At 38.0% G+C, this 288358-nt stretch overlaps 1 protein-coding gene across 8 annotated transcripts; it reads right to left on the bottom strand.

Annotated features, from left to right (window-relative positions):
• Positions 1-60436: 60436 nt before the first annotated feature.
• Positions 60437-194583, bottom strand: ZNF644 (zinc finger protein 644). Of its 8 annotated transcripts, none has more exons than XM_049879834.1 (7): positions 193974-194583; positions 190401-193473; positions 149992-150052; positions 80949-83986; positions 80172-80771; positions 64002-64104; positions 60444-63213 (listed from the first exon to the last, which is right to left on the bottom strand). In XM_049879834.1, the coding sequence occupies exons 3-7, from the start codon at positions 150033-150035 to the stop codon at positions 63021-63023; spliced, it is 3978 nt and encodes a 1325-aa protein (XP_049735791.1). In that variant the 5' UTR covers positions 150036-150052; positions 190401-193473; positions 193974-194583; the 3' UTR covers positions 60444-63020. The 8 variants fall into 8 exon arrangements, with proteins under 8 accessions (XP_049735795.1, XP_049735794.1, XP_049735796.1 ...); XM_049879835.1 differs by having other exon boundaries at positions 194275-194583; XM_049879833.1 differs by lacking the exon at positions 190401-193473.
• Positions 194584-288358: the final 93775 nt, after the last annotated feature.

Genomic DNA, 288358 nt, shown 5'->3' with positions numbered 1-288358 from the left:
GCAAGGCGTAAGGTGTTATGGATTAAATTGTGTCCCCCAAAAGTGTGTGCCAACTTGGCTAGGCCATGATTCCCAGTATTGCATGATGGTCCACCATTTTGTCATCTGATATGATTTTCTTATATGTTGTAAAACCTACTTGTATAATGTTAATGAGGCAGGATTAGAGGAGTTATATTAATGAGGCAGGACTCAATCTATAAGATTAGGTTGTATCTTGAGTCAATCTCTTTTGAGATATAAAAGAGAGACGAAGCAAGCAGAGAGACAGGGGTCCTCATGCCACCAAGAATGAAGAACCAGGAGAGCAGCATGTCCTTTGGACCTGGGGTCCCTGCACTGAGAAGCTTCTAGACCAGGGGAAGATTGATGACAAGGACCTTCCCCCAGAGCCAACAGTGAGAAAAAGCCTTCCCCTGGAGCTGGCACCCTAAATTTGGACTTCTAGCCTGCTGGACTGTGAGAGAATAAATTTCTCTTGGTTAAAGACACACACTTGTGGTACTTCTGTTATAGCAGCACTAGATAACTAAAACAATGCCTAATCTTATTCTTGGTCTCCATGGAAAACCTGGCCTTCACAATTCTTTTATTTGTTTTAATAAAAGGTAACGGAGTTCTCTAATAGTTCTAATATACAGATTCTTTGGAGGTTCTCACAGCCCCTGGAGGTTTCCTTTCCACCTTCCTTTGTTCCTTTCTCCCTCCCTCCCTTGCTTTCTTTCTTCGCATCTGTAAACTGTTGATCAAGGCTTTAGGGGGAAGGAAGAGGGACAGGAAGAGAAGGGACTTTTGCCAAAAAGTTATGAATGTGTTGGGAACAACTTTGTTTTCAAACAAATGAGGATGATAAAAAGGGAGTCGGATGCTGGGCATAATTTCTTTTTCTGAACTTTATGGAGATGTAATTTACATGCAACAAAATATGCACATTTAATTGTGCATTTCAATGTGTTTTGACAAATTTATATAACTACCGCTACAATCAAGATATGAATATTTCACTATCCAAAATTTCCCCTTGTGTCTCTTTATACTCAATACTTCCTGCCCTAGCTCCAGGTGACCACTGATTGATTTCTTTCACTGTACATTAGATTTATCTTTTCTATTGTATGTCTGGCATAATGTTTCCAAGGTCCATCCATGTTGTTGCATGTCAGTATTTCATTCCTTTTCATGGCTTAATAGTATTCTATTGTGGGCATATATCACATTTTGTTTGTTCATTCATCCATTAGTTGAGAGACATTTGGGTTGTTTCCTCTTTTTGGCTATTATGAATAATAATGCTGCTATAAACATTTGCATAAGAGTTTTCATATGAACATATGTTTTCAGTTCTCTTGGTTATATGCCTAGGAGTGGAATTGATGGGTCATAGGGTAATTCTACATTTAACTTTTTGAGGAACTGCCAAACTGTTTTCCACAGTGGTTTTACCATTTTAGATTCCCACCAGCAATGTATGAGGGTTTCAATTTCACCACATTCTCATCAACACTTATTATTTTCCAGGGTTTTTGTTTGTTTATTTCTTTTGATTATAGTCATTCTAGTGGGTGTGAAGTGCTATCTCATTGTAATTTTGATTTGCATTTCTTTAATGACTAACCATGTTGCGCATCTTTTTGTGTGCTTATTGCCCATTAGTATACAGGCATACCTCGTTTTATTGTGCTTCGATTTATTGGTCTTTGCAAGATATCACATTTTTTATAAATTGAAGATTTGGGCAACCCTGCATCAACCAAGTCTATCACCACCATTTTTCCAACAGCATATGTTCACTTCGTGTCTCTGTGTCACATTTTGGTAATTCTCACAATATTTCAAACTTTATTACTATTTTTATTATACCTGTCATAGTGATCATTGATCTTTGATGTTATTATAATTGTTTTGGGGCAGCATGAACTGTGCTCATTTAAGACAGTGAACTTAATTGATAAATGTGTGTGTTCTGACTGGTCCACCAACCCGCCCTTCCCCCATTTCCCTGACCTCAGTCCTCCCTATTCCCTGAGACACAACAATATTGAAATTAGGCCAATTGATAACCCTACATGGCCTCTAAGTGTTCAAGTGAAAGGAGGAGTCATATGTCTCTCACTTTAAATCACAAGCTAGAAATGATTAAGCTTAGTGAAGAAGGCATGTCGAAAGCTGAGATAGGCCAAAAGCTAGACCTCTTGAGCCAAGCAGTCAGCCAAGTTATGAACGCAAAGGAAAAGTTCTTGAAAAAAATTAAAAGTGCTACCCCACTGAACACACAGATGATAAAAAGCGAAACAGTCTTATTGGCAATATGGAGAAAGTTTTAGTGGTCTGGACAGAAGATCAAACCATCCACAGCATTCCCTTAAGCCAAAGCATAATACAGAACAAGGCCCCACCTCCCTTCAGTTCTATGACGGCTGAGAGAGGTGAAGAAGCTCCAGAAGAAAATTCGAAGCTAGCAGAGGTTGGTTCACGAGGTTTAAGGCAAGAGCCATCTCTGTAACATAAAAGTGCAAGATAAAGCAGCAAGTGCTGATGTGGAAGCTGCAGCAAATTATCCGAAAGTTTTAGCTAAGATCACTGATGAAGGTGGATCCAGTAAACGATGGATTTTCAGTGTAGATAAATCAGCCTTATATTGGAAGAAGATGCCATCTAGGACTTTCTTGCTAGTGTGATGGTTAAGATTGTGTGTCACCTTGGCTGGGCTGTGATTCTCAGTGGTTTGGCAGTCGTAGGATGTTGTGATCACCCCCATATGGGATCTGCTGTGAGTGGCCAATCAGTTGAAAGGGAGTTTCCTTGGGCACACAGCCTGCATCCGATATCAGTGGATATTCTGGCAAGGCTCATGGCCTTTTGCTTGCTCTGGATCCTGCAGCTGGCTCCTGTTGGTCTGACCCCTGGTTCTCGGGTCTTGAGCTAGCAGCTTACCTACAGTCTTGCCTGCTGATTTTGGGATTTGTCACTCTTCACAGCCTATGAGTAACAACCCTGCTTTCTGACCTGCCAATCTTGGGTTCAGCAGCCCCCACAGCTATGTGAATCAGAAGAAGCCTCCAGCTTGACCCACAGACTTGGGACGTTCCAGACTTTACAACCGCATGAGCCATTTCCTTGATATAAATCTCTCTCTAAAAAAAAAAAAAAAAACTCTATATATTTATATGCTTTACTGGTTTTACTTCTCTAGAGAACCCAGCCTAAGATGGCTAGCAAGGAGAAATTAATGCCTGGCTTCAAAGCTTCAAATAATATGCTAACTCTCTTGTTAGGGGCTAATGCAGTTGGTGACTTTAAGTTGAAGCCAGTACTAATTTACCATCCTGAAAAACCTACAGCCCTTAAGAATTATGCTAAATCTACTTTGCCTGTGCTCTATAAATGGAACAACAAAGCCTGGATGACAGTACATCTGTTTACAACTTGGTTTACTGAATATTTTACACCCACTTTTGAAACCCTGGTGACGTAGTGGTTAAGAGCTGTGGCTGCTAACCAAAAGATCAGCAGTTTGAATCCACCAGGTGCTCCTTGGAAACCCTATGGGGCGGTTCTACTCTGTCCTATAGGATTGCTATAAGTTGGAATCAACTTGACGGCAATGGGTTTGCTTAGAAAAAAAAGATTCCTTCCCAAATATTACTGCTCATTGTCAATGCACCTGGTTACCCAAGAGCTTTGATGAAGATGTGCAAGATTAATGTGTTTTCATGCTTGTTAACACGACATCCATTCAGCAGCCCATAGGTCAAGGAGTAATTTCAATTTTCAAGTCTTATTATTTAAGAAATACATTTTGTAAGGCTGTAACTGCCATAGAGAGTGATTCCTTTGATGAATATGGACAAAGTAAATTGAAAACCTTCTGTAAAGGATTCACTACTCTAGATGCCTTTAAGAACATTCATGATTTACAGGAAGAGGTCAAAATATCAACATTAACAGGAGTTTGGAAGAAGTTGATTCCAGCCCTCATGGATGACTTTGAGGGGTTCAAGATTTCATTGGAGGAAGTAGCTGCAGATGTGGTGGAAATATCAAGATAACTAGAATTAGACGTGGAGCCTGAAGATGTGACTGAATTGCTGTGGTCTCATGATAAAACTTTAACGGATGAGTCATTTCTTATGGATAAGCAAAGAAAGTGGTTTCTTGAGATGGAATCTGCTTTCGGTGAAGATGCTGTGAATGTTGTTGAAATGACACCAAAGGATTTAGAATATTACATAAACTGAGTTGATAAAGCACTGGCACGGTTTGAAAGGATTGACTTTAATTTTGAAAGAAGTTCTACTATGGGTAATATGCTATCAAACAGTATCTCAAGCTACATAGAAATTTTTCATGAAAGGAAGAGTCAATCAATGAGGGAAACTTCACTGTTGTTTTATTTTAAGAAATTGCGACATGCGCCCTGACCTTCAGCAACCACCACCTTGATCAGTCAGCAGCTACCAACATCAAGGCAAGACCCTCCACCAGTAAAAAGATGACAAGTCTCTGAAGGGTCAGATGATGGTTAGCATTTTTTAGCAATACCGTATTGTTTAAATAAGGTGTGTACATTGTTTTTTTAGACATAATGCTATTGCACACTTAATAGACTACAGTCTAGTGTAAATATAACTTTTATATGCACTGGGAAAACAAAAATTTCGTGTGATTCACTTTATCAAAATATTCGCTTTATTGTGGGCAGTCTAGAACCAAACCCACACCATCTCTGAGGTATGCCTGTATCTTTTTGGAGAAATGTTTGTTAAAATCTTTTGTCTATTTAAAAATTGAGTTGTCTTTTGGTTGTATATGGTCGAATAGCTTCCTGCCTCAATTCACGCCCACCCAGAACCTGTGAATGTGACCTTACTTGGACATAGGGTCTTGGCAGATGTCTTAATTATCGAGTGCTGCTGTAACAGAAATACCACAAGTGGATGGCTTTGACAAAGAGAAATTTATTTCCTCACAGTCTAGTAGGCTAGAAGTCCAAATTCAGGGTGTCAGCTCCAGGGTAAAGCTTTCCCTCTCTGTCCACTCTGGAGGAAGGTCCTTCTCATCAATCTTCCCCTGTACTAGGAGCTTCTCTGTGCAGGAACTCTGGGTCCAAAGGATACACTCTGCTCCTAGCAGTCCTTTCTTGGTGGTATGCAGTCTCTCCTCCCCATCGTCTCTCCGCTCGCCTCTCTCCTCTATAGCCCGAAAGAGACTGGCTCAAGACACAATCCAATCCTATAGATTGAGTCCTGCTCCACCAACACAAACTTTTATAGCTTTTTCTTCTCCAATTGCCTCCAACCTCCAGTACAATGTTGATTAGAAATGGCAAGAGTGGACATTATTGCTTTGTTCCTGACCTTATGGGGGAAAGTTTTCAGTCTCTCATCATTAATATATTAGTTGTAGGTTTTTCATAGATAGCCTTTATTGGGTTGAGAAAGTTCCCTTTGATTACTAGTTTGTTGAGCATTTTTAAAATGAAAGGCTGCTGGATTCTGTCAAATGCTTTTTCTGCATCTATTGAGTTGATAATGTGTTTATTTTCACTTTATTCTATTACACTGAATTGTATTGATTAGGAGCTCTGGAGTGCAGTGGTTAAGTGCTCAGCCACTAACTAAAAGTTTCATAGTTCACATCCACCAGCCACTCCGTGGGAGAAAGATGTGGGAGCCTTCTTCCATAAAGATTACAGCCTTGGAAACCCTATGGGGAAGTTCAACTCTGTCCTATACGGTCATTATGAGTTCAAACTGACTCGATGGCAACTTTTTTTTTTTGTGGTATTATATTGATTGATTTTTTAAATTTTGAATCAGCCTTGCAATCCTAGGATATTAATCTTCTTTATATGCTGCTATTTGGTTTACTATTTACTTATTTTGAGAATTTTTCGCATCTATGTTCATAAGGGATATTGATCTGTAGTTTTCTTGTCCTTGTCTGACAAGAAGTTAGGGTAATACTGGCATTATAGAATGAGTTATGAAGTGTTTGCTCATTTTCTATGTTTTGGAAGAGTTTGAGAAGAATTGGTGCTAATTCTCCTTTAAATGTATAGAAGAATTCACCAGTGAAGCTATCTGGTCTTGGGATTTTGTTTGCAGGAAGCTTTAAGATTACTAACTCAATCTATTTACTTCTTATAGGTCTATTTGAATTTTCTGATTTTTTATGAATCAGTTTTAGTAGTTTGTGTCTTTCTAAGAATTGTCTATTTCACCTAGATTACCTAATTTATTAGCATAAAATACTCTATGTATTCCCTTGTAATCCTGTTTATTTTTGTAAAGTCAGTAGTCTGTCAGTTTGTCACACTGTGGTGGCTTGCATGTTGCTGTGATGCTGGAAGCCATGCCACTGGTATTTTAAATACCAGCAGGGTTACATCACCCATGGTGGATAGGTTTCAACAGAGCATCTTGACTAAGACAGGCTAGGAAGAATGACCTGGCAATTTACTTCTAAAAAAACAAATTGGCCAGTGAAAACCTTATGAATAGCAGCAGAACATTGTCTTATACAGCGCCAGATGAGCACTTCAGGTTTGAAGGTACTCAAAATACAACTGGGGAAGAGCTGCTTCCTCAAAGTAGAGTTGACTTTAATGATACAAATGGAATAAATTTTGGGGACCGTCACTTGCTGATGTGGCATGACTCAAAATGAGAAGAGACAGCTGCAAACATCCATCAATAATTGAAATGTAGAATGCACAAAGTACGAATCAAGGAAAATTGGAAGTTGTCAAAAATGAAATGGAACATTTGAATATTGATATCCTAGGCATCAGTGAGCTGAAATGGACTGATATTGGCCATTTTGAAATGGACAGTCATATGGTCTAATATGCCAGGAATGACAAATTGAAAAGGAATGGCATCACATTCATCATCAAAAAGAACATCTCGAGATCTATCATGAAATACAACACTGTCAGTGAGAGGTTATTATCCATACACCTACAAGGAAGACCAGTTAATAGGACTGTTAATCAAATTTACACATCAACTACTAAGGCCAAAAATAAAGAAATTGAAGATTTTAATCAACTTCTGAAGTCTGAAGTCCAATATGCAATCAAGATGCATTGATAATTACAGGTGATTGGAATGTGAAAGTTGGAGACACAGAAGAAGGATCAGTAGTTGGAAAATATGGCCTTGGTGATAGAAATGACACTGGACATTGCATGATAAAATGTTGCAGGACCAACAACTTATTTATTGCAAATACCGTTTTTCAACAACATGAACAGCAACTATACATGTGGACCTCATCAGATGGAATACACAGGAATCAAATCAACTATATCTGTGAAAAGACATGATGGAGAAGCTCAATATCATTAGTTAGAACAAGGCCGGAGGGGGGGGGGGCTGTGAAACAAACCATCAATTGCTCATATGCAAGTTCAAGTTGAAGACAAAGAAAAAAGTCCACAAGAGCCAAAGTACCATCTTGAGTATATCCCACCTTAATTTTGAGACCATCTCAAGAATAGATTTGATGTATTGACAACAAATGAATGAAGACCAGACAAGTTGTGGAATGACATCAAGGACATCATACATGAAGAAAACAAAAGGTCATTAAAGAGACAGAAAAGGCCAAAATGAATGTCAGAAGAGACTCTGAAAGTTGCTCTCGAATATAGAGTAGCTAAAGGAGAAATGATCACATAAATGACCCAAACAGAAGATTCCAAACGGTGGCTTCAGAAGAAAAAGTAAAATATTATAATGACATGTGCAAAGACCTGGAGTTAGAAGACAAAAAGGGAAGAACATGCTCGGCATTCCTGAAACTGAAAGAACTGAAGAAAAACTTCAAGCCTCGAGTTACAATATTGAAGGATTCTATGAGCAAAATGTTGAATGATGCAGGAAGCATCAAAAGAAGACAGAAGGAATACACAGAGTCACTTTACCAAAAACAATTGGTCCACATTCAACCATTTCAGGAGGTAGCATCTGATCAAAAACTGATTGTACCAAAGAAACAAGTTTAAGCTGCACTGAAGGTATTGGCAAAAAACAAGACTCCAGGACTTGACAGAATACCGATTAAAATGTTTGAACAAAAGGATGTAAAGCTGGAAGTGCTCACTCATCTATGCCAAGAAACTTGGAAGACAGCTACCTGGCCAGTCATCTGGAAGAGATCCATAACTGTGCCCATTTCAAAGAAAGGTGATCCAACAGAATGTAGAAATCATTGAAAAATATCATTAATATCACACGCAAGTAAAATTTTGCAGAAGATAATTCAAAAATGGTTGCAGCAGTACATTGACAGGGAACTGCCAGAAATTCGAGCTGGATACATAAGAGGATGTGGAATGAGGGGTATAACTGCTGATGTAAGATGGGTCTCAGCTGAAAGCAGAGAATATCGGAAAGATGGTTGTTGTTGTTAAGTACCATCAAGTCAGTTCTGACTCATAATGACCTTATGTACAACAGAATGAAACACTGCCTGGTCCTGTTCCATCCTCACAACTGTCATTATGCTTGAGCCCAGTGTTGCAGCCACTGTGTTAATCCATCTCATTGAAGGTTTTCCTCTTTTTCACTGACCCTCCACTTTCCCAAGCATGATGTCTTTCTCCAGGGACTGATCTCTCCTGACAACATGTCCAAAGTATGTGAGACGTAGTCTCGCCATCTTTGCTTCTAAGGAGGACTTTGGTTTGTGCTTACCTGTGTTTTATTGACTATGCATAGGCATTCAACTGTGTGAATCATGACAAACTGTGGAAAACATTGCAAAGAATGGGAATTCCAGACGAGTTAATTGTGCTCATGTACAGCCTGTACATAGACCAAGAAGTTCGAACAGAACAGGAGGATATTGCATGGTTTAAAATCGGAAAAGGTGTGTGTTAGTGTTGTATCCTTTCACCATATTCATTCAATCTGTATGCTGAGACAATAATCTGAAAAGCCAGGTTATATGAAGAAGAATAGCATCAGGATTGGGGGAAGACTCATTAACAGCCTGTGATATGCAGATGACACAACTTTGCTTGCTGAAAGTGAAAAGGACTTGAAGCACTTACTGATGACTATCGAAGACTACAGTCTTCAGTATGGATTACAACTCAACATAAAGAAAACAAAAACCCTCACAACTGGACCAATAAGCAACATCATGATAAATGAAAACATATTGAACTTGCAAAGGATTTCACTTTACTTGGATCTCACAGTCAACGCCCATAGAAGCAGCAGACAAGAAATCAAATGACACGTTGCACTGGGCAAAGCTGCTGCAAAAGACCGTTTTAAAGTGTTAAAAAGCAAAGATGTCACTTTGAGGACTAAAGTATGCCTGACTCAAGCCATGGTATTTTCAATTGCCTCATGTGCATGCAAAAGCTAGACAACGGAAAAGGAAGACCGAAAAGGAATTGATGCCTTTGAATTATGGTGTCAGCAAAGAATATTGAATATGCCATGGACTGTCAGACGAATGAACAGACCTCTCTTGGAAGACGTACAGCCAGAAGGCTCCTTAGGGACATGTTATCAGGAGGGACTAGTCCCTAGATGGACACCATGCTTGGTAAAGTAGAGGGTCAGTGAAAAAGAGGAAGACCCTCAGCGAGATGTAGTGACACAGTGGCTGCAACAAGGGGCTCAAACATAGCAATTCTTGTGGGTGTAATGCAGGACCAGGCAGTGTTTCATTCCATTGTGCATGGGGTTGCTATGAGTTGGAACCAACTCCACGGCATCTAACAACAACAAAAAACCAAAGCCAGGATGTCCAGCCAACATGACACCATAGACAGAAGCCACTCCCTGGTCTTTGCAGCTGCACCAGTGGGACCCCTAGGGGCTTTTTTTTTAATTATTATTTTCAAATTTTTATCTAGTTACTTTTTTCCCCCCTTTCCATTTTCCTTTCTTTTATTTTCCATTTCTTGGCTTCTCTCCTCATTCCAACAGCAAGCTCCCTTAGCACTCTTTTTCTTGGTTTGGTTTTGGCTCCTGTTTTTCTCTCTGTTTTCCCATACTCATATTAGCTCCATACATCACAACCTCCCCCTCCCTCCCGCCTACTTGCACCGTGCACTGAACATCACACCCCCGAGCACCAAAGACATGGCCTACCAGATTCTGCCCCTCACTGATTCCCAGCCCACCCTGTCAGCCCTAGTACATGCCACAAACAACTCATCCCAGCCCCTCCCCTTCAGCTGGACCTGCCCTGCTGCACCATAGCTGAGTGACTGGACCTGCCCACTGGACAAGGAGGTGAAAAGTATTGTGACTACAGATGAGCAAACAACAAAGAATGCACAGCCCACCTGTTTAGACATAGCCAAATAAAACAAAAAAGCAGGATGAAACAAACAGACCTACAACCAATAAATGAAGAAAATAACTACTGAATGTCCCAAAGCCACAGACAACATCAAAACATATAAAAAAAAACAGGACAGGATATTTCCAGTAGTCATCCAATATAAAACACCAGAAGACTTTCCAGCAGAAGAAAAAGCACTAGAACTACCTGACCAAACCAAAAAAAAAAAAAAAAAAAAAAAAACCCAGTGCCATCAAGTCAATTCCGACTCATAGCGACCCTATAGGACAGAGTAGAACTGCCCCATAGAGTTTCCAAGGAGCACCTGGTGGATTCAAACTGCTAACCCTTTGGTTAGCAGCTGTAGCACCTAACCACTATGCCACCAGGGTTTCCTTGATCCCATATAGATAGTTCTTAAAAGAGTATAATGTTCAAGGCAGACTACCTGACAGGGAATTCAAATCTCTAATATTCAGAGCTATCCAAGAGTTGAAGCAAAAAGCAGAAGAAAATGAGGAAAAAATAAACAAATTCCTGGAAAAGACAGACAGATGCATGGATAATACAGACAAAAAATGGAAGAATTCAGGAAAATAATACAGGAACAAAATGCCAAAATAAATTCACAACTAGAAATCATACAAAAACAACAATTAACAAATCCAAAAGATAAACAATAAGATTTCAGAAATGGACACTGTCATAGAAGAGCTGAGGGGCTGGTTTGAAATGATGGAAGACAGGTTCAGAGAAATTGAAGACATACATTGGATACAACTCTGTTTGAGGAAAAATCAGAAAAAAGAATGAAGAAAAATGAAGAAGCCCTGAGAATTATGTGAAATACAATTAAAAGCAAAAATTTGCGAGTGATTGGAGTTCCAGAACAGGGGGAGAAAATGGAAAACACAGAGCAGATCATTGAAGAATTACTGACAGAAAACTTCCCTAATATCATGAAAGATGAAAAGCTGACCATCCAAGAAGCTCAACAAACCTCATATAGGACAGATGTCAAGAGAAATCACCAAGAACCAAAAAAAAAAAAACATTGTCATCAAGTCAATTCCAACTCACAGCAATCCTACAGGACAGAGTAGAACTGCCCCATAGCATTTCCAAGGAGCACCTGGTGGATTTGAACTGCTGACCTTCTTGGTTCGGAGCTGTATCACTTAACCACTACACCACCAGCATTTCCAGAAAATCACCAAGGCATATCATAATCACTAAAACCAAAGACAAAGAAAAAATCCTGAGAGCTGTTCAAGAAAAACAAAAAGTCTCATACAGAGGAAAAACAATAAGACTAAGCTCTGATTATTTGGCAGAAACCATGCAGGCAAGAAGGCAATGGGATGACATATATAAAACCTTGAAAGAAAAAAAACTGCCAATCAAGAATAATATATTCTGCAAAACTCTCTTTCAAATATGATGGTGAAATTAGGATATTTCCAGATAAACAGAAATTAAGGGAATATGTAAAAGCCAAACCAAACTTACAAGAATTATTTAAGGGAGTCCTTCAGTCTGAGAACAAACACCATCAGACTACAGCCTGAATCTAGGACTCAAGATTGTACCAGCCAGATACCAACCTAGGAAATCAACTCTCAAGGACTATCCAAAACCAAAAGAAATACAACAGGGAACCAGAGAGGTTAATCTGTAAATCACAACAACATTAGAACAATAAAAAAGGGAATAAATGGTATAGGTATAGAACTCTCTAATGGAGAGGAAGGCAAAGTGATACCAAGTAATAATAGACAGGTTCAAACCTAGGAAGATAAGGGTAAATTTCAAGGTAATCACAGATAAAGTTAACAAACCTACTCATCAAAACAAAGAAGAAAAACATAAAGTCTCGATAAAAACAAAACCTACAAAAGCAAAAGAAACCCACAAAAAAAAAGGAATTCAGCACAGGAGAGTAAGAGGCACAAAGAAAACGTCAGTGCCACAAAAAAAGCACTAGGAAATGACAGCAATAAACTCACACCTACGAATAATTACACTGAATGTAAATGACCTAAATGCACCCATAAAGACAGAGAGAATGAAAGAAAGAATAAAAAACAGGATCCATTGATATGCTGTCTACAAGAGACACATCTTAGAAACAAAGGCATAAATTTATTAAAAATCAAAGGATGGAAAAAAGTATATCAAGCAAACAGCTACCAAAAAAGAGCAGGAATGGCAATACTAATCTCAGATAAAACAGACTTTAAACAGAATCCACCATAAAAGACAAAGAAGGGTACTATATAATGATTAAAGGGATGATACATCATGTAGACACAACCATAATAAACATCTACACACCCAATGACAGGGCTCCAAAATACATAAAACAAACTCTAACAGCACTGAAAAGAGAAATTGATAGTTCCACAATAATAGTAAGAGACTTCAACACACCACTCTCGGTAAAGGACAGAGCATCTAGAAAGAAATTCAGCAAAGATACAGAAGAGCTAAAGTGCACAATCAGCCAACTTGACCTTATAGACATATATAGAACACTCCACCCAACAGCTGCAAAGTACACAGTCTCTTCCAATGCACATGGAATGTTCTCCAGAATAAACCACATTTTAGGCCACAGAGCAACCCTCAACAAAATCCAAAACAGTGAACTAATACAAAGTATCTTCTCTGACCACAATGCCATCAAAGTAGAAATTAACAACAGGAAGAGCAAGGAAAAAAATCAGTTACATGGAAACTGAGTAACACCCTGCTTAAAAACCACTGGGTAATAGAAAAAATCAGAGATGGAATCCAAAAGTTCCTATAATCAAATGAGAATGAAAACACTTCATACTAAAACCTCTGGGACACAGCAAAGGCAGTCCTTGGAGGTCAATTTATACCAATAGATGCACACATCGAAAAAGAAGAAAGGGACAAAATCAAAACTTTAGCTACACAACTTGAAGAAATAGAAAGAGAATAGCAAAAGAAGCCCACAGCCACCAGAAGAAAGGAAATAATACAGATGACAGCAGAAATAAATGAAATAGAAAACAGAAAAAACAATAGAAAGAATCTACAAAACCGAAAGTTGGTTCTTTGAAAGGATCAACAAAATTGACAAACCCTGGCCAAACTGACAAAAGAAAAACAGGAGTTGACACAAATAACCCAAATAAGAAATGAAATGGAGGACATTACAACAGACCCAGCTGAAATAAAAAGGATCATAACAGAGTATTATGAAAAACTATACTCCAACAAATTTGAAAACCTAGAGAAAATTGACTAATTTCTAGAAACATACTACCCACCCAAACTAATACAAAATGATGTTGAAAATCTGAACAGACCTATAACAAGAGATTGAAAAGGTAATGTAAAAAACTCCTAACAACAAAAAAAGCCCCTGTCCAGAAGCTTCACTGGAGAATTCTACCAAACATTCAGACAAGAGATTACACCAGCACTACTCAAACTATTTCAGAACACAGAAAAGGAAGCGATACTTCTGAATTAATTCTATGAAACCAGCATAACCCTGATACCGAAACCAGGCAAAGACACCACAGAAAAACAAAATTACAGACCAATATCTCTCAAGAATATAGATGCAAAGATTTCTCAACAAAATTCTAGCCAATAGAGTTCAGCATCATATCAAAAAAAAAAAAAAAAAAAAACACCATGATCGAGTAGGATTCATTCCAGGTATGCAAGGATGGCTCAACATTAGAAAATCAATCAATGTAATTCACCACTTAAATAAAAGAACCATAGGATCATTTCAATCGATGCAGAAAAGTCATTTGACAAAAGCCTAACACCCATTCCTGATAATTTTCAATAGAATAGATATAGAAAGGAAATTTCTCAACATAATAAAAGGCATCTAGCAAAACCAATGGCCAACATCATTCTTCACAAAGAGAGCCTGAAAACATTCCCCTTAAGATGCCCTTTATCACCACTCCTATTCAACATTGTGCTGGAAGTTCTAGCTAAAGCAATAAGGCAAGAAACAGAAATAAAGGACATCCAAATTGGTAATGAGGAAGTTAAACTGTTCCTACTTGTGGATGATATGATACTACACATAGCAAACCAAAAGGCTCCATGAGAAAACTGCTGGAACTGATAGAAAGTTTCAGCAGAGTAGCACGATACAAGACAAGCATACAAGAATCAGTTGGATTCCTATACACCAATAAAGAGAATGATGAAAAGGAAATCACAAAAACAATACCATTTGTAATAGCCTCTAAAAAAATAAAATACTTAGGAATAAATCTAACCAGGGATGAAAAGGACCTATACAAAGAAAACTGCAAAACACTAGTGCAAGAAACCAAAAGAGATCTACATAAATGGAAAAACATACCATGCTCATGGATAGGTAGACTCATTATGAAAATGACAATTCTACCCAAAATGATTTACAAATACAATGCAATCCCAATCCAAATACCAACAACATTCTTTAAAGAGATGGAAAAATTATAATTAACTTTATATGGAAAAGGAAGAAGCCCTGGATAAGTAAAGCACTATTGAAGAAGAAGAATAAAGCAGGAGGACTCGCACTACCTGACCTCAGAACCTACTATACAGCTACCGTAGTCAAAACAGCCTGGTACTGGTACAATGATAAATACATTGACCAATGGAACAGAATTGAGAACCCAGATATAAATCCATCCACCTATGGTCACCTGATCTTCAACAAGGGCCCAAAGTCCATCAAATGGGGGAAAAGACAGTCTTTTTAACAAACGGTGCTGGCGAAACTGAATGTCTACCTGCAAAAAAATGAAACAGGACTCATACCTCACACCATATACAAAAACTAACTCAAAATGGATCAAAGAGCTAAATATAAAGCCCAAAACCATGAAGTTCATAGAAGAAAAAATAGAATCAGCACTGGAAGCTGTAATACATGGCATTAACAAGATACAAACCACAATCAACAACACACAAACTGGAGAAGATAAGCTAGATAACTGGAATTTTCTAAAAATTAAACTCTTAAGCTCATCAAAGACTTCACCAAAAGAGTAAAAAGAGAACTTACAGCCTGGGAAAAAATTTTTGGCTATTACAAATCAAACAAACATCTAATCTCTAAAATCTACAAGAAAATCCAACATTTCCAATTGACAAACGAGCAAAGGAAATGAACAGACACTTCACCGGAGAATACATTCAAGCAGCCAACAGACACATGAGGAAATGCTCACAATCACTAGTCATTAGATAAATGCAAATCAAAACCACAATGAGATACCATCTCACCCTGGCATTACTGGTACAAATAAAAAAAACAGGAAATAGCAAATACTGGAGTGGCTGCAGGGAGATCGGAACACTTATGCAGTGCTCTCAGGAATGCAAAATGATACAACCATTTTGGAAAACGATATGGCGCTTCCTTAGAAAGCTAGAAATACAAATGCCATATGATCCAGCAACCCCACTCCTAGGAATATATCCTAGAGAAATAAGAGTCGTCGCATGAATAGACATACGCACACCCACGTTCATTGAAGTTTTGCTCACAAGATGGAAACAACCTAGATGCCCATCAGCAGAAGAATGGGTAATCGAACTGTGGTATATACACACACAATGGAGTATTATGCAAAGATAAAGAACAGCTATGAATCTGTGAAGCATCTCATAACATGGATGAATCTGGAGGACATTGTGCTGAGTGAAATAAATCAATCACAAAAGGACCATTATTGTATGAGACCATTACTGTAAAAACTCATGAGAAGGCTTACACACAAAAAGAAACAATCTTTGATTGTTATGAGGGAGGGAAGGGGTGGAGATGGAAAAACACTAAATAAACAATAGATTACTGGTAACTTTGGTGAAGGGTAAGACAGCACACAATACTGGGGAGCCAGCACACCTTGTACAAGTCAATGTCGTCAGATCTCCATAGACACATCCAAACTCCCTGAGGGACCAAATTGCTGGGCTGAGGGCTGTGAGGACTATGGTCTCAGGGAACATCTAGCTCAATCAGCATATAAAGAAAATGTTCTACATTCTACTTTGGTGAATAGCGTCTGGGGCCTTAAAAGCCTGTGAGTGGCCATCTAGGATACTCTACCGGTTTATCTCTTTAGGAGCAAGGAAGAATGAAGAAAATTAAAGATACAAGGAAAAGTTTAGTCCAAAGGACTAATGGACCACATCTACCACAGCCTCCCCTGGACTGAGCCTAGGACAACTAGAGGGTGCCCAGGTACTACCACTGACTGCTCTGACAAGGATCACAATAGAGGGTCCTGGACAGAGCTGGAGAAAAATATAGAACAAAATTTGAACTCAAAAAGAAAGACCAGACTTGCTGGCATGACAGAGACTGGAGAAACCCTGAGAGTATGGCCCCAGCACATATTTTCAGCTTAGTAGTGAAGTCACTCCTGAGGTTCACCCTTTTAGCCAAAGATTGGACAGGTCCATAAAACAAAATGAGACTAAAGGGGCACACCAGCCCAGGGGCAGGGACTAGGAGGCAGGAGGGAACAGGAAAGCTGGTAATAGGGAGCCCATGGTTGAGAAGGAAAAGTGTTGACATGTTGTGGGGTTGTTAACCAGTATCATAGAACAATGTGTGTACTGACTACTTAATGAGAAACTAGTTTGTTCTGTAAACCTTCATCTAAAGTACAATTAAAAATTAAAAAACAAAACAAAACCCATTGCCATGGTGTTGATTCTGACTCAGAGCAACACTACAGGAGAGGGTAGAACTGCCCCCATAGGGTTTCCAAGGAGCGGCTGATGGATTCAAACTTCCGATCTTTTGGTTAGCAGCCAAATGCTTAAGAATTGTACCACCAGGACAACAAGGTCAGTAGTAATATCTCATAATTTATTCCTGATTTTAGTCATTTGAGTCTTCTTTCACCTTTTGTATCAGGCTAGCTACAGCTTTGTCAATACTGTTGATCTTTTCAAATAACCAATTTTTGGTTTCATTGATTTTCTCTATGGTTTTTCTATTCTCTATTTCATTAAGTTCTACTTACTAATCTTTATTATTTCTTTCTGCTTGGTTTGGGTTTTTTGCTTTTGTTCTTCTTGTTTCTAAGATGGAAGGCTAGGTTATTAGTTGGAGTTTTTTATTGATATTAATTTTCCCCTGAGCACTGCTTTCACTGCATCCCACAAGTTTTGCTATGTTGTATTTTGGTTTTCATTCATCCAAAAGTATTTTTTAATTTCCCTTTTGATTTATTCTTTGGCCTTTCGGTTACTTAGGCATGTGTTGTTTAATTTCCACATATTTGTATATTTTCCTTTTTTCATTATTGGCTTCTATTTTCATTCCATTGTGATTAGAGAACATATTTTGTATGATTTCAGTCTTTTTAAAATTTATTGAGAATTTTTTTTATGTACTAACATATGATCTATCCTGGAGAATGTTCCATGCATACTTGAGAAAAATGTGTATTCTACTGTTGTTGGGTAGAGTGTTCAGTAGATGTCTAATTGGTTTATACTGTTGTTCAAGTCTTCTATTTCCTTGCTTATTTTCTGTCTAGTTATTCTATTATTGAAAGTATGGTATTGAAGTCTCCAACTATTATTCTTGAATTGTCTAGTTCTCCTTCAATTCTGGATATATAGTTTTTGTTTCATGTATTTTTGGGATTCTATAACTATAAAATATATATGTTATATTTTCTTGATGGAATGACCGTTCTATCATTTTATAATGTTCCTTTTGTCTCTAGTAACAATTTTAGTCTTAAACTCTATTTTGTCTAATATAAGTACAGCCACTCTATCTCTCTTTGGGTTACTGTTTGCATGGTATATCTTTTTCCGTCATTTTATTTTCAACCTATTTGTGTCTTTGAATGTAAAGTATCTTGTAGATAGCATGTAGTTGAAACTATTTAAAATCCATTTTACCAATCTCCGCTTTTAACTGAGAGGTTAATCCATATACATTTAATGTGATTAATGTTAAGGAAAGATTTACTTCTGCCAGTTTCTATTTATTTTCTATATGTCCTGTGTCTTTTTTATACAATTCCTTCATTACTGCTTTGTGTTGTGTTGAATAAATATTTTCTATTGTACCATTTTAATTCTCTTGTTGTTTTCTTTAAAGGTACACTTCTGAACTATTTTCTTAGGGGTTGCCTTGTGGATTAGAGTTAAAATTTTAATTTATAACAATCTAGTTCAGATTAATGCACAACTTAATTGCAAGAGTATATAAAAATTTTGCTTCTATAATGCTTCTTTCCCCCTCTTTATGCTTATTGTCACAAATTACAAGTTTATATATTGTGCACACATAAGCATAAATTTGTAATTTTGACTCTAAGCAGTTATCTGGTAAATCATATTTTTAAAAAGTTACAAGAAAATACATTTATGTGGCCTTTTATATTTATTTATGTAGTTGCTTTTATCGGTGTTCTTTATGTGGATTTGAGTAATTTATTTTTGTCCTTTCATTTCAGCCTGAAGAACTCCATTTAGTATTTCTTGTAGAGCAGGATCTGCTAGGAATGAATGCTCTATTGTTTTTTTTAATCTGGGAATGTCTTAATCCCCGCCCCCCCGCCCCTAGCACATCAAATATGTTATCCTACTGCCTTCATGCCTCCATGGTTTCTGGTGAGAAATCAGTTGTTAATCTTTTTGAGGGTCCCTTGTATATGACGGGAGCCAGTGGTTAAGCGTTCCACTGCTAACCAGAAGGTGAGCAGTTCGAATCCACCAGCTGCTCCTTGAAAACCCTATGGGGCAGTTCTACTCTGTGTTATAGGGTCACTATGAATTGGAATCAACTTGAGGGCAATGGGCTTGGTTCTCTGGTTTGTATATGATGAGTCACTTTTCTCTTGCTGCTTTCCAGATTCTTTCTTTGTTTTTGGCTTTTGACAGTTTGATTATGATATGTCTAGGTGTCGATCGTTTTGGTTTATCGTACTTAGAATTTCTTGAAGTTCTTGGAGGTGTAAGATAATGTTTTTCATCAAATTGGGGAGATTTCTATCATTATTTTTTCAAATATTCTTTCTGCTCCTTTCTCCCTTTCCTCTCCTGATATGCTCCATGGTGTCCCATAGATCTCCAAAGTCCTGTTCATTTTTCTTCATTTGTTTTTCTTTCTGTTACTCAGACCAGTTAATCTCAATTGATTTATCTTAAATTTCACTTATTCTTTCTTCTACCTGCTCAAATCTGTGTTGAGCCCTTCTAATCTGTGGCCATTAAGTAGCCCTACCTGACACTAAATAAGCAGGGATGAATGTTCCCCATTGAGCCCTGCTCAAATTGGAGCTTCATGCGTAAAATTAATGTCATCATCGTTTTTAACCATTAAGGTTTGGGGTGATTTGTCACACAGCAGTAGGTAATTGGAACAGGCTCAGGTATCTGAAAGAGGGGTGCTGCTGTAACAAAAAATGTAAATTACAGGAAGTGATTTGGTCAAATCTAAAATAACCATAAAGAGAGTGTTGATGAAATCCTAAAGGGTCTCAAAGATACTCTTACTGCAAACTTCATGGTCCTTAAGGAGGTTTTTGGTAAGGGCTTAATAGAAAAAAAAAAAAAAATTTTTTTTTTTCTCTTTAATAGAAGGGAAGAAAATGTTATTGGAAACTGGAAAGAAGGAGATTCTTGTTAAGTAGTGGTGATAGGTTAGCCACACTCTTGCCTTTCATAACATGGAAGTTGGGTAATGTACATAATTAACTGGATGTTCTTGGTAAGATTTCCAGGCAAAATGTTGAGTTTGCTATCTAGCTCTTTCTCGTTGCTATAGTGAAATGCAAAAGGAGAGAGAAAAGGTAAAGAAAAAACTGTTAAATACAAAGGAACAGGGCTTTCTGGGTTGGAAAAGTAAAACTGTTTCTCATTATCAGCTTTTCCAGATTGCAAATGTGCTAAAATTAAGAGATGGCCTGTAGGCAGAGTTCTAATCCAGAGAGTTGTTTGGAACACATAGTCTAAAAATGAAGCCCAGTATATGACTGTAAAAACTTTGATAAGACCACGAAAAGATTTAAAATGGTACCTCAAACAGACGAAAGTCCCTAAGGATCTTAAGAATGTATCTCACAGATTCTCTCCATTAAATCAAGAGCTCTCCTAAGGATCTCATAGTCATTGTCTCCCAGCAGTCTTATAGGAAGCCCTTGACAAGATTTGTGCATTTAGATTTTGTCTAATAAATCGAACCTTCATACATTTATTTGAAATCCACAAAACTTTAAGAAAATATTATTAGCAGAAGCACTGCCAGCTTGGACTGAAAGAGAGACAGTATAAAATGAAAGGAGACTTTTGGAACCCTACACTACTAAGGGAAGGAAGAAGCTTAAGAAAACTACTCAGCTGCACACTGACTTTTCTTATGTGTGAGGAAGGATGACTCTTAAGTACAAGACAGGATGACAAAGAGCCCAGAAGGAAGAGCCAAGAGCTGTGGGGAATTATTCTCAGACAGCAGGATGGACTGCGTTCTAATCAAGGAACTAGCAACCTGTGCCCAGGATTACTATGGAGCAATAACTTCTGCGTGCCTAATGTTTTTCTCTTTTTTTGAATGGGAGATCTACAACAGTTATCTTGTCCCGCCATTGCGTGTTGGGTATGTGTGTGAACGGGGGCATACAATTTTTTCTTTTTTTAGTTCACATGTCTTCAGATCAAGAGCTGGACTTGAGGAACTGTGTTGAGGGAACAGCATCCAAGGAGCCTCATCTGCCTGTGGTTCATCTGATTTAGTTGATGAGATCCTGGACCTTGAGCCTGACTCTGATGCTATAATAAACATCCGAGAGTTTTTTAGGGGGACTTAGAGAGAGGTGAACGTATTTTGCATGTTGGAGAAACTGTAAATAATTTGTAACTATGGTGGTTTTAAACAAGTTGTAAATTCTTTGACACTCCTCCCTCCCCTTGAATATGGGCCAGTCTTAGTGACTTATTTCTAAGATTTATGACTTCAGCTTCTGATAATATGTTAGAATAGATGATAAAGTTTCTACTTGGTTCTCTGTCTTTTGATACTCACTCTTGGAAGATAGCATGTTGTGAGGAATCCCAGGCTACATGGAAGGGCCACAGCCCCAGCTATGATCCCAGCTGACATATCTCATCAACTGCCATACGGGTGAGTGATGAACCTTCAGAAAATTTCAGCCCTCAGTATGCAAGTAACCCCAGCTAATGCCAAGTGGAACAGAGGTGAGCTGTCTCTGCTAAGCCCTACCCTGATAAATATTGCCATTGGTTTTAAGCCATTATATTTTGAGTTGATTTGTTATACAGCAATAGACGATTGGAACATAGTATCACACTGTGGTTTGCATTTGCATTTTCCAGATGATTAATGATGTTGAATACGTTTTCATGTCCCAGTTGGCTATTTATATATCTTCTTTTGTGATGTATCTGTTTAAATTTTTGCATTTTTTAAAATTGTGCTTTAGGTGAAAGTTCATGGCTCAAGTCAGTTTCTCATACAAAAACTTATACACCATTATTATGTGACCCTAGCTGCAATCCGCACAACTTGACTGCATGCTCCTCCTTTCTACTGCAGATTTCCCGTGTCCATCCAACCAGCTCCTATCCCCTTCTGCCCTCTCATCTAACCTCCAGACAGGAGCTGCCAATTTAGTCTCACGTATCTGCTTAAACTAAGAAGCACACTCTTCACGACTATCATTTTATGTCTTATAGTCCAGTTTATTCTTTGAATAGTTGGCTTTAGGAATGGTTTTAGTTCTGGGTTAATAGGAACTCCAGGGGCCATGGCTTTTGGGGTTCCTCCAGTCTCAAGTCAGACAATTTAGTCTGGTCTTTTTACTAGAATTTGAGCTCTGCACCCCACTTTTCTCCTGCTCCGTCGGGGACCTTCCATTGTGTTCCCAGTCAGGGTGGTCTGGGAACCCAGTCAGGTGGTAGCCTGGCACCATCTAGTTCTTCCAGTCTCAGGCTGATGGACTTTCTGGTTTTTGTTGCCCCTTTGTCTCTTAGGCTAATATTTTCCTTGTGTCTTTGGTGTTCTTCATTCTCCTTTGTTCCAGGTGGGTTGGGACGAATCGATGCATCTTAGATGGCCACTTGCTTTGCTAGCTTTTAAGACCCCAAACGCCACTCACCAAAGTGGGATGCAGAACATTTTCTTAATAAACTTTGTTATGCCGATTGATCTAGATGTCCCCTGAAACCATGGTCCCCAGACCCCTGCTCCTGCTACTTTGTCCCTTGAAGTGTTTGGTTGTGTTCAGGAAACTTAACTTTTGTTTAGTTCAGAGATGTTAACTTCCCCTGTATTGTGTGTTATCCTTAACTTGACCTAAGATAGTTCTTGTCTGTCTAGTTAGTGGATTCCCCTCACCCTCCGTCCCCACCCTCATAACCATCAAAGAATGTTTTCTTCTGTGTTTAAACGTTTTCTTGAGTTGTTATAAAAAAAAAAAAATTTTATTATATAGTGGTCTCATAAAATATTTGTACTTTTGCGACTAATTTCGCTCAGCATAATGCCTTCCAGGTTCATCCATGTTATATTTCACAGATACATCATTGTTCTTTATTGTTGCATAGTATTCCATTGTGTGAATATACCATAATTTTTTTATCCATTCGTCTGTTGATGGGCACATACATAGGTTTTTTTCCATCTTTTTGCTATTGTGAACAGCGCGGCAATGAAGGTGGGTGTGCCTATATCTATTCGTGTGACCACTTTTATTTCTCTAGGATATATTCCAAGAAGTGGAATTGCTGGATCATATGGTAGTTCTATTTCCAGCTTTTTAAGGAAGCGCCAAATTGATTTCCAAAGTGGTTGTACCATTTTACATTCCCACCAGCAGGATGTAAGTGTTCCAGTCTCTCCACAATCTCTCCAACATTTATTATTTTGTGTTTTTTGGATTAATGCCAGCCTTGTTGGGGTGAGATGGTATCTTATTGTAGTGTTGATTTGCGTTTCTCTAATGGCTCATGATCCTGAGCATTTCCTCATGTATCTGTTAGCCACCCGAATGTCTTCTTTGGTGAAGTGTCTGTTCATATCCTTTGCCCATTTTTTTAAACTGGGTTAGTTGTCTTTTTGTGGTTGAAGTTTTGCAGTATCTTGTAGATTTTAGAGATTAGAACCTGATCAAATATGTCATAGCCCAAAATTTTTTCCCAGTCTATCGGTTGTCCTTTTACTCTTTTGGTGAAGTCTTTGGATAAGCATAAGTGTTTGATTTTTAGGAGCTCCCAGTTATCTAATTTCTATTCTGGTGTTTGTGCATTGTTAGTTATGGTTTATATTCTGTTTATGCCATGTATTAGAGCTCTTAGCATTTTCCCTATTTTTTCTTCCATGATCTTTATTGTTTTAGATTTTATATTTAGGTCTTTAATCCCTTTTGAGTTAGTTTTTGTGCATGGTGTGAGGTATAGGTCTTGTTTCATTTTTTTGCAGATAGATATCCAGGTACCCCAGCACCGTTTGTTAAAGAAACTGTCTTTTCCCCATTTAACTGACTTTGGGCCTTTGTCAAATATCAGCTGCTGATAGGTGAATGAATTTACGCCTGGATTCTCAATTCTGTTACATTGGTCTCTCTGCATCTGTTGTTGTACCAGTACCATGCTGTTTCGGCTACTGTGGTGCTATAATAAGTTCTAAAAAATCAGGTAGTGTGAGGCCTCCCACTTTGTTCTTCTTGAGTAATGCTTTATTCATCCGGAGCCTCTTCCCCTTCTATATGAAGTTGATGATTTTTTTCTCCATCTCATTAAAAAATGCTGTCTGAATTTGGATCGGGATTGCATTGTATCTGTAGATTGCTTTGGGTAGAATTGACATTTCACAATGTTGAGTCTTCCTATTCACAAGCAAGGTATGGTTTTCCACTTATGTAAGTCTCTTTTGGTTTCTTGAAGTAGTGTCTTATAGTTTTCTTTGTATAGGTCTTTTATGTCTCTGGTTATATTTACTCCTAAGTATTTTATCTTCTTGAGGGCTATTGTAAATGGTATTGATTTGTTGATTTCCTTTTCAAAGTTCTCTTTGTTGGTGTAGAGGAATCCAACTGATTTCTGTATGTTTATCTTGTATCCTGATACTTTACTGAAATCTTCCATTAGTTCCAGTAGTTTTCTTGTGGATTCTATGGGGTTTTCTGTGTATAAGATTATATCATCTGCAAATAGGGATACTTTTACTTCTTCCTTATCAATTTGGATGCCGTTTATTTCTTTTTCTAATCTTATTGCTCTGGCTAGGACCTCCAGCACAATCTTGAATAAGAGTGGTGATAAAGGGCATCCTTGTCTGGTTTTTCCATTTTCAAGGGGAATGCTTTCAGGCTCTCTCCATTTAGGATGATATTGGCTGTTGGCTTTGTATAAATGCCCTTTAGTATGTTGAGGAATTTTCCTTCAATTCCTATTTTGCTGAGAGTTTTTATCATGAATGGGTGTTGGACTTTGTCAAATGCCTTTTCTGTATCAATTGATAAAATCATGTGATTCTTGTCTTTTATTTATGTCATATATAAAAACATGGATTACATTAATTGTTTCTCTAATGTTGAACCATCCCTGCATACCTGGTATGAATCCCACTTGGTCTTGGTGAATTATTTTTTTGATATGTTGTTGAATTCTATTGGCTAGAACTTCAAATTTTTGCCTATTGTTAAATTAAGGTATTTAACTTCTATTACTTGGAGGAGTTCTTTATTATTCTAGATTCAAGTCCCTTTTAAGATATATATATATATTGTGATTATAGTCTCCCAGTATGTGGTTTGCCTTTTCATTTTCTTAATATTAGTTTTAGAAGAGCAGTTTTTAACTTAAGTGAAGTCAAATTTATCAATATTTTTCCAGTTTGTGCTTTTTGTGTCCTAAGAAATCTTTGCCTATTTCAAGGTCATGAACATTTTATCCTTTTTTTTTTTTTTTTTAATGCTTCTGTTTTTACATTTAAATCTATGAACCATCCCAGGTTAATTTTTATGTATGACATGAGGTAAGGGTTGACATTCTGTTTTTTAAGTAGGGATATCCATTTTTTCCAGCACCATTTGCCTTGTCCATTGAACTTCTTTATATCTGTGTCAAAAATCAATTGACCATACATGTCTATTCCTGGGCTTGCTATTTTGTTCCATTGATTTATATGTCTATTTTTATGCCAATACCATACTGTCTTGATTACTGTAACTGTATAATAAGTCTTCAAATAAGGTATGTAAGTCCTCCAACTTCATTCTTTTTGAAAATTATTTTGGCTATTCTAGGTCCTTTGCATTTCCGTATACATTTTTGAGTCAGCTTGTCAGTGTCTAAAAAAAAAAAGGTATAGTGGGATTTTGATTAGGGTTGCATTGAATCTATAGATCAGTTTGAGGAGAATTGACTTCTTAACAATATTGAGTCCTCTTACCTGTGAGGAGCCCTGGTGGCACAGTGGTTGAGAGCTCCGCTGCTAACCAAAAGGTCAGCAGTTTGAATCCACCAGCCGCTCCTTGGAAACCCTATGGGGTAGTTCTACTCTGTCCTACAGGGCCACTGAGTTAGAATCAACTCAACAGCAATGAGTCTTACCCATGAACATGTCTCTCAATTTATTTAAGCTTTCTTAGCAATATTTTGTAGTTTCATTGGACAGATCTTGGACATATTTTTTAAATTTTTTATGATGTAATTTGAAGGTAAAGTTGACAGGTTTTTGATGTAGGACATAGGATGACTCTAAAGTATTGGCCTATGCAGCTGAAAAGATAAAGTTACCCTTAACTGAAATAGAAGACTATGGGAATAATAGGTTTTGTGATGAAGATAACAAGTTTGGTTTTAGCCAGGATAAGTTAGTGATGCTTAGTAGACATTCAAGTGGAAATGTCAAGTAGGCAGTTGGATATATGAATCATGAGCTCAGGGAAGAGGTCTAGGCTACAGATATATATTTGGGAGTCCTCAGTGTACAGATGGTATTTAAAGTCATGAGACTGGATGAGGCTGGAGAGGTGGGCAGCAGTTGGACGATGCAGGGCCTTGTACATTATGTCTTGAAGTATGGAATTTTCTCTGGAAGGTCCTGGTGTCTAATGATGGCCTTTAAGCTGACAAGTCACAAGATCAGTATTCATGTTTTAGAAGGAAACTCTAACATCACTATGGAGAGGGAGAAAAGATAAAATCTTTATTCAAGATAGTGGCAAGGGTAATGAAGAGAAGGGCATAGCTAGAAAGAATACTGAGAAGGATACAGGACATGGTGAACAATTGAATGTGGAGGAAAAAAGAAAGGGTGGACTGGGGTGATTAACTTGTGGGAATCTGAAACTGAACAGCTGGTGCCATTAGCTAAGATGCTGAAGCAAATATAAAAAGTAAATTGGTGGTGATTGGTGGGGGGTGGGAAGCATGGACAAGAATATTGAACATATTAAGAAGGCTTCAATTTCCTTACCTGGAAATAAGGGGTTTAGATTCTAGATCAGGATTAGCAAGTGTGACTGAAGAACTGAATTTTAAATTAAATTAAATTAGCCAAGCATAGCTATGGCTATCATATCAGACAGTGCAGTTCTAGACAATCTATAATGATTTTTTTCTGGGTCCAAAATGCTATGGTTTTATAATAGTTTGATTCTATGCTTATTAACAGGTTTCACAATGCTGAGTTAGTTAGATTTCTTTCATTCACATTACTAGTTTTGAAGCTCTACAGAGGAGGAAGAGCTGCAGAATTTAGTACTCCATTAGTGGAAAGCCAAGAAAGTAGTTACTATTTTTTGAGTACCTACAATGTTCTATGCACTTTCTACATACTACCTTTAATCTTTACAATGGCTTTCTAAAGGAGGGGTTATCAATCCCATTTTAAAGATGATGAAACTGAAGGTCAGAGATGTTAACTTACAAATAAGATGAGGAAGAAACAGTACCAGGCATCAAACCCAAGTTTGTCTGATGCCAAAACAGGTCTTTTCCTTCTACCGTGCACTATATTTCAAATCTGAATTTGAAACTTGGCTCTTTCACTCTTACTAATTACGACCCTAGACTAATCACTAAGCTTCTAGGAACAGACCTCAGGTTCTTATTCTGTAAAATCAGGAAAATAATATTCACGTCACAGGAGCACTCTGAGGGTTGCTGTGTGTGAAAGGACCTTGTAAACTATCAAGCGCCTTACAAATAATTATCGTTATAAAAGCTACATTAAAGCATTTGTTTGTTTCCGTAGTGTTTTCACAGAATTTTAAGAAAATTTGATAGATTTCTCTCTTGCTTTAAAAACCAGTTGCCATAGAGTCAGTCCAACCCATGGCACCCCCTGCGTATCAGAATAGAGCTGTGCCCCACGGAGCTTCCCGAGGCTGAGTTTTCAGAAGCAGATCGCCAGGTCTTTCTCCTGAGGTATTTTTGGATGGACTCAAAACCATCAGCTCTTCTACTGTGGGGTGGGGGGGGACCAGTGGGTGCCATCATGGGTCAGGTTTGCATTGTGGGTTGGAGACTCTGCAGTGGAGGAGATTTCATGTCATCAGGTGCAGGAAGCCAGACTGAATCTCCCTCTTCTTGATCTTTCTACAGTTAGCTTTCTTCTGATTCTTCTTAAAAATGGGAAACACTGGTATTAAATTCCTTCTGGGCTAGCAGAAAATGCCTACTTAACTAAAATTTCTTTCTCTCCAAACTTGCTATTTTCTCAAATCGTCCCTCCAAAATATGGAGAGTATTTTGAATTGAAAGTCCATAGGTATTTAAAGATAAGGAAGTTGACTACAGTGGGTACAGTAAGAAACAGTATCAGGCATTAAACCCAAGTTTGTCTGATGCCAAAGCAGAGATCTTTTCCTTCCACCGTGCACCAAATTTCAAATCTGCGTTTGAGAATAAAATAATTTATTTTGAATTACTGTATTTCTAACACTCTAACCAAGGGATAATTTAGTGTGCTTTTTACATACTTTACAAATATACCTCATTTCTAATAGCTTTGGTTTTTATTAAGTCGAACTATATAATATTACCATTTTTGTAGGTCAAAGATATTTGAATATCAGGAATTCCATATGATTCCACCTAATTACACTGTGAATAAGAAGTGGTTTCCTTTCTTCAGATAAATGGCTAATATTTGGTGGAAACACTCAATTTACTTCTTTTTACTTACTTCTGATCCTTTTCTTTCACAGAAAAACTTTAACAATATTGATGCTTTTGCCCTGGTCATCCCCAATTTAATATTTAATTTATATAAGATCTCCCTATCCCTTTCCCTGCCTCACCCCATAGTAGCATAACAATTATTTCAAACTCTCTTTCAAACAGTTTATAAAGGAGTTTCTGGTTATTACAAAAATGCCATCAAATCATGGCACTTCCAAGCCTACAAAGGCTATAGCCACCACTGAGAGTAAGGAGTTCTCCTTTCTTTTCCTTCGTGAGCTTAGATGTTTAAGAAAGTACTTTATAAACTAAAATAAACTAGTACCCGGCTTCTTTCCAGAAGCTACAAATGCTCTTCTTTTGTTCTTTATATAGTGCCATCTGGTGGTCTACACACAAACCATGCCTCCTACTCCGGCTTCCACTTATAATACTTGGCATATGAGAGAAATACAGCAGAACTGTGACTCCAGGTTCAGCTCTCCCAGTGTTTGAAAATCACCTAGCTACACCTACAAACCCTGGAAGTGGCTTGGTCCTACCATGCATTCCAGAATTTGGGGAAAAGGTTTGTCTTAGACAAGCTCCAGTGAGGCAATGTCCTTTGCGTGATGTGAGGTCATGACATTGAGCATATTTCTATGTATATCTGATCCTTTATAGAGCTCTTCATTTCCTAACAGCATCCACTAAGGACCTGCAGGGGGCAGACGTCCTAGAGGAACACCTAAGCCTCCCTTGCCACCAAAGAGAGCCACTGCTTTACTGTGTGTCGGATTCAAAGTTTGCTGGTAGCACTGTAGTTTGAATCAGGAAGATCCGTTATCAGCCCCCATTACTGAACAATAAGATTCCCTCAGTAACCTGCTTTATCCATATATGAAAAAAAAAATTTTTTTTTTCATATATGGATAAAGCAGGTTACTGAGGGATGAGGCCTAGACAATTCTAGATGTCAAGGGTACCTTCGTTATTTTCTAGTACAACAGCGTGGATTGAGCTGAAAGCTACAGAAAGTTTTCTGAGGCTTGAGAATAATAACGTAATTCATGACTCATCTTCTGCCATAAATTTTTTTTCTTTACATCAGGAGGACCAAAAGTATGTAAGACAAATGATCAGGAGGCCCTTTGTATAATTCATCATTTCTTCTTTAGGCAGCTACACAGATTGTGGTCTTAGTTGTTGACTGACATTTGCTTTCCTCCTCCTGCTTCTCCCTTCTTCTCTCTACCCTCTTCTATCCCCAGTATTGTCACCTTGCCAGTGACTCAGGTCATCAAAGTCAGAATCAGCCAATGAATCTAACTCACTAGCCAATAGCAATGCGGGACAACAGTGTTCATTCATAGCAATTAAGAAAATTGGATCAGACTGTCGTTAACTGTTATTGTCAGGGAGATTCAGTGAAGACATAAATCTTGAGTATGACCTTGAATGTGCAGGATACTGCATGAAATTAGTAAAATTAATTGACTGAGGAATAAGTTCCTCAACTGTAATGAACTAATTTATTTACCTTAAATAGCTAACCAAAAAACAAAATCTAACAACAACAAAAAAGTCGATTAGGACTACCATGACCTTGTTTGGGCATATATTCTTTTACAATGGTTAAATGACAGAAAATAAGAATTTCATATAGTCTCAATATGGGTTAGGGTTTCTAGCCCCTGCCCAGCTTAAGCTAAATAATGTTCCACCCACAGAAAACACCTGTTGTTATTAGAGGCTGTGGAGTCATTTCCGACTCATAGCGACCTTGTGCACAACAGAACAAAACACTGCCCGGTCCTGTACCATCCTCACAATCATTGTTATGCTTGAGCTCATTGTTGCAGCCACTGTGTCAATCCACCTTGTTGAGTGTCTTCCTCTTTTCTGCTGACCCTGTACTCTGCCAAGCATGATGTCCTTCTGCAGGGACTGATCCCTCCTGACAACATGTCCAAAGTATGTAAGACACAGTCTTGCCATCCTTGCTTCTAAGGAGCATTCTGGTTGTACTTCTTCCAAGACAGATTTGTTCGTGCTTTTGGCAGTCCATGGTATATTCAATATTCTTCACCTACACCTATCACATACTTATGCAAGAAATACATATTAATCATTTGTAGAGGCTCTGAGGCTGGACAGTGTATAGTGGGGAAGACATGTATTTAGGAGTCAGGTGATGAATATTCAAGATCCAGCTCTACTTGACATTGGGCAAGTGACTAGCTCTGTGAGCCTCACTTTCCTGACCTCTGAGAGGATTATTGTGAAGATCAGTGAATATGTGAAAGTTCATTGTAAAGGGCAATATTAGTGTTGTTGAGCATGAACATTATTAGTAGTTTAATATAAATATTAGCCATACCATTATGTAAATGGCTAAGAGTTTCTGGTAGGTTGCCAAATAATTTTGTCTTTTATATAGAGAGCAGGATTGCATAAGCAAGGGTGAAAGCAACTAGAGATACCACCCCTTACACTATATTTGATTTATGAGCAGGAGCTCAGGCCATTTGGGCTTTGGGAAAGTTAACCACCATTTTGTTTCCTTTATAGAGAGACTGAAGATATAAGATACTTGTGTGCTCAGGTTACAAAGAGGTGTGCAGGTCTGGAAGTGAAGATGGAGGTGGGTCATAGACTGATGTAGTAATGTAACAGTTCTACAGTTTCCAAAATAAGCAAAAGGAGGGACTCTGGAACTGTTATGAAATGTGTGTTTCCTGCCAGGCTTTTACCTCACGGTAAGTTAAAAAAAAAAAAAGTAGTGTTTCTCAGTGTGTTGTCAGTCTTCTAAACACCAAATTACTAAGACTCAAAACACCAAAATACTAAGACTTTCCAAACTAAGAGCAACCGCTCCTAAGAATCAGTTCTTCTGTTGACCTGTAAACTGATTTTATTTTCTGTTTATAACAATCAGAACATAAAAGGGCCAGAGTGATATTAAGAAAAATAGCTACATCATGGGTAAATCTTTTGAAAAATAGTAGCCTTTGGGATGGCTCTCAGAGCAAGAAGCCATGTGTCTGGTTTGCTTTTAGAGGGTTTGTCACAGGTGGGAGGGAGATGTTCTGCTTGATTATGGCAACGGTGCTGGTGAGTAGTCAGATCAATGCTTCTGAACTCCTGTGCTCTGTGTGCACCTGACGTAGGCTCAGTAGCGTGCTGCAGTCAGCTCCCAGTGGCTAAAGAGGGGATTACGGGCATTTCTTTCCAATTCCACCTTCAGTGATTTTATTTTGGAAGCTTAAAATTGGCCATGGTGAAAACATTTACATGGAATGTGAACTGGCAAATGCTACAAACCGGATACGCCTCCCTGCCCTTGCTTGGAAAACCAGCTGTTAAACATTTACTAGCACACCATGGCATAGGACTAAAAGTTCTGGAATATGTTATTCTTATTGCAGTTGAGTCTGTGATTCTAAAGATACAGGAGGGTATGGTTCTCAACAGGCTTTTTGAATAAAGTCTAAATTCTAATGAAAAAATGCCACTGAAACCTTCCTGGATCTATACCAGTAGAATAGAAAGAGTTTACTGGTAATTTCAGTCAGGCATCCGATTCTCAGGATCCTAGTTCCTCAGAATCCTAGCCCTTGGTGGAATATACCTGGCATTGGTCTAATGCCCTGGGGTTCTCAGAGTCTTTAATACAGCTTGAATCTTCTGGAAGTCAAAGGCTGTTCTATGAAAAGCAGACGGTTTTATAAAAAAAAAAAAAAAAAAACATTGATGCCAAATGTTTGAAAATTCTCTCCAGGAGAAGGCTGTTCCAAAAACTACATACAAATCAGAGATGCCAGCGAGAATGGAACTCAATTCAAAATTGTGTGTCAACTGACAAAACGTAGACTCTTTTGCTATCCAAAAGCAGTTAGAACATTTCCAGCTGAACAATAACCAGCTGAATCCTGTCATTATGTTGATACACACATCTCTCTTTTATTTTTGTGATTAGGGATTTTCGTGCTTCTTCCTTGTGTGATTCTGTGTTTCTGCATATTATTCCCAAGGCCGGAGACTTCCCCTAACTTGTGTAACTCATCACGTCTTACTATAGGACCACCCATGTCACAGATAGACAATAAATGTTCGTGGGGATAGTAATGAGTTTTTAAAAGACTTCCATAGAATAAGATTCACTCAGTAACCCACTTCAATTAACAATATCCTTCCTCACTCTTTGCCCAAATCCCTCAAACTAAAGCTTATGTCCATTTCCTATTGTTTTGAACTCAGAGGAGATAGAGAACAGCTGGTCACCATCTTCAAAATAATGGCCTTTCATATTTGTAGAGGTCTTACATCCAAGACAAAAGCTCAGAGACCAACATTACTGAATAGGCTGTATTCTTTAAAAATGTTAAACTGCCATCATCCAGCCTACTTCTACTGCAATTTTAAATGAGTTTATGAATTTTTTTTTCTAGACCAATTTCAGTGGTTTTTCCAGGCTAGATTTATAAGCCCAAGTGACTAGACATCAGAGAATATCAGCATTATATTCTTTTTAGTTTCCATACTGCATTCTTCATTTACCTCATTACCCCAGACAGTTGTAGTGACTCCATTATCATTTGGCTTAATAATTTGGGTCAATTCTTAGAAACAGTATGAGATGTTATCAATGCCTGTAGCGCTGAAGAATTCCAGCTCAAGAAGGCTTTCCCCAGAATTTCATATTATTTCTTACCTTATTAGTCACAGAGTCTACTCTGGTTTCCAATGAACAGTTTATAACTGAAATAGGTTGATATTAAAATTTATTAATATTTCTTGCTTTCTCATATCATTTTGAACTTTCTGCTTCTTATTTATACAGAGACAATGTCCTTCTCTGAGTGTACTGTGTCTAAAGAATACTATTTCTGTCTCCTTTTATTTAGATCAATTACAGCTCAGTTCTTAAGGCTTTCTCACTTATTCCAACAAAGGATCATAATTTTATACAACTTTGTGAGGAAAAATGGTTAATTTCACTTTTATCCCAATTTCCTCATAATGCTCCTTCTTTAGCACCTATTTTTGTTAGAAAGGGCACCACAGATCATCAGAATATTTCTTGAATATTAGCTAAGTATCTGTAGATTTGGGGTGCTTTTTAAAGAACAGAACAGATATTATAATCTCCTTTCCTTCTAAAGCCAATAAAATATTTAGCAATCTGAGGAATGCCAAAGACTTACTAAAGAAAGAATACTTTCCATTTTAGCAAATCATACCTGAAGTATAAAATACTTCCAAAATAATACAGAATAAAAGAGGTCCAGTAGACTATCTCACAGAGCCCTGGAAAGACTGGATATGATTGCCTTTATTCTGGAACATGCCTGAAATCACAGTTTAAAGCATATACTCTATTAGAGTAGAGCTCATTTGGCACACTCGGCCCAGGAGGCTGTGACAGAGAACAGAAATGAATTTTTGCAGCCCTTTGCTCAATGCCCTGTGTTTACAGGGTCAGACACCTAGTCAGAAACAGTAGCTTCGTTTTTTTCCCCCTCTATTCTATTAGAAGTAAAGGATGAATTTTTAAAGCATATCTAATTGGATTTTCAATTTCAGCTGAAATCGATAATTAAAAAAAAAATTTGTGGCTATGACAAACGCAACAATATAAGTGAATGTTTATAGGCTTAACCAGAAGACTGCTGTTTTAATAATTTCCACAAGATAGTTTACATAATATAAAACTAGGGTCATATTCAGCGTTTGTTATGAGAAGATGATGTGCTCATGTTAAGCAAATTTGGTGCATCCCACTGGGTTATGTGTCATTGAGTGAGACGTGCTCTCTGAGTCAGGGGCCAGATGGCGGATGCAGAGGTCTTTTGCTGGAATACATCTCTATAGAGGATGACGTCGCATTGGACTTGGTGACCAGGCTGACACTGAATGCAACTCAGTCACGGTATTTAAATCACATTAAGACTGTCTTTTATTTATGGCTCGCCTTGTGATTTTGTCTGGCTTTGTTTCCAATTGCTAGCCTCCATGTGGTGATAGGATGTGCTACCCGTTCTGCCTTTTATCCTTGCATCCCTTTCAGAGGTACAGAGGTTCTAGAAAAAAATTCATTTTGTTACATAAACCAATTATAATTAAGCTTAATTAAAAGGGCACCTTACCCTTTAGATGCTATTTTTCATTATTCTTGGTACGGTTCCGGCCAATTATATTAGTGTTTACTAGTGTTAGCGTGGGATTTTAGAGGCAGAGGACAAGTGATCACGTAGTCCTAGTTATGGGGAAACTAAAATCAAGATGAATTCAGGGTCTTGTGTTAAAGTAGGAACAATCCAGGCGTAGAAATTAAGTTCTGATACCTGGTTTTCTTTCCACTACTCCCTATTTTCTTTCTGATAACGCCCACTAAACTTTAAATTTGCCTTCATTATTGTTGTCGTCATCGTCAAATCACCACCATCGAATCACCACAGTAGGAAATACTATCCTGTTCTCTTTTTTAATCACGGAAAAAGCTCTTCTATCTGCGTAATTTTCTTCCTTATGATCAGGGGACAGTTGTTATTCTGTAAAAGGAAAAGTCAACTGAACTTGTATTTATCATTTGGGTGCTTCCAACAGTGACATAATATCAATGAAGTAGCTCCATAAGGATCAGTGAGAATGACAGAGCTACTCTAGAAACTGAAGCCTCCTTTCTTCCTCCATCAGTCTTAACAAATGTTTTCCTATAACACCTCCCTCTTACTCAGCTCTAGTACATAAGTAAACAACGTTTGTTGTTTTTTCTCCTGGCTAGCTCTTTACTCGTAACTGCTGGGTTGAGTCGGAAACTGCTCTGAAGGCTCCTTCCCAACATCTCTTAGCACTAGTTCTAGTCTCTCGGATCGCCACCTGCAGAAATTAGACTCTCTTAGACCCATCCAGCCTTGCCAAACCTCTCTTCATATTCTCTACAACTCCTGCTCGATACATAATCCCTCTGGTGTATTTCCTAGCTATCTAACTCATATTTTGTCCCCATCCACACTATTGCCATCAACCTGAGGAACCTGTTATAAAGATCCAAATTTGCATTTAACACACATAAAAAGCCTTCCTGCAGTAACTGATAACATCCAACAGGGGTACAACTGGATTAATCACAGCAAGACCTTTGACCACAGATTCTTAAATTATATGCTTGGTTTTAGCAAGTCTTGATAATACTGCTCTTCTTTAAGGCAGTAATATGAAAATACTTTATTTACTAAAAGACTTATCTAGAAAGAGGGACCAACTCACCCAGAAGCATACAGAATTTAAAGCTCTTAAGCCAAATCTCTACCAGCCAGGTTATACATATTCTTTAGGACTAAAGAGATGTTTCAGATATTACACCTAAAAGGACCTATGGAGTTTGTTCATCATTAAGTTTAGGCCAGTTAGGCAAAATTATTCAGCTTTAATTTTTTTAAAGAAGTAAAACCTTCATAGTGGAAAGTAATCACTTGAGAAATGGTTGGATTTTCATTGCACCATGGCAGTTTGTAGGTCAATTATTTTTTATTTTCTTTTAGTGATTTCATAATAACATCAGCTCCTCTTGAACAAATTAGACCTTTCCTTGTGAATTAATAAAATTTCAACGTTTTTCGCAAATTGAATGTAATTATGACACGTGTGGATAGAGGAAGGCAGACCTGTAATGAGGTGGGGGGATAACAACATGACTGGGAAAAGCAAACTTGCCTTTTTTTTTTTAATTGCTTGTCTGCTATTTTATAAATGGGAGTTAAAATTATCTCTGACATGAGAATAACTTTCAAGAAGGAACAACACCAACAACAAAATCAAACAAAAAATAACACAACACTAACAATTCACCTATAGTGGTTATGGAGATTAACTCTACAACTTGTTTCGCCCCTGTCAGTCACTGTTTAGGAAGGGCCATGTGACCTCTGTCTGCCAACAAGAATGGAGGAAATCGCTAGGATGATGCTGAGACTGTTTCCTTGCTCTCAAAATTTAAAAACTTGACCCTGAGGATTTACTATTTTAAAATGTTTAAAACAGTAGTTATTCACAAAATATCCATACTAAATGTTTAACTGAATTTCACCTCTTTCTAAAGATGACTGTAACAAAGAATGTAAAATAAATGTAAGAAAGAAGTAATAAGTAACGAATTATACATAACTCTTTAACTAAATTCTCTGGGAATGTGTCAGATTTGGGAAACCCTGGTGGCCTAGTGGTTAAGAACTACTTCTACTAACCAAAAGGTTGGCAGTTCAAATCCACCAGACACTCCTTGGAAACCCTATGGGGCAGTTCTACTCTGTCCTATAGGGTCGCTATGAGTCGAAATCAACTCAACTGCAAAGGGTATATGTCAGATTAGGTTCTGAAGAAAATAATTCCAATTTAAGGGTTTTTAAACTCTAATTTTTAAGTCAGCTTTTTTCTTTTTTTTTAATAATAGAAAGTACAAGGTCCCTAATTTTCTTTCTTTCTTTTTTTCTTTTTTAAATCTACCATCTGTGACACCACAGATTCCAAAGCAGCAACTGCAGAGGGGGCAATTCAGACAATCTTGTTTATTACTAATCTGATTCAACCCAGGGATGCTTTTATTTTGGACTAGAGGTCAGAGAAAGAGCGTTTTATATAACTCTTTTTCCCTGTAGCCCACTCTAGTTCCCATTTGGCCTGTGTGATAGGGATAGGAGGCGGAGTTTGAGCTTCTACCAAAGAAGAGAGGCAAAAAGGGCCAAGTTCAAAAGATTACAAAAGAGAAAGAGCCCTCAGCCTAAAAGTAATTGCTTTCAACTTTCTGGTTACATGAAGAATGCTGCCCTACAACACACTGGCCTAATAGCCAGAACCTATTAGCATTAGTCTGGTGAAGAATGAGGGTAGGGTATACTCATTCCTGGAAACTGGGGTGTGCCACTAACATACGTCTGCAACAGAACTGGGTTTTAGAACACACTATGCTCATGATCATGATAATAGTTAAGAGCATAGGCTGATGCCAGGCTACCTGGATTTGAATTCGGCTTCATCATTTACCAGCTGTAACCTTGGGAAAACGGCTCTTCCTGCCAAATTTTTCTCATTGTAAAAGATATTTTCTACTTCTTTGGATTGCTGTGAGAACAAAATAAGACTAATATGTATAAAAATTTGGAACTGTGCCTGGCACACAGCAAGTGCTCAATAATATCTGGACAAGGAGTTTTGCTTTAAAAAAGAAAAGGAAATGGGTGGTATCTGGAAACAATAGTAAGGGCCAAAAGAGGGTTTTTGTTTTCTTTTCTAAGATGTGAGAAACAACATCGTAAGTGGAGACTTAATTGGGGTTGGGGTTTTATCAAGAATGTACACAGAATGGAAGAGGATCAAGATATTGGTGATTACAAGGGAGTGATTGTGACAAAGGACTGATGAGTGTAATGTGGGGTAAGGGAAAACATAAAAGAGCTGAAAGTCTGGAAAAGTGGTGAGAACAACGGACTACAGGCCCTGGTGAGATAGAAGAATCCATATTTTTTTTTTGCAAATAATGCATGCCTTCTATGTTTGTTTGCCTACCACTCTCTTCCCCCATGAGATATTTTCATAAGTGCTGCTATGCCAATTTTTTTTATATTGCTGCAAAAAAATTAGCATATTGTGCTTACAAAAATGCCTCACGGGGGTGATTCAAAGCCTACAACAATCAAGACAGCACAATCTAGTAGCCCATCTGTGTATATTGAAAAAAAAACAAGATAAGGCTCACTGAGCAAATATAAATCATTACAATATCTTATAGATGGCTCAGAGACAACAGTCGATATCAAACCACATAAAGAAGCAGACCATGATTGCTTCTACAACTCCCCAAATTAAAGAATCAAAACCTTTCCCAAATGAAGATACAATCCTGGAATTGCCAGATGCAGAATATAAAAAACTAATTTACAGAATGCTTCAAGACATCAGAGATGACCTCAAAAATGAAATAAGGCAATCTACAGAAAAAGCCAAGGAACACACTGATAAAGCAGTTGAAGAACTCAAAAAGACTATTCAAGAACATAGTGGAAAAATTAATAAGCTACAAGAACCCATAGAGAGACAGCATTCAGAAATCCAAAAGATTAACAGTAAAGTTACAGAATTAGACAACTCAATAGGAAGTCAGAGGAGCAGAAGCGAGGAATTGGAATGCAGAGTGGGGGAGGTGGAGGATAAAGCAATTGACACCAATAGAGTTGAAGAAAAATCAGATAAAAGAATTTAAAAAAATGAAGAAACCCTAAGAATCATGTGGGACTCTATCAAGAAGAATAACTTGCGTGTGATTGGAGTTCCAGAACAGGGAGGGATAACAGAAAATACAGAGAGAATAGTGGAAGATCTGTTGGCAGAAAATTTCCTGACATCATGAAAGACAAAAGGATATCTATCCAAGATGCTCATTGAACCCCATATACGATTGATCCAAAAAGAAAATCACCAAGACATATTATCATCAAACTTGCCAAAACCAAAGATAAAGAGAAAATTTTAAAAGCAGCCAGGGATAAAAGGTCTCCTACAAAGGAGAATCAATAAGAATAAGTTCAGACTACTCAGCAGAAACCATGCAGTCAAGAAGGCAATGAGATGACATATATAGAACACTGAAGGAGAAAAACTGCCAGCCAAGGATCATGTATCCAGCAAAACTCTCTCTCAAATATGAAGGCAAAATTAAAACATTTACAGATAAACACAAGCTTAGAGAATTTGCAAAAACCAAACCAAAGCTACAAGAAACACTAAAGGAAATTGGTCAGAAAATCAATAACATCAGATAACAACACAACACAAAGACACAGAACATCCTGATATCAACTCAAATAAGGAAATCACAAAAACAAACTAAGATTAATTTTAAAAAGGAAAAAATGCTCAAAACGGGGAATCGTTGAAGTCATTCTGTAAAAGATCACAATAATCAAAAAGAGGGACTAAATACAGGAGGCATAGAACTGCCATATGGAGAGGAAAACAAGGTGATACAGGACGATACAAGTTAGGTTTTTACTTAGAAAAATAGGGGCAAATATTAAGGTAACCACAAAGAGGTCTAACAATTCCATAACTCAAAATAAAAACCAAGAAAAACATAATGACTCAGCAAACATAAATTCGACTACTATGAAAATGAGGAACACACAATTTACAAAGAAAAACATCTCAGCACGAAAAAGTAAGTGGAAAAATGAAATTGTCAACAACACACACAAAAAGGCATCAAAATGACAGCATTAAACACATTCTTATCTATAATTACACTGAATGTAAATGGCCTAAATGCACCAATAAAGAGACAGAGAGTGGCAGAATGGATTGGAAAACAAGATCCGTCTATATGCTGCCTACAAGAGACGCACCTTAGACTTAGAGACACAAACTAAAACTCAAAGGATGGAAAAAAATATATCAAGCAAACAACAATCAAAAAAGAGCAGGAGTAGCAATATTAATTTCTGACAAAATAGACTTCAAAATTAAATTGAACAAAAAGGATAAAGAAGGACACTACATAATGATTAAAGGGACAATTGACCAGGAAGATATAACCATATTAAAAATTTATGCACCCAATGACAGGGCTGCAAGATACATAAAACTTGAACAGAACTGAAAAGTGAGATAGACACCTCCACAATTATAGTAGGAGACTTCAACACACCACTTTTGGAGAAGGATAGGACTTCCAGTAAGAAGCTCAATAGAGACATGGAAGACCTAATTGCTACAATCAAACAACGTGACCTCATGGACCTATACAGAACACTCCACCCAACAGCTGCAAAGTATACTTTTTTTTCTAGTGCACGTGGAACATTCTCTAGAAGAGATCACATATTAGGTCATAAAACAAACCTTTGCAGAGTCCAAAACATCAAAATATCACAAAGCATCTTCTCAGACGACAAGGCCATAAAAGTGGAAATCAATAACAGAAAAATCAGGGAAAAGAAATCAAATACTTGGAAACTGAACAATACCCTGCTGAAAAAAGACTGCGTTATTGAAGACATTAAGGAGGGAATAAAGAAATTCATAGAATGCAACGAGAATGAAAACACTTCCTATCAAAACCTCTGGGACACAGCAAAAGCAGTGCTCAGAGGTCAATTTATATCGAAAAATGCACACATACAAAAAGAAGAAAGAGCCAAAATCAGAGAACTGTCCCTACAATTTGAACAAATAGAAAGTGAGCAACAAAAGAATCCATCAGGCACCAGAAGAAAACAAATAATAAAAATTAGAGCTGAACTAAATGAATTAGAGGACAGAAAGCGATTGAAAGAATTAACAAAGCCAAAAGCTGGTTCTTTGAAAAAATTAACAAAATTGATAAACCATTGGCCAGACTGACTAAAGAAATACAGGAAAGGAAACAAATAACCCAAATAAGAAACGAGATGGGCCACATCACAACAGACCCAACTGAAATTAAAAGAATCATATCAGATTATTATGAAAAATTGTACTCTTAGAAATTCGCAAACCTAGAAGAAATGGATGAATTCCTACAAAAACACTATCTACCTAAACTAACACAATCAGAAGTAGAACAACTAAATAGACCCATACCAAAAAAAGAGATTGAAATGGTAATCAAAAAACTCCCAACAAAAAAAAGCCCTGGCCCGGATGGCTTCATTGCAGAGTTCTACCAAACTTTCAGAGAAGAGTTAACACCACTACTACTAAAGCTATTTCAAAGCATAGAAAATGACGGAATACTACCTAACTCATTCTATGAAGCCACCATATCCCTGATACCAAAACCAGGTAAAGACATCACAAAAAAAGAAAATTACAGACCTATATCTCTCATGAACATAGATGCAAAAATCCTCAACAAAATTCTAGCCAATAGAATTCAACAACATAACAAAAAAATAATCCACCACGACCAAGTGGGATGTATACCAAGTATGCAAGGTTTTTTTTTTAAATGCAAAGTTGGTTTAATATTAGAAAAACCATTAATGTAATCCACCATATAAATAAAACAAAAGACAAAAACCACATGATCTTATCCATTGATGCAGAAAAGGCATTTGAGAAAGTCCAACACCTGTTCATGATAAAAACTCTCAGCAAAATAGGAACTGAAGGAAAATTCCTCAACATAATAAAGGGCATTTTATACAAAGCCAACAGCCAACATCATTCTAAATGGAGAGAGCCTGAAAGCACTTCCCTTGAGAACGGAGGCAGACAAGGATGCCCTTTATCACCGCTCTTATTCGACACTGTGCTAGAGGTCCTAGCCAGAGCAATTAGGCTAGACAAAGAAATAAAGGGCATCCGGATTGTCAAGGAAGAAGTAAAAGTATCTCTGTTTGCAGATGACATGATCTTATACACAGAAAACCCTAAGGAATCCTCCAGAAAACTACTGAAATTAATAGAAGAGTTCGGAAGAGTCTCAGGTTAGACGATAAACATACAAAAATCACTTGGATTCCTCTACATCAACAAAAAGAACATCAAAGAGGAAATCACCAAATCAATACCATTCACAGTAGCCCCCAAGAAGATAAAATATTTAGGAATAAATCTTACCAAGGATGTAAAAGACCTATACAAAGAAAACTACAAAGTACTAGTGCAAGAAACTAAAAGGGACCTACATAAGTGGAAAAACATACCTTGCTCATGGATAGGAAGACTTAACATAGTAAAAATGTCTATTCTACCAAAAGCCATCTATACATACAATGCACTTTCGATCCAAACTCCAATGACATTTTTTTAAAGTGATGGAGGAACAAATCACCATATGGAAGGGAAAGAAGCCCCGGATAAGGAAAGCATTACTGAAAAAGAAGAAGAAAGTGGGAGGCCTCACTCTACCTGATTTTAGAACATATTATACAGCCACAGTAGTCAAAACAGCCTGGTACTGGTACAATAGGCACATAGACCAATGGAACAGAATTGACAACCCAGATATAAATCCATCCACATATGAGCATTTGATATTTGACAAAGGCCCAGTGTCAGTTAATTGGGGAAAAGATAGTCTTTTTAACAAATGGTGCTGGCATAACTGGATATCCATTTGCAAAAAAATGAAACAGGACCCATACCTCACACTATGCACAAAAACTAACTCCAAGTGGATCAAAGACCTAAACATAAAGACTAAAACGATAAAGATCATGGACGAAAAAAGAGGGACAACATTAGGAGCCCTAATACAAGGCATAAACAGAATACAAAACATTACCAAAAATGATGAAGAGAAACCAGATAACTCGGAGCTCCTAAAAATCAAACACCTATGCTCATCTAAAGACTTCACCAAAAGAGTAAAAAGACCACCTACAGATTGGCAAAGAATTTTCAGCTGTGACATCTCCAACCAGCACCTGATCTCTAAAATCTATACGATTCTGTTAAAACTCAACCACAAAAAGACAAACAACCCAATCAAGAAGTGGGCAAAGGATACGAACACGCACTTCACTAAAGAAGATATTCAGGCAGCTAAGAGACACATGAGAAAATGCTCTTGATCATTAGCCGTTAGAGAAATGCAAATTAAAACTACAATGAGATTCCATCTCACTCCAACAAGGCTGGTATTAATCCAAAAAACACAGAATAATAAATGTTGGAGGGGCTGTGGAGAGATTGGAACTCTTATACACTGCTGGTGGGATTGTAAAATGGTACAACCACTTTGGAAATCTATCTGGCGTTTTCGTAAAAAGTTAGAAATAGAACTACCATACAACCCAGAAATCCCACTCCTTGGAATATACCCTAGAGAAGTAAGAGCCTATGCACGAACAGATATATGCACACCCATGTTTATTGCACCACTGTTTACAACAGCAAAAAGCTGGAAGCAACCAAGGTGTCCGTCAATAGATGAATGGTTAAATAAATTATGGTACATTCACACAATGGAATACTACTCATCAATAAAGAACAGTGACGAATCTGTGAAACATTTCATAACATGGAGGAACCTGGAAGACATTATGCTGAGTGAAATTAGTCAGATGCAAAAGGACAAATAGTGTATAAGACCAGTATTATAAGATCTTGAGAAATAGTATAAACTGAAAAGAACACACTCTTTTTTGGTTACAAGTGGGGGAGGGAGGGAGGGTGGGAGAGGGTTATTTACTGACTAGTTAGTAGATAAGAACTACTTTAGGTGAAGGGAAGGACAATACTCAATACAGAGAAGGTCAGCACAACTGGACTGGACCAAAAGCAAAGAAGTTTCTGGAATAAACTGAAGGCGTCGAAGGTCAGCAGAGCAAGGGCTGGGGTTTGGGGACTATGGCTTAAGGGGACTTCTAAGTCAATTGGCAAAATAATTCTATTATGAAAACATTCTGCGTCCCACTTTGAAATGTGGCATCTGGGGTCTTAAATGGTAACAAGCGGCCATCTAAGATGCATCAATTGGTCTCAAACCACCTGTATCAAAGGAGAATGAAGAACACCAAGGTCACAGAATAAGTATAAGCCTGAGACAGAAAGGGCCACATGAACCAGAGACTTACATCATCCTGAGACCAGAAGAACTAGATGGTGCCCGGCTGCAACTGATGACTGCCCTGACAGGGAACACAACAGAGAATTCCTGAGGGGGCAGGAGAACAGTGGGATGCAGACCCCAAATTCTCATTAAAAAACATACTTAATGGTCTGACTGAGACTAGAAGAATCCCGGTGGTCATGGTCCCCAAACCTTCTGTCAGCCCAGGACAGGAACCATTCCCGAAGACAACTCATCAGACATGGAAGGGACTGGACAATGGGCTGGAGAGAGATGCTGATGAAGAGTGACCTACTTGTATTAGGTGGACACTTGAGACTGTATTGGCATCTCCTGTCTGGAGGGGAGATAGGACGGTAGAGAGGGTTAGAAACTGGCAAAACAGTCAAGAATGGAGAGACTGGAAGAAGGGAGCAGGCTGACTCATTAGGGGGAGAGTAAATGGGAGTATGTAGTAAGGTGTATATAAGCTTATATGTGCCAGACTGAATTGATTTGTAAACTTTCACTTAGAGCACAATAAAAACTATTTAAAAAAAAAAAAAGATAAACAGAAGTTTACAGAATTTGTTAAAACCAAACCATAACTGCAAGAAATACTAAACAGAGTTCTTTGATTAGTAAATCAACAATATCAGGTATCAACCCAAGAACAGAATAGTGGGCAGAGCAATCAGAAGTCAACCCAGACAGGGAAATCAAAAAAATAAATCAAGATTTTAAAAAATGCTCAAAACAGGGTAACAGCTATGTTATTATATAAAACAAGACAACATTAAAACAATAAAGAGGGACTAAGAAATGTTGTCATAGATCTTCCATATGGAGAGGAAGAAAAGGTGATACAAAGAAATAAAAGTTAGGTTTAAATTTAGAAAAACGGGTAAATAATAAGGTAACCACAAAGGAGACAAACTATACCACGCATCAAAATAAAATACAAGAAAAAAATAGAGAATCAGCAGAAACAAAATCAACAACAACGAATATGAGGAAAGGACAATATATAATCTACTCAGCACATAAAATTAAGTGGGAAGAAGAAACTGTCAACAACACACAAAAAAAGACATCAAAATAACTGCACTAAATTCATACCTATCCATAATTACCCTGAATGTAAATGGCCTAAATGCACCAATAAAGAGACAGAGAGTGGCAGAATGGATTGGAAAACAAGATCCGTCTATATGCTGCCTAAAGGAGACGCACCTTAGACTTAGAGACACAAACTAAAACTCAAAGGATGGAAAAAAATATATCAAGCAAACAACAAGCAAAAAAGAGCAGGAGTGGCAATATTAATTTCTGAATAAATAGACTTTAAAGTTAAATCCATCAGAAAGGATAAGGAAGGACACTATATAATGATTAAAGGGACAATATACCAAGAAACTATAACCATATGAAATATTTATGCACCCAATGACAGGGCTGCAAGATACATAAAACAAACTCTATCAGCATTGAAAACAGAGATAGACAGCTCCACAATAATTGTAGGAGACTTCAACACACCACTTTTGGTGAAGGACAGGATATCCAGAAAGAAGCTCAATAAAGACACGGAAGATCTAAATGCCACAATCAACCAACTTGACCTCGTAGACATATACAGAACACTCCACCCAACAGCAACCAAGTATACTTTCTTTTCTAGTGCACATGGAACATTCTCTAGAATTGACCACATATTAGGTCATAAAGCAAGCCTTAGCAGAATCCAAAACACTGAAATATTACAAAGCATCTTCTCTGACCATAAGGCCATAAAAGTGGAAATCAATAACAGAAAAGCAGGGAAAAGAAATCCAACACTTGGAAACTGAACAATACCCTGCTCAAAAAAGACTGGATTATAAAAGACATTAAGGATGGAATAAAGAAATTCATAGAAACCAATGACAATGAAAACACTTCCTATAAGAACCTTTGGGACACAGTGAAAGCAGTGCTCAGAGGTCAGTTTATATCAATAAATGCACACATCCAAAAAGAAGAAAGGGCCAAAATCAAAGAATTATCCCTACAACTTGAACTAATAGAAAGAGAGCAACAAAAGAAACCCTCAGGCACCAGAAAAAAATAATAATAATAAAAATTGGTGCAGAACGAAATGAAATGGAAAACAAAAAAACAATTGAAAGAGTTAAGAAGAGCAAAAGGTGGTTCTTTGAAAAAAATCAACAAAATTGATAAACCATTGGCCAAACTGACAAAAGAAAAACAGGAGAGGAAGCAAATAACCCAAATAAGAAATGAGATGGGTGATATTACAACAGACCCAACTGAAATTAAAAGAATCATATTCAGATTACTATGAAAAATTGTACTCTAACAAATTTGAAAACCTAGAAGAAATGGATGAATTCCTAGAAACACACTACCTACCTAAACTAACACAAACAGAGGTAGAACAACAAAATAGACCCATAACAAAAGAAGAGATTGAAAAGGTAATCAAAAACTCCCAACAAAAAAAAAGCCCTGACCCAGAAGGCTTCACTGCACAGTTCTACCAAACTTTCAGAGAAGAGTTAACATCACTTACTACTAAAGGTATTTCAGAGCACAGAAAAGGATGGTATACTCCCAAACCCATTCTATGAAGCCAGCATATCCCTGATACCAAAGCCAGGTAAAGACACCACAAAAAAAAAAAAAAAAAAATTACAGACGTATATCCCTCATGAACGCAGATGAAAAAATCCTCAATAAAATTCTAGCCAATAGAATTCAACAACATAGGAAAAAAAAAATTCACCATGACCAAGTGGGAGTCATACCAGGTATGCAGGGATGGTTCAACATTGGAAAAACAATTAATGTAATCCATCATATAAATAAAAGACAAGAATCATGATTTTATCAATTGATACAGAAAAGGCATTTTACAAAGTTCAACACCCATTCATGATAAAAACTCTCAGCAAAATAGGAATAGAAGGAAAATTCCTCAACATAATAAAGGGCATTTATACAAAGCCAATAGCCAACATCATCCTAAATGGAGAGACCTGAAAGCATTCCCTTTGAAATCAGAAATCAGAAAAGGATACCCTTTATCACCACTCTTATTCAACACTGTGCTGGAGGTCCTAGCGAGAACAATTAGGCAAGGTAAAGAAATAAAGGGCATCCAGATTGGCAAGGAAGAAGTAAAAGTATCTCTATTTGCAGATGACATGATCTTATACACAGAAAACCCTAAGGAATCCTCAAGAAAACTACAGAGTATTGGGATACAAGATAAACATACAAAAATCAGTTGGATTCCTCTACACCAACAAAAAGAATGTTGAAGAGGAAATCACCAAATCAATACCATTTACAGTAGCCCCCAAGAAGATAAAATACTTAGGAATAAATCTTACCAGGGATGTAAAAGACTTATACAAAGAAAACTACAAAACACTTCAGCAAGAAACCAAGAGAGGCCTATATAAGTGGAAAAATATACCTTGCTCATGGATAGGAAGACTTAACATTATAAAAATGTCTATTCTACCAAAAGCAATCTACAGATTTAATGCAATTCTGATCCAAATTCCAACGATATTTTTTAATGAGATGGAGAAACAAATCACCAACTTCATATGGAAGGGAAAGAGGTCCCAGATAAGTCATGTATTACTGAAAATGAAGAACAAAGTGGGAGGCCTTACTCTGCCTGATTTTAGAACCTATTATACCACCACAGTAGTCAAAACAGCTTGGTACTGTATATAGACCAACGCAACAGAATTGAGAATCCAGACATAAATCCATCCACATATGGGCAGTTGATATTTGACAAAGGCCACAAAACAGTTAAATGGGGAAAGGTCAGTCTTTTTAACAAATGGTACTGTCATAACTGGATATCCATCTGCAAAAAAATGAAACAAGACCCATACCTCACTCCATGAACCAAAACAAGCTCAAAATGGATCAAAGACCTAAATATAAAATCTAAAACGATAAAGATCATGGAAGAAAAAATAGGGACAACGTTAGGAGCTGTAATACATGGCACAAACAGTACACAAAACATTACTAACTATGCAGAAGAAAAACCAGATAACTGGGAGCTCCTAAAAGTCAAACACCTATGCTCATCCAAAGACTTCACCAAAAGAGTAAAAAGATTACCTACAGACTGGGAAAAATCCTTTAGCTATGACATTTCTGATCAGCTCCTGATCTCTAAAATCTACATCATACTGCAAAAACTCAACTACAAAAAGACAACCCAATTAAAAAATGGGCAAAAAACATGAACAGACACTTCACTAAAGAAGACACTCGGGTAGCTAACAGATACATGAGGAAATGCTAACAATCATTAGCCATTAGAGAAATGCAGATCAAAACTACAATGAGATTTCATCTCACTCCAACAAGGCTGGCATTAATCCAAAAAAACACAAAATAATAAATGTTGGAGAGTCTGCGGAGAGATAGGAACACTTCTACACTGCTGGTGGGGATGTAAAATGGTACAACCACTTCGAAAATCAATTTGGCACTTCCTTAAAAAGCTAGAAATAGAACTACCATACGTCCCAGCAGTCCTACTCCTTGGAATACATCCTAGAGAAATAAGAGCCTTTACACGAACAGATATATGCACACCCATGTTTACTGCAGCACTGTTTACAACAGTGAAAAGTTGGAAGCAACCAAGATGCCCATCAATGAATGAATGGATAAATAAATTATGGTATATTCACACAGTGCAATACTACACATAGATAAAGAACAGTCATGTATCTCTGAAACATTTCATAACATGGAGGGACCTGGAAGGCATTATGCTGAGTGAAATTAGTCAGTTGCAAAAGGACAAATGTTGTATAAGACCACTATTATAAGAACTCTAGAAATAGTTTAAACAGAGAAAAAAATATTCTTTGATGGTTATGACAGGGGGGAGGGAGAGAGAGTGGGAGGGGATATTTACTAATTAGATAGTAGATAAGAACTACTTTAGGTGACGGAAAGGCAACACACAATACAGGAGAAGTCAGCACAGCTGGACTAAGCCAAAAGCAAAGAAGTTTCCTGAATAAACTGAATGCTTCAAAGGCCAGTGTAGCAGGGGCAGAGGTTTGGGGACCAGTGTTTCAGGGGACATCTAAGTCAATTGGCATAATAAAATCTGTTAAAAAAACATTCTGCATCCCACTTTGGAAAGTGGCATCTGGGGTCTTAAATGCTAGCAAGCGGCCATCTAAGATCCATGAATTGGTTGCAATCCACCTGGGTCAAAGGAGAATGAAGAACACCAAGGACACAAGGTAATTACGAGTGCAAGAGACAGAAAGGGCCCCATAAACCAGAGACTACATCAGCCTGAGACCAGAAGAACTAGATGGTACCCGGCTACAACTGATGACTGACCTGACAGGGAACACAACAGAGAACCCCTGAGGGAGCAGGAGAGCAGCGGGATGCAAACCCCAAATTCTCGTAAAAAGACCAGACCTAATGGTCTTAGACTAGAAGGACTCCAGTGGTCGTGGCCCCCAGACCTTCTATTGGCCCAGGACAGGAACCATTCCCAAAGCCAACTCTTCAGACATGGATTAGACTGGACAATGGGTTGGAGTGGGATGCTGGTGAGGAATGAGCTTCTTGGATCAGGTGGACACTTGAGACTATGTTGGCATCTCCTGCCTGGAGGGGAGATGAGAGGGTAGAGAGTGTTAGAAGCAGGCGAAATGGATACGAAAAGAGAGAGTGGAGGGAGGATGTGGGCTGTCTCATTAGGGGGAGAGCAATTGGGAGTATGTAGCAAGGTGTATGTAAGTTTTTGTGTGAGAGACTGACTTGATTTGTAAACGTTCACTTAAAGCACAATTTAAATAAATTAAGAGTTAAAAAGTGTTGATTAAAAAAGTAATATGTAAGCTAAATTTCAGGTGATTAAAAAATATGGGCAGTTGCTGAACCTAAAGCATGCTAAGGTTCACGTGGTTTTCGAGGAAAAGATACAGATATTGATCGAAGTAGGTGCTAAATAAAATTTGTTAGATGTTTTAAGGGTGAGGGCATTATGGGAACATGAATGATTCCAAAGGGCTCCCTTTACCTCCACTCCCAACACTAAGCTTTTAGCTTCTTCTAAGCCATACTGCTGCTAGGACTTATAGGCAACTGATGGTAATGTAAGTATGGTTTGGGGTTTCACTGGGATCTTGTTAGACAAAAGAGAACCGGTATGGAACTTTTTTCTACATGTGTTGAAGCTCAGGGATGAGGATTATAAGGTAGTGGACCCCAGGGAGAACTTGACTGTCAGGAATCTTTAGATTTCAGGGAAGAAAGTCAACTCTGGCCCACGTGTAAGTGTATTGGGTCTCCCTAAAGCCAAAAAAGAATTTAATGGGTAGATTGTGTTCTCCATGCCTTTGAGGCTGAGAGTCCAGAGAGCTCAGGAAGAACAGGGAGGCCCTTCAGGCACCTCTCAGCAAGGATTGCCTCTTCACTTTTCACTGTCTAGGGGATATCCCAACAAACAGACCTGAACCCATCTGAGGTGAGCCAGCAACCAGAGAAAGGAAAATCAGCAGAATAATCAGAATGTGTACTCAGTAAAACAGAGATGCTAAAGAAGCTGAAAATATGAATAAGAATAAGAGCATTTAAGAAAATTCAAGTATAGCACGTGTTAGTGTGCATGCACACATACCACCTCCGCTCCCTGCCCAGAAGAAAAAAAAATACCCACTGCCATGGAGTCGATTCTGACTTATAGTGACCCTACAGGACAGAGTAGAACTGCCCCATAGTGTTTCCAAGAAGTGGCTGGTGGATTTGAACTGCCAACCTTTTGGTTAGAAATCTCTTAGCCACTGCAGTACCAGGATTCTGTGCATGCCCACACACTTCTAAGGATAGTCACCGTTAGTCCCATCCATTGTTAGTAGCTTGAAAGACTAAGTGCAAGAAATACCTCCAAGTACAAAGCCCACCCAGTTTTGTATTTTTTTTTTTTAAGTACAAAGCAGACATACATAAATGAAAATCATGAGGGAAAATTTGAAGACTATATTGACGAAATCTAACATGCAATTAATGGGAGTTCTGGAAGGAGACAAAAGAACAAATGGAAAAGATAAAAATATTCAATAAAAGAAGAAAATTTTACCTGAGTTAGACAAAGAATGGAGTCTGCTCATGAAGTCGAGACTGGGCAGATGAGAAAAGCACACATTTAGGCATGCCTTGGCAAAATTCCTGAATGCTAAGGATAACCAGAAAATTTTATAAATGTCCAGAACAGAGAAAGCAAATTCCTTACAAGGAAAAAAATCAGACTGGCAATGAAACAGCCAGTCTGTGCACCCTGAGAGAAAAGGCCTGTCTCCAAGGACTCTTTACCATCCAGGCAATTTATTATCTACCTTTCAGGGCAAAAATAAAACAATAAACCAGAAAACTGAGCTCAAGATAGAAGAAAAGAGAAGGAAACATCAGTTAGCCATTTAAATTAGATGAGGACAGACATCTCAGGATGGTGGAAATTGGAATTTAAAACTTTTGAAACAGAAAAGATTAGTAAGAGCATTCTAATGATCTCACTGTGGCAGAGCAACAAGGAAGGTAAGGTGTATTCTAAAGAGGGAGACGGAACTCTGCCAGTTATCAGAACACAGCATTAAAAAAATCCTGTGTAATCAAATAAGTATGGTATTTATTTAGAAAAAGACAAGAGTAAAGCTGAACAAAATAAAGATTGCAGACACAGACCAAAGGATACACGAGAATTTGATATGTGACAGAGGTGGTTGAATTCTGTTGGACAAGGAAGAAGGAACTACAGCTGGTTATCCACTTGGAAGAAGAGAGAAATAAAGTCCTATGCTTAGACAGCAAAAGTGACTTCAAGTGAATTATAGGTTTAATTTGAAAAAAATAAAAACATTGCAAGAAAATCGAGTAAACTACATGTATTATCTAAGGAAAGAGAGATTTTTCTTTGCCTTGTATGATCCTACACAGATATTTGTATATGTATAAACACCTAAAGAAAGTAATCAGTACATCCAATAAAAGATGGGAAAGGAAAAGTAACATTAAGAAAGGACAATACAGAGAAAGCATAATATAATATGGGCAAGCGTTAAGTCCAAACATTATATGAGGAACAAAATAGAATGGTTATATTCACCTGTTCATCTTAAATTGGGTGAAATAATCACAGTCTATTTATCTCCCACTGACAAATGGTAAACTTAAAATGAAATGACACTAGAAAGGGAGAAAAAAATATCAGGTAAATAACAAAAATTTAAAACGGTGATTTTTTTTTTTTTTTTTGGCATTTGAATAATTGCACAGTCCACCAAATAAACAGTCATGAACTTTTTGTACTTCATACTTTTCAGAATCTGACAGGTTAAGCACAGAGTATGATATAATTTCAAAAGCTTTACTTAACTCTTTCATATATATGTATATACTAGACACACACACACACACATAAGTAAACTTTATACCCTCCAAATCACAGATTACTCATTGTTTTCAAACACAATGAGACGTTAACAAATTAACAAGTAACTACGTATCTTAGGCCAGAGAGAAAATGTCAACAAAACCCCAAAAGGCAGAAATTGGTTAAAAAGGAAATCAAAATTGAAATGCAAGCTAATCAATAAATGACAACAATAGCTCTATATACACCCATGGGATGCAGTCAAATTGATATGCACAGAAAAACATGTAGCCTTATATGTATGTATTAGAAAACCAAAAAGGCTAAATGTAACTAAACCTTAAGTCTTGGAAGCTAGAAAAGTAATTGATGACTACCAAGAACAGGCCTTGAAAAGACTAATAAAAACATAAAACTTTCAGTAAGTTTAATTAAAGAGAAAAACAAAGATAAACTAGAACCAAAGAGGAAATAACAATAGTATGGAGATTAAATAACCTGTGAGGGAATATCATGTACAAATTATACCAAAAAGTTTGAAAATCTAGAAGAAACAGATAGTCTAAGAAAAAAATTATTTTAGAGATCTAAGGATGGTTTCATGTTTAAAAGTCAGTGAATGCACTTTTTATTACATCAACAGATTGAAGAAGTATCATTTGACAATCTCAACAGAGGAGGAATAAGTATTGTTAAAATTCATAGTCCATTTTTTACTAAAAACAAAAATTCTTATTCAGTAAGAAATAACCTCTATCTAATTCGATAAACTTTGCTCATGAGAAACTTCCAACAAAATCACAGTTAATGACAAAACAGTAGAAACATCCCCATTAGGACAGGAAGGAAGACAGGAATGCCAGCCATCAATCTGGTCCTGAGGATCCTTGGTAATGTAAGAACATAAGAAAAAGAAAAGGTATAAACACTGGAAAGCAAGAGACAAAAACGGCATAATTTGAAGATGGTATGATTTGCTAGTTAGTAACTCCAAGGGAAGTGACAAAATTTTTAGAATAAGAGAGTTCAGTAAGGTTAAAAAGGGTATAAATAAGACTAATAAATCAATAGTTTTCCTTTATGTCAGCAATATTCAATTAGAAGATTATGGGAAAAATCCATTCCCAGTATCAACAACTACTACTATAAATTTAAAAAGGTGCAATTCTATGTTAAAAAAACTATAAGATTTTCCTAACAGACATATTAGACCAAGGTAAATGGAAAAACATACCATGTTTCTTAATAGGAAGGCTCGTATTTTCCCATTTTCCACAAATTATAAATTCAGTGCAGTCCTAAGCAAATCTCAGGATGTTAAAATGGAACTTGGCAAACTAATTCTAAAATACATCTGAAAGAAAAAATACTCAAAAATAGCCCAATTTTATTTTTAAAAAGAAAAATAAGGGGAATGTGCCCTATAAGGTATTTAAATTTGCTTTCAAATAAAAGGCCATTCATTTAGTCATTCAGTCAATATCTTTTTGTATACTATATGCCTGAACTCTTCTAGGAATACAGAAGCAAACAAAGCATACAAAATTTTTGCCCTTTCAGAAATGTATATAAGGACTTCTGATTCTGGTAATGGTGGGATAGGTAATTTGAATAATTTCTCTCTCTCTGAGGTCAACTAAAAAAGTCGGGTTAATAAAGAAAAAACCTTTATAAAAGTACCAGAAAACTGACATGATAGTTAAGAATTACCAAGTCAAAACCTATGAAAAGATGAGAGGCCAGCAAGGCAACCCAGGACTGAAACCTTTTGTTTTTGCCCTGAGGACATGTGCTATCCGGAATAAATAGCTATGCAACAAAGCTGAACATCTGATTGCCTCATGAAGATATGAGGACAAAACTACACCCTCAGGGTAGGACGTAGACCAGAAGTTAAGCCAGCCTTCCCATGATCCAGATCTTACAGCCTGACTTTGGGTCATCTGAGTAGACCAGGTAAACTCAAGCTTGTAATGTGGAATTAATGTGTTCTCAACCAGGGCAAGGACCCCTGGTGACGCAGTGGTTAAGTGCTCGGCTGCTAACTGAAAGGTTGGTGGTTTGAATCCACCAGCAGCTCCGCGGGAGAAAGATGTGTCAGTCTGCTTCTGTAAAAAATTACAGCCTCAGAAACTCTATAGTTCTACTCCATCCTAAAGGGTCACTATGAGTCGGAGTCAACTCGACAGCAGTGAGTTTGGTTTTGGTTTAAACCGTAGCATTCCCAGGTACCTGGTGGAACTACATGAAAATTCTATGGAAAAAGATATTATTCCAGTCCTCAAAATAGTTCTACAGTAATCTCCAAATATAATATACAGCATATAGTCAAAGATATATGCACACAAGAAAACAAGATACCATGAACAAGACTCAGGCCTATAATTATTTTAGATTCTGGAATTATCAGATACAAACTATAAAACAATTATGTAGGGCACATTTAAAGAAATAAAAACCAAGCAGGGCATTAGAAACAAGAAGAGTGACACAGCATATTTGAAAAAGAACCAACAGAATTGCTAGATCTGAAAAATGACATAACCAAAATTAAGACCCCAGTGGATGCGTTTAACAGCAGCTGAGAAAATCAGTAAATCTAAGAAGATAGGTCAAAAGAAACTACTCAAAATGTAGTACACAGAGACAAAAAGATGGAAAACAGACAGTAGAAGACCGAGAGGACAGTGAGATGATCTAACATACAGTTAGCTGGAATTCCAAAAGAACAAGAGAAAGAAAATAGGGCATAAAAAAAACCCAGAAGTGATAATGGCTAGGAAATTTCTAAAAGTTCAATTGTTGTTGTTAGGTGCCATCAAGTTGGTTCCTACTCATAGCGACGCCATGTACAACACAACGGAACACTCCCCCATCCTCACTATCATTGTGCTTGGGCCCACTGTTGCAGCCACTGTGTCAATCCATCTCGTTAAGGGTCTTCCTCTCTTTCGTTGGCCCTTTACCAAGCATGATGTCCTTCTCCAGGGACTGATCCCTCCTGATAGCATGTCCAAAGTATGTGAGATGCAGTCTTACCATCCTTGCTTCTAAGGGGCATTCTGGTTGTACTTCTTCCAAGACAGAGTTGTTCGTTCTTTTGGCAGTCTACGGTATATTCAATATTCTTCACCAATACCACAATTCAAAGGTATTAATTCTTCTTCAGTCTTCCTTATTCATCATCCAACTTTTGCATGCATAGGAGGAGACTGAAAACACCATGGCTTGGGTCACATGCACCTTAGTTTCAAGGTGACATCTTTGCTTTTCAACACTTTAAAGTGGTCTTTTGCAACCAATTTGCCCAATACAATGAGTCTTTTGATCTCTCGACTGCTGCTTCCATGGGTGCTGATTGTGGATTCAAGTAAAACGAAATCCTTGACAACTTTAATCTTTTCTCCATTTATCACGATGTTGCTTATTGGCCCAGTTGTGAGGATCTTTGAGGTGTAATCCATACTGAAGGCTATGGTCTTTGATCTTCATTAGTAAGTGCTTCAAGTATTCTTCACTTTCAGCAAGGTTATGTCATCTGCATATCGCAGGTTATTAATGAGTCTTCCTCCTATCCTGATGCCCCAGTCTTCTTCATGTAGCCCAGCTTCTCAGATTATTTGTTTAGCATACAGATTGAATGAGTATGCCAAAAGGATACAACCATGACACACACCTTTCCTGACTTTAAACCATGCAGTATCCCCTTGTTCTGTTTGATTGACTGCCTCTTGATCTATGTACAGGTTCCACATGAGCACAATTATGTGTTCTGGAATTCCCATTCTTCAAAGTGTCATCCATAATTTGTTATGATCCACACAGTCAAATGCCTTTACATAGTCAGTAAAACACAGGTAAACATCTTTCTAGTATTCTCTGCTTTCAGCCAGGATCCATCTAACATCAGCAACGATATCTCTGGTTCCATGTCCCCTTCTGCATCCGGCTTGAGTTTCTGGCAGTTCCCTGTTGATGTACTGCTGCAGCCGCTTTTGAATGATCTTCAGCAAAATTTTACTTGTGTGTGATATTAATGATATTATTCGATAATTTCTGCATTCCGTTGGATCACCTTTCTTGGGAATAGGCATAAATATGGATCTCTTCCAGTTGGTTGGCCAGGTAGCTGTCTTCCAGCTTTTTTGGTATAGACGAGTGTGCACCTCCAGGGCTGCATCATTTGTTGAAACATCTCAACTGGTATTCTGCCAATTCCAGGAGCCTTGTTTTTTGCCAGGGCCTTCAGTGCAGCCTGGACTTCTTCCTTCAGTACCATCGGTTCCTGATCATATGCCACCTCCTGAAATCACTTAACGTCGACCAATTCTTTTTGATATAGTGACTCTGTTCAATGAGTCCAAACTTGACAAACATAAAAAAAAAACTCCCATCTAGACAAATCACATTAAAACTTCAGAAAACTAGAGATAAATATCTTAAAAGCAGCCGAAAAACAAAGTATAGCTTATTTTAAAATGAGCAACAGTTCAACTTACAAGAATGAAGGCCAGAAAATGATGTAATAGCTTTGATATGCTGAAAACAAACTAACAAAAAAACCCGCCAACCTAGAATTCTATACCCAGTGAAAATATTGTTCAAGATCAAATAAAGGTGTCTTCAGGCAAATGCAAATCAAGAACATTTGCCACACGAAGACCTAAAGATATTCAAAAGGCGAATTCAGTTACATTAAAATTAAGAACTCTTCATTAAGAGTCACCATAAAGCAAGTAAAACAAAAGAACAATAAAATAGAAGGTAACTACAATATGTATAACCTAAGGACTGGTGGAATTTCTAAGAGCCAATATGAAAAAGGACAGACCTCACAATAAAAAAAAATGGACAATTTATAAAGATATTTGTCAAAAGAGCAAATCCAAGGTTCAATAAACATGAAAAGATGACCATTTACAGTAATCCAGAAAATGTAAATTAAATTCACAATCAAATATCATTAACACACCTACGAACTGGCAAAAATTAAAAAGGGTGACAACAGTATCAGTGAGGATATGGAGGAACGAGAACCCTTACGCACTCCTTGTAGCTATATAAACTATTCTGGAAAACAATTTGGCCATATCTAAATTGAAGAAGCATATACTTTATAACCCAAAAAATTTCACTCCTTAGCATATACCCTAGAGAAACTGTTCACCAGGAAACATACAAGAATATTCACAGCTCCACAGCTCTTAATAGCCATAAACTGAAAACCATCCAAATGGCTACTAACAGTAAGAAAGGACAATTTTGCACTCGTAAGAAGTCGAACTGTTAAGTATTGCAAATAAACCGATGTCAGAAAAGTCAGAAGAATGGTAACGAGAGGGAGGGAATTCTACTGGGATACAGGGTCACTATGAGTTGCTAATTGACTTGACGGCAGTGAGTTTGGTTTTTGGAGAGGAAGTGCTACTGGAGCAGAGAAAATTGGGCTCCCTGAGGGTGCTGGCTATGATATACACAGTGTTCTTCAACAGTATTTAAAACTTTTCTTTAAACAGTAATATGTTCATGTTATATACACATACATATATCAACAAAAAAAATCTGCTAAGAGGCAACTTGTACATACTTTTACATATTGGGTATTTGTAATATTAGAAAGAATCAGGCCTACTAGAATATCAGTTCAGCCCTCTAAAGCCAATTTAAAATGTGTAAATGAGTAACGGACTTAAGACTTGTAATTTTTTATGTTTTTATGTGATTTGAAACTTAGAAACCTTACTAAGTTATATGAGGCACTGAAATATTCAAGAGAATGCAGGGTTCCACATATTTATTATTCATATTTATTAAGTTTATTATAATAATAAAAGATATTTATGTTCTTAAAAAGATTTTAAATCAGAGAACTAAAGTTCTTGAAATAGAAACTGAATATACTGAATTTTAAAATGCAGCTTAAAATGTTTACAGAAGTTTAATTCAGTTGTAAATGGAACAAAATAGTATCTAAAAGCCCATTATTTAAAGGTATTTGCTGAAATCTGCTAAACTCATCATCAGAAAAATAAAATTCCATGAGTTGACCTTAAAAGCTTAAGAAAGAGCTCTTTGGATTTATACTTTAAGGCATCAAATATGAATTTTAACAGCAAACTTCTATATAATCTTTTTCTCCCAACTTTTTCAGAATATGCAAAACAATATTTAACACTATCTCTCTTCCAATCACATGACAACAAACAAAAAAACCTATCCAAAAAGATCTTGGGGTTAATTTAATTAGAATTTATCTAGGATCATATGCAAAAACATAAACCACTTGGCAATTGATATGGTCACATAATACTGCTTTCAGAGTAGTTACTCTTTCTTTTTTTTTTCCAGGGGGTGGAGGGGAAAGGTCCACAGACCAATTTGAGCATCTGATGAGCGCTATGAATTCCCAGAAAAATGCCTAAGACGTACAAATGCAAAATTCTGAAATCAATTTTAAAGCCGCCAAACATCTCTTGAAAATCTGGATAAGGAACACTTACACTCTCTATTGTTTCAGTAGCCAACTACTAAGTCAGGGCTGAAATTATTTTAGACACATCATCTAGCAAAACAATTACATACTTAAGTTTTTATTATTTTAATTCTGAAAATTAATGCCTTTATGATCAAAAGCTCACTTATTCTGCTTTGTCACTTAAAGATGAACAAGATACTATTTTCTACCTATTAAATACACAAAGGTTTATTTTGTTTTAAAGAATACATTGGCAAGGGTGAGAAGAGCCATAAGCAATTCTCATACATTGTAGGTAGGAGTATATAGTTAAACGACCTTTCTGGACACAATTTGGAAATTATATATAGCCTCAAATTAGTGGGCAACGTCCAACTCTTTGACTTACCAGTTCCACTACTAAAAATTAATCATAATAATTTCAGATGTGAACAAAAATTTATTGCAAGGACGTTTATCAAAAGCACTCTTTCCAAAAACCTGCAGACAACATAACATGCTCGACAATGGCGGAGTAAACAGTGTAGGGTACAATGGAACATTACGCAAAAATTTAAAGTGTATCTAAGAAGAATATTTATAGTGGCGTGAAAAAGCTTCTGGGTGTACTGATAAGAGAATAAAGGTTCATTTTCTACACAGCACGATCGCTTTTTTTTTTTTTTTAGAAAGGGAAATAAGGTCTATAAACAGGAAAACAAGGCTAGAAGGGTATGACAAATTTTTCATATGGGGGAATTTTTTTTTAACATTATAATAGCAAAAGGCAGTGGGTTGGGAATAGCAAAAAAAAAAAAAAGATAGTAATTTACTAGATTTTATCTACTCTTTGTTTCTTTTGGCTTTGGCCTTGTTCTAATATGCATGCAGTAACAGGTATCAATTCTGTAAGTTTTTATTTATTATTCTTGCTGTTGTTTGCCTAGGCATTTAATGGTATTTGAGTATGAGCGAGTATTACATACTTCCACAGTAAGGAAAAAAACCTAAGTTACCCACTGGACCGATATGTTCTAACTGCAAAGTCTCTGGGAGGTTATATGTATGTCCTTAAGAAAAGTTTGTCTATTAAATTATTACCAAACAACTTATCATCTCCCAAACCCATAAGCAGATATGTGAAACCTTAAACAGAGACATGCCATAGTTCTAATACATTCTATAAGAAGAATAGTGGAAAATACTTTCGGAGAAGTTTACTTTTTGTCTTGCTGCTATTAATCAGTATTTCTGATTAAAAACAAACAAAAAAAAAGCGACCTAATACTAAAAAACCTATTGCCGTCAAGTCGATTCCGACTCACAGCGACCACCTAATACTAAAGAAGTTCAAATACTAGGCAATGACAAAGAAATTAAAGGAAAATTAGTCAATACTGACCAATGCAAGTCATATTCTGAACACGAAAATCTATGCTGTAACTTCAGATAGCATTTTATAATTTTCTCTTAGTGGAAGCCAAATGGAAATATATCTATTTTCTTTGAAAAATAAGACAGACTGAATGCTTCCTCAAGAATTCTTTAAAATTTGTAACCCTAATATTTTTACTATGAAAAATGTTTTGTTTACTTTTCAGGAATTCCTCAAGTTTACTTTTTGATTATTCTAATTTGAATTATTCTATTTTGATGATTTAATTATTTTATATCTAGGAGGAAAAATAAGTTTTAAATATAGTTCAACATATAAAAACAAGCTTCATCTAGGTTTGATTCTGAAGCTTACAGTCAAAGTAACTATTCTACCTGTATTCAAACATCCTGAAAGCTGGCTTGACGAAATAAAATTATAAAAATTAGAGCTGAAAGGGGCGTTAGTGATTGCTAACCTTTAACACCAGAAATCTTGTTATGATTCTTCTTTTCCTGCTGAACTCCACTTGCTATGTATTACGTCCTCCAATTAAATGTGATGTTATAGTTAGTCTTGCAATTATAGGCAAATGCAGTTTCTACTTAGTCTTTTGAAAAATTTAAAATAACTTACAAGTACTTATCCCTGATCTAGTACCCTGTGAAGGTGATTTTACGTATCAACTTTGCTAGGTTAGGGTTCCCAGTTGTTATTATGAAGTAGTTACATGTGATTAAATCAGTTGGCTTTAAATAAAGCAGAGTACCTTCCATAATGTGGGTGAACCTCAACAATCAGTTGAAGGTTTTAAGAACAAAAAAGGGAGTTTCCCTAGGGTGTATTCTGCCTCCAAACTATCAACAGACGTTTTGCTACAGCTCCCTCATTCTTCACTCTTCCCATGGCCTCATCTAAGGTTCTGTTTCTCTAAAGAACCTTGACTTAAGACTTAACCCAAGGATTAGGGGACCTTTGGTTGGGAATGATCTATCTAGTTTAATCTCCTAATTTCACATACAAAGTGGTTGTGGATTTAGAGGTTTGATAGTCAAAAAAATTACCTATCTCACATAAATTATATATTGACTAATGCAGTGCTTCTAGAAAAACCAAATCCTGTGAATAATCTGCTAAGTAAAAACAATTTAAATCAAATCAAGGACAACCTCAGATGGACTGTTTCCATCTGTGAAGTGATAAAAATAAGAAATGCTTCACATTATAGTTTTCTTTAAGCCTTCTTTTTATTTAGAGATTTTTCTGGTAAGGAGATATACCATAGGAAAGCAATTTCACTGGCAGTGAGGTATGTATATACTCTACCAAAATACTTCTTATTTTAACTGTTTTTAACTTTATTTACATACGAAGAAAATTATCAATGCATATCCTTGGCTCAACTATAGTATTAGCCATATCACATGGAATAAAACGAAATGGTGCTTGCATACAAAAACTGTTATTTGTAAAGCAATCTGATTTCATATTAAAAGGACTAATTTGTTTTTGGAAAGAGTTCAAAAGAACAATCACAATTTATCATGACCAAGACACCTGCACCATATTTTCCATTCCTCACAGCACATTTATTTCAGTAATTCCGTTATGTCGGTTCTTAGCATGAGCATAGTGTTACACGATTTCGTACATATAATTACATCCAAAACAAGTTCTAAAATTTAAATTGTAAACATTCTCATCATATGTAGAAATATGTCAATTGGTGTATTAAGTTTTGCTAACTGATCAAATTTGGAAGAGAATATAAATGAGAAAGTCTATTCTAAATTGTGTAGTGAGCACTGTTTATTAATTACATTTCTACAATGTTAAATAAAGAGGCAAACCTGTCCTGTAAGCATGTCAAATTTTAGGTGAAACATTAAAAAGAAACAAATCTGTTAACAAAAGGATGTCTTGCAATAAAGAACATTAGATTTTTTTTAAAATCTATTATGATACAAAAATGTAAAGGGTAAATAGCATCTTTGTTGACAAAGTAGGAGGTAGCATGGATGCACCACTTTATTGTCTGAGAAATGCAACTGGAGTAAAGAATATTTCCTTACCACAAATAATTTCCAGGAATATGTACATATTTCTTTTAGAAATATTTGTTTAAACAAATCTCCCTCCACTTTTTAGTATAAAAAAAACCGTTTTGTGTGGTTTTAAAAAAACACTTACACATCTAGATAGAATAAGTATTCATTGCCCTATTTGAGTGAACAGTCTCAAACTATGAAGTACATGATATTTAATGCCCTAAATTGAGTAAATTTAGTTAGCGGTTCCTGGTATTATACAAAACACTAAGTACATACAAACAAAATATAATATCTTATTTTTTTATGCAAGTCTTGTGGGGAATAAACAGAGCCTTGATTCTGGTAACACTGAAGAGAACATAATTTTCCAATAAGTCTGTCTATAAGTACCCATGTGCAACAGTTTATAAGTGGCTGCTTACATGTAGTAATGATCTTTTATTGAGTGAACACAGTTAACTGACAAAACGTAGTAAACCTTAAAAACACACCTTCCGCCCTATAAAATATATAGACTACTTACTGTTTTAAGTACTTAATTTGCTCTGATGTCATTGTAGCTCACTTTTCCCCATTTTCCTGTTTTACTATTTATAAACGGATAATTTAATGTGGCTTAAAAAAAAAAAAAAAGACAAAGAATTTCAAATTTACATCCAATTCAAATTTGCTATTTAAAAGGTTTCCTTGTTCTATGAAGCTGCTTCTGCCATTAGTAGAGAAAATGAAGTTTCTGTAATGGAGGCAGGCTTTTTAAGTAGTGACGTGACTTCCACCATGCCAGCTCCAGTCCGTGGAAGATTAGCGTTTACAATGTGCCGTTGTAAGTGCTTAATCCAGTCTTCCTGAACAGACAATGGTCCTCGGAAGACTAGGCCACAAAACCTATAGAAGAAGTTGATAACAGATCTCTTAACACGACTAATTCCCTTTATTTAAAACCAATTCATATAAAACCCATAAACATAAGGAGTAAACATATTAGAGACAGTGCTGCAGTAAGAGTTTCTAAGTAAATATAAAGTTGAAATAGTTCAATATCGAAACTCCCAATTCATATGTTTAACAGCTACCATAAACTCCAGTACTATTTACAGGGGTGGGAACATTATTAGAAGGTTAAGATAAATCAAAAGTCTTCATATTTACCTAACTTAATATAGTTAAAATAACTATAACTCAAAAATGTATCACTCTTTAGGAAAGACCCTTCTCTAACTCAGAACTCTTTAAGCTGCAGTGTTGTTGCATGTCTGTGTTTGTTGTATGTAAGTATGGAAAGGGGGAATGAATGAGTATGTACAGATATACTTAGAAGTATAAACCAAAACAAAAGCAAACGCACTGAGAAAATGTGTCCCCAGTAAGGAACTCAAGACACTAAAAACAAACAAGCAAATCAAACCTAATTAAAACAAAAACAAAACAAAAAAGCCACCCTTATAAGTCACATTACAATAAGTCTATTGGGTAATGTAAAAATCGTGATTACTTTTTGAAATAGAGTATATTAGGTATTAAAAGTACAGTGTATTTTACACCTTTCTCCAAAAAGTTCATTTATAACTTGTTTGTTAAGAATGCATTCCATTACAAATTAAAACCCCCAAATAAAAAGCTAATATGTCTCAAAACAAAAGGTGAAGAAACTGACCAGATTTGGCAATCTATACCTGCATCGGAGAATGTAAACCTCGTCAGCACCATGAGGTAATGTTAGCATTTTCTTCTTGCTTCCAGATCTTGACCTTGATTTCTTCTGCTTACAATCTAAGGCTAAAAAAGGGAAGAAAAAGACTTAACGTTCCTCAAATATTTCAAAATATACAAACATACATATACTTCTAAAGAGGTCAGGCCATGTAAACCAAGTTAGGAAAGCTTTGCATTCATTTGCATTCATCCCTGAAGCATGCACTAACTTGCAGTTGATTCTCTAATAGTAGTGAGAGATTATTTGCATATATTCTTCCCATGCAGTTTTTTCAAATAACCTTCTGGTTAAATCTCCCTTGTTTCTAGGAAAATTATAACCTTTTATTTAGATTATTAAATTAAGTTTGCATTTGATTACTACTCCATTAAGTAGGTCTCATGCTTTTGAAAAATTAAGGGAACATCAACAATGTAAGAAAAAATTCATGAAAAATAAATTTTCAAAGCAATTCACTTTGAATTCTGTAACAATAAATAGCTCTTAAAAATTATATTCTAGCCCTACATTTGAAAGGGCAGAAAAGCTCAATTTTCTTTTTTTTAAAACTCAACCTGTATTGCATGTACAGTCATCTAACTTTAATTTTACTAGAAAATAAATATAAATCCAAATTATCTCACATGACAAGTTTAAAAATGGACTGGAAGTTTAATGCTAACTATTCTTGACATTTTGGACACTTCTCATTTTCTCCAATAGCTTATTTTAAAAGTATGATTGAGATAGGAAAAAAAGAATTTTATATTAAAGTGGACCAAAATTTTAAGGCTGTTATTGAAGTTTTTTCATCATTTTATTTTTCCTTCATTACTTATCCTTAAGAAACAAAATGTGATTTAATAAAGGGAAATAAAGAATTTTTTTTTTTCTTTTAACTAGATAGGAATTGACAGGACATTAAGATTTTAGTGGTCTTTGGACGAATAAATGGATGATAATAATCCAGGGTGCTGCTGGTCCATTAGCAGAAAGAGAAGGTAAGAGTTTACATCTAGGGATTCAAGGGGTAGGGATACAAATGTAACAGAAGAGTTACCCAAATGACTTTTCTTCTGTTAACTTGCCCCTGAAATCTGGAAAAACGTAGGTAAGAGAGAATAGGAACTGGCTATTCAATGACTCTGTGGAATGAGTTGTTTCAAGTCCAGATTCCAAAAGAACCGATGCTGCTATCACAAAAACCAGTAAACATAGTTCCTTATAGTAGTCAAGTGGCAATGCTAACAGAAATGTCATACAGAAAATTAAAAACTTGAGAAGCCTAAATCTCATTCAAGCCACTGCTTTCAGCTTCCTGTCATTTTCCTGTTTAAAAGTAAAATCTAGGACTTATTCAAGTCTTTCTCTGCTCATCCTCCCAAGAGTCTAATACGTAAAGAACTGCTGTAAGTTAGGTATTAAAGAATGGCCTACTTCACAGCTACACAATCAAAATCTGGGAATATAAAAGTCTTAAAAGGTTGTCATTACTTATCTCAGTCAAGTGCCTGGCACATAGTAGGAACTCGACAAATACTCCTGGAATAAAGTAAACAATAAAGGAACCTCTGACTTAACCTTTGACACTAAAACAACATGAATGGAAATCTGTTCTACCCATATGTAGTACAACACCTCTGCATCAATTGTTTAAAAGAGTATGTTGTGCTAGTGGTCACACAAATTCTTCAATATCCTAGATATAAATCACTAGGTGGTCTAGCTTATGTGTAATGGAAAAGGAAGCAAAACTAGGCTCTTCACAACTAGCAGGAAGAGTGAAGTATCATGTACTTTTGTAATCAGCACCTTCTCCTACTTGATTTGGAGAGCAGTTTGGGTTTAAGTGAATTTTAAGCAATTCATACACTGGAATAGTTGAAGGTACTCAAAGAGCTAAATGCTGCCAGCTGTCAACTACTCTTTCCCTATCTGTAAGGTAAACCACAGAAGATCCCTCTCTTACTTGGAACACAGCAAGCATTTGGTATCATGAGATTATAGGTAGAATCTTACTTTGATGAATTGCCGCGCTGTATTCAAACTCCTTTTAAAATGCAAATAAGTTACTATAGGATACAAATAATAGAAGACATCATAACAATCCTTTAAAAATTTATTCACAGAATGCTAATATTAGGTGTATAAAGAAACTGAGCAAGAAGGGTAGAGGATGGTGGGAGGGATGTGAGAATGTTTTTATCAGTTACAAAGCATGTAAATTTACACTTAGATGCTTTAATACTTTAAAAATAAAACTGGATATGTTTACCTGAAGTACAGAAATTATTTTTACTTTTTCTTTAATGGAGAAAAAAAGACTTTTTCCTGAGTTTTGTTGCTGTATAGATTCTAGCGACTCTGAAGTTTAGGCTGTTTTATGAATGATCAGATCTAAATTTTAGATGAAAATCCCATAGCTTTTGTAGAAATTAATATTTGAAGATATTATAACCTCGGAAACATATGAGTGACACTCTCTACTACTCAGCGATCCAAGTAAAGTTAGAGAATCTCATGCACTGAGAATCCTTGGAAACTTGTCCATAAAGAAAAGATGATTTTAAAAATCTGCCATCTCTGATAGCCATACTTAAGTGCCTCAGTGTCTTAATATCTCTAAATTTCTTATCTCCTGAAATGTCATTTATTGTTTTTTAGCAGGTAAAATATAAATACATTTTACAGGAATAATTTTTTCTAATACCAGCCTCCACGCTGCAATATTACCCATACATTTTAGAGAAATCTGTAAAAAATTAAGTATTTAACATATTATTAATATACACATAGAGGAGACATCTACATGATACCCAGTAAACGAAAGACGATTTACATAAAATGTTCCACTAAATAAAAAAGAAGATGAACAAACATGTTTATTATACAAAATGTCATTTAACAAGACTCTATTATATCTTTTTTTTTTTTATATCTAGAGGGAAAAGTGTTTTTATTACGGGCCGTGCCAGGAGTCACTGGAACATTAAAAACAAAACATTACTAACACATTCAGCTTTAGTATAATGCGGATCATCGATACTTGTGATGAATAGTCAAAGGTTTAACAAAGTTGTTTATATGAACACAACCTACTGGCTAGACAACTTTGTCATACAAAGCCTTTCTTTGTAGTAGGATTTTATTTAAACTTTTTTTTTTATTTGTTAGTGTCCAAAACAAAACACCTTTTTTCCCCTTCCCAAGTATTTGAAATCTGTTAACACTTTCTATACTTGAAATTTACAAAAAATACATTAGCTTTAGAAGTTCTTCCTTTTCTTCTCCTTGAGCATAACTGCTTCTTTAGAAAGGAACAGGTCCAATCACTCAAATCTTCCTAAGGTTCCTACTGAGGGTGGTAGAAAGGGCTCAATTGATCCATTTAACCCGGAAGAATGTAAAACATTTTTGAAGTTACCTGAATTATGAAAAGAATCAACACCGCTAGAGGGAATGTTCTACTTTTATGGAGAATAACTTGAGCTGTAAGGTCATATACAAAAATTTTAGAATATACCTTTCACTAAAACAGCTGTTTTGGTCAAATAGAAATATTAGAGAGAAATACAATAGACTTATGAACCCTCAAGAACACCATGTTGCTATGCTATAGAATACAACAATGACGACAACAACAACATACCAGTGTAAAGCAAGTCAGTAACTAATACAACACATACAAATTCAAGTCGTTTTCTGACCTTATTTAGTTTTATACATAGAAGAAAAAAAAAAATACAGTTTTGGCTCTAACATTTTAAACTAGAATCCTTTGTCCTTTCTACTACCCGTTAAATATAATAATTCCGTCAACAAATTTTATCTTCTTTTTCCCTCAATGTACACAAATGACCTCAGACATATGTATTTCAATAAAACACTTGAAGCTTCTGTGATTAAGAAGCGTACCATAACTAAATTAGCATTCATCCCCACATATTTTTATTTGCAATCATCCTTCCTGCCCATTCCTTAATAGCTCCATTTAGTCTGTTTCGTTCCTAACTGGTTGTTGGTACCCCTGGGGGTAAAGTGGAACTTAACATAATAACCAGGTTATCCATACCCAAAATAAGAGGCACTGCATAGCCCTACTACAGGAAAGAAAATTTCTTCTTCATTTAGTTGACCTGTATTTAAGGCTACATACTACTGTACAGGCAGTAGTAGCTACAAGCTGATTCAGGAGGACAGCAGGGACAAGGATGTTATAAATAAATAAGCCATCATATCACCTTCATTGAAAAGCTGGTAGTGGTGGTGGCGGTGGTGGTAGAGGGTGGTGAGGTAGGAAGAGGACGCATATGTCCCAAGAGGTAGACAAAGTGATATGGATAAACTGAATTTTAGTTACTGCCATTAATCCTTCAAGGATCATAAGCCCCAAGTTTATAAGAAACTATGCAAATAGCATTTTCTTTCTCTCAGCTCTAACTATGAAAGAACTGGTGCTTTCTTGAATTTGAAGAATCATGGTAGCTTTGATGACATAGGGATGGGTGTCATTTGTACAGAGGTCAAATTCTCATTTCTTCAGCTTATGTATGCCTTTCTCTCTGCAAATAGTGCTTACCAGACTTGCTTCGTGGACATGTGACCTAAACAGTTGCACAGGCCCCCCACCCCACACTTGGTTTGAGGCTGTACTGTTAGTCTTGAAATTCTTAATAATTTTTGAATAAGAGGTGGCACACTTTCATTTTGCATCAGGACCTGCAATTATAGTTAATTTGCTCGTCCTGAGTACCTTTACCCTTAGTGAGAAAGCCTTCACTCAGTTCCACCTCTTAATCTCTTAGTCTATAAAAAGTCGCTATTAAGATCAAAACTGCTATAGCCCATTAAAATTGGAAAGGACTTTCCTACTCCAAATACCAACTCTTTGCTCCTAATTATACCCCTATAATCAGACCAATCATTATTCCCAAGATGTATATATAAAGCAATATAAGTGATTTACTGTTAAGAAAAGCAATGCTCTCCTTCCAATCAGGACTCAAACATCAGATAGACTATTAGCAACCTCTCAGGTGTTTATTTTCACCATCTTTTCCCTTGATATCATCACTCTAAAATCGAACACTTTTTTAGTACCCTAAATAACTTTCAGGAGCCCTAGTGGCACAGTGGTTAAAGTGCTTGGCTGCTAACCTAAAGGTGGGTGTTTTGAACAAACCAGATGCTCTGTGGAAGAAAAGATGTCGCAGTCTGCTTTCATAAACATTTAAAAAAAAAAAAAAAAAAAACCCTACAGGGCAGCTCTACTCTGTCCTGCAGGGTCGCTAGGAATCAGAATCGACTTGAGGGCAATGGGTTTGGGTTTTGTTTTTTGTTTTTAAGTAACTTCCGTTAATTTTTAGAGTTTTCATTCTCATTGACTTAAACAATAATTAACCTAGAATCACACAGTAATCAGTGGCAAAGTTAATTAGATCGTACATGCCATAACATTTTACCTTTAAGACGATGAAATGTAAAATATCTAAAAGGTAAATTTCCTTTGCTTTGTTGTATTAAGTTTATGGCTTAATCTCTAGAATGGACAGCTAGCTTAATTTTGCCTTACAAAGTGGGAGGTTGTATTAAATGTAGATAAAAGCCTTATATGCTGCTTTCAGAGAAACAGTTAAACTGCAAACGAGCATAGCCTTTATTTAAACTTGGGTCTACTCAGAACAAGAAAAACATTCAAGAAGCCTCTGCTACAAGTAGAGGGGATGATTAGTAAAATAATATTATGAGCAAGTATTATCAAGCTGTAAAGGGAAACGGTAAACACAGATATATACTTTAATGTGTCTGTTGATAAAATTTATACATTTTTATAGACAGAGAAAATGAAGCAGACTAGTTTTATCACCTTGCCAAAAGCTAAAAGCTAACAATATCCATTCTTTCTGAAGGCCCTGTAACACCAGTTGCTTAGTGGTCAGTTAAGAATTAAGGAGATAGCAAATATATTATTTCTTTGTGGTAGCAGGTAGAAAAAAAAAATTTAATTTTACCTTTCTAAGTGAGTTAGACTAGCATGCTGTTTTAGTAAGCACAATAGGCACTTGCTATCAATAGTAACCACTTTCCTAAGACTAAGACAAACCTAAAATTGAAATAAACATTAAAATACATAATCACGAATTTTCAGCCACTTTTGTTTAGAACTGAGTATAATCACATTTCCTGCCCTCTAAAAATCTCAGTATTTAATCACATTTCCTGCCCTCTAAAAATCTCAGTATTTCCAAAATAGTATTCATATGTGGTAGGAAGAGTTAAATAATTGTTCTTGATTACAAAATTAGTTAAGTCAGGAAACCATCTTATTTTAAAATTTCCTTTAAATTATATTCAATATAATCATGTTCAACTGAAATTAGATAGGGCTGACGATAATTACACTAGTAAATCTTAATGTCACAAGTCCATGGTCACAATGAATCTGATTTGGCTTTCTATAATTTTCAAGTACTTTATACATTCCAGACAAAATCCAATCTATGACCAAACATGCAAATAGCTGACTAAGTATGTTGTGTTTTAGCTAACTTTCAGCTAAGGCCACTACGTATTTCAAACACTGGAAAGTAAGAATTAGCCTTACTTCTCAAACTCTAGACACAATAAAGAATTGTAAATCCTCCTCTACCACATCCCGAGTAAGTGAGGAAGCCATTCATCTTGCCTTCATCTCCAAACAAAGAATGTCTAAGGAATCTCTGGGCAGCACAACTGGTTAAGTGTCCGACTCCTAGCTGAAAGGCTGGCAATCCAACCCCACCTAGAGGTGCGTCACAAGACTGTCCTGGCGATCGGTTTTTGAAAGGTCACAGCCTTGAAAATCCTGAGTACAGTTCTACTTAGACACACATGGGGTTGCCATCGAGTCAGAATCAACTTGACAGCAAACAACAGACATGGGTTTTCTTATTTCCTTAAAGCAGATCAACTGAAGTTTAGCTCTGGCCAGGAACATGCCTTATTACTGTATCTTAATCCAGATCATAAATAGCCATCAGGAAATTCACGTTAGAATAGAGATCATAGCAAACACAAACACTACAGCTGAGGATATAAAGACACTAGACACATAGAAGAACTCCAAACATAAAAATCCAAGTTAAGTCAGCTGTTATGCCAAAACAAGATATAAAAAGCAAAACCCAGAAAATCAGCAAATAACAAAACCAAAAAGAATGCCAGGGAGCTAGTTTAGACTCTCACGAGGAACAAGAATGTTGGCCAAAAAAAGACACTCAACCAAAATGAAATCCTAAATTTTGTAACCAATGACCAGCAAAATTAGGCATCATAAAATATAAGAACTTCATGCCCCGATAGCGCAAAACTCTTAAACTCTATTCTCCTAAAAACAAATTTACTGATTCAGTAACTGTCGTTATTTGTTTTGTTATAGTGGACAGCTGCACGATGAAGTTTTGCTAGATAAATGACGAGGTTAGGAGACAGTATGGTAGTAGATTCATTAACTGTATCGGTACAATCATCTTCCCAGTAACAAGATTTAAAACCTTGAGCTACCTCTGTCACTTTCTCCTATTTTATTCCTCTACTTCCAACTAATCTACTAAGTCCTACGTATTTTAATTCTATAGTATCCTTACAGCTATAATCCTTCCTCCTTTACATCCTACTGTCATTGCCCTAAATGACCTCACCTGTAATTTCTTCCCCTCCTCACCAAACCATTTAACTTTTATTTAAAAGGCAGTTTAAAAACTTTACCCAAATTCTTAAAAAATCTTTAATGGTTCCTCACTATAAAATTAATTCCAACATCTTAGATTACCATTCTATGTCCTCCACCTGACCCAACTTACCTAACTCTTCCTCTATCTCCCACTTCCTAGTATTTTTAATAAATTTTCTTCACTGTCCCACGTTGCTCCCTTTTCCTTCAGGAATGCTCCTTTCCCACTGTGCCCACACTATGTCCTTCTCTTTCTCCACCCCCGGTGTCCATTTCCATTTCTGTTAGCTGTCTTTTAGGGTCCAAATCAAACGCTACTTCTAAAAGCATTGCTGGGTCCTAGTCAGGCTGACAAAAGCCCTGGTGGTACAGTGGTTAAGTGCTCAGCTGCTAACCTAAAGGTTGGTGGTTCGAAGCCACCAGCTGCTGCAGGAGAAAGATGTGGCAAACTGCTTACTTAAAGACTTACAGCCTTGGAAAACCCTACAGGGCAACTCTACTCTGTCCTATGAGGTCACTTTGAGTCAGAATCGACTCAGTGGCAAGCAGCTGAAAATACTTTGCTCTTCCTCTGAACTTCCACAGTGTTTCACACATACCTCTTCAAGGGCACTTGTCAATTTGTCTTGTCTTGTATTACAATTATGTACAAATGTGCTTTTACTATATTGTAAGATCCAATTTATCTCTGCAGTATTTAGCACATAGCACAACGCATTAACCAGACCCAGCCCAGTGCTGCATTAACCAGAGAAGGTATTAAAAAAAAAGCTTGTTGAATTAGTGAATAAATCTGCCCATCACCTATTAGTACTGTGTGCAATTAGCCCCATACATGTTGCAATAATACAACAATTATGGTATCCATAATGGTGACTAAGTACTCAGGTGATTAAATTATATTCACTCCACTGTTTCACAAGGCAGAAATAAGAACAATATTTTGGAAATATGGTATCCATAATGGTGACTAAGTACTCAGGTGATTAAATTATATTCACTCCACTGTTTCACAAGGCAGAAATAAGAACAATATTTTGGAAATATGGTATCCATAATGGTGACTAAGTACTCAGGTGATTAAATTATATTCACTCCACTGTTTCACAAGGCAGAAATAAGAACAATATTTTGGAAATATTATTGTCAAATGCTTAGGATAAAATCAAGTTTGACACTTAAAAGACTAGGTTTCCAACAGTTGACTACCTTGCTAAACCTGAATAAATGACATGCTAATGGAAACCCTGATGGTGTAGTAGTTAAGAGCTACAGCTGCTAAACAAAAGGTCAGCAGTTCGAATCTACCAGGCGCTCCCTGGAAACCCTTTGGGGCAGTTCTACTCTGTCCTCTAGGGTCACTATGAGTCAGAATCAACTCAATGGCAATGGGTTTGGCTTTTTTATTGTGCAAATATACAAACACATGCAGATACATGTTCTTCTAGCTCCTAATGAAGAACGAGGCCCTGGATAATACATACAAAGCCTGGTGGCGATCTACTTCTGAAAGGCTACAGCCATTGAAAACCCTATGGAGTGCAGTTTTACTCTGAACACACAGGGTTGACATGAACTGACTGTGCAGCAACTGGTTAATGAAAAACAGTACTACAGAAAATGTAGTTCCCGTTACCCAGTACTACATAGAATGTAGTACCCATAAAGTAAAAAAGCTATCTTTCACTGCCTCTAGGATAACTTCTGAAAATTCAAGTTTGGCCAGGCTACTTTATTTTTTCAAAAATCCTTTAATGACTTAATTTTTTAGCAAAGCATTTTAATTCCTCTTTCCAGCATCACCACCTTCCCAAATATCTATAACTGAATCTCCTGACACTTCCTGAACCCAAATTTCACCCCTCTGTGCCCACACTATGTCCCTTCTCTTTGCCTGGAATGTGCTACTTCATCTCCTCTTCCTAAAACTCTACTCATCCCTCAAGTTTAGGGTCTGGCTAAAACCTAATAAAGCTTTCCCTAATAGTACAATTGTACTTATCTCACTGGCTTATGATTATGTTTATGCAGCTGGAGTAGGGGGTCATCTTTATAGCCTCAGGGATAGCACAATCCTGGTACGATACTAGAACTCAATAAGCTTTTACCGAATGAATAAAAATTTCCTTCAACTACTGGTTTTATCAAAAAAATAGTAACAAACATACCAACACGAACTAGACATTTTTTTTTCTTTTTTCTTTCTCTGTTTAACAGGGAAGACAAATAATAAAGGCAGCAGAAAAGAAAGGAACTCAACTTAATGTCCAGCTCCCCTTGAAAGGAGGCCAGACTACAATGAACAACCTGAACTCTTATAGCACTTGCAGTCACTATACTTCTTGGTTGTATAAGACCTTGCGCAGTTCTCTAATTTTCATTGTTTTGTAAGTGTTGCTAACAGTGCTTTCCTAACAAGAATATAAATTCTTTGATGACAGGGATGTGTCTCATACTTCTCTCATATTTAAAAAAAGTGAACTATACATAAAAATTTGAAAACAGCAAGTAAAGAAAATTTACCTGCTACATAGCAAGGTTATGATTTCTAAGCTCTTATTATTGCTGCTTCCAGCCAGTACCAACCCCAAAGAGAAAGAGGAGCAATGTTTTCCAACCTGTGGGTACTGACTTCCTAAAAAAAAAAATCCTAGTGCGTAGTAAAATCCATTTACTAGGTCATGAACAGCACTGATTTTTAATGGTCACTCTATTAATTACATTGCATTCTTAATACTGCTTGTATAAAAACATGATTAAAATAGTTATTAAACACAAGAAAGCCGATAGTTAAAAATAAAAAGTCCAAAAGCGTTTAATATGAACTTTGTGAATTACATAAAATTTGTCTGGTTTTTAACAAAAATTATATGATGTTCTTATTAAACTGTTAAGGAAATTAGCCAGGAAAAAAATGTGGATGAGCATGTAAAACAATACCCTAAAGAGAACAAAACCTGACAAAGCAGTCTACTGATAATGCAGTCTACACTAATTGGAATAAATTCTTGAATAAGTCTGTCTTAAATTTATAATACAGGATATAAAGTAAACCCTTTGGGTACTAATCTCCTTTAGACAAAGATTAAAAAAAAAAAAAAGGTAAAACAGCTTCATAAATTATCTATAACTGAAGGCAAATGAAAATTCTTAAAAACAATCTATCTAAACCGGCCCAATGGAAGATAAACTGGCTTAGTCCTGAAACTTAATTCTTTTTGACGATTTAACTCTGTCCAAAGCATGGCTGCCTCTTCTTTGTTTACAATTCCAATGTTCTCCTGCTTTCTTTCACCACTTCCTCTCACTAAAATTAGGGACCATATTTTAATGACCCTATGAATTCATTTTGATATTAAGCATTTCTCATATTTTAATCCTCCTCTAACTCTTAAAAAAAAAAAAAAAAAAAAGGATTTCTTAGGGCTCCTGATTCCCAGTTGTGTTCTTTCCACTTTATTTTTATTTTGGCATCTCCCTTTCTCAACCTTTCTCAATTTTCTGCCTGAGCAAGAGTTCATGAATGATAGGCTTCAAAGAATACACAAAGCCTACACTGAAAAAATTTTATCCGTGGATGAATAAGTGCACATTTCTGAGAAGGGGTCTACAGCTTTCATAAAATTCTCAAAAGGCCCCCAAAAGATTAAGAACTATCATAGTAGAAGTATTTCTGTTGCTGGTAAAGAAAAATTTTGAAAGCAGAGAGGCACACTTTTTAGTCTATTAAGGGTAGCTGGAGAGATATAAATTAGAAGAAACACTTCTTCCCCCAAAGGTTATCAGTTCTTAAAGGGGTCACGAGCTGGTGGCTTCTAAGAAGGCCTGAAAGTTTAGCCTATCACATATAGGCAAATAGGCCTTTCCCTCTTCGTCTAGGGGTATCTGAGCTTTTTCTTCAAGACGGGGACATATAGCAGTAACCAAAAATCCATGTGAATGAAGACCACGTGAATTAGGAACACAGATACCAGACATCCTTAATGGAGGCTCTATTCATACCTATTTTCCCTTTACATTATTCCTGTTTTATGGTATACTTAGATTAAGATTTTTTTTCAATGCTTCCATTTTATTTATCAAAACAGCATCTATATATACTTAAAAAGCAAAGCTTGCTGCCCATATGACTTGATGAATCCCTTGTAATAATCCCAGGGAACCCTCTGGGACCAAAGGCTAGGAACCACTGCTTTATACCAGTGATACTGATAAAGTAGAAGAGAATAAACATGTGCAGTTTATAATATAGAATTTCTCCACTTGGAAAACAGAGGGCATTAATAAAGCTGGATAAAAACATCTTAACTGGCATAGAGAAGCAACAAAGACATCTTCTCTGTAGCTTTACTAACCAAGATAATTTTCAAAATGAGGGGAAAATGTTTCAGAATATCCAAGGACAGGGAGCATGAGGTTTTTATGCTTAACAAAAGTGGGCACGAAGTGTGGAAATTACTACCATAGACTTTCTTCAGCTTTTCGTTTCCCTTCTCTTTGTCCTAGACTGCTAAACACATGCGGTAAAAGCATTTCTCCTTTTTTTAAAATGGACTAACAATACCTGGTCTGGAGAGATCTGCCTCACTGAATATTTGCATAATCCACTTGAGTAGTCAAAATGGAACATTTTCTGAAGTCCTCCAAAGTCTAATCCAGGCTTGACCCTCTTTTGGGTCCCTGTTCTTTCCAACTGGGCCCTAATCTATTCGGTCTTCACCAGAATGCTCCTCACCTTAAATGTAACTATATTTTAAGTCTTTTCCATTGCTTTCTTTCTAAAATATCAAATCCAAGCAAAGGATGTCCTGCGCATGGTAGACAATAGTGATTACGAACAAAAATCTAGGGTGAAACTGTCTTGATTTGAATTTCAACTTTGCTATTTATTAACTGCATAAATTTGGGAAAACTGCTTAAGTTTTCTAAGTGCGAGCTTCCTATAAAATAGAGAGAATTATAGTGCCTACAACTCACATGGTTGTTGTGAAGATTAAATGAAGCTATGCATGCAAATTGCACAGCATAGTGCCTGACACGTAGTAAGTGTTCAACAAGTTAGTCGCTATGATAACCATAATGATTTCCTGTTTCTACTGTCTCTTATTTTCATTGCCCCTCTGCCTCTAACGTCTATAACCATTGTCCAAGCCTGATGAACGTGGAGGTAATACCATAAAAATTATAACCTTACAATAGGAGGACTAACTAGTAAAGTAAAATTCACTCTACTCCCTTCCACTTAATGCACCTGGTCAACAATCATCCCTATTATTTGTATATCAAGTCAGGGGATAAAGCAAAGGAGGAGAAAAAAGACGCTACTATGAACACACGTGCTTCTCTGGTGGCAAGAATATACTGGATGTAAGTCATAAGAAGATGTGAGGAAGAACAAAAAATTTGAGAACACAGCAACTAGAAGAAAGTAGACGGCAGCGATCTAAAAGAGAAAGAGAAAAAAGTTTGGGAGAGGAGAATTTTAGGCAAAAGAATTTATATAGATCTATTTAGAAAAGAGGGTATAGTTTAAGATGCGAAAGAGACGGGATTTGCTGAAAGCAGGATAGCCTGAAAGACTAGAAACAAAAGAGCAAAGCATTTGGCAAGGGATAAGAAGCAACATTACACATGAGTAAGCTAATCACATTTTCACAGACTAGCATTATGAAGAGGTATCTGCAAGGCTGGGCTAACCAACCAAAAACAACACAGAAATGTGCATCCTAAATACAGTAAATACAGTTTAGGGGCATTAAAAGAAAAATCAATCCAGTTGTAAACACGGGCCATTATTAAGGCTTGCCCCTTCAAAGATTTGATCTACAGACTAACAAAAACTCAGTTTGTTTAGTTTTCTAGTCAGTTCTACGTATCTGAAACTTCACTACAATTTCCTTTCCTAGTAAAACATTTCCCCGTGCTAGGACTACAATCCTTTTTTTGTTTGTTTTTTAATACCAAAGGGAGGTGTCTTATTGGAATCTACTAAAATAATTTTAAAAATAAAAAATAGTATCATTTAAAAATCAAGTGGAATAATGTAGACTCAAAAGTTCCACATCTTTATTGGATTATTTTTTTCCCCCAAATCAAGTCAATAAGAGCCAAATGAAAAATAATAGCTTGCTTAAAAATTATATCTAACAGTTTACAAGTTGCTGAAATTTCATGTATAACCAGAGTCAACTGCTGCATACCAAAGAATGCTATAAATATCACCTGAATTAGCACCAGTCTGGTGAGAAAAAAAGTGTATCATATCAGACAGACTTGCTACCTGTTCAAACATACCTGTACCAGTCAAAAGTCCAGCACTCTTCTTTTGTGCATAAGCGCGTAAGTGGTTGGACAGGCTAACAGCACTTCTAAACGTCGTATTGCAATGCACACATGTTCTAAGCTTCACAGGCATACCTATCGTTCAAAAGAAAACTATAATCCAGTTCTACTTCAAAAAGTGAAATTTTCTTAAAGTGTGTAGAAAAGTACCACAATAAAGATGGTTTAAAAAATGGTCATTGAATTAGCTTAAGATGCGGGGGGGGGGGGGGGGTGGGAATTATGTTAACTATTATTAGTTTGTAGTTAGTATGTAGAGGTAATCCATGCTCTTTGGAAAGGGGGAAAGAGGAGTGGCTTGAACCTGAGTCCCTCTGGATTGAACACTATCACTTTCTTGCAGATTTCTGTGTTACGCAGATCATTTCCTAAACTTAAAATACAATCCTGTGATTTGAATAGCACAGTTCTGTTGAGAAGTTTCAAAGTTTACAACATTACCAATAAAAAGAATTAAAAAGTCTAGTTGACAAAGTGGTAATTAAAGTGTTTTATCCACAAAACCGTAAAAGGCTCAATACTAAATTAGGCTTTCTGATGAAGGCTGGGAGAAAAGGTGGTAAAACACACCACTGAACAGCTGTGAGACACAACATTTTATTCAGGGCATTTTATGTTCATTACTCTGAATGCGCAATCAATAATGAAAGTTAATGATTTTAAGTTTTTTGCTAAAATCTTTGTGCTAAATAAATGATCAACAAGCTAACATCTTAGTCATCACAGAAAGAAAACATGTTGAAATAATAAGCAACTCCTGAGTTCTCAGATAACCCTCACTCCCCCAACACATTTTAATTGATTTCTTCAACATTGCTGTAATAGCCACACCTATGTTTTCCTTCTCTGAAGTGTATTACACCTTGGTCAACACAGCTAATACATCTTCCTTACATTTTTTCCCTCTAAAAAATAGTAAGAGTTATTGACATTGGAAAAACTTGCTTCGTATGAAAGAAAGAGCCCTATTAACCAGAAGCCCATACAAGCTAAATTGTTTTTCAGACCACTTACAATGCAAAGTACGCTTTCCTTACACCAAACCTGCATTACAAATATTTTGGATATCCCAATATTTGCCTAAACAAGCCAACGTTATTTTACAGTAATTTTATTTATTATTAATCTAATGACCAATTATTATTACCTCAGACACATTCAACAGAGGGTTCTAATCATTAGACCATCTAAGTTAATGTTCAACATATTTAACCTCCAAAAGAAACCTATAAAGACACTTAAAATTCTTCTAATCTAAGAGTATAAACCAGACTCAGCAATACCAAATAAAGTTTGGCTACTCTATCTGCCACATCATTTTCCAACACACGCAAAATGTACCTTTGAAAAAGAAAAACTATTGGTTTACAAGCACTAAGCTAAGCCATCTGTTCTGTTCCATTAAAACATTATTGTAAATTCTAATACCCCAAACAAATACATTTTATACTCACAACGGTTCTCCAAAACTAAACTATCATGCAATACAATGAGGAACTGGAAAGACAGAAGTTTCTTTGGGTTAATCACAACGTACAACAGGCACGATCCATTTAGCTTAAAGAATCTGTTTTACCTAAGCAGTAGCCAAACCAATAGCTCAATCTTGAAAACATTATCACTTTGGAGCACTGGCAAAAGCATGACAGTGGTTTGCCTTTTCAGCAATCCTATACTTTCGACTGTGAGGATGGCGCAGGACCGGGCAAGCAGTGTTTCATTCTGTTGTACGCAGGGTCGCTATGAGTCGGAACCGACTCGATGGTACCTAACAACAACATACTTTTGAATAATGTCAACCTCCCATCCACAGAACCATCCCCAGCCATAGCAAGTTTCGTTTTTACAGATCAGCTTTTTTTCTTTCGTTCTCACCTTGTAATCTGACCAAGAATTGAGGCACACAGAACTCAGAGCTGATGGGCATCAATTGAGTTACACAGAAATGACAATATAACAACCAATTCTGTGCTCTGCAAAAAAAGCAGCTTAAATAAAAAGATTCAGAGAAAAAGTATTTTCTACAAATTTTCCATTAAACATAATTAAACTGTGTTTAAATTAAATATGCTAAAATAGTCATAAATGTCCTCTTACCTGAATGCATAGTCAAGTCCATTTTTTGTGGCTGATACATCAACGGACTATTCTCATTTAATGGAAGTACACATTTCTGAACAAATCTCTTTCTTGCAGTTTGATTATGGATCTTTTGAGGAGAAAGAGCAGAATTCCTTTCTTCTCCCATCCTTTTATTTTTAAGAAGTTCTATCAGTGTAAGAGACTTTTTCCCACCAGACAATTCTGGCTTTGTTTCAACACAATCGTTTAAGAAACTCAGCCCATCTTCCTCTGATGCAGACACTGATACAGCTTCCGTCTTCAGGCCATTACGGTACGCTTCAAGAGGTATAACATTTTGGGATAAAAAGTCATCACTTGATGCAAATTTTTGAGCTACAAATGGTCTGGGAATGATACGACGATTGTTCAATGCCTTTAAGATTTTTTCATATTTTTCTTCATTTTGCATCATCTCATTCAGAACACAGATTGGAGATTTGTGAGCATCCCATTTGGTCTTTCCCAGTCTTTTCAGGTGGCCTCTAACATGATTTGATAATCCAATTTTAGTATCAAACCAACCACCACAGAGCTGACAAGTGTGTTCAGAAGTGGTTTCAGACTTCTCTATAGCTAAAAAAAAAAAAGTTTAAGAATAATATTAGAATTTTTGATAAACTGACCACCCTAAAACTAATTAACCCCGAAATATTATACAATTCTAATAAAGAACAAAATTAAACAAAATATTAACAGCCCCTGAGTTTGAATGTAGACGTATTAGCCCAAATTACCAACATGAGAACTTACCTTTTCTAACTCGCTTAACAGGTGTTCCTGTGCCAGTCCTTTTGAAATGTTGCATTTTGTCACTTGTGGCTATTTGTTCTGGTGATACAACATGACGGGCTTCATAGCTTAATCCTGCTCTGTGAAGATGTCCCCGAACATGATTTGACAACCCAACACCTGTTTCAAATGTTGCTGGGCAGTAGGGACAAGATTTCTTCTCAAGAGACAAATCAGACCAATGGAAAACAGAACTATGCTTTGACAATGAAGTTTCTGCATTTTCTAAATGCTGAGGATCGTGTATATCATGCAAAAAGTTATTAGTTCCTGTATCTTCATAATATTCAAAGTAAAAGCCATCATTTTGATCATAACTAAGGGCTGTATTTTCTCCAGGCTCCTGACCTTCTACCTTGCTTTTAAATAGAGGGAATATGTTTACATGTTCTTGATTAATATCGTTATAGGTTTCTTCTTCTATAGCCTGCGTAGTGTAGTCACCTAGTTCAACATTATCCCAAGAACTTTCATCTTCTGTTTCATAGCTATCTTTCTTTTCAGCAGAATTAAGCTTCTGCAAAACAACAACTGTCATTTTATGTAAAAAATCTGGATAGCTATCTAGGTCTTCTCCTCCCACAGAACTTTCCTTCTTAGATTCCTTAACTACTCTCTTTACAGCTACACGCCTATGTTCTTTCAAACCTTCTGGCCTTTTGGTGTCAGAGTTACGAGAATCTGAAATAAAGCTATCACTGTGTGAGTTACTTGATGATGAAAACAGATGTAAAGAATTTAATGAACTAGCTTCCTCTTTTTTTAAATGCAGAGGATATGAGTCACCTGATTTTTTAATCATTCTGTAGTTTTCATATTTGTGTCTATATAAATAGTTGCTATTTGCCTTGACGTTAGATTTTTCTTTTGCTGCTTGATGGAAATACTTAGGTTTTTGGTCAATGCTGCTTTTATTCGTAACAGTCTTAGGAGAGCTGTTTTGATTGCACACATTTACACCTGACTGGGTGATGCTTTTCCGAGCTTTCTGTATTCTGTGTGGCCGCTTGTGGAATTTCGAAAAATTACTTGATTGTGAGCCTGATCCAAATGTTCGCTTTACATCTTGTTTTAGAGCAGAGTTCTTTGGAAATGTAGTTGACTGTTGTTTAACTAATGGTTTAGTGCTAATAGTATCTACAGATTCTTCAAGGATATCATTTTTTCTCTTGTCAAGTCCAAGAGGACTACCAAATGAATCAATGCATGATGATGAATGTAGGTACTCTACGTGTTTTTTTAAAATACTTCTGGCTGAAGTAGTAAAAGGACACATCTTACATATGTAGGTAGTTGGTTTTTTGGATGACCCTGTAACAGAGTCTTTCATGAAAGCCTTTTTTTGCGTTTTTCTCTGGGCTATATCAGAACTGACTATAGGGCATTTTACCACTGCTCCATGGGCAATACCGCGATGGCATTCCAATTCATTTTCTGTCACTGCCATGAAGTTACACTCTTCACAGCAGTAGTACCTTTTATCTTTTTCATGGGTTTTAGCATGTTGCACAAATGTTTTAGGGCAATTGGTACCAAACACACACTGAGGGCACTGTAATCGTGCACTTCTTCCTTCATCCTGAAGTTCTTTCAATTCACGAATTTCTTCCATCAACTTCTGTCTTCTTTCTTGGTGAATAATCATATGCTTTAGAAGTGAGTTGCGATCTCGAAATGTCCGTCCACATTCTCTACAAGCATATGGCCTTGGGACATTAAGATGGCGAAAATGACTATTTCCATCTAAATGATACATCATATGCCTATGGAGGTGCTTTTTCTCCCTAAAATTCACATTGCACTTTGTACAGGGGTAGAATGATGGCTCTTCAGCGCTGAAAGTAGCAGGTGACTCGGAATCACTGTCTTCACATTTCTTTTTTAAGGAATTTGCAAGAAAAGTGCTAGTATGAACAGGTGAACTTTCTTCTCCACACTTGTCTGGGTTATATATTAGATGTCGAAAAGCATCCACAGATTCCAAGTCTTCATCAGTTGACTCGGGCTTCACTTTTGATAATGCATATTTCTGCGAGTCTATTGCTTGTAGTTCCTCATTTTGTTCCAGAATGTCTACTTCTAGCATTTTTGATTTATTGGATATACAATTAGAATCACTGAAGCAATCCTCAGTATAACGAGTTATCTTGCTTACATCCATTTTCCGCTTTCTCTTTTTTTCTAGACCCACTTTAGAGTGAACTGGAGCTTTATCTACTGTGTCTTCATTAGTCATAAGAAACTGAATGAACTCTTTTTGGGGATCCCAGTTCGTATCATTTTCTGACCTAAATTCATCTGTACCTGAGGAAATTCCTGTTAATGTACTGACACAATCATCTTTTACCAATAAATTTTCACTATCTTCACCCACCTCTACTTGATCTATTAAAGTGCTATCTGACTTTATACTATTTCCTACTGAATTCTGAATGTCACAACCAACTGTAGCAGAGGTAGGTAGTTTTTTAATGGAATGAGCTGGATTCTTAGCATGTGCTACATCTGATAACAAAAATAAAACTTGGTGCTGACTTGCATTCTGTGGTGTAGACAGCTGAAGATCTGCCGCCACCTTCAAAGTTGAACAGGATTCTGTTGCTGGCTGATCCACAGGCTGTCCAGTGGTTAACGAAACACTGCCTTTATTCATATTGGAAGTCTTATTTAAGGAGGAGTGTGAAACTGGTCCATTAACAGCAGCTCCTTTAGGCAAGATAAAGTTTTCACTAGAAACAGTAGGAGCACCAGCATGTATAAATAGAGTAGGCTGGCCTCCACTTAAGGCTTTTTCAGATTTGTCCTTTGACAGTTCTTCAGGCAGAGTCAATGTATTGTTTTTCTGAAATGATGTTTGACAATCTTTTGGTTCCGGAACTCCACTCTCCTTCTCTGAGATAAAATTGTTGTCATCTAGGAGTTCTTCTTTAGCACCAGTAATATCGGCGTTTATCTTCGTATCATCCATGTTGTTGGCAAGCCCATTTAACACATTTAGTCTAGAAAATGGAAAAAAAAAAAAAATTTAGAATTGCATGAAAGAAAAAATACTATTAGATTGGGTATGGAGAGTTTAAAGTAAACATTTTTCATTAGTTTAATTTTCTACTTTTCATATTGAGACCCTAATTTTTTTCTTAGAATGAAGAAACACTTAAAAAATTAAAATACTTTAAACGTACCTGAAAGGATAGTTTTTAATTTGTGCTAGGCAACAACAACCACCAATATTGCATATGTACAAAATGTCTAAGGAAAAGCAAATATATAAACACACATAGACACACACACAAACTCACACATAGATACACACGCACACACACAAACAACTCACATATAGATACACACACGCAGCATAAATGAATATGCTACAGAAGAAAAATAAACCTTAAAACCTCATATATATAAATTGATAATAAAAAGAAAATTATTTCACTTAAGTAGATTTATTATTAATGTATACGACAGACATTGCAGAGAGGTAAGAATTTTGCCACTTAAAAAAGCTCATTCACGGAGGAAGGAAACAAGATACCTCTCAGTAAAAGATCTTATTTGAATAAAATTCGTTATCAACATCAACAGCTTATTATATAATGATTTTTATTTTTAAAAATTAAGAAATTTCACTCTCAACACATTTTAACATTCTCCTAAAATTATACCAATTAATTACAAACACCCTTTATTCATAGAGGTTCACTGATTCTTTATTCAAATTGTCCTTAATTCTAAATTAGTAAAGTTGAATTTAGTGAAGTTTTATGTTACTTTAAACTTCCACACTTAAAAAAAAAAAATCACACTTAGGGCCCCCAAATTCTAGCCATTCTCTAAGGTAGTTATCCCGTTTATAATCTGACAGCCTAGTACGATGGCCTAAAACATTTTACGATGAAACACCATAAATATATGTTAAGTTTTTAGTTTAATTCATACAAAGTGTAGCTAACATTTTTCCAAGCATTTCTGATAATATATTTAATCCTTATAACAATACAAGAGAATATTTTAAAAGGAAATGAGACTTCTGAAAATTTAGGAGACATATATACCATGGTTGTAATGATTTCCACTACTATGAAGAATTCCTTTGAGCTCTATTCTTATCCTGTTCTTAGAAAAAGGCCATATTGTATTAGAATCGCCTCTCTCCTCAGAAGAACGTACGCTCTCTGAGGGCATGGACTGTGACCTAGTTACTTTCCTACCTCTAGAAACTAGCATGAGTTTTTGGCACAGGTGCTCAGGCAATATTTGTTGAATAAGGAACTTAATGAATGTTGAATGAATAAAAACACAACTGTAAAATCAAAATAAAATTTCCTAAAGTATAAGAAGAAAAAAATAGTCATCTTCCTATGAAATCTAGATACCCCATTCATGGTTCTGATTTCTTGACTCAGCAACTGTAGCATGGGCTTCAAAATATCCAACAATCCTCATGAACAAATTAAATCAACCTTCAAATAGTATTAACTATTTGAAGCACTGCCATGAAGTTTCATATTATTTTTGATTTTATACACAGTGGTATCTACAGTTTATTCATTCTCCAAATACTTATCAAGCCCTTACTATGTGACAGGCACTGCACTAGATATTAGGGATATTATAGTAAACAAGACAGACTAGGTTCCTGCTCTCAGATAAAGAATAAAGCCTTCACATTTTTAATAGTATTTTTAATTCGTATAACAATTAATACTACTTAAGGACAGTACAAATTTATAATTCAATAGAAATTAAAACATTTTCAATAAAGTTCATTATTTCTACTATGTTTTATAGGACCAATTTCATACTTTTTAAAAACTAAATCTCAGTCAAAAATTAAAGAATTGGTCTAATTATCTTTTTATTATTTCTTAACTTGGAATAAAAAAATTTTTTTTAATAGACACTCATAAATATGATCTTATTCTTTCCACACGACAGATTTTTTTATACAACACACACTACAAGTATTACAAATATAATTTCTTTAGCATTATTATTTATACCAACAATCATTTTTCTGTCCCTCATAGGTCTCAGAATTGTTTTAAGATTGGCGTATTTCCATAGTAGTAAAAATAGATTCCCAATAAGATCATATTCAACAATATCACCCCAAAATGGTGCTAATGCAGCACCCAGCAGGAGTCTCAACATCACATACACAGAAGTTAAAAATGGGCAGCACAAGCATGTGCTAGGAAGGAGTGTGCAAATGTCAACGAAAAGAAAAGCAAGCCCTGATGCTATACACCATTATCCATTCCTGACATTTCTCATTAAATTAGGCAGAAAAAGTAAAATGTCTCAAGAGCAACAATCTCATAAATATCTGAAACAGAAGACAGATTTTATAAAAATGACTTAAGCCTGAAAGACACTTACTTTCTATTCCTGCTTATTATAATCATGGAGGTAGACAAATATATGCTCAGACAATTTGAAAGGCTGTATTAGTTTTTCTCAACAGGAAGCAACGTTGCTAACGAAGTGGTAAATTCAGTGTTAATGAGTGGCTTCACTGTTACCACCTCAGAGGTAAAACCTTCCATGTTCCATGTTCCACCCATCTGTTCTGGTGTTAGAGGTTCAGAGATGGAACAGACGCTTCCCATTTAAAGCAACTTCACTGGTACCCCCTGAACAGCAGGGTGACAAACTATGAGAATATCATGTCGGCTTGGAGACTGCATCCTCATTATCAGATGGCTTTATAAGAGCCTTCCGTAAGTTCACATTCTGAAGATACCAAACTGTTTCGCTCAAACACATAGAAAACTATATGCATAACAGATCTTTTATCTACAAAATGCAGCCAACAAAAACAAAAAACAGATCACATGAAATATTGTTAAAATATAAAATGAGATCTTTAACCAGCAAAGTTTTCTTTTACACTTACATAATGAAATATGGCTTAAAAAAAAAAAAATTATTTGCCCCAAAATAATAATTACCTCTCTTCAAGAATAAAAGAAGTTATTCTTTTCCAGGTAAGTTGGGAAGCACATTAAAATGTACAGCATCAGAAATTGACGCACTAATTAGCAGTAATTAAAAAATTTTCTCGCTTAAATTTCAAAATATATTTTAAGTACCAAATGTTCAAAATACATTTTTTTCTTAATAACTGTAATTAAGACTCACATTTGTTGCACTGAGACAGAATGCAAGACAACAGATCATCAGAATCTGTTGCCATGAGTAACGGATTTAGAATTTTGACATAAAAAATTTACTCTCTCTCTACATTTGTGGATGCTTGTATGGTACCCAGACAAGAAAGCATTTGACCTACAAGCTAATTTAACACTGTATTAAATAGTTTTCCACTACCTTTTAATCTTATAATCAAATACATATAATAGAGCCATCGATACCAGTTATGTTAATATTATAAAGTACGGAACATATTTGAAGTAGGCATTATTCATTACTTAAGTTTAAAATAAGCAAGTTCATAAGTTATAATAAACCAACTAATGATATAGTATTTAACCCTCCTAAATTCCAATGAATTTTTTATATCAATCAGGATCTTTTTGGAAAACGTTTGAATAGTGTTACTATGTCTTCTCCCATGTAATCATATAACCATAGAAATTTTCTTTTAACTTAATTCAAAAATGTACTTAAAAAAAAAAACTCACACACATTATAAAAAGCTGTAAATGGAATTTTAAATCTACATAAAACGTATTTCAGTTTCTAGAAAATCATAATGAGTTCTACGGCTCTAACTGCCTGTAGTTATATACTGTGAGCATTAAAAAAAAGTACAAAGGTCAGATCTGTCTTCAGGATGACAGATCATCACTTATGTGCCTCAAGCTAGACTTATTGTCTCAGAAATCTCAAACATCAGTATTTTTGCAAACTATCAGCACTTGCTATAACACCCTCACTACACTACATCTTGAGGTTACTACAGAAGAAATGAGGTGATAATTGCATATTAACATAATTATTCTGTAATCCCTCTGAGCAAGCTTCCTAGGTCACTCAGTAATTCAGATTAGATACAACCTTCCTGTCATCAAATCTATGCTGTCCACTTTCTGTTCATGAATAATTCTTTTCTGATAGAAAATTAGCTTAATTTCATTCTTTTATGTACATTATTAATTGTATTTATTGCAAGTAGGTTAACATTTTTTGAGTACTTATTACATAATTCCAACCTTTGTCATGTAATATAATTTCACACAAAAATAAAGTAAGATTTGCCCTGATTCCAACTGAGATCATTAACAACTATATTACACACCTATAAATAAATAATGTTGGCCAGTAGCTGAGTTATAGTTAACGATCTGTCAGGTTTTCACAAACTCCTTGTTCCCTGAAAATTATCCTTGAGAACACATGACAACTTCAGTTGGTATATGAGAGTGGGTCAAGAAAAGAAAACCACTCATACACCATCATTCTAACTGTAAAACAAATCTTAACTGAAATACTACATCTAAAATTACTGCAGTATTTAAACTGATATATACTATACATGAGGTACAAACATATATTTAAATCTCATCCAGTCTACAATGCAGGTGAAGAGCACACTATATGATCAAATCATCCTAGGAATACAGTAACCTACTTTGGATGTCACAGTGAGAGGAAACACTAATAGAGAACACTCATGAGTGTATCCAGCATGCGTTTGACAGTGAAAATCATGCTACATAATGAAGAGAGAACTTGATTATGTTTAGTCCAGCAATCAGCTACACAACTAACAATCTTCAAATGTTTAAAGGTTTGGAGTATAAAAGGCAGAACACATGGTCAATTGGTCTTAATCATAAAAAGAATTTCATCTCAATATCAAGAAAAACTAGAAACAGGAACCTTTCAACATTGTAAAGAGTGTCTTATGCTGCAGGGAATTTGAATGGTTCAGCAGGTTAGATTGACCATTTGTCAGGAACACTGTAGAAGGGAACATAGGGTTGGAGATTGGGTAAATTGATTTCTAAGGTCCTTTCTAATGTGTGCTATAATATGTGAGTTCCACATTTGTTTGGACATAAGCAGAAAGAAACAGAGCAAAAAACTGAGGTGAGGATTACACTACTGGGCCTAAAACAGCATTCCCTAATTTCAAAATTACGTGAAGTAACCCTTTAGATAACTAAAATATGTTGGTAAGCAGACACTGGAATGATATAGCAATGAATGACTAACACAGTGAGGCCACAGAGCTATCTGCATCATAAAAACTCTGCAGTATTGCCAAGGATTTTTTTTATTGACAATACTGAAATTTGTCACTGAATTTGAGCACCTATAGAGCATATAATAGATTATGAAAAGGAAAATAAAATACACTGGGCATTTAGTATTTTACCGCCAGCAGCATGTGGCACTGCCATGACAAACTATGATCTATATGTGTTTTGACCACCTACCACAGAATTACATTTAACTTGTTGAATAGTTTTATTCCTGCTGCCACTTACTGTACCATCTTCATTATTTTACTTCATGATGTTACAAAAAGCAAGGTACTAAATCATACATACCTAATAACACAAGGTGATTCTTACTGAAAATATACTAAACATAGTCTGATACATCTCAAGAAGCGGCTATATGGTAAACTGAAGTAGGTATCAAGTAATAACAACACTAATAATAACAAGTAGAACAAAAAAGAGAGGGAAGCTACAAATTATACAGCACTGGGAATCAACAGCAGTAGAAAAACACATGGATGTTCACTAATCAAAGGTTAATTTCCTAATGAAGAAGTGTGCAATTGGAAAAAGTAGGCCACAAATGATAGTAGTAGCCAGAGAGTTCTAAGTCATATTCACCATGGAAAAACTGCTCATAATGTTGGTTATTCTTTCACTTAGTCAGAGCAAGGTAAGTGATGGTCTCGGCTTTGATAGGGTAAAATGGCTCAAACAAAAACAACTCCTTTTTTTTTTTTTCATTTTTTATTAAAATGATAACTTCATTATATATTTTTCAAACTGATTACATTTTCCAGCACAATTGTACAAATAACACACATGCCAGATAACTGTCAAACACAGCTATTCAAATCTTCAACTTTCAAAGGAACCAACACAGCTTAAGTGTGTCAATTCCACATTCCAGAGCAACTGTGTCAACTTTGCCCTCCACCAACAGAAGGTATTAACTGACATAAGCTGTCATTTTACTTTGGGTAGTTTCAATATTGGTTTTGCTGTATTTGTGCTCAGTTTTGAGACCCATTATGAATATTAACTCATCATATAAATGCCAAAGAAACGAGTGTTAAACTTCCTGAGAAGACAAAGTATATAATTAGATGTGAAAATAGAGATAACAAAAAATATTCAAGGTGAGATAAACATTAAACATGCATAAAGAATGAACTGCTTCATAGCTGAAATTATTCTGAAGGGCAAAAAAGAATTTTATCATTAAATTTGCCTATACATTTGACAATAATCATCGAGAGCACAAGAAACATGACGAAGAATTTTTGAGTACAGAATCAGTGTCATTGTCAGATGTCTACTTGCCTAATGTCTACTCAGGAAAGACGAGGAGTTTGTTCAAGAACTCAAAAGGTAAGCATGTTCAAAGCGCTGCTGACGAAACTTCTGCCCTAACCATGTATGATTCCACAGGCTCAAGGGCCATTAAAGTATGCGTATCAAAGTCAGCAGCAAGACTGCACATGCAAACGTCATGGCTTCAAAGGAATTCCTTATGACAGCTGAAGAGATGATTTATGCCTTAACAGATGAAACAATTTCATTTTTCGGAAAGGCGGATCACAGAACATTTATCAACAAGGAGATGCCTAGCCTAATGCCTGGAACACAACAAATATTATGTTAGTTTCCTTCTAATATTCCAACAATTTTGCTAAATCTTTCAAATTCAAAACTTCACAAATTCGACTGTGTTTAAGTTTTTTAAAACTTTCATAGATGATAAAAAAGGATCATTTTAAAGGTTACATCACTTCATTTGTTTAATCACATATCATTAATCGTATTTAGAAAATACAAAATCGTTTACAGTCTCATGGAAAGTGCAACTTGAACATTATGACACCTAAAGAATACATTACTTCACTAATTTACAATTTCACTTTATTCAGTGGAGTCAGACTGTAAAAAACTGATTTCTGTAATTCTTTAACAATCTGTAATGAGTACTTATTTTTTCATCTATATATATACATTTAAAATCTAGGATGTAAACTCCAATTTGTATATATTCAGATGAGAAAGTATGATACTCTCTTTGAGAACTGGAAAAATGAAACAAATCTGGAAGTTTTACTTTCTATAAAGTAATACTTTTATTAAACGTGAACTTTCTTATTAATCTTATTAATTCAACTTACGTTTTTTTCTTTCTTTTAAATCAGCAAAACAGGAAAAAAAAATATTCCAAGGTAATCACTAACTCCACAATTATCTTCATTAAAAAAAAAATAAATACAGAAAGATCTTCTAAAAATTAAACACACACATCAAGACTTCACCAAAGGAATAAAAAGAGAACCTACAGACTGGGGAAAAATGGTTGGCTATGACATATCTGATAAAGGTCTAATCTCTAAAATCTATAGGAAAATATAACACTTCCACAACAAAAAGACAAATAATCCAATTAAAAACTGGGCAAAGGATATGAAAAGACATTTCACCAAAGAAGACATTCAGGTGGCTAACAGACACATGAGGAAATGCTTGTGATCACTAGCCATTAGAGAAATGCAAATCAGAGCTACCATGAGATACCATCTCACCCTGGACATTACTGGCAGAATCAGAAAATAACAAATGTTGGAGAGGCTGCAGCTACATTGGAACTCTTATGCTATGCACTGCTGGTGAGAATATGGCATTTCCTTAAAAAGCCAGAAACAGAAATACCATCTGATCCAGCAATCCCACTTCTAGGAATATATCTTAGAGAAATAAGAACGGTCACACAAATAGACATGTGCACACCCATGTTCGTTGCAGCATTATTCATAATAGCAAAAAGCTGGAAACAACTAAGTACCCAGCAACAGATGAATGGGTAAACAAACTATGGTACATATATATAATGGAATACTATGCCAAGATAAAGAACAATGATGAATCTGGGAAACATCTCACAACATGGATGGATCTGGTGGGCATTATGCTGAGTGAAGTCAATCACAAAAGGGCAAATACTATATAGGACCACTATTATAAAAACACATGAAAGTGTTTTCACACAGAAAGAAAGAATCTTCGATGGTTATGAGGGAGGGGAGGGGTAGGGAGGGAAAAACACTAACTAGATAGTAGATAAATGGTAACTCTGGTGAAGGATGAGACAGTACACAATACTGGGGAAGTCAACACAACGTGATTAGGGCAAAGTTACAGAAGCCTCACAGACACATCCAAATGCCCTGAAAGACTGAACTACTGGGCTGAGGGCTGTGGACCATGGTCCTGGGGGTCATCTGGCTCAATTGGCATGTCATAGTTATTTTTTAAAAAAAGTTCTACATCTGACTGTGGTGAGTAGCATCTGGGGTATTAAAAGCCTGCAAGAGGCCATCCAAGATACATCTACTGGTCCCACCCTGGCTGGAGCAAGGGAGAACGAAGAAAACCAAAGACACAAGGGAAAGATCATTCCAAAGGTCTAATGGACCACAATTACCATAGCCTCTACCAGTCTGACTCAAGCACTACTAGATACTGCCCGGTTACTGCCACGGACTGCTCTGACGAGGATCACAATAGAGGGTTCCGGACAGCAGGGAAGAAAAATATAGAAAATTCAAACTCACAAAAAAAGACTACATCTACCGGTCTGACATAGACTGAAAAAACCTCAAGAGTATGACCCTGGGACACCATATTAACTCAGTACTAAAGTCACTCCTGAGGTTCACCCTTCAGTCAAAGATCAGACAGGCCATTAAAACAAACAAATCACGTATATGAGAACAAATGGGCACACCAGCTAAGGGACAAGGATGAGAAGGCAGGAGGGGTCAGGATAGCTGGACGAATGGAAACAGGAAATGCAAAGTTGAGAAGGGGAGAGCGCTGACACATCACAGGGTTGGCACCAATGCCACAAAACAATATGTGTATTAATTGTTTAACAAGAAACTAATTTGCTCTGTAAACTTTCACCTATAGCACTATAAAAGAAAAAAAAAGCAAATATAAGAAATGTACTTTCCTTGAAATAAAGCGTATAGTACGTACCGTTCCCACACCCATCTTTAAAAATATCTATATATATATATAAATATATAGATATATATATATTTTTTTAGATGCCAAAAAACCTGCTACTTCTTGTTCTATTCAACATAGCTGTTAAATATGTCTTTACTGAGGTGGGGCGAAGATGGCGGAGTAGTCAGATGCTTCCGGTGAACCCTCTTACAACAGAAACCCAAAAAAACAAGTGAAACAATTATATTTATGACAAGCTAGGAGCCCTGAATATCAAAGGCAAAGTTAGAAAACGGACTAAGCGGAAGGGGGAAGGAGAGACGGTTCAGAAGCAGCAAGAGGTTGCCGGACTAGAACTGAATGGCTGGAAACCCTGAGACACCATTTCCAGGAACGACTGCGGGGGACTGGTGGTAGGGTTAGGCCGCAGTTTCCTCAGAGAGAAACAGCCAGCCGCACAACCTACTCACACCTCCTGAACCACAGACGAATGGCACTCTCGGCAAAAGCTAAGTATTTCCATATATTTTACCACACCCCCAGCCCCCAAGGTGGCGTCAGTGGCTGTCAATTTCCCCGAGCCTGAGCTAGGTCCTGCTGCACACGCTGAGCCATTCTCCTGGCCTTGGAGAAGGAATAAACACCCAATCTGGGGAGAAGATAATATGCCAGCTCTAATTACCTGTAGAGCTCAAGACAGAAGAGGCTCCTGTCCAGGCATAAATGGTCCGCGGACTGTAAATACCTTTCCCCGCTGCATGGACCTGTGTGGGCCTATTTCAGGACGACAGGCCCTTGTTGGCAGACTGCAACTGTTTCAGTGGTGCAGTGGAGAGGTGGGTCCTCACCTACCCACATCAGGGGCCTAAGGACTGGTGGCTCCACTCAGGTCACCTAGCCACCCGTGAGAGGGGTCCAACGATAACTGGTACCTGCCAGTTCTTTAAACCAAAAGCACTGGGTGCCCATGCTCCATATGCAGAACCCACCCACTTGTGCGCTCTAGGAAACAGGGACATCCTTTCCTCACAGACCCTTGGGTGACGGTTGTCAGCCCACTGCCTTGTTCAGAGCATGAACCCCTCCTACAACCAGATACCAGTACCTACACCAATCACCCCTGCTCCTCTAAGACTGTAGGACAGAGCCTCTACCACACACTTGATGAGCAGCTACCTGGACACATGAGTTGAATCGATACAAGAAAAGTGAATGGACTCCTATGCTGATATACCTGATAACAGCTCTAGCCATCTGGTGACAGGATGTTAGAGCTTCAAAGGTGAAAATAATCAAGTTAGCTCACTCAAGCAATCTATTTGGGCCTATCAAAACAAAACAAAGCAAGAAGCTAAGATATAGTAAGCAAATATAAACTAATACAATAACTTATAGATGGCTCGGAAACAACAGTCGATATAAAATCACATAAAGAAGCAGACCACAATCGCTTCAACAAGCTCTCAAAACAAAGAATCAAGGGATGTTCTGGATAAAGGTGCCTTCCTGGGATTACCAGATGCAGAATACAGAAAATTAATATACAGAACTCTTCAAGACATCAGGAACGAGATTAGGAAGGAGATCAGGAAATACACAGAAGAAGCCAAGGAACATGCAGATAAAGCAGATGAAGAAATTAAAAAGGTTATTCAAGAATATAAGGAAAAATTTAATAGGCTGCAAGAATCCATACAGAGACAGCAATCAGAAATTCAGAAGATTAACAATAAAATTACAGAATTAGGCATTTCAACAGAAAGTCAGAGGAGCAGAATTGAGCATGTGGAAGGGAGAATTGGTGTGACTAAAGATAAAGCACTTGACACCAATATATTTGAAGAAAAATCAGACAAAATAATTTTTAAAAAATGAAGAAACCTTAAGAAACAAATGAGACTCTATAAAGAGAAATAACCTATGAGTGATTGGAGTGCCAGAACAGGGAGGGATAACAGAAAATACAGAGAGAATTGTTAAAGATTTGTTGGCAGAAAATATCCCTGATATCGTGAAAGATGAGAAGATATCCATCCAACATGATCATCAAACTCCACACTAGGTAGATCTTAAAAGAAAGTCACCAAGACATATTATAATCAAACTTGCCAAAACCAAGGACAAAGAGAGAATTTTAAAAGCAGCTAGGGATAAACAACAAGTCACCTACAAAAGAGGGTCAATAAGAATATGTTCTGACTACTCAGCAGAAACCATGCAGGCAAAAAGGCAATGGGACGACTTATATAAAGCATTGGAGGAAAAAAAATTGCCAGCCAAAAATCATATATCCAGCAAAATTGTCTTTCAAATATGAAGGCAAAAGCAGGACATTTCCAGATAAACAGGAGTTTAGGGAATTCACTAAAACCAAACCAAAACTACAAGAAATACTAAAGGGAGTTCTCTGGTTAGAAAATCAATAATATCAGATATTATCAACCCAGGATTAGAACACTGGACAGAGCAATCAGATGTCAACCCAGATAGGGAAATTACAAAAATAAATCAAGACTAAAAAAGGCTCAAGGTAGAGAAACAGCGATGTCATTATGTAAAAGAGGACAAAATTAAAACAATAAAGAGGGACTAAGAAATGTAGTCACAGATCTTTCATATGGAGAGGACGACAAGGCAATATAAAGAAATAAAAGTTCAGTTTAAACTTAGAAAAATAGGGGTAACTATTAAGGTAACCACAATGGAGACAAACAATCCTACTCATCAAAATAAAATACAAGAAAGAAATAGAGACTCAGCAGAAATAAAATCAACAACAATGAATAAGAGGAAAAGACAATATATAAACTACTGAGCTCAAAAAATTAAGTAGAAAAAAGAAACTGTCAACAACACACACAAAAAGACATCAAAGTGACAACACTAAACTCATAGCTCTCCGTAATTACGCTGAATGTAAATGGTCTAAATGCAACAATAAAGAGACGGAGTGGCAGAATGGATAAAAAAACACAATCCGTCTATATGCTGCCTACAAGAGATAGAGACCTTAGACTCAGACACACAAACAAAATAGAACTCAAAGGATAGAAAAAATATATCAAGCAAAGAACAATCAAAAAAAGGCAGGAGTGGCAATACTAATTTCTGACAAAATAGACTTTAAAGTTGAATCCATCATAAAGGATAAGGGAGGACACTATACAATGATTAAAGGGACAATATACCAGGATGATATAGCCATATTAAATATTTACACACCCAACGACAGGGCTGCAAGATACATAAACTCTAACAGCATTGAAAAGGGAGACAGACAGCTCCAAAACTATAGCAGACTTCAACACACCAGATTCGGTGACGGAGAGATCATCCAGAAAGAAGATCAATAAAGACACGGAAGATCTAAATGACACAATCAACCAACTTGACCTCACAGACATACAGAACACTCCACCAAACAGCAGCCAAGTATAACTTCTTTTCCAACGCACATGGAACACTCTCTAGAATAGACTACATATTAGGTCATAAAGCAAGCCGTAGCAGAATCCAAAACATCAAAATTTACAAAGCATCTTCTCTTACCAAAAGGCCATAAAAGTAGAAATCAATAAAAGAAAATCCAGGGAAAAGAAATCAAACACATGGAAACTGTATAACACCCTGCTCAGAAAAGACTAGGTTATGGAAGACGTGAAAGATGGAATAAAGAAATTCATAGAATCCAATGAGAATGAAAACACTTCCTATCAGAACCTTTAGGACACAGTGAAAGCAATGCTCAGAGGTCAATTTATATCAATAAATGCACACACAGCAAAGAAGAAAGGGCCAAAATCAAAGAATTATCCCTATAAATTATACAAAGAGACAAACAGGAACAAAAGAAACTCTCAGGCACCAGAAGAAAGCAAAAAATAAAAAATTAGAGAATTAAATGAAGTAGAGAACAGAAAAACAATTGAAAGAGCTAACAAGACCAAAAGCTGCTTCTTTGAAAAAAATAACAAAACTGATGAACCATCAGAAAATCTGACAAAAGAAAAACAGGAGAGGGAGCAAATAACCCAAATAAGAAATGAGATGGCCAATATTACAACAGACCCAACTGAAATTAAAAGAATCACATCAGATTACTATGAAAAATTGTACTCTAACAAATTTGAAAACCTAGAAGAAATGGATGAACTTCTAGAAACACACTACCCACCTAAACTAACACAGAGGCAGAACAACAAAATAAACCCATAACAAAAGAAGAGATTGAAAAGGTCATCAAAAAACTCCCAACCAAAAAGAGTCCTGGCCCGGATGGCTTCACTGCAGAGTTCCACCAAACATGCAGAGAAGGGATAACACCACTACTACTAAAGGTATTTCGGAGTACAGAAAAGGACAAAATACTACCAAACTCATTCTATGAAGTCAGCATATCCCTGATACCAAAACCAGGTAAAGACACCACAAAAAAAGAAAATTACAGACCTACACCCCTCATGAACACAGATGCAAAAATCCACAACAAAATTCTAGCCAATAGAACTTCAACAACATATCCAAAAAATAATTCACTATGACCAAGTAGGATTCATACCAGGTATGCAGGGATGGTAGCTCCCAAGAAGATAAAATACTAAGGAATAAATCTTACCAGAGATGTAAAAGACTTATAAAAAAGAAAACTACAATACACTTCTGCGAGAAACCAAGAGAGACCTACGTAAGTGGAAAAACATACCTTGCTCTATTCTACCAAAAGTGATCTGTACATTTAATGGAATTCCGATCCAAATCCCAATGGCGTTCTTTAATGAGATGGAGAAACAAACCACCAACTTCATACGGAAGGGGAAGAGGCCCCGGATAAGTAAAGCATTACTAAAAAAGAGCAAAGTGGGAGGCCTTACTCTACCTGATTTTAGAACCTATTATACCGCTACAGTAGTCAAAACAGCCTGGTACTGGTACAACAACAGATACATAGACCAATGGAATAGAATTGAGAATCCAGACATGTATCTATCCACATATGAGCAGCTGATATTTGACAAAGGCCACAAAACAGTTAAATGGGGAAAAGACAGTCTTTTTAACAAATGGTGCTGGCATAACTGGATATCCATCTGCAAAAAAATGAAACAAGACCCATACCTCACTCCATGCACAAACACGAGATCAAAATGGATCCAAGACCTAAATATAAAATCTAAAATGATAAAGATCATGGAACAAAAAATAGGGACGTTAGGAGCCCTAATACATGGCATAAAGACCATATAAAACATTACTATCAATGCAGAAGAAAAACCAGATAACTGGGAGCTCCTAAAAATCAAACACCTATGCTTATCCAAAGCCTTCATGAAAAGAGTAAAAAGATTACCTACAGACTGGGAAAAAGTTTTTAGCTATGACATGTCTGATCAGCACCTGATCTCTAAAACCTATATGATACTGCAAAAACTCAAGTGGCAAAAAGACAAATAACCGAATTAAAAAATGGGCAAAAGATATGAACAGACACTTTACTAAAGAAGACATTCAGGTAGCTAACAGATACATGAGGAAATGGTCACGATCATTAGCTATTAGAGAAATGCAGATCAAAACTACAACGAGATTCCATCTCACTCCAACAAGGCTGGCATTAATCCAAAAAACACAAATAAATGTTGGAGAGGTTGTGGAGAGACTGGAACACTCACACTGCTGGTGCGAATGTAAAATGATACAACCACTTTGGAAATCGATTTGGCACTTTCTTAAAAAACTAGAAATAGAATTACCATACAATCCAGCAATCCCACTCCTTGGAATATATCCTGGAGAAATGAGAGCCTTTACATCAACAGATATATGCACACCCATGTTCAGTGCAGCACTGTTTACAACAGCAAAAAGACAGAAGCAACCAAGGTGCCCATGAATGGATGAATGGATAAATAAATTATGGTATATCCACACAATGGAATACTACGCATAGATCAAGAAGAGTGATGAATCCATGAAACATTTCTTAACATGGAGGAATCTGGAAGGCATTATGCTGAGTGAAATTAGTCAGTTGCAAAAGGACAAATATTATATAAGACGACTATTATAAGAACTCAAAAAATTGTTTAAACAGAGAAGAAAATATTCTTTGATAGTTATGAGATAACTATCTAGTTATCTACTAGATAGTAGATAAGAACTACATTAGGTGACGGGAGGGATAGCACACAATACAGGAGAGGTCAGCAGAACTGGACTAAACCAAAAGGAAAGAAGTTTTCCTGAATAAGCTGAATGCTTCCAAGGCCAGCATAGCAGAGGCAGGGGTTTGGGGACCATGGTTTCACGGGACATCTGAGTTTATTGGCATAATAAGATCTATTAAGAAACCGTCCTGCATCCCACCTTGGAGAGAGGCATCTGGGGTCTTAAATGCTGGCAAGCAGCCATCTAAGATGCATCAATGGGTCTCAACCCACCTGGATCAAAGGAGAATGAAGAACCCCAAGGACACAAGGCTATTATGAGCCCAAGAGAGAGAAAGGACCACATAAGCCACAGACTACAAGAGCTAGATGGTGCCCGGCTACAACCAGTGACTGCCCTGACAGGGAATACAACAGAGAACTCCTGAGGGAGCAGGAGAGCAGTGGGATGCAGACCCCAAATTCCCATAAAAAGACCAGTTTTAATGGTCTGACTGAGATTAGAAGGGCCCCAGTGGTCATGGCCCCCAGACCTTCTGTTGGCCCTGGACAGGAACCATTCCCAAAGCCAACTCTTCTGACAGGAATTGGACTGGATAATGGGTTGGGGAGAGACTGACTTGATTTGTAAACTTTCACTTAAAGCACAATAAAAATTTTTTAAATCCTGAAAAAAGAAGTCACTTACAAAGGAGACCTAATAAGACTCAATTCTGACTACTCAGCAGAAAGCATGCAAGCAAGAAGGCAATGGAGTGACAGCTATAAAGCCTTGAAGGAAAAAAAATTGTCAGCCAAGAATTATATATCCAGCAAAACTGTCTCTCAAATATGATGGTGAAATAGGGCATTTCCAGACAAACAGAAGTTAACAGAATTTGTAAAAACTAAACCAAAATTACAAGAAATATTAAAGGGAGTCCTCCTGTTAGAGAGCCAACAACATCATACAACAATCCAAGACTGGAACACAGGACAGATCAACCATTTATCAAACCAGATACAGAATTCACAAAAACAAATCAAAGCAAAAAGACTGAAAATAGGGAACCAGAGATGTGAATATGTAAATGATGACAGCATCAAAACAACAAAAAAAAGAGATGAACAGCATACTCATAGAACCTCTATATGGAGAGGAAGTTAAGGAGGTATCAAGAAATAAGATATTGGTTTAAACTTAGAAAAGTAAAGGTAAATTTCAAGGTAACCACAAATGAAGTTAACAAATCTACCCAAACTAAAAAAAAAAAAGAAAACACAAAAATCAACTATAATGAAAATACACAAAGAAAAAGGACTCAGCACAGAAAATAGTGGAACAAAGAAATTGTCAACACCACACACACACACACACACACACACCAAAATGATGGCAGTAAACTCATAAAACTCATAACTATCGATAATTACACTGAATGTAAATGGCCTAAAGAGACAGAGAATAGCAGAATGGGTAAAAAAAAAAAAACAAAACATGATCCATCTATATGCTGTCTCCAAGAGACATACCTTAGACACAAAGACAAAAACAAACTAAAACTCGAAGTATAGAAAAAACATATATCAAGGAAACAACCAAAAAAGAGCAGGAGTGGCAATATCAATCTCTGACAAAACAGACTACAAAGTAAAATTTGCCACAAAGGATAAGGAATTAAATCTACAGTGTAAAGATTCTGAAGAAATTATATTGAAAGCATATATGAAATATATAAGCACTGGTAATAATTTTTACTTGGAAAAAAATTTCGGATGCCCACTTAAAAATGCCATACATAGTTTTTCAAGATTCTTTAAGCACTATTATGGATTGACTTGTGTCCCCCAAAATATGTGTTGTAATTCCTAACCTTTACACTTGTGGTAGAGCCCTCATGGTGCAAAGGTTAAGAGCTTGGGTGTTAACCAAAAGGTTGGCAGCTTGAATCTACCAACCACTCCTTGGAAACCATATGGGGCAATTCTATTCTGTCCTATAGGGTTGCTATGAGTCAGAATCGACTCAAAGGCAAAGGTTTTTTTATACTTGTTAGGAATTACAACACATATTTTGGGGGTGCAGTGGTTAAAAGCACTTGGCTGCTAATCAAAAGGTTGGCAGTTCAAACTCACCAGCAGCTTCGCAGGAGAAAGATGTGGCAGTCTGTTTCCAGAAAGATTTACAGCCTCAGAAACCCATGGGGCAGTTCTACCCTGCCTTATAGGGTCACTACGAGTCAGAATTGACTCTAGGGCACTGGGTTTGTTTTTTGTTATTGTTATACTTGTGTTTATAATCCCATTTGGTAATGGGTTCTGTTATGTTAATGAGGCACTATTAGTGTACCAAAAAAACAAACCAAACCCATTGCCATCCAGTCAATTCCAACTCATGGCAACCCTACAGGACAGAGTAGAACTGCCCCACAAGGATTCCAAGGAGCACCTGGTGGATACAAACTGCTGACCTTTTGGTTAGCAGCTGTAGCACTTAACCACTATGCCACCAGGGTTTCCTATTAGCATTAAAAAATAATTTTTTTTGATGCTTCCTTGCTTGCTTGCTTAATTTGCTCTTTTATATCTCAAGAGATTGATTTAAGACACACTATTTTTTTAAATTAGCATAGTGTGTCTTAAATCAATCTCTTTTGAGATATAAAAGAGCAAATTAAGCAAGCAAGCAAAGAAGCATCAATGGAGGGAGAGATACATGCCGTATCATCTCCAAGAAACCTAGGAATAGAAGGTAAAAAAAAGACAATGACCTTCCTCCAGAGCTGAGAGAAAGAGATTTTTCCCTTAGAGCCAGTGCCCTGAATTTGGACTTCTAGGCTCCTAAACTATGAGAAAATAAATGTTTGTTAAAGCCACCCACTTGTAGTTTTTCTGTTATAGCAGCACTAGATAAACTAAGATAAGGATGTATGCAAGGAAAAAAGTTTGAAGACTACTGATCAAATATTTGCAACAACAAAAAACAGACATTCTTTCTCCAGAACACAGGTGGAACATTTGGACTATATATACTGACATCAGAGAAATTTCCAAAAGAAAAAGGAATCACGTAGACTATATTCTTTGTCCACGATGCAACAAAACTAGAAATTAAGGATAAAAGACTAGGCCCTATCACCCAGCCAAATTCTATCTACTTGGAAACTTAAAATATTCTTCTAAATTAACATAAAGAGGAAATTATGAATTATTCTAGAATTCTGAAAATATAAACAAATCTCACTCGGGTTAAAAGACTCAAGAACTTGGAGAATGATCAAATATATATAGGCTGAGGCAGTATATTCCAACACAGTGTTTCACAAATGCTGGTCCATAGATCAGAGACGAAGGCTTTTTATCACTTTCATTACTTCATTCAAATATTTATTTAGATACGAGTATTTCGGGCAATGTTTGGTGGCTAACTATGGAATTAAGAGTGGTTAGGTTCCAATTCTAATTCCCCTTCTTAGGACCTCAATTTCCTCTCTGTTCCTGTTTTCCATTAATAAAAGGATAACAACGGTTACTATTTCAAATGGTTGTTGTGAAACTTAAATGATTTAATACATGCAAAGCACTGAAAGTAATGCCTGGCACCACACAGTAAGTAATTATCTGTGTATGTGTGTATCTAAGTACTATGCAAGTCCTTAGGAGTATAGATATACTTAGTCACTGTTCTTGAGGGTTTTGTCTAGTCTTGCACCTCCAACCATTCCTCACATATATACATATATACGAAACAAAAACAACATATATATCTGTATACACACACACATATATATGTATATTACTCTTTATAAAGCATTGAGCTGAAATCTAAATATATAGTAAATAAAAATGAAAATACAGAATTATGATACAACATGGTACTGTGATAGGGATGACAAATGAATCTGGGGCAGCACACTAGAAGCAGACCTACCCATAACTTCCTTAATGAAGCAAAGTCCTCACCGAGAAGCAAAGAAGAATAGCAACCCCTCCCCAACCTCTCTACTCACCCTATATGCAACCCACCATAAATATCTTCCCTACATAGGTCTCTAACAAGAAATTCATCTAGTCAACCAAGAGAGTTAACCAACATATTCTTTTAAAAGGATATCAATAGTTAAGCCTATTGGTCATTTTCTACTTGCTTATGAGTTACTTTAATTAAATAACAAAGTATCCTAGATGTGTAATTTCAGAGCTAGAAAAGAATCTAGCAGGTAAATACTTTAATTATTTGATTGTAATAATAAAATTAAGAGCCAGAGAAGGAAAATAAATTGTCCAAGGTCACACAGCCATACACACGTATACTGAAATGGTAATTTTTAATTATGGGAGAAAGACTTAGTACTATGTGTAATTTGGGGTAGAGACTGGATAGGCCACATATGAGAATAGCAGAGAAAAGAGATAGAAAGCCCTGAAGATATATTTCATGTACTATGCAGTTTACTCTACCATCTATAATTTAGGCATAATATACGAACATGAAGTTAAAATATCCTTTCAAATAAAAGCCATATGTATGCATGTCTGTATGGATATGTGTGTGTTGTAAGGTAGAGAGTCAGTGAAAAACAGGAAAACTCTCGAAGAGATGGATTGGCACCGTGGGCTCAAAAATAGCAAAATTTGTGAGGATGGCACAGGACCAGGCAGTGTTTCATTCTGGTGTCATTATGAGTTGGGACAAACTAGAGGCACCTAACAACAATACATACGCCTGTGTATATATCAAATTAGCGTGAAGAATTCAGATGAACAATCAGTAGAAGTACAAAGAAATCCCTTGCCTGAGAATTTCTAACTTCTGCAAAGGCCTTCTGGCAGCCCCTCTACATTTCTATCCTTTCAGATTTTGGTATTAAATACTGAAGAAACTCAGTTATCATTAAGAACCTAAAGGCGGCAACAGAACAGACTTCACAAACAATAAACCTAAAGGATTTTCTAGTTGGAAAGACCTTGAAATCAAAGTCAAAATGTCCTCATTTTGCCCAAGGACCCATACACACAGAAAGGTTAAATATGACCCATCCCCAGTCAGACAGCTAGTTTAACAACAAAGCCTAGACAATAACTTAGGAATCCTGACTTAACCAGACCACTGGTCTTTATGACACACTACTAAATCTCACCTATTTGAAATTATTACTGACAAAGCCATTTTAATTCTAGAACCTAGATTTCTGGGTTCATGGAATTGGGGTGACCCACCCAGGCCATCTGCTCGTAGGTGTCCTTTTAGACCTTGAGCCTTTAAGGAACTGTATTCCTAAATTCTCTTTCATGGTCAAACAATAACCTAGTAAGCAGCTTAACAGAGATCCTTTCCCTTAGACATTTAGGCATCGGCAGGAACTCCAGATCTGACTCCACCAAGTGCCCTCGATAGAGGCTGTGTTTTAAGATGTATGCAGTGTCTTCAGTGACTCTGTACCTGACCAACCCTGAAACCTTGCTTGAAATTTGATGTTTCCTCTTGATAAATTAACGTAACAATGACCTACATAACTGGCTTGCACTGCCCTGTCCGCTTTCATTGTCCTCTTTTCAGAGTGCCTTCCCAACTCCTTTTGAGCTAATGATGCCTGATTTGAATTGTATCAACCCACAACAAATATATTCTGCTACAGTAATTTTTGGTGTTTCTCTGCAAATTTAGGTTTTTGACAATTCCAATTATGAAGTGGTGAGAATTTTTTAGAAAAGTAATATAGTCACCCCAAAATTTTCTGATCTCTAGCCCCCTTTATCTCACTCCTGCCCCCAGAGCCATCTACTCGTCCTTATATTTGGTGAAGAACACAATAATATAGTTCTTGGGTCTTTCTTCACTTTTCAAAGTGTCTAGAACAGTGCCAGGAACACCTATTAGTCACTAAGTATTATTTCTAGAAGTTAAACCCTCTTTTTCAACTCCATACTTCCATCAATACTGGCCATTATCACTTCTTGATTGGATTACTGCAACAGCCACCAAATCAGTCTTCTTGTTTTTTCAGTCTTTCTCCAATATATCTTGCCCAAGCTTATCTTCCTAAAAGGCAAGCCTCTTATGTCACTTTGTACCTTAAAATCTTTCAATGCCTTCAGGATAAAATCAAAAACTCCTCTGAACATCTGGGCTATTTGTCTCTCAATTCCTGCCTTTTCTCACCTCATATCTTGGGCTTCAGCCATTAACTTCCTGCATAAAAATTCCCCATAGGCCATGGGCTCCCTCACCCTTTCCCTTCGCACAGTGTATCCTCCTGGTTAAATATTAATTATCCTTCAAAGCTTGCTTCAAATGTCACCAAAGGTAAACTCTTTGTGCATTAGATTTATTAATCCTTGGTCTGTCATATAGGTTGCAAATATGTCTCCCCAACTTTGTCTTTTAGCTATGTTTATGGTATTTTGCTACACAGTTTTAGCATTTTTCTGTTAAACTGATCATTTTCTTTATGATCTGTATTTCATATTATACTAAGAACTCATTGCATTTTTTATTCTACTGTTTTCAACAAAATTAAAAAGACAAAAATATACAATATAACATCATGCAAAGGTCAAGAGAAACTTGTTCTATAACGTTTAAACTACAACCACATGTAAAAAAAAAAGTTCTTTTTTAAAACAGTTTAAAGGAGTCCTGAGACCAAAGAAGTTTGAGACTCACTGACCTAAATAAATAAAGTTATAATACTACATTCATGGACTGGAAGACTTAATATCATAAAGATGTCAACTTTACCCCAAATTAGCGAACAGATTTAAATTTTGTAAAACTGATCATTTGACTATAAAATTTATACAGAAATGAAAAGCTAAGACGAACAAGGTGGGAGGACTTGCTTTATTGGATATGAGCACTTCTTAAAAAAAAAACCACCCAGTATGACATATAAATTAAAACAGCATAGTACTGGTCCCCGCCCTGTACAAGAATAAATAAAGTAGACTGATGGGAAAAAAGAGTTCAGAAACAGACCCATGTGTATATGGTCAGTAGATCTGTGACAAAGGTGATACTGCAGAGCATCGAAGAGACAATCTTTTCAATGAATGGTACTGCATAAAATGTATACCCACATAAAAGAAGAAAAGTTGACCGCTATACCTCATATCTACCACCCATCTATCAGTTTACCGTACTATGGTGGCTTGTGTGTTGCTATGATGCTGGAAGCTATGCCACCTGTATAGCAGACAGGCTTCAGAAGTGCTTCCAGGCTAAGACAAAGTAGGAGGGAAGGCTGATGATCTACTTCTGAAAATTAGCCAATGAAAACTTTATGGGTTACAACAGAACATTGTCTGATATAGTGCTGGGAGACGATCCTCTCTAGGTTGGAAGGCACTACGCAATAGCTGCAACAATAAAACCAAATGGTTTTTTTTTTTTTTTTTTTAATATCAATGATCATGAAGACGGCACAGGACTGGGCAATGTTTCATTCAGTTATACGTAAGGTTGCCATAAGTTGGAGCCAACCTGACAGAAACTAACAACGATACCTCATATGATATAGAAAAATAAGTTCTAGGTAGATCTAAATTTGTAATTCACAAAACTTATACCAAATACATAATAATCAGTTCTAGGTAGCAGAAATCAAAATAATAAAGCTTCTAGGACAGGGTTTCTCAATCCCAGCACTACTGACACTTCAGGCTAGACAATTTGTTTGTTGTAGGGGGCGGTTGTCCTGTGTGCCGCAGGAGGTTTGGCAGTATCCCTAGTTTCTACCCAGTAGATACCAGTAACACACCACCTACCCAGTTGTGAAAACCAAAAATGGTTCCAAACATTGCCAAATGCCCTGTGGGGTAGACAAGGGGGGAGACGGTGCTCAGGGCAAAAAACGCCTCTGGTTGTCTTTTGAAGCAGGAAAAGACTTCTTGAACAGGTCACAAAAACACTGGTGGTGTAGTGGTTAAGAGCTTGATTGCTAACCAAAAGGTCAGCAGTTCAAATCCACCAGCCGCTCCTTGGGAATGCTATGGGACCATTCTACCCTGTCCTATAGGGTCACTATGAGTTGGCGTTGACTCGATAGCAACGGGTTTGGTTTTGGGTTTAAAGGAAAACAATGCTAAATATGACTATGTTAAAATGAAGACCTCTTTCATCAAAAAATAACATTAAGAGGACAAAAGTCAAGCTAAAGTGGTGTGTATTTTTTTTAACAAATGTTAACTGACAAATGACTTGTATCTATAACATATAAACAACACACATAAAACAAAAGGAACAGGAAAGAAGCCGCAAAAGAAAAACAGGGCTTGTATCCAAAAAATATATGACTTCTATAAATCAGTAAGAAAAAGAAAGGAAGGTTAAGAGGGGGAAAAAAAAGTGGGGAGGAGAGGAAAAGAGACGTCACAAAAGAGGACATCCGAATTTACAAAAAGGTACTCAGTCTCACTTGGAATCTGGGAAATGCAACCTCCAGAAGGGCTAACCTTAAAAAAAAAAAAAACCTTAAAGAGGCTATTAATACCAAGCGTTAGGTAAGGATATAAAGCAACAGGAACTCTCATATGCTGTTGATGGGATCACTACAAACACTTGGATCACGATTTTTACATTATGTTCTAAAATGGAACATGCGTACACCAATATAAATGTTACACATGTACACCAAGAGACATGTACAAGAACAGTCTGGCATCATTATTCAAACCAAATGTCCAACAGTAAAAAGGATAAATAAAAAGATAAAAGCCTAAATAAAAAAGAATAAAATCATACAAGCACACTGTAGCTTTACCTAACACGATCCTGAGCAAAATAAGCCAGAGACAAACTACTACTACTGTGTCAGAATCGACTCAACAGCAATGGATTTGGTTCTTTTTTTTTTTTTTTTATATAACTTCATTTATATAAAGTTCAAAAACCAGCAAAACTAAGCTATATTCTTTGAAGTAAGGTTAGTGTTTACTTTGAGAAAGAGGAAAGAGACAGTGATTAGGAATGGAAACACAGGGGCTCTAGGGTTCCTGCCTTTATTCTATTTTGTGATCTGTGGTAGTCATGGAGTATTTACTTTGTGACAATTCACTGAACTGTATATTTACACTTTGTGCACTTTTCTGTATTTCTGTTTAAAAAAAGACAACTGCCCAGGGCACTACCTTTTATATGTTGTATATACTGTCTAGAAAACTAAATAAATACATTATACAAATTCACAAAAACTATTGTGGCATTGTAAGTCAAGTGATTGGGAGTGAAAAATCATGTCAAAACACAATAACTGTTCACTTCTTCCATTTCAGGATTCTTTGTCTAACTAAATAAAATATCTTAAGAACTGCTTGGGTTTTCAATATGCTGCAGAAAACTTAACTAACTATACTTACTTTGTCATTGTTCTACATACTTCATTTACCTTGATCACCTAGGGGAGAAAAAAACCTAACTTCTTAGATTTATATAAGACAAAATCAAATATGTATCTTGGAAAACATTAATTAAAAAATAAAAGGGTTGAGGACGTTTGTGCCTCATACTAAAAAAATATTTTTCTGACATTTAGACACAAAAGATTAAGGAAGAAAGGTAAACTAATGCCTGAACTAAAGGCACATCTATAAAAAGTGTACACTTCCTTCCCTCCCAAACTAAGCCTTGGTTTATATCCCATATGCTATTTTAGTAAAATTTTATATCTCAAATTATTATTTTATTTATAAAACAAGAATCAAACATTTGTAATATTAAGTTGCTCATTACCAAGTCACCTCTCAATTTAACCACTCATGTAGAAGAAAGTAGTTAACAGCAGATAATCTGATTCATTTTTAAGCTAAGTAGTGCCACCAAGTGGTAGCAAATTCTTTAACCAAAATATCACTCTGAAGCAAGAGGAAAAAGTCATATTGGAATACAACATCGGAATGGAAAATTTTATCTTATGATAAATTTAAAGAGGAAAATTTAAAAACAAAACAAAATAAGTCAATCTTTTTGGAAAAAAGTTGTATGTATCACCTTGTGATGGAGTTATAAAGTTAAAATTTTCTTGGTAAGGAACTCAATATAATGCTGTAGCATTCCCATTTTGTTTTTTATTCCACATTTTCTTAAAAGACTTACTTAAATTGCTTTAGAAATTAATGAAAAACACACGAGGAAAATCTAGGTTTTAAAACAAACTGCTACTCTCAGTAAGTGTGGGGAGGAAGGGAGGAGAGCAGGAGCAGAGAAGTGGAAAATACTTGCTTTTTACATAATCTGTATTTGGACTTCTTGGTAAAGGTGTTACTTTTATTTTAAAAAGGACAAAGACAGCTCCTAAAAGTTGTTAAATGACATAATACTACCTTAACTTCATGAAATATTACCAGCCAAATAAATCACTAAATTTTACTATAAAATTATATATAAAATCCTGGTGGCGTAGTGGGTAAGTGCTATAGCTGCTAACCAAAGGGTCAGCAGTTCGAATCCTCCAGGTGCTCCTTGGAAACTCTATGGGGCAGTTCTACTCTTTCCTACAGGGTCACTATGAGTCAGAATCGACTCGATGGCACTGGGTTTGGTTTTTATATAAATATATATATGTGTGTGTGTGTGTGTCAAAGGATTAAGTGTCATATATTTCATGTCCTACCCAATTCTAATGCACTGAGTCCTAGACCTCATCTCCTACCCCTCTCCCTCTTTCTCACAGTAACCCAGCAACACTGACCTCCTTGCTATTCCTTAACCATGGCCTAGGCACTTTGCAGTTAATGTTCTCTGCCCTGGAGACTTCCTCCAAATATACGTAATGGCTCAGTTCCTTCACATCTGTCGCCAAATGTCTCCTCAGTTCTTCCTAGTCTCCTAGACATGCTGAACAAAATAGCACTCTTAGTTACTCTCTGGTTTTATTTTTCTTCATAATTAACACTTGACATACTATATACTTATCTGGTTATTTGTTTTGTCTCCCCCACTAGAAAGTAAGTATCTTGGGGGCAGAGACTTGTTTTTGTTCACTGATACACCCTTGGCATCTAAAATAGTATGTAGGGTGCTGAACATAATGATTGGTGACTACTTTTCTGTGCATTATCATAAGCAGAAAGAATTTTTAAAAGAATTAATGCATCTCTGATTTCTAATTAGAATCTTCTGGGCCTTTTCTAATCAGTTCTGTATACCTATAAGCAAAGTAATCTTTTCAAGTTCATCACTTCCATACGGAACACGTTTTCCTCTCTCTCTCAGGATATAGTTCCAAATCCTTAACACAGCTGAAAAGAGTTTGCTGGGCCCCTGCCTCGCTTTCCAGTCTAGCCACATACTTTTCTCTACCAGTTCTCAGTGATCCAACCCCACTGGTCCTCTCAAATTCCTCGAACATGTTTCTTCTCATTATAGGGCCTTTGCACTTGCCGTTCCCTTGGTCTAGAATCCTCTGTTCTCCTCTCCCCGTCCCTCCGTCACACGGACTTAGTTAACTTTAACTCATAATCTTGCTTCAGATGACAGGTCTAAAGGTCACTTACGCTGGGAAGCCTTCCTTGACCCACTCTGTGTCAAGTTCCTTTGTCATATCCTGTTTCAGAACTGTTCCTTTCAGAAATTTAATCTCTTTGAAATATTCAATTGATATTGATTAATTTATCTCTCCCCAACAGACTGAAGCTCCAAGAGAACATGTCTTTTGTTGTATACACTGTGTTTTGAGTACCAAGTGTCTACAAGGTGCTAGAGTATCTAAACGAAGGAATACAGACAAAGCAGATTAACTACAAATGAAGAAAGGTCACAATTAGTCAATTATAGGAATTAAAAGAAACTTTTTTTTTTTTTAAACTTTAACTGGTTTCATCAGACACAGTGGGTAGCCTCTCCCTAGCTACCATGTCTGCATAAAAGATAACCTATTACCCACTGCTATCAAGGCGGTTCCAACGCACCACGACCCTACAGGACAGAGTACAACTGGCCATAAAGTGTCCAAGGCTATAATCCTTCCAGAAGCAGAGTGTCACATCTTTCGAACTACCAACCTTCTGGTTAGCAGTCGTGTGCTTCACCACTGCACCACCAGGGTTCCCATGCACAAAAGATATGAGCTTACATTTTAATATTCACATAGGTAATGAATTTAAAAGTGCATGGAAAATAAAATAATTTGGGATTATATACCTTATCTCAGTGTGTATGCTAAAACCATAACTTTACTCACACAGTTTACCATCAGTTATTTTGTAACTTGTTATAAATACACAATATACAAAATTTCAAATGTATGTGAATGTACCGATATATACTGAAAAAATAAAAGGTTATATGTGTGATATAATTTGTAATGGGGTAATATCAAAGCATAGTATTATATTTAGGAAAAAAATAGCTTATTCTCCCCCAAATGAAAAACTTATCAACTAGTTAAGTTTCTTTCAAGCTTTATGTAAGCATCCTCTCAAGTAGATTTCAGTTGGGAGAGGGGTCTGTCACTGTAACGTGATACATGAGAAACATGCTTCTAATACTAACCATTAATTACATTTTTCCTAATTGAGAAAATAAGAATAATTCAAATCTTAGCAGTGCCAACTGTTCTATCATTAGCCTTTCAGTGCTTAAACGGCAACTATCTCCAGATTAAACTCTATAATTTTAACAAATAATACAAATGTTTGCTGTTTCTTTATGACAATATCATAATCAACCAGGTCAAAGTGGACTTCTAAAACAAATTTCTATCATAAAAGACATACAAATAAAGGGTATATAAATATTATATAATGAAAATTTATTATATAATAATAAATATAACATAATTATATGTTATAAAATATTATGCAATATTAAATAGCAACTATATAATAAAGACTATAACTTTCTCCCACATTTATGGCTTTTTTCCTAAATACGTTAATACACCCTTCAGATGACGTACATACATGCATACCCACTTGCCACAGCAAAAAGAAAGTCACACATCTGACTCCATGTATTTACATCTTGCTATTACATTCTAACGGTATTGTTCAATATCCATTACAAATGTCAAAGTCATCATTTTTGGCAGATTTTCTTCAGTAAGCAGTATCTAATAAACAATTCCATTCAACCTACTGATTCATTCAGTTATACAGGAAAACATTTTGAATTAACTCATCTTGGTGGACTCAATGAGATGTTTTAAATCATATTGCACATGAAGGTTCTATTGTGATATAAATAAATGACTAGTAATTTTTGGCTTCTAAATATACCATGCTTTATGTTTAATGTTGGGACTTAAACAGAATACCTATTTGGACATATAAGCAGATTTGCCTAAGGAAAAAAATGGCCCTGCCTACTCATATCACAACTGGACCAATAAACGGTATCATGATAAATGAAGAAAGAAGAAACAGAAGTTGTCAACAATTTCATTCTACTTAGACCAACAATCAATATCCATGGAAGCAGCAGTCAAGAAATCAAATGACGCATCGTGTTGGGCAAATCTGCAGCAAAAGACTTCTTTAAAGTTAAAAAGCAAAGATGTCTAAATCTTTGACGACTAACGTGCATCTGACCCAATTCATTGTCTTTTCAATCACCTCACATGCATGTGAAAGCTGGATAATGAAAAAGGAAGACAGAGACAAAGAAGAGCTGATATGTTCAAACTGTGGTGTTAAAAAAAAAGTGTTGGCAAAGAATATTGACTACACCATGGACTGCCAAAAGATTGAAAAAATCAGTCCTATAAGAAATACAATCGGAATGTTTCTTAGAAGTGAGGATGGCAAGCTTCTAATTCATTTACTTCAAACACGTCATCAGGAAAGACCACTTGCTACAGAAGGACATCATGTTTGGTAAAGCAGAGGATCAGCAAAAACAAGGGAAACCCTCAGTGAAATGGACTGACACAAAAGCCATAACAATGGACCCAAAATTACCAATGATCATAAAGGTGGCACACAGGACTAGGCACTGTTTGGCTGGTATCACAGGTTCCTGTGATAGCCGGTTTTGTGTTTCAACTTGACTAGGCTATGGTCCTCAATGGTTTTGCCAAACACTAGACTAACTGCTCTTCCATAATGTAATCTAATGCAGTGGAATGTAATCGCCTTCTGTAATGAAATCTAATTTAATGTGATCAATCTATCAGTTGAAAGAGGCTTTCTTTAGGGTGTGGTCTGCCTTCAGACTATAAAATAGATATTTTGGCAGATCTCTCTCTCTCTCTATATATGTATACATTATTTTTACACAAATAATGCACGCCTTCTATGTCTGTTTGCCAACCATGCCCTCCCCCTAAAAGGTATTTTCATGAGCGCCACTATGCTAATTTTTTTACATGCTGTTATAAAAAAAATTAGTATAACACACTTATGAAGATAGCTCATGGGGGGGGTGAGGTTGACAAACAAAGGTAGAAGGCACGCATTATTTGCATAAAACCTGTGTATGTGTGTGTGTGACAGTCCCCATGAATCAGAGATGACTTGATGGCAACTGACACAACCACCACCACCATCTGTATTACTGCAACCCACGCCTATGCAGCAATAAGACAGATCTCTACCTAACTCACTGTTATGATTAATGTGAAGTATATGCAACCAAATACTGAGGTATATGAATGATTACCTATTGAAAAATATATTATCACTCATATTCCATTCAACATATTTTCCTTGAATGTAGAGAAAAGGATAGAGTAAACAATAGAATATGCTACATATGAAAGTATACATATGATAGCATAGGCTTTGATTATGAAAGTCATCTGTGAGCCTTCATTTATCCAAGTAGAAAAAAAGATTGACAACTTCATAACCAGAGGGTTAGACTAAGAGACACACTAACCACTCACTGTTTGACAATCTAGCAACTAAAGATTCTCTAAAAGTTTATCCCTGAATTAAGTCACGTCATCAAAAAGCTGAACTCTATGACTCTAGGTATTCACAAAAATGCCTCCACATAAACAAATGAAAAATGTTGCCAGATCTTTTTATAAAACTGCCCCTAAGAGCGCTAACCATTATGTAATTCAATGCCCCCTTAGATACTAAAGATCCATTTAACAAATTCCACTGAGAATGTAACGCAAGGAAAAAATTATTTTATTCTTCCTTTTTAGTACGCAATGTGCAGTTCCTTTTTTTCCCTTGAATCATAGGAAAAACAGCATAGTCTGTGCTCACTTGTACAACTTAACCTCTAGCTAAGATATTGTAATATAATCACTTCCCTTTGTCCTTCATTACCCTAATTAATTAGTTTACTGTTTTATTCTTCTTTTAGGACTCTATGGTGTCCATTTCTTACTGTTAATTTTCTCTGGTCACTCTTTCAAGTAGATAGTTTATGAATACAGTAACCTTATACCCTGGATTTTCTAGGACAATTTTTCAAATATTCTGTTTCACACCCCATTAATGTGTGATAATGTTCCAGAAATTCCAATATTTCAATAGCCAAACATCCCTCTAGATCACATATGTAGCTACCTAGAAACAAATTTTTAAAAATCCTTGTCAAACCATGTACCCTTTTTAATCTGACAATATGATCGCTGTAGTTATAAATAACATGTACTGAACAACAGAGATACTACTAGGGCAGATATTTTCAAAGAAAGCCAGTGCCAGAATTATTTTCAACCTGCAGATTAAATGCATCAGCTTACCTGTGGCAGGTTTGACTATAAGAAGAATCACTCAAAAACAACTGCTTCACAGTCATTTTTGCACAAATAAGAATTGAGTAGAGTGGGGTTCTCTTCTAGGCATTTTGTTCTTTCTTCTATTGCCCAATAATTTATTTAAGACTAGTCAGGCCTACTCTAAGATACTGGAAGCAGTGAACAGGCAAGAAAATGCAACAGTCAAGGTTTAGCCTCTTTATTACTGTTACATATATAAATGAGATTAAAATTGATATGATTATAAAATTCCTTTTCAAACACTGCCAGAAAATTAAAGGCAAATTATTTTCCTCTAAGTCCACTTTCGTCATTTAATAATCTGTAAAACGTCTCTCCATAACATTTTCTGTGTTTGAGGCATACCAATTAATTCAATATGCCAGTATTAAAAAAAAAAAAAAAAGCCAAACCATTGAAAAATTTGAAACCTAATGATTTTCATTAAAATAATTTTATGTAGACTAAATAAAGCAAAGTAATTAACATGGATTGTAATCATGGGACTTTCAGTCCAAACAAGATGGTGTAAGAACTCTCTCTCCCTGTTCCTTCCTTCTAAGTATAACTATAAACCCTGGAAACAGCACAAGAGGCAACCAAAGGAGAACTCTGAAAGATGGCAAAAGGAAGATGAACTGGTTTGGGATGCCAGGACTGGAGGAACAACAGCAGCAGGACATCTTATGACTCCCCCAACACAACAGAAAAGGTGACTAGTCATGGAGTTTCCCAACAACCAACCCAGCACCAGAGTAGCCACATAAGCTCATTCCTTCCCTGGCTTGAAGGAAGTCCCAACAACACCAGATATATCTGACAGAATGGGAAAGGGATCCCTGCTGACAATAAGCAGTAAAGCGAAACGCTGTCCTTCACTGCTAGGCTGCCCTCCCACATCCAGAAATAGTGTGTAGCCAGGGAGCACCAGCAAGGTGGATTCCACCACAAGCAACCAATTCCCACTGAGCCCTCACTTCTCCTTTTGATGCCTGGGAAGCACTTACCACTCACTCGAGCAGTACGAGCAGGGACCACTGGGAACCCCAGAGGCACAAGGTAAACCAAGCAGATCAAAACAGCATTACAAAGACTGTAATAATTAGATTGTCACTGAAAGCACAGCCCACGAAAGTAGGCCAAGACCTACATGCTACACCTAAACTGGGTGACTATCTGCTAAAATAAAAATTTTAAGTAGGACTCAGAATCTCTGAATGTAATTGCCAAAAGGTTCATTCAGGACATAGTTGAAAATGACCTACCATACCAAAAAAAAAATTTTTTTTTTTTTTTTTACCATACCAAGAACCAGAAAAATCACAACTCTGTGAAAAGACAATCAGCTGACATCAACATTGAGATAAAGTGGATGTTGGAATTATCTGACAAGGATTTTAAAGCAACCATTATAATAATGGCTCAACAAGCAATTACAAATTCTCTGAAAACAAATGAAAAAACACAAAAGTTATAAAAAGAAGCAAAAGGAAATTATACAATGAAACATACAGTAAAAGAAATAAAAAACTTGTTGGATGGACTCAATAGTAGAATGAAGAAGACAGAGGTCAGATTTAGTGAACCTGAGGACAGAGCAACAGAATTCACCATATCTAAACAACAGAGGGAAGGAAAACAGACAAAAAAAAAAAAAAAACAGCTGTTGGAAAATAACAAAAAATTCAACATTTATATCATTAGGATTGGAATTTCAGAAGGAGAAGAAACTGGATGAATGAAGCTGAAAGGGTATTTGAAAAAATGGCTGAAAACTTCCTAAATTTGGTGAAAGCCACAAACCTACACAGTTAAGAAGCTGACCAAATCTCATGTAAGACTGTTGTTGTTAGGTGCCATGGAGTTGGTTCCCACTCATAGGGTCCCTATGTACAACAGAACAAAACGCTGCCTGGTCCTGCGCCATCCTCACAATCTTTGCTATGTTTGAACCCACTGTTATGGTTAATGTGTCAATCCGTCTCGGTGAGGGTCTTCCTGTTTTTTGCTGACCCTCTACTTTACCAAGCATGACGTCCTTCTCCAGGCACTGATCCATCCTGATAATGTGTCCAAAGTAAGCGAAACAAAATGCTTCTAAAGAGCATTCTGGCTGTACTTCTTCCAAGACAGATTTGTTCATTCTTCTGGCAGTCCTGGTATATTCAATATTCTTTGCCAATACCATAATTCAAAGGCATCAATTCTTTTTCAGCCTTCCTCACTAATTGTCCAGACTTCACATGCATATGAGGTAATGGAAAATACCACAGTTTGGGTCAGGCACAACTTAGTCCTCAAAGTGACATGTTTGCTTTTCAACACTTTAAAGAGGTCTTTTGCAGCAGATTTGCCCCATGTAATAAGTCGTTTGATTTCTTGACTGCTGTTTTCATGGGTGTTGACTGTAGATCCAAGTAAAATGAAATCCTTGACAACTTCAATATATTTCCTCCATTTATCGTGATGTAAGATAAACCCAAAGAAATCCATGCCAAGACACACTGTAATTAAACTCTTGAAAGCTAAAAAGAAAAAGAAAAAATCTTAAAAGCAACCACAGAGAAATGATACATATATATATATAGGAGAACACCAATTTGAATGACAGCAGATTTCTCATCTAAATCCACGGAGGCGAGAAGAAAGCAACAAAGTATTTTTCAAGTGCTGAAAGAAAAGAACTATCAGCTGTGAATTCTAAATCCAGTGAAGCAATCCTTCAGGAATGAAGAAGAAATTAAAAAATTCTCAAAGAAAAACTGAAAGAATTTATCATTAGCAAACTGACCCTTAAAGACTGGCTAAAAATGATAAAAGAATGACGCTTAGAGCATAGGAAGAAACAATGAAAAAATACAGATATAGATACAAACAAGCTATGTTTTCCATTATGAGTTTTATGAATCATATTTGATAACTGAAACAAACATTAATACCACTTGATACTCAAGACAATAAGATTTCAAAGTAAGGAATATAAAGAACCTAACTGGCAGTGAGGGTTCCCACACTTCACTCCAACTGGTAAAATATTGAAACCAGTTGACTGGAAGCCAAATATGTATACTTTAATACCCAGTGGAACCACTAAAAAATTATACAAGGAGATACGATAAAAAATAATATAAATAAATTATGATGGAATCCTAAAAAAACAAAAGTTTAACTAGACGAGAAAAGAGAAACAAACACAGGAACAAGAACCAGAGAAAAAGCAAAACTAGTTTCCATTGAGTCAACTCCATAAGCCAGAGAAAGCGTATGAAAAATTACCTTAAATGTAAATAGTCTAAATATGTCAATCAAAAACAGGCAATGACACAGTGGATTAAAAACAAGACCCAACTAAATGCTGCTTATCGGAAACTCACATCAAATTCAAGACATTAAAAAAAAAAAAAACAAAACCCAGTGCCATCGAGTCGATTCCGACTCATAGCAACCCTATAGGAGAGTAGAACTGCCCCATAGAGTTTCCAAGGAGCACCTGGTGGATTCGAACTGCCAACCTTTTTGTTAGCAGCTGTAGCATTTAACCACTACGCCACCAGGGTATAGGTAGGCTGAAAATAAAAGGATGGAAAAAGATGTACTATTAATTGATGTGACCACAGTGGATGTGGTTTATACACACACACAATTAAACTTTAAAAAGATAGGAGTAATTATATTAATGTCTGATAAATTATATCAATGTCAGAACTAAGAAAATTACTAGCAACAGAGACACATAATAAAATGACAGAGATATCAATCCACCAGAAACACATAATAATTAAATATGTATGCACCAAACACAACCTCGAAATATACTTGAAAAAATTGATAGAGCTGAAAAATGCATGGTTTTATCAGCATGTGGTAGAACTACTAGACAGGATATCAGCAAAAATATAGAAAATTTGAAGAATACAATCAAACAACAGGATCTTAGATATATCTATCTTCTATCTCAGATCCTGTTGTTTCTGTGTGTGTGTGTGTGTATACACACACAAAGTAGTCTCACTAATACAAAAAAAATTGTAAACAGTTGGAAATTAAACAACACACTTTTAACTAATCCATAGGTCAGAGAGTAATTTTCAAATGAAATAATTTAGAACAGAATGAAAATGAAAACAACAGAATATGTGAGATGTAGCTAAAGCAATGCTGGCAGGAAAACCTATAACGTTAAACGTTTTCATTAGGAAAGAAAAGGTCTCCAATCAATACCAGAAAATGAGAGCAAAATAAACCGAAAGTAAGGAGAAAAAAAGGAAATAGTAAAGATAAATCAATGAAACTTAAAAACAGCAAAATAGAGAAAAATCAATGAAACAAAAAGCTCATTGTTCGAAAAAAATTAATAAAATTTATAAATGTCTTGCAAGAATGACAAAGATAAACGAAACAAATTACCAATACAGGTATAGCTCAGAGATACTGCAGATTTGGTTCCAGACCACAACAATAAAGCAAACATTGTAATAAAGCAAGTCGCAAGAAGTTTTTGGTTTCCCAGGGCATATAAAAGCTATGTTTACACTATACCATGGTTGATTAAGTGTGCAATAGCATTATGTCTAAAAAAAAAAAAGTACATACCTTAATTAAAAAATATTTTATTGTGAGAGGCAAAGCCAACATGGAGCTACAGATAGAAGCACCATGTCGTCCCTCTGCAGCAAAGACCAGAAAAATGAAGTAAAGCGGGTACAAACATCAATCCTGGGACTCTAAGAAACAAATGAAGGAATAAAAAACTTGATCAATCACCAAATGGAATACACAATCAAAAGCAAAAATTTGCATGTCATTGGAGGTCTAGAACATGAGAAAACAACACACAAGAGAGGGTCACTAAAGATTTGCTCACAGAAAATTTCCCTAATATCATGAAAGATGAAAAGCCAACCATGCAAGAAGCTCAACAAACCCCATATGGGATAGACCACAAAAGAAAAATACCAAGACATATCATAGTCACACTCGGTAAAACCAAAGACCAAGAAAGAATTCTGAGAGCAGCCAAGAAAAACATAAAGTCACATACAAAGGAGAAATAATAAGACAAAACTTTGAACCATGCAGGCAAGAAGGCAATGGAAAGATGTATATAAAACCTTGAAAGAAAAAAACTGCCAACCAAGAATAATGTATCCTATCAAACTCTCACTCAAATATGATGGTGAAATTGGGACATTTCTAGAAATTAAGGAAATACGTAAATTAAGAAATTAAGGGAATATGTAAAAACCAAATCAAACTTACAAGAATTATTAAAGGGAGTCCTTCGGTTAGACAACAACCTGAATCTAAGACATAAGACACCATCGGCTGGTACTAACCTAGGTAATGAGCTCTCAAGGATAAAACAAAACTAAAAAATTTATCGCAGTGAAACAGAGAGGTCAATCTATAAATGACAACAACATGAGAACAATAAAAGATAGAATACATGATGTAGGTATAGAACTTTCAAATGCAGATGAAGTCAAGGTGTTATCAAGTAATAAGAGACTGGTTTAAACTTAGGAAGATAGGGAAAAACTTCAAGGTAACCACAAAGAAAGATAACAAACCTACTCATCAAGATAAAGAAGAAAAACATAAAGTCTTAAAAAGCACAAAAACCCACAAAAACAAAAGAAACAAACAATTCACAAACAAAAGGAATTCAGCACAAGAGAGTAAAAGGAACAAAGAAAACATCAGCACTACACAAAAGAGCACTACAAAATGACAGCAATAAACTCAAAATTATTGATAATCATGCTGAATGTAAATAGGTTAAATGCATCCATAAAGAGATGAAAGTAACAGGAATGATTAAAAAAAAACAACAACAACAACACGACAACTAAGAACCCAAGAGACAGAAAGGGCCACTTGAACCAGAGACCTACAATATCCTGAGACCAGAAGAACAAGTTGGTGCCCGGCCACAATCGATGTCTGCCCTGTCAGGGAACACAACAGACAACTCCTGAGGGAGCGGGAGACCAATGGGATGCAGACCCCAAATTCTCATTAAAAGACCACACCTAATGGTATGATTGCGACGAGAGGAATCCCAGAGACAATGCTCCCCAGAACTTCTGATGGCACAGGACAGGAACCATCCCCGAAGACAAATCATCAGGCATGAAAAGGACTGGTCAGTGGGGGGGAGAGAGATACTGATGAAGAGTGAGCTAATTAAATCAGGTGGACACGGGAGAGTGTGTTGGCAACTCTTGACTGGAGGGGGGATGGGAAGATAGAGAGAGAGGGAAGAAGGTAAAATTGGCACGAAACGAGAGACTGTAAGGGCTGACTCAATAGGGGGAGAGCAAGTGGGAGAAGGGAGTAAGATGTATGTAAACCTACATGTAACAGACTGATTGGAATGGTAAATGTTCACTTGAAGCTTAATAAAAATTTAAAAAAAAAAAAAAAAAACAACAACAACAACAAAGGACCCATCAATATGCTGTCTACAAGAGATACACCTTAGAAACAAAGACATAAACATATTAAAAATCAAAGGATGGAAAAAATATGTCAAGCAGACAGCAATCAATAAAGAGCAGGTGTGGCAATAGTAACCTCAGATACAACAGACTTTAAAACAAAATCCACCATAAGACAAGGAAGGACATTGCATAATAATCAAAAAGATGATCCGCCACGAGGACATAACCATAGTAAATATCTACGCACCCAGTAAGAGGGCTCCAAAATACACAAAACAAATTCTAACAGCACTGAAAGGAGAAACTGACAGTTCCACAATAATAGTAGGAGACTTCAACACACTACTCTTGGGAAAGGACAGAACATCTAGAAAGAAGCTCAACAAAGATACACAAGATCTATCTAAAGGCCACAATCAACCAACTTGACTTCATAGACATATAGAGAACACTCCACCCAACGGCAGCAAAGTACACATTCTTTTCCAACACACATGGAAGGTTCTCGAGAATAAACCATGTCTTAGGCCACAGAGCAACACTTAACAAATCAAAAACACTGAGATAATACAAAGCATCTTCTCTGATCACAACATCATAAAAGTAGAAATTAACAGGAAGAGCAAGAAAAAAAAATATATATGGAAACCGAACACGTTGCTTAAAAACCACTGGGTAATAGAATAAATTAAAGATCGAATAAAAAAATTCCCAGAATCAAATGAGAATGAAAACAAATCATACCAAAACCTCAGGAACACAGCAAAGGCACTGCTCAGAGATCAATTTACAGCAACAGATGCACATATTAAAAAAAAACAAAAAGGAACAAAAGCAAAACATTTGCTATACAGCTTGAACAGAGAACATCAAAAGAAGCTGAAAACCACCAGAAGAAAGAAAACAATAAAGATCAGAGCAGAAGTAAATGAAATAGAGGACAGAAAAACAATAGAAAGAATCGACAAAACCAAAAATTAGTTCTTTGAAAGGATGAACAAAGTCAACAAACCACTGGCCAAATTGACGAAAGAAATGCAAGACAGGCCACAAATAACCCAATAAAGAAGTGAAACGGGGGACATTAAAACAGACACAAAGGAAATAAAAAGGATCATAACAGAGTACCATGAAAAACTATACTGACAAATTTGAAAACCTAGAGGAAATGGACAAATTTCTAGAAACACACTACCTACAAACTAACACAAACTGGGGTCAAAAGTCTGAACAGACCCATAAAAAGAAGAGACTGAAAAGGTAATTAAAAAAAAAAAAACTTCCAAAGGAAAAAAGCCCTGGCCCAGATGGCTTCACTGGAGAATTCAGCCAAACATTCAGATTAAAGCTTGTACCTGTATTACTCAATATTATTTCAGAACATAGAAAAGGAAAACGAATAATTCATTCTATGAAGCCAGCATAGTCCTGATACCAAGACCAGGCAAAGACACCACATAAAGAAAATTACAGACCAACATCTCTCATGAATATACATGCAAAAAAGTCTCAACAAAATTCCAGTGAAGAGAATTCAGCATTGTATCAAAAAAAATAATACACCACGACCAAGTGGGATTCATACCAGGTATGCAAGGATGGTTCAACATTAGAAAATCAATGTGAACCAGCACATAAAAAAAACAAAAGAAGTCATATGATCATCTCAATCAGTGCAGAAAAGGCATTTGATAAAGTCCAAGGCCCGGTCCTGATAAAAACTCTCAATACAATAGGTATAGAAGGGAAATTCCTCAACATAATAAAAGGGCATCTTTTTTTTTTTTAAACCCGGAATACCTGGAAAAGCTGGTGGCGAAGTGTTTAAGTGCTATGGCTGCTAACCAAAAAGGTCGGCAGTTTGAATCCACCAGGTGCTCCTTGGAAACTCTATGGGGCAGTTCTACTCTGTCCTATAGGGTCACTATGAGTCGGAATCGACTCGATGGCAACAGGTTTTGTTTTTTTTTTTTTAAACTGAAACCCTGGAGGCATAGTGGTTAAGAGCTACAGCTGCTAACCTAAAGGTTGGCAGTTCAAATCAACCAGGTGCTCCTTGGAAACTCTATGGGGCAGTTCTGTTGGAATAGAATCGATGGCAATGGGTTTGGTTTTATACAAAACCAACGTCATTCTTTTTTTTTAATTGTGCTTTAAGTCAAAATTTACAATTCAAGTCAGTTTCTCCTACAAAAACTTAATACATTGTTATGCGATCCTAGTTGCCCTCTCTAAAATGTGACAGCACACTCCTCCGCTCCACCCTGTATTTCCTGTGTTCATTCAACCAGCTCATGTCCCCTTCTGCTCTCTCATCTCCCCTCCGGACAGGAGATACCCATTTAGTCTCATGTATCTACCTGAGCCAAGAAGCCCACTCTTCACCAGTATCATATAATGTCTTATAGTCCAGTCTAATCTTTGAAGAGTTGGCTTCTGGAATGGTTTTAGTTCTAGGTTAACACAGTCTGGGGGCCATATCTTCTGGTGTCATTCCAGTCTCAGTCAGACCATCAAGTCTGGTCCTTTTATTAGAATTTGAGTTCTGCACCCCACTTTTCTTCTGCTCCATCAGGGACTCTCTGTTGTGTTCTCTGTCAGGGTGGTCGTTGGTGGTAGCCAGGCACCACCTAGTTCTTTCAGTCTTAAGCTGATGGAGTCTCTAGTTTATGTGACTCTTTCTGTCTCTTGGGCACATATTTTCCTTATGCCTTTGGTGTTCTTCATTCTCCTTTGCTCCAGGTGCCTTGGGACCAATTCATGCATCTTACACAGCCGTTTGCTAGCTTTTAAGAATCCAAATGCCACTCACCAAAGTGGGAAGCAGAACACTTTCTTAATAAACTTTGTTATGCCAATTGGCCTGGATGTTCCCTTAAGCTATGGTCCCCAGATCCCCGCCCCTGATACTCTGGTCCCTCGAAGTGTTTGGTTGTACTCAGGAAACTTGTTAGCTTTTGGTTTAGTCCAGTTGTGCTGATTTCCCCCTGTATTGTGTGTTGTCCTTCCTTTCACCTAAAATAATTCTTGTCTACTGTCTAGTTACTGAATACCCCTCTCCCTCCCTCCTCAACCCTTGTAACCATCAAAGAATGTTTACTTCTGTGTTTAAACCTTTGAGTTCTTATAATAGTGGTCTCATACAATATTTGTCCTTTTGCGACTGACTGATTTCATACAGCATAATGTCTTCCAGATTCATCCATGTTATGAAATGTTTTGTGGATTCATCGGTGTTCTTTATCAATGAGTAGTATTCCATTGCGTGAATATACCATAATTTGTTTATCCATTTGTCCACTGATAGGCACCTAAGTTGTTTCCATCTTTTTGCTATTGCAAACAGTGCTGCAGTGAACATGGGTGTGCATGTATCTATTTGTGTGACAGCTCTTATTTCTCTAGGATATATTCCAAGGAGTAGGACTGCTGGATCGTATGGTAGTTCTATTTCCAGTTTTTTAAGGAAGCGTCAAATAGATTTCCAAAGTGGCTGTACCATTTTACATTCCCACCGGCAGTGTATAAATGTTCTAGTCTCTCCACAATGTCTCCAACATTTATTATTTTGTGTTTTTTGAATTAATGCTAGCCTTGTTGGGGTGAGATGGTATCTCATTGTAGTTTTGATTTGCATTCCTTTAATGTCTAATGATCGTGAGCATTTCCTCATGTATCTGTTAGCCACCTGGATGTCTTCTTAGGTGAAGTGTCTGTTCACATCCTTTGCCCATTTTTTAATTAGGCTGTCTTTCTATTGTGGTTTTGCAGTATCTTGTAGATTTTAGAGATCAGACCCTGATCAGATTTGTCATAGCCAAAAATTTTTTCCCAGTGTGTAGGTTATCTTTTTACTCTTTTGGTGAAGTCTCTGGATGAGCACAAGTGTTTGATTTTTAGGAGCCTCCAGTTATCTAGTTTCTATTCTGATATTTATGCATTGTTAGTTATGGTTTGTATTCTGTTTATGCCATGTATTAGGGCTCCAAGCATCGTCCCTATTTTTTCTTCCATGATCTTTATCATTTTAGATTTTATACCTAGGTCTGTGTTCCATTTTGAGTTAGTTTTTGAGCATGGTGTGAGGTACGGGTCTTCTTTCATTTTTTGCGGATGGATATTCCATTATGCCAGCATCATTTATTAAAGAGACTGTTTTTTCTTCAATTAACAAACTTTGGGCCTTTGTCAAATATCAGCTGCTCACAGTGGATGATTTTATGTCCGGATTCTCAATTCTGTTCCATTGGTCTATGTATCTGTTGTTGTACCTGCGCCAGGCTGTTTTGACTACAGTGGCGGTATAATATATTCAAAAATCAGGTAGCGTGAGGCCTTCCACTTTGTTCTTCTTCTTCTTCAGTAATGGTTCATCTGGGGCCTCTCCCCTTTCCATATGAAGTTGGTCATTTGTTTCTCTGTCTCATTAAAAAATGCCATTGGAACATGGATCAGGATTGCATTGTGTCTGGAGATCGCTCTGGGTAGAATAGACATTTTCACAATGTTGAGTCTTCCTACCTATGAGCAAGGTATGTTTTTCCACTTATGTAGGTCTCTTGGTTTCTTGCAGTAGTGTCTTGTAGTTTTCTTTGTATAGCTGTTTTACATCTCTGGTTAGATTGATTCTATTTTATCTTCTTGGGGATTATTAAAAGTGGTATTGATTTGGTGATTTCCTTTTCGAAGTTCTCTTTGTTGGTGTAGAGGAATTCAACTGATTTGTTGTTTATCTTGTACCCTGACACTTTGCTAAAACCTTCTATTTGTTTACTTGTGGATTCTTTAGGATCTTCCGTGTATATGTCATCTGCAAACAGAGATACTTTTACTTCTTCCTTACCAATTTGGATGCCCTTTATTTTTTTTTCTAGCCTAATTGCTCTGGCTTGGACCTCCAGCACAATGTGGAATAAGAGTGGTGATAAAGGGCATCCTTGTCTTGTTCCCATTCTTAAGGGGAATGCTTTCAGACTCCATTTAGGATGATGTTGGCTGTTGGCTTTGTATAAATACCCTTTATTATGTTGCAGAATCTTCCTTCTATTCCTATTTTGCTGAGAGTTTTTATCATGAATGGGTGTTGAACTTTGTCCAATGCCTTTTCTGCATCAATTGATAAGATCATGTGGTTCTTGTCTTTTGTTTTATTTATCTGATTGATTACATTGTTTTTCTAATGTTGAACCATCCCCGCATACCTGGTATGAATCCCACTTAATCACGGTGATTTTTTTTTTTTTTTGGATATATTGTAATTCTATTGGCTACAACTTTGTTGAGAATTTTTGCATCTAAGTTCGTGAGGGATACTGGTAAGTAATTTTCTTTTCTTTGGTGTCTTTACCTGGTTTTGGTATCAGGGTTATGCTGGCTTCACATTTCTATGTTCTGAAATACTTTTAGTAGTAGCGGTGTTAATGCTCCTCCGAAAGTTTGGTAGAATTCTCCAGTGAAGTTGTCAGTGTCAGGGCTTTTTTTGGTTGGGAGTTTTTTAATTACCTTTTCAATCTCTTCGTTATAGGTTTATTTATAGTTGTTCTACCTCTGTGTGTATTAGTTTACATAGGTAGTGTGTTTCTAGAAACTTGTCCATTTCCTGTAGGTTTTCAAATTTGTTAGAGTACAATTTTTCATACCATTCTGTTATGATCCTTTTTATTTCAGTTGGATCTGTTGTGATATTCCCCATCTCATTTCTTACTGGGGTTATTTTCTTCATCTCCTGTTTTTCTTTTGTCAGTTTGGCCAACAGTTTATCGATTTTGTTGAACTTTTCAAAGAACTAGCTTTCAGTCTTGTTAACTCTTTCAATTGTTTTTCTGTTCTCTATTTCATTTAATTCTGCTCCAGTTTTAATTATTTGCTTTCTTCTTGTGCCTGAGGGTTACTTTTGTTGCTCTATTTGTTCAAGTTGTAGGGATAATTCTTTGATTTTGGCCCTTTCTTCTTTTTGTATGTGTGCATTTATTGATACAAATTGACCTCTAAGCACTGCTTTCACTGTGTCCCCAAGGTTCTGATAGAAAGCGTTTTCATTCTCATTTGATTCTGTGAATCCCTTTATTCCATCCTTAATTTCTTCTATAATCCAGGAGTTTTGAGCAAGGTGTTTTCAGTTTCTACGTGTTTGATTTTTTTCACTGTTTTTTCTGTTACTGATTTCTACTTACATGGCTTTGCAAGATCATTCTTAACGGAGAGAGGCTGAAAACACTCCCCCTGAGAACAGGAACAAGACAAGGATGTCCTTTATCACCACTAATTAACATTCTGGTTGAAGTTCTAGCTAGAGGAATGACCCAAGTAAAAGAAATACAGGACATCCAAATTGGTAAGGAAGAAGTAAAACTATCCCTATTTGCAGATAACATGATACTATGCATAGGGAACCCAAAGGACTTCACAAGAAAACTACTGGAACTAATAGAAAGAGTCAACAGAGTAGCAGGATACAACATAAACATACAAAAATCTGTTAGATTCCTATACACCAATAAAAACTATGAAAAGGAAATCAGGAAAGCAATACCATTTATATCAGGCCCTAAAAAAATAAAATACTGGGGAAGAAAAAACCTACTAAATTAGTAAAAATGCTAACCATCATCTGAGCCTTCAGCGAGTCATAATCTTTTTGCTGGTAGAAGGTCTTACCTCAGTTTTGATGGCTGCTGATCCATCAGTGTGGTGGTTGCTGAAAATGAGGAGGGCTGTGGCAGTTTCCTAAGATAAGACAGCAATGAAGTTTGGTGCTTTGATTGACTCTTCCTTTCATGTAAGATTCCTCTGTAGCATGTGAAACTGTTTGATAGCACTTTACCTACAGTAGAACTTCTTTCAAAACTGGAGTCAGTCCTCTCAAACCCTGCTACTGCTTTACCAACTAAGTTTACGTAATATTCTAAATTCTTTGTTGTTATTTCAACCATGCTCATAGCCTTTTCACCAGGGGTACATTCCATCTCAAGAAACCACTTTCTCTGCTCATCAATAAGAAGCAATTCCTCATCTGTTAAAATTTTATCATGAGATTGCAGCAATTCAGTCACATCTTCAGGCTTTACTTCTAATTCTAGTTCTCTTGCTATTTCCACAATACCTGCAGTTACTTCCTCCACTGAACTCTTGAGCCCCTCAAAGTCATCCATGAGGGTTGGAATCAAGTTCCTCTAAATTCCTGTTAATGCTGATATTTTAACCTCCTTCCATGAATCACAAATGTTCTTAATGGCATCTAGAATGGTGAATCCTTTCCAGAAGGTTTTCAATTTACTTTGCCCAGATTCATCAGAGGAATCACTACCTATGGCAGCTACAGCCTTATGAAATTTATTTCTTAAATAATAAGACTAACCTAGTGCCGTCAAGGCGAGTCTGACTCATAGCGACCCTATAAGACTAGAAAGTTGAAATTATTCCTTGATCTATGGGCTGTAGAGTAGATGCTATGTTATCAGACATGAAAACATTTATGCCCTCGTATGTATATCTCCATCAGGGCTCCTGAGTGACCAGGTGCATTGTGAATAAGCAGTAATATTTTGAAAGGAATCTTTTCTTCTAAGCAGTAAGTCTCAACAGTGGGCTTAAAATATTCAGTAAACCATGTTGTAAACAGATGTGCTGTCATCCAGGCTTTGTTGTTCCATTTACAGAGCACAGGCAGGGTAGATTTAGCACAATTCTTAAGGGCCCTAGCATTTTTGGAATGGCAAATGAGCACTGGCTTCCACTTAAAGTCATCAGCTACACTATCCCCTAACAAGAGAGTAGGCCTGTTCTTTGAAGCCAGGCATTGACTTCTCCTCTCTAGATATGAAAGTCCTAGATGGCTTTTTCTTCCAGTATAAGGCTGTTTCATCTACACTGAAAATCTGTTGTTTTGTGTAGCCACCTTCATCAATTATCTTAGCTAGATCTTCTGGATAACCTGCTGTAGCTTCTCCATCAGCACTTTCTGTTTCAGTTTGCACTTTTATGTTATGGAGACGGCTTCTTTCCTTAAATCTCATGAACCAATTTCTGCTACCTTCAAACTTTTCTTCTGCAACTTCCATACCTCTCAGCCTGCACAGAATTGAATACAGTTAGGGCCTTGCTCTGGATTAGACTTTGGTTTAAGAGAATGTTTTGGCAGCTTTTATGTTCTATCCAGACCACTTAAATTTTCCCCATATCACCAATAAGGCTGTTTCACTTTATCATTTGTGTGTTCATTGGAATAGCACTTTTAAGTTCCTTCAAGAACTTTTCCTTTGCATACACAACGTCGCTAACTCTTCAGAGCAAGAGGTCTAGCTTTTGACCTGTCTTGGCTTTTGGCCTACCTCAGCTTTCAACATGCCTTCCTTACTAAGCTTAATCATTTCTGGCTTTTGACTTAAAGGGAGAGACGTGTGACTCTTCCTTTCACGTGAACAGTTAGAGGCCATTGTAGGGTTATTGTCATGTCTCAGGGAACAGGAAGGTCCAAGGAAAGGGAGAGAAAGGGGTGAATGGGCTGTCAGTGGAGCAGTCAGAACACACACAACATTTATCAATTAAATTTGCCATCTTGTACAGGTGTGGGTCACGGTACCCCAAAACAATTACAATAGTAAGAATGACAGATCACAATAACAGCTATAATAATAATCAAAAAGTTTGAAATACTGCGAGAATTACCAAAACGGGACACAAAGTGAGGACAAGCTGTTGGAAAAACGGCACCAACAGACTTGCTTGACGCAGATTGCCACAAATGTTCAGTGTGTAAAAATCCAATTATATGCAAAGCTCAATAAAATGAGGTATGCCTGTATCAATAAAGAAACATAATCTCACCAAAGGCCCTTAGACTACAAAATGATAATAACGGAACACTATGAAAAACTCTACAGACATAAATTTGATAAGTTTGATAAAACAGAGCAGTATCTTGAAAAATACAAACAGCTACAACTCACCCAAAATGAAGCAGATTTTGAACAGTCCAGTAATTATTAAGAAAACTGAGTTCCTAATTTAAAAAAACTTCCAAAAGAAATTTCCAGGCCAACATGTTTCACTAGAGAATTCTACTAAACATTTAAAGAAAAATTAATACAAATTTACATAATCCTTTCCAAAAACCTGAAGAGGACAGAACACTTCAGAGTTCATTTTATGAAGCTAGTATTACACTGATAACAAAACAAGACAAAGACAGTATAAAAAAAGAATACTACAGACCAACGTTTCTCATGAACCTGGATGGAAAAATCCTCAAAAAATTACTGGCAAATTGAATCCAACAATAAAAAAAAAATTATACAATGTGACCAAGTGGGATTTATTCCATTTATGAGAGACTGGTTCAACACTGAAAATCAATGTAATCTACCATATCAATAGGCTAAAGAAGAAAAATTCTATGACCACATCAATTGATGCAGAAAATCATTTGACAAGATCTAACACCCATTCATAGAAAAACTCTCAGCAAGTCTGGAATAAAGGGAAACCACCTCAACTTTATATAGAATATCTACAAAAACCTACAACTAACATCGTACTTAATGGTGAAAAGACTGGATGCTTTCCAACTAGGATGAGGAACAAGGCAGGAATGTTCAAACTCATCTCTTAAATTCAACATACTACTGGAAGTTTTAGCCACTACTAAAAGGCAAGAAAACAAAATAAAAGGCATACATATTGGAAAGGAAGAAACGAAACTACTCTTATTTGCAGATGACACTATTGCCTCTGTGGCAAATTCCAAAGAGTGTACCAAAAAAAGAAGGAAAGAAAAAAAAAAAAACCCTCCTAGAAATAACAAGTGAACAGAGCAAGGTCACAGGATACAAGATCAACACAAAAAAAGCAATTGCATGATTTAGTGAAAATAGTGAGGCAGGGAAATCCAAAGGCCCATACCTCTACAGAAACACTGAAAAAAAAAAAAAACCTGCCAGAAGCAATACTGTCCAAAATCTGGAAAACAGTCAAAGGTTTACAGCAACAAAGTGAATGCTGAATCAAGAAAAAGGCGACTTAAGGTAGGAAAGCCTTGTGATGTTTTAACCTTGCCCCAACTCCCTCCCTGGTGCAGCAGAAGTCATGAACATGGCAGTCAACATTCACAGTGTAGGTATCTGGTTTCAGAGGGAGGAAAGCAGACCTTATTCCCAAGGAATTGTGCTTGCAATTTGATCTGTCAGGGGGTTCCTAATTTGGAACTGTCTTAAGGCTAAGTGGCAAACATTGAAAGGTAAATGAACAAGGTACTGCTGCATGAGGCATACAATTACAGTTAGGACAATAGACATGCTGAAGCCTGGAAGGAAAACCTGAGGAGGGTTTTTATTTTAGTGAATAAATGCCCCACATACCTTCATATAACAGGGAATCTAGAAATCCATGTCTATGCCCAAGACAGGAAGCATGCTCAGAAAAGACCTAAAAAACCCCCAAGATTTCACCTCCAGCTGACGTTTAGGCTTAGCACATGCAAGAAGTAAAGGCTACAAAAGAGTTGTAAACAGCCTGGCTAAGCACCAAAAGAGTACCCTGATGCAGAGTCCATCTGTAATAAGGGAGAATATTTTCTTTTCTTTTTTGGGGAGGATGGGGCTTCAGGAGTTTAAGAAAATTTCTGTCAACTTACTAGCTGACTACAAGTCAAAGAAACAGAGACTCAAGAGGCTACGGATGACAAAAATACAGTCATTAAAAAGTAGTTTAGAAAGTCACAACTACAACACACAGGAAGCAACAACAACAAATCCTGAGGAGAAGAATCTGATTTCCAGGGTAACCACATTACATTCTTTAAAACGTTCAGTCCAATTAAAAAGAAAAATACAGGGCATGCAAAACAACAAAGTATGACCCATTTACAGGAAAAATAAATTAACAGAAACTGTCCCTGAGGAAGCACAGCCATAGGACTTACTAAGAAAAATTTTTAAATCAAATGTTTTAAATACTCTCAAAGAGCTAAAATGAAACTACAGACAATGAACTAAGTAAAGGAAACCAGAAGAACAATGTCTTAACACAGGAGTATCTACAAATATATAGATTCTTTAAAAAAGGACTCCAACAGAAATTCTGGACTTGAAAAGTACAATAACTGAAACAGAAACCTGACTAGATCTGTGCAGGCAGAAGAAAGAATCAGTGAACTTGACAACAGATCAATTGAAATTATCCAGTTTAAGAGGCAGAAAGAAAAATGGAAACGAAAAAAATGGACGGAGCCTAAGCACCCCGTGGACACCAGCAAGCATACAAACACAAGCATGGCAGTCTCAGAAAGAGAGAACAGAGGAGACAAAATGGATATTTGAAGAAATAATGGGTAACCCCCCCAATTTGATTTAGAAAAAAAAAAAAAAGACATGGATTTACACATCTAAGAAGCTCATCAAACTTCGAGCAGCATAAATGCAAAGAGATTCACACAGACACACTTTATAATCATACTGTCAAAAGTCAAAGACAAAGAGAGAATGCTGAAAGCAGAAAGAGAGAAGTGACTCATTACATACAAGGGATCTTCAATAAGATTAACAGAGGATTTCTTATCAGAAACCATGGTGGCAAGAACTGAGTGGGATGATGTACTTTTAAGTGCTGAAGAAAAAAAAAGTCAATCAACAATTCTGTATCTGGCAAAACTGTCTTTCAAAAATGTAGGTGAAATTAAGACATTCTCAGATAAACATAAACAGAAAGAGTCTGTCAGTTGCAGATAAGTACTACAAGAAATGATACAGGAAGTCTTTAAAAGATGAAATGCAAGAGCATCAGATAGGAACTCTAAGTGCTAGGAAATAAAAAACACTGTTAAAGAACTACATAGATACACACAAAAGCCAGTTTTTCTGTATTGTAACTTCTCTTTTTTTATATGGTTTAAAAGACAATGCATAAAATAGTAATTACAAATCCATGTCAATGGAAACCCAACGTATAAAGCTGAATAAAGTAAACGAAAAGGAAATAAACATAGTATACTACAAGACTCAATTAAACACAAAAGAAGGCAATAATGGAGGAAATGAGGACCAACAACAAAAAGACATACAGACAACAGCAAAATGGCAGAAGTCCTTCCTTATCTGTAATTAGTTTACACATAAATGGTTAAACTCTCCAATTAAAAGATAGCAATTGGCCAAACAAACATGATCCACTAATAAGCTGTCTACAAGACATTCACTTTAGATTTAAAAACACAAACAGATTGAAAGTAAAAAGATGGAAAATACTGTATACAACTGGTAACCAAAAGTGCTGGGGTGGCTATATTAATATCTGAAAAAACAGGCTTTAAGTCAAAAATTGGTACAAGAGACAAAAAAGGACACTATATATTGATAAAAGGGTCAATTCATCAAGAAAATGTTAACAATTATAAACACATACACAAAACAGAGCCCCCAAAAATATATGAAGCAAAGATGGAGAAAACAGCTCTAAAATTATAGTTGGAGGCTACGATACATCACTTTCCATAGCGGTTAGAATACCCAGACGGAAGATCAATAGGAATTATGAGGCTTGAGCAATACTACAAACCAACTAGACAGACATATACAGAACACGGCACACAAACACAGCAAAGGACACATTCCTCCCTAGTGCACATGGAACAACTTCCAGGAAAGACCATACATTAGATCACTAATGCAGTCTCAATAGATGTAAAAGACTGAATCATACAAATTACACATACATGGAATAAAATCAGAAATCAGTAACACAAGGAAGTCTGGAAAATACAAAAATATGTGGAAATTTAGCAACACACTCTACAACAACCAATGGGTCAAACGAGAAATCACAAGGAAAATTACAAAATACTTTGAGATGAATGAAAACGAAAATACAACGTATCAAAACTTATGGGATGAAGCAAAAGCAGTGCTCAGAGGTAAACTCAGAACTGTAAAAGCCTATATTAAAACAAAAAGAAAGCTGCTTGGACCATGATCACAATAGAGGGTCTCAGACAGTGCGGGAGAAAAATACAGAGAAAAATTCAAATTCATTAAAAAAAAAAAAAAAGACCAGGCTTACTAGTCTGATAGAGACTGGAAGAATCCCTGAGACTAGGCCCTTAGTCATTCCTCTAACTTGGATCTGAAGCCACTCTTGGATGTCATCTTTCAGTCAAATAATAGGTAGGCCTATAAAATAAACAATAACACCTGTGTAGAAAGTGCACCATAGAACAATCAACTAAATAAGACAAAATGGCCAACGTTAGCCCAAAGGCAAAGATAAGAAGGCAGGAAGGGGCAAGAAAACTGGACGAATGGGAACAGGGAACTCAGGGTAGAAATGAGAAGGGTGTTGGCACCTTGCAGGGATTGCAACCTATGTCACAGAACACTTTGTGTATAGACTACTGAATTGGAAACTAGTTTGCTCTGTAAACTTTCATCTAGAGCACAATTTAAAAAAAAAAAAGATGAAAGACCTCAAATCAATAACCTAACTTTATACCTTAAGCAACTAGAAAAAGAAGAGCAAACTAAATCCAAAGCTAGCAGAAGGAAGGAACTAATAAAGACTAGAGCAGAGATAAATGAAATAGAAAACAAATACAGAAAATTAACAAAACCAAAAGTTGTTCCTTTGAACAAATCAACCAAACTGACAACCCTTTAGTTAGACTGGAAACCCTGGTGGCATAGTGGTTAAGTGCTACGTTTGCTAACCAAGACGTTGCCAGTTTGAATCTGCCAGGTGCTCCTTGGAAACCCTATGGGGCAGTTCTACTCTGTCCTATGGGGTTGCTATGAGTCGGAACTGACTTGACAGCAGTGGGTTTGGGCTTTTTTTGTTTTGTTTTGTTTTAATTAAACTAAGGAAAAAAAGACAGAAGACTCAAATTACTTAAATCAGAAATGAAAGTATGGACATTATTACCTGAGTAGCAGAAATAGGGTTGTAAGACTTCGAACAATTTACACCAACAAATTAATAACCTAGATGAAATGGATGAATGCCTAGAAACACATATAGTACCAAAAATGACTCATGAAGAAAAAGAAAATCTCAACAGACCTATAACAAGTAGAGGCTGACTCAGTAATCAAAAACCTCCAAACAAAAAAGCCCAGAACCAAGTGGTTTCACTAATGAATTCTATTAAACATTGAAAGAACACCAATCAAATTCTTCCAAAACATAGGAGGAATACTCCTAGCTCATTCTGAGGCCAGCATTATCCCAATATCAAAACCATATACTCCACAAAAAAAGAAAACTACAAATCATTATTTCTTATGAATACAGATGCAAACTCAACAAAATACTAGCACACCATATCTAGCAGCATATTAAAAGGATTATACACCATGACCAAGTGGGATTTATCCAGGAACGCAAGGGTAGTTCAACATGCAAAAATCAATCTATGTCATAAAAAACTATGTTAATAGAATGAAGGGGGAAAAAAAAACATGATAACCTCAATAGATGCAGAAAAAGCATTTGACAAAATCCAACACTCTTCCGTGATAAAAACATTCACCAAACTAGGAATAGAAAGGAACTCAACCTGATAAAGGACATCTATGAAAAACCCACAGGTAACATCACACTTAATGGGCAAACACTGGAAGTCTTCCCATTAAAATCAGCAACAAAATGTCTGCTCTTGTTACTTCTATTCAACATTGTACCAGAAGTGCTAGACAGGGAAAGTAAACATGAAAAAAAAAATGTATCCAGACTGAAAAGAAATAATGAAAATCTCTATTTACAGATGACATAATCTTACACATAGAAGACCCTAAAGAATCCACAAAAAGCTGCTAGAACTAATAAACAAGTTCAGCAGTCACAGAATACAAGATCAATATATGAGAATCAGTTGTATTTCTATATACTGTTGTTGTTAGGTGTTGTCAAGTCTATTTCTATACACTAGCAATAAAAAATCTGAAAATGAAATTAAGACAACAATTGCATTTACAATACCATCAAAAAGAATAAAATACTTAGGAATAAATTTAACCAAAGAAGTGCAAGATTGGTACACTAAAAACTACAAAACATTGTTGATGAAAATTAAAGATAAATGGAAAGACATCACATGTTCACAGATTAGAAGACTTAATATTAAGACAGCAAGACACCCCAAAGTGATGGACAGACTTAATGGCATTCCTATCTAACCCCCAATGGCCTTTCTGTAGTCAATGGAGAAAAGATCACCTTTTCAACAGATGGTGCTAGAACAATGAGACATCCATAAGCAAAAAAAAATGAACCTCAATCCAAGTCTTAACAACTTATACAAAATTAACTCAAAATGGATCATGGATTCAAATGTAAAATGCAAAACTATAAAACTTTTAGTTATAAATTTTTAGGGGGAAAAATGGCATTTGAGATCAAGGGTAAAAAGTTCTTATACCTGACATCAAAAGCACGATCTTATTATCTTGTCATGCTTTTAAGTCATTGAACCAATAAGTGGTTCAATCTACAATCACCATAGGTAGAGTGAGATAAAGTGACTTCCTAGGGTCTGTGTTACCTTAAGTGAGAGGGAGGATTTGAGCTGAACTTTCAAGGATGAGTTAATTTTCAAGAGTAGAGATGAATCGGGGATGAGATTCATAAGGAAGATAATGAGTAAAAGTGAAAGTATAAGATTTTTTAAATAACAGTGATTAAATCAGGCTGCAGCAAAACACTTATTAAAAAAAACAAATAAAAAAATTTAAAATACACTTATTAAATAAAATAAAATAAAAATACTACGGAATAAACTGTTCAAGTAGACCAGAACATGAATTTGAAAGCTTCTGAATAATACCCAAGAATTAAAACTTATCCACAAGGAATTGTTGATTTTTTTGAGCAAGTATGTAATATAATCACAGCAGCTTCCTGAAGTTGAATCAAATGGTGTTACACAAATGAAATGAAGTGAGCAAAGAAATGTCAACTCAGAGATGACTGCAATAGACAGTGCAAACAAAATTAAGAGCACTGGGAATGGAAAAAAAGATAAACATATGGTATACTGCCAAAGGAAAAGCAAAAAGACCTAGTAACTGACTAACCTGTAAGACTAGGCCCGATGACAAGAGAATGGTGAGCTCACCAGCAGAAAAGCAATAGTTTTTGAAAACAAAGGTGACTAATTCAGTTTTAGACATGGTGATATCAAAATACACAAGTGAAAATGTCCAACAATCACCTGATTAAGTCTTTAATTAAGACATGTTTCAATAAAGTCAGTAAAAATGTTCTGATTAGAGAGAGAAATGTGTCTGCTGGAGGGAAGGGTTGTACGGAAGGAAGGCAGTATAACCATGATCTGTTACAGAGTAATGGAAGGAGGAAAACAGTAGTTAAACGAAAGCACCTGTTAAGCAAAAGTTAAGAATTAGACACTTTTTAGGAACTATTTTGCCACTGAAGTCATCTGACTATAAATAAATTTTGATTATATAAATGCTGATTTCCCAACAAATATATAGAGTACGTCTGTGCCAATAACTGAATATACAATGGTGAACAAGATAGGCAAGGTCTTGCTCTCATATGCCTTTTATCCTACTGATTTGCTGAACTGTGATTAACCTAAAGATTTGATGATCATTTTAACTAATTAAAAACTAATAACCTAACTAATAACCTTGTAATTCAGGTTACAAAGTATTTACATTATCAAATATTATTGGTATTCAGCTACTACGAATCAGACACTATTAACATAAATCTAGGATTTTAACCCATTTTTATGCCCTTAGCTATTCAAGCATTTTTGGTAAGACTCTTATCATCAGAAGTATGATTAATTATTCATTAATGGCATTAATTCTTGTTAAACCAACAACCAACAGAGGCCAAAATCTCTAATATAAACATCAGCTCATAAATCTATATGGAATAAGTCATTTTTTAATAATCTTCAGGTCAACTGAATAATTTACAAACATTTTTTGTAATACCTTAGAGACAGTAGAACAGAAAATGTGTTTGTGAGATATTATGAAGACGTATTAATTCTGACGGCTCTCAGATCTCTTCCTTAAGTTATACATTTGTACTATCCAACTGTCACCTGACGTTTCTACTCAGATGTCTTTAAATACTTCAAGCTTAATGTATCTAAAGCTTAACTCTTGTTCTCTCCAACCCTGCTTCTTCTCCCAAGTTCCTACCTGTGAATACAGAGCTACTACCCAGGCCAGAAACATGAATATCATCATTAACTCATCCCTTATTCTCCGATCCAGGCTCTACTACAATCAATCACCAAAGCTGATTTATTTTGTTATCTAAATCTCCTCAAATACAACCACATCTCTCTATCTCCAATGCCATCACTCTAAAGTCAGGCCAGCATCCTCTCCTTGCTAACTGGTCACCCTGAAGCCAATCTAGTTCCCCCCATCTGTTCTCCACATTTTAAGTCGAAATATTTTCTAAAACACAGATCTGATCATGTCACTTCCTCACATTTAAACCCCTTCAATGGTGTCTCATTATTCTTTAAACCCAAAATGGTTTATAAGACCTTCAATAAAATAGCTGCAGTCCCACTCTCTGGTCTTATCTCTTGACACTTAGCCACTCCCCCGATCCCCACCCCTATGTTGAGCTCTACACTGAAGACATGCCATATTTCTTTCAGTTCCACCAATCTTCCACCCCTTCTCTTACCTCTGATATTTTGCACATGTGGTTTCCTCTGCAAAAAGCAGACCTTCCTCAACTTTTTATCTAGATAAATCACTAACAGATCCTCAAAGTATAAATGTCATTTCTATGCTCCTTCTGACATACAGTTTCCAAGGAGCAGCTGGTGGATTCGAACAGCTGACCTTTTGGTTAGCAAAGAAGCTCTTAACTACTGTGCTACCAAGGCTCCATATTTCTATTAGATTTCTATTAGGTCATTCAATAAATTACATGCCAATTATGGGAGGTGTAAACGGTTAACATGGTCCTTGCTAACCCAAAGGTTGGAGGTTTGAGTCCACTCAGAGGTGCCTCGGAAGAACAGTCTGGTGACCTACTTCTGAAAAATCAGTCATTGAAAACCATACGAAACACAGTTCTACTATGACACATATGAGGTCACCATAAGTCAGAGTCGACAAATCAGCAACTGGTTTTATGAGTAAAGCACAGACCTAGGTGCTTTGCTGCTGTTAGTTACCATTGAATGGATTTCAACTCATGACAACCCCGTGGGTGCAGAGTAGAACTGCTCCATAGGGTTATCTAGGCTGTGACCTTTCAGAAGCAGACCATCAGACCTGTCTTCTGAGGCACCTCTGGGTGGGTTCAAACTGCCAACTTTTCGGGTAGCAGTCAGGCACTTAACCATTTGCACAAATGTGCTTAGATGTATTTTAATAAAAATGCGTGGACCTTGCCTTCCTGGAACACAGACTACGTCTATCACACCTGACTGCAATACCACATTTAGTCATCCTTCTTTCCTCCTCAGACTAGTAACTAATATCAAGTACAAGCTAAAATCAATTTAACTATAATACTCATTTCATAAAATGTTAAAAATAAATCGAACATTAAACAACTGAGAACCTATCATGTAATAGGTAGGCCTATGGTCCTCAGCCCAGCTGGAATACCCTAAAAAGTTTCAAATATTTGCCTCAATGTTCATCTCAAAAGAACAGTAGACAAGAGCTCAGAAGAGTTGAGTTCTAATTCTGTCTTTGCAATTACCTGTGGTCTTAGGCTGGCTAATCTAGAGAAGCAAAACCAGTGAAACCCATATATATAAACAGAGAGAGAGTCAATTCAGCTCAGCTGTGGAGGCTGGCAAGTCCCAAATCCATGCGTCATGTGTCAGGCTGGGGGATTCTCCTGACTCACGTGCTTGGAGAAGCTGACAAACCTAAAACTGGCAGATGAGAAGTCACGCTGCTGGCTCACAGGGCTGCAGGGGCTGGCAAATCCCAAAATCTGTAGGTTAGACAACAGGCTGCTGGCACATGACCCAAGAACCAAAGGTCAGATGGTGACAAGTTAGATACAGAATCCAGAACAAGAGTGAGCCTTGCTGGAACAACCATTTATATACTACAGGCAGGCCACACCACCAAGGAAACTCCCCTTTCAACTGATTGGCTGCTCATGGTGCATCTTATCATGGAGGCTGATGGACGTGCTCTTCTCCTGGCACTACTTTCTTGGTGGTATGAGATCCCCTTGTCACTCTGCTTGCTTCTCTGTGTTATATCTCAAAAGAGATAGGCTTAAAAGTAGATTGAGTCCTGCCTCATTAACGTTTAACTGCTACTATTCCCATCTCATTAACATCATAAAGACAGGATTTACAACACATAGGAAAATCATATCAGACAACAAAAGGTGGACAATCACACAATACTGTGAATCATGGCTTAGTCAAGTTGACAGATATTTTGGGGGGACACAATTCAATCCATGATAGAGGTGATTACATTATATCAGATCTCATTATGGAGGTGATTAACATTGTATCAGCTCTCATCATATAGGTGACTGACTATATTATATTGCTGTTACTGTTGTTGTTAGGTGCCCTCGAATCGGTACCTACTCATAGCAACCCACTATACAACAGAACAAAACACTGCCAAGGGTCCTGTGCCATCCTCACAATCGCTGCTATGCTTGAGCCCATCATTGAAGTCAATGTGTCAATCCATCTCGTTGAGGGTCTTCCTGTCTTTTGCTGACCCTCTACTTTCCCAATAACCATGATGTCCTTCTCCAGGGACTGGTCCCTCCTGATAACATGTCCAAAGTACATGAGGTGAAGTCTCACTACTCTCACTTCTAAGGAACATTCTAGCTGTACTTCTTCCAAGACACACTTGTTCGTTCCTCTGGCAGTCCACGGTGTATTCAATACTCTTCACTAACACCATAATTCAAAGGTATCAGTTCTTCTTTGGGCCTCCTTATTTATTGTCCAGCTTTAGAATGCATATGAGGCAACTGAAAATACCATGGCCTGGGTCAGGTACACCTTAGTCCCAGAAGTGACATCTTGGCTTTTTAACACTTTAAAGTGGTCTTTTACAGGACATTTGCTCAATGCAATATATCATTTGATTTCTTGTCTGCTGCTTCCATGGGCATTGATTATGCATCCAAGTAAAATGAAACTCATGACAACTTCAGTATTTTCTGTATTTATCATGATATTGCTTATTGGTTCAGTTGTGAGGATTTTTGTTTTCTATATTACATTACATATTTTGTTTTTTATATTAGATTACGGAAGAGCAATCAGTCCAATGTCCGCCAAACCACTGAAAAGTATAGCCTAGCCAAGGTGACACATAACATTAACCATCACATCCACCTAACATTAAACAAGTCACTTGTTATTTCTGACTCTTATATCCATAAACGTGATGTTGTAATATTTAAATTAAAGATCACTATGGAAACCCGGGTGGTGGTTAAGAGCTACGGGTGCTAACCAAAAGGTTGGTAGTTCAAATCCACCAGGCACTCCTTGGAAACTCTATGAGGCAGTTCTACTCTGTCCTACAGGGTCGCTATGAGCTGAAATCGACTCGATGGCAACACATTTGGTTTTATGGAGTCTCTCAGAAAACAATTTATTTCTTGATAAGTTCAAAATCCCACTTGTTTAAACAGTCTGAAAAACAGAACAAGGAAAACGGTTCAAATGGTGAGTTCCTAAGCTATAGAAAAATGTAAACTTTAATCCGTTTAAGAAAATGCCAGGAACCTTAGTTAGCAACATGGACATCCAGTTAAATGATACTAAAGTGAAAGCTTTAGTTCAAGCCCCTTCTGCCCGTATTTTCCCAAGGTCATCCTCCAATCAAAATTCTATTCTTTCCTTCAGTGCCCAACTCAAATCTTTCCTTCTATGATGCCTTTCCTGATCTCTTCCTTAAAAATTCCCTCCTGAATCTTACCATATTATACACACCTGACAGTATTTTGTTCACCACTTTATAACAGTATGGCACTTTATAACAGCACAGCACTGAGAATTCTAAGCGTCAATGCATCCTTAACATACACCATAGTGCCTGGAACATTGCTGTTGTTGTTAGGTGCCATCGAGCCAGCTCCAATGCATAGTGATCCTATATACAACAGAAACACTGCCTAATCCTGGGCCATCCTCACCATCATTGTTATGCCTGGACCCATTGCTACAGCCACTGTGTCAATCTATCTCATTGAGGGCCTTCCTCTTTTTCACTGACCCTCTACTTTACCAAGCATGATGTCCTTCTCCAGGGACTGATCCCTCCTGATAACATGTCCAAGGTTATGTGAGACACAGTCTCATCATGCCTACTTCTAAAAAGTATTCTGGTTGTACTTCTTCCAAGACAAATGTATTCGTTCCTCTGGCAGTCCATGGTACATTGAATATTCTTCATCAACAATACAATTAATAGGCTTCAATTCTTCGTCTTTTCCTATTCATTGTCCAGCTTTCGAATGCTTATGAGGCGACTGAAAATACCACGGCTTGCTGACAGAGACTGGAGAAACCCCGAGAGTTTGGCCCCTAGAAACTCTTTTAGCTCAGTGATGAAGTCACTCCTGAGGTTCACCCCTCATCCAAAGATCAGACAGGCCCATAAAACAGAACGAAAATAAAGGGGCACACCAGCCCAGGAGCAAGGACTAGAAGGCATGAGGGGACAGGAAAGCTGGTAATAGGGAATCCAGGGTCGAGAAGCTAGAGTGTTGACAAGGCATGGGATTGTTAACCAATGACATAAAACAATATGTATACTAACTGTTCAACGAGAGGTTCTGTAAACCTTCATCTAAAGTACAATAAAAAAGAAAATATCATGGCCTGGGTCACACAGACTTTACTCTTCAAGGTGACATCCTTGCTTTTTAGCAGTTTAAAGAGGTCTTTTGCAGCAAATTTACCCAACGCAATGCGTCATTTGACTTCTTGGCTGCTGCTTCCATGGGTGTCGATTGTGGATCCAAGAAAAATGATATCCTTGACAACTTCAATCTTTTCTGTTTATCATGATGCTGCTTAATGGTCCAGTTGTGAGGATTTTTGTTTTCTTTACGTTGAGGTGTAATCCATACTAAAGGCTGTGGTCTTTGATCTTCATCAGTAAGTGCTTCAAGTCCTCTTCATTTTCAGCAAACAAAGTTATGTCACCTGTGCAACGCAGTTGTTAATGAGTCTTCCTCCAATCCTGATGCCCCATTCTTCTTCATATAGTCCAGCTTCTTGGATTATTTGCTCAGCATACAGATTCCAAGTACAGGGAAAGGATACAACCCTGACACACACCTTTCCTGACTTTAAACCACACAGTAGCCCCTTGTTCTGTCTGAATGACTGCCTCTTAATCCATGTACAGTTTCTTCATGAGCACAATTAAGTGTTCTGGAATTCCCATTCTCTACAATGTTACCCATAATTTGCTATGATCCACATAGTCGAATGCCTTAGCATAGTCAATAAAACACTTCTTGTGTTTTATTTATTTATTTCTGGTATTCTCTGCTTTTAGCCAGGATCCATCTGACATCAACAATGATATCCCTGGTTCCACATCCTCTTCTAAATCTGGCTTACTTTCTGGCAGTTCCTTGTCAATATACTGCTGCCGCCGCTTTTGACTGATCTTCAGCAAAACTTGAGTTGCATGTGATATTAATAACATTGTTTCATGATTTCTACTTTTGGTTGGATCACCTTTCTTGGGAATAGGCATAAATATGGATCTCTTCCAGTCGGTTGGCCAGGTAGCTGTCTTCCAAATTTCTTGACATAGACAAGTGAGCACTTTCAGCACTGCATCTGCTTGTTGAAACATCTCAAACTATCATGGCCTGGGTCACACTATAACACAGTTTGTAAGTAAAAACTATTACTAAGTATTAGGTTAATGAAGTCTAAATTAATAGCAAGCTGCTAAAAGTTTGTTATTTCTTGCCCTCAAGCATTAGAATGCTTTCCTTGTTTGTGACTTTTTTTGACTGCCCTTACTGTGTATGACAATTTTTAGTCTCAGATCCAGCTTTAAACTCAATAAACTTATTTTGAAATTCTTTAATTCTAGAAACTACTAAATTTAAGACCAGAAAAAAGAAAGTTAGCTTGTAGCAAACTATAAAGAAATTTACAAGGAAGTATTTATCCTAATTAAATAGTATGGGGGTGAAGGGGAAGAAATCAAATAACTGGGTTATTTAGTATTAAATAATTTTGAGTGTAATATATAAACATGAAAGTATGTTAATTTATGGATTTCATAGTAAAGAAGAAAAATCTTCGCAAATTATATATTCTGCAGTGGAATACAAGTTATAAGGGTGAAGGGTGAAAATTCAAATCTGAGGAATGCCACAATTAAAGAAATGTAAAATAAATACCATTTTTCACTGATTAGACTGGCAAAGATTAAAACGTTGGCTACTATTTAGCAGAATGTGGGGAAACAGACACTCTAAATAAACTGCCAATGGGTATAATAAATAGTAAAACCTATTTGCAATTTTGCAATACATATCAGAAATTAAAGTGCACATGTCCTTTGATCCAGCTACCCACTGCTATAAATTATACTATAGACACTCAAACACTCCAAATGACATTGTCAAGAATATTTATTGCAGCATTGCTTATAAAGCAAAAAAAGTGAGATTTACCCAGATACCTATCAATAAGAAAACATGCAGGACATCTAGGTTCAATACCCCACCAATGAACCCCATGTGCAACCAACACCTGTCTCAGTGGAGGTTTGTGTGTTGCTATGACGCTGAGCAATTTTCAGCAGAGCATACACACTAAGACAAAGAAGAAAAGCCTGGCAATCTATTTCTGAAAATCAGCCAATAAAAACCCTACAGATCACAATGGTCAGATCTGCAACCTATCGTAGGGACGGTGCAGAACCAGGCAGCGCTTCATTCCATTGTGCATGGGGTCACCATGAGTCAGGGGCCAGTGCTACCAATAACATACATGGGGAAAATATCCAAGATACTTTGGTTAATGAACATATTATTAAATAAATACTGATGACATACCAGCTGTTTTCAGTAGCTTAGCAGTAGTAAAGTGCTTGTTGGGTGGGGAGAGTCCTACTTTTTACTTTAAACATTTCTGTGCTATTTGCTTATACATATAAGCACAGGTGACTCTTATTAAAAATATTTGAAAGTACTAAATGTTACTTGGCAGTACAGTTGAAAAAAGGTCAAATGTACACTGTGCAACCTCATCTAGAACCAAGAACAAATAATTTGATTAATTACAAATGTTTTTTGTGCTACAACAAAGGGCAGTGTATCTACATGCTATTAAAGAAACTGAAGCACAGGGAAGTTAATCTGGAAATTAGGCTAATAAGATAATAAATAAGATAAACATTTATTAAGAACTTCAAAAGCATGGCTGCAGGATTCTAAAAAATGAAAAAGGTCAGCAGCAGTTGCCTGTGTGAAATACTAAAGTTCAAAATGAAGAAGAGCCTGAAACTGAGATATACCTATCAGCCTCTGAGAAGAAAAGCTAGTCTTAAATCTTTTAGTAACTTATAAATCAGGCAGTCCCAAGGTTAAATTTCCCTGGATCCTCAAATCTTATCAACAAGAAAACTAAAGACTTAACATCCAGGATGAAATAAAAGAAGGCACTGAGGTTCGACATTAGGGAAGAAACTGTCTAAGAAAATCCTGGTAGGGAGACAGAGGACCTGCATGAGATGCAGTCAGTGTCCAACATTTATGGCAGAACTGCAGAAAGGAAAAGCAATAAATTGATCCCAATGGGGTTGGGCCTCTCCCCGCTTTGGACTTGGTACAAGGCAATCAAGTTTTAGGCATAAAAATCCTCAAGTGCCTACTATAGCCAACCCAACTAGCCAAATTTCAACTACGGAAGAAGAAAACTAGTAAAAAATGCTTTGAAACAGCGAGCACTTTATTTCTTAAGAAAGCATATTGCTTGTATAAACAAAAAACCAAACGCGCTGCCACCGAGTCAATTCTGACTCATTAGCGACCCTATAGGACAGAGTAGAACTGCCCCACAGTTTCCAAGGAGTGCCCGGTGGATTCAAATTGCTTATATGTATATATCAGATCTATAACAATAAAACAATAAATACTTCTCAGCTAACAGCAAGCTTCCTAACCTATAGGAATGTTATCACAATTCCAGAGTCTGATTCTTCAATTTCTTCCTCTATCCACTCAGTTTTCTACCCACAAGGAAATGAGAAAAAGTTTTCTTCATTTCTTACAGATTTAACCAGTCACCCTAATCGTCTACTTCTATTAATCTAACACATCTTTTAAAAGGATAACTAGTATAAACTCACAAATACTATTTATAGCAACCACTCTAAATTCGACAACATGGACTAATGCCTTCACTTGGAAGCTGAGATGAAAATCAGCAATGACAGTCTTCTTTAAGGTCTGGGCTAAGAACATTACTAGCAGTGTGCCCGCAGTCCATGACTTACGAGGTATTCAAATTACAGCAAACCACTTATGACCATCCGTTTTGTTTTTGTTTTGTACATCTTATCATTAGTAATATGTACTACATACAATGTATTAAAATATATTTGTAAGTTTATATGTAATGTTTCCAACTCCCAAAGACAAATAAAGATTGGGTTTATAGAGATATTTATAATAAAAGGCAATAATAACGGAAAAAAAAAAAAAAAAAAACCCAAGTAGAGGTATTCAACTTACATCAGAACTGACCGACAGAGTCAATGGAAGGGAACTCCGTTGTAAATTAGAGACCACCTTTTTTACAATTGGATTCAAAAAAGATTTTGGTGATATTTTATTTCTCTTACCAAAATACTTAAAACATTGCCTCTGGATTGCCCTTACCAGCTCTTTCCTATAGCCCAACAGCAACTGAAGTACAACGGTTCCCAGCCCATTCCAACCAGCATTCTGAATCTTTGAGAGAAAAGAATTCTGCTTGTTGATCTATGTATTAAACATTCAGAACACATAAAGTGTCTGGGCACTGTGCTACTAAGATAAATACGACATGGATGATGTCTGCTTTAAAAGGGCTTAGTCTAGTAAAAAACTACAAAAGTATGGACAGGCCTGGCTCCAAGGCTGAGGTGATGCTTGAGGAGATAAACTGACAACTAGAAGGAAGGTCACTGGAAGCTGGGGAGGGCAGGGAAGTGGGAGAATGACAACATATACATGGGGCTATATCTAGGAGTAGGAAACATTACACTTAGTTTACTCAGAGAACTCTAAGCACTGTGGCGTAACTGCAGTGAGATAATTATATGCCATGGTACAGAGCTTATGTTTTATTCTGCAGGTAATAGGGAAATATAAAGGGGATAAGTAGAGGAAGAAAAGCATTATAAAGAAGATGGCAAGTGAGGCCAGGTACTTACACAATTCAATAATCAAAATTATAGAGAATGGATAAAAAATCTGTGGTATGTTCATACAATGAAATATTACTCAGCAATAGTAATGAACTACTGATAAACTCACATCATGGATAACCTCAGAAACATTATGCTGAATGAAAAGAGCCAGACACAAAAGTGCATACCATACAATTTTATATATATGAAGTTCAAGAACAGGCAAAACTATGCTGAGACTATTCAGGAAGATGCTCACCTCAGGGAGAAACGATATTGGATTGGAAAGGGAAGAGCATGAGGAGTTTTCTGGGATGATAAAAATATTGTGTATCTTAATCTGGAAGGTAGTTACAAGCGTCAACATATACATAAAAAGTCATTCAGCTCTATACTTAAAATTTTATGAATTTTACCACATGTGAATTATACATTTATCATCAAAATGCTCCTTAAAAGTGAAGATGGCAAGACTTTGGCTCACTTACTTTGGACAGGTCTTGAAGAAAGACCAATCATTAAAAGGACATCACGCTTGATAAAGTTAAGGGTCAGCAAAAACAAAAACTGTCAATGAGATGGGGACTGACCCAACAACAGCAACAGTGGACTCAAATATACCAATGATAATAAAGATGGCACAGGACTGAGAAATGTTTCTTTCTGTTATGTATACATAAGATCACCATGAGTAAGAGCTGACTGGATGGCAAGTAACAGCTGACTGGATGTCAACTAACAATGACAACAAATTATACATTAAAACAAGACAAACAAAAACCCTACATATTCAGCTAGCAAACAAAATCTCTGTTAAGACCTTAAAGTACAAAGTCTGGCCTCTTCTCTCCTTTAGAAAGATATATGGATAAGTGTTCTTTATAATAACTGCTGTAAAAATATTCTTTCAAAAAAAAAATAATAACCTACTATAAATCAAAAAAATTAAGATTTTTCTACACAGCAATACCTGCCTCGTAGGAAGTAAGATGAGGACTAATAAGGTATGACAAGCAATTTAAAGTGCAATAAGTATTCTTCGGATGGTTACTACTGCTACTAGTACTACTGTAAGGAGCCCTGGTAGCACATTAGTTAAAATACTCACCAACTAACCAAAAGGTTGGTGGTTCAAACCCACCAGTGGCTCCACAGGAAAAAAGACCCAGCACGCTGCTCCTGTAAAGGTTATAGCCTAGGAAACAAACCCAAGGGGTAGTTCTACTCTGTCCTACAGGTCACTCTGGGTTGGAATCAACTCAACTGCAAACAACAGCACTACTACGACATAATAGCAATAGAAGGGGAGCTCTGCTTCAAAGTATGCCTAACCACAACTGAGACTGTAGTCAAGCAGACTGCACATCACTGTCTACTTGACTATAGCTTTTCTCATTCTAGGCTTTTTTTAAAAAAAATTAAAATCAGCAAGTTTTGACAGCTGAAACATGTGGTCAGATTTCAGAAAGACCAAATTAACTGTAACTTTACCAAAGTATTCATTTTAATCAGCTAATACCCTGAAGCCATGTTCTCTTACCAATAAATAGCAAATGTGTTTTAACATTTCAATAGCTTATATGATTAAAAAAACATTCTTTTACATACCAGACCGGAAGTACATGATTACAATTCAATTTTCTAAAAGTCAACAGTCTTGCAAATTAAAGCTAATTAGAATGCTACGTTAGAAAAGCCATTCAGCAAAGATGCCCACAAGAAAAACATTCAATTTTTTACAATTCTGAACACCATTTTAACAGAAAGAAGTCACTATTTGGCAAATTTAATCCACGTGTGGAAGTGTTCCATTAACAGACTATTCATGTGCTATGATCCACTAAGGAGAGAACAATGAAGCAATCAAGCACATCTCTTACGGCACTCGTTTCTGAGTGGTTAAACCAAACACCATCTTGATTTTCTAACATGTTAAAATATTCATTGAAAACTTGTTTAAGTCAGTTAACCTCAACATAAATGAAGGAAAACTAAGAGTAGCCTCATAATTTGATAGCTGTATTTTTACTGCCACCAAATCCACTGCACCAAGTGTGTCAAAAAGTCGATTCTTCATATTTTAAAATTTTAAAAACACATTGATCTGGACTTGAAGGCATTTTTTATTCTTTTTAAAAACCCACGATGTTTGTACTTTCCTACTTTATTATATAACATTTAACACATTAATCTACTTACCTAGGTTTTGTTTTATTAACATCTCGCTGCAAGAATAATCTCATTCGAAATTAAATCAAACCTGGAAAAAGAACACATGTAAAGACCATCACTTAATTTTTTTGTTCAGGTGTGAATGACTACGACTATTACAGCTATGATACACTACTCTTTCAAATTAAAAACTGCAAATTTAATTATTTTCTAGATATAAAATCTATCTGAAAAAAGGTTTAACTAAAACAATTTTAAAATCAGAAAATACTGCTAAATACTTTTTTTTTTTTAGGGAAACTAACCTATCCAAATAAGAAACTTAAACTTTCTAATTCTTTTTAAAAATCTACAATAACTGTTTTCATTAATTTTAGTAGCATAGCAATGTAATAATTACAATCAATATTTGTTAATAAAATATACACTTTTCTAGCCCAGTGTTTATTATTATTATGTACATACCAAAAAATATACCAGTAAAACCGAAGACAAAAAAGATACAGTACGAGATGGCACAAAAATATACACTAAAAATAATCATAATAATAGCTAACATTTATCAAGTACTTAATAAATGCCAACCAAAAAACAAACCAAATTCTTTGTCAACGAGTCAATTCTGACTCATAGCAACTCTACAGGACGGAGCAGAATTTTACCCATAAGGTTTCCAAGGCTGTAATCTTTAGGAAGACAGGCTGTCACATCTTTCTCCCATGGAGTGGCTAGTGGGTTTGAACCTCCAACCTTTCAGTTAGCAGCTGAGCGCTAAACCACTAGTTCCCCCCTCCCCCGCCGCCACGAGGGCCCCTCCTCGTAAATGCCAGGCACTGTTAGAGAATATCATACACAGATACCTTCTTGCTTCCTAAATTAGTTCTCAACAAGGAGGCTTCTACTTTAACAATCCACTGAAAATGTACCTGCCAAAAATCTACTACCCTACTAATTTTACCACACTGCACAAATTCTGAAAACTCATTATGTCCTACCCTGAACCTGGCATATCTCCTTTGCCTACCTCAAACTGACTTGTTAGTTTTCTGAGTTCTTTCTTCTCAAAAAAATGGTACCACTAGCTCCTTTACATTTCCTAATTTTGTCCTTTCCCCATTATCTACTGCCATTCTCACCTAGATTACTATAATTTTGATCCTTTCAGACTCACCGTCATCTCAAGTTAATCCTTCGCATAACTATGAGTAACCATTTTATAAGTTTTCCTGATATGTCACAAGTTTCAAGTCCCTCAGTATTATATTCATCAACCTCAGAATAAAATCAGAATTCCTTAGCAAGACATTTTATGATCTCAATTTATCTACCTTTGTCCAACCACAACTCTCCCATTCTCTCCATATTTCTACCACACTAAACCCCAAAACAAAAAACCTCTTTAATTCCTAAAACAGCCCTCATGGTCTCTCAGCTTTCACACCTTTTTACATGCTGTTTCTCCTACCTACAACTACCTTCTGCCTCTTTTTAACTTTGCTAACACCTTTTTACTATCCTTCAATATTTAGCTCAGTCACTCTGGCAGATCCTTCTTTAATCCTTTAAACTGTGTAAAACTGTGTTTCCGAGTTGCTATAGCAACTAATGATAGTTCTATATTAACCCTTTCCATTGTTTATTAGATTTTTTTGAACTTGAGTGTGGACACATTGAGGACAAGAAGTCATTTCCCTCATTTCAGCACTCATAACAATGTAGGCTGAGTGAGGGATTAGAGATTTTATGTCGTGTACCAAAATGTACTTAAGGATACAGAAGAGATTAGCAAGTCTAATTCAGGTTGGCAAGCTTAATTCACATTTTCGAGGACTGGAGAAAAAAAAATTGATATCATTTCTGGATCCAGTAACCAAAACCGAAAACCAAACCCAGTGCTGTCGAGTCGATTCCGACTCATAGTGACCCTATAGGGGGGAGCAGAACTGCCCCATAGAGTTTCCAAGCAGCACCTGGCGGATTCGAACTGCCAACCTTTTGGTTAGCAGCTATAGCAGTTAACCACTACGCCACCAGGGTTTCCGATCCAGTAATATTACTTCATTAAATAACTACATCTAAGTAAAAATACAACCGATAAAAACCAACTTGCTGCAAACTTTTAAGTGAATTAATTAAGTTCATGGATTATCAGTACCAATATTTTGTTACTTAATGTTTCCATAGATCTACAATAAAAAAGATTGTTGACTAGAAATCCTAAACCAATTTTACTACCAGGAAGGAGTTGGGGAGAAGGCATATTTGGTTTTAGTACTAACACTGTCAACAATCTAGAACAGTGGTTCTCAAACTTCAGCTTGCATCAGAATCACCTGGAAGGCTTGTTATACACAGACAGCTTGGCCCCACCCCAGAGTTTCTAATTCAGCAGGTCTAGATTGGTGCCTGAAAAATTCTGCATTTCTAATAAATCCCTAAAATGATGCTGATGCTACTAGTTCAGGGCACACTAAGAAACACAGAGCTAGAGTTTTCTGTATGATGTCTAGAAGAGATAAGTATATTCTCTCTGCTACCCACTGCCACCAACCCCTACCCACCCAGAATTGGACACTGGGATCTGTTACAAACTAAACCATAAATCAAAGTGAGGATACTAACAGCCAACTATGAGTGTGACAGGCTGAAAAGTGGTCCCCAAAATATCCCTGTCCTAATCCAGAATCTGTGAATGTTACTTTCTTGTTACTGTTGTTACATGCCGTCGAGTCACTTCCATCTCACAGGGACCCTATGCACAACAGAATGAAACACTGCCCGGTCCTGCGCCACCCTTACAATCATTGTTATGCTGGAGCCCATTGTTGCAGCCGCTGTGTCAATTCACCTTATTGAGAGTCTTCCTCTTTTCTGCTGTATTTTACTAAGCATGATGTCCTTCTCCAGGGACTGACCCCTCCTGACAACATGTCCAAAGTATGTAAGACACAGTCTCTCCATCCTTGCTTCTAAGGAACATTCTGGTTGCTTTATATGGCCAAAAAAAAAAAAGTCTTTGCACATGTGATTAAAGATCTTGAGATGGAGAGTTGGATTATCTACACAGATCCTAAATGTACCTAGTAAGAGGGAGGCAGATGGAGATTTGACTACACACATAAGAGAACATGATATGATGATGGAACACAGAGTTTTAAAGATGCTGGCCTTCAAGACTGTAGTGATACATCCACAAGCCAAGAACGCTGTCAGCCACCAGTAGCAGGAAGGGGCAAGGAAGGGACTCTCCTCTAGAACCTCTGAGGGTATGTGACTCTGCCAATACCTTGATTTTGCCCCAGTGACACTAATTTCAAACTTAGGACCTCCAGAACTCTGTGAGAACAGGTTTGTTGTTTTCAGCCACCAGTTTATGGTAAAATTTGTTACAACAGCTATAGGAAACTAGAGGACAGCAAGTTCTCAAGGAGATAAATAACAAACAACCCCCCCACATGAATACATATACAAAAATCACATTGCATTATACAAACATCATATACAAACTTGCATATACAAACATCACACACACACACACACAGAGTAACATAACTTTGACTTCGGTTGTTTTCATTTTTTTATCTTGCTCTGCTCTTAGTTATACCTCAAAATCTGAAACCAACTTTAAATTCCATTTGTTGTCCAAATACTCAAACTAGCACATTTTAAGCAATACATTAAAAAAGGGGGGGGGGGATATAATAAGGAAATCTGGCAAGAATTACTTTTCAATCTATACCTAAAATGTATAATATAATGGGGATTTTGTTTAGGTGAGTGCTGGAAAGTGGGTTTGGAATAGGAGAAAACACTTAAAATAAATGGTATATCTTGTTTTACCTCAGTAGGATTTTAAGGGAACACCTACATACTAAAGTTTCAAATATATCCTTCTAAAAATCCATAACCCCAGTCTAAATTATGATAAAAATATCAAATTCCAGCAGAAGGGAATCCTACAATATACCTGAATAGTACTTCTCAAAACTGTCAAGGTCATCAAAAACAAGTAAAGTCTCGCGCAGCCTAAGGAGACATGATAACTAAATAATGTATCCTAGACAGGATTCTGGAACAGGAAATAACATGTAAGAACTAAGGGATTCTGAATAAACTATAGTCTTCAGTTAATAATAATATAACAATACTGGTTGCTCAATTGTAACAAACGTACCACACTAATGTAAGACGTCAATAACAGGGAAACCTGGGGAGGTGGGGGTGAGAGAGAGAAGATACGGGAACTCTGTATTATCTACTCAAATTTTCTGTAAATACAAAACTGGTCTAAAAATAATCCATTATTAAAAAAAAATACATTGAAGAGGCATCAACATATTTTAAAAACAAAGACTGACAATTCAGAAAAGGCTTCAAATTAATCAAAAAGCTTGAATGATACATCAAAAATAAGTACAAGTGCCAAAATGGAGTAAAAGGGACTGGGGTTTGCTTCCCATCTCAAAAGACTAACAAACCAGAAAAAATATATGAAACAACAGTTTTCAGCTATTAGATGTCAGGCAACCAAGGACAGTGACCTTGAAAGAAGGGAAACAAACGAAGGGAGCCCATACTGCCCTAGAGGAAGTACAGACCCTTGCCTATGAAAGAGGAACCCAGACAAGGCCTTGTGGACTCCCTGGGTTGAGGAGACTAAGCTGGAAGCTCAAAAAGGCCAAGGTGGCTAAGAATCACAAAGTATAGGAGGGAAGACAGCTGCAAAAAGAGAAGACATCAGAGATCTACAAAAGATTTTCCTCAAGTTTCTGTTTGGAACAATCCTGTATGGAAACTACCCAAGGCCAAGGAAAACCAAACCCATTGCTGTCGAGTCAATTCTGACTCATAGTGACCCTGTAGGACAGAGTAGAACTGATCCCATAGGGTTTCCATACAGAAGCAGACTGCCACACCTTACTCCTGAGGGGTAGCTGGTGAGTTTCAACTGCTGACCTTTTAGTTAGCAGCCGAGATGAGAAGGAATATTGCTGTAGTCTCATACAGAGCCAGAAACAGCGCTTGTTCCCTTCAGACAGAATGGAAAACTTTGTAATTCAGGGAGGAATGCTTACAGTAGTAGAAAGGTCTTGCCTCCGTAGACAGGGAAAAGTAACTACAGACTAAATGCTGTTTTTAAAAGACAGATCCAAAAGGGGAATGCAGGCAGGAGGGAAGGATTACAAAGTGGCACCAGGAAACTTTTAGAAGTAATAAATATAATCATTATCTTGCTTATGGTGGTGGATTCCACAGAGCATATGTATGTCAAAACTTACCAAACTGCAAACTTTAAATATATGCACTTTACTGTATATTAATTATACAAAAAAAATCTGTTTTTAAAAACTCAATCAAAACCCCGTGCCGTCGAATCAATTCCAACTCACAGTGACCCTATAGTAAGAAAAAACAACCCAATTACAAAATGGGCAGAAGATCTGAAGCAACACTTTACCAAAGATATATGAATGAAAAGCACACAGAAGATGCCCAGCATCATCTGTCGTTGTTGTTAGTTGCCTTTGAGTTGGTCCCCGACTCATGCTGACCCCATGCACAATGGAACAAAATACTGCCTGGTCCTGTGCCTTCCCCATGATTCATTGTGGATTAAACCCTTGTGCTCCACAGGGTTTCCATCGGCTGATTTTCAGAAGCAGATAGGCGGATCTTTTTTCCTAGCCTGACTTAGTCTGGAAACTTCCTTGAAACCTGCCCAGCATCATAGCAACACACAAGCCTCCACTGACAGACGGTAGTGGCTGAACATGAGGTGCATCGGCCAGGAATTGAACCAAGGTCTTCCACACAGAAAGCTAGAATTCGAACACTAAACCACCAATGCCCATCTGTTGTTGATGTTAGGTGCCGCTGAGTCAGTTCCAGCTTGTAGTGACCCTATGTGCAACAGAACGAAACACTGCCCAGTCCTGCGCCATCCTCACAATCCTTGCTACATTTGAGCCCAGTGTTGCAACCACTGTGTCAATCCATCTCATTTAGGGTCATCTGTCATTAGGGAAGTAGAAATTAAAACCACTAAGAAATATTACACATCTGTAAGAACAGCTAAAATTAGTAAGATCAACCATACCAAGAGTTGCCAGACATGTGAAGGGACTGAAACTGTCATACACTCGTATGGGAAGATATATACACAACCACTTTGGAAAAGAGTTTCGCTATTTCTTAAAATGTCAAATATACAAAACCACATAAACCAGCAACTCCGCTCCTATGTATTTATCCAAAGAAATGAAATCATATGTCCATACAAAGACTGTACACAAATGCTCTCGGCACCTTTACTTGTAATAGTCAAAAATTCGGGAGGAGGGGAATGTCCATTAACATTTGAATAGGGAAATTGTACTACATCCTTACAATGGAACATGTATGAATGAAGCAATGACACACACAACATGCATGAATCTTAAAATAATTACATCGAACAAAAGAAGCCAACAGAGTACATACTACAAAATTTCATCTATAAAAAATGCAAACTCATCTATAAATGACAGAAAGCAGATCAGGCAATGCCTGGGCATGGTGGGGTGAGTAATAGCAAAGTATTACAAAGGGGCACAAGGAAACTAGAGGGTGACGGGTATGTTAATTATCTTGATTGTGGTGATGATTTCACAGGTTTATAGAAATGTCAAATCTGTTCAAATTGCACATTTTAAGCATGTGTGATTATTATCTATCAATTATATTTTAATAAACCTTTACAAATTCATAATATGCAAAAATAATAAACTTGGGGGAAAATAAAGTCAAATCTCAAATTTAAAAAGTTTGGTTATAAATGATAATGTTCTTTTTGCGGACACAGTAAGAACATTATCACTTATAACCAAAAGAAGGAAGGTACAAAGATACATCTTTCAACAGCCTACAACTGGTAATTAAATGTATGAATTATTAATACTTCCAAAATGCAACCTGACATGCCTTATGAAAGAAATGTAACAGAGTCATTTGGACTACCTGAAAGATAGATATACATGATTTATACTTGCCCCAATTTCTATACAAAAACAAAACATCCAGTGAAATATAAGGGGGTTCAGAACTAAAAAAACCTTGAAAATTAATCTGATTCTATAGATTGAATCAAAAGGTCTGTTTGCAAAAATAACCCCAATTCTGTACCACTCCCTTATCCATGCATTTGGAAATGAGGCTTTGCAGTTTCTACCAAGAGATGGCGCCTTTTCCCCACTCTCTTAACTGTGGGATTGACTTTATAAAAAAGACCATTAGAATGATGTCAATGTCAGTTTGTCAGTTCTAGCCTCAGCCTAAAGAGACCTTGGAAGATTCAGCTCTCTCTTGAAACCTTGTCACTACAATGAGAACAAGCCCTAAGTCACCTGCTGGAGGATCAGACACTGTATGTAGGACATCCCAGATATCTCAACCACAGCAGCTTACAGCCTACAGACCAGCCTACAGCCATGGAAGTGCTCAGCTGTTAACTGAAAGGTTGGCGGTTTGAATTTACCCAGCAGTTCCATGGGAGAAAGGCCCAGTACTCTGCTCCTGTAAAGATTATGGCCTAAATTCACATAAAAAGACCAAATTTAATGGTCTGACAGAGTCTGGAGAAATCCCTGAACTATGGCCCCTGGGTGCTCTGCTAACCTGGAACTGATACCATTCTGGAAGCCCACTCTTCAGACAAAGATTAGACAGGCCTATAAAAGAAAAGAATTAATACACGTGAAGAACGTGCTTCTTAGTTCAATCAAATACATGAGACCAAATGGGCACTTCCTGTCCAAAAACAGCATGAGAACGCAGGAAGGAAAATGAACTAGATGAAGGGACACAGGGAATACAAGGTGGAAAGGGGTACCATGCTGTCACGTTGCAGGGGTTGCAACCAATGACACAAAACAATTTATGAATACATTTCTGAATGAGAAATTAACTTGAGCTGTAAACTTTCACCTAAGCATAATAAAAAAAGAATACAGCCTAGAAAACTCTATCGGACAGTTCTACTCTGTCACATGGGGTCATTATGAGTTGAAATCAACTAACTGGCACCTAAAAACAACATCAAAATGATAAAACTTTTGAGGCGGGGCCAAGAAGGCAGAGTAGTCAGATGCTTCCCTTGATCCCTCTTACAACACAGACCCGAAAGAACAAGTGAAACGATTATCTTTTTGACAAGCTAGGAGTCTAGAACATCAAAGACAAAGTTAGAAAACAAATTGAACGGCAGGCGAAGGGAGAGAAGATTCAGAAGCAGAGAAGAGTTGCCAGACCTGAATCGCTGGGAACCCTCAGGCACCATTTCTAGGAGCAACGGCGGCAGGCTGGTGGCGGCAGGCTGGTGGTAGCATTTGGCTGCAGTTTCCTCAGGGATAAAGAGCCAGCCACACAGCCTACTCACACTGCCGGAACCAGCAAAGAACGGCACTCAGCAAAAGCTAAATACTTCCATATATTTTACCGTGCCCCCAGACCCCAAGCTGGCTTCACTGGCTGTTGATTTCCCTGGGACTGAGATAGGTCCTGCTGAGTGGCCTGAGCCATTCTCCCAGCCTTGGAGAAGGAATAAATTCACAACTGGGGAAAAAGATAATCTGCCAGCTCCACTAACCTGGGGAGCTCAGGACAGAATCGGCTCCTGTCCCGGCATAAATGGTCCGTGGACTCTGAATACCTTTCCCCCCTGCATGGACCTCTACAGGCCTATTTCTGGACAAGAGGCCCTTGATTGCAGACTGCAACTGTTTCAGCTGTGCGGTGGAGAAGTGAGCGTTTGATGTTTGACACGGCTTTACCTTTTGAACGGGGTCCTCACCAAGCCGTATCGGGGGCTTAAGGACTGGTGGCTCCACTCAGGTCACCCAGCCACCTGTGACAGGGGTCCAAGGGTAACTGGTACATCCCAGTCCTTACAACCAAAAGCACTTGGTGCCCATGGTCCATCTGCAGAAGCCACCCGTGTGCTCCAGGGAACAGGGACACGCTTTCCTCACGCTTGGGTGATGGTTGTCAGCCCCCTGCCTTGTTCAGAGCATGATCTCCTGCTGCAACCAGATACCAGTACCTACACCAATCACCCCTGCTCCTCTAGGACTGTACGACTGAGCCTGTACCACACACTTGGTGACCAACTACCTGGACACGTGAGCTAAATTCATACAAGAAGGGTGAATGGACTCCTAGACTGATACACCTGGTAACACCTCTAGCCATCTGGTGACAGGATTTTAAAGCTTCAAAAGCACCAATAATAAAGCTAGCTCACTCAAGCAGCCTATTTGGGCATATCAAAACAAAACAAAGCCAGAAGCTAGGATACAAGAAGCAAACATAAAATAAGCTAACACAATAACTTACAGATGGCTCGTACACAACACTCAATATCAAATCACATTAAGAGGACCACAATTGCCTCAACAAGCTCTCCAAAGAAAGAATCAAGGGATCTTCTGAATGAAGGTACCCTCCTGGAATTACCAGATGCAGAATACAAAAGATTGGTATACAGAACCTTTCAAGACATCAGGAACAAGATCAGAAAGGAGATCAGGCAATGTGCAGAAAAAGCCAAGGAACACACCAGATAAAGCAGATGAAGAAATTAAAAAGGTTATTCAAGAATATAATGAAAAATTTAATAAGCTGCAAGAATCCATAAAGAGACAGCAATCAGTAATTTCGGAGATTAACAATAAAATTACACAATTAGACAACTCAACAGAAAGTCACAGGAGCAGAACTGAGCAGGTGGAAGGCAGAATTGGTGAGACTGAAGAGAAAGCACTTAGCACCAATATATTTGAAGAAAAATCCGATAACAGAATTTAAAAAAAAAGAAGATGCTTTAAGAATCATGTGGGACTGTATCAAGAGAAATAACCTACTAGTGATTGGAGTACTGGAACACAGACAGATAACAGAAAAGAGAGATGAAACTGTTAAAGATTTGTTGGCAGAAAACTTCCCTGGTATCATGAAAGATGAGAAAATAGATGGTCATCAAACTCCACATTAGGTAGATCTGAAAAAAGTCACCGCAAGACAGAGTTTTAAGAGCAGCTAGGGATAAACGAAAAGTCACCTACAAAGGAGAGACAATAAGCATAAGCTCTGACTACTCGGCAGAAACCATGCAGGCAAAAACGCAATGGGATGGCTTATATAAAGCACTGAAGTAAAAAAAACTGGCAGCCAAGAATCATATATCCAGCAATACTGTCTCTCAAATATAAAGGCAAAATTAGGACATTTCCAGATAAACAGGAGTTTAGGGAATTCGTAAAAACCAAACTATAATTACAAGAAATACTAAAGGGACTTCTCTGGTTAGAAAATGAATAACATCAGATATTATTGACCCAAGACTAGAACACTGGACAGAGAAATCAGAAGTCAACCCAGATTGGGAAATCACAAAACTAAACCAAGATGAAAAAAACACTCAAAACAGGAAACAGTGATATCATTATGTAAAAGAGGACAACATTAAAACAATAAAGAGGGACTATGAAATGCAGTCATAGATCTTTCATATTGAGAGGAAGAAAAGGCCATATGAAGAAATAAAAGTTAAGTTTAAACTTAGAAAAATAGGGGTAAATATTAAGGTAACCATAAAGGAGACTAATAATCCTACTCATCAAAATAAAAGAAAAAAAATACAGACTCAGCAGAAACAAAACCAACAACAAAGAAAAAGAGGAAAAGACAATAACTACTCAGCACAAAAAATTAAGTGGAAAAAAACTGTCATCAACACACACAAAAAGACATCAAAATGACAGCACTAAACTCATACCTATCTGTAATTACACTGAATGTTAATAGTCTAAACGAGTCAATAAAGAGTCAGAGAGTGGCAGAATGGATAAAAAAAACACAATCCATCTATATGCTGCCTACAAGAAAGACACCTTAGACTTAGAGACACAAACGAAAACTCAAAGGGTGGGAAAAAAATATCAAGCAAACAACAATCAAAAAAGAGCAGGAGTGGCAATATTAATTTCTGAAAAAATAAATTTTAAAGTTAAATCCACCACAAAGGATAAGGAAGGACACTATATAATGATTAAAGGGACAATATGCCAGGAAGATATAATCATATTAAATATTGATGCACCCAGTGATAGGGCTGCAAGATACATAAAACAATAAAAGCACTGAAAAGCGAGATAGACAGCTCCACAATTGTACTAGGAGACTTCAACATACCACTTTCAGTGGAGGACAGAACATCTAGAAAGAAGCTCAATAAAGATACAGAAGATCTAAATGCTACAATCAACTAACATGACCTCACAGACATATACAAAACACTCCACCTAACAGTAGCCAAGTACTTTCTTTTCTAGTGCATATGGAACATTCTTTAGAATAGACCACATATTAGGTCATAAAGCAAGCCTTAGAAGAATCCAAAACACTGAAATATTACAAAGCATCTTCTCTAACCATAGGGCCATAAAAGAAATCAATACAGAAAAAGCAGGAAAAAGAAATCAAACAATTAGAAACTGAACAATACCCTGCTCAAAAAAGACTGGGTTATGGAACACATGAAGGATGGAATAAAGAAATTCATAGAATCCAATGAGAATGAAAAGACTTCCTATCAGAACCTTTGGGACACAACAAAAGCAGTGGTCAGAGATCACTTTACATCAATAAATGCACACATACAAAAAAAGAAAGGGTTAAAATCAAAGAATTATCCCTACAACTTGAACAAATAGAAAGAGAGCAACAAAAGAAACCCTCAGGCACCAGAAGAAACTAAATAATGAAAATTAGAGCAGAATTAAATGAAATAGAAAACAGAAAAACAATTGAAAGAGTTAACAGGACCAAAACATGGTTCTTTGAAAAAATCAACAAAATTGATAAACCATTGACCAAACTGACAAAAGAAAAACAGGAAAGAAAGCCAATAACTCAAATAAGAAATGAGATGGGTGACATTTCAACAGACCCAACTGAAATTAAAAGAATCATATCAGATTACTACAAAAAATTGTACTCTAACCATTTTGAAAACCTAGAAGAAATGGATGAATTCCTAGAAACACACTACCTACCTAAACTAACACAAATAGAGGTAGAACAACTAAATAGACCCATAACAAAAGGAGAGATTGAAAAAGTAATCAAAAAAGCTCCCAACAAAAAAAAGCCCTGGCCCGGATGGCTTCACTGCAGAGTTGTACCAAATTTTCAGAGAAGAGTTAATACCACTACTACTGAAGGAATTTCAAAGCACAGACAAGGATGGAATACTCCCAAACTCATTCTATGAAGCCAGCATATCCCTGATACCAAAACCAGGTAAAGACTCCACAAAAAAGAAAATTACAGACCTATATCCCTCATGAACTTAGATGCAAAAATACTCAACAAAATTCTAGCCGATAGAGTTCAACAACATATCAAAAAAATAATTCACCATGGTCAAGTGGGATTCATACCAGGTATGCAGGGATGGTTCAACATTAGAAAAACAATTAATATAATCCATCATACAAATACACAAAAGAACCACTCATTCATGATAAAAACTCTCAGCAAAACAGGAGCAGCAGGAAAATCCCTCAACATAAAAAGGGCATTTATACAAACCAACACCAACATCATCCTAAATGGAGAAAGTCTGAAAGCATTCCCCTTGAGACTGGGAACCAGACAAAGATGTCCTTTATCACCACTCTTACTCAACATTGTGCTGCAGATCTTAGCCAGACCAATTAGGCTAGATAAAGAAATTAAGTGCATCCAGATTGGTAAGGAAAAAGTAAAAGTATCTCTATTTGCAGATGACATGATCTTATAAACAGATAACCCTAGAGAATCCTCAAGGAAACTACTGAAACTAAAAGAAGAGTCCAGCAGAGTATCAGGATACAAGATAAACATACAAAAATCAGTTGGATTCCTCTACACCAACAAAAAGAACATCGAAGAGGAAATCACCAAATCAATACCATTTACAGTAGCCACCAAGAAGATAAAATACTTAGGAATGAATCTTATCAGAGACGTAAAAGACCTATACAAAGAAACCTACAAGGCACCAAAAGAGACATACATAAACCAAGGGAAAACATATCTTGCTCACCGCTAGGAAGACTTAACATTGTAAAAACGTCTGTTCTACCAAAAGCGATCTTTAGATACAATGTAATTCCAATCCAAATTCCAACGACATTTTTTAATATGATGGAGGAACAAATCACCAACTTCATACGGAAGGGAAAAAGGCCTCAGATATGTAAAAAAAAAAAAAATTTTTTTTTTTTTTTTTAAAAAGAAGAACCAAGTGGGAGGCCTCACTCTACCTAATTTTAGAACCTATTATACTGCCACGGAAACCCTGGTGGGGTAGTAGTTAAGTGCTACAGCTGCTAACCAAAGGGTCGATAGTTCGAATCTGCCAGGCGCTCCTTGGAAACTCTATGGGGCAGTTCTACTCTGTCCTATAGGATCGCTATGAGTCGGAATTGACTCGACAGCACTGGGTTTTATTTTTGGGGTTATTATACCGCCATAGTAGTCAAAACAGCCTGGTACTGGTACAACAACAGATACAGAAACAAATGGAACAGAATTGAGAATCCAGACATAAATCCAACCACATATGAGCAGCTGGTATTTGATAAAAGCCCAAAGTCAGTTAAATGGGGAAAAGATAGTGTGTTCAACAAATGGTGCTAGCATAACTGGATATCCATCTGCAAAAAAATGAAACAAGACCCATATCTCACACCATGCACAAAAACTAAATCAAAATGGATCAAAGACCTAAATAAAAAGATCTAAAACAATAAATATCAAGGAAGAAAAAACAGGCCCAATGCTAGGAGGCCTAATACATGGCATGAACAGTATACAAAACATTACTAATAATGAAGAAGAGAAACTAGATAACTGGGAGCTCCTAAAAAGCAAACACCTATGCTCATCCAAAGACTTCACCAAAAGAGTAAAAAGATTACCTACAGACTGGGAAAAAGTTATTAGTTACAACATTTCCAATCAGGGTCTGATCTCTAAAATCTACATGATACTGCAAAAACTCAACTACAAAAAGACAAATAACCCAATTAAAAAATGGGCAAAGGATATAAACAGGCACTTTACTGAAGAAGACATTCAGGTAGCTAACAGATACATAAGGAAATGCTCAAGATCATTAGCCATTAGAGAAATGCAAATCAAAACTACCATGAGATTCCACCTCACTCCAACAACGCTGGCATTAATTCAAAAAAGAAAATAATAAACATTGGAGAGGTTGTGGAGAGACTGGAACACTTATACACTGCTGGTTGGAATGTCAAATGGTACTACCACTTTGCAAACCGATTTGGTGCTTTCTTAAAAAACTAGAAATAGAGCTACCACAGGATCCAGTAATCCCACTTCTTGGAATTTATCCTAGAGAAATAAGAGCCTTTACACGAACAGATATACGCATGCCCATGTTCACTGCAGCACTGTTTACAACAGCAAAACGATGGAAGCAACCAAGGTGCCCATCAACAGGTGAATGGATAAATAAATTATGGCATACTCAAACAATGGAACATTACACATCAATAAAAACAATGATGAATCTGTGAAACATTTCATAACGTGGAGGAATCTGGAAGGCATTATGCTGAGTGAAATTAGTCAGTTGCAAAAGGACAAATATTGTAGGGGACCACTATTGTAAGAAATCAAAAAATAGTCTAAACAGAGAAGAAAATATTCTTTGATGGTTATGAGTGTGGGGAGGGAGGAAGAAGAGGGGTTTTCACTAATTAGATAGTAGATAAGAACTATTTTAGGTGAAGGGAAAGATAACACACATACAGGAGAGGTCAGCACAACTGGACTAAAGCAAAAGCAAAGCAGTTTTCTGGATAAACTGAACACTTTGAAGGCCGGCGTAGCAGGGGCAGGGGTTTGGGGACCAAGGTTTCAGGGGACATCTAAATCAACTGGCATAATAAAATCTATTAAGAAAACATTCTGCATTCCACTTTGGATAGTGGCATCTGGGATCTTAAAGGCTAGCAAGAGGCCACCTAAGATGCATCAATTGGTCTCAATCCACCTGAAGCAAAAGAGTATGAAGAACACCAAAGACACAAGGTAATTATGAGCCCAAGAAAAAGCGCCACATAAACCACAGACCACATTAGCCTGAGACCAGAAGAACTAGGTGGTGCCTTGCTACAACTGATGACTGCCCTGATAGGGAACACAACAGAGAACCCCTGAAGGAGCAGGACAGCAGTGGGATGCAGACCGCAATTCTTGTAAAGAGACCAGATTTCATGGTCTGACTGAGACTACAAGGACCCTGGAGATCATGGTCCCCAGATCTTCTGTTAGCACAAGACAGGAACCATTCCCAAAGCCAACTCTTCAGACAGGGATTGGACTGGACTATGGGATAGAAAATGCTACTAGTGAGGAGTGAGCTCCTTGGATCAAGTAGACACATGAGACTATTTGGGCATCTCCTGTCTGGAGGGGAGACGAGAGGGCTGAGAGGGTCAGAAGCTGGCCGAATGGACATGAAGATAGAGAGTGGAGGGATGGTGTGTGCTGCCTCATTAAGGGGAGAGCAACTAGGAGTATATATCAAAGTGTATATAAATTTTTGTATGAGAGACTGACTTGATTTGTAAACTCTCACTTAAAGAATAAAAAAAAAAAGATAAACTTTTACTCGTGAAAGACCTCATTAAAAGGAAAAAACGTGACAGATTAGGAAACAATATATTTACAAACCACATACCCGACAAAAGAATCTTATCTAAAATATAAAAGAACTCTCAAAACTCAACAGTCAAAACAACTTCAGTGGAATGAATTCACTTTTATATGGTCTTTCTCACCATTGTATTGTGACACCTACAAAATGAATGAGTGGGCCTATGCAGATAAGGTGCTTGTGGCCCACCAAGGGGACTGTACAGCTTGCTGATAAGGCAAATAAGGTGCATGGAGCTCCTGTTGGGGTGGGGCTATACAACGCAGTGGGCTTCCCAGTCCACAGAACAAGGTTGCTACAGTGGGTGTGTCAAACCAGGAGTAAGAGAGAGCTGAACGACTGCAGGCAGAGGCTTACCAGTAGAGTGGAGTGCCTCTGGACACTTAGTGGTGTAGCTAAAGAACTTTCTAACACTTGGCTGAGCAAGACAGAGGTCAGGCCAAGAGGCTGAGGTGCAGAGTGAGGCCTACCTGTGAGTGCAACTGAAAAGAAGCTGTAGAGATTGAAAAATTGTATCCAGAGTCATTCCTGATCCTGAACTATAACCTGTTACTTCCCTCATAAACCCCCAAATTATGAGTATTGTCTGTGAGTTTTGTGTGGTCACTGCAACAAATTATTAAGTCCAGGAAAGACGTACAGAGTGCTGTTGGAGGGATGGCCCATGTCAGAACTGGTTAAAAGGATGGAGGGTGGAGGTATGTTTGACCTCCACCTCACAGGAATCAGCCTTGGGCTGCTGATCTTGATTCTCCTCCCCGCTTGTGACCTCAGAGGAGGTCAGATGCTCCCACCAGGCCATTCTTACAACAACCAAAAAATTATGTGTGGGTACATACGTATGTATGTAGCCATATATATGTCTAGGTGTGTACAAGTGAGTATGTATGTATATAAAGAAGCACGTATTGTCGTTGTCAAGTGTCAAGTTGGTTTGGACTCATAGCAACCCTATGTACAACAGAATGAAACACTGCCCAGTCTTGTGCCATCCTCACAATCGTTGGTACATCTGTGTGTCTATAAGCACATATATTCAGATACATAATAAAGCACATAGGGAGCAGTTATGAATACTTCTTAGACATAACCACATACCTTGTAGGATTGGTGTTCTGGGTCTGAAGTATTAGGACCACAGTCTCGTGGAACATCTCAGTCAATTGGCATAATATAGTTCATAAAGTTATGTTCTACATCCTAGTTTGGTGAGTAGTGTCTTGGGTCTTAAAAGCTTGTGAGCAGCCATCTAAGATACAACTTTTGGTCTCTACTCACCCAAGGCAAACGAGAAAGAAGGAAACCAAAGACTCAAAGAAACCAGTCTACACAAACCATGGCCTTATCTACCTTGAGACCAGAACTAGATGGTGCCTGGCTACCATTAAGGTGCCTGGCTACAATTACCAACCCTTCTAATCAGGGCCACAATAGTTGGGCTCTGATGGAACGGGAGAAAAATGTGGAACAGAACCTTGAATTTCTATTAAAAAAAAAAAAAAAAACAGGCTTACTAGAGTAAATTCCCCAAGTCTATTTCCCTGAGATACTCTTCAAACCTTGTACCAAAACTAACCCCTGAGGTCACCTTGTAGCTAAATAACAGACTGGCTCACAAAATAATATCACCTATAATACTGTGCTCATTTAAAAATTCACCTACATGAGACCAAACAGTCATCAATTACTTTAAAACAAAGATGAGAATGTACGGGGGCAGAAAAACTAGATTAATGAAACAGGAACAACTAGAATGGAAATAATGAGAACGTTCACACGTTGTGAAGAATGCAACCAATATCGCTGAACAATTTGTGTAAAAATTCTTGAATGAGAACCTAAACTGCTGTGTAAACCTTCACAGAAAACACAATAAAATATTATTTTAAAAAAGAAGAATTGGGGAAAAAAACCTGTCAAGTAGGATATCAGTGACGATGGCAAATAAGGACCTCTAAAAATCTACTCCATAAAAGCAATGAGAACACGGACAAAAATTACCAGAATCAACTTTTTTGGAACTCTGGAAATTCACCAAAGCTTATAGCAATCTGGGGAGAGTTTACCGAAGAAAGATGGTTGGATCTCATTAAGACCAAACAGTTTTGTGGCATTTTAACTTGCTTTATTCCCATCCCTCCCTACCCCAGCAGCTTTGAAAACCAACAGCCCATAATCCTGGTGAAAACTAGCATCCTGGCAGCCACAAAACGGGGCAGAAGAGAGAACTCCTTCAATACCCCATGCTCTGAGAACTGTCATTATTTGACACGACTAGTGGTTTTTGGGGGTTTAGTGATTTCCTGAGAGTCTACTTGCCAGGCTGTCTGAATCTGAGCTGATTTTGAGTTCACCCAGTGAGAAAAGCCTTTTCTAAGGGGGTGTTTGTTAAAGACAATCAGATGCAATGTTGAAGACTGCTGTTGCTTGAGGCAGTAGATAACAGTTGGACCAAACAACAGGCCAACTAAAAAGCTAAAAAAGAAAAGCTGGGGAATGAGGTATGCATAGGAGGCTTTGAAAAGCTCTGACATATTCCTGGAAATCAAAAAGGTCATGTGCATGCACAGGACTATGCACATGCCCACGGCTGTGTGCACGCTCAGGAAGACCAGAGAAGGACCTAAACCTAGGGGTCAGCACAAACAGGAAGTGAAAGCTAAGGCAGAGTTGCAAACTGCCAGAATGAGCACTGAATGTGTACACCAACATGCACAGAGCCCCTTAACAAAAACTGGGAGACTTAATTCTTCCAGGTGTTTAAGGAAATGCCCGTCTAATTATTAGCTGACCACTAAGCTAACCAAGCAGAGAATTCAGTGGGCACATGACAAAGAATACAGATTTTAAAGAATTAGTTTAGAAAAGTCACTAAACAAACAACAACAAACCCTGGGGAGAGGGAGAATCTGATTATCAGAGCTGCCACATTATTTAAAAAGTCCAGTTTTTAACAACAAAAAAAAAAATTACAAGACATAAAAACAAAGAGATAAGTAAGGCCCACACACAGGAAAAAAAAAAAAAGGCAATCAATAGAAACTCCCTGAAGAAGCCACAAACATTTTTAAATCAGCTATTTTAAATATATTCAAAGACTAAAGGAAAGGATGAAATGGATGTCTCAGAATGAGAGAATATCAAAAAGACATTAATTATCAAAAGAAAGCAAACAGAAATTCTGGAGTTGAAAAGTACAGTAACTGAAATGCAAAATTCACTAGAGGATTTCAACAGCAGATTTGAAAAGTCAGAAGAATCAGTGAACTTCAAGATACGTCATTTGAGATTATCCAGTTTCAGGAACAGAAAGAAAAACAAATGAAGAAATAGCAAGAGAGCCTTTTAAGATCTGTGGAACACTGTCAAGTATACAAACACGCAAATGGTAGGTTCAAAGGACAAGAGAGCAAAAGAGGCAGAAACAATACTTCAAGAAATGGTCAAAGAATCCCAAATTTAATGAAAAACATTAGTGTACACATGCAAGGTCAACAAACTCCAAATGCGATAAACCCAAAAAGATCTATATTTAGACACATCATCATCAAATTGTTAAAACTAAAAAACACAGAATCTCCAAAGCAGCATGAGAAAAGTGACTCATATACAAGGGATCCTCATTAAGATTAACAGCCAATTTTTCATCAGAAAACATGGACACATAAAGGATGACATATTCAAAGTCCTGAAAGGAAAAAACAAAAAACCTGTCAACCAAGGATTCCATATCTGGCAAAACTAATCTTCAAAAATGAAGGAGAAATTAAGACCTTCACATACAAACAAAAACTGAGAGAACTGGTCACTAGCAAACCTGTCCTACAAGAAATACTAAAAGATGTTCTTCAGGCTGAAATGAAGGATACTAGGCAATAACTTGAATTCACGTAAAGAAAGAAAGAGAATGGTAAAGGTTAACTAAACAGGTAAATATAAAAGACAATAAATATATTTCCTTTGATCCTGATTTTTAAAAACTGCATAAAGCAGTAATTATAAATCTGTGATCGGCATAAAAAAATAAAGATGCAATTTTTTCTGACAATACCAACACAAAGGATGGAGCTACACAGGGGCAAACTTTTTGTATATTACTGAAATTATTATTATGTTGAACTTGCATGTGTAATTCCCCTAATTTAATTTTTTATTTTCTATTTTATTTCTTTTTTGTCCTGTTTTGCAGGAGATTTCCTCAACTTTATCTTTTGACTTTATCTTCCAACTTTCTATTAAGTATTTCATATTCCAAATTTCTAAGCACTCTTAGAATTTTCTTAGCACTCTTTTTTTATACTATCCTTTCTTGTTTCAAAGAAGCCCTGGTGGTTAAAGTGATCAACTGCTAACCGAAAGGTTGGCAGTTTGAAACCACCAGTGGTTCTGCAGAAGAGAGATATGGCAGTCTGCTTCTGGGGAAATTTAAAGCCTTGGAAACCCTATGAGGTCACTATGAGTCAGAATCGACTCAATGGCACTGTGTTTGGGTTTGAGTTCTTGTTTCAAGGCTACAATATCCCCTTAAGATATCAATAACTCTCTTAAAAGTTTTCTTCTACTTCTTGCTTTGCTTCTGTTTTCTTCTTCTCTTTCCTATTGGGGTTATCTTCGAACATTTAAAGATGCTTGATCTCATATTTAACGTGAGGCACTCAAAACTTGTCTAAAAATTCTGTGTTAATGGGTAGGTGTTACCACAGAATGATCAATTTGGGTCATTTCCCTGGTGGATCCCCATCTTTCATTATCTTTCAGTCTTTTTTCCTCATCTTGTCAGTGTGCCATGACAGGAGGACTCTTCTAGTCTTGCATCTGGGGATAGGAGCCTGAGATCCAGTATTCTCAAAGATAACAGGGGAAAAAAGAAAAAGGCTGGGGATAATTCCCAGTTGAACAGAGATTTCCACATAGTTCTCCATTTTTTAGTATGATGCCCTTAACCTCAGCTGTGCCTAGTATTCTCAAGTACAGAGACCCTTTGGGTTCAGTATTAGAGGAGAAACATGGATGAAGATAGATCTTTCCTGATACCAGAAGTGCTGCTTACTTTTTATACAGACTTTTAAACAATCTTTCCAAAGAACCTGCAGCCACCAACTCCTGAAGCATTACAAGGCTCTTCAGTACCAATTCTAGGCTCCCCCCACTGACAACTGAAGGCTGAGCTTTTTGTCATCTACAGAGTCACTGCTTGTAGCTTTCCAGCTTCGTTTTATTTCTGTGATTAACCTTCAGTTTTTTTTGTCATTGAGATCCTACTCCTTTTTAAAAAAACCATTATTGTAACATCAATGGGGGGTTGATGGCAAACAAAGTAAATGGCTATTTAATCCACTGTATTTCAGTGAATATGCATCTCATCAATTTTGATGTATCATATCTTTATTGTTAATTTCTATATCATATGCAATTTAGGCTCAAGTTCCAGTTGGACCCACTGTTATTAGGTCCATCAAGTCGGTTCCAACTCACAGCAACCCTATGTACAACAAAAGGAAAACACTGCCCGGTCCTACACCATCCTCACAGTCGTTGTCATGCTTGAGCCCATTGTTGCAGCCACTATGTCAATCCATCTCACTGAAGGTCTTCCTCTTTTTCACTGACCCTCTACTTTACCAAGCATGATGTCCTTCTCCAGGGACTGATTCCTCCTGATAACATGTCCAAAGTATGTGAGATGTAGCCTCACCGCCCTTGATTCTAAGGAGCATTCTGGTTGTATTTCTTCCAAGACAAATTAGTTCATTCTTTTGGCAGTCCATGGTATATTCTTCTTCGGTCTTCCTTATTCATCGTCCAGTTTTCGCATGCATAAGAAGCAACTGAAAACACCATGGCTTGGGTCAGGGGCACCTTAGTCTTCTAGGGGACATCTTTGCTTTTCAACACTTTAAAGAGTCTTTTACAGCACAGATTTGCCCAATGCAAAGCATCTTTGATTTTCTGACTGCAGCTCCCATGGGTGTTGACTGTGGATCCAAGTAAAATTAAATCCTTGACAACTTCAATCTTTTCTCCATTTATCATGATGTTGTTTACTGGTCTAGTTGTGAGGATTTTTGTTTTATGATGAAGCGTAATCCATATCGAAGGCTGTGGTCTTGGATCTTCATCAGTAAGTACTTCAAAAGTCCCCTTCACTCTCAGCAAGCAAAGCTGTGTAATCTGCGTACCACGCGTTGTTAATGAGTCTTCCTCCAATCCTGATGCAGGGTTCTTCATTTGGACCCATAGTTTTGTTTAATCATCCAAGTAGTTAATGATTATTCTCGATTTAACTTCTAGTTTTACTACATTGAAATAAAAAAAAATTGGCCTATACAATTTCTCCTATTTAAAATTCTCTGTGATCAAGCTCACACACCGCTTAAAAAAAAAAAAATTCCATAGGTATTTGAAAAGAATGTGTATTCTCTGTTGAGAACAAAGTTTGACATACACCTATAAATAAAGCACACTGTTATTCAACTGTATATAGCCGTAATTTTTGTATACTTTATCTATCAAATTTTAGGAGGTGAATTCAAGTCTCCTAAAGACTGTGCTACCAATGTATTTAAAGAAACTCTACTTCATATATCTTAAAGCTATTTGTTTTGGTTTGTTCATCACATAAAAGTTCAAGTCTGATGTTAATTAGTAAACATTTTATCAGTTAAAAAATTCCTTTCTTCATTCTATAGTTTTGGCTTAGAATCAGCATTTGCTTGATACTGGTAATGTCACCTCACTCTTTCGCTTGCAAGTATGTAGTGTATCTTTAATCAAACCCAAACCAGTGCTGTCAAATTGATTCTGACTCATAGCAACCCTACATAATAGAGTAGAACTGCCCCATAGGGTTTCCAAAGCTATAAATCTTTACAGAAGACTACCACATCTTTCTCCCAAGGGGCGGCTGGTGGGTTTGAACCACCAATCTTTTGGTTAGCAGCCGCACACTTTAACCACTAGGCCTCCTTTAGTGTATCTTTATCATCCTTTTATTTTCAATGCTTCTGTCATTTTGATTTAGGTAACACTCTTACAAAAGCATACAACAAGAATTTTTAATCCAATCTGTAAAGAGAGGAGGGAATCGATTTTAGTTAAATTAAGAAAAAACTGCTAGAAGAGTAACGGGAAATTAAATGACAGGAAAGCTGGTGAATCAGGCTTGGAAAATACGATGAACCAGCAATAACTCACTACAGGGAGCATACTTAAGATGCTATTTGTTATCACCGTTAATGGCACTGCCATCATAAGACATTCACTGCCATAGCACAAGTCTTGGTTCTATCACAGCAACTGAAAATTATCTCTTTACTTCCTTCCTGTATTAGCTGTTTTAATAGGATCAACGTGTCTGGATATTCAATTTCCTTTCCTAGGCCCCACGCCTTTCAAACTGCCACGCACACCACATTTTTATGTAAATAATGTACACATTATGTTTTTTGCAAACTGTGCCCCGAACCCATTATTTTCATAAATGTGTTGTATCAATACTTTTTTACATGTTGCTGACTTCAGTTCCAATTTTGTTTTCTGTCCAACAGATTTAATGTCACTGGGATAAAACTGATCTCACAAAAACCTCATTTAACGTAAGTATTTTCCTAAACCAAGTGCAACCAATGGTGAACTGAATGGGCTCATGATGGAAATGGGACACCATGCTGAAGCCAAAGAGTAGGAGTGCACATCAGTGTTTTTGTGGATTCACTTTCTCCAGCTACTTTTTCTCCTTTCTCCATTTGTGAAGAGACAATTCTCATCTCAAACTCTGGTTGCCTTTTTCTTCCAGCCTCACAGCAACTTTCAGTTTGAAGTCAGTGGTGTTAAGGCTTGCCTATAATCCTGGCCATGACTCTAAAGGGTTCTAAGATTTCAATTTACAAGCTGAAAAAATATGCACGATAGATACCCGGCTGGTTCTAGCAAAGAGGTTGGAAAATTCAAATATGAGATGTATAAGAAGCAAAGGCCTTTTTACATGCTCGCAAGCGTATGGCAAAAATGACTTATGACCATTAATCAAAGACATTGGTGCTATGAAAAAAGCAGACCTAACATAGCTTCATGGTTTCACGTAAGACGGTTTTATGAGGTTTTTGCATTCAACTGTTGAGCCAAGAGCAATAGTGTACCAGTTTTGCTTTGTTTGCTCCACCAATTAAAAGCTAGAGTTGGAAGACAACTGTGGTAATTATGTCAATACAGATTGACTCGAGATTCTTACTGATAGCTACTCAATCCCATTTATGCCACAACAGGCTTTGCTTTATTTACACTTCCAAATGATAGCATAGTATTTGTAGACAGGCTTCAGTAGGTTCAAGGCTCCAATTGATGGCTCAAAAGTGACAGGAATGTAATTATCGACTTAAACACACACTCTCAATTATTTATTTTCCAATTACTAGGATACTAACAAACTTGATGCATGACGACTACATCATGCCTTATACCTTTATTATACAAATATGATCAAAAGTAGTATTTTCCAACTATTCAGTGAGGATGCATGAATGCACTATGCCAGAATTTTTTTTACACAATTTCTTCATTTCCATGCATTATTTGTGTGTGGGTGTTATTTCCATGGTCACATTATTTGTGAAAGCACAAATGATATATAAATATATAGACACACACACAGCCTCATTGCTTTTCAGCTTATAGAGACCCAAGGCAGACTGAACAAGTGGGGGTGGGTCTATTCCCAAGAATTCTGGAGCCATAGAGGGATACGAACCAGGAACTACATAAGCAAGAAGTCTGGGGCAGGGCTCTCAGGCAAGCTTCCTATTACCAGAGCACCAGCTCATCAGAACAATCAGGGAACAGTAGATGGTTCTGCTATTACTACTTGTTACCCATGCTATCCATGCAGAAACTCTACATTTCAGAGATGAAGATGCACTCTATTTCCCAGTGATTGTAAGCCAAAACCAAACCCACTGCTGTCAAGTTGATTCTGACTCAGAGTGACCCCACAGTGTATCCAAGGCTGTAAATCTCTACAGAAGCAGACTGTCACATCTTTCTCCCACAGAGCCACTGGTGGTTTCAAACCACCAACCTTTAGGTTAGCAGTCGATCGCTTTAACCACTGTGCCACCAGGGCTCCTTCCAGTGATTGTAGGGGATAACATTTTCTCTTTTGCTTTGGCAAATTTGCCTCCACAGGAAACTTGGAAGGAGTCTAACGTACCTTTCTAGTTTTCCATGTTCCCAGAAACCTCACTATTAACTTCTTTACTAATTTAAGCTTATATTAACTGTGTTGTTGTTGCTGTTAGGTGCCGTCAAGTTGAGTCCGACTCACAGCGACCCTGTACACAACAGAACGAAACATTGCCCAGTACGTGCCACCCTCACAATTGTTGCTATGCTTGAGCCCACTGCTGTAGCCACTGTGTCAATCCATCTCATTCAGCGCCTTCCTCTTTTTCCTTGACCTTCTATTTTACCAAGCATGATGCTTTCTCTAGGGACTGATCCCTCCTGATAACATGTCCAAAGTATGTGAGATAGTCGCGCCATTCTTGTACCTAAGGAGCATTCTGGCTGCACTTCTTACAAGAAAGATTTGTTCGTTCTTTTGCTAGTAGATGGTATACTCAATATTCTCTGCCAATACCAAAATTCAAAGGCATCGATTCTTCTTTGATCTTCCTTATTCATTGTCCACCTTTTGCACGTATATGAGGCAACTAAAAACACCCTGGCTTGGGTCAGGCACACCTTAGTCCTCAAGGTGACATCTTTGCTTTTTAATGCTTTAAAAAGGTCTTTTGCAACACTCAATACATGGAAGGTCAGCTCAATTGGACTGGACTAAAAGCAAAGAAGTTTCCGGGATAAAATAAATACTTCAAAGGTCAGCGGAGCAGGGGCGGGGGTCTGGGGAACATGGTTTGAGGGGACTTCTAAGTCAATTGGCAAAATAATTCTATTATGAAAACATTTTGCATTCCACTTTGAAATGTGGCGTCTGGGGTCTTAAATGCTAACAAGCGGCCATCTAAGATGCATCAATTGGTCTCAACCCACCTGGAGCAAAGGAGAATGAAGAACACCAAGGTCACAGGATAACTAAGAGCCCAAGAGACAGAAAGGGCCACATGAACCAGAGACCTACATCATCCTGAGACCAGAAGAACTAGTTGGTGCCCGGCCACAATCGATGACTGCCCTGTCAGGGAGCACAACAGAGAACTCCTGAGGGAGCAGGAGACCAGTGGGATGCAGACCCCAAATTCTCATAAAAAGACCATACTTAAGGGTCTGACTGCGACTGGAGGAATCCCGGCGGCAATGCTTCCCAGACCTTCTGTGGGCACAGGACAGGAACCATTCCCGAAGGCAACTCATCAGACATGAAAGGGACTGGTCAGCGGGGGGGAGAGAGATGCTGATGAAGAGTGAGCTAATTAAATCAGGTGGACACTTGAGAGTGTGTTGGCAACTCTTGTCTGGAGGGGGGATGGGAAGAGAGAGAGAGAGGGAAGCTGGCAAAATTGTCATGAAAGGAGAGACTGAAAGGGCTGACTCAATAGGGGGAGAGCAAGTGGGAGAAGGGAGTAAGATGTATGTAAACTTACGTGTGACAGACTGATTGGATTTGTAAATGTTCGCTTGAAGCTTAATAAAAATTAAAAAAAAAAAAAGGTCTTTTGCAGTCAATTTGTCCAACGCAATGCATCTTTTGATTTCTTGACTGTTGCTTCCATGGGTGTTGACTGGGGATCCAAGTAAAATGAAATCCTTGATAATCTCAATCTTTTCTCCATTTATCATAATGTTACCTATTGGTCCAGGTATAACGATTTTTGTTTTCTTTATGTTAAGGTGTAATCCATACTAAAGGCTGTGGGCTTTGATCTTCATCAGTAAGGGCTTCAAGTCCTCTCTACTTCGGGCAAGCAAGGCTGTGTCATCTGCCTAACACAGGCTGATGCTCCATTCTTCTTCATATAGTCCACCTTCCCGGATCATCAGCTCAGCATATAGACTGAATAGGTATGGTGAAAAGACGCAACCCTGACACACACCTTTCCTGACTTTCAACCATTCAGCGGCCCCTTGTTCTGCTTCAACAACTGCCTCTTGATCCATGTACAGGTTCCCCATGAGCACGATTAAGTGTTCTGGAGTTCCCATTCTCTGCAATGTTAGCCATAATTTGTTATGATCCACACAGTCAAATGCCTTAGCACAGTCACTAAAACACAGGTAAATATCTCTGGTACTCTCTGCTTTCAGCCAGGATCCATCTGACATAAACAATGATATCCCTGGTTCCACGTCTTCTTCTAAATCCATCTTGAATTTCTGGCAGTTCCCTGTCGATATATACTGCTGCAGCCGTTTTTGAATGATCTTCAGCAAAATTTGCTTGCATGTGATATTAATGATATTGTTTGATAATTTCCGCATTTGGCTGGATCGCCTTTCTTGGGAATAGGCGTAAATATGGATCTCTTCCAGTCGGATTGCCAGGTAGCTATCTTCCAAATTTCTTGGCATAGACGAGTAAGCACTTCCAGCGCTGCATCCATTCACTAAACATCTCAACTGGTATTCTGTCAATTCCCGGAAACTTGTTTTTCACCAATGCCTTCAGTGCAGCTTGGACTTCTTCCTTCAGTACCATCGGTTCCTAATCACGTTACATCCTGAAATGGCTGAATGTCAACACATTGTTTTTGGTATAGTAACTCTGTGTATTCCTTCCATCGTCTTTTGATGCTTCCTGTGTCATTTAATATTCTCCCTGTAGAATCCTTCAGTATTGCAACCCGAGGATTGTATTTTTTCTTCAGTTCTTTCAGCTTGAGCATGTTCTTCCCTTTTGGTTTTCTATCTCCATGTCTTTGCACATGTCATCCGTAATAGTTTGTGTTCTTGAGCTGCCCGTTGAAATCTTCTGCTCAGCTCTCACTTCATCATTTTTTCCTTTTGCTTAAGCTACTTGACATTCAAGAGCAAGTTTCAGAGTCTCTTCTGACATTCTTTTAGGTCTTTTTTTCCTCTCCTGTCTTTTTAATGACCTCTTGCTTTCTTCATGTATGAAGAAAGCTTTCCCATCATCTCTTTCCACAGATGTAGTCAATTTGATTCCTGTGTACTCCATCTGGCAAGGTCCACGTGTATTGTCACCGTTAATGTTGGTGAAAAAAGGTATTTGCAATGAAGAAGTCGTTGGTCTTGCAAAATTCAATCATGCAATCTCTGGCATCATTTCTATCACCAAGGCCATATTTTCCAACTACTGATCCTTCTTCTTTGTTTCCAATTTTTGTGTTCCAATCACCAGTAATTATCAGTGTAACCTGATTGCATGTGTGATCAATTTCAGACTGCAGAAGTTGGTAAAAATCTTCAGTTTCTTCATCTTTGGCCTGAGTGGCTGGTGCATAAATTTGAATTGATAGTGGTACTAACTGGTCTTCCTCATAGGCATATGGATGTTATCCTATCACTAACAGCATTGTACTTCAGGATAGATCTCGAAACGTTCTTTTTGATGATGAATGCAATGCTCTTACTCTTCAAGTTATCATTCCCAGCATAGCAGACAATAGGATTGTCCAATTCGAAATGTCTAGTACCAGTCCATTTCAACTCACTAACACCTAGGGTATTGATCCTTACACATTCCATTTCATTTTTGACAATTTCTAGTTTTCCTAGATTCGTACTTTGTACATTTCAGGTTCCGGTTATTAATGGGTGTTTGCAGCTGTTCTTTTCATTTTGAGTCGTGCCACATTAGCAAATAAAGGTCCCGAAAGCTTGACTCCATCCATATCATTAAGGTCTTCCTTAATGATATGGCTCTTCCCTCATCCCATCTTGAGTGCCTTCTAACCTGAGGGACTCATCTTCCTGCACTGTATCTGACAATGTCCTGCTGCTATTCATAAGGTTTTCACTGGCTAATTCTTTTCAGCAGTAAACCACCGGATCCTTCTCCCTAGCCTGTCTTAGACTGGAAGCTCAGCTGAAACCTGTCCGCCATGGGTGACCCTGCTGGTATCCGAATACCGGTAGCATAGCTTCTAGCAACACAGCAACACACAAGCCCCCAAAGTAGAACAAACTGACAGACTCATGGGGGATACTAACTGTGAGAACAGTAAAAATGTGAACTTGTGATAATAAAACATACTATCTTAAAACTCTCAGACTCTACTAACTCCTAAAATTCTCTATCTTTTTAACTTTAATAAAAACAGGAAAACAAATTTTTTAAATTGTTACTTCTGTATTTTTTTTATATTTTTCTAGTTCTTCTATTTTAAGGATAGTCTTTATTATAAATCACAGTATATATTCAATTTAGGAACTCTTAAAAACTCAAGTAAAGACAAACATCTTACATCTTAAATATCAAAAAAATTACTACACAGAGGGAACTACATTTTAGGTTCCCCCCCCAATAAAATCAGATTGTAATTTACACAAATATCTATTTAAAATCAAATTTAAACAGAAGTGTTGTTGTTGTTAAGTGCCGTCGAGTCGGTTTTGACTCATAGCAACCCTGGGCACAACAGAACGAAACACTGGTCCTGCACCATCCTTACAATCATTGTTATGCTTGAGCTCATTGTTGCAACCACTGTGTCAATCCACCTTGTTGAGGGTCTTCCTCTTTTCCACTGACCCTGTACTTTGCCAAGCATGATGTCCTTCTCCAGGGACTGATCCCTCTTGACAACATGTCCAAAGTACTTAAGACGCGATCTCGCCATCCTTGCTTCTAAGGAGTATTTTGGTTGTACTTCTTCCAAGACAGATTTGTTCGTTCTTTTGGCAGTCCATGGTATATTCAATATTCCTTGCCAACACCACAATTAAAAGGCATCAGTTCTCCTTCAGTCTTCCTTATTCATCGTCCAGCTTTCACATGCGTATGATGCAATTGAAAATACCATGACTTGGGTCACTTTGACTCGGAATTGACTCAACGGCACTGGGTTTTTGTTTTTTGGGTCAGGTGCACCTTAGTCTTCAAGGTGACATCTTCCCTTTTCAACACTTTAAAGAGGTCTTTTGCAGCAGATTTACCCAGTGCGATGCATCTTTTGATTTCTCGACTGGTGCTTCCAGGGCTGTTGATTGTGGATCCATGTAAAAGGAAATCCTTAACAATTTCCATCTTTTCTCCATTTATCATGATGTTGCTTGTTGGTCTAGTTGTGAGGATTTTTATTTTCTTTATGTTGAGGTGCAATCCATACTGAAGGCTGTGGTTTTGATCTTCATTAATAAGTGCTTCAAGTACTCTTCACTTTCAGCAAGCGTGTGTCATCTGCGTAACGCAGGATGTTAATGAGTCTTCCTCCTATCCTGACTCCCTGTTCCTCTTCATATAGTCCAGCTTCTCGGATTATCTGCTCAGCATACAGACTGAATACGTAAGGTGAAAGAACACAACCCTGACACACAGCTTTCCTGTCTTTAAACCAATCAGTAATTCCTTGTTCTGTCTGAACAACTGCCTCTTGATCTATGTAAAGGTTCCTCATGAAAACAATTAAGTGTTCTGGAATTCCCATTCTTTGCAATGTTATCCATAATTTGTTATGATCCACACAGTCAAATGCCTTTGCATAATCAAGAAAACACAGGTAAACATCCTTCTGGTGTTCTCTGCTTTCAGCCAGGATCCATCTGACATCAGCAATGATATCCCTGGTTCCACGTCCTCTTCTGAAACCAGCCTGAACTTCTGGCAGCTCCCTGTCAATATACTGCTGTAGCTGTTTTTGAAAGATCTTCAGCAAAATTTTGCTTGTGTGTGATATTAATGATATTGTTCTATAATTTCCACATTTGGTTGATCACGTTTCTTGGGAATAGGCATAAATATGGATCTCTGCCAGTCAGTTGGCCAGGAAGCTGTCTTCCATATTTCTTGGCACAGACAAGTGAGCACCTCATTTGTTGAAACATCTCAATTGATAGTCCATCAATTCCTGGAGCCTTATTTTTCGCCAATACCTTCAGAGCAGCTTGGACTTCTCCCTTCAGTACCATCGGTTCCTGATCATATGCCACCTCTTGAAATGGTTGAACATCGACTAATTCTTTTCGGTATAATGACTCTGTGTATTCCTTCCATCTTCTTTTGATGCTTCCTGCGCCATTTAATATTTTCCCCAAAGAACTGTTCATTATTGCAACTCAAGGCTTGAATTTTTTCTTCAGTTCTTCCAGCTTGAGAAACGCCAAGCATGTTCTTCCCTTTTGGTTTTCCATCTCCAGCTCTCTGCACGTCATTATAATACTTTACTTTGTCTTCTCAAGCTGCACTTTGAAATCTTCTGTTGTTATTTTACTTGATCGATTCTTCCTTTTGCTTTAGCTACTCGATGTTTGAGAGCAAGTTTCAGTGTCTCCTCTGACAACCATCTTGGTCTTTTCTTTCTTTACTGTCTTTTCAATGACCTCTTGCTTCCTTCATGTATAATGTCCTTGATGTCATTCCACAACTCGTCTGGTCTTCAGTCACTAGTGCTCAATGCGTCAAATCTATTCTTCAGATGGTCTCTAAATTCAGGTGGGATATACTCAAGGTCATATTATGGCTCTCGTGGACTTGCTCTGATTTTCTTCAGTTTCAGCTTGTACTTGCATATAAGCAATTGATGGTCTGTTCCATAGACAGCCCCTGGCCTTGTTCTGATATTGAGCTTTTCCATTGTCTTTTTCCACAGATGTAGTCAATTTGGTTCCTGGGTGTTCCATCTGGTGAGGTCCCTGCGTATAGTCACCATTTATGTTGGTGAAGGCAGGTATTTGCAATGAAGAAGTCGTTGGTCTTGCAAGATTTTATCATTTGATCTCTGGCATTGTTTCTGTCACCAAGTCTATACTTTTCAACTACTGATCCTTCTTTGTTTCCAACTTTCGCATTCCAATCATCAGTAATTATCAATGCATGTTCAATCAATTTCAGACTGCAACAGCTGATAAAAATCTTCTATTTCTTCATCTTTGGCCCTAGTGTTTGGTGGGTAAACTTGAATAATGGTTGTATTAACTGGTCTTCCTTGTTGGCGTATGGATATTATCCTGTCACTGACAGCACTGTACTTCAGGATAGATCTTGAAATGTTCTTTTTGACGATGAACGCAACACCGCTCCTCTTCAAGCTGTCATTCCCCACATAATAGACTATACGATCGTCCGATTCAAAATAGCCAATACCAGTCCACTTCAGCTCACTAACGCCTAAGATATCCATGTCTATGCGTTCCATTTCATTTTTGACGTTTCTAATTTCCCTAGATTCATATTTTGTACATTCCAGGTTCTGATTATTAATGGATGTTTGCAGCTGTTTCTTCTCATCTTGAGTCATGCCACATCAGCAAATGAAGGTCCTGAAAGCTTTACTCCACCCACGTTATTAAGGTTGACTCTACTTTGAGGAGGCAGCTCTTCCCCAGTCCTGTGTTGAGTGCCTTCCAGGGGCTCATCTTCCAGCAGTATATCAGATAATGTTCCGCTGCTGTTTATAAGGTTTTCACTGGCTAATAATTATCTCCTGTTTACTCATAACCGCCATACCAATTAAAGTATTTCTAAAACCACAGCTAAAATGTACTATTATAACTTAAAATTCAGCATTATAATTACAAGCCCTTTTTACTATCGGAAACCCTGGTGCCGTAGTGGTTAAGAGCTACGGCTGCTAACCAAAAGGCCAGCAGTTCAGATCCACCAGGCGCCTCTTGGAAACTCTACGGGGCAGTTCTACTCTGTCCTATAGGGTTACTATGGCTCGGAATCAAATCGACAGCAACGGGTTTAGTGTTTTACTATTAATTTCAAGTACTTCTTACTTAAAAGTATCAACAATTTAGAAAATACCACTATACCATCACTTTCTTGGATTTTACTTAATTTTCAAACCAAACTTTATAGAAAAATACCAACTCAGTTTTTTTTATTTAAAAAAGGCATATATATCTCAATTACTGTTAATAACTCATTTGAAAATTGTACCACGAAGTAAGTTTATTTTTAATACAAGATAATAAAATTGTTCCATTCTTATTTTAATCTATAACTGCAAACTTACGAGTTTCAATATATCTGCTTTATTTTAAAACTAGTCATTCTCACTGTTCATACAGCACTCCCCTACTCCCAGCACCCAGCCCCAGAAAAGGATAATAACTTTTAACTGGTCTTCTTTATTTTAGTCTCTTCTCCAATCGTGTGCTACCTGACTGCAAAATCTCTCTCAATTTTCTTCATGCAATTCTGTTCAATGGCCTTCTATAAAATTCGTATTTCTAATGTCAAAGTAAACTTTTTAAAATTCCTCCAGTTCATGTCACTATCTTCTGAAGTACACTTTTCATTACATTCATTTAAAATAAGGTTGTACTTCAGCCAAGGAAAATACTTGCATTCCTCAATTCCCATCTCTGTGCTTTTTAACATGCCTTGTTTTACCCCAGCTGATATCCCCTTCCCTCTCCACCAATCCATAAAATCACTTTTTCAATATCTCTCATTATTTTTGCCAAGAGGCTTTATTAATTAACCTGGTCTTACTATTAGATCATTCATATTATTTTTTGTCAGCACAGTAATCTGAATGTTTCCTTATGAAGTGCTCTTCATGTTGTATCTTATTTAGACCACCAGCTCTTTGAAGCAGGAACCATATCCTGCGTTCTGTACGTATGTATCTCTACCCCTTGTGAGGTGTTAAGTGAACTTTATATAATAATTCAAATTGAAACATGTAAAGGTGGGGGGAAATAAAGCCCCACAAACAGGTTTTTTTCTGAATACAAAAAAAAAATCAAGTCTCTCAAAACTAATTTCAAATATGTCATTTTTGTTAAAGCAGGAAAACACAGAATACACTCTTGAATGTATTTTTTCCTACACACAAAACTCAATTTTTTAAAACTATTATTAATAGTACTCTAATAATTTTATAGAAGCCCTGATGGCACACTGGTTAAGCACTTAGCTGCTAACAGAAAGGTCAGCAGTTCAAACCCACCAACCACTCTGCGGAACAAAGTCTGCTTCCGTAAAGATTATATCCTTGGAAACTCTATGGGGCAGTTCTACTCTGTCCTATAGGGTCTCTATGAATCAGAACTAACTTGACAGCAGTGAGTTTGGTTTTAATAATTTTATGCTTGTGTTAGACTTTTCTACGTGTAGCAAAAAAAAAAAAAAAAAAAAAACGCTGTGTATAAAGTCTTAACATTTTGTAGATAATAAGCATATACTTTTTCAATGTCTAATCGATTTTGCTTTAGCCTTTTACACTTCACAAATACAAAACCTACACTGAGAAAAGTTGACAGATGAAGTTTTATTATTTCTTCAAGACAACTATTAAAATTCTTGGAGCAAGAGGATATTAAACAAACTTTAGTTCTGAGAATTTTAAACATATTACAAATTCCAAAAATAAAACTTCTTTATATAGTATAAATATTTTCATTCATACGGTCAAATGCATTCAAATCCAAATGTTAATTAAAAAATCTTTTCATATTTGATTCTACACAACTTACAAAATATATCCATTCCTCAAAGCTAGCACACTAGAATTCAAAAATACATATTTTCATTGCTATGTATTTTTACAATTTTATTATAATACATATTTGATTAAAAATTTCACATTTCTCTCAAAAGCACCAATTTAATATTGTTACACTATAATAAGGCTTCCACTGCTCAGTATTTATGAAAAAACAATGCTGCAACTATTAATTCCATTTGGAGAGAAAAAAACAATGACATAAGCACTAGATGTAAAAGTCCTGACCAACAATTCCATTTCAGTTTATAAAGTCTCCTTCATGGGTTTTAACCGTTCAAGCATTTGTACAACTGCCCTTTAGGTAATATTCTAGTTATTTAGACATAAACATCAAAATCTTTCTGGTTGAGAAATGAATACTTACCTGTAAACAGAAATATACCAATTCCTACCCCTATAATCACAATCAGCAATACCTAAACACCATAACCAAACCTGAAATCTAACTTACATTGAGCCTGGAAGCTACTATTAAAGAAGCTCTAAAAGGCATCTATATAAGGAGGCAACCCAAGCCACTTCTTGGCTATATGCCTCTAGAATACTGTACTGAAAGCAAGCCAGACAACTATGCTATCTGTGGAGGCCACTTCAAATCTCTGCATTCTAAACAAATTTTGAAGTCACAAAAGTAACCCCTAAAGGGTTACTAATAATGAAAACTAACAAGCATCTCTCTGATCTTGGCATAAACCAACACTGGAAAAAACCAGAAGGGCCATAGTACTAAGTACCTGTCATCTCATTTACCTCCAGAACAATGCCAAACAAGGACCGAAAAGACAGAGATAGACTCAAGCACCAACTCTCGCTATCCTTGAAAAGTTAAACAAGCAAAGCTAATTTATGGTGATAGAAGCCAACACAGTGGTTACTTCTGTTGAGGGGAAATTAACAGGAGGGGCCACAAGGCACCATACTAGGTGTTGAAAATGTTCTATATCCTGATCTGCTTAGAGGTTGCCTGGGTGTATTTATATGTAAAGTCAGTCAGTGAGTTGTACTCAGAAAAGTTGTGCACTTCAGTACCTATAAGTTATACCTAATAAAACATTTAAAAACAAGTCCCCAATAACAAATTGATGCCCAAATCTAAAAATCTTTTCTCCAATCTCATCTTTTTTGGTACATCATGATATTGCTAACCACAGAACACCAATATTCCTTAAATGCAACTCTTTTTCTTTGAAGATCCACAAGACTTTGTTAGTATGAAACATATCAGCATTTTCCTTTTTCGGCTTCATTTTAATTATCTTAAATATTGATACAATATTCAAGTGCTCATGTCCTGGCATGGGTTAGGCACCCTCCAACATCTTATTCTCGCTCTCTCATACACACCCCATACAAAATACAGACTGAATTCATTAAACTCTATCATCTGATTTCACACTCTTATTTCCTGCCTTAATTCCCATCACTTCTTACTAGGAATGTCCTTCTCCAGCCTTTAGTCTTAACACTCCCTTTTCTCAGGCATCCTTTAAGGCTCAGTTCAATTTCTACTTTATCTTTTTCCTCCAAACTCCTATGGCACTTACTACCTATACTGCACTATCCTATACAGTAGCCATCAGCCATATGTAGCCATTGAGCACCTGAAGTCTGGCTGGTCTGAATTAAGATGTGTGTTAAATATGTAAAACACTCTGCATTTCAAAGACTTGGTATTAAGAAAAGTATGTAAAATATTTCTATTGATTACATGCTAAAATGATAATGTTTTGGTTATACCGAGGTAAAAAAAAGTTAATAAAATTAATTTTGCCTATTTCTTTTTTTTTAAATATGGCTATAGAAAATTTAAGGAGCCCTGGTGGTGCAACAGTTAAGTGCTCGGCTGCTAACCAAAAGGTTGGTGGTTCAAACCCACCCAGTTGGTCCATGGGAGAAATACCAGGTAATCTTCTCCTATAAAGGTTACAGCCTAGAAAACCCTACAGGGCAGTTCTACTCTATTACATGTGGTCTTTATGAGTTGAAAATTGACCTGATGGCACCTAACAAAAACAACATAGAAAATTTTCAGTTACGTTTGTGGCTCAACTTTTATTTCTATGAGGCAGCACTGACCTATACAATTTATTTATAAATGCCCCATAAATTATCTTTTAATATATCAATGTCATCCTCCAAATGAAAGTGCAAGGATCCAATATTATTTTTTGTTTTATAAACTAAAAATTATTATATTAGGAATCACTAACAATAAATCAACAGTACTGCAGTACCTATGTAATTTTAACATCACTTTTTAAACATTCTTATTAAAGAAACTTAAGGTATTCCAATGTATAAAAATAGAAGCAAAGTTATGTTTTCATATGGTTATAAGTGGAATATATCATCTACATTTTACCAGTACTCAATTCTGAGTTAAACGCCCTACAAGAAAGGATAGCCAGCATCATTAAACCTGTAGCAATCCCACAGAGTATTAGTTCTGATTAAGCTTGGTTTTTTTTTTTTTTTCATCTTAGTCTTCAGTAAAGAAAATGCAGCTTCCATTGTGGCCAATACTACTGTACCAATGTCCAGCAGCCAAGACAAAGAGCCTTTATACGGTGCTATGAATAAACAATGTGGGAAAAAATACCACTTGACATTAGGGTATGCAGAAAAATGCTTTTATAATGTTAAGGTTAAAAAGCAGGAGATATTACGTACAAATTGTATAGCAACTAGGTGAAAAAGTAGCTATGTAGGAAAAAAGGACAGGAAAAGATTAGAACTCATCTCTAGAATCAAGGCATGCCTAGGTTCAAAGTGTGGCTTCTCCATCATCTACTAGCTACGTGACCTGAATATGAGTTTATTTCCTCATATGTAAAATGGGAATATATATATGTCATAGGATTATTATAAGGAACACACAGTACGTGATTAATGTCAGGCTTATCCCCCTTCCCTTAAATACTAATGACTGTATAGTGGTGATAAGATTGTGGTTGACTTTTCTCCTATGACTTTCCAAACTGCTGTAATATAATGAAAATGTGATATAATGAAAATATTTTAAGCATAAATAAAACTTCTAATATTTCGTACTCACGCCCCTCCTTGTGTGAACTTAAAGGCATTTTTACTAGCTCTTGTTCAAGAGCTTAAAATTTGTGTTTCTGGTGAGGGAGGTAGAGAGTAGAAGGAAAATTAAAGACAGAAAGTGGTTAAGTTTAAGACTATACTGGCACAGACATATATAAAACAAGGAAAAGTACAGAGCTGGAGAGGAAAATGACAAATGGAAATGTTATTTGGGGAAATTCTCCTGACTCAAACTATACAGTGAAAATGTAATATTCTCCTCTTCAATCTAGCTACTATTCCAGCCACTCCTCACCCTCATTTAGGGCTTCCATGTACATTACATACAAATTCACACAGTCACTACCCTTCTCTCTACTAATGGTCACTGCCACCCTCATGGTCAAAAATTTAAAGAGTGAAGAAATTTAGAATGTTGCAACAAAGACAAACCAACACATTGGTTGGGAAATAACTGAACTAAAATACACTCATTCCCAAGTATATCTACTCAGCAGCTGACAGTCACAAAAGGGAATATGCTCCTGAAATACTCAACCTGGTTAGAACCAGAAAAGAAACACATTTGACTCCTGCCTCTGACTTCCTTCGTAACAACTCTGCATTTGTACACATAGATCTAAAAATGTGATATTAGCAAAAGTCTACAACTTCAAATAACTCACAGTTAAAAATTTCAAATTATACGAGAAAGATGATGGCACTACGGTTAAGCATTTGGCTGCTAACTGAAAGGCTGGCAATTTGAATCTACCCAGCAGCTCTGTGGGAGAAAGACCTGGTGATCTGCTTCTGTAAAGATTACAGCCTAGAACCCTATGGGGCAGTTCTACTCTGTCACATGGGATCACTACTGAGCCAAAACAGACTCGACGGCACCCAACAACAACAACGATAATAACTATTATTATTACAACAGCTGGCATTTACTTAACATTCATTGTGTGCCAGAGAAAGCTAAAGGACTTCACATGGATTAGTAATCTAAGCCTTTTACCTCTATGAAAGGTTATTTAATTCATTTGCTTAGTGCTCACACAGCGAGATTTGAACCCAGCAGTTTTATTTCAAAGTTTACATTTTTAAACCCAATATCATGCCTCTTTATTAATAAATGCATAAATACAAATGTAACTATGATTCTACATATATGGGTGTGTATAATATCCAATCAGTTAGTGTAAACAAAAGGTAACTAATTCTAAATTGGAAAAATATAAATTAGATCACAACATTGACAAGCACAAACATGGTAATATACCCTCCACCACCAATAAATGGTGCCCTGAAAGTACTAGTTATAGTTAACATCTTCATGAAACTGATGAAAAAGGTCCATTAAGCTTGCAGATAAAAAGATAAACATCATGGACGACAGGATTAAAATGTTAATCTTTTCTTAAAAATTAGATAAAGTATATAATATAGCTAAGCATGCTTTGTAAACTATAAAATACTTTAATCTTAACACTTTATTAGGTGTTTTTTGTGTTACATTGTTTGGATCACAACATATTTAAGTTTCTAGAGTTTATACAAAAAATCTTTAAAAAGCTGTATTTCCAAGGTTAACTTAAATATATAATACACATACTAAAAGGCTTAATATATAAAATCTGTTTTTCACACAAACCAACTTCAATTCTACCACAATCTAGGCTAAGAGAATTAAATTTTAAAAAACAAATCACTTACCTAAACTGTTACCAAAGTTACTTACATCACAATAAACCAAATCCAAACCGAGTCAATTCTGACTCATAGCGACCCTATAGGACAGAGTAGAACTGCCCCATAGAGTTTCCAAGGAGCACCTGGTGGATTCAACCTGTCAGCCTTTTGGTTAGCAGCCACTACACTAACAGGGTTTCCTACAACACAGTTCTAAGAATTCCAAATGAAAAGGGAAGGCAAGAGCTTGCAGATAGAAGAGGTAGGGCAAAGATTAGTCAAGGGAAAGTGCAAAGGAAATCGCTTAGAAATTCTAACCTTAAGTCATTCTCACTTTCCCCTATCCAAAAGAAGTGCGAACTCATGCTGCTTCGGCCCTGGCAGGCTCCTCCTTCTCTTCCTCTTGAAATCCTCTGCTTTTCTCTTCACGGATAATCATCTCAAGGGACATTTTTTTTTTTTTTTTCCTTGCTAACATTTCATCTCTTAATTGTCAAAAGCTTTCTTATCTTGAATTTTAAAGAACAAAAACATACTAACTCTTCATGATCACACAAGAGTTCCCATCAAGCTCACAGACATAGTAATTCCACAGTTTAATTTTGGCAAATCTGAAAAAAAAATTAAATTTGACAGTGGAGCAAATGAAGCCCCAGAGATTAGCAATCCCTTTTTCACGGGGACTCCGTTTTCCGAAGAAAGGCGATGAGTTGAATTTGGTGCTCTACTACTTTCTAGGTCTCATGTGATCTTTATGTTTGTTTTTTCAATAGAGAGAAGAGCAGAAATAATACTTTAGCCAGCCAGCAGGGTGAGCTAGTACTAGAATCAGTTGGATTACAGGCAATCCCCAGGTTATGAATGAGGTCCATTCCTAAATCTATCTTTAAGTCAAATTTGCAGGTAAATTGGTACATGCATTTATTATTTAGTGTCAGTTAGTCAAATGTTTGCCTTAGCATATAGTATATATTTTACCTTTCTATGCATATAAAGGAAACCCTGGGCATAGTGGTGAAGTGCTAAGGCTGCTAACCAAAAGGTCGGCAGTTCAAATCCACCAGGAGCTCCTGGAAAACTCTACAGGACAGTTCTACTTTGTCCTATAGGGTCACTATGAGTCGGAATCAACTTAACGGCAATGGGGTTTTTGGGTTTGTTTATGCACATATAACACTTAAGAAACTTGTAAAACCTCAAGATGTCTTCATGAGCATCACAAAATAATGCATGCATTCATTATTAAAAAACCACTGTACTTAACTCAAATTTTTAATATAATAGGCTTTAAGGCAGTCTGTTCTTAAGTATGAGTTGCCTGTGAAGCAGGCATCCTGAACCTAGCGACTTACCAGTCCATTCTTAAGTACAAGCTGTCGGTAAACTGGATGTTCATAACCTGGGGACTGCTTGTAATCTCATATCCCTCAAGTCAGTGGTGTAAATACAATGGATCTTGCACTATTAAAAGCATCTATTTCCCTCTAATGGGCCTGAAATCAAGAGACATCACTTTTAGAACTGCTTATTCAGTCAGTACTACACCTAATAAGATTGTTCAAGTCTTTTAACTTCAGTAAATATATACAGATTCTCCATTTACATAACAAACTTTCTCTGTATGGAAAAATTAATGATAACGATTAAATGTAAAAACACTTAAAGCTCCTCTGGCTATCTATCCAAAGTATTATAAAGTATCCATTTTTCAGTCTCATGTTTTACTTTACAAGGTTATCAGTTAAAAAAAATTAACACTCTTTTTAAAGGCCTGATAAAACTAGTGTCCTACAAAATTAAACCAAAACACACTGCCATGGAGTCAATTTCGACTCATAGTGACACTACAGGACAGGGCAGAAGACCCCCATAGGGTTTCCGAGGCTATGAATCTTTCTGGAAGCAGACCGCCACATCTTTTTTCCATAGAGCCGCTGGTAGGTTTGAACTGCTGACCTTTTGGTTAGCAGCCAAGCGCTTAACCACTGCACCACCAGGGCTCCTTTTCCTTTCTACAAAATTAGGGCTGGATAATACAACACGTCAATCTATGCATTTGGTGCACGCTACTGTTGTCTTAAGATCTGCCTTAAAAGCAGTCACAAGAAAAGCATTCCCACAAGAACAAGATCCACTCTCTTCCTTCCTGGATCACATCCTGAGAAAAGAGTCTAAGTAAGTCACTCTAAACAAGTAACAGTGTATTTGAGATGAGAGAAAGATGCATCTCAACTTTTCTGACAGCCGATTTCTCTAAATTGCAGGTATCCCCACCACTTCTAGGGACTGTCCCTTTTAGTCTTTTCTTTTCCCCTCCTGCTATCCATTATAGTCTCGATTCAACCACAGCTAAAACTCTCCTTCTTACAACTTGGATGGCAAATTAAACCTGCAAAATGTTTAAGGTTTGCAGATGACGGGCTCACTTTATAACTACAAATAATCTGAGAGTAGTGCTAATTATCACAAGATTACAGTGCAATTAAATCCACTCACACAGTATTGAAAATTTAGAAATAGTTCATCAGCTTTCTTAAAAAAAATCACTTAAATACACCTTAAATGATTCATTAAAGTTTTAAAGCCTTAAAACAATTTAGCTGTTTTCGCTAAATTTCACATCCAAAGAAGTTACAGATCACTGTGGAATCCCGGCATAAATATTTTCACCATTTGTTGAATTTCCTAACAGATCTACTTCTCAGCAGTAGTGATAGTACTTAAGTCTTAAAAGTTGTTTTAGACAAAAGAAAAAGGACAATCTGAGTAGCATGTTCATTTATCCAACCAAAATGTTACAAAATTAAAGTGACTGGTGTCATTGTTGTCAGCATCTATCTCATTTCTTTTCTGTAATAACTCGTAACAATGACAATTATTTCAAAGATTTCAGGAAGTTTATCCAACTTTTTTTTTTTTTTTCTTTTTTGGGTCCAGATTACTTTTTGCAAAATTACTTCAAAAGCAAAGCTGCTTTGAAATTTTGGTATTTTGCATCTGAATTTGTGTCACTGAAAGTTACTTTAAAAACTATGTCACCATATCACATTAAATAAAAATGTTTCTAACTTACTGTCACCGAAGTTCTCATTAATAGTATCTGACAAGTATTCACACATTCCTTTGTTTTGTTTTTAACCATTATTAGTTGCAGATATTTACCTTTTCACACCAATAATGTGACAAATAAAAAGTGCAATGGAGAAGAAGTTGGGAGGTAATTTTCCACTATGCGACCAACTTAATCATCTCTGGTCCTCAATGTATTCACTGTAAAGACCTAAAACTAGTTGTTCTCTGCATTTCCTTCCACTCTAAAAGTTTATGATTCAGTAACGTATTTTACAGATATTAATATACCTCCTATTCATTAATCCAACAAAACTGTTCTCTATCAAGAGAGAAGCGAAAAGGGAAGAAATACATATCAAAAAGAAACATGAAAAACAAAAGTTTTAAATAATAAGTTCACATTTCAATTTGAATACAGAGATCTAAATAAAATGATCTAAATTTACATAGCCTTTCCATCAAGTAACTTTGTCGTTAATGTAGCCTGGCAAAAACAAAACATCAGCTTTTTCCAAATTCAGAACTGCAAATATTAGTTAATACCAATATGCAGGGCATAATATAGCCAGAAGTGCAGTCTACCTTTCGATTGTTAAATGTCCTAAAGCTTACACTGCCGTATACCAACGCATTAGTACTAGCCTAGCCTTCATGTTTCACCTATTAAAACGTCTAAGCTAAACTATAACCTCATTAAAAAAAGAACTATTTCCTTACCAAGCCTCCCAATGCAATACTGCTGCCATCAAATTCCCTGGATACTTACAACATGGCACCTGCTGTTTAGCAGGTTTCCCTTCTTTGAGGAACTTTAGCTGTCTGTTTTTTTAAATGCTTTCCTTCTTTCCCTTATATGTAACTAAACTATAAGGGAGGGAAAATACAGTTAAGGCAAGTTTAACCTGTCATCCAGATGCAACAAACCTAATGTTAGTCAGGACTGGCCAGAGCAGATGATGGTATTGGTATTTCAGTTAAAATTATTAACTTGTATGCAGAACAGGTCTATCGTTCATTCAGGCATCCGTGTTCATCTCCTTAATACAGTTTAATGACCACACAAAATTTGAAATCTAAGCACTTAAGTTTATAACAACTAATTTTAAATCAATATTACTGAAAGAGTTCAAGAAAACTTTTTCACTAATGTTGCTAAACCATGGATGGATCCCAGCACGAGAGTCGTCTCTGGACGTCTGGTAACAAGAAACCTTTAGCTCCACCACCTAAGTTTCCAATCACTGAGAAGGGTCTGGGACAACTCATCTTCAGGCTCACGGGAGAAGTGGAGCACACCTGCTTTCCTCTGGCAGAGATTAAGCTCCCAGGGACACAAAGGCCAGGGACTCAGACCTGGAGAGGCAAAAAGCTTTAGCTGGACACCCACCAAGCCCCTGGCCACCCAAACACTTTGAGCGATTTACCTCTTGCTGTAACTTCCCAAGCACCTAGCGGCACAAGATCTTAAAGAACGGGGGAGGTGGGGATGGAAGCAGGGGGTGATGCGGTCCTGGTCCCATTTAAGGGGAGGAGTGTGTACAGTTAATGCCAGAGCTGGCGCTTCTGGCCAACACCGAGCAGCCCTGAGCAGACGGGTTGGTGACTACTCTCGGACCGCCCCGTTACTCAGTACATTGCAATGGCGACTGCCAGGCTCCCCTGGCCGCCAGATCTCGGCCCCTTCCCCCTACTGCTCACTGGCTGTTCGGCTTCATGTGACTAAACAAAACCCCCAAGTCGAGTGCCCAGCTCAGCCCCTTTGTGTCCGCTACCGGATCCACCGAGGCCATCGTGGAAAGGCTCCCCCCACCCCCTCCGCCGAGTCCCGCCCCGCGGCGGCGGCCGCCGCTCACCTCAGGTTCCGCCGCCCCCCGCGGCCGCGGCGGCCGCAGCCTCCCCGAACCCGGGGCCCCGGCTCCTTGTGTAGCACCAACTCCGCCTCCTCGGCCGCCGCCGCCATCTTAGCCTGTGCGGCAAAATGCGTCCTTTTGGATGGTTGGGACCCAGCCTAGGGCGTAGCTCCCCCGGCCCGAGCGCCGGAGGCCGGGTCCCCCAAGTTCTTCCACCACCCTCAGTCCCGCCGCCGCCACAGCCCAGAGGCCCGAAACCCACTTGGGTCCCAGCGAACCCGACCAAATAACCCCTGAAACTCACAGTTTGGTGCCGTGTGCGTCAAACCGGGGCGACGTTGGGAGCGCGCGGCGTCCCCGCGTCACACGCCGCTCAGTACGCTACTCGGCTCCAACTGCCCCCCTCCGCTCCCCGCTTTTCGCCTCCGGCCCCGGTTCCCATGGCGCAGGCGCGCCACTTTCCCGCCTCTGCCGAGCTGCGGGCCGCGGGGGTGGCCAGCGAGGAGTTCCTCGGCAGCTTCGCGCTGGTGGAGCGTCTGGGCCAATTAGACAAACGGGGGCAGCAGAAACAGTGCACCACTGTTCTCGGGTGCCAGAAACCAAACAAGGTCACCTCCCCCAGCTCTGACCTAATCACTCCCAAGGAGGTTCCCGCCCCAAAGTAGGCACGCTCCAAATATGGTGGTGCCCAAACTCTGCAAGACCCAAACACTAAGCAAGTCTAGGCCCTTTAAGGTGGAACAGACCCACATTTTATTTCCACAGTCACTAGCGTGACAAAATCCCTCTTATTTTTCTAGTGTTGAGGAAAGCAGCGAAAGAACTCAAGATTGTTTGCCAGTCAGGACTTCAACTGTGGAGTAATGGCAGAAGAAGGTTTTAGGACCTTAAGAGGACCAATTGTTGGAAGATGCTTGATGGCCAGAGGAAGCCTCAAGTGCCGCATCTCAATTAACAGAACAGCCCACCCTGTACCTAAAGAGGTATCCTGGGTTTGTTCCAATTTGACGCTGTGAGAATACTTTCCCCTTGTATTACTGAATGTGCCAGGGCTGTCCAAAATAAAGTTATATAAACAGCACCTTAGCTGCTGGTTAAAGCTTCAGAGAATCAGTAGGTCTTCAAAGAATCAGAGGATTTTGGATGGATATCTTTTTAACAAGCGTCCATCGCAGGATTCTGAGGACAGGGTTTCACTGATCACTCTTTGAGAAATAACCGACTAGCAGCTATTAGCTTTGCTTTGGAACTGAGCGAGTAAGAAGTTGCTAACATGTTTGACATGAACAAACAGTTCCTGAGAAATTCACTAGTCCTGCTTAATTAGCAAATTTCCTTCTTTGAACCTGTTTTCTCGTCTTTAAAAAAAAAAAAGTTTTCATTAGTTTAGCAGCTGCAGTTTCTCCAAACCTTCAAGATGTATTACTTCTGAATACATCATAATTGCACTTATTTGATGGGAATGAGACTTTTTTTTCCCTAGAGGATGCTAGCTTCTTTGTCATTGTCAGCAAACATGGATTCCAAGCAATAGATATTTAACTAAACACTTAACACTTGCTACATTAGTTAATAACAATAGCTAACACCTTTGAGTGCTTACTATGTACCAAACATTGTTCTAATTCATTCAGTTTCATTACAACCTAATGAGGCAAACGGAAGTTAGGTAATTTTCTCAAAGTCACAGAGAGATGAACGTTTAGAGCATATTTGAACCAAGGCCATCTGACTCCAGAAACTGCTCACTTGCCCCAATACTTGCTATACTGGTATTTGGGCTCTCTCAAGATGCAAATTTTTCTTCCTCATTTACACAAATACTATCAGTTGCCATGGAGTCGATTCCAACTCATGACAACCCCATGTGTGTCAGAGTAACACTGTGCTCTACAGGGTTTTCAGTGGCTAATGTTTTGGAAGTAGGTCACCAGGCCTTTCTTCTATGGCACTTCTGGGTGTACTCAAAGCTACAACCTTTTGGTTAGTAGACAATAAAAATGTACATATAGTTTCAGCCAATTTGAAGAAGAGAAACTTTGGGACATTTTGTCTGCAGAATCTATTAAAACTGGACATTCTCAGGTTACTACTGTACTTACAACAACAACAGAAAATTCTCATGACATTATATCACTACAAAAGTAGTTACCGCAAACAGTCTTTTGTGTGAATGTACACCACTGACTGAGGTGCAGATAGATCAAACCACAAGCAAGTACAACCACTCAGAACTCAGCCATGATCAGGAACTTACCATACTCATGAAGTCATTTCTTTGCACTAGAACTCGACAACAAAATTGAGATACTTAAGAAGTAGTGATAGAAGTACTTGTAAATAGGAGAAGTAGTAATAGTTGATGAAGTTTTTAACAAACAAAAGAGATCTCAGAAACTACTAGTGAGGGAAAACATGATAAGAGCAGAAAGTCTGAATAAAGTAGTACAAAAAGAGAGGAAAATGAAGGCAACTTTGAAACAATCCAAGGATCAGTTATGTGACTTAATGAAATTAAAGGGAAATTGGAGTTGAGAATTAAAATCAAGATGTGGAAAATAGTTTGGCACTGGGAGAAGTTCATAAAGCACATCTTACTGTGAATAAAATACTGCTGTGATGAATACACCTGGTAAAGAATCTTTACTAAAAAATAATAATAAAAAGCAAGACCTGGCTATTGCTAATATGTTACAACTTGGCAATATTAGCACAATATATGAATCCATTAGCTAGTTATTTCAGTGAGCTGAATTACCCAATAAAAGATATAAAATAAGTTTGGCCTCAAATGATCTAATCATAAAAAAAAAAAAAAACACAGTTCAGTGCTAGATAAAAACAGGTATTCTCATGCTAATACTTCTGAATTCTAGACCACAAGAAAAAGAGTTAAATGGGTATTAGTTAATCTACTAACCCAGTAATTAAGTCAAATTTTGGATTTTGCTTTAGGACTTCACTTGTTCTGGACCCAATTCTTTGGGTACCAAACTAGAAAGGCAAGAAACAGCAAGGTACTATGGTAGAACTGCAGATAGTTCAAAAAGTTTGTCATTTGGGGTGGAAGTAAGGAGGGTAGTTGGAGTAAAGAGAGATGAAATAAACAGAGACCAAATCTTATTTTTGTCCCACACAGACCCCAGCACAGAGCTTTAAATATAAACAATATATCAGGTGTGAAATAAATAATTCAGTTCAATTAAACTGACATTTGCTGACTGCTTACTTTATGCAAGGCACTGTACTAGGCAGTGGAAACCCTGGTAGCACAGTGGTTAAGAGCTATGCTGCTAACCAAAAGCCAACAGTTCAAATCCACCAGGTGCTCCTTGGAAACTCTATGGGGCAGTTCTACTCTGTCCTGTAGGGTTGCTATGATTTGGAATCAACTCGAAAGCAATGGGTTTTGGTACTAGGCAGCACAAAGAGGAGTAAGACAGTTTCTTACAAATAGTCAATAAATAGCTGAATGAATTAACTAGACAAGAAGATACAATCAACTTTCAATTTGCTAGGGAAATGGGGATGATAAGGAAATACACAATACAGAGTTCAAAATCATAGTTAAAATAAAACCCCTTAAAATATGATACAAAATAGATTTAGTGTACACATATTTAGGAAAAATTGTATCTAATATTTAGAAAAACATTTACTATTCTACCTACCAACGTGTCAGAGGTAGAGAAAACCATGGTAGCATGAGCTTGTTCACGGAATGCATGAAGAGAAAAAAAAAATAGTAGGCCATGGAACCTTAGATAAAAAATACTTAAGGAATGGGTAAAGAAGAAGTTCGAGAAAATAAGGAATGAAGGAACAGAGGAATAAAAGGGGATTCAGTCAAGAGTGATTGCAGAAGCCAAAGAAGTATAAGGAAAAGCTTACAGCTGTGACAAATAACCTCAAATCTCAGTGACAACACAACAAAGTTTCACTTATTTATATGATACCCTACTGCTATCGGTGGGAAAGAAAGGAGAGGTCTCTGAACCTCAGGGACCTAACCTCTTTCCATCATGTGGGTTTGTCATCCCCTAAGGCCTCAGAGTCTTCCACTAGATCCTCTGCAAACAGAGAGAGCACACATGAAGAATCGTGCATGCAGGAAGTTGAAGGGGCCAAGCCTGGAACTGGCACACACCACTTCTTCTCAATTTCCACTAGTCAGCACTCAGTCACATGGTCCCACTTAACTGCAGGGGGAGGCTAGGAATGTAATTTAGCTGTATGTCCTGCAGGAAAGGGAAATGGGACTGGTGAGCACAGAGCAGGGTCTCTGCACACCCAGAGCAAATGCAACAGAGAGGTCATGAAAGATAACAATGTCTATCGGGCACAGCCAGATTAACCAGTAAGCGAACTACACACAGGTTTATAGTAAGCAAGGTACTTACAGATCTCTAGTGCACAATTTCACATGGGTTTCACCACATCTGCTGAAAAACAGGTGAATCTGTGCACCGCAGATGAGTAAGTAAGCACAAGTTAGCCCATGATACCTTGCCTATTGGTTAATCCATCACTGCCTTTGGGTGTCCAAGATAGTTGGTGACGTCGGTAAGAACATGGTCACGAGTGGCTCAACACACTGCAGTGGATATCGTAAATGAAAAGGAAAGAAAGGGAAATAGGGGCTGAGTCTGATCACCTACAGAAACCCAACAAGATTACATGACTAGACTCACAGGGCTGGGAGACTAATCTGAGGCTATAGGTAAAAGCCGCTGCCCAGGGATTCTTGGCAACTAACCAGCCAGCATTCTCCTGTTAAGAATTCACCCTCACCAGGCCCTCATCAAACTTCCACACACATTAAACTTGAGCAATGCCTTTGTTGTTTATTTTTTGCACAGTGAAAGATTCCAGATGTTCCACAATATTCGAATGACAACAATCCAAGGAAAAAGGGCATCTGTAATTTCAGTCATCCCCTGTGCTTGACTGAAGAAAATGAGCATAAAATGCTAAACCGGTGTGTCGAATTATGTGTATTGATTTTCTTTGCAATCAATGATTGGGATATTTAATTTTACAAATGTGTTCCTTTAACTAAATGGCAATAATTAGAAATTTGACTTTGGTATCTCTAGTTTAAACATAAATGAAATTAAATCGCTTCATGATGAACAATAAATCTCTATCAAATATTATTTACTTAAGTTTTATAAATATTTCATAAGAAGGAAAAGAATGGTGCTTGTAACATTTTAAAAATAGATTTAGGAAACATGTAGCCTGAAATAGAAATGCAGGCCTAGACAACGTAAAATGATAATATCTTTATTCTGTTATCCATTTCTCTTTTTTATTCCAGGATATTAGAATTTTTCTTATGAACTCTATCAGATTTCCTACTAATTGCCATACCTCACCCTCAATGTAGAGTGGCTGTGGTCTCTATGCAGGTGCTGAATTTAATCCTTTTCCATCCAGACCTGAAAGATACATCGAAAGTGAAGAGCCATCCTCTCAACTAAAATACATGTGGTGCCTACAGTGTTGCAGTCATTGCGCTGGGCCCCTTGGAGAATATGAAGATAGATAGATGATGCTCAGCTTTCAAATATCTTGTGGTTGAATAAATCAAATAGCACATGCTCAAAGTGCCATTTGCATTTTAAAGTTGTCAAAGAAAGAGGTCAGTTTGTTGTTCAAGTAGTGTCTTACCTGGCAATGACAACACACTATGGAATCATTTTTCTCCAGGGTTTGGCTCTTAGCTTTGCAAGTTGAGAGCCAGTTGAACCTGAATTGATCAAACTCAGATCGAAGATACGTACAAGAGACTAGTGGACAAATCACATGCTACTATATTAGCTTATAGTAAATTTTTGACTGCCAAGCATAACAGAACCCTCAGGTAGATTGGCCAACACATTCCCTCCTCTGTAAAGAGGGGTGCCAGGAACACCAAATTACTTGCTTGATGAACATTGAATTAGATGAAAATGATCATAACAGATGGTGTCATGAAGCTTTGATAGCAAACTGCGCTCTGCTATGAAGATGTACCTGTCAAGGGAAATTGAATCCTTTAGTCTGCTCTCACCAGGAAAATAAGGCTTATTTTTCTTAAAAATAAATAACAACACTTAAACCACAAAATAAGGAAGTATTTTATAACCCACATCTCATTAATTTCAGGGCACTTTTTTTTAAAAAAAGTAACATTTCAGAAATCAGGGTATGTTTCACAAATCCTAGTTTAATTGGAAACTTTTTTTTCTTTCTTAGAAGTACATAAAATGATGGTGCACCTTTCAATCAGTGGTGTCTTAGAATCAATGGTGTACAGACATAGCCCATTATTTCTAGAAACTCCTCTAACTTTGTTTTGGTAAATTGACTTTCCTAAACTTAGTAGGTGCCCCAGTACATCATTACTTACTAAGTTAAAAAATGACAACAAGCTTTAGTCTCCTCAATTACTGTAACTGATCTAAGTTCTCTAGGGATGTAGGACATCGGGGACAGTTCATATACACGTGCATTCTCAGACTTCACCAGGTTTTATCACTTTTTATTGCATGGCCCTTAAGGGATTCTCAAGTGTACTCAGAAACAGATCCTATCAGCTACTCATTCCTCACCTTATCTGACAAGTTATCTGTAATGGCTGCTAACGAGTCTTCTATGCGTGGCACCACCACTTTTTGCCAGGCAAACCTATAACCATAGCTGACAATCTGGAATACACATGGTGGTAAGGAAGCACTGGGGTCCCTAGTCTAAGCTTTTATGTTATGAACTGACAGGCTACTGAGCCCTAAACACTCAGTCCTCATCCTCAAGGAACTCATAGTTTAATAGAGATTTAAAAAAAAAAAAAAAAAAAGACCATCGCGATATATATGATAAGTGTTATGATACAAGTAAGCACCTAGGGCCTTAGAAACACCAAGGAGGGGAAACTAACCCACTCTGAGAGATCAGGGAAGGTTTTCTGGAGGAAGTCCTCTTTGCCTAGAATCATATTATTCCTTCATCTGAGCTAAATCCTACTCATTCTTCAAGGTTCAGTAAATATTCCTTTCTCTTTTACTCTCTTTTCTCATACTCACATACAAAAAAAACAAACCAAACCCAGTGCTGTCAAGTCGATTCTGACTCATAGCTGCCCTATATGACAGAGTAGAACTGCCCCATAGAGTTTCCAAGGAGCGCCTGGCGGATTTGAACTGCCGACCCTTTGGTTAGCAGCCGTAGCACTTAACCACTATGCCAACAGGGTTTCCCATACTCATATTGGACCCTAATTTTCCCTTTTTTGGTACACTCATCTTGTGCATGTGTGCATACCGTAGCTCAGTAAAGCCCAAGCCCAAGCCCAGTGCCATCGAGTCAATTCCAACTCATAGCGACCCTATAAGACAGAGTAGAACTGCCCCATAGAGTTTCCAAGCAGCGCCTGGCGAATTCAAGCTGCTGACCCTTTGGTTAGCAGCCGTCGCACTTAACCACTATGCCACCAGGATTTCCAACTCAGTAAGGAGGGTTCAAAAATTCAGTTTTATAAAAACGAAGTCATATTGCTGTTCTTGTTAGGTCCACTGAGTCAGTTCTGACTCATACAACGGAATGAAACCCTACCCTGTCCTTCACAATTCTCATAATTGTTGCTATGTTTGAGCCCATTGTTGCAGCCACTGTGTCAATCTCAATCCATGTCGTTAAGAGTCTTCTTCTTTTTCACTGATCCTCTACTTCACTAAGCATAATATCCTTCTCCAGGGACTGATTCCTCCTAACAACATGTCCAAATATGTGAGACAAAGTCTCACCATCCTCCCTTCTAAGGAACATTCTAGCTGTACCTCTTCCAAGATAGATTTATTTGTTTTTCTGGCAATCCATGGTATAGTCAATATTCTTCACTGACAACATAATTCAAAGGCATCAATTCTTCTTCAGACTTCCTTACTCATTGTCCAATTGCACATGAGGCAATTGAAAATACCAGGATTCTATGGGCAAAAAATTGAACCATGCAAGAAGCATCGAAAGAAGGTGGAAGGAATACACAGAATCACTATACCAAAAAGAATTGACCAACACTCAACCATTTCAGGAGGTAGCATATGACAAAGAACTGATGGTACTGAAGGATGATGTCCAAGCTGCACCAAAGTATGGGTGAAAAACAAGGCTCCAGGAATTAATGGGATACCAATTGAGATGTTTCAACAAATGGATGCAAAGCTGGAAGCGCTTTCTTGTGTGTGCCAAGAAATTTGAAAGACAGCTCCTGGCCAACTGACTGGAAGAGATCCATATACTTACCTTTTCCAAAGAAAGGTGATCCAACAGAAGGTGGAAATTATCGAAGGATATAAAGTCATATTACTATGGGGCTAATGTTTTTTTTTTTTTTTTTAATGAAATTACTGGAGTTAGGCTGCATTGTTTGCTGGCTAGAGTTCCAAGGGTTTGGCTCTGTGATCCAAATCTATCCTGGTCTGAGCTACAGTTTGGAGCAATCTGCTAGTACTTGATTCTCCAGCTTAAATATACTTGAGGATGAGGCTGGAATTCCAGGATAACAGCGCAGATTGCAGGAGTCTCCCCCTTTTTTGGCACTCATTTCATCTACCTAATCCAGGAAGATTGGACTGGGAGAATATCAGGAATGCAGAGACCTACTTTTTGTAATGGGGTTGCTGCACATTGTCCTCCCCTAAGATAAGAACTTTAGCCCTCTGCATTTGAAAATGTGAATGGGGCAGAAGACAAGAAATAATGGCTGCATGTATGATAATTGGTTTTGCATTATAACAGGACATGATTTTACTATGTATTCTTTTCCATATGATTTTACATGTGGATTTTTTTCTAAAATCACTCAATGTTTACCTCCTCCATGAGAAAAAGGGCCATGTCAGTCATGCTATATTCCTTAATCACAGTATAGTGTTTAGCACATATTAGTTGCTTAATAAATATTTGTTGAAATGAATTGATGTAGTATCTAAGCTGAGACCTGAAGGACTTTTAATGGTTAGCTGCAGAAAAGAGTAGGAGGAATGATATTCTATGCAGGGAAAGTAATATAATAAAAGTCATAGAAGGGAGAGAGGGTCTGGTGTGCTTAAGGAGTGGTGAGTAATTCATGTGACTAGAGTATAGCACATGAGTAGAAGAGTGGAAACTGGTGAGAAATGAGACTGGAAGGGAAAGCAGAAGTCAGATCACAAAACACAAGGAGCTTGGACTTTATCCTGTGGGCAGTGGGAAACTATGAATGGGTTTTAAGAAAAAACATGATTAGGTTTGCATCTTAGAAAGACCTCTGTTGCGGAAAATTCAGTGAAGGGAACTAGACTGGAGGCAGAGAGAGGAATGAGGTGTTTTCAGGTTAGAGCACTTTGATGCCTGTATAACCATAAAAAAAAAAATAACCATAGTATATGTTAAAGGAAACTGCCCTGCTCTCAGCCCACATGGAGAGGTAGCCCTCAGCAGCACTGCTTTGCACTCTGCAACGCTGCCGCCCTTAACACTCAGCTGCATCTGACCAAACCATGGATGAGTGGGTGGGTACCTGATCCAAAAAATTTACAAGCTAGTAAGTGGTCTATGACATGACTAAACCAAAAACCAAACCCAGGGCCGTCGAGTCGATTCCGACTCATAGCAACCCTATAGGACAGAGTAGAACTGCACCATAGAGTTTCCAAGGGGCGGCTGGCGGATTCAAACTGCCGACTGTTTGGTTAGCAGCCGTAGCATTTAACCACTGCCGCACCAGGGTTTCCATGACATGACTGGCAGGGAAAATTTTGCCCAAACAGTGAAGAATTTAGAACTCTTGATTTTGGAAATTTGAATTAAGAAAAACAAAAATATTCTGAAAGTGAATAGCAAAAGTTTAGAAGATACATAAAAAGAAGTTAAGAGAGTAGGGGCAATGAGCAAGCCAAAGTTGTTATTTACGTAAAGTTATTAGAATAAACCATAAGCAAAGGCAATGAAAGAAAGTCAGTAGAAAGAAACATGGTAATTTGCAAGTCAAAACAAGTGTATTTCTGAGTTACCTTAATAGGAAAGTATTAGAGAAAAAGTCTATGAACTCTCTCTTCTGAGATGCCTAGACCTGTCTCAAACCTGGTTCCAGTATCTGTGAAGCTTGGTAATTCCCATGATGTCTCAGATTCTTACAAAAATAACCCAAGACTTGACCTAACTTAAGCGAATCTCTGTTCCTTGTGAATAAAGTGGTCTACGAATAAAGTCGGTGATTATTTGTTGTCAGAGGCAGTAGGAGTGAGGAAAAAAAAAGAGTAAAAAATTTGTTAGACACCTGAATAAAAGTGCTAAACTGCTGTAAGGTTCTTATATTATATGTAAATTGGTATAATTTCACTTGAAGGTACACCGTGATAACTTAAAAATGTGTACTACAAACCCTGAAATGACTACGAAAATAAGACAGTAAAGATTTATAGCTAATAACACAAAGAAGACCAAATGGAGTCATAAAACTCTTAACCAAAAGAAAGCAGGAAAGGAATAAAAAGGTAATCAGGAACAATGGAACAAACAGAAAATGAATAAATGCTTGATTTAAACGCAACCATATCAATAATCACTTCAAATGTAAAGGGTCAAAATACACCTATTAAAATGCAGAGATTCTCAAATAATTTAAAGAAGCAAGACCCAAATATCTCTGGCCTGCAAGAAATCCACTTTAAATACAGGAAACAAATAGATTAAAGACATGAAAATAGATATATCATGCTAATACTAATCAAAAGAAAGCTGTAGTGGTTATATTAATATTAGACACAGTTGATTTTAGAGCAAAGGATAAAGAAGGTGTCTTAGTCACCTAGTGCTACTATAACAGAAATACTACAAGTGGATGGCTTTAACAAATAGAAATTTATTCTCTTATAGTCTAGGAGGCTAGAAATCTGAAACAAGGGTGCCAGCTCCAGGGGAAGGCTTTCTCTCTCTGTTGGCTCTGGAGGAAGGTCCTTGTCATCAATCTTCCACGGTTGAGGCTGGTCCAAAAGACTTGCTGTTCTCTTGGCTCTTGTTTCTTGGTCGTATGAGGGCCCCCTGTCCCTCTGCTGGATTCACTCTTTTATATTTCAAGAGAAACTGGTTTAAAACACAAGCTAATCATGTAGATAGAGTTCTGCCATTAACCTAACTGCCTCTAATCCCACCTCATTAACATCATAGAGGCAGGATTTACAACACATAGCAAAATCACATCAGATGACAAAATGGTGGAAAATCACACAAGATTGGGAATCATGGACTAGCCAAGCCAATGCACATTACTTAGGGGGAACACAACTCAATACATAACAGAAGTCCATTTTACAATGAAAGAGGGGTTCTTGCATCAAGAAGATATAACATTCCTGAACATTTACACACTCAATAACAAAACTTCAAAGTACATGAAACAAAAATTGAATTAATTGCAAGGATAAACAGATAAATTAGTAATTTTAAATGGAGATTTTCAGTCCTCTTCTCTCAATAATTCATACATCAAGTAGCTGAAAATCAGTAAGAATGTAGAAGACGAACAACACTACCAACCAACCTGACATAAAAGACATTTATAGCTCACAAAACCAATAACAGCAAAACTCACACACACATTCCTTTTAAGTTCACACAGAACATTTACCAAGATAGACCATATTCTGAACCATAAATCAAAACTTAATAAATTTAAAATGATTCAAATCTTACAGAGTATGTTCTCTAACCACAATGGAATTAAATTAAAAATCAGTAACAGAAAGCTCTCCGGAAAATCCTCAAATTTTTGGAAACTAAATAGGACATTTCTAAGTAACCCATGGATAGTAGATGCAATCAAAGGGAAATTAGAAAGCATTTTAAACTGAACGAAAAGAGGAATGCAACATATCAAAATGTCTGTGATGCTGTTAAAGTAATACTTCAAGGGATATTTACACGACTAAATGCCTACATTGTAGCCCTGGTGGTGCAGTGGTTAGGAGCTAGGCTGCTAACCAAAAGTCCGGCAGTTCGAATCCACCAGCCATTCCTTGGAAGCCCTATGGGTCAGTTCTTCTCTGTCCTATACGGTCGCTATGAGTCAGAATCGACAGCAATGGGTATGATTTTGGTTTGGTTTAAATGCCTACATTACAAATATGAGAAATGTCTCAAATCAATATGCTCAGCTTTTACTTAAAAAAAAAAAAAAAGGAGGAAATTAAACACAAATAAGCAGAAATAATAAAGGTCAGAGTGGAAGTCAATGAAACAGAAAACAGGAAAGCAATAGAGAAAATCAATGAAACCAAAGGCTAGTTCTTTGAGATGATCAACAAAATTGATAAACTTCCAGCAAGACTGACCAGAAAGAAAAGAGAGGACAGAAATTATCAATATTAAGAGTGAGAGATATGACATTACTACAAATTTTATGGGTATTAAAAGGACAATAAGTGAATATTATGAACAAGTTATGTCAATACATCCAACAACTTGGATGAATTGGACAATTCCTTGAAAGACTCAAGCTACCAAATCTTACTCAGGAAGAAATAGGTAACATGAATGACCCTATATCTATGAAAGAAATTGAATTTGTTGGTAAAACTTCCCTACAAAGAAAACTCTAGGCCCAATTCTCGCTGGTAAATGCTACTGAACAATTAAGGAAGAAATAGTGCCAGTTCTGCACAAACTCTTCCAGAAAATTGAAAAGGCAGAATCACTTCCCAACTCATTTTACGAGTCCAACATTACCCTGATGCCAAAATCTGTCAAAGACACTTGAGGAAAAGAAAATTACAGGCCAATATCCCTCATGATTATAGATATAAAAATTCTAAACAAAATTTTAGCAAGTTGAGTCTAACACAATATATATAAACCAAGCGAGGTTTAGCCAGTATTCATTGTAAGCTTAGTTTCACATTCGATAATCAATCCTTGTAATACATGGTATTAACAGAAGTAAAAAAAAAAAAAATCGTATGATCAGCGTAACAGATGTAAAAAAGCATTTATCGTAATCCAACAACCATCCCTGATTAAAACTCTTAGGAATATAAAGTACTTCCTCAACCTGATAAAAGGAATCTGTGAAAAACCTATAGCTAACACAGTAGTTAATGGTGAAACACTGTGCTCTTTCCCCTAAGACCTGGAACAAAGCAACGATGGATGTCTGCTCTTACCACTTTTTATTGAACATTGTGCTAGAGGTTGTAGCTGGCACAACAAGCATCAATGAATGAATGATAAAGTGAGTGAGTAAATCAATATATTAGTGGCAAATGGCAACTGGATTGGAAAAGAAAAAGTAAAAAATGTCTTTACTGTCTAGAAATCTGGCCTACCATCTGCATTTGTATGATCTAAAAGCTAATTATCAAAACGTATCAAATTTCAAATTATATACTTTAAACATGTGCAGTTTATTGTATGTCACTTACACTTCAATAAAACTCTAAAACTTTTTTTTTTTTTTTAAACAGGGAGGCAATGGAAGGAGTGAGTTCCTTGAAGTGGAAGAACAGGAAGAGTAGCAAAATTGGACTTGGCCAGGGAGAAATAGCACTCCCACTTGACGCATTTCTAGGTGGAGTATCAAACAGTTAAGATTTTTCCTTCCACCTGAATGTTGCCTATTTTCTCTGTAAAGTTGGCAACAAGGCTTTCTGCACAAAATGACGTGAAGGAGGTGGGCAGAAGGTTTGAGGAGGAGCGGGTTGGAAACAGTTACTGTGCAAAGTGGGTGTTACGGATTGAATTGGGTCCCCAAAAATGTGTGTCAACTTTCTTAGGCCATGAGTCCCAGTACTGTGCAGTTTTTCCATTTTGTGATTGATATAATTTTCCTAGTGCTGTAAATTCAAATCTTTGCCTGTGGTTAACGAGGCAAGATTAGATTACGTTAAAGAGAATTAGGGTGGGACGTAATGCACTTACTCAGGTCACATCCTTGTTCCAATGTAAAGAGAGTTACCCTGGGTTGTGGCCTGCATCATCTTTTATCTTACAAGAGATAAAAGGAAAGGGAAGTGAGCAGAGAGAGGGGACCTCATAGGCTAGAAGAAAGCAGCACCGGGAGCAGAGCGTGTCCTTTGGACCCAGGGTTCCTGCGCAGAGAAGCTCCTAGACAGAAGAATATTGGTGAGAAGGGCCTTCCTCCAGAACCGATGGAGAAAGAAAGCCTTCCCCTGGAGCTGTTGTCCTGAATTTGGACTTCTAGCTTGCTAGACTGTGAAAGAATAAATTTCTCTTTGTTAAAGCCATCCACTTGTGGTATTTCTGTTATAGAAGCACTAGATGACTATGACAGTGGGTGAGCACAGACCTGGAACTCTTAGTTTTGGGGCAGCATTGGGGTTTCTGGTGAGACTGGAGACCAAGAACCTATAGTGACACCATTTCTGTATCATTATGTAATTTTCTGTATCATTATGTAATTTTCAGCAATCCAAGTGAAGGAACAGTCCTCTCATTTTTCTGAACACATCTTACCTTCCAGAAGCCTCCTTAATCTCTTGACCACTCAGATTTCTATCTATGGCATCTACTCCACCATTTTGTCAGACATGCCAAAACAGTTTTCATTCAGTCATTCAACAATTATCCATTCAGCCCCTTCGACTCAGGTGTGAGGTATCTAATAAAAACCAAAAAACCAAAGCCAGTGCCATCGAGTCGATTCCGACTCATAGCGACCCTTTAGGACAGAGTAGAACTGCCCCACAGGGTTTCCAAGGAGCACCTGGTGGATTCAAACTCCTGAACCTTTGGTTAGCAGCCTTAGCACTTAACCACTAGGCCACCAGGGTTTCCGAGGTATCTAATGGCACAGACAATACAGTTCACTATGATACACACAGTCCCTGCTTTCAGACTTGCATGCCTGAATAAATGATCTCCTCCAGACTCCAACCTTACCCTTCACAGCCCTCCGGGGTCCAGGTACTTCCCAAGCTTAGGTCACCTGGGACCTTACCAATCAGCCATCCATAATTAAGATGGTCCCATTGCATGTTCCCATTTTCAAACTTGACCCATGTCATGCTACTCCTTCCTAGTGTGGGTATTATAAATTGGGAGAGGCATGTGGCCAACACTGAATTCCTAGGATCTACAACTAAAGACCTCAGGGTAAGATGAAATGTGCACAGTCATCTAGTACACAGCCAGATAAGAGGTTTAGATATTTTCTTCCTTTACAATTCAATAAACCTTCAAAATGACCTTCCTTTAAATTTGACTGCTAAATGGCTGCCTCACTGACAGTTTGAGTAACAGATTATTAAGAAATAGTCACATAATAAATAATACAGTAGTGGTTAAGACCAAAAGATCAGCAGTTCGTATCCATCAGCCGTTCCTCGGAAACCCTGCATGGCAGTTCCACTTTGTCCAGTAGGGTTGCTATTAGTTGTAATTTACTCGACAGTAACAGGTTTGGTTTTTGGTATCACATCAAATGAAAGTGACCTTGTAAATGATCTCTTTATGCTTTTAAAAGAGAGATATCAAGTGCACAATAGTCGATATAAGTGAGTGTGTGTTCGTGTAAAGGGAATATTGAGTTGGAATCACACTAGCTTAGCTTTGAAGAAAAATAGAAAAGATTTTTTTTCTACCTTGTAAGTCTGTTTTGAGCAGCATAGGAAATCCCATATGAGATCACCATTCTGGGCCAGAATCCAGTATACAGTGATCATCTAGCTGACTGACGATATCCTATGTGCAAGGGTACCACCAAGAAGAGACAATAATGGAGAGAAAAAGAAGATACACCTGTCCATGTTCTTTCCCCTTCTGTTGTTTTGTGATTACAAAAAATAAAATTTAAAATATGCACAGATGTATATTGTGCTTCTTTTAGTGAAAAAAGGGGAAAAATGGATCCCTAAGGACTGGAAATAGAAATGGATGAGTTTGGCAGTAGGCTTTGGAAAAGAGTGGTGATAGCCAAGCTGACTAATAAGAAGAAAATGTTGCAAAGAAGTATTGGGACCAAGTGCACAGAAAAATGAACTGGTCCTGTAACAGCCCCTGGTGGAAGCTTTCTAGTGACAATGAGAATTTCCCAAGAAGGGGAAAAAAAAATGGAAGAAGAAGGCTCTGCCTATAATATCCCTAAACAGGTAATTAATCTTTCTGGCCTATGTATGATAATACATTTTTTTTTATAGGAATAGTAATCATGTGTCAGATACTTCACAAAAGCAGGTCAATGTATGTATTCTCCACGCAGCCATGATAAATAATCTGGCTGGGAATTTCAGGATGATCACCATGCATAATTAAGCATAAATCCTCCATCTAGCCAACTATCAATATTTTGCCTGCAAGGCATACTGGCTGGGAGAATTTGCTGAAATGGTAACAGCAAATAAGAAAGGGCCCGTGAGTTTACTGTAATTTGATCAGTCCCTTGAAAATAGGTAAGGTTAGTGCCGGAATTCATAATTGCCCCCCAGCTTTTTGGAAACCAAACTATTGAAATAGGGAATTCTTAGAGCTCGTTACTATAAGTGTGCTCTCAGTATTTTTTATTTAGATAAATAGAGAATTCTTACGTAAAGAATTCTAAAGCCCACTGCCCTTGAGTCGATTCCGACCTTTTGGTTAGCAGCAGTAGCTCTTAATCACTACGCCACCAGGGTTTCCAAAAGAACTCTAAGTCAACCTTAAAACAAATTTCTTTGTGAATCATCTGTGATGACTTGTGACAAATTCCCCCTCTCCCCAGAAGCAACCTATTTTGTCTCCTCTTTACTCACTCCTTGGTGTGTTGATGTCTAGAAGTATTGGCTGGCAGAGCATTCAGGCAAACTTCATAATGCTCAGTTGAGCTTTTGAGAGGTACCTGGCATCCATGAGTTTAGGATTTCATTCTTTGCAAAGTGATGGAGCACAGCATGTCTCCATTGCTGTAACAGCCATCCTAGTTTGGGGCAGCATCACCACTAGACAGATTCCATCAACCATTATCTATTGTGTACCTGCCTACTGGTTGCTGGGAATCACACTATTTATGATGGTGGAAATAATGATATGAGCAAGATCGGTAAGATTCCTTCCCTTGCAGAGCTTACATTCTACTATATTGGCTACAGCTCAACACTAGTAACCAATTGATTAAGTTAAAAACACTCTGGGGAACTCAATCAAAGGATTTTTAAGTAATCTTAGGAATCAAGTGGGGCAAAGGACTGTTAGCAAGGGAAAGCTGCAGTTAGAATATGGATCCCAGAAAGCCTTCCTGCTTAGGAAACCACAGTTTGCTCAGGCAGGCAGACTTAGGTGAAGGGATGAAGGAAAAATGTACTGCTTTGCAGGTAGGGAGTGCAGCTCAGCTAGACCCAGAGTAAAGCAGAACAGGCAGGCTGTTGCTTATGTGGTATGATTTGAGATGAATTGGGAAAGCTGCCAGTTCAAAAATGCCTCTTCCACAGATGTCTGGAAAATGTGAATGTTTACTTCTCTTGGGAGAGGTGGTGGTTAAAAGCATGGACTTTGGAATCAGGCGGACTTGTTTGTAAGTTGCAGCTCTGCAGCTTACTAACTTTGTGACTTTGGAGACATTACTTTTTTCTCTTAGCCTCAGTTTCCTCATCTATAAAATAGAGATAATCGTGCTCCCTCACAGGGGTTTTAGAAGACTTAAAGGAGCTATTATAAATACATCACCTAGCGCAGTGCCCAGAAATGGTAAATATTCAATAAAACCCAAAACCAAACCCATTGCCGTAGAGTTGATTCTGACTCATGGTAACCCCATGTGTGTTGGAGTAAAACTGTGTTCCATAGGGGTGTTTTTGGAAGTAAATCACTAGGCCTTTCTTCAGTGGTGCCGCTGGGTGGATTCAAACTGCCAACCTTCTTGGTTAGTAGCAGCCTGCAAAGCATTTGTGCCACCCAGGGAACCAATAAATGGTAGATATCCTTAATATTGATTGATTAATTTGTTTATTTATTCAGTCAACATTCATGGTGCCACATACTGTGTTGGTAGCCTTGAAAAGAGTCACAGAATCAACAGATTACAGCAAAATGTGAAAAGTGCTCTAAGAGAGAGTAATAGGATAGAACTATTTTTTCTCTTTCCTTTTTCCTCTTTCCAAGCTCAAGAAAAGAGTGAAGGACATTCCAGGAAGATAGAACAAAAAAAATCAGTATATGAAAAGGTGTTTTAAATCTGTTTCTCTCCAGAACCTGAGATGTAGATGGTAGAAATTGGATTGTCGATATAAGAGACTAATTCTTCATTAATACACTGTCTTCCCTTGACTTTCGAGGCACCAAATTCTCTAGGTCTTCCTGCCATCTCTCTGGTAGGTGTTTCTCAGTCTCCTTTGCAGGGTGCTTCTTTTCTACCATTAAATGCTGGAATTCCTCAAGACTGAGGTGTTCTTCTCGCTCCACATACTTTCTGTAGGCATCTCACCCATTACCAATAGTTTCATAGGGGTTTCAATTACCATCTAAATGACAACTTCCCAATTTTTATCTCCATGTCACATCTCTCTTATGCATTCCTATTTCCAAATGACTCACATTTCAAATTATTTATTGAATATCTTTACTTGGTTGTCTTAAGAATATCTAAAACTCCCATCTCCTTTCTAAAACCTCTTCCAGTGTTCCCTGTGTCAGCAAGTGGCACCATCATCCTCCACTCAAGCGCTGTCCAAGTTAGAAACCTGGGATTCATTCCTGACTCCACTCTCCCCCTCAATCATCACATCTAAACAGTCATCAAGTCTTGTTCCTCCTACCTCTTAGATATGTCTCAAGTTTATTTCTCTATCCTCTTTGTCACCACCATAGTCTACCTACCACTACAATCACCAGTTGTCATTGAGTCATTTCTGACTCATGGTGACCCCATGTGTGTCAGAGTAAAGCTGTGCTTCATATGGTTTTCAATGGCTGATTTTTTGGAAGTACTTCATCAGACTTTCCTTCCAAAGAACTTCTGGGTTAAGTTAAACCTCCAATTTTTCGGTTAGCAGCTGAACATGTTAGCTGTTTGTACCACCCAGGGACTCTGTTAAAATAAAATAAAACCCGTTGCCATTGAGTTGATTCCGACTCATAGTGACTGTAGTACACCTAAACTATCATAATGTGTTGTCCCGCATTTAATCCACATCTCCCCCACCCAGTTTAGTCCACACAGCAGCCAGAAAATGCAAATCTTTTCATCTTACTACCTTGCTTAAAACCCTTCAAAGGCTTCTCTTTGCCCTTAGGATAAATTTCAAACTCTTTACCCAGCCATCTGCTTCTCACTTTCCCACGTCCAGCAGTTGCAAACCTTTTGTTTCCTGGGGCACACTATACAGGCTACTCCTTACCTCACAAGTTCTCCCATTTATAGTTCCCTTTGCCTGGAGTGTTCTCCCCTCCTCTTCACCCATCTTCTCCTAGTCATAGTTCATGTCTCACTCAAAGGCCGCTTCCTCAGTGAAATCTTCACAGCCCCATTCTAGGTCCAACACTTACTCTGGTGTTTTTTAACATACATTTATCAAGAACCTACTGTGAAATAGATATTGTATTTCTAGGTCTATATAACGGTGAGGAAAAAGAAAATACTTTCCCTCACATAGCTTAGCACCTATGGGAGAGAAAGAAATTATCAAATACTCACACATGTAAATGTCAAAATGTAATCGTGTAAAAGAAGTACACCTACTCCTTACCAACTATCTCATTTTTTGACATTTTGCATTTATGACAATAGTAAAAAAAACCTACCATTCAACTATTTTGCACATTAATGATGTACATCGGCCGTAATGAACGCTGAGGTGGGAGGCAAGAATACCACTGGCAGTGATGGAAGTATGTGTCAACTTGGCTAGGCTATCATTCTAAAATTTGTAATATTACATAATGATGTAAGTTGTCAGTTATGTAGGGATATAGTCATCTTCCATTTTGTGATCTGGTGTGGTCATCTTCCATCTTTGCATAAAGCCTATTTTTGCATAACGACTTGGTCTTTGGAAACTAACCACGAAGATAAGTGAGGAATGGGTGCATTACGCTATGGAAGAGAAGTACGTGATGCTTTGAGAAGACTTGATGGGAAAGAAGAGCTGTATCCAAAGAAATGATGACTGACCTAGACTTGAAGGTTGGGTAAGAGTTAATAATGAGTTGGAGGTATATAGTGAGATTCAGGCAGGGGGATAGCATATCAAAGGCCTTGTGGCATTTAAGAACTGAAAGAAGGCCAATATTACCGGAGAGCAGAGAGCAAGGGGGTGCCTATAAAATAATGCTACAGCTTTGGATGGGGCCATACTTTGCAAGGCCTTGAGGCCCTACAAAAAATTTGGGTCTTCATGCTAAGAGCCATGGCTAAGGGGGATAAATGGAAGGGATAGGAAGGAAATAGATGATCAAATTCATATTGTGGAAATATCACTGTGGATGATGTGTGGGGAACAGACTGCAAGAAGGTGAGAATGGATGTTTTCATTAGTTAGAACATAGGTTTGGGTGAGGGAAGTAGAAAGAAAGTAATGGAATCAAGAGGTATTTTGGACATAAAATCAATAGGCTTTGGAATTGTATTATATGAGGAGAGGGATGCTTCACTTTTCTTCTGGTTTCCATGAAAAGGAATTTTCCTTGCCGCATCTTTTACTCCCACCATCTGATTGGTGCATTTGGGAGAGGAACTGGGCTTGAGGCTCAGCTCTTTATACCTTCTTTTGGGACTGGCCTGCCTCCAGGGAACATGTGTTCTTTGTCTGCAAAGGGGCTAAGCTTTTTAATAACAAGCCTGTCCTGTGGGGAGAGGGCAAGAGTGGTCTGGTGTTACCAGGTACAGGGTAGGTAAATCTCCCTAAAGCTGGGGTTCAGAGTTTAGGAAACTCATTTTTGCCACACACACCTAAGTCATGTTCTTCCAAATGTCCTTCATCAGTAGTAGAGTTGACATATTGATCTCTATCTTCCTGGCTCTTAATCTACTTCTTAATTTATTCAGCTCTCAGGGGAGAGAGAAAGCATTGACCCTTGGATTTCTAACATACAAATGGATTGACTATGATACCTTTCTCTCCCTCTTTTCCTACATTCTCTTCTTATTTTCAGGTGTAACAGTCAGAAATCATGAATTCAGTCTGGGACATGTTGAGTTTGAGGTAACTTTAAGACATGGAAATATCAAGTAGGCAGTTGTATATACAGGTCTGGGGCTCACAGATTCAGGTTGGAAATAGAAATTTGAGACCTGTCAGTGTGTAGATCACAACTGTGGGCATGAATGAGCTCACTCAGAGAGAGATTATAGAGAAGGGAAGGTGACTAGGCTCGAGTGTCAGTGACCTACAATATTAAATCATCAGTTTCAGGAAGGTGAGTCTGAGAATGTAGGCCAGTTTGCTAATATTGAAGCAGTTTCACAGGGCAGAGAGAAAGGGCTTAGAAGATGGCTACTCGGGGAAGGGCTGAACTAAGGGCAAGGAAATGTGGATCGTTATGGGGATGATGATCCATGCAAATTATGAGACCAAGGGTAGGCTTTCAAGTTGAGCATTAGCTAACAAAAACAAGAATCAGATTTAGTCTCAAAGCTTATAATAATTTAATTAATTATTTGTAATATTAATATAATACCTGGCTTCCCCTCTGAATAAGAGGCTTTCTGAGGCTATTGTTTTTTGTTCACTGCTAAATCCCCAGTTGTACCAGAACAAAACCTGGGACAAAATAGGGGCTCAATAGCCTTTGGCTAACCTTCCTTTACATTGACTGATTTTAAAGACCTGTCAAAGAGAAGCCTGTTAGCATTCAAAATATATATTTCTTGCACACTGCATTCCTAACTAAAGAGATATATTCTCTTATCCATTATTATTAGCCAGAACTCTTCTCCTTTCATGTTATAATTAATGATTTGCTTGCATGGAACATGTCTTGGTCATCCAGTGCAGCTATAACAGAAACACCACAAGTGCGTGGCTTTAAAAAAGGGAAGTTTATTCTCTCACAGTCCAGTAGGCTAGAAGTCCGAATTCAGGGTGCCAGCTCCAGGGAAAGCCTTCTGTCTCTACTGGCTCTGGAGGAAGGTCCTTGTCATCAGTCCTCTCTTGGTCTGGATGCATCTTAGCACAGGAACCTCAGGTCCAAAGGAGGTGCTCTGCTCCTGGCACTGCTTTCTTGGTGGTTTGAGGTCTCCCTGTCTCTCTGCTGGCTTCTCTCTTTTATATCTCAAAAGAGATTGGCTTAAGACACTACCTAATCTTGCAGAGCTCACCAATGTAAGTGCCACTAATCCATCTCATTACATCATAGTGATAGAATTTACAACATATAAGGAAATCACACCAGATGACAAAATGTAGACAATCATACAATACTGGGAATCATGACCTAGCCAAGCTGACAGATATTTTTAGGGGACACAATTCAATCCATGACAGAACCCCTCATCAAATACTTCAAAAAAATCTTCAGACTGCCTTAGTTATCTAGTGCTGCTATAACAGAAATACCACAAGTGGATGACTTCAACAAACAGAAGTTTATTCTCTCACAGTCCAGTAGGGCATCACCTCCAGGGGAAGGCTTTCTTTCTCTGTCAGATTTGGAGGAAGGTCCCTATCATTAATCTTCCCTTGGTCTAGCAGCTTCTCTGCACAGGAATCTGGGTCCAAAGGAAGCATTCTGCTCCCGGCACGGCTTTCCTGGTAGTCTGAGGTCCCCATATCTCTCTGCTTGCTTCTCTCTTTTGTATTACAAAAGAGATGAGCTTAAGACACAATATAATCTTGTAGACTGAGTCTTGCCTCATTAACATAACTGTCTCTAATCCCATCTCATTAACATCATAGACGAAGGATTTACAGCTCATAAGAAAATCACATCAGATGACAAAATGGTGGAAAATCACAGTACTGGGAATCATGGCCTAGCCATGTTGAGAGATATTTTTGGGAGACACAATTCGATCCATGACACTGCCCAAAATATACATGGCTCATAAACTTATGATTTTAGCTATGTTAAAGTATGCGTTAAAACAAGACTGGAAGGAAATGTGTTAGCATGTTCATAGCACTATGAGAGTGACTTTTCCCCTTTGTGGTTGTCCTGTGTTATCAAGTTGATATCCGACTATTAGTGACCCTACAGGACAGAGCAGAGATACCCCATAGGGTTTCCAAAGCTGTAATCTTTACTGGAGCAGGTTGCCAGGTCTTTACTCCCGATGAGTGGCTGGTGAGTTTGAGCCATTGACCTTTTGGTTAGCAGCCATGTGCTTAACCATTGTACCATGAGGGCTCCTTTTTTTCCTCTTTAGGTCTACCTTCATAGTGCTTAAGAGCTTTACCGCTAATCAAAATGTTGGGAGTTTGAATCCTCCAGCCACTCCTTGGAAACCCTGTGGGGCAGTTCTACTCTGTTCTATGGGGTCACTATGAGTAGTAATAGACTCGTTGCCAAAGGGTTTTTTTTGTTGTTGTTGTTTAATTTCTTAATATATTTTCTAGTTATTCTATTAGTTAATGTCTTAAAGTAGTTTTTATATTTTGTGAACATTTACCCTTTGTTATTTGTATATTATAAAAATTTTCTTAAAGTCTATTACTTCTCTTAACTGTGTTTTGTGCTGTATTTTCTAACAGCTTTGTGAAGACATAATTTATATACCATAAAATGTACCCATGTTAAGTATACAGCTCAATGAGTTTTAGTAAAATTATATGATTTTGCATCATCACTACAATCGGGTTTTAGGTACTTCTTACCTCAAAATGTTCTTCTGTGCTAGTTTGCATCAATTCCCTGTCCCATGCCAAATCCTAGGCAAAACATTGATCTGCTTTCAGTCTCTATGGTTTTGCCGTCTTTAAAATCTCATATAAATGGTATCATATAACATGTAGTCTTTTGTGTATGGCTTTTTTCATTTAGCTTGATGTTTGTAAGATTCATCCACATTGTTGGATACATAAGCAACTTGTTCTTTTTTATTACTGAGTAGTATTTCATTGTGTGGATATACCATATTTTGTTTATACGTTTTGGAGCTGATGGACATCTGGGTTGTTCATAATTTTTGGCTATTATGAACAATGCTGTGGTGAAAAGTGTTTTGTGAGGACATATGTTTTCATTTCTTTTGGGTGGATACCTATGAGTGGCTTCCTGGTTTATGTGGTAACTTATTAAGAAACTGCTAAGCTCTTTCAAAGTGCCTGAAACATTTTATATTCCCATATACGGTCGCTATGAGTCAGAATCAACTTGATGAAAATGGGTTTGTTTGTTTGTTTGTTTGGATCAGCAATGTATGAGCATTCCAGTTTCTCCAAATCCTCGTCAACACTTGGTATTGTCATTCTTAAATTTTAGCCATTCAAATGGGTGTGTAGTGGTATCTCATTGTGGTTTAAACTTACACTTGCCTAATGACTCATAACACTGAGTGTATTTTCATGTACTTATCACCATCTTTGTATCTTCTTTAGTGAAGTGATTGTTTAAATCTTTTGCCCCAAGTTTTTATTGGGCTGTTTGTCATTTCATTGTTGAGTTGTAAGAATTTTTTTTTTTCATATGGTAGATAAAAAACAATTGCAGTCAATTCCAGAAACCCTGGTGGCATAGTGGTTAAGTGCTACAGCTGCTAACCAAAGGGTCGACAGTTCGAATCCACCAGGTGCTCCTTGGAAACTCCATGGGGCAGTTCTACTCTGTCCTATACGGTTGCTATGAGTCGGAATCGACTCGATGGCACTGGGTTTGGTTTTTGGCAGTCGATTCCAACTCATGGTGACCCTGTAGGACAAAGAAGAACTGCCCCGTAGAGTTTCCAAGGCTGTAATCTTTTTTTTTTTTTATTATTTTGCTTTAAGCGAAGGTTTAAAAATCAAGTCAGTCTCTCGTATAAAACCTTATATACAGCTCGCTATATACTCCTAGTTGCTCTCCCCCTAATGAGACAGCACATTCCTTCTCTCCACCCTGTGTTTCTGTGTCCATTCAGCAAGCTTCTGTCCCCCTCGGCCTTCATATTTCCCCTCCCGACAGGAGCTGCTCAAATAGTCTCATGTGTCTACTTGATCCAAGAAGCCCACTCCTGACCAGTATCATTTTCTGTTGTGGTCCAGTCCACTCCCTGTCTGAACAGTTGGCTTCGAGAATGGTTCCTGTCTTGGGCTAACAGAAGGTCTGGGGACCATGAGCTCCGGGATCCCTCTGGTCTCAGTCAGACCATTAAGTCTGGTCTTTTTACTAGAATTTAGGGTCTTCTGCATCCCACTGCTCTCCTGCTCCTTCAGGGATTCTCTGTTGTGCTCCCTGTCATGGCAGCCATCCATCAGTTGTAGCTGGGCACCATCTAGTTCTTCTGGTCTCAGGCTGATGTAGTCTTTGATTTATGTGGCCCATTCTGACTCTTGGGCTCATACTTACCTTGTGTCTTTGGTGTTCTTTATTCTCCTTTGCTCCAGGTGGGTTGAGACCAATTGTCGCATCTTAGATAGTCCGTTGCTAGCATTTAAGACCCCAGACATAAGACTGTAATCTTTAGGGAGGCAGACTGTGACATCTTTCTCTCATGGAGCAGTTGGTGGGTCCAAACGACCTACCTTCCTGTTAGCAGTCGAGCACTTAGCCACTGCACTATCAGGGCTCCTTAATATGCTAGATACAACTCCTTTATCAAATACACACCTTACAAATATTTTCTCTCAATCTGTGACTTGTCTTTTCATTTTCTTAATAGTGTCCTTTGAAAAACAAACATTTTTAATTTTGATTAAGTTAAATTTATCAGCTTTTTATTTTTTTGTTTATGTTTTTTGTATCATATCTAGGAAATCTCTTCTTAAACACAAGGTCACACAAATTTTTCCTGTTTTTTTTTTTTGTCTAAAAGTTCTAGCTTTAGCTCTTACATTTAGGTCTATTATACTTTTTTTTTTTTAGTTGTGCTTTCAGTAAAAGTCTACAGCTCAAGTTAGTTTCTTATACAAAAATTTATATGCAGATTGCTATGTGATCCTGGTTGCTCTCCCTATAATGTGACAGCACACTCCTCCTTTCCACCCCAGATTTCCTGTGTCTATTCAACCAGCTCCTGTCCCTTTCTGCCTTCTCATCTTGCCTCCAGACAGGAGCTAGCCATTTAGTCTCATGTAGCTACTTGAACTAAGAAGCACACACTTCGTGAGTTTCATTTTATGTCTTACAGTCCAGTCTAATCTTTGTCTGAAGAGTTGGCTTCGGGAATGGTTTCAGTTCTGGGTTAATAGAAAGTCTGGGGGCTATGTCTTCTAGGGTTCCTCCAGTCTCAGTCAGACCATTAAATCAGGTCTTTTTACTAGAATTTGAGTTCTGCACCCTTTTCCTGCTCCATCAGGGATTCGCTGTTATATTCCCTCTCAGGGCAGTCATTGGTGGTATCTGGGCACCATCTAGAAACCCTGGTGGTGTAGTGGGTAAGTGCTACAGCTGCTAATCCAAAGGTCGGCAGTTCAAATCCACCAGGTGCTCCTTGGAAACTGTATGGGGCAGTTCTACTCCACTCTATAGGGTTGCTATGTGTCGGAATCGACTCCACTGCAATACTTTTTTTTTTTTTTTTTAAGTGGGACACCATCTAGTTCTTCTGGTTTCAGGCTGATTGAGCCTCTGGTTTACGTGGCCCTTTCTGTCTCCTGGGCTCATATTTTCTTGTGTCTTTGGTGTTCTTCATTCTCCTTTGCTTCAGGTGGATTGAGACCAATCGATATATCTTAGATGGCTGCTCGCTAGCTTTTAAGACCCCAGACACCACTCACCAAAGTGGGATGCAGAACATTTTCTTAATATACTTTGTTATGCCAATTGACCTAGATGTCCCCTGAAACTGTGGTCCCCAGACTCCCACCCCTCTGCTCTGTCCCCCAAAGTGTTTGGTTGTATTCAGGAAACTTCTTAGCTTTTGGTTTAGTTCAGTTGTGCTGACTTCCCCTGTACTATGTGCTGTCCTTCCTTTCACCTAAAATAATTCTTGTCTACTGTCTAGTTACTGAATACCCCTTTCCTTCCCTCCCCACCCTTGTAACCATCAAAGAATGTTTTCTTCTGTGTTTAAACCTTTTCTTGAGTTCTTATTACAGTGGTCTCATATAATATTTGTCCTTTTGCGACTGCTAATTTCACTCAGCATAATGCCTTCCAGATTCATCCACGTTATGAAATGTTTCACGGATTCATCATTGTTCTTTACCATTTCATAGTAGTCCAAGGTGTGAATATGCCATAATTTGTTTATCCGTTTGTCCATTGTTTCCATCTTTTTGCTGTTGTGAAAACCGTGCTGCAACAAACATGGGTGTGCATGTATCTATTTGTGTGAGGGCTCTTATTTCTCTAGGATATAGTCCAAGGAGTGGGATTCCTGGATGGTATGGTAGTTCTATTTCTAACTTTTTAAGGAAGCACCAAATAGATTTCCAAAGTGGTTGTACCATTTTACATTCCCACCAGCAGTGTATACGTGTTCCTGTCTCTCCACAGCCTCTCCAGCATTTATTATTTTATGTTTTTTGGATTAATGCCAGCCTTCTTGGGATGAAATGATATCTCATTGTAGTTCTGATTTGCATTTCCCTAATGGCTATGGATCGTGAGCATTTCCTCATGTATCTGTTAGCTGCCTGAATATCTTCTTCGGTGAAGTGTCTGTTCATATCCTTTGCCCATTTTTTATTTGGGTTATTTGTCTTTTTTGTGGTTGAGATTTTGCAGTATCTCTCAGATTTTAGAGATTAGACCCTGATCAGGTACATCATAGCCAATTTTTTTTCCCAGTCTGTAGGTTGTCTTTTTACCCTTTTGATGAACTCTTTGGATGAGCATAAGTGTTTGATTTTTAGTTTCTAGCATCTCTTCTGGTGTGCGTTGTTGGTAATGTTTTATATTCTGTTTATGCCATGTATTAGGGCTTCTAGCATTGTTCTTATTTTTTCTTCCCTTATCTTTATAGTTTTAGATTTCGTATTTAGGTTTTTGATCCATTTTGAGTTAGTTTTTGTGCATGATGTGACGTATGGGTCTTGTTTCTTTCTTTCTTTTTTTGGCAAATGGATATCCAGTTATGGCAGCACCATTTGTCTTTTCCCCACTTAATGGACTTTGGGCCTTTGTCAAATACCAGCTGCTCATGGGTGGGTGAATTTATGTCTGGATTCTCAACTCTATGTTTCTGTTGTACCAGTACCAGGCTATTTTGACTACCATGGTGGTATAATAGGTTCTAAAACCAGGTAGCGTGAGGCCTCCAATTTTGTTCTTCTTCTTCAGTAATGCTTTACTTATCTGGGGCCTCTTCGCTTTCCACATGAAGTTGGTGATTTGTTTGGCCATCTCATTAAAAAAGGCCCTTGGAATTTGGTTGGGGATTGCATTGTATCTGTAAATCGCTTTGGGTAGAACTGACATTTTCACAATGTTGAGTCTTTCTATCCCTGAGCAAGTAAGTTTTTCCACTTATGTAGGTCTTTTTGGTTTCTTGCAGCAGCATCTTGTAGTTTTCTTCGTATAGGTTTTTTACGTCTCTGGTTAGATTTATTCCTAAGTGTTTTATCTTCTTGGGGGCTATTATAAATGGTAATGATTTGATGATTTCTTCTTCAAAGTTCTCTTTGTTGGTGTAGAGGAATCCAACTGATTTTTGAATGTTTATCTTGTATCCCGATACTTTGCTGAACTCCTTTATTAGTTCCAGTAGTTTTCTTGTGGATTCTTTGGGTTTTTCTGTGTATAAGATCATATCATCTGCAAATAGGGATACTTTCACTTCTTCTTTACCAATTTGGTTGCACTTTATTTCTTTTTCTGGCCTAATTGCTCTGGCTAGGGCCTCTAGCACAATGTTGAATAAGAGTGGTGATAAAGGGCATCCTTGTCTGGTTCCCGATCTCAGTGGGAAAGCTTTCAGACTCTCTCCATTTAGGATGATGTAGGTTTTGGCTTGGTATAAATGCCCTTTATTATGTTGAGGAATTTCCCTTCTATTCCTATTTTGCTGAGAGTTTTTTCATGAATCGGTTTTGGACTTTGTCAGATGTCTTTTCTGCATCAATTGAAAAGATCATGTCTTCTGTTTTATTTATGTGATGGATTACATTGATTGTTTTTCTAATGTTGAACCATCCCTGCATACCTGGTATGAATCTATTATACATTTTGAGCTAATTTTTTGATTTATGGATTAAAGTAATGGCTAAGAGTTTTTCTGTTTAGTTTAGTTTTTCATATGGATGTCTAATTATACCAGCACATTTGCTGAAAAAAAAAATTTCTTTCCATTTATTCAGCTTGGCATCTTTGTAAAAAAATCAACCATATACCCTCTTCTGGACTCTATAACCTGTTTCATTGATAGAGCTATTCTTATGCTAACACCATATTGTTTTGATTACTACAGCTTTATAACAGTTTTTTAAAATCAGGTGTATAAATCCTCCCACATTTTTCGTTTAAATTTTAGGATCAGGTTCAATTTCTACCAAAAAAAAAAAAAAAAAAAAACTTGCTGAAATTCTGTTAGGGATTGCATTGAATCTATAGATCAATTTGGGTAGTACTGCCATCGTAACGATGTTTAGTCTTCCAATTCTTGAACATGGTAGAGCTCTCCATTTATTCAGGTGTTCATGTGTATTATTTGCATAAACAGAAAAAAAAAACCACACTTCTCTAACCTTCCTCCAATAGTGTTTTAGTCAGTACCATATATTCTTAAATGAAAATGAATTTTCCTTGCAGTTACTAGTTGTAGCTGAATTTAAGGGTCACAGGCAGCTGCTCTCAGGAAAGTGCTCTGAGCTATTCAGAACATCCGTACACTGGTAGTTTAGCAGGGAAGGAAAGGATGCAATGAGAGCATGGCGAGTGGACCACAGAGGTCAATGGGTCAAAATCATTCTCTGCTGTGGTTTTCTACTGTTTTAAGATACTCGTAAGAGTCACTTAATTTGCCCATCTCCACCAACACAAAACACATCATCTTACGGACAATAAGTACTCGAGTACTGAATAGTGTCCAGTTATTGAAAGATCATTAGAAAATTTGGAATTATGACGGCATTTTCAATACATAAAGAATAACAGGTGAAAATACTGCTGTTTTTTAGAGATTATTGTTTATCTTAAGACTTTTCTTGCTGCTTTTCTTTAATAAAGTAAATTATCTTCAGAAGGAGATTCTTATCCAAACTAGACAATTTATATACACGAAAGAATGTCGTGCAAATATCAATCCTATTGGAAACCCTGGTGGTGTAGTGGTTAACTGCTACAGCTGCTAACCAGAAGGTCGGCAGTTTGAATCTACCAGGCGCTCCTTGGAAACTCTATGGGGCAGTTCTACTCTGTCCTATCATGTCGCTGTGAGTCGGAATCGACTCGACGGCAGTGGGTTTGGTTTTTTGGTATTGTTGATGGAGCTGGGTAATGTAAGTAAATTGTAAATACAGAAAACCTACTAGATGATTTTTAAAACTACTGTTATCTTTTAACGTTGTAAATACTAGATGTATAAAGTAGCCTTAGTAAATGAAACAGCTACAACAGATTTTACATGGAATAAAAAAAAAAATTTCTCTAAAAATTTTCTATTTGAAGCAGTGAAATGCATTTGCACTAAGACAGAATAAGCTAAAGAAAAATAACAAGCAGTAGCCTGCAGAAAATAAAATATAACACTCTGTAGCTCCAATTACAGAGCTGTGGAATAAGGAAGAAATAAATGAGACACAACAAATATAAACAATTTGTATCTCTTATAGTCAATGCTTTGTATTATCAACTTCGATTACAAAGAAAACACAAAAATAGTGTGCAGTTAAAAAAAAGAAAAAATATGACACTAACTCAACTGCATTCATAAATCTATAAAATCTCCTCAAACATGAAAAGACACGTTTCAAACAAATCAACTATGATAATGCTCCTACTAGTAGAACATACTAGGACTCAAACATCTTCAGTCTTAACGGTTTCACCAACATTAAGGAGCTTAATTAATAGTGCAATGGTGACTAATAATTATAGATGAAGAAGAAATATTATAGATGGAAAAGAGATGATAGACCTAAACATATGTAATGCTCTCACTGTATATTTTTTTAACTGTATTTTCCCTCTCAGAAGGGAACTATAGATTATTTAGTAGGCACATAAAAATATTTTTGAATGCATGAACAAACTAATCTGTCCTGATTTCTCCATTTAGAGATGACAGAATGGAGGTCCAAAGAAGTTAGATGCCACCCACTCATTCATTCATTCATGCATGCATGCATTTACTCAATAGTTTTTGACCATACAAGTGCCAAGTTCTGTGCTGTTGTTGTTAGGTGCTGTGGAGCCCATTTAGACTCATAGCAGCCCCGTGTGACAGAGTAGAATTGCCTTATAGAGTTTTCTAGGCTGTAATCTTTATGCGGAGCCGTGGTGGTGCAGTGATTAAGAGCTCAGCTCCTAAGCAAAAGGTTGGCAGCTCTAATCCATCAGCTGCTCTTTGGAAGCCCTATGGGGCAGTTCTACTGTGTCCTATAGGGTCCCTCTGAATCAGAATTGAGTCGAAGGCAACAGGTTTGGTTGTTTTCTTTTAATCTTTATGGGAAGGAGCCCTGGTGGTACAGTGGTTAAGCCCTTGGCTGCCAACCAAAAGGTCAAACCCACCAGCCAGTCCATGGGAGAAAGATGTGCCATGATGTTTGTAAGATTCATCCAAACATCATGTCATACACATGTGCACGCACACACACATACAGATATACACACACATTAGTGAATATATTAGAATATATATATTAAAGAATATATATTAGTGAATATATACATATTAGTTAACATATATATTAGTGAATATATATATCAGTGAATGCATATATATTAGTGAATAAATGGAAGCCCTGGTGGCCCGGTGGTTAAAAGTTTCACTACTAACTGAAAGGTTGGCAGTTCGAACCCACCAGGAAATTCTATGCAGCAGTTCTACTCTGTTCTACAGGGTTGCTATGAGTTGGCATCAACTCGACGGCAACAGGATTGGGTGTGGTTTAGTGAATATATACATATATATATATATATATTTTTTTTTCCAAAAGGAGCCCTGGTGGCACAATGGCTAAGTGCTAGGTTGCCAACCAAAGGTTGGTGGTTAGAACCCACCAAAGTTGCTCTTTGAGAGAAAGATGTGGCAGTCTGCTTCTGTAAAGATTACAGCCTAGGAAATCCTATCGAGCAGTTCTCCTCTCTCCTACAGGGTCATTAGGAGTTGCAATTGACTCAACAGCACCGGGTATGTATATTCAGAAGAAAGACCCTGCAATCTACTTCCAAAAAATCAGCTACTGAAAATCCTATGGAACACAGTTCTACTCTGATGCACATGGGGTCACCACGAGTCAGAATCAACTCAACAGCAACTGGTTTTTCACATATCTATACTCATTTAACCCTCACAAAAAGCATTGTGAAGTAGATACTATCAGCCATTTGATTTTCCTAGTCAGGAAACTGAGGCACAGGAAAGCAAGTCACTTGCCCGATATCCTATAACTAGTAAGTGGTGAAGGAGGGATTTAAACACAGCACACTGGGTTTGGGGTCCCAACTCCTAACCAATTGGGTAAAATCGCCTCTCCATGAATGTGGTTTTGTTGAATGATGTTCATGGCGTGACATAATTTTTTTGAATAAAATTATGAAAACATTGTGAAATTTATTTTGCAATTTTTTTGAATTCTCAAAAATGAGACTGTATGCCCAGAGCTATACTCTAGTAAAGGGGCCACTTTGATGTACAATTCCACATACAGCTCTCCACATAGAGAAGATAGTGAATGGTGCCTGTTGGAGTTGCGCTGAGTAGGGAGACCTTCTCGGTAATTTAGTTATCCAGAAACAGATCTGGGTTTGGGTATTCAGTTAAAAGAACCTCATTAAGAGTGAAGATTCTTGTTTCAGCATAGTCCACTTTTAATAAATATTTATTAATTTGTTTAGACCACTATTTAATGTTTTTGAACGTATATGGACTATGGTTAAATAAGTAATGTCATGGACTGAATTGTGTCCCCCCAAAATATGTGTCAGCTTAGCTAGACCATGATTCTCAGTATTGTGTGGTTGTCTACCATTTTGGGATCTGACGTGATTATCCTGTGTTATAAGTACTAACCTCTACGATGTTTTTGGGTTATGATGTTAATGAGGCAGGATTAGAGGCAGCTATGTTAATGAGGCAGGAATCAATCTACAGGATTAGGTTGTATCTTGAGTCAATCTCTTTTGAGATATAAAAGAGAACATCAAGGAAGGGGGGGGGGACTCATTACCACCAAGCAAGAAAAGCCAGGAACCGAACATGTCCTTTGAACTTGGGGTCCCTACACTAAGAAACTCCTAGACCAAGGGAAGACTGATGACAAGGACCTTTCCCCAGAGCTAACAGACAGAAAGCCTTCCCCTGGAGCTGGCACCCTGAACTCGGACTTCTAGTCTCCTAAACTGTGAGAGAGTAAATTTCTCTTTGTTAGAGCCACCCACTTGTGGTACTCCTGTTGTAGCAATAGTAGATAACCAAGACAAGTAACATGTGTATAAAGCTCTGTATCTCTGTATCTATCTATATTATGCACTACTATCTCTAAAAGATAACTTTCAAAATATGTTTAGTCAAATGGTTGAAAGAACTTAGCAAAAAGAAAAAATGCACTTGAGGATATCTCAGAAAAAAAAAGGTTTAATTCAGAAACTGCATTAGTATCTATTTTTATTAAATAAATAAATTAGGCATACATATATAAACCTTTAAAAAGCTCTTAACTCTTAAAAATCATATAAATGAACTGCTCGGTAAGTGATGCAAGGAAAATTGAGTATGCTTTTGGCAAAGTAGATTTTTACTTTGCATATCACACAAAAATACATTTAATTTGCCTTAAAGATCTAAACATATTTTTTAAAAACTGAAAGTATTAGAAAATATATAATTAAAAAATATATTTGGGACAGTATGACCTTTTCAAACAAGAAATAAAATTCAGATACCAAAAAGGAAAAGATTGGCAGGATTGACTATATAAAAATTTTAAAATACCTAAACACAGGAAAAAACATTCTCTCTCTGGACATACACACACACAGAAGATGATATCCATAGTATGTAAAGAACTTGAGCAAATCAACACATTAAGGAAAACAATCCTACAGAAAAATAGGCAAAGGATATATGGCGAGAAGACTTTAAAATTACCCCCAGTGAGCACCATCTCCTGATATTCACACCTCTTGTGTAATTCCTCAAATACGAGTGGGATGTGTAATTTGCTTCTAACAAATACAATACAGTAAAAGTGATCGGTTGTCATTTCTGTAATTAGTTTACATAAAATTGTAGCTTTTGTCTTGCTAGCAGATCTATTGTCTTCACAGCTTACATACTTTGATGAAGCAAGCTGCTGTGTTGGAGAGGCCTACATGGCAAGGAATGGAGGAAGGACTCTGGCCAATAGCCAGCAAGTAACTGAGGCCCTCAGGGCAACAACTCTCAAGGAACTGAATTCTGCTAAAAACCACATGAGCTTAGAAGTGGATCCTTCCTCAGCTGAGCCTTCAGATGAAACTGCAGCCTTGCTGGAAACCAAGGATTCAGCTAAGCTGTGCTTGGACCCTGATGCACAGAAACTGAGAAATAATAAGTGTGTTGTTTAAAGCCACTAAATATGTGGTAATTTGTTATGCAGCAATAGACAAAGAATATAGGATGTGGCCAGGCAATTCAGAGAAGAAAAAATAAAGTGATTTATGTATGTATGTGTATATATATATATATACACAAAAAAAACCAAACCCACTCTCATCAAGTCAATTCCAACTCATAGCGATCCTATGGGTTAGCAGCCATAGTTCTTAACCAATATGCCACCAGGGTTTCCACATATGCATATATAGAATATACGTTATATATATGTGTGTGTATGTATATATGATTAACCTTTTTAGTGATTAGGAAAATAATGAAGAACAATTACAAAAAATATCAATTTGTGCCTCTCAGGTTAGTAAAACTGTTAAAGATTGATAATTTCCAGTGAAGGTTAGAATACAGGGAAAAGACTGCTCCCATACAGTGTTGGAAGCAGTGTAAATTTGTATAATTGTCTCTTTGAAGAACAATTTGGCAGCACCTTTCAAAAGTTTAAATATATAGACATTTTGCCTAGTTATTCCACTTCTAGGAATCTAAGCCACATATTTGCAGCATTGAATGTAGCAAAATATTGGAGGCAATATAAGTCTCCATCAATAGGAGGATAGCTCAATAAATTATGCCATTCAATTATACCTATAAAGTACCAATGTTGTTGTGTGCCATTGAGTTGATTCCGACTCATGGTGACCCTATCGGCCTTGTAGGACAGAGTGGAACTGCCCCATAGGGCTTCCTAGGCTATAATCTTTACAGGAGTGGATTGCCGGGTCTTTTCTCCCATGGACTGGCTAGTAGGTTCCAACTGCTGAACCTTCAGTTAGCAGCAGAGTGCTTTAACTATTGTATCACTGCGGCTCATTAAAGTACCAATAAAGTATAATACTGATACCCAATACTGACAGTGAACCAAAAAAAAAAAAAGCAAACCTGTTGCTGTCAAGTCGATTCCGACTGATAGTGACCCTATACGACACAGTAGAACTGCCCCCATAAGGCTTCCAAGAGCAGCTGGTGGATTCGAACTGCCAAACTTTCGGTCAGTAGCGAAGTGCTTAGCCACTCCACCACAAAGGCTCCAATACTGACAATAAAAAACCCGTTGCCATCGAGTCGATTCTAATTCATAGTGACCCTATAGGACAGATTAGAACAGCTCCATAGGGTTTCCAAGGAGCAGCTGGTGGATTCAAACTCTGACCTTTGGGTAGGCAGCCAAGCTTTTAACCACTGTGCAACCAGGGCTCCAATATTGACAATAATAAAGATTGATTTGTACATACTAACCTGAAAATATATTCGTAATCTATTGGATTAAAAAAATCAGGCTGTATAACAGTCTGTATAGTAGGATACCATTTTTTAATGGTATATACATACACATACTGGGATACAGTGACACATATGGATATGTGTGTACGTGCATAGGGAAAAAGCTCGGGAAAAATGCCCACCTACCTATTATAAAAAAAAAAAAAATTATTTTAGCTATTATCAGGGGTTACTCCTGGGGAGTAGGAGGAGGGAGGGCAAAGGAAGGACTTACACTTTTGTACTTTCTATTGTTTGAATTCTTTCAGGGAGCCAGTCAGACTCTTTGTACAACTTACGTAATTTTTTACATCAATGAAAATAAATAAAAAACAAAATTAAAACATTCCTTTTTTGTTGAAAAAGGAAGAGAAATTTGGTATTCTACTTCGTATAACAAAAGAACACTGAACAGAAAACAGATGTCCCCCATTCAAGCTTAGAGGAGGAAGCAAAAATAGAATTGTTTAAGAAAGAAATTACTTTTAAAACACAAGTAATCTCTTAGAATTTAATCTACATGGGCACATATGGCTTACATTGTTTTCTCTTATCATTTTATAAATGTAAAGGAGAAGCAGAAATAACTTGTTCATTTTATCACTGTGAACAAAAACCACATTTGAACAGCCATGAGCATTTCACCAACAGAAAGTGTCCAAGAAAAGATAGATAAAACATAAAAGTGTAAAGCATTTCTCAAACAGACCAAGATTACATGTGATTAAAATGAGGAAGGTTTTTGGTTGAACAATGTGAAGCTGCTATTTTTATAAGCCAAGTGGTCGGAAATCAGTAGTTTTATACGGTTCCACTAAACATAAGAGGGTTTCTACATTGTGCACGTCATTGAGGAAATAAGAAAACAAACAACAACAAAAAACCTGGAGTCTTATCTATCACTTTTTTTTTTTTTTTTTTAACCCCATAAAGCTTTATGGCACAAACCTGAAACCCTACTTTGTTTTCCAGGCAGGAAAACGTTTTCCTCCATAATAAATTACAAATATGAAGGTTAATATTTCAGGGGATTTTCACATGTCCTTTGTGCCTACTTAGTGTTTAAAGCAGTGAAGAAGAGGAAAACAACTAAAAAAAAAAATTATCTTTCATGAAATGTGCAGTGTTTGAACAGTGAAGAGAAAAAATTAAGAGAAAGTTTTTCCACTGACAGCTACACTTTGAAATAGTCTCTATATAAAAAGAAAGCATCAAAATTCAAATTTTTTCTAATTTAAGTTTATATTTGAAGAGCAAAGGAAAACAAAGACCCATTTAGCTGTAGGCAAATGAATTAAGTCTTAATAACATGATCTGTAGATAAACGGTTCAGAGTGAAAAAAGGGTATCAGAAGATGAAAGAGCAATAAAAACAGAGAAAAGAATATTTCTATAAATTGGGATCCTTAATTTATCCCTCAAAATATACAATTCTATCTAAAAATGCATTGCAAAGTCATGTTCTAGAACTTCACTGCACAGTGCACAAAAGATTTGGAATATGTGGCTATTGATGCCTTTTATCACAAAAATTTTGGCACAAAGTTTTTCAAACATAGAACAAAGTTGAAAGAATATTACAGTGAACACTCATATCCTGCTTCCCAGATTTTATCATTAACATTTCTATGCTTATTTTTATCATATTATCTATCCATCTCTCAAGAGAAAATGGATTTTCTTTTAATTCCAATAAAATAACACAGATACAACAACATCTTCCTTTGTCAGATTCAGTACAGTTTTCCAAGTATTAAAGTATGTACTATTAAAGGTACTTTTAGGCTATAATAAATTGGTATTTTTTGTAGTTGTTGCCAAAGTTGGATCCCCCAGTGGAATCAGAGGAGGTCATATGATTATACAATTTTTTATAAGACCTCAAATAAAGAATTTAAGGGTATATTTTTGGTATTCAATAAACAAAGGAAAATACTACTACAGGAAAACATAAGCCATAGAATATAAAATGCGAAAAATATCAAGAACGCTTTTTTTGTATTTGTTTTGTTTTGGCAACTGTTAAAGTATTTATAATGATTAGGAGTACCAGGCTTGTGATTTGAATTACGTTTGGAAATCTAAATTCCCTCATTCAACTAATAATTGCATTTCCAGTTTCTAGATTTTTATGAAGGTTATGCTGTCAAGAATTCTTAAGATTTTTTTTTTTTTGGCTTTATACACTCCTTATGGTAATCTAAGTATGCTAGTAAGAATCTGTTATGAATATGTATTATAAATATGAAGAAAATGAAAAGACGTGCTGAGAAATAATCTCTCTGTTATAAATGCATGCTTTGCTAATGCATATTCCAGGTGAGAAGGCTTTAGAAAAGAGGCATTTCTGGAAATGTTAGAGATCTAATATGAAACCATGCCTTATTTCAGCTGTTCCAAACTTCGGTGCACACAAAAATTAACCGTAGGCCTTATAGAAATGCAGATCCAGTTTGACCCTGAGATTCTAATCATTAGGCCTGGATGGGGCACCAGAATGTGTGTTTTCTGATGGAGAATGCAGACAGTGCAAGCACACACTTCCAGAGGCACTGTTGAGCAAGCCCCGTGAGGTGGCACTTAGGTTTGACTGAGTGTATCTTAGTATATTCCCAAGCCCACTTGGACAAGATTTATTAGTGATCATTTACTGAGCACTTAACATACTATGTTAATATTAGTAATACGGGTGCAAATTATTTGAACAAATCCTCCTGCTGAAAACAACTAAAAATATCGGATGAGATAATTTAAAAAAATATCTTCTTAAAAGTGTCTTACCTTTAGGTAAGAAATCAGACCGGAATCTAAGTGAAGACAGGAATCCTGAGAGGTAGCTGAGAACAAAAGCTACTTTGGCCTTGAGAGCGTTTGCTGAAAGGGGAAATTTTGAGGGGCAGTTTTTACACTTTTAGCCTTATGATACACCCAAGATAGAAAGTCTAATAGGAGACCCTCCCCCAAGAAAACCGGACCCAAAAGGGCTAGATCATGGGGTAAGATGATCCAGAAATAATTGCATGCATTCCCCCCAACCCAAAAAAAAAAAAAAAACCTCACCCCCAGGGTAAGGCAAGGAAAATTGTGTTAGTTCTGAGGGGTTGGAGGGGAGAAAAGGATTCTTTTATGAGTAGTTGTAACCAAAAACTGGAATTTTGGCCATTTTTCAGCACAAATTAGTATCACCTGGATGATTTAAAAAAAAAAAAAACTCAAGCCATGAATTTAGTTTAGAATAGTCCTGGACTAGCAGACCCTCTAGGAACCTGACAGAGATGAATCTAAGTCCTTTTTGGAGAAGAACTCCTTAACCCTAGGTCTCAAATAAGTCCTATAAATACTTTTCCAAGAAAAGTAACTGTTAAAGATTGCAGCCATGGCCCCAATTATTCACTCTTCATCATAGCCATGCCTCTTGTCCTGTAGCTTTGCAGTGCATACTCCTACTGTGGACGAGGTGACTTACTCTTCCCTTTTGGGATCAATAAAGTGATTTGCCTTTGTTAAGGGGAGGTTTTCAGATATGATACAAGCAGAGGCTTAAAATGAGCTTGCTCATTGGAGCTTGTCTTTTGTACTTTTGCCATAGCTATGAAAATATGTCTAGGCTAGCCTGTAGTAAATCCTTGAAAAAAAATAAGATGGATCCTAGTAGTTCTTTTCATCTGCACAAAAAGACCTCTAAGAATCTGAATCTTAAGGGGCATTTGTTCCACAGCAGCCTGATATGCTGAAAACAGCAATGATTAAAGAGAGAGACATGTCTCAAACAAACAAAAAACCCCAAAAATCTATTAATATGTTTCCTGGCAAATGGAGTGACTTGAAATTGAATACTTAACCTACAATGCTTTTAGAGATGTATTCACAAAAGTGCCACCAGCCTGTACTAAAACTATTAAAAATGGTTTAAAAAAAGAGAGAGACCCCTTTGGGCCCTCAACTTTCTGTGGGTAGGAGGCAGACTGAGAAAGTTGCTCAAAGGGCATATTTTGCAATGCCCACTTCAAAAATACCCAAGAATGGTAAAGGAGAGATATCTCAAAGGGAGAGCCAAGAGCCATGGAAAAAAACAGACTGGGGAGTCTGTCTCAGGGCCTAGTCAAGGAACATCTTCCAACCTCAGAATAAGAGAACCTGCCAACATTACCCAGCAGAATTTCAGAATTGCTATGGACCAGCGACTGCTATGTACCTCCTGTTTTCCCCCATTTTGAATGGGAGTGTTTGCTGAAGTTATTCTGTAACTATTATTTAATAATAGTTAACCTCAACCATTGCTGGGTATATTAGGGCAGACAACTTGTCTTTAGTTCAAAGAACTCTAGATTAAGAAGAGTTGTGTCTGAATCTGATGTAGATCATGAGATCTTGGGTTTTGAGCCTGATGCTGTGAATGGATCAGACTTTTGGGGTCCTGGGATAGGTGTGAGCATATTTTGCCCATGGGAGGAGCATAAATAGTTTTGGTCATGAGAGCAAACTGGTAGATAGCAAAAATGGTCCCAATTTTAACCTCTCCCTGTATTCACACCCTTTGCCAAGTAACCCTGAAGTGCCCTCCTGGGTACAGTGGTCGGCTTCTTTCCTTAACAATAAGCTCGACCATGCAACGTGCTTTGATCAGTAGAATTCTATCAGATGTGATGAAACAGAAACTTGAATTGGGCTTTTTGGCTCGGGCTTGCAGTCTTGAATCTCAGCCATTGCTGTGAGAAAATGCCCAGACAAGCTTAATAGTCCCAGGAATGAGAAGATGGAAAAAAAAAAAAAAAATGGAGCAGAGTCACCCCTAGCCAAGGTTAGCCCAGATTGGCTGACAGTCTGAACAAGCCTTGCTAAGGTCTGTAAAGCCACAGTTAATCCAGGTGTGTGAACAAATGAACACATTGTGATTTTGATTCTCATTTGTAAAACCTCCCCTTTTTGTTAATTTCAGACAAATTGTTATATGTGAAATTTTTTTCTTTTAGAAGCCTAACTGTAGGGACATGATAAATGGAGGCCTCCAAAGTACATGGTACTCCTTCCAATAAGCTCTCTGTCCTATACAGGAATGAACACCCTATTTTCAGTAGGCAATGCCTGGAGTGGCAGAAAGATATTTGACCAAAGGTGAGGTTTCCTTTGAGAATGAAATTAAGACACTCTGATATGGAATGAATAACGTAAAGAAATCTGCAAAAGAGCTCCCACTGTAAATGAGTGGGATTTTATAGTATTAAATACAACCAGATTCAGTATCTTGGCTGAAAACTCTAAGACATGAGTCAAGAAAGTAATCATTCTCCTGGTTTCCCAAAATTACGGTGTTGGCATCTTTCTTCTATCTTAGGGAAGAACATGTATAGCAGCTACTGTTTCTGCCTCCAGGATCCATTCTCCTTTTTCTTTTGGTAGTAGAATAATCTAAGAGTTTTATCAAAACACATGCATGCCCAGCTAGCAACCGCATTACCCAGCCTCCTTTGAAGTAAATTGTGTGGCCTTGTGACTAATTTCTCACCAAGGAAATGTGCATGGAAATGATTTGTACAAAGTCTGTGTCTCCTTCTTAAAAGGAAATTGCTTTCCCTCCACTTCCTCTCTTCCTCTTCCCATAAACTGCAATGCAGAAATTGTGCTATACCAGCTTCAGCCATGTGATCAAGAACAACATCCTAGGGGAGTGCTATGTAAACCACCTGGTGGTCTTCTTAAACTGCAGATTCTGATTCAGTAGCTCTGGGATTACCTGAAATTCTACAACTCTAATATGCTGCCAGGTGTTGTCCATACTGCTCTTCTGAGGATTGCACTTTTAGTAGCAAAGCCTTAGAGGTCAGCAGATCAACAAGCTTGAAGGAATCTGAGTCCCTGAAGGACCCTGAAGTACACAACTGCCCACCCAGCCAGTCTGACTCCTACTAGTTTGAGTTACTGTATTCTGTCTCTCTGTTAGAGTAGCTTGGCTTTGCCCTAATACAGTGTGTAAGCAGAAGAGGAATGGTCAACCTGGAGGCTCAGAAAGTGGAAACTTGCCAGAGGGTCTCCAGACTAATCCAGGGGAAAGGTACCTGACATTTGTTTCCCCACTTTCCCTTCTGTCAGCAAGATGATAGTTCAATTGCTCCAGCAAGCAAGGTTGTCATTTTAATGCCCTGCATCTGATTTTTTGCTCAATCTGTTGATTAAAAATTTGCTTCTCATGAAGATATTTCCATAAGCTCTTAATATATCAGTGAGTGAATACCAGAATGGTAGAATCTGGGAAGCACTCTGGGTTGTTCAGAAAATTTCATCATCTGTAAAATGGGGTTGATAATATTTAGCTCACAGTTTAATCATGAAAATTAAATGGAATAATGCATATGAATATGTCTAGCATAATGCTTACCATTTATTAGATGCTCAATAAATGATAGTGTCCTTCCTTGTTTCCACTACTTTCTAACAAATACACATGTTTTAGAATTTTCCCCCCTCCTTCTATCAGATTAGTGTCTGAAAGGCTGGTGGTCAGGTTGCTGCTGCTGATAACCACAGTAAGGAGAATAGTGATATAGATAGAAACCAATGCCAGCTTTTATCAAGGAAATTTGATTTTATACATTTTCCCCTTATCCCAAAAGACAGAGAAGAAGAAACTGCAAAGAAGATTGATGCTATTGGCCATAGATGTAAGTAAATAGAAGTAAGAAGAAAAGCAGTAGAAAAGGTGATTTCCCAGAGATCAAGAAAAGAATTTCAAAGAGGGTGTGGTCAAAATGGTGTCAAGTGTGTTCAAATTCTGAGGAAAAATCGAGTAACATAATGATGAAGAACTGTCCATTGGACTTACTAACTTGGAGACTCTTGGTGGCCTTAAGGAGAGCATTTTAGTGGAATTGGGTGGGAAACCAGATTGCAACAGGCTTAAGAAAGAGTGGGAGAAGAGGAATTAGAACCAGAAAATGTTTGGACAAATGTTTTAAAGTTTGGCTGTGAATGGAAGGGAAGAAGTAGGGCAGTAGATATAGGAGGACATAGGATCGAGAATGTTGTTTATTTGCTGTTATGAATAGAATTATGTCCCCCAAAAATATGTGTTGTAAATCCTAACCCCATACCTGTAGTTATAATCCCATTTGGGAATGGGTTCAAGTCCATTTCTTTTGAGATATAAAACAGATTAAACCAGCAAGTAAGCAAGCAGAGATGGGAGAAGAGAGATGCCAAGCCACATAAAGATCACCCAGGAGCAGAAGCTCAAAAGAGACAAGGACCTTCCTCCACAGCCAACAGAGAGAGAGGCTTCCGCTAGAGCTGGAACCGTGAATTAGGACTACTCACCTCCTAAACTGTGAGAAAATAAGTTTCTGTTTGTTAAAGCCACCCGTTTTTGGTATTTCTGCTATAGCAGAACTAGATAACTAAGACAGGAGAGGGTTAAAATACTAGATGGGGAGGATATCATCTAGAGGGGAGGGTAAAAGATACAGAAGACAAAGGATAATGAAGACATGGAAGTGCCTGAAGGAACAGAACAGGCTGGGACCCAGGGACTAATTGGAGAGAAGGGACACCCCTTCCACTGTGTAACAGGAAAAGGCAGGATGCAGACACAACCCATCTATAGATTTGGAGCCAGGAAGTTAAGAGAATGCTTGTTGGATGTCTTCTGTTTTCTCTGTGAAATAAGAACTTAGGTCAGCTCTGGCTGGGGAGGGGGGTGGAGGGGCAGGTGGGAAGGATGGAGAAGGTTAGATGTTGGAGGAGAGTGGAGAAAGTAAAAAATAGCGTCTTGAGTGTGGAAGAGAGAATGGACGAAACAAAATAAGATTGTAGAGTAGTGCTATGGCCCAGTTGAAGTTGATAACTATGAATTTATACTGGTACCCATATGTGGGGCTCTATGGTTTATGGTTTTCTTCAGACACTGCTAGAGGGCATAATTGGGTTTTCCCATTGTGTTGCACAATGATGTACTAATAAAAGTTTCACTATTAGATTTTGGGGGTTGAATGAGAGGAGCCCTGATTTGTAGCAGTGGTGTAAATATTCCACCAGGTTGGATTTTAGGCTATCAGTGTGATGTTACTGACAGTGGACTTGGGAAGAGATGCGCAGCGACAAATATACAATAGAGATACAATAGAGGTAAATAACCTAAAGAGCACAGATAACAGTAAAATGTAGTAAAATAATTAGGACATGATGAGTTTTGACTACTACCTTTGTTTTATATAGTTTACTTGCTTGTAAATTTATATCATTTGATTTTTAGTGGTAACTATGTTTAACTCCTTGCTTGTAGAATTCCTAAATATTTTACAGTTAGCTCTTCTAAGACAGCATGAGCTGGGTCCAGCATACCAATGGTTGTAGGAAACCAAGCCGAAATGATCTACACTAAGGGATGGAGGAAGGAGCCCTGGTGGCACAGCAGTTAAGAGCTCAGCTGCTAACCTAAAGGTCTGTAGTTCTAACCCACCAGCCACTCTGCAGGTGAAAGATGTGGCAGTCTGCTTCCGTAAAGATTACAGCCTTGAAAACCCTATGGGGCAGTTCTATACTGTCCTATATAGTCTCTATGAGTTGGAATTGACTTGATGGCAATGTGTTAAGGGGTGGGGGAAAGGAGCCCTGGTGAAGCAGTGGTTAAGAGCTTGGCTGCTAACCCCAAGGTTGGTGGTTCAACCCACCCAGCAGTTCTGTGGAAGAAAGACCTGATGATCTGCTCCTGTAAGGATTACAGCCTAGAAAGCTCTATGGGGCAGCTCTACTTTGTCATGTGGAGTCGCTATGAGTCAAAACGGACTTCAAGGCACCCAACGACAACAAAAAGGGATAGAGAGGAGTGAAGGGGAAGGAGCTGAGATGTCATTGACAGCCTGAGTCCACTAGGAAAGGGGGTTGGACATGATGGAAAAAGCCTGACTTTGGGACAGATAGACAGGCTCTCAAATGTGATCAAGAGTTGAACAATCCAATACTGGGTAATTACAAGTTTGTATCTGTTTCGTGACCTTGAATTTTCTATCACTGTACTGAAAATAGTCTATAAAGTCTTAAGAAGGGGGTTAGAAGAAGACACACTGGGTTGGGGAGGGGTATTGCTGGGAGAGAGATTGTGAGCCCAGGGCCAGGAGACCTGGGGCCCCTGGATAGTGTCAGTGGAAAGTCACTCCTGCAAAGGCAAAGCCAGCTGGGAGTCCTTCTGTTTGCCGTTTCCCTGAGCTGTGTTTTGTTATAGGTTGGCAGGGAGATATTTCGGGGATGGAAGCTCTGAAATTACACTATTGGAATGAATGTCTATATCTAAGTTTCTTCTTTCAAGAAGCTTACTAAATAAACTGAGAATATTTTCTTTTGCTATTCTCCTGAAAGTTCTTTGCATAAGGTACAAGAATAATTATACTTTGATTCTATTCAATCACTCTTCAGATATTGGAAAGTCACTTTCCTCAAAAGAGCTAACATGTTGTAGAGTGAGTTGGCTTTTATAATCACGACTGTGTGTAATTCAGAATCAAGGTTGGGGTGAGCTACCCCAGCAGGTAGCATTTTCACTCCTTCCAGAGAAAATATCTCAGAGAGTAGCTGTATTGTCAACATCTCCCTGTTTGCAAAAGCCCCACCTGTTCAGGCTACAGTTACAATTATAGACATTTAAAAATTTAATTATGTTTGACCAGGCTTTAGAAGCAACAGCAAGAAGAGAAGGGAGGATCTAGGAGGAAAAACAAACAAAATTTGTTAACGCTAAAAAAATAGCATGCATTAGTGTAGCAGTTCCCACAGGAATCACATTATGGGGGGAGGTGAGAAAGCTTGCGGTGGTGGTGAAGTGAGCAGGGGCAAACATACAGTTGTCAAATCAGGACATTAAAAAGAAACGACCAGTTCCTCAAAAAGTTAAATATAGAACTACCATTATGACCTAGCACTTCCACTGCCAGGTATATGCCCAAAAGAATTGAAAACAAGGACTCAAACAGATACTTGGTCATCAATGTTCATTGCAGCACTACTTACCATAGCCAAAAGGTGAAAACAACCCAAGTGTCAATCCACAGATGAATGGATAAACAATCTGTTCACCCACAAAGAGAAATGACGTTCTTTCTGATACATGCTATGACATGGATAAAACTTGCAAACAGTATGCTGAATGAAATACGTCAGACACAAAAGACAAATATTGTATGATCCCACTTATATGAAATATCCAGGATAGGCAAATGTGTAGAGACCAAAGTTTATTAGTGGCTCCCAGGGGTGGGGGGGCGGGGATTGGGGAACTATTCCTTAAGGAGTGCTGAGTTTCTATCTTAAGGGTGATGAAAAAAATTGGAAATAGTGGTTGCACATCATGGTACATGTAATTAACGTCACTGAATTGTACACAGAAAAATGGTTGAAATGGTAAATGTTTTGTTACATGTCTTTCACCACAATAAAAAGAAAAGAATTAAAAAACATTATCAGTTACTGTCATTATCATTTCATAAAAGAAAGGTATTTTAACACTAGATAGGTAGTAAGGAAAGAATCTTTGAATAAAAGATAAACCAAAACCAAACCCATTGCTGTCGAGTTGTTTCCAACTTATAGTGACCCTTACGGGACAAAGTAGAACTACTTCACAGCATTTCCAAGGAGTGGTTGGTGGATTTGAACCTCCGGCTTGTGGTTGGCAGCTGTAGCTCTTACCTACTGTGCCACCAGGGCTCCAGAATAAAAGGTAGTCCTTTAGAAAGAATACATTTTGCTTTAGGAGAAAACTGAGCGCATTGTTTTTATTCTTCTCATTTAGGGTTTAGTGGTGAAAACATCTTCATGGGCCACTGTAGGACACTTTTATGTGAGTTTTTGGTTTGTTTGTTTAATCTAGTGATCCTTTAGTCTACCTTTTTAATAAATTCTTAGTATTCTGCTATCTTAAAAGGGGGGCAGTATGACGTCGTAGTTTAAAAAGGCAGTTTGCTTTGAGAGGGAAAAAGAATAGCAGGAGTTTCCATGACTCTGATTGGAAGAAGGAGAATCCCATTGGGAGGAAAGTTATGATGATGTTCAGTCTGGAGTAATGGTGAGAATGTGGCTTCAGAAGTGGGCCAGAGTAGGGTTCAAATCCCAGCCCCGTTCCTTAGAAACTAGGGGACCTTCAGAAATCCACTGACCTACTCTAAATCTCAAGTTTCTTCACTTGGAAAGCAGGAGATTGATAGGTACCTCACAGGTCAACACAATGATTTTATGAGACAGAATATGTTAAGAAGCCAGTAGAGTGCCTAGCACTCAGTAACTGTTCACTCTCATCTTCTCTCTTCCCGTCCGTTTCTTTCTTAAATGATAATGACAGTGTTGTAGTAAAAACATCAGACTTACACTCTGTAAAAAGTGAAAGGAAAGAGTTTTATTGAATAGAGAGATTCATGAATTGGGAGACATTATTACACTCAGGAGAAACCCTGGTGGAGTAGTGGTTAAGAGCTCTGGCTGCTAACCAAAAGGTTGGCAGTTCAAATCTACCAGGTGCTCCTTAGAAACTCTACGGGGCAGTTTTACTCTGACCTATAGGGTTGCTTGGAAACCCTGGTGGTGTAGTGGTTAAGTGCTACAGCTGCTAACCAAGAGGTCGGCAGTTCGAATCCGCCAGGCACTCCTTGGAAACTCTACAGGGCAGTTCTACTCTGTCCTGTAGGGTTGCTATGAGTCAAAATCGACTTGATGGCAGTGGGTTTGGTTTTTGGTTTTTATAGGGTCGCTGTGAGTCAGAATTGACTCGACAGCAATGGGTTTGGTTTGGCTTAACTCAAGCAGAGTACAATAATGTTCTGAAGTGCAGGAGGGGAGTGAGGTTTTTATAGGGTGGAGTAAACAAAGGCTAACTGCTCACAGGCACAAGGGGGTGCAAGGCAAAAACCACAAAGGGGTTGTCAAACCACAATCTTTCTTAGCAATTTTTCTTCACGTTAGGAATTCTATTTGTTAACATCCTGGAACACCCTGAACAAATCATTCTTCTGAGAACATTTGCATCAAACTTTTTGTAACAACTGTATGTCTGGTCCCTTCCTCTAACCTTAAAATAACAAATACACAGAGTCATGCAAAAAGCAGGAGTGGAGCCAAGGTCTTAGTGAGTGAATCAAAATGGAGTCTGATTTAGGTCTGGGTCAGCTGTTCTAGTTTGGCCAGGTGCCTCAGGTTTTTGGGATCCGCTAACACAATAGTAATTGGTAAAAATTTATTTTTAACGTTCTGAACTTAGCAACTTTATGTTTGTTAGTCCCCTCCCCTTCACATATACATAGATTCCCTTTCCCACCTCCTCCAATTTTTCTGGTCTGGGAACTGCTGCACTAACACAGACATCCCATAGACCAAAGTTTTGAACCGAACTTGATTCCCACTGTCCTGCAGCTCATCCTGTACATTGCCATCCTGCTGACTCTTCAGTAACCCTGGTTTTGCTTAGGTTAATAACATGGCTTTGCTATCACTATGGATTTTACAGGAGCCAAGCTGTCATTTTGTGTGAACATTATCATTTTCTTTTAAATGAAGTAGCTGAATTGACTTTACCTACAGTGGGAGTGGGGACTTGGTCACCTTCTAGTGTAGTGGTTAAGAGTTTGGGCTCTGGAATTGGACTCCCTGGATTCAAATTTCAACTCTATCATCTACACCATTACCTGAGGCAACTTACTTATCCACACTGTACCTTGGCTTCTCACCAGTAAAATGAGCATACAAAAAAAAAAAAAAAAATAGTAGCTAGCCAAAAAAAAAATCTGTATAGTATACTATACACATAAGATCTAGTGTAAGGATTAAATAAGTTAATGTTTGTAAAGAAATTACATACAAAGCACATAAAATAAGTTCTTAGTAAGGGTTAGCTATTGTGATTTTTACACTTTAGTATTTTCCTTTTCTGTTCTAAAACCAACTTCTTGTGCTTATAAGTTGGTCTTACATTTTCATTAATATTTGGCATTTTCCAAATTTGATGAGGGCGAACCACTCTGAGCCACCGTGCATGCTCACAGTAACAAATAGCTGAGAATCCAGAAGCCAAGGGCTTTCTCCTGGTGATACCAGTTGCTTATCTAATGCTTTCCATTCACTTGGAATTCAATTTCATCTCTGACTACTTTGTGTTTCCATACTTCCAATGTTTATTGTGAGCCTTATGGAACAAATATAAGGTTGAACGTTGATCAAGTGGAATGTAGCATAGCAGAGTGGAGCATCTGTAGTTCATTTATGTCATTAATGTGGTCAACAGCAATGTGTTGTCTGAGTTCGATGCTGTAGTTGTTGTTAGGTGCCGTTGAGTTGATTCTGACTTATAGTGACCCAATGTAAAACTGCCCCATAGGGTCTTCTGGGCTGAAATCTTTACAGGAACAGATAAAAAACAAGAAACAGAGTTTCTGTCATCAGGAAACTGCCTAGTGGGGATGGTAGCCAATAAACAATTCCAGTTTTCCAGTTACCTTTGAGGCAATTTTGACTCATGGCAACCCCATGCATGTCGGAGTAGAACCACGCTCCATAGGGACATAAACAATTAGAAAATTAGAAAAGTGTGTTGGCAAAGGACTGCAGAAAGGTGTATTGGGTTGTGCTGCTATGTGAGTAGGGGTGAGGGGTTGGGGTGATGTCTCATGAGCCTCTCAGAGAGAACCCAGCCTTGGGCTCAGCCCTAGAGGCAGAGTAAGGGTGAGCAAGGTACAGGGGACGGTGGGTATTCAAGAAGAGGGGACAGCATGAACAAAGGCATGGAGGCTAGAACAGCTTGGTGTGTGTGTGTGCATGTGTGTGTAAGAGAGAAAGAGAGAAAAGCTACACACAGTTGGGTTTTGCTGCAATACAAAGCACCTTCTAGATAGGAAGTGGTAGGAGGTGAGTCTGGGGCACAGTCAGAAATCAGAACATGGAAGCCCCTGGGTGTCCTGTGGCAGCAGTGGGAAGCCCTTTAAGGGGAGGGACAGTGGGTCTAATCTGCCATTTCTGTGCTCTGTGTTCCTGCGATTCCCTTAGTGTGGACCGCTCACTCATCCAGTCCATCATGACACCACCTTCTCCCTCAAATCTCTTTCCTCTGACTTCTTCAGGCTACAGCAATCCCTGTTTCCTCTAAACTCTCAAAATGCTCAGTGTACAAGCCTTCTGTCAGTTAAGACTCACGGCCCTATCCTGTGAATTATTTCTATATAAAAATATTTCTTTATTCTTTCACAAGGTAATAAGTTCCTTGCGCATTGGACCTTCACTACTTTCCCAGCTGCACAGAGCTCACATTAGAGCTTTAACACACTAATTGCTCAATAAATGTTTGTTAAGTTGTTGCATCTCTGGTTTTGGGGGAGGGATAGAACTAGAGCCAGATATAAAAGTCAGATGCAGACATAATTTGTTTAAGGAAACTTCAGCTTGCCAGGCCACAGGATGGGAAAGTGGGTAACACTATTGAAATTTTTTTTTCTCTTGGTTTCTAAGTTATCACTTTCTCCTGGTTTCTTCCCATCTCTCAGGCTGTTCCTTCTAGTCCTCTTTACTGACTTCTCCTATACCTAAGGAAGGTGAGATGCTGGAGAGCCTCTCTTCTCTCTTCAGAGTTCTCTAGATCTCAATCCACTCCCCAGATGTCAAATCGAGTAGTCGTATTTATACCAGTGGTTCTCAAATTGGGACTTTCGGCCAGGCTTCCCTCTCTCAGCTCTAGACCTCTGAATCCCAGTGACTCTTTGACCTCTGCTTGGATGTCTCCTAGGCATCTCAAACTCTGTGTCCAAAACTGAACTCATCGTCATTATCTTTCCCTCAAAAAACAAACAACAAAACAAAAAACCAAGAATCTTCCCTTTCCTGCAGTGGTGCCCTGCTTCAGAAATGGCCCCAGCCACTCAGTTGCTCAAGTCAAAAACCCAGGACCCCTTTTTCTCTCTCACTCCCACATAAAATCAATCACCCATTGCCAGATATTCCTCCACTTCTCTCTACTCCCATTCCTGTAACCCTAGCCTTATGCCTGGATTACTTTAAAGGGTTCACTGAATACACTCCTAACCCCTGTGTTCTATTCTCTATCCTGCAGCTAGAAAAGACAAAGCAGAGCTGACATGTGAGTTCCTTATTTAACACTCTTCTGTGGCTTTCCTCTGCCCTTAGAATGAGAATTAAAAAAAAAGAAATCTGCAGACTTTGACTCTTTTCCATATGGCTGCCCCTCTCCAGTAAATTTGCTGCAAAAGACCTCTTTAAAGTGTTAAAAAGCGAAGACATCACTTTGAAAACTAAGGTGCGCCTGACCTAAGCCATGATATTTTCAGTCGCCTCGTATGCATTCAAAAGCTGGACAATGGATAAGGAAGACCGAAGAATTGATGCCTTTGAATTATGGTGTTGGCAAAGAATATTGAATATACCTTGGACGGCCAGAAGAAGGAAAAAATCTGTCTTGGAAGAAGTACAGCAAGAATTCTCCTTAGAAGCGAGGATGGTGAGAATTCTTCTCACATACTTTGGACATGTTATCAGGAGGGACTAGTCCCTAAAGAAGGACATCAAGCTTGGTAAAGTAGAGGGTCAGTGAAAGAGGGGAAGACCCTCAATGAGATGGATTGACACAGTGGCTGCAATGACTGGCCCAAGCATAACAATGTTTGGGAGGATGGCATGGGACTGGGCAGTGTTTGATTCTGTTGTACACAGTGTCTCTATGAGATGCAACCTACTCCTCGGCACCTAACAACAACAAAAACTCTTACTCTTCCCCTTAGTCTGCATATGCCAGTTCTCTTGGACTTATTTCCATGAATATTCCATGCTGCTCTCTCTCATCTCTAGGTCTCTATGTGTGCTATTCTCACTTCCTGGAATGTGCTACTCTCCTGCTCTTACCCTGGCAAACAGATAAACTATGAATCACTTGTTGCTGCTGAGATTAGCAGGGAGGTGGTAGCATCTAGTCTAGGCTAGGTCTCAGCTTTAGGCAAACTTCTTGTCTCCTACTTACTCATATCATCAGTATGTGTGCATGTTCTTGTCTTGTAAACCAAAACCCATCACCATCACATCAATTCCGACTCATAGTGACCCTATAGGACAGAGTAGAACTCTCCCATACGGTTTCCAAGAGGTGGCTGGCAGATTCAAACTGCCCACCTTTTGGTTAGCAGCCAAGCTCTTAACCACTATGCAACCAGGGCTCCTCTTGTCCTGCAGTCTGGTGTATATTCTCACTGGGTCTGTGATCAAGCAAAGTTGTGTGGAATAACTGGAGTGTGCTAAACCAACTTCTGACTGGCACAGCTTAGAGGCCAATGCTGGACCTTGCTGTAGTGTGTAGGTGTTTGAACACATGTAATGATCATGAATGTCCCATTTGTTCTGAAGAAATGTGTACCACAGAAATGAGGTATAATGATAGGGAATGCATGACCCAAGAAAATAAATATCACATGATATATGTTTTTAAAAATGGTGGTTGCTGCTTAGGGCTATGCCATCTTGTAATAATTCCCTCAAGAAAGTCATTAAACATGGGTGTCAGCTTACTGGGCGGCATTATATTTTACCAACAACTCAAATGGCGCCCTGGAAAGCAATTAAAATGAAATTAATAACCTAATTTCCTCTGCAAAATCAGCACAGGATTCTAATTTACATTTATCTAAAAAAAAAAAGTAATTTCATTCAAATGAACCAATCAATAAATGAAGTGTTAAGGCAATTAATATTAGATGATCTTTCCAAGAGATTGAATGACATCAGATTAATCCCAGTTGACTTAGGTCTCCAGGCCAGGTATTTTAAGGGGCCATATGTTGTGAATATTTGTGCCACATTTAGATTTCTGTAGGCCAAAAGGGCTGCTCATAATCATGACATGTGTTAAACATATACACATATGCTGCACTATAATGAACAATAGTAACCTATTTTGGAGAAACCAGTTAGGAGAGTTTTAAAGAGCCTAACGTCAATATTGGGAAAGGAAGAAGCTCAGCTGTCAGCAGTGAAACATAAAAAATTATTTCTAGAACAAGTTGTAAAGTATGAATGAATGAACCAACGAGTGAATATGTATAACAGTCAGTTGTGTGTCCACAATGTCTTTCAAAGCACGTGCTTTCCTAATTTAATACCTGGGTATCTTCACCTGTTGTCAGTTGAGTGGATTCCAACTCATAGCAACCCTATAGGACAGAGTAGAACTGCCCATTAGGGTTTCCAAGGAGTGGCTGGTGGATTTGAACTGCCAGCCTTTTGGTTAGCTGTGGTAGTTCTCAATCACTGTGCCACCAGGGCATCTTTACCAACATTATATCACATGCACACATACAAATCCAAACCAAAAATGATTTTTTTTCTCACTAGGCACAATTCAATACACCTGAATATAATAATTTGGTAACTGGACAGAAACAGGCAGATGCTCTGCCTACCTAAGAAAAGGGCAATGAAGAACTGCAGTCTTTCTCTTTTTTGAGTCAGAAGTTGCAGCTTTAACCATTTCATGCCAGATGTGTCAGCAGGTAGTACAGACTCCCTTTCAGTGCTGGTGGCCTGAGGCATGGCACAATATAATCCTTCCTCAAGAAGGAAAGAAATTCACGTTTTCTCAGTGCTTAATGTGAGCTAAGGAGTCCCTGCGTGGTGCAAATAGTTAAGGCTTGACTACTAATTGAAAGGTTGATGATTGGTGCCCAGGAAGAAAAGCCTGGCAATATGATTCCTAAAGGGACAGTCTTGAAAACCCTATGGAGTGCTGGTCTACTCTGTAACACATGGAGTTGCCATGAGTTGGAACTGATTCAATGACAACTTTTTTTTTTTTTTAATGTTAGCTGCTGTTTTTGTCATTAGTTGCCGTTGAATAATGGCATAGGACCCGATTTGGAATAGTCACAACTCTCTCCCAGGACCTTTCAAAATGGAACAATAGAGATTCAAATGCACTTTCTCTTCTATTATTTTGGTTCTCTGAGAGTATGAGCCTGGAGTCAGCAGTGCCTCCCTCGGAGACTCAGAGAAACCACCCCGATGGTGCTTCTTGGATCCAGTCTTACCTCAGGCCAGCTCCAGGTCTGTTCTTCTCAGATTTGGCTATGTAAGTCAATACATTTATCCATTTTGCTTAAAGAAAAGTTGGCGCTTTGACTCATGCAACCAAAAAGTTCTGCCTAAATATGTCAAGGAAATATTTTTTGTTTATATATTTAGTCTAAGGAGGCCTGGTTGTGCAAAGGTTAAGCACACCACTGCTATTCCAAAGGTTGATGGTTCGAACCCACCAACCACTATGGAGGAGAAAAGACCTGGTGATCCGCTCTCGTGAAGATTACAGCCAAGAAAACCCTACGGGGCAGTTCTACTCTGTCATGGGGTCTCTATGAGTCAGAATCGACGCGACAGTGCACAACAACAGTGTTTACTCTAAAGGGAGTATGCTGTGATACAAAGCTCACTGGACTTGAAATAAGGTTAGAAAGAACTTTGAATACTATGAAGTGCCAAAGTATTATTGACATACTGTGTTGAGGAAGGGTGTGAGAGAAAATTAGCCCAGGACCAAGTGGTTCATCCAGCCCAGCTCGGGAATTGGTCTGCCTGCTGCTGGGACCCAGATGCATCAGAATTATCTTCAAAACCCAATTAAGATGATCTGCTTCACACTTCCCATTCTCTGTTGTGTTTTAGTGACCCACCTTCTGTTAGCCTCAGTCTCAGCCGTGACAAAGTCCTTGCTGTTTGTCTAGGCACTGAGTTAACACTGAACACAAGCATGGCTTGATCAGAACCTGGACATTGGCTGCAGTTACAAATACAATTGTTCATATCCGTTGGCATTGAGTCAAAGTGTGTCAGAGTAGAACTGTGCTCCATCGGGTTTCCAATAGCTGATTTTTCAGAAGTAGATCACCAGGCCTTTCTTCCCAGGAGACTTTGGGTGGACTCAAACCTCCAACCTTTTGTTAGCAGCCAAGTGTGTTAACTGTTTTACCACCCAGCGGCTCTCAACTGTTCACAGGAAATGCTAAACTATGCAACCCCAGGTGGCAAGGCTTAAGAAGGGAAGATTGAGGGCCTCACAGAACTGGGCTCCAATTTAACTCTATTGCTTATTGACTCTAGGAATTCTCTGAGCATCACTTTTTTCATCAGTAAAGTGGGATAATAGTGCTTTAATCTTTAGTGCTTTTATAAGGCTTAAATTAAACACCTTATGAGAAGTACAGGTAGTCCCAACTTATGACGTATTCAAGTTAAGATGAACCAAACTTCCAATCTAAGTTTTTTTTGCACATCTTATTGTTTTTTTTTTTTTTTTTATTGTTAGTAATATGCACTACAGGCAATATTGCAGTGCATAATTTGCTGATGTTATCATTCTCAGATGATCAGTCACAGATGTTCAATTTTATGATTTACCGTTCAAAACACTGCTGTATAGATTTAGTTTTCTAAACTAAGTCAGGGGCTTCAGTGGCTTGAAAACATGAACCCAATGCTGATTGCTGTCCTAAAGTTGATAGGCAGATTCGGAAAGCAGTGAAGCAGTGAGATGTTACCACACGGTATAAGAAGAAAAAAAGAAAAGGACCCTACAAACAACTCTCGCTAATTTTCTGACTAGAAACACCATCCCCATTCCCAGGGATAATTCAGATGATCCAGAATCTTCCACAAGTGGAGTTATTACCACAACTGACAAAATACCAAGGTTATCCAAGTCTTCTTCATTGTTGGAGTAAATTTTTAAGATTTCTGTATTTTTTATGTGTTAATGTAATATATAAGCTTATATGTAATGTTTCAACCTCCAAAGACAAATAAAGATCAGATTTATAAAGATACTGATAATAAAAGGCAATAATGATGAAAACTAAAAAAAAAAAAAAAAGAGGTATTCGACTTACGTCAGAACTGACTTATGACAGAGTTGGAACTAGAACTCTGCCGTAAGTCAGGGACTACTTGTGCATGGTAAAATGCCTGGTACATTGCTGACACCTAACACGTGATGGTCGTGATGATAATAATAACATTTTGACTGTAAAGTATTGCCATGTTTTGCAATGGAGAAATACAGCCTGGGAAGGTGATTCTTTTCCTAAATATGACTACGTGATGAGTCACTAACAAAGACAAGATTCAAATAACACTCTCATTTTGGGGATTTGTGTGCCCTTATGAGCCACAGACAGAGCCCTGGTGACACAGTGGTTAAGTGCTCTGCTGCTTACTGAAAGGTCAGTGGCTGGAACCCACCAACCGCTCTGAGGGAGGAAGTGGTTACCTGCTTCCTTAAAGATTACAGCCTTGTCCCGTAGGGTCGCTATGAGTCGGAGTCAATTAACAGCAATGGGTTTTGGTTTATGGGCCAAGGTGCTCAAACGATAGATGTACGTAGTTTCATGCCAATGAATCTGAATCACTATTAGCTTATTTTTGGTATGTTTTTATATTTGAATTGGTAAAGTGAAATTTGATGGAAGTATACTTTTAAAATTTATTAGACCCCACTTTGGTAGGACACCTCCCTATCTCTTACACAATACTGGAAGAGTACTTCTCAATTCTTCCTTTTTGGTTTTGACTTTTACAAATTTTTAAGTTTTTAAAGCTTTCTTTACATTTTCCAAAGGTAAGGAAAGAAAATGAAACTACTGCACTTCCCCCAAAGAGACATCTTGAGGAAAAGCAGATCCTTGAGAGGGTATCGTTAACTGCCAGCTTCTTATAATTGAAGCCTCTTCTCAGACAACTCTACTGTTAACCTCAGCTCTTACCAACAACTCTTCCCTCTTTGGATCAAATGTTTAATTTCCTTAAAAGATTTTCTCAGATTTCAGCTATTACAGAGAGGATTTTCATTTTACCCTAACCCTTTAATGGCTAAATCTGGCATATTCATTATTTCGAAAAAGGATATTTCTGTTCATCTAAGTAAATAGTCGGAGGATTTGGTCTTCTTTTCTTGCCCGTTACTGCTGAAATGGAGAATTATTTGGAAATTTCTTTTGCTAAGTGACTATCTTATAAAATATCCGATGAAATTAAGCATTTATGAAAACCAATCTCAGACAATTCTGAGTTATCTACAGCAATATCAAATACATAAACTCCTGAACCTGATTTTGGTCATTCTTTTACTTTCTTCTTTGAAAAATAAAATGCTTGTGTTTAACCTTGAGTTCAGTGTTTCTTAATAAAAAATTTTTCTGCTTTTAGGAAAACATGCAATGGTCAAAAGGAGGTAACAGGTAAAAGAAGAAAGAGGGAGCTGGGGCAATTTAAAAGTCTAGGGTTAAGATTTATTGCTATTACTCAAGCTGACACAGGAGATTATGTGGGCAGCTCCTGTCTGGAGGGGAGATGAGAAGGCAGATGGGGACAGGAGCTGGCTGAATGAACACGGGAAATACAGGATAGAGAGAAGGAGTGTGCTGCCACATTGTAGGGAGGGCAACTAGGGTCATATAACCATGTGTGTATAAGTTTTTGTACGAGAAACTGACTTGAATTGTAAGCTTTCACTTAAAGCACAATAAAATAATAAAAAGAATTATTGATATTAGTATTTCCATACACAGTAATGTTACTTCTTTTTAAGACACATAAAAATTAATAGTAGCAATTCATGACTTTTTCCAGAGTCTTTTGCAGACTTTCGTAAGACCTCAGCCTATTTTAGTTCTGACTGTAAACCTTAACTGGCTCCCAAATCTGGGTTAGATGCCCCTCTTTAATTCTCCCACAGCACTGTGTCATTTCCTCTATTAGAGCACCCAACACGTTGTTCTTTTCATGTGTTTGTTTTCTAATATTTAATTATATACATGGTTGAAAAAATGCTTAAAGAGTAGAAAAGGGCTTATAGTGTGTGGTTGTTTTATTATTAATGTTGTTGCTGTGTGCCCTCAACTCCATTCCAACACTTAGTGACCTTATGTGACAAGGTAGAAGTACCTCATGGGGTTTCCTAGGCTGCAATCTTTATGGAACCAGATCATGAGGTCTTTTCTTCTGCAGAGCAGTTGGTGGGTTTGAACCACAACCTTTTGGTTAGCAGCCGAGAGCTTAACCATTGTGCAACCAGGGCTCCTTTTATTAGTAAAAAAAAAAAAAACCCATCGCATCAATTCCAACCCATAGCAACCCTATAGGACAGAGTAGAACTGCCCCATAGGGTTTCCAAGGAGCACCTGGTGGATTTGAACTGCCAGCCTTTTGGTTAGCAGCCGAAGCTCTTAACCACTATGCCAACCAGGGTTTCCTTATTAATAATAGTATAGTAATACTAGGGAAACTGAAGTTCAGAGGGATTAAGTGACTCGGCTAAGGTCACACAGCTAATACATGGCTGGAATTAACTAGAACTTAATCGTTTTGGCTCCAGTGTCCAAGTTATTCAACACTTCATTCTGCTTAGGTATTTGCTACAAATAACAGAAGCACAACACAAAGCCTTAAGCTTAAATACTTCCCCTCCCCACCCCCCACAAAACCTTTATTGTTATACATTCTCCTCCTCCTCCCCCCCTTCCTTCTCTCTTTTTCCCCAGTCAGCCTCTGCTATTGTCTGTGCAAAACTGGTAAAACAAAACAAAACAAAAAACAGATGTACAGAAGGTAGTAGTAGAGAAGGTAGTAAGGAAAAGAGAGACTTCAAAGGGGAAATCAACTAGACCCATGGCTAACTGGATTCAGAAGTTAAAGGAGACCAAAAAAATAAAAACCAATAAAACCTTTGAGGTTTTTGGAGGGTGTTGTCCATGAGAGTGAGAAGCAGTCTGGAAAGAAGATAATAAGCTTATTTTAAAAACTCTTACTTTATCGAGGGGTAATTTACACTGAATAAAATTTACACATTTTAAGCACACAGGGTGATGACTTTTGGTAAATGTATATATCATTTACTCACCACCCTAATGAAGATATAAAACATTTTCACGTTCCCGGAAAGTTCCCATGTGGCCCTTCTTTCCCTTGTCATACCCCACAGCCAGTGATTTGAGTTCTGTCACTGTAGATTAGTTTTACCTGCTATAGATCTTTGTATAAATGGAATCATACATTACATCCTCCTTTGTATCTCTAATATATCCAATATATATGCTTATATCCTCTATATCTTTCTTTTGCTCATCATAATGTCTGTGAGATTCATCCATGTTACTGCATATACATATTAATATATGCACTTATATGTAGAATATACTACAATTTTGTTATTCATTTACTTTTGATAAGCATTTGGGTAGCTTCCAAAGTAGGACAATTACAAATGAAGCTACCCTAAATATTCAGGTATATATCTTTTATCTACAGATGTTTTCAGTACTCATAGATAAATATCAAGAAAGCAGATTGCTGGGTCATAGGGTTGAAGTATGTTTAGCTTTCAAGAAATTACCAAATGGTTTTCTGAACGTTGCACTATTTTATACTTCCACCAACATTGCATGAGAGTTCCCGTTGCTCCACAACCTTATCAACACATACTGTAGCTGGTCTTTTTAATGTTAGCCATTCCAGTGAGTGTGAAGTAGTATGTTCTTGTGTGTGTGTTTTCAACAGCTTTGTTGTTGTTTCATAGGGTCACTATGAGTTGGAATCGACTCGACGGCACTGGGTTTGGAAACCCTGGTGGTATACTGGTTAAGTTCTATGGCTGCTAACCAAAGGGTCGGCAGTTTGAATCCACCAGACGCTCCTTGGAAACTCTATAGGGCAGTTCTACTCAGTCCTATAGGGTCGCTATGAGTCAGAATCGACTAGACGGCACTGGGTTTGGTTTGGTTTTGGTTGTTGTTTATTTTTAGGTGTGCTCGAGTTAGGTCCAACTCATAGTGACCTCATGTCAACAGAAGAAAGGCTGCCTAGTCCAACACCATCCTTACAATTGTTGCTATGTCTGAGCCCGTCGTTGCAGGCACTGTGTCAATCCATCTCATTGAGGATCTTCTTCTTTTTCACCGACCTCTACTTTCCCAAGTATGATGTCCTTCACCAGGAACTGGTCCCTCCTGATATCTTGTACAAAATATGTGAGAGGAAGTCTCGCCATCCTTTCTTCTAAGAAACATCCTGGGTACACTTCTTTTGAGACAGATTTATTTATTCTTCTGGCAGTCCGTGGTATATTCAATATTCTTCCCCAACACCATAATTCAAAGGCATCAATTCTTCTGTCTCCTTATTCATTGTCCAGCTTTCACATGCATATGAGGCAATTGAAAACACCATGGCTTGGGTCAGGCACACCTTAGTCCTCAAAGTGACATCTTTATTTTTCAACACTTGAAAGAGATCTTTCGCAGATTTGTCCAATGCAATGCATCATTTGAGTTCTTGACTGCTGCTTCCATGGGCGTTGATTGTGGATCCAAGTAAAATGAAATCCTTGACAATTTTAATATTTGCTTCATTTATCATGATCTTGCTACTGCTCCAGTTGTGAGAATTTTCGTTTTCTTTATGTTAAGGTGTAATCCATTCAGAAGGCTGTAGTCTTTGATCTTCATCAGTAAGGAGTTCAAGAACTCTTCAATTTCAGAAACCAAGGTTGCATCATCTTCATACAGTAGATTCTTAATAACTCTTCTTCCAATTCCAATGCTGTGCTCTTTTTCATATAGTCCAGCTTCTTGGATTATTTTGTCAGCATACAAACGGAAAAAGAATGGTGTACACCTTTCCCGATGTACGCCTTTCCTGATTTTAAAGCATGCGGTATCCCCTTGTTCTCTTTGAACAACTGCCTGTTGGTCTATGTACAGGTTCTGCATGAGCACAATTAAGTGTTCTCGAATTCCCAGTCTTTGAAATGTTATCCATAATTTATTATTATCCACACAGTTGAATGCTTTGTGTAGTCAATAAAACACAGGCAAATATCTTTCTGGTATTCTCTGCTTTCAGCCAAGATCCATCTAACAACAGCAGTGATATCCATGTCCTCTTCTGAATCCAGCTGGAATTTCTGGCAGTTCCCTGTTGATGTACTGCTGCAACCATTTTTTAATTATCTTCAGCATAATTTTACTTCCATGTGATATTAATGACATTGTTCGATAATTTCTGGGTTTTATTTGATCTCTTTTCTTTTGAATAGGCACATATATGGATCTCTTCCAGTTGGTTGGCCAGATAGCTATCTTCCAAATTTCTTGGCATAGATGAGTGAGTGCTTCCAGTGTCACATCTGTTTGTTGAAACATCTCAATTAGTATTCTGTCAATTCCTGGAGCCTTGTTTTTCACGAATGCCTTCGGTGCAGCTTGGAACTTCTCCCTTCAGCACCATCAGTTCTTGATCATATGCTACCTCCTGAAATGGTTAAACATCGACCAATTCTTTTTGGTACAGTGACTCAGTGTATTCTTTCCATCTTCTTTTGATACTCCCTGCATCATTCAATATTTTGGCCATAGAATCCTTCAATACTGAAACTTGAGGCTTGAATTTTTTCTCGAGTTCTTTTAGCTTGAGAAATGCTGGATGTGTTATTCGCCTTTGGTTTTCTAACTCCACATTTCATTATTTTACTTTACTTTGTTGTCTTGAGCCACCCTTTGAAATCTGCTGTTCATCTCTTTTATTTCATCATTTCTTCCTTTCCTTTTAGCTACTGTATGTTCAAGAGCAAGTTTCAGAGTCTCTTCTGACACCCATTTTGGTCTTTTCTGTCTTTTAAATGAACTTTTGTTTTCTTCATGTCCTTGATGTCACCTCACAACTCATCTGGTCTTCAGTCATTAGTGTTCAATGTGTCAAATTTATTCTTGAAATGGTGGGATATTCTCAAGGTCGTACTTTGGCCCTCATGGATTTGTTTTAATTTTCTTCAGCTTCAGCTTAAACTTGTACACAAGCAGTTGATGATCTGTTCTGCAATCAGCCCTTGGCCTTGTTCTGACTGATGATATTGGGCTGCTCCATTGTCTCTTCCCACAGATGTAGTCAACTTGATTCCTATGTATCCCATCCAGCAAGGCCCACATGTATAGTCGCCATTTATGTTATTTCCAATGAATAAGTTTTCTTGCAAAATTCTATCGTGCTATCTCCCACATCATTTCTATCACTAAGGCCACATTTTCCAACTACTGATCCTTCTTTGTTTCTAACTTTCAAATTCCAATCTCCAGTAATTATCAATGCATCTTGCTTGCATGTTTGATCGATTTCAGACTGCCGAGTTGGTAAAAATCTTCAGTTTCTTCATCTTTGGCATTAGTGGTTGGTGTGTAAATTTGAATAATAGTCATATTAGCTGGGCTTCCTTGTAGGTGCATGGATGTTATCCTATCACTGACAGCATTGTATTTCAGGATAGATGTTAAATGTTCTTTTTGATGATGAATGCTACACTATCCCTCTTCAATTTGTCATTCCCAAGATAGTAGATCATACAATTTTCTCATTCAAAATAGCCAGTACCAGTCCATTTCAGCTCACTAATACATAGGATATCAATCCTTACGCATTCCATTTCATTTTTGACAACTTGCAATTTTCCTTGATTCATACTTCGTACATTTCATGTTCTGATTATTAATGGATATGTGGACCTGTTTCTCCTCATTTTGAGTTGTGCTGCGTCAGCAAATGAAGGTCCCGAAAGCTTTACTCTTTCTGTATCATTAAGGTCAACTCTACTTTGAGGAGGTGGCTCTTTCCCAGTCATATTTTGAGTGCCTTCTAGTCTGAGAAGCTCATCTTCCAGCACTATATCAGACAATGTTCCACTGCTGACCGTATGGTTTTCACTGGCCGAATTTTTTATAAGTAAATTGCCAGGTCCTTCTCTCCAATCTGTCTTAGCCTGGAGGCTCTGCTGAAACCTATCTGCCATGGGTGACCCTGCTGGTATTTAAAATACCAGGGGCATGGCTTTCAGCATCACAGCAACAGGTAAGCCATCACAGTACAACAAACTGACAGAAAAGTGGTGGTTAACAGCCTTATTGAGGTATAATTTTTATACATTAAAATTCACCAATTGTAAATATACAGTTCAATGATTTTTTAGTAAATTTATACTCATTGCCATCAAGTCAATTTTGACTTTTTTTTTTTTTCTAGGACAGAGTAGAACTAACTGTCCCATAGGGTTTCCAAGGATGTAATCTTTACGGAAGCAGACTGCCACATCATTCACTCACAGAGTGGCTGGTGGGTTTGAACTGGTGACCTTTTGGTTAGTAGCCAAACTCTTAATCACTGTGCCACCAAGGTTCCTACAAAGGGATGTGTGAACATCACCACATACTCATTTTTGAACATTCCTATTACTCCAAAACGTTTCTTAATGCCCATTTGCAGTCACTCTGCTCCCATTCCCACACTGAGAGAACCACTGATCTACTTTCTGTCTCCATAAATTTGGCTTTTCTAGCCATTTCATACAAATGGAATAATACAATATGTAGTCTTTCCCATCTGGCTTCTTTCACTTAGCATGATGTTTTTGAGGCTCGTCCCCGTTGTAGCATGTATGGTAAGGCCTGTGAATGGTCTGAGACTTTACCTACTTGGAAGCTAACAAGTTAGCAGTATGGGTAAAGAATTTAACTTTACTAAAATAATTTGATATTTGTCCTTGGTTCCTTAGCAATAACTCTAAGCCATTAGAATTTTCTGAGTAATCTAAGTGCCTTTGTTATCTGTAAATCTGCAGACCATACCTGAGAGTTTATGATTAGAGATAACTCAGATGGGGCCTGGCCGGGCCAGAAAGACCACCTCATGATATCAGCAGACCTAGGGGTGAAGGTAAGGCAAGATTCAATCAATCAGGAATATGAAATGAGGCCCCAGTAAAGGCTCCGTACTCAGAATTTCCATGGGCTTCCTGGTTGTTCAAAGGCATTGATGCATGTGGTAATGCGTCTCTTTCTTCGGACGTAGAAGCTCAGTGTTGGGAAGGAACCCTCTCAGACCTAGTCTTATGCCTCTTTTCATTTTTTTTCTACAATAAAACTGCAGTTGTAAGTACTGCCTTTTCATGAATTTGTGAGTTTTTCCAGTGAATTATCAAAACCAAGGAATAGTGGGAGCCAGTAGGTCAGAAATAAGTGGGGCTGGAGACCCCTGAGTTTATGGCTGGCATCCTGAGATGATAGTGGAAAAACCTCAAATTTTTATCCTGCAGATCAGAAGTGAGGGTGTCATAAGGCTCTCAAGCTTGCAGCTGACATCTGAGGGCTTGCGTAGACTTGACAGTCTGGAGGATAGTGTCCTTTAACTTGTGAGATCTGACCTAATTCCAAGTGGCTAGGGATAGAAGAAGGAGTGCTGCATGGGCAGCTGGTGCCAGAATAGAAGTGGCAGAGAACTGAAAACTGGGAATTCTGATTTATGTTGATGATTACCTCCTTAATTGGTGTCAGAAAGGGTGGAATTTGATTATCATTATTATCTGCACGCACAATTCCATGGCTACTGACAGAAGACATGGGACTCCTGGGTCAGGGACAAAGAACACAACAGGCAGCATAAACATCATGTTTGTGCCAGTTTCCCAGGTCCCTCAAGTCCTGTGGAGGTGATATAGGTGGGCCCAGATAAATGCTGTACAAACAGTGGGTTTGTGTCAAAGCTAAGGAAACTCATGCTTAGAAGACCCCCAATCTTTGATAAAGCAAACCTACCCAAGCTTTGCCTTGGAGAAAGACATTATCTTTATTAAACTGGAGAACAAACAAATCATCCCTCTGTCCCAGAGGGATGTCCAGATACTATGTAAGTCTTCCAAAGCTGTTTGCTATACAAACATCCTTGTAAAGATGGTCTGGAACAAAGGCAATCAGTAGTCACCGTCTCAGCTTGCAAGACATACTAGAGACCATAGAGAATTGTCTCCCAACAATATCTCAGTAGTTTATTTCTTTTTTGTGTGTGCTGAATAATATCCCTAATAAATAAAATATTGCATATATATAACCCAAAAAAAACAATGAAACCTGTTACCGTTGAGTCAATTCCAACTCATAGTGACCCTATAGGACAAAGTAGAGCTGCCCCGTAGAGTTTCCAAGGAGCACCTAGTGGATTCAACCTGCTGACCTTTTGGTTAGCAGCTGTAGCTCTTAACTACTAGCCACCAGGGTTTCCAAATACGTATAAAAAAAGAAAATATTTTTTTGTATAGATATACCACATTTTGTTTATCCATTCATCAGTTGATGGACATTTGGATTGCTTCCTTATTTTGGGTGACAAATACAGCTACTGTGAGCATTCATGAACATGCCTTGTGTAAATATATGTTTTCATTTCTCCTGGGTAGATTCCTAGGAGTGAAATTGCTTTTTAAGTAAATGCTCAACTGTTTGCCAAATTAGCTGTGCCATTTTACTTTCCTACCAGCGATGTATGAGCGTTCCAGTTTCTCCACCTCCTCCCACAACACTTGGTATTGTCTATCTTCTTGATAATAGCCATTAGAATAGGTGTTCAGTGATATTTCATTGTGGATTTACTTTTAATTCTCCTAACTACTAATGATGTTCAGAATTTTTTCATGTGCTTACTACCCATCCTTGGAAACTCTATGGGGCAGTTCTACTCTGTCTTATAGGGTTGCTATGAGTCGGAATCAACTCGATGGCACTGGGTCTGTGTGGGACGACCCATTTGGAGCCCTGGTGGCGCAGTGGTTAAGAGCTCAGCTGCTAACCAAAAGGTTGGTAGTTCAAATTCCCCAGTTGCTACTTGAAAATGCTACGGGGCAGTTCTACTCTGTCCTATAGGGTCACTATGAGTCAGAACCAACTTGAAGGCAGCAGGTTTAATTTTTTTTTTTTTTTGGTTTATTAACCATTCATATATTTTCTTTGGTGAAATGTCTATTGAAACCCTTTTCCCATTTTTAAATGAATCACTTGTCTTATTATTGAGTTGTAAGAGTTCTCTGTATATTCTGGATACAAACCCTTTATCAAATATGTGATTTGTAAATATTTTTTCCCAGTCTGAGTGTCATTTCCTAGTGCTGCTGTAACAACAATACTGTAAGTAACTGACTTAAAAAAAACAGAAGTTTATTTTCTCACAGTTCAGGAGGCTAGATGGCTGGATTCAGGGTGTCAGTTCTTGAGGAAAGTCCATCTTTGTCTCTTGCAGCTTCTAGCAGCTGCCAGCAATCCTTGGCGTTCCTGGGCTTGTAAATGCATCTGCCTCCATCATCACATGGCATCTGTCTTCCCCGTATGTGTGTATCTATTTTCCCCTTTAAGAAAAATATCACTAGGAAAGGGTTGGAGCCCTGGTGGCGCAGTGGTTAAGTGATATGGCTGCTAGCCAAAAAGTTGGGAGCTCAAATCCAATAGCTGCTCCCTGGAAACTCTATGGGGCTGTTCTACTCTGTCCTATAGAGTTGCTTTGGGTTGGAATAGACTGGACAGCAACAAGTTGGTTTCTGGTTTTTTAAGAAGGGATTAGGTCAAGGGCCCATGCTACTTAGCATAACAAAAGAAAACCCTATTCCCAACAGGGTCACATTCACAGATACTGTAGTGAGGGCTTCAATGTCTTTTAAGGAGATAAAATTCAGTCCATCTTTTTGTTTCCTTAATGGTGTCCTTTTGGTTGTAATTTTTTAAAACAGCTTTATTGAGGTATAATTTGTGTAAGTCCACCCATTTAAAGTTCAAATTCAATGGTTTTTAGTATATTTACAGAGTTGTGCAACACCACTATAATCTTATTTTAAAACATTTTCATCATCCTCAAAAGAACCCTTGAACTCGTTAGCGGTTACTCTCCATTCTCCCTTCCCTTTAACCCTTGGCAACAACTAACCTACTTTCTGTCTCTGTAGATTTTCTTATTCTGGACTTTTCATATAAGTGGGATGATCCTATACATGGTCTTTTGTGACTGACTTCTTTCATTTAGCAAGTTTTCGAGATTCAGCTGTATTGTAGCGTGTGTCAGTACTTCATTCCTTTTATTGCTGAGTAATATTCCATTGGATGGATGTACCACATTTGGTTTATCACCAGTGGTTGAATATTTGGGTTGTTTCTGCTTTTTGGCTGTGATGAATAATGCTGCCATGGACATTCCTGTGCCAGTTTTTGTGGGTCACGTGTTTTCATTTATCTTGGGTAGATATCTATGAGTAGAATTGCTGGGTCATATGGTAACTCTATGTTTGATTTTTTGAAGAACTACCAAACTGTTTTCCTAAGTGGTTATACCATTTTACATTCCCACAAGCAGAGTACGAAACTTCCAATTTCTCTATATCCTTTCCAACACTTGTTATTAATCTGTATTTTTAATTATAGACATTCTAGTGGGTATGAGGAAACCCTGGTGGTATAGAGGTTAAGAGTTCAGCTGCTAACCAAAAGTTTGGCAGTTCAAATTCACCATGTGCTGGAAACCCTGTGATGCAGTGCTAATCCATCTTGGGTCGCTATGAGTTAGAATCTACTCAATGGCAGTGGGTTTGGTTTTTGTTTTTTCGGTGGGTATAAAGTGGTATCTCATTGCGGGTTTTGATTTTCATTTTCCTAATGACTAATGATGTTGAGCATCTTTTCATGTGCTTATTAGTTATTTGCTTATCTTTGGAGAAATGTCTGTTCGAATCCTTTGCCCATTTTCTAATTTGGTTATATGTCTTTTATTGCTGAGTTGTAAGAGTTCTTTGTTTATTCTAGGTATATATCCCTTATCAGATTAGTGTTGTTTTATAAAGTGCAAAAGTTTTTAATTTTGATGAAGTACAGTTTGTCAGCTTTTTTTTCTTTTATGACTTTACTTTTGGCATCATATCAAAGAAATCTTTGCCTGACCTAAAGTCACAAAGGTTTTTTTACCATACTTTCTTCCAGAAGTTTTATGGTTTTAGCTCTCATATTTAGGTCTGTGACTCTGTACAGGTCTAAGAGGGTAGCACAAACGGTTAACTGCTCAACTCATAGCCAAAATGTTGATGGTTCAAATCCACTCAGAGGTGCCTTGGAAGACAGGCCTGGTGGTATGCTTCCAAAAGGTCACAGCCTTGAAAACCCTATGGAGCCATTCTACTCTGCACACATGGGGTCACCCTGAGTTGGAATCAATTTGATAGCAACTGAAAATGATAACAAAGGCATATGACATAATTTTAGTGTATGTTGTGAGGTAAAGGTCTAAGTTCACATCTCTACATGTGGCTATTCAATTGTTCCAGAACCATGTATTGAAAAGGCTACACTCCCCTATTGAATTATTTTGTCGCCTTTGTCGAAAATCAATTCACCATAAGTGTAAAGTTTATTTCTAAGCTCTCCATTCTGTTCCTTTGATCTATATACCTATCCTGGTACAAATACTACAATGTCTCGACTACTGTGGTTTTATAGTAAATTTTGAAATCACTAGTATAATTCCTTCATTTTTGTTCTCTTTTTAAAAATTGTTTTGACTATTTTAAATTCCTTGTTCATTGGCATAACTTTTAAGGTCAATTTCTATAGAAGAAACTGAAGGATTTTGAGTTTTTTTTATTGTACTTTAGATGAAGGTTTACAGAACAAACTAGTTTCTCATTAAACAGTTAGTACACGTATTGTTTTATGATATTGGTTAACAACCCCACGACATGTCAACACTCCCTTGTCAACATTGGGTTCCCTATTACCAGCTTCCCTGTCCCCTCCTGCCTTCTAGTCCTTGCCTCAGGGCTGGTGTGTCCCTTTAGTCTCATTTTGTTTTATGGGCCTTGCCAATCTTTGGCTGAAGGGTGAATGTCAGGAGTGATTTCATGACTGAGCTGAAAGGGTGTCCGGGGGCCATACTCTCAGGGTATCTCTAGTCTCTGTCAGGCCAGCAAGTCTGGTCTTTTTTTTTTAGTTAGAATTTTGTTCTACATTTTTCTCCAGCTCTGTCTGGGACCCACCATTGTGATTCTTGTCAGAGCAGTCAGTGATGGTAGCTGGGCACCATCTAATTGTGCTGGACTCAGTCTGGTGGAGGCCGTGGTAGATGTGGTCCATTAGACCTTTGGACTAATCTTTCCCTTGTATCTTTAGATTTCTTCATCTTCCTTTCTCCCTAAGGGGGTGAGACCAGTGGAGTATCCTAGATGGCTTTTAAGACCCCAGATGCTACTCACCAAAGTAGAATGTAGAACATTTACTTTATAAACAGTTACGCCAATTGATCTAAATGGTCCCCGAGACCATGGTCCCCGCAGCCAGAACCAGAGGGATTTTGGTAGGGATATATTAAGTTTATAAATCATTTCGGGGAGAATTGCCATCTTGACAATATTGAGTCTTTCAGTGTATGGACATGGAATGTCTTTCCATTTATTTAGATCTTCTTTGATATATTTCATAATGTTTTATAGTTTTCAATGTACATCTTCCACTTTTTACTAAATTTATGCCTACATATTTTATTCTTTTTGATGCTATTTTTGAATGAAATTGTTTTCTTAATTTAATTTTTGGGTTGTTTATTGTTAATATATAGAAATATAATTGATTTTGTATATTAATCTCATGCCCTGTAAACTTAGTCAACTTGCTTATTAATTCTAGTAGTTTGTTGTGAATTCTTTGAGATGTTTTACATACAACATGGTGTCTTCTGTGGATGAAGACAGTTTCACCTCTTACTTTCCAATCTGAATGCACTTATTTACTTACCTGTTTTATTGTCCTGGCAAGAATCTCCAGTATAATGTTGAATGGAAAGGATAAGAGTGGACATCCTTGCCTTGTCCCTGATATTAGGGGGAAAGTATTCAGTTTTTCACAATTAAAAATTGTATGAAATCACTGTTTAAGATACTTTAGAAACATAGCAAATAAATCTGTACATATAGGTGGCAGAATTCTTTGTCCTTCTGTTGTTGTTATTAGCTGCATTGGAGACACCCCTGACTTCTGGTGACCCCACGCACAACAGAAGGAAGTGCTTCCGTGTTCTGTACCATACCCATAATTGGTTGGAGATTGGATTGTTGGGATCCATAGGGTTTCCACGGGCTGATTTTCAGAAGTAGATTGCCAGGTCTTTCTTCCTAGTCCATCTTGTTTTGGAGGCTCTGCTGAAACCTATTTGACATCATAGAATGCACAAACCTCCATTGACAGATAGGTGGTAGCTTCACATGAGATGCATTGGTCCGGAATTGAAACTGGATCTCCTGCATGTAAGGCAAGACTTCTACCACTGAACCACCAACACTCCTTGTTGCTCTAATTGGCTTCAATAAACTCCAAGTACAATATTGGCCCCAAATATTTTGAAAGTTGGGATAGAGAAACAGGAAGAGAGAGAAAGAGATTGATTCTGACATGGTTCAGGAAAGAAAAATTCCAGGAAGAAAAAACTTCCCTCATTATCATTGTCCGTTCAGATGATATTACCACCAAGGAATGGTAAAGGCATAAATGATTAATTTGAATGACCGCAGCCAAGCTGATTGTATCAATGAGTTTTAACTGAGAGAGCATGGAGGGTCTGGACAGGAAATGATAAAAATCAAGTCAATGCCTAGTGGCATTTTGTCAACTCTAAAGGACCTTATCATGAGATGAGAGTAAGCACTAGCTTAAATTGAGAAAACAGTGGTTCCCTGAACTGGCATTATCTGCATGGAAAATGCTGTTGGGAGGACCAGGACAGGATGTAGACATGCATTAAGGGGGGTGGGGGGGGCAAATCCCTTCAGTATGAAAGTAGAGCTTGAAATTTTACATTAGCCAAGTGTCCTCATTGCCCTGCCTATTAAATATTCATGCTAAAATCACTGTCAATCAACAGGAACAACCTTGTTCCACTCAGACCTACTAAACAGAAAGCTGTGTAGGTTATTTGGCACATTGTAAGGGGAAAGGGACTTGGCTCTTTTGGTCCACAGTGATGCCTCAGAAGCAAGAAGTATTGAAGGTCAAACTGCTCTCCCTCCTTCCTTCTTTTGATAGAATGCATCGAAAGATGGCTGTGATTCTTAAACTTGGATGTCCATGGGAATCACCTGTAGGTCTTGTTGACGTGCAGATTCCTGGGCTCCCACCATGCTCCCCAGCACCTGATTCAGAAGATTAGAGAGGGATAAGTGGAAGGAGTGGACGCCAGGTGATTTTGATGCATGTGGTCTGCAGACCACTTCTTGAGAAACACTGGAGTGATTAAGAACACTAGCTTCTGAGACTGTCTCCCTAGTTGTATAACTTTGAAAGGGTAACCTAAACTGTAAGGGCCTAAATTTTTCTTACCTGAGGGATGGGGATAATAATAGTTGCTACATCCTCAGAGGGCTGTAGTAAGAGTTGAATGAGATAATGTGGGCCAAGCACCCATATGAATCACTCAAGAAATGGTAACTGTAATTATCTCGAATTAAAGCAGAGAAAAATATCCCAACTCAAAAGCACTGCAATTGTATCAGCAGGAAACTTAGTCCCCCCGTACCTCCACCCTAGTATGAATTGGGATGTAGTAAGGAGCTAAAATATCCCTAAAGCGTTTTGTTGCTTAGACTGGTATAGGAAGCCACATCTCCCACAGAGAAATGGTGGCCTGACTTATGAGGACATGGTGTGGTCACCCATTGGCTGGGTCTGCTTTGGAAAACCCCGACTGCAGGGGTCTGTGAGACCAGAGTCTTTCTCTTACTTTGCCTCTGCAGTCAAGAACCTGCAGGGAATGTTAGGTTTCAGGAAGCAGTGCTGCATGAAGGAAGGCACACTAACCCAGTTTCCTGTCCTGCTTCTCCCTCTTGTAGGCTGAGAGATCTTGCATGTCAGGTCACTTCTGTCAATTTTAGTTTCCTTATCTCCTTGAATAAGGTCAGATCAGATATTTGTATATATGGTCTTTCTGGCCTTGGATTTATAACTCTGCCAAAAATAAGTGGTTGGGCCACAGCCTGCCCTATGATTGATCTGTTTTATGTACCTTATAGGAACTGGACTAATTTTCAGTAATTATATGTGCATCCTGATTGCATGTTCAATCAATTTCAGACTGCAGAAGCTGGTAGAAATCTGCAATTTCTTCATCTTTGGCCCTAGTGGTTGTTGTGTAAATTTGAATAACAGTCATATTAACTGGCCTTCCTTGTAGACGTATGGATATTATCCTCTCACTGACAGCCTTGTACTTCAGGATAGATCTTGAAATGTTCTTTTCGACGATGAATGGAACACCATTCCTCTTCAAGTTGTCATTCCCAGCATAGTAGGCCATATGATTGTCCGATTCAAAATGACCAATATTGGTTCACTTCAGCTCACTAATACCTGAGATATCAATCTTTATGCATTCCATTTCATTTTTGACGATTTCCAATTTTCCTAGATTCATACTTCCTGCATTCCATGTTCCGATTATTAATGCATGTTTGCAGCTCTTTCTTCTCATTTTGAGTTGTGCCACATCAGGAAATGAAGGTCCCGAAAGTTTGACTCCATTCACATCATTAAGGTCAACTTTACTTTGAGGAGGCAGCTCTTTCCCAGTTGCATTTTGAGTGCCTTCCAACCTGAGGGGCTCATCTTCCAGGATTATATCAGACAACGTTCCTCTGCTATTCATAAGGTTTTCACTGGCTAAGTCTTTTCAGAAGTAGACTGCTGGGTCCTTCTTCCTTGTCTGTCTTAGTCTGGAAGCTCAGCTGAAACCTGTCCGCAATGGGTGACCCTGCTCATATTTGAATAGCAGTGGCATAGCATCCAACATCACAGCAACACACAAGCCCCCACAGTATGACAAACTGACAGACACTTGGGGGAAACAAAGAAGGATCAATAGTTGGAAAATATGGCGTTGGTGATAGGAATGATGCTGGAGATCACGTGACTGAATTTTGTAAGACCAACAGCTTCTTCATTGCAAATGCCTTTTTTCATCAACAGAAATGGCAACAATACATGTGGACCTCACCAGATGGAATACACAGGAATCAGATCAACTACATATGTGGAAAGAGACAATGGAAAAGCTCAATATCATCAGAACAAGACCAGAGGCCGACTGCAGATCAGACCATCAATTACTCATACGCAAGCTCAAGTAGAAACTGAATAAAATTAGAACAAGTCCACAAGAGCCAAAGTATGGCCTTGAGTATATCCCACCTGAATTTAGAGACCTTCTCAAGAACAGATTTGATGCATTGAACACTAATGACCAAAGACCAGGCAAATTGTAGTAGAAAAACATCAAGGACATCATACATGAAGAAAGTAAGAGATCATTAAAAAGACAGGAGAGAAAGAAAAGACCTAAATGGATGTCAGAAGAGACTCTGAAACTTGCTCTTGAACATGGAGTAGCTAAAGCAAAAGGGAAAAATGATGAAGTAAAAGAGCTAACAGAAGATCTCAAAGGGCAGCTTGAGAAGACAAAGTAAAGTGTTATGATGACACGTGCAAAGACCTGGAAATAGAAAACCAAAAGGGAAGAACACGTTCAGTACTTTTCAAGCTGAAAGAACTGAAGAAAAATTCAATCCTCAAGTTGCAATACTGAAGGATTTTACTGGGAAAATATTAAATGACTCGGGAAACATCCAAAGAAGATGGATGGAATACATAGAGTCACCATACCTAAAAGAACTGGTGGACGTTCAGCCATTTCAGGAGGTAACACATGATCAGAAACCTATGGTACTGAAGGAAGAAGTCCAAGATGCACTGAAGGCATTGGTGAAAAACAATGTTCTGGGAATTGACAGAATACCAATTGAGATATTTAAAGAAACAGATGCAATGCTGAAGCGCTCACTCATCTATGCCAAGAAATTTGGAAGACAGCTAACTGGCCAATGACTGGAAGAGATCCATATTTATGCCTATACCCAGGAAAGTGATCCAACTGAATGCAGAAATTATTGAAAAATAATTAATATCACAAGCAAGCAAAATTTTGCTGAAGATCATTCAAAACTAGCTGCAGCAGCGTATCAACAGGGTACAGCAGAAATTCAAGCCAGATTTAGAAGAAGACGTGGAAGAAGAGATATCATTCCTGATGTCAGATAGATCCTGGCTGAAAGCAGAGAATACCAGAAAGATGTTTACCCATGTTTTATTGACTATGCAAAGGGATTGGACTCTGTGGATCATAACAAATTGTGGATAACCTTGTGGAGAATGAGAATTCTGGAACACTTAATTGTGCTCATGAGGAATCTGTACATCGATCAAGAGGCAATCGTTCAAACAGAACAAGGGGATACTTCATGGCTTAAAGTCAGGAAAGGTGTGCATCAGGGTTGTATCCTTTCACCATACCTATTCAATCTGTACACTGAGAAATAATCTAAGAAGTTGGACTATATGAAGAAGAATGGAGCATCAAGACTGAAGGAAGACACATTAACAACCTGCAGTATGTAGATAACATAACCTTGCTTGCTGAAAGTGAAGAGCACTTGAAGTACTTACTGATGAAGGTCAAAGACCATAGCCTTTGGTATGAATTACACTTCAACATAAAGAAAACAAAGATCCTCACAGCTGGATAAATGAGCAGCATCATGATAAATGGAAAAAGATTGAGGTTGTCAAGGATTTCATTTTACTTGGATCCACAATCAATACCCACGGAAGTAGTAGTAAAGAAATCAAATGATGCATTTTATTGGGCAAATTGGCTGCAAAAGACCTCTTTAAAGTGTTGAAAAGCAAAGATGTCACCTTGAGGACTAAGGTGTGCCTGACCCAAGCCATGGTGTTTTCAATTGCCTCATAGGCATGTGAAACCTGGACAATGAATAAGGAAGACCGAAGAAGAATTGGTGCCTTTGAATTGTGGCGTTGACGAAGAATATTGAATATACAGTGGACTGTCAGAGGAGCCAACAAATCTGTCTTGGAAGAAGTGCAGCCAGATGCTCCTTAGAAGCAAGGATGGTAAGACTACATCTCACATACTTTGGACATATTATCAGGAGGGATCAGTTCCTGGAGAAGAACATCATGTTTGGTAAAATAGAGGGTCAGCGTCTTAGTCTAGATTCTGTAGAGAAGCAAAACCAGTAAAGTGCATAAATAGATTTATATCAAATAAACAGCTCGTGAGATTGTAGAGGTTGGAATGTACGAAGTCCGTGGATTAGGATAGAGGCTTCACCTAATTCAGGTAGCTGCAGGAGCTGGCGAGCCCAAGATCGGCAGGTAAACTGATGGCTCAAGTCCCAAGAACAGGATGTCAGATGAACAAGAGGCAGCTGCAGGATCCAGAGTGAGCAAAAATCCAGAACATCTGCTTATATTTGGATGTAGGCCACACCTCCAAGGAAAATTCCTTTAAACTGATTGGCTACTCACAGTAGATTCCATCATGGGAGTGATCACATATAAACACTGAGAATCATGGCCCAGCCATGTTGACACACAATCTTAACCATCACAGTCAGCAAAAAAGAGGAAAACCCTCAACAAGTTGGATTGACACAGTGGCTGCAACAATGGACTCAAGCATAGCAACAATTGTGGGGATGGCACAGGACTGGGCAGTGTTTTGTTCTGTTGTGCATAGGGTTGCTATGAATTGGAACCAACTTGATGGCACCTAACAAAAACAACAGCAACATAGGAATTGGACAATGTACTATGTAAATAAGGTGTGTAAAACCCTTTCAGGGTTTGGTATATTACTGTTAGGTGATCATGCAAATTAGGTGACTGTGGCCTACAAAGGGGTTTTATCAGTTGGTGGTCTTGGTGGGAGGAGTAGGCTTATGAAAGAGCCAATCCCACAAAAGTCGAAGAGGACTTTGCTACCATCACGAAGGAGGACCTGCAACAGAGTATGTCCTTCGGACCTGGAGTTCCTGTGCTAAGAACCTCCTAGGCCCAGCAGAGAGAGAGCTGTAACACTGAAGACTGTGAGAGACAGTGTGAGATGATGCAACAGCACAAGTAGCAGGAACCAGGAGACAGGCACAGGACGGCTGCAGTGGGCTTGCCAACTCATACAGCGAGAGAGAGCTGAGCATTTTTAGGCAGGAGGCTTGCTGACGGAGAGGGGTGCCTCTGGGTATTTGTTGTTAGAACTAAAGAGCAGTAACACTTGGTCAATTAGGGCAGAGGTCAGACCTAGTGAGACCTGGTGGCAGTAAGATTGAATGGGGCCTGGTGGCAGTAGGCCCAAGGCAGAGGCCTGTCCGTGATCATGGTCAAGACGGAGCTGAGAGCTGTCTTACCTGGAGGCTGTTTTGAATGAAGAACTGTATCCCATCTCCTAAGTTGTATACTGTTACTTCTAAATTGACCCTGATCCCAAATTGTAACCAGTTACTTGCCTGCTAAACCACATAATCATGAGTATGGCCTGTGAGTTCTGTGTGGCCATTGCAAGAAATTGTCGAATTCAGCAGAGAAGTAGAGAGTACTGTGGGAGGAAAGGCTGGTGTCAGAAATGGTGAAAAAATTGGAGAGTGGAGGTATGTCTGACCTCTGCCTCATAGGAATCAGTTTTGTGATAATCTTGATTGTCCTCCCCACTGGTGAATTAAGATGTCTTCCGATGGTAGTAGATTACACACGGTTATCATGGAACTCAGAGCCCTGGTGGTACAGTGGTTAGGAGCTCGGCTGCTATCCAAAAGGCTAATCTACCAGCCACCCCCTGGGAGCCCTGTGGGGCAATTCTACTCATCCTGTGGGGTTACTGAGTCAGAATAGGCTCAATGGCAATAGGTTTTTATCATAGAATTCAATCTTGACTCATCTTTTTATTATTGTTAGTTGCCGTTGAGTCAGTTCTGACTCATGGCAACCCATGTGTACAGAGTAGAACTGTTTTCTAGGCTGTGAGCTTTCAGAAGCAGGTTACCAGGCCTGTCTTCCGAGGCAACCCTGGGTGGGTTCGAATTGCCAGCTTTTTGGCTAGTAGTCAAGTGCTTAACTGAACCATCCAGGCTCTCCTGACTCTCATCTAGTGTGCTAGATTACATTGCTGTGCCCTTGCTGTCTGCCTTTAAGGGCAGCTATCAGGAATGAAAGAGGTTATGAGTGTGAAAGTTCTTGGTACACCATGTGCTTTGGTATACCATGCCACATGCTCATCAGCCATCCCAGGATATAAAGGTAGGAGTCTATTTATATTGAGCTATGGTTTGACTTTGGAATGACATGCTGATGCATTTTAGAGAGTGGAATACTCAAGGTCATATGTGGTTAGCATACTGAGAGTTCTTCAAAGTACCAGTGGAGAATACATGTTATCATCATCATCTTCATTACCATTAACATCATTAATAATGTTATACTGGCATACTATGTGTCAGGGCCTTTGTAAAGTGCTTGACATATAAATTCACATTTATTCACACCAGTGTTAAGTAGGGATTAAAAATAAAATTCCGCCCTGCCTGACTCTAGAATTTTCCTGTTAATATCACCCTGCTTTACAGCTTCTGTTTAGAGGTGATATGGGTAACATGAGTAAATGGCTGTATTAGACCAGGGCTGTTTAAAGGCCTTTGGAGGAACTATCCATGCTTAATTTTGGAGCCCCTAATTTCGACTATAATTTACATATAACAAAATATGAGCTGAGTTATATTTGGGTAATTGACCTAAAGTTAAATTTTGCTGGCATTTAAACATCTATTATTCTGACTTTGCAAATTTTCCTTTCCCATTTTAAGGCCAATAATTTTTTTTTTTCAGGTCTCAAAGATTTTTACAGGACCTTAGGAATTGTGCCAATAGAGCCTTGTTGTCCCTGCGAAAGAAAAGAGAACCCTGAACACAGATCTGTTCTTTACATAACAATGAGAGAAGGAATGGAGACTGGGCAGATGGCAGGGCTGGCTCACTGTCATGCAAAAAACGACCCCACTAATGGAGGACCTCCCAAATTGAGAGGTCCCTCTGAGTCACATGGGAAGCTTTTTAAAAAAACAGAGTCCAAGACCAGAATTATTCATGTGCTGGAGGCCCCATCCCCTGTCCCACTGCCCTCCAACTGGACTGTCTAGTTTTCCTCAGTCTCCATCTCGACCATCACTGTTCCTCACCTCTCCTTTCCAGTGGACTCAGGAATCAGAGGCTTTTCAGCTGCTCTTTCTCTGCAAACGTCATCATTCCTTCTTCCCACCATCTTGGTTAGGTCTAATTGATCTTTTTTTTTTTTTCCTCATTTTTATACGTAGTGCTATGTAAACAAAAAGAAGCACTGGTGGTGCCATGGTCAAGAGCTGGCAAACTGCTCCCATAAAGATTGAAACCTAAAAAACTTTGTAGGGCAGGTCTACCCTGTCACATGGGGTCGCTATGAGTCTGAATGGTCTCGACGACACCTAACGTCAACTACAATGTAAACATAGCTTCAAACCAAACTTCTAACAAGACTGCTGCCCCCAAGACCCGGCTACAGAATTTCTGGAGATGCTTTTAGCGTCCCTTGCCCACCTGCCCTCACTTCAACTGTCAAGTCATCATGTCCTGCCTGTTGGCTTACCCATTGGCCTAGGTTTCTCCCTGATTCATCTCCCCAAGCCCTGCCTCTCCTGGGTTCGGCCTTATTCATTCCTCCCTGCCCCTACTTCACCTGCTGCTCTCTCTTAACTGGCTGTCCACCCTCTGCCTACAGATTTGCTAGGGACCCACCTTCTGGTGCTTCCAGCTGTTCCTGGACCAAGGCTGTGAGGTTCTTTCTCAGGTCTTGAACTACTTCCGATCAGATGCAAATTGTGATCACCACCTGGGACAGCTGCCCTCAGACTTTGCAGGCCCTGCCAGTGTGTGTGTTAAGGAAATTCCTTGATGGTAGCAGATTTTATCAAATTAGCCCCCTGCAACATTCTAAAATACATTCCTGAGGCATGTAGGCACAGAGGTAGTGAGAAGTCTTGATTTGACTAAGGAGTTAGTGGGTAGATGGAAGGAGCAAAGAGGGAGTAGGGAAATGCAAGTGCTATTTACATTTACACATACAAGGAAGGAGATTTCAGTGTACTGTGTTATCAGTACTCAAAAACATGGTAAGAAAGATGTTGCTATTCCTGTTACATAGCTAAAGATGCTGAGATTTAGGGAAATAACAGGACTAGACTAGAATTCATACTTGGCTCCAAAGCCCATTGCTCCTTCCAAAGCAACCCGTTGCTGTCGACTCCATTCCGACTCATAGTGACCCTATAGGACAGAGTAAGAACCGCCCCATGTAGTTTCCCAGGAGTGCCTGGCAGATTTGAACCGCGTAACACTTAACTACTACGCCACCAGGGTTTCCTTGCTCTTTCCAGGAGACTGTAAATCCTGATACTACTATGATCCATTTCAACCTCTTGGATTATTCTGTGTCTAGTTTTTTAGTTAGAACCCCCAGGCTGAATTTGTAGGGTGAAATTCTATTAGTGTTAAATTTAGAATTTCCTTTCTTTCTGGCTCCACGATGCCCACAAAGGGCTTTTCCTTTTGAAATATAGCTTCCACCTCAGGTGACTTGAAATATTTGAGAGGCAAAAAAACCCAAAACCGAATGCATTGCTGTCAAGTCGTTTCCAACTCATAGCGACCCTATAGGATAGAGTAAGCATTTGTCTGGTTCTTAAGGACGTGTGACTTAAACCTTGCAGAGTTGATGTGGTCTAGTGGGGAGGTCACTGACCTGAGCCCTGGAGGCTGTGGTTAGAGCCCATGCTCTGCTACTAACTGACTCTGCTGAGCTTGGGTAGCTCCATGCTTCAGGTCCCTGCAATTGGTTGCAAAAGTCTTTTCAGGATCTACTGTCTAATGCTGCTCACTGGGTCTTTTGATTTTATAAAAGTTGTAAGTCGACAGTAGAATCCCTTCTTGTTCTTTACAGAAGACGGATTGTGTAGAGCCTTCTATCTGTCAGGAAAACTTCTTTTGCATTTTAGGTTTGTCCATCATTAACCAAATGAAAACCATGGAAGGGACAGAAAATTTTAAAATCTTCTAAATGAGAGAAAGGGAAGGGAGAGTCAAACAATAACACAAAGCAAGCATAAAATGCCAGTTATTCAATGCCCCGAGGTCCTTGTTTTAATCCCTTTTCCCTAAAAAAGTTGTCTGTTCCATATGCACAAGCCACTTCCCACCCTCCTCCCACTCCCTCCAGCACCGCCTGCCCCCTCAGCGTTGAAGAGATTCATTTAGTCAAGGATTTATTTGGTGTCAATCAACAGCCCATCTGCCTGGTACCAAAAAAATTTAAAAAACTAAATATGGCCCCTTTCTGTTCTTTCAACACAGAAATGAACACCCTTCCCCCCACTTCTGTCTCACACACTTTTTTCAGTTTTTCTGGGTCTAAAGCAAAGAAATTCCTTGCTTTGGCTCTGCTTCCTAAGCTTACCAAACCAAGATGTTGTCCCTAAAATCCAGGCCTCCAAAAACTCAAGTCTTTGAGGAGTGTGGTTGGGTCCTGGCTGTCATTTGGCAATCAGTCTCTTTGAGAACTTCACCCACCTGTGAAGTCTTTTCAAAAGTCACAGTTCTGGATAAACACCAGGTTGCAGGCTGCCAGATGGGGGCCCAGGAAAGGTTGTTTTCCTTTTCTTTTGGGCTATTTGCATGAATGTTGGTCAGGATTTTTGCAAAGAGATGATTACAATCTGACAACAACACTAAGTGGTGATTAAAACAAGAAAATGGATAAACATCCTGAGCAGAGGCTAAAGGTGAAAGCAGTGAAATTAAGGGATTTTTATAAAACAAAAAGAGTCAGTTTCCACATTGGTTTTTCTCTCTGCTTTTTCTAAATCAACCAGTTTCAGAGTGGGTAGCTTCTCTTCAAACAAGAACTCGTTGCCATTGAGTCAATTCCCACTCATAGCGACCCTATAGGACAGAGTAGAGCTGTCCCACAGAGTTTCCAAGGAGCACCTGGAGGATTCGAATTGTCCACCCTTTGGGTTAGCAGCTGTAGCACTTAACCATTATGCCACCAGGGTTTCCAGCTTCTCATAGCCACGTGTTTTCCGGGTGGTATCTGGAAACCCGGAGTACTGAACTCAGGTAGTTGATCAGGAACAGACACATAAGCACCTGGTCTCCAAAGCTGAATGCTATTGCTGCTCACATAGTATTGGTGGTGCAGAGTGAAAGCATTTACTTCCTCATTAGCGGTGGATTGGAGCAGTGGTGGTAAAGTGGTAGAATTCTTGCCTTTTGTGTGGGAGGCTCAGGTTTGATTCCTGGCCAATGCACCTCAAGCGCAGCCACCATCCATCTGTCAGTGGAGGCGTGCTTGTTGCTATGGTGCCGAACAAGCTTCAGCAGAGATGTCAGACTAAGAGGGATTGGGAAGAAAGGTCTGGTGATCTACTTGCAAAAAATCAGCCAGTGAAATCCCCCATAGATCGCAACGATTGGTTCCCATTGTGCATGGCGTCACAATAAGTAGGGGGCCTGCTTAACTTGACAGCAGTCAACAAGAGGCATATTGGACGCAGCGATGGGGGGAGTGGGAGGGGTGCTGCTTTGCCTCAAGATCCAGAGACACCCACAATACTTGTGACTTTTAAATGAGCTGTTTAAAAGTTAAAAAAAAAAAAAAACTCACATGAGATCTCATTTTGATACAGGGAACTTACCCATCTAGGACCATTACGGCCTTATCACTACTAAGGTTCCCCCTCAAAAAAATGTGACGGACACCTGAGGGTTGCACATCTGTGAAAACAGATGCACTGTTAGACAAAGGTTGGGAGACAGGAAGGCTAGAGTTGTGGGCGAGCTCCTGTATCTCCTGGGTATACAGGAGAGAGTAGAATGGCCACTATTTGTCATTCACTGCAGTGTTTTCAATGTCTGGCCAGCCTGAGGACCACCTGCATCAGCTGTTCCCAGGATGCTTGTTTAATTTAAATGCAGGTGTCCCAGATCTACTGAATCAGTCTCTGCGGGTGGGCCTGGGACTCTACAGTTTAACACACTTTTCAGGTGTTTCTGATGCACATTGAGGTTTGAAGAGCCTTGTTTAGAACTGGTGGAGTGAGTCTTACCTGTTGCCTATTTGGACTTAGAAAAAGAAGACCCATCACTGATTTCAGCAAATGAATATACTGCAGTGTGTCTTACGTGGTGCATGATTCTGACCGCTGGACAGAATCTTTGGGGCCACCATTCAGCCAGCAGAAGGCCGGGTTCTGACCAGTCCCTCTTACATTTCTCCTTCTCCATCTACTTTATATCCCTACTGTAAAGAAGTGACTCCTAGACTTTTTTGGTTTTGCAAATCAGTAAAACAGGAAAAAGAACAAACAAAGGAAACCAAAAACATTTTTGGGACCCACATAGGATAGCCAACTGTTTATTTTACCAAATAAGGACATTTTTTTTTTTAAGGACGTTAAAAAAAAGCAACTATCATCCATCTTCACCATGCTTATATAAATAAAGAACATCTTAACACTAACTTAAAAGAGGAGAAAGGTCATGTGAATTGCTTTGGAGAAACTCACTCTGTTATAGTCGTTGTTCTGTATATTGGTTGCCATTTTCTAAGAACTACTGTTTAAAATGCTGAATTTATCCAAGAGCAATGTGACTGACTCATTAGAATGGATTAAATGAGGGGAGAGTTAGCTTAGGAGAGAGCCACCTTCTGCGGTTGGGGAGAGGGAAGGCAAAGCATTTGAAAAGATAGGTTTGAGTTGTGTCTTGAATCCTAGGAAGGAATTCCACATATCAGGGTCAGTTTCTAGAGGTGAGAGAGCAGGAACCCAGGCATGGAAGCTGGGAGTGTGAGGTTTGCTGGGTGCTGAGAGATTACTATCTGCTAGGTCTCTCGTACTTAGACTGCAGAGGGAGAGTAGTTGAACACAGAAAGGAGCTTAATAGCAAATATGTTAGTTGGTCACAATGAGTTGGGCACCATACTCATTGTGTCCCATTTAATTTTCATAACAATTCTACACCATGGAGTTCTATCTTTGCAGTTGTTAGTTGCCATAGAGCCACTTCTGACTGATGGCAAGCCCATGTGTGCAGAGTACAACTGCTCCACAGGGTGTTCAAGGCTGTGACCGTTCAGAAGCAGATTGCCAGGCCTGCCTTCTGAGGCGCCTCCACGTGCGTGTGAACTGCCAACCTTTCAGCAGCTAGTAATCTAGTGCTTAACCGTTTGGTTCACCCAAGGAGTCCTGAAGTTTTACCTTAAACCAAAACCGAACCTGTTGCTGTCGAGTTGAATCTGACTCATAGTGACCCTATAGGACAGGGTAGAACTACCCCACAGAGTTTCCAAGGAGTGCCTGGTGGATTTGAACTGCCAACCTTTGGTTAGCATGTGTAGCTCTTAACCACTATGCAATCAGGGTTTCCAGGGGTTTGCCTTACAAATGTGTAAACTGAAACACAGAAAAATTAAATTACTTGTCTGAAGCCATAAATGTATGGATTTGAACCTAAATATTTCTGGGTCTGATTACAAAGCCCGTGCTCGTTCTTTGTACCAATTTTTCTCTTGACCTCAAGTGATAGGATAAATAATTATGTTTGCCACTTACATCCAGCATGTCCTATGGGCCAGGGTCTGCACTAAGCACTTTACCTCCATCAGTTCACATACTCTTTAGAACAATCCTATGAGATATGTACTCTTGTTCCCATTTTACAGATGAGGAAACTTAACCCCAGAGAAAATTATTCAGTACAAGTTCATTCCAGCTCAGTTTAACTAACAATTATTGAGCACTTATCACCTACTAGGTACAGGAAATATCGAAAAGTTTGGGATTTTTCCCACGAGGGTGATTAGTCTATCCCTGTTTGTCTGGGACTGTACAGGCTTGAGCACCTGGGAAACCACTCAGTCCCAGGCAAACCAGGATGGTTAGTCGTCCCAGCAGATGATTAAAGCATAAAAAAAAAAATACATCACAATCCAATGGTTTAGGTGCAATGTTTGATTCAGGAGGAAATGGGAATTTAATGTTGTTTACTCTGCCCATAAATAATATATTATAAAAGTATTTTCCATTCCTTCTAAACTTTGAACATTAGCTCATTATTGGATTGCATTGTGAAATGGAAGTGATAGCAGAATTTACAATTCAAGCAAAGTTTTGCTTTTGTCTGAAATAAGCAATTTTTTCCTGGAATTAAATCCTTCATTCTGTGAGTGACATAATCATTACAGTTATTTGCTTTAATAGTGTACTCGTTATGTATAGGCCTTGTCTACACCAGTGTTGTCCAACAGAAATATAATGCAAACACAAATGTAACATAAAATTTTCTAGTAGCCGTGCTAAAAAAAGTAAAAAGAATACATTTTAATATTTTATTTAACAAATATGTAAAACATTATTTTAATAAGCAATCAATTTAAATCTGTTAGTGAGATATTTCACATTCTTTACTTTGTACTAAGTGTTCAAAATCCAGACTAGTCACATTTCAAGTGCTCAGTAGCCATATGTGACTAAACCAAAAACCAAACCTGTTGCCGTCAAGTCGATTCTGACTCATAGCAACCTTACAAGACAAAGTAGAACTGCCCCATAGGGTTTCCAAGGAGCACCTGGGGGATTGAACTGCTAACACTTTGGTTAGCAGCCAGAGCTCTTAACCACTACGCCACCAGGGTTTCCAAATTCACTGTAAACTTTGTGACTAGTGGTTACCATATTGGACAGCGGAGGTCTGTAGAAAGCCAAGGAAAGGATAGAAACGGTTTGGTAATTCAAGTCAAAAACCTTTGCCTAAATTAACAGACTCTTTAGGAGGAAAGTGTTTACTTCTAAATAGTTAAAAAAAAACAACACAGTTGTCATGGAGTCAACTCTGACTCATGGTGATCCCATGTGTGTCAGAGCTGAGCTGTGCTACATAGGGTTTTCAATGGCTGAGTTTTTGGAAGTAGGTTACCAGGTCTTTCATCTGAGGTGCCTCTGGGTGGACTTGAACCTCCAACCTTTGGATTAGCAACCAAGCATGTTCATCATTTATACCACTGAGGGGACTCCACACAGTTTTTAGGGTCCTAAATAATTTGGATCATCCTGCCACTTGTCCTAGGCTCCCGGAGAGCTGAACGAGGAGAGTTCTAAGTACCAGGAGCATGGAAAGAAGAAAACTGCAAAGCAGGGAACTTCACTGCCAGCACCTTGCCGAGCACATTGTGAAGCAGCCATTCTGAGGCCTGGTTTCGAAACTCAGCCAGGTGTTTCCAGTTACCTCAGAGAGGTGTCACGAAGTTTGCTAAACAAAATATCAGTTAAATTGTTGGAACTGTAAAAAGCAATGATTGTATGTGGCTCATGGTATGCTCTTCGTGGGGAAGGAGGATTGTGAAACCAGCAAACAATGAACTAATGTTGTAATTCCCCAAAGGTGACAAATCACAAACAAAAAAGAGGTGACGGAGGTGATCAAGGCACTATGAAGAAACATTTGGTTGCGGTTTAGAAAATCGAGCTTTCCCTTGGCATGTTTTGGCAAGTGACTCATCTGTTCAATAATGGCGAACTAACATGCCACCTTCCCCTCTGTTAAAAAACTTTCACTCCCCTTGTTATTTTCACTCATTGGCCCTCCAAATGACTGCACACATACTCTTTTTTTTTCCCCATTAGCTATTCAAGTTGCAAGCATTTACTGGGTCCTGTCTCAAACGCTGAGCTAGGTACTGGGGGCGGGGGGGCGGGGGCGTGTTGGTTACAAAAATGCTCATGACCTAGTGGGTGAGATAGAGAAGCAAATAATGTGCCGCTAAGTGACCGTTGCTGGAAGCAAGCTCTACATGGAGGATTATGGGAGCCCAGCTAGAGAGCTATGAAGTCAATCTGCACATCTAGCTAAGAAGGATTAGCCCAAGTGGGGATGACCTTTTAAAATTAACATTACTTAATCCAGTTGGATGTGTGGGGCTGCAAATAAACTGAGCCATGGGAGCAAATGTGTTAAGCCTCTATCAATAACATCTTTCTCAGTTAGTATCTCAGCAGCCTGTGGTTGGACTAAGACCATCCCCCTCCCCACAGGTACCAGAAGGGGACAGGGTAGGGGTGACCTGGACGAGAAGCAGCTTTTACTGACATTAACACATTTTCTCCTGGGCTGGTCTTGACCTGCCATTCAAAGTAATCTCAGTGACACCTTTGACAGCATTTCTTCCTTCCCTTTTATTCAATCATCAAGTAATGTTGAACAGCTGCTAGTTACCAGGCATAGACTGGTGCTAGCAGTAGGAAGTTGAATATGACACAGTCCTCTGCCCTCCAGTTCAGGGGGGAATAGCGCAGGAGCATATGTGTTAGGATGAGGCAACTGGAACAGCAGGGACAAACGCAGGAAATGAGGAAGGGGGCCCTAACCCGTACCTCAGAGTTCAGAAGTCAGAGAGCTGAGAAAAAGCACCCCGTAACTTCCCAGCATTCTCAGAAATATCCAGGAGGGCTTTGAATTTCTATCCAAAAAACAAACCTTTTGCCATCGTGTCAATTCCGCCTCATAGTGACCCTGCAGGATACAACAGAACTGCCTCCAGAGGGTTTTCAAAGCTGTAATCTTTACGGAAGCCGACTGCCACATCTTTCTGCCGTGGAGTGACTGGTGGATCCAAACCACTGACTTTATGGTTAGCAGCCAAGCGCTTAACCACTCCACCACCAGGGCTCCTTTGGACTCCCATAGGTCATGGGAAAAACATGTGGTGATGCTACAAATGTCTACCTGGATTTCAAGGGCCACATAGGCCCCCAAATGACATCTGAGAACACTGGGATGAAAGACATGACTGGAAGCAAGTGACTTCAGCGTGCACACTTTGGGGCAGTGTGTGTGTGTATATGTGTGTGCGCGCGTGTGCATACGTGAGTGCAAGTGCTGGCCAAGTGCCCTAAGAGAGGCGGGGAGGGCCCACCTGGCAGAGCTTAAATATTCCCTTACTTCCAGACCAAGCTTCTTTAAGAACTGGAGATCCTAAGACATCATTTTTTCCTCTCTTCAAAACCCTTCCTTTAATGCCTGAAAAGTCTGAGATCTAGAGAGACCCAATGCTTAGGCGCTGTACTGGACCTCATGTTTCCCTGACTCCCTGCATCACAATCTTTCCATCACACTGCCTTTCTGACCAACTCTGAACAATTGGGCAGCACAGCCACAGGCTTTCCCCATGCCCATCGTGGGCTAGTCAGACAGCATGGGCCAGGTCCTCAGCTCTTTCAGCATGCCCCCCATCATTGCTGACAGTCCCACACGCTCAGCTGGTGAGTCTTGTCTGTCTTGTTGTGCAGTGCTGTATTCCAGTACTGGCACTTAGAGGCTTGTTATGGATTGAATTGTGTCCCCCAAAATATACATGTTGTAAATCCTTACCCGTATACCTGTGGATGTAGTCCCATTTGGAAATAGAGTTTCTTCTTTGTTATCCTAATGAGGGCATATCAGCACTGGGTGTATTTTAAGCCAATTACTTCTGAGATATAAAAGAGCAGATTAGGCACAGAGGAAAGCAAACACAAATAGGGGAAAGATACATGCCACAGAGAGCTCAGCAAGGAATGACAAGAAGTATACTAGAGGAGCTGAGACAAGGATTTTCCCCCGGAGCAGACAGAGTCTTCCCCTAGAGCCAGCAGCCTGAACTCAGACTTCTAGCCTCATCAGTGGTGAGAGAAAGCAAATTTCTCTTTTTTAAGCCACCTACAAGTGGTATTTCTGTTACCACAACACTAAGTTATTAAGACAGGGATACTTTATCACCACTGGTTCTTTGGATGGATAAGATCTAACTGCCCAACTCCAGTACTAATGCAAACCCAAGCTAGAGCCAGAAGACACTCCTGACCCCTTCCCACTCTCAGCAGCAACTGCGGTAATGGTACCAATCCCCTGTCTTCACGTGCCCTTTGCTATTTCCAAACCATTCACCTTTAGGCACATTTAATCTCCAGTGTCCCTATGAGGAAGAAGTCCGATGGTACAGTGGTTAAAGCAACTCAGCTGCTAACCGAAAGTTTGGTGGTTGGAACTCACCAATCTCTCTGAGGGAAAGGTGTGACAGTCTGCTTCGGTGAAGATTTACAGCCTTCAAAACGCCATGGGGGCAGTTCTACTCTGTCCTATAGAGTCACTATGAGACAGAATCGACTCAACAGCGGTGGGTTTTGTGGGTCCCTCTGAGATGGGCATTTGTCTGAGAGTAAAACAACCAACCAACCAAGCCAATTTCCGTGAGTCAACTCCAACTCGTGACAATCTCATCTATGTTAGAGTAGAGCTCTTATATAGTGGGTAATTTGTTAGAAGTAGATCTCTACCAAGATGCCTCCAACCTATTGCTTAGCAGCCAAGTGCTTTAACTTTTTGTACCACCCAGGGACTCCTGAGAGTAAAGAAACCCTGAAAAATTCTAGATTTTTCTTTGACACTTTCATTTAGGCCCATAAAGCCAGATTCTCTAATCCCAACAAGTTATTGCATGATATATAGACTCTGAGGTACTCGCATCATTTAGTACAGATTATTGATTCTTAAATGTATGGTGTTTAAGATGCTGGCCCTCCCACAGCTCACTGTAGAAGTGTAATTTATCCACCTGAGCTTGTCCTGTGTATGTGCAGCCAAAACTTAGGGGCACTCGGTGACCACAAATGTAGGTTTCTTACAATCAGTTCTACTCTGTCCTATACAGTCGCTATGAGTCGGAATCGACTCATTGGCAACAGGTTTAATTTTTTTAGGTTTACAAGCCTCTTGGTCTGGCAATACAAATGAGTTTCAGCCCCACACAGGCTCCAAAGAATCTTCCCAATTGGGAGAAGTTTTGAGTCCTCTCTCTTTTACCATTCAGTTGATTTCTTCACGTGAGAGTGCTGTAGTAGTAAGCAGCTGAAAAGAAGTGCATTCATACAGAGAGCAGGTCAGAAGACCAGACAGCAGGGGGTTCCCCATAGGGAATATCTCAAAAAAGAAAAAGGGTCTAGAGAAAAAGAGCTGCCATGAATATACATGTGTATTTTTTTTGAGCCTCAGGCACTTTATCTTATTCTCACAAAAACATCATGATAGGAAGAATTATGATTTGATGAATAGTTCTTCTGTGTACATTACTTTGCTGAGGACTATCCATGCTTCATCTCATTCAAAATTCACAACTTTTTCAGGCCAACACTGTTATTGTCCCCATTTTACAGATGAGAAAACTGAGGCTTAGGGAGATGGAATAGATATGACAGTTGTTGGAGTTGAACCTAATTCCAAAGCTTATGATCTTCTTAAAAAAAATTTTTTTTATTGTGCTTTAGATGGTTTACAGAACAAACTAATTTCTAATTAAACAGTACACATATTGTTTTATAACATTGGTTACCAACCCCACAACATGTAAACACTCTTCCTTCTCAACCTTGGGGTCCTATTGCCAGTTTTCCTGTTCGCTCCTGCCTTCTAGTTAAAAGCGTATGATCTTAACTGCTGTGATGTACTATTCGATGGCAATTTTTTTTTTTTTTTTAAGGAGGTTATTTTTATTTTAGAGAAGTGAAGAAACTGAGACTTGGAGAAACTTAGGGGTTGTGTCTGATACATATTTAAAAAAAAAAAGTTTTCCCTAAGGCCTGTTGTTGTTGTTAGGTGCCACTGAGTTAATTTCAACTCATAGCGACCCCATGTGACAGAGTAGAACTACCTCATATGGTTTTCTAGGCTGTAATCTTCATGGGAGCAGATTGCTAGCTCTTTTCTCCTGCAGAACAGTTGGGTGGGCTCAAACTGCCAACACTTTTGTTAGCAGCAAGTGCTTAGCTCCTGGGCTACCAGAGGTCCATTTTATGGAATAGGTATTTTATATTCTTGGTATAAAATTAAAACTGTACAAAAGGCTATATAGTGAAAAATAACTCTTCTTTTCTCCCCTATTGTTCAGTTACCCAGTTCCCCTCCCAGGAGGCAACCACAAGGAGAACATTAGCTGTGTATGTGTGGGCAGGAAGGAGGGGAAAGGGGTGATAAACCTGGACTGCCCCGCCCCCCAGCCACACACATATGCATGAGAGTGGAAGGAGAGGAGAAGTCTCCACAGGGGGAGGGAGAGAGAGGAATGGGAAAATGAATGGCCACCTCTGGAGACAGGAAGGTAGAGATAGAAGTGAGGAAATAATTATTTGAGAACACTGGGTAAAATCCTGGCTCTGTCAGGCTGGGTAGGGGCAGGCCCTTCTCTTCTCCTCTGCCGCCTTAGAGCCCAAACTTGTTCTGATGCCAGGACAGGAAGCTTTGGAAGCATCCAGAGTCCACTCTCTTAGTGAACATCAGCGGGTTCCTGATGGGCTCTGCTCTCAGTCACCTCACAGCCAGAGCCCCTGGGCCTGCGGCAGCCAAGACACAAGAGAAGAAAGAGGGTCAGGCAGTGTGGTAACTGCAGCTGACCAGTTGGGTATGAAGCATGGCCCCTCAGGGGACACTTTGGGATGTGGGCTGAGGGTATACTCTTAAAATGAATGGAGACGATCAAGAAGCAGACATAGATCTAAGATAACAGTACTTACCATTTAGTGAGTGCTCACTGTAGGATAGTGTCACTATTGTGTTGCACGAATTACAGACATTTTCTCATTTTACCCACACATGAGAGCTCCTCAAAGTGAAATACCATTGGCTGGCTCAGTACGTGTCTTTCTGAGGGCCGGTGAAAGTGGAAGGCACTGGAAAAAAATGAGGGAAAGAAGTCTTGCTTGGTTCCCAGATTATGAACAGCTGAAAGAGGAGAAAAGCCTGATGCCTACATATAGCAGCAGGAAATGCCCTGTGAATTTCATTGATTGTCATTGTTGTTGGTCACCTTGGAAGAAGCCTGGAAGTCAACCTGGCATTACCTGGCCGTAAACACCTGCTGGAAACCCATCTAGCTGGCAGGTGGAGGGTCTGTCCTACTCGGTCACAGCCTGATGGGTGTGTTCTCTACAGCCCTGTTAGTGCTTGTCAATGTGTTTGTTACCTCCGAGTTCTAGGGATTGGAAAATCAAGTTTTTCAAGTCTAAAAACCCCACAACCTTATTCTTCATTTCCCCAGCAGCGCCTCAGAGGAATCAGAAAATAGGCTTATGAGACCCAAACTCTGCTGAGGTTCATCTGTAAACAAGGAAGCTAAGAGTTCACGGCGAGATGTAGCCCATTCTAGGTTCTCCATACCTGGTAGAAGGCCTCCTTGGGAAATTGGAAAAATGATAGGAAGATTGCTTGATGGGCAGAGAACTATACAACAGGAAGACTCGGTTAGTCAAATGTATTCAAAATTGGGGCTGGGAAAATCTGCTAAATTACCCTTTTTTGTTATGGTAAGAGTTGTAGTCTTGGGTATGAATTTTAGCTCTGACATTAGTAGCTGTGTGATTTTGGGCAAATTGCTTAATTCCTCTCAGACTTCATTTCTGTATAGATATAATGGGAATTCCTACCAAATATCATCCATTAGGCAATATATTTGGATGCACTGGGATTTGGACTCTCAAAAGCCAATAAGTGGACTGTAATTTTCACCAGTCCATGGCTAGGAGAAAAGAAAGGACAACATAGTACATTTTTACCATGCTAAATTCATTAGAATATTTGGTGTTACATGTCGTTTATTTCTTCAAATCATGGTAATGAAACTGCCTTTTTTTTTTTAATTGATGCTCTTACTTAGTTATATAAGAAGTTGACTTATTAATTCTATTCTCTGAGGATTTGTGCCTTCACAGCCAAAGATATTTGGGTTAGGTGAATCCAGCAAAATAAAAAGGTGTGCTCTTTTGTTTCAGGACTTCCATTTGGTCAGTGGCTTCAGTGAATTCAGGAATAACAACTGAAATTTTAAGTCCATGCTATTCAGTGACATATTTCTAATTTGTTTCAAGAGAGAATGTTAGCATTTGATGGCACCTGGGTTTTTGTGGCATTTTCTTCCTCATCCTCCTACCATATCTACCTCTGTTGCCCTTCTTTGAATAGTCAGATACCTGGTGACATGAGTTATGTGAGACCCTGAGCCTGGTTGGGGTCCCTAGCTCCTATTTGGGAGGTTTGTCCAACAGGTAGAGCCAGAAGAATGGAACTTTGGAATTAGCACAATTTGCACAAGGGTTAGTGACTTTAAGAACAGGCAGGAGGGATGGGTGAGGCTGCTGAGAAGGCTTCAGTCCTTGACCTTATAGGAAGAGAGAAAACCAGTTACTGTTAACTCCGACACAGGGTGACCCCATGTGTATCATGGTAGAATGGTGCACCATAGGGTTTTCAAGGGCCGATTTTTCAGAAGTGGATCATCAGGCCTTTCTTCTGATGTGCCTCCGGGTGGACTCCCATCTCTAATCTTTCACTTAGTAGCTGAGGGTGTTAACTCTTTGTACCACCCAGGGACTTCATATGAAGAGAGAAGAAAACAGAGAGACAGGGAGAGGAAGGAAGGAAAGGAGAGAGGGTGGGACAGAGGGACAGAAGGGAACAATGAAGAAGGAAGCAAGGAAGGAATGAAGGGAAGGGGTGGAGGGGGGAAGAAGGGAGGAAGGAAAGAAGGAAGGAAGGAAGGGGATGGACTGTTATTCTGAGGGAGACAAAATCTCTAAATAAAAAATCCATATGGCTCTGTGCAGGAAAAAAAAATTTGGAAGCTGGATTGGGAGCAACACCTGTTGTGTTTACAGGCAGAGCTACTGAAATAGCAGCACCCAAGGCACCACTTCAGGTACACACAAGCTGTTTTTCTGTTCTGGAAACTTGAGCAGGCGGGAAGGAAGAAGGAGAAGGGGCCTGGATGAACTAGCTCACCCGAGGATGGGTAGATCCAGGGGCATGCTGCTCTGCTGCTGCAGGGCTCCGGTACCTAACCGGTAACCAGCAGAGAGCCTTCAGAGCAGGGACCCGCCATCCAGCCCTCCTCTTTTCAGACAGTCATCTGGTTCAGTTCTGCGCCATCCAGCACAAGTCATGGTTTTCACCTCCTTCACAACCTGGCAGAGGCTTCTTTATAACCTGTTGTAGACTTCATCACTATTTTGATTCTTGTGAATCTTTTCATGTAAATCAGGGGTGGGTGAAAGACCCAGCAGAGCCTTTCTGCCAGTTTTCTGGGCTGCACCTCCTTGAAATTCGGGGAGGAATGTTATCCTGGAAAATCTGAGGGCTTGCAAATATGGGTCTGGGAGATGAGATAGTGGCGGAGGAGATAATTCTTTGCTGATCCTTAAAGGATATAGGCCCACGCTTTTGTTCTAGAGGCAAGACTGTGGATGGACTGGGGAGATAGCTACATCCGCCACCCTCATTGTCACAGGAATCAATAGCTGGGAAATCTTGGCGGTATTCGGCCGTCGTTGGGGAGGGGTGTGGATTTCAGTCACTGAGAGGCATAGAATGCCAGACTAGCTCACATATCTTCACCTCTGTGGAGAAAGCAGGGAGCTGTGCGCCCAAAGGAAAGGAAAGTTTAGGCTGCTATCATCTTTTGTGTGGACTAACCTCCTGACTAATTTTTCTGCCTCCGTGACAGAGCCTGCTCTACTGGCTTATGAGAGACAACTGTGCATGTCCCTTTCTAGCTTCGCAGTTAGTTGGATTTTGTTATCTCAAGCTGCTGTAACAGAAGTACCACGGGTGAATGGTTTTAACAAACAGAAGTTTGGGAGGCTAGAGGTCTGAATTCAGGTGCTGGCTCTGGGGGAAGGCTCTCTCTGTCGGTTGTAGGGGAAGGTCCTTGTCTCTTCAGCTTGTTTCCCGGTTCATTGGAGATTTCCATCTGGCTTGGTATCAATCTTCCCCCATCTCTGCTTGCTAGCTTGCTTGTTTGATCTCTTTTATATCTCAAAAGAGATTAACTCAAGATACACCTTATACTAATCCTACTTATTAACATAACAAAGACAGTGCGTTTCCAAAGGAGATTATAACCACAGGCATAAAGGTTAGGATTTACAACACATATTTTGGGGGGGACACAATTCAATCCCTAGCAGACAGAAGGTTGGCAGCTTGAAATTGGCCATGGTGGGAATATTTACACAACAGAAATTGGCAAATGCTGCAAATCAAGGCTTTTCTCTTTTCCAAGGAGCTGATTTATCAACATACCACTTCAGTACTGCTTTCACTCCTGTTCCCCCACATTCATTTTTCTTCAACAGCTGCAGTGATCTATCCAAAGATAAAGCTGATTGTTGTTACTTGTTATTTAACAGGGAGCTCTGGTGGTGCAGTAGTTAAGAGCTCGGTTGTTAACCAAAAGGTCAGCAGTTCAAATCCACCAGCCGCTCCTTGGAAACCCTATGGGACAGTTGTACTCTGGCCCATAGGGTCGCTATGGCTATGAGTTGGAATTGCCTCAACGGCAATGGGTTTTGTTTTAGTTTCCTATTTCTGACAAAGCCCAAAATCCATGCCATGGCCTCTGAGGCCAAGCTACACAGCCTGGCCCCTGCAGGTCTCCCCAGTCTTGT

This window comes from Elephas maximus, chromosome 3, assembly GCF_024166365.1.
Source record: "Elephas maximus indicus isolate mEleMax1 chromosome 3, mEleMax1 primary haplotype, whole genome shotgun sequence".
In the NCBI taxonomy this organism is placed as follows: Eukaryota; Metazoa; Chordata; class Mammalia; order Proboscidea; family Elephantidae; genus Elephas; species Elephas maximus.
Note: the sequence above shows the minus strand (reverse complement) of the source record. Positions and strands in the feature narration are given on the sequence as shown.

Excerpts from the sequence above, each read along its gene's own strand:
- ZNF644 (XM_049879834.1), bottom strand. The coding sequence starts at position 150,035 with ATGAGATTATTCTTGCAGCGAGATGTTAATAAAACAAAACCTAG. Across the intron at positions 83,987-149,991 it reads GTTAATAAAACAAAACCTAG|ACTAAATGTGTTAAATGGGC; the intron begins GTAAGTAGATTA and ends TCCATTTTCTAG. Across the intron at positions 63,214-64,001 it reads GTTTACATTCTCCGATGCAG|GTTTTGTGGCCTAGTCTTCC; the intron begins GTATAGATTGCC and ends CTTCTTCTATAG.